The sequence below is a fragment of the Pezoporus occidentalis genome, unplaced genomic scaffold, assembly GCF_034315485.1.
Source record: "Pezoporus occidentalis ecotype Australia unplaced genomic scaffold, CSIRO_AGI_Poc_V1 ctg28, whole genome shotgun sequence".
In the NCBI taxonomy this organism is placed as follows: domain Eukaryota; kingdom Metazoa; phylum Chordata; class Aves; order Psittaciformes; family Psittacidae; genus Pezoporus; species Pezoporus occidentalis.
In genome coordinates this window covers 6,637,930-6,895,030 of record NW_026914718.1, presented here as the reverse complement: position 1 = coordinate 6,895,030, position 257,101 = coordinate 6,637,930, and the positions used below count along the sequence as shown (strand labels likewise).

The 257,101-nt window shown below is 41.9% G+C and overlaps 1 protein-coding gene across 1 annotated transcript; it reads right to left on the bottom strand.

Annotated features, from left to right (window-relative positions):
* Positions 1-30,595: 30,595 nt before the first annotated feature.
* Positions 30,596-246,190, bottom strand: ITGA9 (integrin subunit alpha 9). Its single transcript, XM_062625454.1, has 28 exons — positions 245,935-246,190; positions 238,705-238,832; positions 237,333-237,439; positions 229,970-230,093; positions 222,387-222,454; positions 220,012-220,141; positions 218,219-218,304; positions 215,626-215,694; positions 211,954-212,091; positions 209,710-209,815; positions 208,196-208,290; positions 205,196-205,286; positions 204,102-204,147; positions 201,075-201,229; positions 193,821-193,981; positions 134,727-134,882; positions 121,826-121,902; positions 106,856-107,006; positions 83,990-84,076; positions 82,509-82,588; positions 79,107-79,196; positions 76,304-76,412; positions 73,421-73,528; positions 60,905-61,030; positions 59,979-60,098; positions 58,168-58,269; positions 50,355-50,474; positions 30,596-35,451 (listed from the first exon to the last, which is right to left on the bottom strand). Exons 1-28 carry the CDS (start codon positions 246,102-246,104, stop codon positions 35,353-35,355), a joined length of 3,099 nt encoding a protein of 1,032 aa, XP_062481438.1. The 5' UTR covers positions 246,105-246,190; the 3' UTR covers positions 30,596-35,352.
* Positions 246,191-257,101: the final 10,911 nt, after the last annotated feature.

Sequence of the window (257,101 nt, the reverse complement as noted above, 5' to 3'; positions counted from 1 at the left end):
AAGTTGTCTTTTTTTGGTGGTGTTTCCCTGGCATTAAGTGTTACCCATTTTATGGACTTGGATGGACCATAAATATCCTAGCAATTTAAAACAACGTAATTTTAAATGTTTTATAATTCATTTTTGTTATACTTTGATGGAGGAATTCACCTCCATCAACCAAGTCAGCACAGCTTACATTCTTGAAAGAGGTCTTAACCTTGATAACGTTACTGCTTTTATGTAGATATACTTGATGTATCTAACTCCAACAGAAGAGGTGCAGGGATGTCCTGTTCTCCTACCAGATCACTGTACAACACATTGGTTAGAGCACTTGCTGGTGTAATGATGGGTTTGAATTCTATCAGACTGAGAGGAGAATGATACTGGTTTGTCTCAGGTTGAGGACTGGTTTGCTGCATAAAGCCCAGCAGCAGCAACATTTTAGAATCAAATAGCCACAACAGCATTTCCTGAAAGGTCCAATCCTGCTGATATTCAACGATAACATACCCTGTGGCTGAAGCTACTAAAGTGGAATATGAAAGTTTTTGGATCCTCATTGTACTTAAATAAGCTGGAAATCAGGACTGCCTTGCTTGGAGGTGCAGAGCTGGGTGTGAGCACACTTTTAGGCACATTGAGCATCTCAGGAGTGATGGGGAGGCACACAGAGACTGACAGGTTTACGAGCATTGCATCACAGCTCTGGGTCACTGTCCTTACCTTCCATATCCATCCTGCTTTAGGCTCCCCATTTCTTTTTTTACCAGTAAACCTTTAAATCAGCAGTCAGGGAACATATTTTTTACTGTAGTTGTAGGTTCTGAGGAGAATAGCTGGAATTGTGTTGTTATGCAGTCTGAAATACACATACCACAGCGAGACGGTCGCTGTCATTTGGTACACAACATTCAGACACCACTACTTCCAAGTCAACTCCGTTATAACAGTTTGCATTTGCACCTAATATTAGTTGTAAGCATGGTAGGGACTCTATACTGCACGGCTGAAGTGTCTGATTTAAAGCAAGGCAACAAAAAGGCTGGTAAATGGCCTACTTGCATTTGAAAATGTCCAACCACACCTGAAAAGAAGATCATGTAAAATAATCACCCTTGCCTAAAATCAAGCATTCCATTTGCAAACGATTGCAAAATTAGGGTAAAAAGTGTAAATGGAGCTGAAATGCAACACTATTAACTATGTTCTAGAGGCCTCCCTTCGTTTACTTTCTTTTCTCATCTACGGGGGAAAAAAAAGGTACTGCTGTTGGTACATTATTTCTGCTTAACGCACAAGATCAGTAATTAAATATATTTCTGCTGGTCTTGTGGCCATATGCCTGCAATATGTAAAAATATATTTGCTGCTTTTTTTTTTCTGTTTTTTTTTCTTTTTTTTTTTTTTTTTAATTCCTTTTGTTCCCAGCACTGACTGCCTGTCAGAATGAACCCTCCAGATTCCTGTGTGCTGGTATCCATGGGCTCTTTCTTGCCAAGCTGCCAGTCTGGAGCGTCACACCTTACTGCCTTTAAAGATTGCCCTGCAGAGATAGAGGAAAATGGCAATTTTTACATGATGCAGTCTGGCAGCCCAGGAGATTTGAAGTCAGAACTGGTGCCAAGATTTACCCAGGAGAGCAAGCAGAGGCAAAACAGAGAACCTGGGCCAAAGAAAAAAAAAAAGAAGTGAAAAAAAAATAAAGCAAAGGAAGAGGGGAGTGAAAGGGAGGGAAGCGTTGCAGAGTGGGAGCGGGTTTTCTGCTAAAGGGCGAAACACAGGGCTAAGCAGTGGACACTACATGTTGTTTGCATGTGTTTATTAAGAGGGTCAGGGTCCTAAAGAAAGTCAAAGGGAAGAGGTCGGCTTTTTTTGCATGCCCCAAATTGTAGTAGATTGCAGAATGTAAATGAGACAATTATTACACCAATGCTCATCAAGCTGTGCTGGAAAGACTTCAATAGCCTGATGAATATGCATGCAAATTTGTTAATTAAGTTAATTATTCTGCTGAAAATTCATTTGTCTTCCAAGGACATTTTCCCAATGATTTTAACATGCTTGTGCCATTAGTCATGCTCCATGCTATTTAACATTACTTTTTGTCCACTTTTTCTTTTTTCCTTCCTTCCTTCTTGCTTTTCTGTTCTACTCAGGTCTTTTTTTTTTTATTATTATTATTAAAGCATTAAAACCAGATGATTGGTTCTCTTAATTGACCTCTGCAACGCTGGAAGATACTAGCAGCCTGCTCCATAGGAATCCCCTAAAACCAGATTTCATTCAAATGCTTGCTTCATATATAAAAAGTCTCTAAAATGTCACCTAGGAAAGAGGAGGTGCAGAGAAGGGGGGGAGCAAACCTCTCTGGCATCATTAGAGCTGGAGTCAGAATGAGTCCACGCAGGGATGGGGAGGGATAAATCTGTCCCTGCTGGAGGCTATTTCTTCAGAGCAGCCTTGGGTTGGCACAAGGAGTTACCTTGCTCTGAAAGGTGCGATCTCCTCACACCTCCCTTCCCTCTGCCTGTACAGCTATACACAGAAACATATGCGTTCAAAGAGGAACAAGAACTGAGATACTTTTCTGTCACCATGAGGGCCAAAACCCGTTTCCATGGCAACAAAAGGGAATCGTGAGTTTAAAAATCATGTCTAAATGGCAAAATGAGATACTTTAAAGAAACAGAAGGGTTTTGTTGTTTTGTTTTTTTTTTCCCCTTCTGTGAAAGAGAAGCACGGCATTGTTACAACTTTGCATGATTACACTCAAAAAAACGGGACCTTTCTTTATCCATTCTGAAATCCCCATCATCTGAAAATGTGGCAGAGTGCACAATGACTATTTTACATTTCTAGTATGCATCAGGCTTTTTCTCTAACTCCACGGCATTTAGCTGCTGGTTCCTTTTAAGTTCACTTCTTCTATTATCCACTTATTCTATTCTGCTGCACGTGAAAAAGAAATGATTTGTTTTTTCAGCAAACAGGAGAAGTCCCAGTATGATCACGGGATACTTTCTGCCTTCCTACAGGAAAAGCTGCACAGAAAAGGGATTATAAGGAAGGGAAAATTGCAGATAATGGAGTTTAAGAAAATTAATTGGCAAGATTTCTCTTTTGTGCAGTCCTTATACATTACACAGTCTGAATGGCACTGTAGTGTCACATAGATCGTAAACCAATTAGGATGATATTTTAAACCCTGTAATTTCTGTAATTCCATCTGCTTTAGATGGTTTAATTAGTGAAAGTTACAAAAGCCAAATATATTTGAATATTTTGAAATCAAGCCCAAAGGCAAGAAATAAGAGTTACCGAAAACACTTGATGTGCAAGTGGGCATATTGCATGAGTGTATGAAAAAGGGGAGTGAAGGCTTTTTCTTTAAAAACAAATAAATACTTTTTTAATGGAAGATGGGTCAAACAATGAGTGGCAAAATCCCAATTGTGCAGAAGGCAGCAGCAAAATCGCCATGGACTCCAAAAAGGATAAATGTTCATCCCAAAAGATGACAATCTTTAGTCCTGAGCTGTCCTATAGCAGGGATATCTTAATTACCTAAACCCCAGCCTGCTCCTTCTGAAATCAAACTCCTCACTGGGGACTCTGACCAAGCCCTGCATTTGCAGCATGTAGTTAGGGGACTCTACAATATTTCTGACTTTCAGATGGTGAAGGGAAAGACGAGTCAATGGGTACTGAAGCTGTGTCCTGAAGCAATTGCCCCTACTGTTTTATATCCCTACCCTTTGCCCAGTGAACTGCTGAATACTTTGATTAAAAACTACTTCTCACTTAGCTGGGTGATTATACATGACATACCCCTGCGCTCACCTCCTTAAAGTTTACCATGGACCTGACTGTGAGAAATTAAACCCCATCATTTCCCTTTGTGTTTCCAATTGCCAACAGTAAACATCATAACACGGAAAGTCACCATGCTGGTCTTTTCCCTTCTGCAAACAGCCCCAGAGAAGTCCACAAAAGGACCATTTTCATGGAAGAGGGTTACACAAACAACCCGTGAAATCACATTAACAAACTGGAGGGAAGAATATTCTCTCTTTTTAATAAGGAATTTATCAGAACTTTAAGATTGTCTAAAGCCAATTGGATTATTAGCACCACACCATGTTTGTTTAGTGATGGTATTTCTCCTGCACAGCAGCTGTGCATTATTATGGACCCCAGATAGCTTCAGTCACCAGTGACTGACAGCAGCATACTGTAGACAGGGTGTATGCTATTGCAGTGTCTGTCACCCTTTTGATTGAGACACTGTAGGTGTCCAGGACTGTCCTTGCTCATTCTGAAATCTTCCAAGGTGAAACTATTACTCATAAAAAAGATGACTTGTCTTTCCACTTAACAGGAACACAATAATAGAAGTGAGCTATTAATTCATGGTACCTCCTACAGCTTAAACAAGTCACTTTTGTTCTAGCTGTTGTGAGAAACGTCAAGTCAATGAAAATATCTAACATAACAATTGTCAAACAGTGACGATGAAATGGAAACATAAAGGGGAAGCAGCAATTATATAGCAGAGTTAAAAAAAGGGAGACTTATAAAATACCTGTGTCATTATAAGGCAACACAGTTTTCTGTAACTGTCAGAAAAGGTTTTAATAATAAAATCAGGCACATGCCACCTTCTTGCATATTTGGTTCCGTAGCCATTTGCAATGTGATACTTCTAGTTGAGAGGACTGAAAAAACTTTTCTCTACCCAAAACCTACACCTTTGGCTTCAATCAAACTCATATCAGAAGCAGCTGTAAAGATGAAGGACATCTCCTCCTCCTGGGACTACCCAGCTGTTTGACTCCTGCTCTGTATAATGCAGGCAGCCAGTTTGCCGTCCTTCCCATAGCATGAAAGTTGGACACCCAAATGTCCTTGTGACAGCTTGTCACTGTAGGTGTGCCATGAACATGCACCTTCCTCCCTGTTCACAGCCCACTGATTAAGGGGTAGCCTGAGCTTGCTCTTGAAGTTGCTGAGGACAACCAAGTCTTTTGCTAGTGGCTCCATTACACATAAAGTGTTAAGCTGGCAGACCATGGTCAATAATTTCAACAAAACCCACCAAAGTTCAAAAGCATCAGTTTTTCAGGTAATAATTTTGGGGCAACATATTTGAGGTCATCCTTTCTATTAAATGAACAAATATGAGTGAACCATGGATACATCATTGCTAGTAAATTTCAAAAGAAGACTTGTTGGTTAGCACCAGAGACCCTCCTTTCACTGGGCAGCTCTGGTTCCTCTGCTCTCGCTTCACATTTCTTTTTCCTCTGGACCTTATCAGCACGTTTTTGGATTAATTGCCTGCTCTTTGGTGCTCCATGATTCCACTGCAAGAGCTTCAAGGGTTTAGCCATACTGACAGTTTTAGGCAATCCAGGAGGAAAAGATCAAGATAAACATCCAGGGCAAACCAGAAGCACAATAAAACTGTGTAGATGAGGCCCTTAGTGACACGGTTTAGTGGTGGACTCAGCAGTACTGGAGAATGGTTGGACTTGAGGACTTAAAGGTTTTTTCCAACCTAGTTGATTCTATGATTAAGATTAAAAAATCCAGAACTAGGGAGAAAAAAAAAAGAACTAAAGGTAGACATTTATTCAGAGTTACTACAGCAGAACATTACTGACCCATAAGGATTAAAATTCCCTCCATGAGTATGTTATATAGAAAAAACAACCCATACCTAGCCAGCGAAATTAGAGGCCAACAAGATGCCTGATGCTCAGCACTGCGAATCCAGTCTGTCATCCTCTGCAGAGGGCTGGTGGGCTGCTCTGCGTCAGCAGCCTTCCTGCTGTCCAATGGCCGTGAGTTTTAGCTGACATTCAGCTCCCACTGGCAAAGGGGAAGAGCACAGCTCTCTTTCTCAACCGTGAAAAGGGACAAAAAGACATCTCCATACCCACTGCAAGGAGCAGCTCCTGCCCTTCCCATTGCTGGAAACCAAATCCTACCAGCCAGCTCTCTACAGACTCTCATTCCCCTTCTGACAGCAGCGGCATCCACCTGTGACATGTTAGGGCCCACAGGTTCATCACAGGAAGGCTATCAGCAGCTCCTCTTTACTCTGTAAGCTACTGCCTCTTGCCAGGTCTGCAAGGTCTGGCCCCCCACACAGGGAACATGCATTCAGCGGAGCTGCAGTAGCTGTTTGGGCTCTGGTCCAGCTCCTGAAGGAGTTCTGTGCGTCCCAGGCATGAGCAGCAGAAGCAGTTTCACCATGGGATGGAAATGACACCGAGTCCTGGTGGTTTTTTACAAGCCACCAGAGCACCAAGAATGTTTCTATTTGTTTCTTATACTAACTAAAATCATGAATGGAGAGTGGTTTACTGCCTGGGCTAAATGTACTACTGACCTCAAACAGTAACTTCTGATGGCAGCTGGGCCATTACATCTCATTACTGCTTTGTCCTGCTGCTTTCTCCCTCCAAAAAGCACCACTCAAGTTGCAGTCAACTTCTACTGACTGGAAGCTGCACTGCAGTGTTTCTTGCTCCATTGACCCTCAGAGAAGTGTGTCATGTACCCTGAGGGACTATTTTCCTTTGGGTATATCACCTCAAGGATACAGACAACCCCTCCTCTGCTGCCTTTTCTATTGTTACCTCCACTGCTAATTGTGGCTGTGACAAGGAGGTAGCAACAGTGGTGATAAAACTTTAAGAAGTAAAATGTTGCTAAGTCTGAGCCTTCAATTGCACAAGAAGCTGCTAAGGAGAGTTGACTCAGCACACTACTGCAGCAATTCATTTCCTTCTTTTTTAATCCAACTCAGCCTGTTAAAGAAAAAAAGGCAGGGGGAAGAAATGGCAATGGGCTTATCAGTGAATTAGTCACAGCAGATTTTGGCTCTTCTAAGACTGGCAAAGCTACAGAACTATACCTAATCCTGTCACAGCCTTAAAATTAATATCATAGCCCACTCTCATTCTGTGCTCTAGAGCATTCATTGTGGTTTTCCCTCTGCAGGAAAGACTGTTGAACTCACAAACTGCACAAGTGAAGTTGCAGACATTCGGTGCTATCACTCCTTAGGATCATCACTGGAAATGCCTAGGCAGTCCAAATGACAAGAGGTTCTTGTGACAGACCTCCAAAAGAGGGGCAGAACTTTGCCAGGGGAACACGGGTTGTCAATACTGCGGTCGTGATCAGGCAAGAGCTCAGCATTTCTGGCACCATTTGCCAGTGGCTGCTGCCTTCTCTTCTCATTCACTTCCCCTACAAAGACCAACTCCATCCCATTCTGACAGCACAGCTGTGTTGGTCAGAGGTGCGATGAGATGTGTTCTCTGACAGCGTAAGCTGCCACCACGCTCTGGCACGTTATTTTTCTCCAGTTATCATTAACACTTACAGTGAATAAACCCCTTAATGCAGATTGCTGCAAATTCCCATTTGTCTTCTGTTCTTTTAGGCGGAGAAACACAATATGTGTCTGTGCTGCAGTCACAACAAAGACGGCGAGTTCTGCCCACGGTCCAAGCTAGTTTTAAACCAGCAGCCGTGTGGAGGCAGAGCCACCTTACAGACGGCAAGAGACAGATCTGCTCCTGCTGAGCATCCCCAAATAGCACAAATAAAGCCAGCCCAGGTACACAGCAATCACAGCAGCCACTCTTGGGTAGATACACACTCGAGTGTGTCACAAGTCTCACCATAAGAATCACAAACGTCTTCAGCTGAAGACACTCCTGTGAGTTTCTTGCCAATGATGAGATATTTGGGATTTCTCTCGAAATCCCAGTACTTTCGAATCATGCAATTGTGTCAGCATATTCAGTCTCTTGTTTATAAAGAGGAAAGCAAAAAGTAAATCTTTAGCCAGGAAAAAAGTGAGACCTCCCTTCTCAAAACCCCCAAAAGCAGATGAAAAGACAAGTGTCTCTGGAGATTTTCTGAGGACTGGATGCACAAGGTGTTGCTGCTCATCGTGTTTTGATTTGTTCTGTATTCTTACAAGACTTCATCTGCTGGTCTCTGTGGTGAATGCCAGTGGAAGTTTTGTCATGCTTTGTGCTTGCACTACTGTATACTTATATGTAAGCTTGAAATTTTAGGATATGGATGTCTCTGAGAATCCAAACCCAGATACATCAACTATTTAGCCTGCAGGTTTTTAGGTTTACTTCAGTGACAGAGCATTTTAAGCTAACACGTCCTGAGCAAACACCAGGTTCTTACCCCAAGAAGCCTCATTGTGATATTATTCCTTTACCCAGTCCAAAGGAATAGGCACACTATATATTTGAGCTTATATGATAAAGAAATAACAGACATACTGGGATGGAGGGCTTCCTGACCAGCTCATGGAAGAACCACGTGTACACCCCAAGTGCTGGCAAAAGGCACCAAGTGGAGGTGGAGAAAGAAAAAAAAGGGGAAAAAGTCAAACCAGACAGACAGCCAACAAACCAATGTGTACTTTCATCCATGGATCACTACCAAATCTAACGAGAAGGGGTGCAACAGCATTTGCAAATGAGCATATCACTAGAATAACTTAGGGGCAATAATCAACTGCTTGGGGATTACTGCAAATTGAATTCTGACCTTCATCTGAAGGTACTGATCTGAATCTTCTTGACCAGAACAGACCAAGGTTAACATTCAGTGGATTTTATGACATTGCTTTCAAAGGGGAAAAAGGAAAAAGACAGATACCGAAGATATACTACAATTAAAATGCACAACTAACATAATGCCAGTTAAAAAAACAATTCACAGGCAGGGATTTTTTCTCATTATTATATTTTCTGTTGTGTGATGTGAATTATCCCTTTTAAGCATTTTTGAAATGACTCAGAGAAATCCAGACTTCTTTGCAAAAGTAAATAGGACACCCTGATTTCAGTTTTTCCTTTCCTCATTCCTCTCTTCATTCCCTTTCGCTCCCTCACCACCCCCCATTCCCTGTTTACAATTTCAACTGTATTTACTGATCATCAGCAAATGTGTAAACTATGTAGTGGGGATGGTTAACATTCTGTTTAGCCAAGATCTTCAACCTTGAGCTTTCAAACATTGCTGTGAGCACTGGTGGCTAAAGACAGAGGTTTTCAATTAGAGCCGTGCAAGGGTTTAATGTGTGCATCTGTTCTGCGGGAAGGCTAAACATCTTTAAAATCAGAACACAAGCACACTGACATTGCAAAAGGAAAATCAGATGTCATTGACAAGTGAATGGTTAAAATGGTTGCTGAGGATCTTATTTGCATTTTTTGGATGGCTAATTAGGTCACAAGGGTTAATATGTTAAAGAATGGTCTGTCTATTGTTATGTTGGCTGTCAGAGCCTATCTCAATCAAGCATAACTACAGATTACAGGGCAGCTGTCTTTGATCAAAACCTAAGTCCTTGTTTAGTCTTGGTTCAAAATGAAAAGCCTAATAGTTAATATTTTGAAATACTGGGTAGCTTAAATGCCACTGTGAGTGAAAACTCCCTCTGAGGAAAAGAAAAGCTTTCTTACGAAAAATACAGGAAACTTCTCACACATTTAAATTGTTGGTCTGATGCTTTGTACCAGAATAAGGTATGGTGGTATTGGCACATTTTTTTTCTCCAAGCTAAACAAAGCCTAGTCCAGTGCTACCCTGTTCCAGGAACTTTCTCAATCGAGGCAACATTGGCTGAGGACTTGTGTCCCTTCAATATATTGAACTGGAACAAAACTGCTGTTACAATGGGCATATTCCCCCATTGTAATGAACAATTACTCGGTAGTCTAGGTTATTTTAATGGGCATATCACTTTAAACTAAGCTTTCACATCTGCTCTGCCCTCTAATTACAAATGCCAAAAGAACATAATTCACAATTGCATCATAAAAAAGGAAGCTGTAAGTGATTTAAATGCATGTATATGTTCTTTAGTAAACACAACATGCGATCTGCTATGTTTTTGCCATGTACTGGGAACAAGTCGGATGGAAAACCTGATGTACCAGCCAGAGATTTCTCTTCCCCTCTCCCTTTATTCCCCTAGTAAAGAAAGATTTCAGTCTGTGAATGCATTTGTTGAAGAAGTAAACTGGTAGAAGAATCAAGTTCATTCTCCTGCTTCCTTCTTATACAGTAGAGGATTAAATGAAGCTGAGCGAGAACTTCACAGTTCTTTATTTAACAAATTTTGATGTCTTCTGTCTGCAATCTGTCCCTGAGTGACTTTTTTAGGGTTGTTGTTTTTTTTTTTTTTTGCAGTTCTTCTTAAAGAATTAGGAAAAAAAATGACACACAATTTTCCCCCTCTTTTTGGTCAATACTGAATTGGTTTGAATCATTTTCTCCCTGATTTTGGTATTTTTCTTTGCTGCAGTTACTGCAAATACTGTAGCAGTTTTACTGCTTTTTTTGTTCCCAACTGAACGTGGCTCGTAAGCAATTTTGATATGTCAGTTTGGGCAGATTCTACTAGTTATTACCGAAACACAAGTCACTTGCTTCATGTCTCTTTATCATAGTGATTCTCAAAAGCAGGATGCCAGTAAATGATTGCATTTAAGGGTTTTATTTTTCCTCGTAGTATTTACTTCAAATACACAGTTCCTATAAACATGCCTGATAGGAAACTCTTGTGTGAAATCTGTGTATGAATATGTAAATCATAGAATCATAGAATGGGTTGGGTTGGAAAGGACCTTAAGATCATCTGGTTCCAACTGCCTGCCGTGAGCAGGGACACCATACACTAAACTATGCCACCTAAGGCTCTGTCCAACCTGGCCTTGAACAATGCCAGGGATGGAGCATTTACCACTTCTTTGAGCAACATGTTGCACATAATCAGTAAGACCATTCTGACATCTCCTCATTTCTCCCTATCAACTACACTTCTTGCTTTTCCAGTTGTTACCACGAGGCAAGGCGGATGACACGCTTGCTTCAATTCCCTCATGATTCTACAGCCTCATGTGTGCTTCAGAAGAGTGGGCTGCAGGACTCCTCTCCACAAAGTCAACACTCTAACCTAGCAATGGCCTAACAGCACAGCTACTGTAGGAGCTGGTATTGTGGGCTTTGTGCTTTGTTCCCCAACTATATACACTATCACAGCACAGAAGACATCAGCAGAAATGCTGATGTGTCTGAAAGCTTTTACTACTTTTTTCTTCCCACAGCTATGCCTGATTTAAGCCATCCTCTCACCTACATTCCTCTTCTCTCATTCAGTTTGCTCCGTAAGTTTGGAAGGGATGGTGTAAGAGAGGATTGAGCTATTCAGCTGAATACTTAGATCCCTGATGTGATGAAGTCTCCAAAGGTGTTTGACAGGAAACTATCACAGGCCAGTGATCTGCCATGGTTACAGGGTATTATCACCATACTCCAGAGCTTTAGCTGGTCACCCAGCAGAAAGGAAGAAACTCCATTTTTCTTAATTATACCCCCCCTTCTCCATCTTTGAACATCCCAGAACATGGTTTCTGGGACACTTTTTCACCTTCTTCCATTGAAACAATGGTGATTGGCCACAGCATGGAGCAGACTGGGCCAGTGCCCACTTTTTGCAGTCCTCTGGGTATCTTACCTAGTAATATCTGTTGAAAGGACCAAATCCCCACATCTTTAATTTTCCCTTATTTTCACAGTTGTCAGTCTTCTGGTTCTCACTCTAAGTTTGTAACAGTATCTGAAGAGCATTTTGGTGATGGAAGACAATGCATGGAGCTCCCTATCGATCCTCCATCCAACACCTCATCATCGTGGCTAAACAGCTGAGGAACAAGGGCCCACACACTCCTGCCACTGCTCCACGTTAGGAACAAATCTAGTTAGTGAATCATAGAATCATAGAATGATTTGGGTTGGAAAGGACCTTAAGATCATCCAGTTCCAACCCCCCCTGCCATTGGCAGGGACGCGTCACACGAGACCGTGTGACCCAAAACTCCGTCCAACCTGGCCTTGAACACCCCCAGGGATGGACTTGAAGCTTAATGATGAAAAGCTTTGGGGAAAAGCCTGGATCTGCAGATTTCACTGATGTCTACTAAAGCAGAATTTGCATGACAGCTTGGCAAGCCCTGGCCAAAAAGTGCACTCCACCAAATATGCTGCCCTGGACATCACTCTCTAACAGAGATGCAATCCTACACAACCTGTAGAACTAAACATCTCAAAATTAAATGAGTGGGATTTCTTTGGTAAATCTGAGAGGTCCACTTTGTGAGACAGAGACTGAGGATTGATTCAGTATCATAGGCAAAGCAGCCTATGTGTTACTGAACCCTAATACAGCCAGAGCTATGGGCTAGAAAACGTCTGCCTCATTTTTAGTTATGACAAGCCCCTATCAACCCCCCTGAAGAACAGAAAGTCCACAGCAGTGTAACATTTAGACACAAAATCAGATTTCAGGCAACATCATTCATTGCTTTCTCATTCCTCACACCTCTTTTCAGCTAGTAACAGCTGAAAGGCAGCTAAATAGGGGCATCACACCAGGACGCGGCGGGGCTGGAGGCTGGGCAGTAATGCTGCAGCATCCTGGCCCAGGCGTGCTCTCCCATCCCTTCCCTCCTCCATCGCTGGCTGCAGCTGGCATGGCAAATGGCTGCTTTCTCACCGCAGCAGTTGGTTTCTATTGTTTCTATCAGGCATCAATAGGCCTCTGCTGCTCTGTTTCATCCCCATCGCAGCGAGTGCCCCAGCAAGCTGCTGCACTGTTTGTCTCTGCATGTCCCCAGGGACCATGGTGGAGGCTGCATTTTTCCCTCAAGAAGTGGCAGGTGCCCACTCTTTGACAAGGTGAATTCAAGTCTAGCGCAGCAGACGTACTGGGGAGAAAACAATCCTCACCTGGGTTGTGCCTCCAGCATGAGAAGTGTTTCCATTTGGTAGCTCCCGTCTGTTCTGAGCAGTTTGGTGCCCTCATGTTGGGTGGGAAGGAGAGATACAACATCAGAGGGAAGGAACACCAAGCTCATAAGAGCATGGTTAGGACCAGTCCCCTGGCCCCCAGCTCTTCCTGCTCCCTACTCTTTCTCCCGTTCTTTGGGCTCTCTACCACTGCTTGCCCTCCGTGAGGAGCTGGACTGGGCCAGGCTGCATGCAACACTTTCCTTCATTTGTGTTCTGTTTCCTATTTGCTCTCCACCTTTCCTGATGATTCCTTCTCCTCCTCCTTGCCCCACAGCACTAAAACCCCATTTTAATCAAACCACAACTAATGGTGGTGTACTAGAAGTGGGTCTCCTTGGCAGCCAGATCACTGCCTTGCCCCCTTCAGCAGCTACCAAAAACACATCTATTGCCATTCTGGCCTCTAAGAGCATCCCCTGATCCTGGTTCTTCTGGACCACAACCCGCAGAGCAGCCATCCATCTTCTCCTATGGCTCCTGAGGATTGTCCTAGTGCTTTCTACAGGAGCATCCTTCTTATGCCCTTAATTAGAGCAGACATCCCAAAGGTCCTAAGTGAAACACAAGGAAGCACTGTTTGGGGCAGAGCAGCCAGTGCTGCTGGTCTTTGTGGTGGGAGCTGGTTGAGGACTGTTGAAACCCTCCTATTTGATGGTGGGTTTTTTTCTTCCCTTCAATGTCCTACTTCTTCTGGAGCACTGCAAGCCTGCCAGAAAGTAGGCTGACCTAGACAGAGGAACAGATACATTTTTGGTGATGAGAAGAAAGAAATGGGAGGGTTTCTCACTGGTAAGAAATATCCTTCACAGAACTGCATCAAATTTGGCAGCTCTGAGAAATCTCTCTGGATCTCCTCGCCCCATCATATGTCATGGATAAATGATAAAACACACTGTTCTCTCACTAAACAAGAGTGGCAAAACCCAGAAAGTAGGACATTGCTTTCTCCCAAGGGTTCCACCTCTCAGCCAAAGGCCAGGTGGGCTGTGGGAGGACTTTTGCCACTGATATTAAAAAATGATGTGGTCTCAACAGCTGCAAGTAAAAACAGTTGTAAAGTAATGCAGACAGATGATAAATCAACACTACGGGGAAGAGCAGGGGTCTGTCACGTGGTGGAAACCCATCTCACAAGAAGTAAGGTTTTTCATGATAAAGGAAAGGCTGAGTGGTTGAGGCTGAGCAGCTTTTCAGACGCTTTCCAGAAACATCATATTTCAACAGGATTATAGTGATCTGTTTAGGGCCACAATTGGCAAGCATTTAAGAGGCAACAGCTTAACAGGACCTTTGGTTTTTCTTTTAAATTGAAATCCAAAAAGAAAATGCAAAAAATAAGGACTAAAAGAAAGTCCTGCTTAGAACTTTGATTCTTGGGATACCTACATGTATTAGCAAACATCATGTGTAGGTTCCTATATACTACATGTGAATTCACATATTCTAAACTTCTCCAGTTGCCCTGCTGCTGCAGCCTCACGTGGCAGAGGGGTCTTGTAGTGCTGCTCCAGAAGGACACTGAAGTGCAAGCAGTCCTTACAGCATGAGAACCTTATAATACCCATGCTATAGCTGCCTATAAAGCTATTTTACCAGAGGAGGCCCTATGCTATTTGACTCAAACGACCTCTAAAATTCACATTCTTTCCCATCATTCCCCTTTTTGCAAGAAACAGAAGGTAATCAGAGTTAACATTGCCACCTTTTCCTCCCCCAAACTAAGTTCTTCCACCCCCTTAAGTGTTATGCATACACCCTAGCCACCCCCAATATACACAACTCATTTCAGACACTTAGAAAAGGTCAGTTTCTGTATTTATATCTATTTAGTGAGCTATGGCAGTGGCATTTCTTCAGGTTTTCCATGGAACTGTGTAATACTTCACAATATGTCTTCTTTACACCCTGTGATATTTTATCACAGCTATTTGGTCAGTTAGTGGATATTTCAGTAACCGAATGCCTGTATTCGCTATAATTCCTATACTATCCAAACAGGATTACCCAACTTGTGTTAATAATTGGTGCTTCCCACATAATGCTTACTGGTGAAGCTATGCTGTGCAAATTAGGAAATCCAAATGAACAGAGTTTAAATGGCTTGCTACAGGGCTTACCAGGAGTTGATAGTGAAGCCAGGCACAAAAAATACACCCCATCCTTTCTGGATTTGTGATTTCTCCTCCAAGCGCTAGGCCAGTCCAAAACAAATGAGCACAGGATTATCACCAGAATGTATAGTATTAGATAGCTGATGCTATTTCAAAAGTCATTTCCAATAAGGAAATATGTAACAGACAGGTTTTGCAAATATGGCAGGTTCCCAAGAGAGGGCTGTGGCTGTTGATGCCACAACAGTTCATCAACTGGATAAGCATATACTTCTGTCTCTGCTAACAAGTCATAGAGCAGAATTAAGGCTGACATGTTTAACTACTTTTAATCTCTTTTCTAATAGGATTAAATCCATTATTCATAGAAATTTGCATATATTGCAGTATGATGTAAAGGTGGGATTCTGCTCTGTTCAATTACGATGCATGTCGTATAGAAGGGAGCACAACCTACCCAGCTCACCGATATACTTATTTCTAGCCAAGAGTATTTTTCCATGTTTAAAGTTTTCTATGGAGGAAGTTTCGGCCAACTGTTCTTTCACTTATTCTGGCTACGGATACTTGCTTTACTGTAGAACTTAGGCAAATTTCTGTGGGCAGAATATGATCACAATATTGTGAAAAGTCAGAAAAGATGTTTTTTTCTAGACTTCTTCATATTGTATCTATACAGATCTGTGTTTCTAGAGTTAAGACAAAGAAGCTCACATTCCAAAGGTGTTTCAAAGTTTATAGCAGACCTGGAAAAAATTGATCTAAGTGGGAAACTTTGGTATCTGACCCCCAACCAAATCAGAAAGCTAGCCTGTAGTTCATTAGAATGCTACCAACAGTGCAGCTCCAGCTAATCTTGACTTGTTCTAAAAGGCAAAGTAAAACTGAAGTGTGAAGAAGTCTTCGTACAAAATCCTTGCAAAAGTAGCATGAAGCTTTTGAACCAGTCTGTGTAATACTGAGCCTCAGAGCTACCAGCAATCTGCATTGAAACTGGAGAGGTACCCCCCCAAAATCTCAAATCATATGCTTAAGAAACAGGAGATACTGGTAAACCGTGCCAGAAAGCTAAATCAGATGCAGCCTAAATTGTGCAGCTCAGTAAAATCCACTCCTACAAAGAATTTACACGGAAGAATCCAGAAGTCATTTTCTTCACTTGCTGAAGGTGAATTTTGTCTTGAATTTAAAATAATTAGCAACACATTGGTCGAATTTAACTGACATTTTTCTCAGTGCAAAGGAAGAAGCCAAAAGTAAAAAAAGGAGGAAACAAAAAAAGGAAAAAAAAACCCACACCAAATAAACGGGGGAAAAGACTTCATTTCATCGGAAAAAAAAAATAAATAATTAAGCTGAGTACCTGGTGGTTCCGAGCGATAAGCGTTAAACCTCAGAAAGAGATAAAGAAATGGCAAGAGGGAAAATAAGGGGGATTGGGAGGGGGGACAGGCAAGCCCAGGCCAGCAGGACCCACGTTGCTCTGCACCACGCAGGCACCAACCCGGCGGGTGACAGGGAGGGCTCGATGAAATCCCTGGGTCGCAGTGACCTCTAGGGGTAAGCTGTACATCTGCAGGATCCCCCCGGAGCTGGGAGGAAAGTGTTTTTCCTCTGCGCAAAAGGAGCCTCCCGAGGATTTATTTTGAGGATCAGCTAAAATCTTCCGTGAGGAGCTCGGCGGTGCACACCGGTATGTGAATTTGTGAATAGGTCTTTCCGACTGTGAACCTGACACACAGAGGTTGCTAGTCAGAAAACAGGTTAATGCAAGGGACTGAGAGCATGGTCTCAGAGTGAGAAAAATTACAGTTAACTACTTAAAGTCAGGCTTTCTTTCTGCTGAGTGCTGCTGTAATACTCACACTCACCTTAGTGAGTGAAGGATGGTGACGGGTGACTGCCTTCCGCACATTTATTAGCACCCAAAGGAGCTCCAGCCACAATCCTGACAGAAAAGTAAGGCTCTTAAATATACAGCAGCAGCCCGTGGCACCTAGAAGCAGATCGTTTGTGAGTGTCATCCTGTGAGAGCCCATTCCTGATTAAAACCATCGAGAATCCAATTACCATTTACTTGGAGACTCCTTTTCTCTTGCCAGACCAGCTTAAACAGTCTATGAGGCAGAGCACGACTTACGCTGACAGGTTATGCTTTAGCACACTCCCCACTGCAGGAGGAATTAAAAGCTCAGTCCCTGTTATTTGTAAAACTTGTGTAATTAATTTGTAACGTGCATTAAAAATCTCCAGAGAACTGGAATAGATTAAATTAGTGATTTTACAATTGCTCAACAAAGCTGTACTCCAGTTCTCAGGGAAAAGACTATAGGGGACTATAAACTGTAGTTGTAACTTCTAAGTCTTTCTTCCAGTCTTATGCCAGCTGCCACTGATGTCCAAACTCTGACTTTCTGGCTATTCGCAGGCTTCTCCCTAGCAGCCGTCTGACCTGTACTGGTATTTCAAAGGAGAACATCTGTAGGAAGAGGGGCTACACACAGAGAAACAATTTTTTGGTCTTTCCACCAGAGGTGGGTACTTTCTGAAGCCAGCACAGTTGTAGCGGGCTGCACATCTTCATACCCTTGCAGAACCCAAGGGGTCTCACCACAGGGTTTGTCATGGTGCCCAAAGACACAACTTACAAAGCCTTACGAAGTGTGAATGTTGGCTGTTTGGATCCGATGCACAGAGTGAGGGGAGGCAATGCACAGTGGGCCCAAGGAAAGGCAGAAAGTGGTGCTCTGTCTACACGGCTGCTGAGGAGGGGCTTCTTCTTCCTTCCACCAAGGACGAGCCTTGCACATTCAAAGGTATTTAGGTGACTGATCTAGTTATTTCCCCAGTGTAATTTTACTGCTATTAAAGATTCAAATAACATAACCCCCTCCGAAGGAAAAAAAAGAAAACAACTCACAAACAAAAAGACAGCAAGTTAAAAGAGTAATAGGGTTGGATTTACTGGATACAAGAGCACAGACAGGGGGAATACTGCTTGGTGTATATATATACCTCTTAAAAAAAAAGGCCCAGTGCTTCTTTAAGCAAGGGAGAATCAGAGCAAAACAGCCTTGCAAATCAATCATCCATTACAAACCAGAACATATTGGCATCTCAGTCTGCAGTACTCAGGATGGGGGCGAAGTCTCCTGATGCCAGCATTGCTCCAGGCTTGCTGAGACATCTGGTCATTTCACTGAAAGGTGAAGACTCCGAACAGAAGTGAATATACATGAAAATTAATTTAAAAGAGGGGGGAAATCCTCTCGCTAGTGCTGTTGGGATGATTTCAGTGCAATGCAGCACATTGACTAAACAACAAGCATGGGAAGGGAAGTGTAACTGCACAGAGCAAAACCAGCAGCAGAAGCGATTTGATGATATTTTCATAACCTTAATGGAAACTGGGTAAAATAAACTTAATACGAACAGAAGTTAACCGACATAACACGAGAGGTCGCTCTAGAATAGGATTACCCGCATTGACAGCTCCCGTGCACCGTGTGCGGTGACAAAATCACAGCAAACGCAGCTACCCCGTAGTGCAAGAAGGTTACACCAGATTGCAAACTGGGTTGTTTTGAGGTTTGTTTCTTTTTTTGCCTGCATGTAGCTTTCTCAAACATACATAATGTTTATACATCCATGGATAAAACTGCTACTACGCTTTTTCTCTGCTCCCACCAACACTCAAAAAAGGAAATCAGATGGAACCAGACTTGAGCTAATAGCAGCATGCCAGGGTGGGACTAACTCCTGTGGGAGAAAAAGGAGGTGTCTTCATCAGTTCTGCTTGTTTGCTGGGAGAAATATTATTGCTCAAAATAAGTAGTGAGGCTCTGTTTCACATACAGGGGTTATAAAATACCCCCCCCCCCATCAAATTTTGTTATTTGTCATCAAATAACAACAAAAAAAAAAAAAAAAACAAACAAAAGAAATCAGTGGAAAATAACCAAATCTAGGTACAGCATCTTACAGCAAGGTCCACTGATGTCTCCTGCGTGTCTTTACTCTTCAGTAGCTTTGAATCTGCCTTTGCAAAAAAAGTCTCCTCAGTCATGGTTACTTTTCTTCTATTGGATTCCCATGTACAGGAGGAATTGAGTTGTTGCCTGTTTTCTAATCTGTGGACCGACGCTGCCTTCGCTAAACATTGGCTCTTGGCTGTGTCCTTAGATTTATGGCTGTTCCTGCAGCATATGACTTGCTTTCATTGAAAGAAAGCTTGTCATTTTGTTAATAAAATTAACATTTTCAAAGAAAGAAACTGAAACCTCTCTTCTAATTGCCTACACTCACATAATCTAATGATGCTAGGTTGGTAATGAATACGACAAATTCCTGCGGTAATTTGCACTTCACGCTGGCTCTGTGTGGGCTTGCAATAACATTTGCTACACTAAAAACATGAGGTGAAATCCTGGCCTCATTTGAATCAATGATTTTTACTTTTTTTTCTCTTCCAGCCTCCGCAGGGCTGTGCCGCGATGGTGCCTACTGAATTCAGTGGCATTATCTGTTTGATTGCTGTGAACATGGCCATATGGACATATCCTTTGCCACATGGCACCACAAATGAATATCAGATCTTCTTTCATCCCCCCCCCCCCCCCAACAAGAATTATAAGATGTTATGCTGTGTGATGGTACCATAAAATATTTAGGTTAAGTCCCCGTTCCCACCAAAATCAACAATAAAATGTGATCTCAAAGGGACAGGATTTCACCCTAAAAGATGCAGAAGGGCAGCTCTCTAATGGGCGAGCACAGGGGACATCTGAGTCCTAGAAGCAGTTTTTGTATCATCGTACTGAATTTTCATTCAGCAGCTATGTGAGGATAGTGCATTGCCTTTTCACTGCTCTTTCCCAGCTTTTGATTGATTTTCAACACAAGCATCTTCTGGTTTTTTGCTACACAAATGTAAGATTTTCTTCCCCTTCCCTGCCTTCTCCTGAAGCAATGAACATCCATCAATTTACTGGTAGCTAGATAAAGCTGAGCAGGTTGTGATAGACATGGGATCAGCCAAGATGCTGTCGCCAGCACTTTGTAACCTCTGTTTATGACTTCTAGCAAAACATCTTGAGGAAAGGGGTGAGTGCTCCTCTTACTTTATTCAGGATTTTGTTGTAGAGCAATTATGATAATACTTGAGAAAAAGAGAAGCATATTAACAAATACAGAGAAAATAGGAGGATAGAAAGGAGGAGGGAATGTTTTGGTATGAAAACACAAAATACAGCTGGGGAGTGTCTTGGTTATGTTCCACTCCAATCAGCGCTGGGGCAGTATTCATTTAGCATTAAGAAGCCTGTCTTGGTTGCATCCCCTCTAGGATGTGGGCTGTGTAACTATCAGAGATCTTCACACCTAGCACGTCTTTTAGAATAAACTGCATTGGGGCCAGCATAGCCAACAACCTAAATAATGCTGAGCTTTTCCCTGATTTCTTTCTTCCTCCATCCCTTACACACACCTCACTCACCACCTCCAACCACCCCTGTTGCCTTCAACTCCCCAGCAAATTAAAGCAGGTCTCCTAAGGCTACGCACTCCATAGGAGTGAGCATCTCCTGGGGCCCTGCCTGAGTCTCATAGTCCCAAACCTCCCGACTTATTTACCAGGCATATTTTCGGGAAAAGCACACTGTGAACACAGTGAGGCCAATTCAGATTTCAATGGATAGCCCTGCGCTTTGGAATCCAGCGTTCACTGGGCTACGACCACAGAAGTCATCTTGGGCAGTGTCCCTGGGCAAGCTGCAGGCAGCGGGGGCCCTCTTTAGCTGCTGAGAGCCCTGGTGCAGGTCTGCTACAGGGAAGATGCAAACTATTCTGTGGTAGTATGTGACCGCGGAGGCGTCTGCCATGAATAACAGAAGTTTCTGCTTAAAAGGCTTCAGAAAATGCAGCAAAAGGGCAGTTTTTCAATATCCCTGGGTTTCTCTTAATGCTGTTTTTGAAGTTCACACAAAGACAATAATAAATGCCTGAGATGTCCCAGTAAATGCCTGACAGCCCCAAATCCCGGTGGCTGCCAGTGAAGAAGGCCTGCCCAGGTTTTTGCATGTAACTTCCAGTGCTGAAGTCATGCTGCTTTATATAATGGAGCTTGTTCTGTGTTAACATGATAAAGTGCTCTGTGAAAGAGCTAAGTAAAGGCAGAACTAATCCTGGGCTAGCTGTGGACAGCTAGTTGGAGTTTAGACAGAATAACAGAGCATAGGTATAAAAAAGGGAGTGCAACAAGTTTTTGTTTCAGTGTCATTTCTGCACCAAAACTGAAGATGAGGAAGTCTCTTCATGTGATGCTAAATCTAATAAGGAAATTGGAATACCGCTTACACATCAAGGTATCTTTCAAGTCACTTGTTCTTATAATAGTTGTGCCCAGCTTGCTTGCCTCCTAAAGACTGTAAAAATCATAATTTCTGCCTAGAGGTTATCACAGCTTCTTAATAATAGAGCAATCAAGGCAGCAGAAATTGTTTCTTATTGCTCCAGATCTGCTCACTGACAGCAAGCAGCTCTCTGTACACAAAAACTTGGCGCTTTCTTTGAGTTTATATGGTGTCGTTTTTACCTCCACTGTTTCATTTGGCCTGTAGAGCACGACAGTACTAGCACTGGGCTGTAAAGTAAACAAGTAAAGTTTTGTGGGGAGAAAAATATTCACTCAGAAATTCCGCTGCTGAATATTGCAAAAGCCTAGGAAAAGAATATTTCATAAGATCCTAGAATGGTTAAGGTTGGAAAGGACAAGCCAGTGGGCAATCTTCATTCCTTTCCACTTCCAATATCCTTTCCAACTCCTTTCTTTCGCCAGCTACTTTAACTCCCAACTAAAAAAAAAAAAATTAAAATCAATATGTTAAATTAAAAAATAAAATAATGAAATCTTCAATCCCTAATGTACTTTATCCCAAAATGTCACCAGGGTCTCTTTCAGAGCCTTGGCTAAAGCTGCAAGGCTAATGTTCATGTCCATTAGTGAACATTAGAGTTGGTCTGATCTCTAATTTTACAGTCATCTTGCCTTCAGTAGCCTGTAGGTTTTCTTTGGCAGGTTGCTTGTAATGATAATGAATTGATCACTGCTGGATTGCTTGAGAGCTACATGAGCTTTATAGACAGTGGGCTTAATCCTCCTCAGATTTACATTCACTTGGCTGTTCCAATTACCTCCACTGCGGCTGTGCTGGAAGTGCTTGCCATAAAGAAATGAAAGCACCTAAACAAAACAAGATGGTTTCTAAGAGCCAAACATTTAACTTTTATAATTTATTTTCTTTCTGTCTAGGATTCAAGGTCTATCCAGTTTTCAAGTAGTCTGAGGTTTCCTGTATCCATAATATAGTGTCTGAGGACAAGCAAAATAGCAGATCCCTGCCCCATCACTTCTGTGGTTTCTATAGTCTCGGACACGAGGCTGGTAAACTGAACGGACACAGGAAAGCAGAACAGGATGAAGCAGTAAGACACAGGGCATTACAGTAAGTGGTGCAGCAGGATGCTGTTGTGATATTGTAGACACCATAAGATGCAAGCAATTTTAGGAAATTATCCTGATTATCCAAGGTGGCTTTGAATACACTAGTGATTCAAATTCACAGCAAATGAGGGGAGGATACGCATTAGAGGGTATGACCCATATTTTCTTAACCAAGCCTACAGTTTTAAGACTGTTAGAGCATACTGCTGCTTAAGCAGGGCATGGACTCATCTGGCAAAGATTTATTAGCAATTTAAGTCAGACTAGTAAACATAAATTGCCATGAAAACTGTCTGATATTAAAATTTATGCTACTCTAAAAAGTGCAGCTATCAATTAAAGTGGGTTCAGAAGAAAATGCTACATCATATTAGCACAACTTGCTTTTAAATCATAGGGCCATTGTTACTTTTATAAAACCCAAAATTTTGTCTCCTTCCTTCTTTCAAATTCCTTGTGTTGACCATGGAGTTGTCAATAACTGGCAGATTTTTACATGACTGAGATCAATCAGTGGGATGATGATGAAAATCTTGTAGGATCTTCTTACACTACAGAAGCTTTGGAGCACTTATTTCATACAAGGTCTAGAGGTTGGAACACCAGCGTACAAAGAGCAGCAGCTCAGGAGTCAGGTAGCTAAGTCTGCTGTTATTCAGCTTTTAAAGTATATTTAGAATAACCCACTAGTTAATTTAATGTGACAAGTGTTGGTGGTCTACCTGAAAATAGCTTCTGATGCCTGCCTATTCCCTGCTAAAAAATTGCCAGCACTAAAATGATTATGGCTTTAGTCGTAACTTCTCCTCTTAGACATATCTGCTGTGATGGGCTTAAGGACCAGGACTAGTTATGCTGAACAGCACAGACATGCCCACATTACCATAGACAGTCTCATTGAAATTTTGCTCACAGACAAAACATTAGGGTCCAGCTCCACATTCCAACAGCATCTCTTGTTATTTCAGTATCCAAGTGTGTGTGATGGCAACACTCATTACAATACTGGTGGTGATTTGAGGGCCTGCCTGATCCCCAGGGAGAGGACTTGGTTCTTCAGAGCCTTCATTCTGCACCTCCAAAAGAGCTCCACTGAAAAAATAGAGTGGGGAAACAAAGCATAAACATTTATTAGCACTTCATATTATGCGATTGCTTCAACACAAAGACATGGAAGAAGCAGTCATTACCTGCTATTTGAGACTTAAACTGCAATTTCACATTACAGTTCTTCAGTGCTGTTTAGGTGGACGCCATTAACTTTCAGGCATGTTCCCAACTTGCCTTCAGCAGCACTTTGGCTTTTAGGATGAGCTAAGAATTTGTTTTGTTGTTGTAGTTAATATTGTTGATTGGCATTTGAAGGACAGTTTTCCTCTGGGAACAAACTGAAATGTTTTGCTGTGGTAACATATGTTCGGGGCAGCAGGGGGAAGGTATTTGCTATCGACTATATGATGAGAGAATGCTAGACCGTAAAACAGATTATGAAGAGCTATTCTAGAAGGAATTGAAACTTTAAGTGATGGAAACCAACAGAATATTTAGGTATCACTTTGGTGAGGTTTGACATGACTCACAATCATATTGGGAAATTGGATGTTTGCAGTGTTTTATATTGGATACTTGGGATATTTGGGACCCTCTGGTAGACTTAGTCTGAAACATTAATTTTCTCAGAAGCAGGCTTTTTTTGGAGATTAAAGAGCTACTGAAATAATTCACTCTTCAACTGCAAAAGGAAAGATAAAAAGGACAAGATTAAAAACAACCCCCCTAAACTGGTCTCCTCAGTCTTCCTTATTCTGTTACTATGACCTGTTATTATCTCTAAGACAGATGATAGCTGGCTTACATGGAAATGGGTATGTTTTTTCTACTTATATGGAAATAGGATTTTCTAAATTATTATTATTGCAAACTCTGAAACAAAACAAAAAGAATTCCCTTAAAAAGCCAGAGGAGTTCTCTGGTGCCATAGCCTGTCTGAAGAATTTCCCTTATTGACAGAGGCCAGCTGAAAGCCATGATGATGTGTAAATGCTTGTTCTGCACCAGACCTAAGGTCCATCTCACCCAGCATCCTGTCTCCAATGCTGAAGACATGCAGACAAAAAGAGCAGGTCAAGTGAGGATTGACATTTCCCCAGTACACTCATCTTGCCTCCAGTGCAGAATCACTGGGATTTCCTGAGCCAGAGGTGATCTATTTTCTTTTCATACCCATTAGTGAATTTTTCTTTTACATGTCAGTTGGTTTCACATTGCAAACAAAATCAATGAGATAAAGTCTAGAGTATTTTCCTGTGCATTCTCCATACCCTAGAGCTGTCCCAGTTTACATATGCACCCCCTAACCACTGAGAGCAGACATCTTCTGCCAATATAAAGGCACATCCTACCAGGGGAACAGTAGGTTTCTGTACTTACCAGAGTTCAATACACCTAGAATTCTCCACACCAGGCATTACAGAAATAACTCTAAAAAACTTCTATAATAAGTAATATAGCTATAAATAAATCCATAAATGCAAAGCTGCATGTAAATCATAGTCATATAAGTCTTAGTTTCTTGAAAAGTCATTGAACAAGAAGAGAATAAAATAGTTCAGTTGGAAGGAACCTACAACAATCATCTAGTTCAAGTGAGCTAATAAATAGTACTTAAGCTATTTCCAAAGGACTTAGCCTAAATCTGTGCTACTATCCCAAGGAATAACAACATCACGAGTTAACTAGTGAAAGAAACTAAAACAGAACTAAATAACTTCAGATTCTTTCACGACACTTAGACACACCATTCTTTCCTTAGAAAATACGTGGGCTTTCGGGCCCATTTACACTTTGACCATTTTTTTCCATTTTATTGAGCAAAAGTTTATTCCAAACAGAATAACTAACAGTGTCCTCTTCATAGTATATGTCACCTTCTGTTACCTGTTGCCAAAATAACCCATTATTTTTAAAACTACTGCTAGGAACTTATCATCCTGTTGTAAGACTGCTCTCTATAGGGTGTGCCAGCACTCAGAAGTATGATGGCTATTGTAGTCAGAAAACTAACCACATAAAGTAAAACAACATTTCCAGTGCATACTAAGTTAAATTAGCCTGGTACCCAGACAAAGAGGAGCAAATCATTCAATGGACAATGTGCTCATATGCCAATAAAAAGCCTACTGAACACACACAAAAGGGGCCATCTTAAATTAGTGTCTACTGGAGGTGGCTGTGGCACATCAACTACCAAATACCTTTATGGTTATGAACTTTCAGATGCTCCACATTTGGGGACATATTTATCTTCTTAAATAAAACATGTTTCTGGCCCCTTAATTGCCAGCTGTAACTGACAACTTTACCATCTCAGAGCACTTTTTTTCCCTCTCATACCTCATTGCTGAAAGTAGTTAGACAATAATTAACGGTGTTTCAAGTGTACGATATCTTAGGAAGAACTCTGATCATAAATAAGACCAGTGGGTGCTTTGGTGACCTTGCACGTGGTCAGCACTAGTTGGGAATTTTGTGGTGAAAATACTCACTGAAATCAAACTTTATGCATTTCTATATATGTTTCAGTTAATTTCTGTCAAAATACAGCCAAAGCCTCCCATGGAGAACCTTTATTATTCCCTTCCAGCTCACCCAGCAGGAAGGTATCCTACTGCAACAATCTACAGCTCCAGACACAGCCATGAGATGGTTCCCTTCATCTCATAACAACCTTCTCCATGGGGCAAGTACAGTATTTCGGTTCCAGACTCCACAAAATCGTAGATGAAAACCTCTTGAGAAAGGTTATTTCAGCTGGTGTTTTCAATGTCCCTTATCATTCAAGACATTTCATAGAGAGCTGGCAAACTTCATGGAGCCAGGAGAGTCGATCTTGAGGTACAGGTGATGTACTAGGCATTGGACAAGGAATTTGGTACCTCACCTGGAAAATAGTGTCTTCTTCTGGTCACCTATGTTCAAGAAAGATCAACTCAGGACAAGAAGGAAGGAAGGGAACTATTTAAAATTAGACCTTATTGGCAAGAGAACAAATTGGGATGAAAATTACCATTAACAGCACCATCAAAATGAGGTGCTAGGGTAGTCTTTTAGCAAGAGTAATAAGGAAAAGAAATTAAACTGGTTCTACTGGACTTTGTTCAGTTAGTTTGTGAAAGGAAATATGTGGAGTAGTTGCCAATGAAAATAGAAGACTGGACTTGAGGACCTTCCAATCCCATGTTCCTAATTGCATTTCAGAATTTCCAAACAAAATGTTTACATTATTCTGAAGGGCTGAGGTTTTGGCAGGCTTGGCCTTTTTATATGATTTTTCCACTTCCAAAGTAAGTTTCAGTTATATACTCTATCTATCATCTATCTATCTATCTATCTATCTATCTATCTATCTATCTATCTATCTATCTATCTATCTGTCTATCTACCTATCTACCTATCTCAGATTTCACATTCATTAGTGTTTTGACAAGGTACACTTCAAACTCACTAGTAAGTTAGATCAAAAGGAAGCTGAGGAAAGGACCACAGTGGCCAACACAACCTGCCACTGGCCTCAGAACTACTGATGTAGTTGGGAAAACTGCTAGATTTTCAGGAGAAATCTTTCTTTGGGTCAAGAACAAAAGTGACATATTTCAAACTAAGTGCAAGCTGCAAAAAATCACTTCAGTTTTAATTAGCCCTCTATTTGGACAGAGAGAAAAGGGTAATAACACTTATGAAGCAGAGGAGAAACTTAAGAAGAGGCCAGGTGAAATACTTTGCAGTGTCTGTAGGATGGCAGTGAGAATGGGACAAACAGCTAAACAGGCAGTGGAGTATGAGACAAGGTTCTTCTGGTATGACGTGTACAACCTGGTCAAGGTGAAGCATGGGTCTCTCCTTTGGTGAAGCCATGTCATGAGCAGTCTTGAGCTAAGAAATAGGGCAACACACTACCTTGATGTTGGTGTTTGGCAATCTCACAAAAAACTTGTGTTTTCTTACATTGATCATGCAGTCTCGCATCCTCTACCCTGAAAATTAAATTGGAGAAAATAATTTCTATCTCCTTCTATTCCAATCTTATACATAGACTTTATGAATTTAATACTGAGCAGGTATTCTGACCCTTTACTGGGTAATTCCTTTATTCCCAGCTACCTATTCTGTGTCATTCTTCTGAAATCTACACAGCAAAATACATAAATCGGAACTTTAGCTAGCAGCCTGATAACGGTAAGGGGGCAGATTGTGCCCAGTTCTCAAGTGTTCCATTTCCACTGAGCAACTGATGCAGGACAGGATATATCTTGTCTATGAAGTGGTCTCTTTGCTGGATAAAGTGATCGCTTTTTTACTTTTTCCTTTTCTCTTCCTGAACGTAACATGGAGCAACATCATTAGGATTGAATTACACAGCTCTCAGGTAGCAAACCTGGAGGAATACTGTTTAAATGACAGAAATTGCTGTACATTACCACTTATGCAGATTAGAGCAAAGTTTGTCTCATGATGTGTGTCCTTCAGCTTCAACGGAGCCTGTCTGAGTCCCTTCTCACTTGTGTCAGTATAAATCTAGAATAATTTCATGAAAGTCAATACATCATACCTGAATACATGTCTGCAGCATGGACATCTCTGCTCAGGGCTACTACTTCATTAATTTTGGATTCTTTACAGCTGTTGAACTGCTGGTTAACTAACAAAAACATTGTGCATCTAGAAGTCCAGGCATTAAAACAACACTGACTACACCAAAAGCAATGAAGAAACGAACTGGAAATCCATGAATTAATCCTTTCCGACACTCACAGGAAATTATAGCACAGCTAAGACATGAAAAAATAATTTCCACTGCTCTTTTGTTAAGATGATTCATTTCCCCATTATCATGCTTTACTTCTGTCAAAACCACTTGCAAATAAAATCTCCATTTGCAGTCATTTAAAACATTGAAATCTTGGATGTGCAGGAAGGAGCAGTCATATGATTTTAAATCCATTTGCGCATTTGAATCTTCACAAAATAGATGATTTTCTTGTATTTTAATTCTGGTAGCAAGCCAGCTGAGGCCAGAGGACCAAAGATCCACTTTGCATCTCTAATGACTGTCACAGCACCCTCCTTAGTCATTCTGCGACTCAATTATCTAGTGTGTTATGGGCAACCAAAATTTTATTCAACTTAAGACATCTTGCCTAGGACTGCTCAGGTCAGTATCCACCCCATCAGACCCAAAAGGCATGAGGAAAAGTCACTTACCTCTTTCGCATGGGGTGTTTCATTACTATATGGAAAAGATCTAGCAGAAGAGCTCCCATTACATCCGACCCTGAGATCAGGCCAGTGGCCAGCATAGGAAGCCAAAATGTCAGAGTAGCTCCAGTCCTATGCAGGAGCCAGGCTGACCAGCATGAGCTGGGTTTTCCATGGTAAAAGAACATCTTCCTTGAATTTTGATCTAGTTTTGGTGTAGTTCTTCCCTTCTTGGTGAAACTGGAAGAAACAAATCTGTAAAAGGTTGGATTTGTTTTCTAAATCAAAGCTGCTTTGTCACAGGAGTCCTATGAGGTTCTTAAAAACCACTTAAGGGGAATGAAACACACAAAATCCTGCAATGTAGACACTGCTGGTCTCTGCTCACCAAAAAGGAAAAGGCGAGCATCTCCACAGAGGGCAGTGTCAGCCCATCAATCCTCCTTCCCCAGCAGGAGACAGCCACTGCCTGCTTCCAAAGCTCCTATGTAACAAAAAGGATTAGTACATCTACAAGTTCCTGGTTATTATTTTAGCTGCTGCTGCACTAAAGCTTCCACTAATCTCCAAAAGCAAACTGTGTATTGCATTCCTCTTGGCATCCTCCTCCTGCTTCTGCCCACCAATGTCTGCTTTTCCCTGAAGAAAGATTTCCTGACTGAGAACATTTATTTTTACTTTAAAGGGTGCTACCCTACATGCCAGGACCCACATCTACTTGGAGCCCTCCTAATGCCTTTGGCTTTGTAGCACATAAAGCTGTGCTCTTCCACCAGTACAGACGTGCTCTGAGTTTGGTCCTACCTCTGACCAGCCTGTTCTTAGATATTTAGCTGACAGCCTAACACAGAAGAAACAGACTTCCTTTATGGCTGATGAACACTGAAACATTTACATGAAGGGTCACCACAAAAATCAGAGAAGAGACCATGATGAGAAGAGGGAGAGTCTGAAATTTTCGGGTTCTTTTTTGTTTGTTTGTTTTGTCTTAGAATGAATCATAGAATCACAGCCTGGTTTGTGTAGGAAGGGACCTTAAAGCTCATCCAGTTCCAACTCCCTGCCATGGGCAGGGACACCTTCCACCAGAGCAGCTTGCTCCAAGCCCCATCCAACCTGGCCTTGGAACACTGCCAGGGATGGGGCAGCCACAGCTTCTCTCAGCATCCTTTGCCAGTGCCCCACCACTCTCATAGAGAAAGATTCAGGTTAGTTCATATTTTGCCACAGAAGATTCGCCCATCCTCAAACTGGTGGGAAAACCTTAACGGGACCTCTAACAAGTATTAGAAATACAAAGAGGTCTCCACAGCCATAGAAATCAATGCAGGTTTTTGTTTGCTGCTTCTGTCCAGCTTCTACTCCCTTTGACAAAGTAAGACATGGGGATGTACAGGGAAAATCTTTCAAACATGTTATTTAGCTACTCACGGAATATAAATCCTTGCAGAAAAAAATACGTTAAGGTGAATAATTTGACTTTTGTCCTAAATCCTACAGATTAAAACAGAACTTAAGTTACACAGGTTGACACTCCTATCAAAGGGCAGTATCACCACCACATAGGGTTTTATCTGATATTGATAGAGCGATAGTGTTGAAATACAAATAATTCCCACTGCTATTATTCTATTTCCATGGTTTCACAATATTGTAGTCAGGCAAGTTATACTGGTAGTCTCCAAATAGCTTGACTTTATACAACTCATAGAATCACGAGATGCCCATTATCACACACTGATAAACGCATGCACATACCATTTAATTCAATCATACAGTAGAAAATGTCTCACCTGATTAATGAACAAGGACAATAAGTGACAAAATTATATTATTAGGATAATTTTTGCAGCCACTTTTTATTCCAAAAAGTTGTATTCTTGTAAACCTGACATTTCCAAAACAGTGCAAGTGAATTAGAATACAGGTGAACACGAGCTTCTAAATACAGGTGACATCAATAGGAGTGAGCACATTCTTCCAACCACAAGTTCACAAAAAGAAACATACAATTTTACAATACATAAGGAGTGACATTCTAAGAAAAAGGAGTGACAATGGTGTGGGTACCCTATGTGTATGCAAATCATGCTCCAAAAGCAATTACAGTCTTCATGCCAGTTTAATCAATATACACTACATGAACCAAATCCTACTTTCATTTATGTCCAACAAACCCTAGCAAGTGGATGAACTTGGGCAAAGGTAGAAATTAGTTCCATGACTCCCTTAACCCTTTAGTGAAAGCAATATTATATATTCCCGTGCCACATGGATACTATGCTGGAAATTTGTGCAAGACTCCAAAATCTGCCCATAAACACAAGGCACTCAAGAAAATTGATAGTAAGTATTGCCAAACACAGTCTTTGCACAACCACTGCTTTCAGCAAAGTTACCTGTGCGTCACTGACTTGTATGTAGGGTCCTTCCCATTCATGTATCAAGGTGGAGAGGTTTGTCCTCACTGGTATGCTAGGCATTGCAAAAGCCTTTGCCACTTTGAGATGAAAGTGGATTACAGGCTTGGGGTTCACATCAAGCACAATTTCTCTCTCAGTTAATCCAAATGATTTGTAAGGTGACTTCAATTCAGAGGCTGCTCAAGTGTTTTCTACAGTTTGCCGATTTCCTCATTGTAACAGAGCAAATTAAAAAACTAGGTTTGTTCAGAAAAACAGCTAGTATTTTTGTTAGCTACAATGGCCAAGTAGGGTGAGAGCCTCAGCCATGCTGTTCTGTGGGTGAACTGATAGAAATTCACAAGGGCGGATGCTTGGCTTTCAAATGAAATGGTCACAAAACATGCTGTGCAAAGGGGCAAGTGCTTTCACCTCTTGAGAACTGAAATTCATCCCTGTGCTGTGGGCCACCAGAACTCTGAAATGGCTATGATCTTCTTGATGTCAAGATGAAATTAAATGGGGTTGCCACAGCACGGGCTCTGCAGTAAGTGAATTTTAATTTAATTTCCCCCCTCCCTTTCTTCCTAACCATATTTCTCTGAGATAGATTGTTTTCTTCCTACCCTAAAAGCAACTTCATGGGTACTCTACATAAGAAGACAACCTGCACATTGCTAGCTCCAGGGCTTAAACAAAAGATCTCTTGGATGTCAGGTGAGGCATTTGAAAACATTACTGCCCCCCTTTAAAGCTTCCACCTGCATAGCTTGGAGCCAGTGCAAAGCGAGCCTGCTGCCGAAAAGAATCATATGAGAATTCAGCAAACCTTTCCATGAAGTTGTTCCAAGACAACTCATGACTTTGTCCTGAAATGGATTAACTGGAGAGAACTGGTACAATGACTTTCTCCCAGCTCTGTGGCACAAGTGGTACAGCACAAAGGAACTAACAAGCAGCTGACAAAAGGGAACTTCCAGAGCTCTAGAAGCAATTTCCAAAATAACCATGTCTCTAGATTTTGATACAATACCATTTATTGTGATTTCTTAATTTGAAAATCCCATCAGCTCTATAGCACAGCTATTTTCTACACATTCTTGAACTATATTACATTTCCATAAGATTTTAGGGTTAGAAGATGATTGCAACCAACTGATATTAGAGTTTGGTGGTTTTTTGTTTGTATTGTTCAGTTGCTTTTTAAGGAGTGGAAAGGTGCATCTACAGGATTTTAATACTAAGTACTGCTATGTCTCATGGTCTAATCTGACTATCCTAACTGGAACCAAGCAAGAGCCACAATGGAATTTGACACACACACAAAAATAATTAAGAGTATACATATAAAAACAAAAGCATCTGTGACAGCAGAACTACCGAGCATCTAACAGTGGCAGTACTAAGAGTGTACGGGTTATTTCAAGAATATGTCAGTAATCTGGCCAACAACTAGATTTTCACTGAGTGATGGCTTGTGCTGGATCAATAGCAGACAATTCAAGTCAGAGATCAAAAAAGTCCAGTGCAGGCTCAATCAAATGGGATTTAATTTTTAATCATTTTTAACTTTAACCAAATAAGAATAAATTCTTTGCCTTGAGCCAAAAAAAAAAACCAAAACAACCCACAAAAAAAAAACAAACACCACCACTTAAAAATGCTTCCAACACAATATAAAATGCTAAATGGGTATTTATTTTTTCCAGCTCTTTTCTTCATATACTTTAAAAAGGTGTTTCAAAGGAATAACTAATCTTGAGTTTTAAAATACTGTCATCAAACATTTTTAGCAGATCTGAAAGCAATGTTTCCTAAGGGAACTTCCTCCTTCTTTTTGGATGGAGACTTTCCAATTAAGTTGAATTCACAAATTTCACTTGTTCCCTGAACTATATTTTCAGCAAATTTATTTCTTTATCATTTTGAGGGGGGTCAGTTTTAGAAAGGGCAGGTACTGAAATGTCTTACAGCTGAATAAATGGACTTCTTTTTTCAGCAAATACTTTAAGAAACGTCTTACTCAATTCACGGCTGTGAATCATTCTCATGTTCAACTTCTATTTGTCTTAGGTATTTCTCAGCAACAGAAAAAATAGATACGTTAGGTTGAAATACTAGCAAAACTAACTGGTGCCAAATATCATACTGTGAAGAATTCACTAGCCTCGAATACAACAGTGCAGTCAAAGGCCATCAGCCTTTTGTTTTTGCACTCTGATGAAAAATCTCCAGTCCACTATATGTGGTTACAACAGGATTTCACCTCAGCAGGTTTCTTTTCAGATTCTGGCTTAAGTGATCATTTGTTATATGAAATATGCCAGATCACCAATGATTGTTTTAAGAAAAATAACTGAATAGACTAATAGCTTTTCTTGTCAAATGTTGAATCAATACACTTCATTCACTTAAAAACCATCTTCTGCCTAATGGGTGCAGGTAGTTAAGTTAATAAATATTGATTGATACTATTGTAATAGCAGGCACTTAATGGCAGTGAAGGAAAAAGGCAAACAGCAATATGGATGTAGTTAATTTCTTTAAATTTAAAGCGATAATGAATTTGGCAAGGAAGAGCAACAATAAGACCTGTTCTCAAGCAGATTTGTTGCATGTTCTCTGCATTCAAGTTTCCAAACTTCCAGCAGTTCTTTTACCTTACTCTCATGGAAGGAGAAATCCTGCAACCATCATTCCTGGTTCTCCTTCACCTTCTACCACAGAGCTTAACTTCTTTCCTTTACATGGATTTTATACCAACATTTACTTCTTATTTACACAAGGTGCAAAGTACAAGTAGAATCTAAACCCAAGTCTTACACAATTCCACTATTTCTATTTAGAAATCCACAAGTTTTTTGAAGGAACATGGTTGAATCAATTGCAACTAGATTTGCTCTAATTCAGCAAATGATTTGCTAAGGAATTACCAGCGAATAAAATGGCAATCTATCTGAAATCCAGTAACATCTGCACCTTGACTAAACTTCCTTCTTAATGCTTGAGGAAGGATGACATTCAGTACTTCAAACACTCAAGCAGGGAATCTCAAAATCCAAACATTTTAACCCTTGTATCTACTTATGCCTCTTAAAATTATCACATAAACAAACTCATGACTCGTGTATAAAACCCACAAGGCAGGAATAATGCACATAGCTTGTAGCATTAAATCACTTGCTCTGATAGCAACGGATCATAGCCATTAACAGTAGCTTAAAAACTATCCTTCTTAACATTAATATTAATATGGCTCCATTATTATTCTTATTATTTTTAATTCCAAGGAATTTGTCAATGCCACAGTGGTTGGCCCAGTTACATCCTTCTGGTATCTCAATTGTACAGTCCTAGACCATTATCAAAGTACTAAAGACTGCAAGAGAAAACTTCCCAAAGGAAAACATTCTGTGATGCTTTCTTCAGTGAGCCAAAGCAAGCTACAAGTCTTGCTACACATCAATGAGGAAACATTTTCATCCTCTCCCATTCAGGCCAGTAAAGGACAGACTCAGATACAGAACATCACATCTCTGTAATACATTAGGTTCTTCAGTTAATAAAACACCAAATTCAACTAAAAAAAAAAGAGATAGTGAAAAGACTTTGGCTTATTGCCATTAAATGGTCTACACACAACATTACCAAGCCTTGTGAATTAAGCATATGAGGATTTCAGCTACTTTTATCTGCAAATCTCTCTCTTCTCTCTTGCATTGAAGTTTAAAAGTACAATATGATTTGTATATACATACATGTATTTCCAAGGGTTTAGCCAGATATCAGTGCTTGAGTGAACTATATAGCTATTCAATAGAAACTATAAAACATTGATACAAATATAAAGACATAATCAATATAAAAAGCTTATATTTATAAAAAATATTTTTAGGTAACAGTCTTCCCCTGAGGGTATACCACATAGTTGGATTCATAAATATTGCTCTGCACTGCAGCTTGGTTACCGAAGTTCAAATTTCAGCTCTTAAATGAAGTGTAAATCGCTCCAGTCACCTGACGTGGCTGCAATGGTTGCCTCAGGATTATGTTCCCTAGCTTGTTGGAGTGATAAAGACACAGCATCAACGGGGTCTCCGAAAAATCTGGAGAAGATTCCTTCTTCCACATATGGAAGATACGAGAGCAGGACCTATAGGCTAGCAATGACTGGGCTTTAGTTTTCATGGGCAGTTCACTGATTTTTCTGGACCCAGTCCCAACTATCTTCATTCTCCTTCCTGCTCTTTTCGGCCTCAATAATTTCTTTGTACCTCCGGCGGAAGAAGCCCATCTGCAAATCAAGAAGAGATGACAGTGGTAAGTAACAGCATCGTTACATTGAAACTTACTTTGTCAGAAAACAGTGAGCAGGGAAAAGAACAGCACAGGTGTTAATATCTAATTTCTCCTATTGCCGATCTGGAATCAGAGCTCCTTGTTTACCAGATCAACCCAGGTCCCAGATCTTCCCAAGGACTCTGCTCCTTACAGATGAAATACTCTGAGGGAAGAGCCCACTTACAGGAAGTATGTTTTTAAAACAAATGCACACAAAGTGTTTCTAATAAACACACACCAGAAGAGGCAGATACGGGTTTATTGGTTTCAAATAAAGACTAATGCAAAACTGGGATCTGAACCTAAAGCCAGCCTAGAGCTTGAGTCCTGTGTAAATGCAGTCCCATCGCTACCAGCTGTGTAATCTGCAGCTCAGAAGGCAAAATACAAGCCTGATCCTAGAAAATGCATGCATCAACCATAACTCCTCCACAAGCCTTAAAGATGCTGTGGGGCTGATAATCACTTTTGCATGTCTTTTTGTTTCTTAAACCCTTGTACTTAGTTATAGAAATGCAAGCAGTTTTCATTCCAGTTTGGATAAAATAATTCTCATATTGCTGTTTTCTTAAGTCTTCCAAGTAAACAAAAATGATTTTAATAACAGACTTTGGTAAGCATTCAAGAATAACTCCTCCAACTTAGCAGTGCACTATTGAGACCACTGAATCAATATTTTGTTCATCACAATTAAACATTTATGTAACTCCTACCACTCTAAACCTGTTTTCTTATTCCTGCTGGGTAAAGCATGATGCCTTATTCTTCCTTTATCAACCAGTTATTATTATCCTTTATTCCCAAATTGGCTATATGCAGGAATATTTTGTCACAACTAAGTTGGGCTTTTTAGTTTCAGTTCTTTAACAAGTTCAGTTTTCTTCAAGGATGTTTTAACTCACAGGGGTCTGAAAGGCAGCTTGTTCAACCTGCTGAGGGCACTTTCCTAAATCCCAGGTCCTTGCCAGTGCTCCCAGCTACGTCCTGAATTCACTCCATCATGATACCAGGCACAGACCATCCTCTCACCACCAAAGGATACAGAAGCTGCAACATGGTCTAACAAAACATGTTGGTTTGGATGACTGTGGACCACATCTCTGGGGCATGCTATTAATCTAGAGACAGATGTACCTTCCTGAGTGCACAGATGTACATCACACACACACTCAACCGCTTTATAAATACACAGTACGTAGACATACACATAAATGACAACCATCCCAACTTTATAGAGGTCCCATGACCTTCTGGATGCCCTCAAATAGCTGGAACTAGACCTTAAAAACCATTTGTTCACATTTTTGTGCACAGACTACGGACATTGTCTCTTTCCCATCTATCATAAGCAAAGCTTTATCTGATGCTCAATGCATGGATAATGGTGCTTCTGTTCTAAGAAACTACCTCACAAAAGGGACACTGTTGAATTTTGGAGAGCCACATCTCCCTTGCTTCCTAGCATTTCTGATCAATGTATGCAAGGATTCAGAAGGGAAGAATTAATGAAGAGTATCCCTATTCTTCAAACTTGCTCTAGAATTCAGATCAAGTTCTTTCTTTAGTGGAAAAATATCTTTAGCAGTAATTTCCATACTTATACCTGGAAGCTATAGAAGTGCAAAGGATATATTTAGAGAAGATATCCTCGAGATAGCACTACCGTAAAATCCCAGTGAAATTTCACCATTGATGCCAACATACTTCTGCTCGATGGAGACTTGAAGCCAATAGGTAAAGTTTCCCATTATTTTCACAGCCCAAAATTAAGTTAAATTATTTTATTGATAATAGGCAAAAAAAAGTGTAAAAACCCATTACTTCTCCATTACTACTCCTCTGGTTTTCTACCCCAGTAGAATTAATTGAAGGTACTTATTTCAGTCTTTTAGTCACAGGAGTCTGCAGCTATTCTTACATATGGTTAGGGAGCAGATGTGTTGAAGAAGTGGGTGCCATTTTTATGTTATCAGTTTTTACAACAGACTTACATGTTCTGCATGTTAGAAAAAGAAAATTGCCACAGGACTTTGTTTCCCAAGATTAACAGGAGAAGTTCAATTTGTAGCTTTTAAAAACAGGTTTTAAACCCTTAAGGTCTCCATCCTTCATACAGCCACATCCTTGGTACAATAAAATCCTCTCTTGAAGTTATAATCAAAATTATAGAAAGGCTTTTTAATTTCCTCGAGGGCCAAGCAAATGAAAGCAAACTCCTTCCAACTGTTATTTTAATAAAAATTGTCTGTTTGTGAACATCTGCTTCAGGAATTCTTTTTAAAAGTTGGGTATGATAGTTTTAGTATTTTACTATTTTGTTACTGAATACAGCATGCTTTTGTATAACTTTCTAGTAGGGCAGAAAAGTGAGCTGAAGACTATAATAAATGTTAATGGAACGTGAAATCCTACACCTAGAAGCAATTCCACTACGAAGCTATAAATGTTTACATGCTGTAAGTGATGTGCATAATCTATAACTATGTAGAGGACTTAATTTGAGTGCAAGCAAAAAGATAAACTGGACTTTAAGGATATTTATATTTCGTTTTTTACATTTTTTAAAGTAGTGGTCAGGGATTAGATATATTTCCTACCCCTTAAAGGCAAGAATATGCTTTGTTATGGGGTACCATTCCTTACTGTTCACACCATATATATCTGCTTAACATGGTAGAGTCCCTATCATCACCAGAAAGGGTTTTTTTTTTTTTTTGTAATGGCCATGAAGAAATCACAACATAGTTGTTGTCTCACAAGGGAGAACACAACCCACATAACCACCTCCTTAGAATAAACTGATTTCATTAAAAATGACAGCAATATTAACCCATATGGTAAGGGATGCTAAGTGCCTGTGGCAACCTGGAGAGAACAAGTGAATTTAACATGCAGCAAGGAGATACAGGGGTAATAAGGAGGAAGACACTTGACCAAAGCAGGAGAACTGATGAAACATGGAGCTAAGTATATGCTGTTTCTTTTGTCACTGGGGCAGAAGTGACACCAGAAAATGTCTTTTCTGTGACTAATGCAAAGCCCTTAAGGAACCTCAGAAAGCCCAGTAAGGACAGCACTACAGGGACTCAGTGCTGGATTTCAAGCAGGGAGATGAGATCAGCTTTAACAGGAGTATTGCAGTGATGTCATTTGTGGAATGGGTGTTTACAGTAGGCCAGTGGTCTCCAACCTATGTTTGTGGGCAATGAGTCTCTAATATTACTCAATTGCTTTCCATATACACAGGGATACATGTCTGTACACATACTGTACAGAGGAAAAGCAACAGGAGCACATACAGGAAGCAAGGAGAGAGTACCTTGAGAAGCTGAATAGTTATCATGGAAGAAGGCATCAGCCACCAAAGACAATGGAGGAGATGAGAGAAGCAAACTACAGTCAGCATTTCAGAGTGGTGTGAGAATTATTTGAGAAGGCTGAGGAGACCTTCTTGAGTTATGGGCCTTTTGGATCACTGTGGTTAAAAGAAAGAACACTGCTCAGCATGCACCGTGCTTTACTCTTAACCCTGGCAGACCTTACCAGGGGGGAGCTCCTATGCCAAAGGTGCCATATCCTACTTTGTTTCTTCTGTAGGTACAGAGGAAACAAAGAGGAGAAAGTGGGCCATTAAAGACTTTGAGAATATAGGGACAGTCTCAAAATCCTGGGGCTATCAACGTCACTCACAATGAATTCATGACCTATGCCAGGGAATGGAGAGAGCATCTGAACTGCCTGTGAATCCACACATTGTCATGTTTCACATCTGCCATGATAAACTGCAAAGATTATCTTGCTTTTAAACAAATACTAATAAAAAATTATCAGACAGAAAGAAACACAACGGAAAGAAAAAGTTGGCCTGGTCTTTACCAGAAGTGATAAAAAATAATGTCCTTCCTGGTAAGTATTATTGCTGCTATAAATAGGTAGTTTAGATGCAAAACCTGAAACCATCCGTAGGTTTTACACACATTCTTTAATTTAGTTATTCTAGCCCGTGCACCCTTTTCTAGCATACCCTTACTGCCATCTACAGCATAGGCTGAGCAGAAAGCATGTTCCTGCCAAAACTGAACAAAGCAACAGAAAATCTGTGTTACTCGTAGGCTGGGGAATTACACCTGTTATTGTGAAGTTACTTCTTGCCATGTGACAGCACCGTCATGTCTTCAATCCTGAGTACTTAAAGTATCTTTCACTCTTTAGCTGTCCGGCCAGATTTAAATCCCTTAAAAATCACAGATAAATCATAACTAGACAACAGTCACATAAAACTGCATTCTTCAAGCACTCACACAAATGGAAAGCTTCAGTCAAAGTGATTTCAAAATGTTGAATTAGCATCACAAAACCTATTGTCTTTTCTTTTTCTTGCTGCTGTTTTCTACACATCCGAACACCGATCACTGAACTACTGGACTTGATATTTTCCTAAACTCCCAAAGCATAAACATTTGTCCAGCATTTCCTGCAGTACCACCCCGTCTCTCTCTCTCTGGGGTGCCAATTAGAAGTATGTTTGAAGAGTGATGATACTACAGTCTGCACTTGGGAAAAAAACAAAGCTGACCAGAGGGCAAGCAATATCACTGCCCTTGTTATATTCACTGTTGGGTAAATGTCTAAAGCATTTTTATCATACCCATTGTGGCTTATTTTCCCAATCAAATAAAAAGAGAAACAGTTTGAAATGCAAACTGTAGAAGAATAGTTATATTTTTGTTGGGTGTTTTTTTTCCAAGTCTTTTTCCCATTAACTTCATCTATTAAGAAGCAAGAAAAAATTCTAACAGTTGTACACCATTGTAAAACAATCATTATGTCGATTTACAGTAGTGTTTTGAAACTATAACTGAGCTAGGAATAGAGGTTTGTGAATAACAATGTTCAAACAGAATCCAAAAAATATATCAGAGACTTTTGCCATGTTTTGCACAATATTTTGATAAAGCTGCACTAGGGTATACTGAGGTACTAAGCTGCACACAGAAAGTGTTGATTTTTATCAGTAAGGCTCTGCTGACAAATATCTTCCAATGGAGGTTACTGACCACAGCAGAAACCAACAAATTAAGACAGCAAAGGAAGTACAGATATATGTGTAACTAAGAAATACAATGAAATTTAAGAAACCCTGCAGATTTCTTCCATTGAAGCTAGGCTTTGTCAGGATACTTTGGATTCAGTGCCTTAATCACAAGCTGTCTTTCCTCTATTATACAGTTTTTCATCTACTGTATGCACTATTCAGCCATACTGGATGAACAGTCTGGACTTACATCATTAATCCTTTACTGCCACATCTCTTTAATCTAGGCAGAGGTCCCACGCCATTCACCTCATAGCCCTTCAGAAAGAATTAACTTACTCTTCTCCTCACATTTTGGGGTGCATGCCCCTTGGGCACTCCTCCCTTCCTCTAAACAGTACCACAGCTAGAAAAATATGCAGCTAATCATAGGCCAGGAACCTCACCCCAGGCTAAAGGCCACCAGTTGGTACAGCAGCAACACCCCAATCTCTGTAAAGCAGCACTGCTGAGATTGGAAGCATGGAGCGTTTCCCCATGCAGAGATTGATCACTGGTTATTATGTGCATCTCACTTCACTACTGCCAAGAAGGTGGAAAAAAATACTTGGGTTCACATGGCCTTGGATAATTCTGGCAAGTCCCCAGCTCCAAGAGGATGCCCCGCTTCCTTCCTCCCAATTAAAGGACTGTTGCCACAGTACAGAGGGGTCATGAACAGATCTTGTGTATCAGCTTTTCCATAGAGGACTGGCAAACTGCCACCGCCTGGGCCCCCCTGTGAGGAAAAGGCATGTTTGGAAAGCAGCCATGTGGCCTGCCTATAGTTAATGAGAAACTGTATATTTAGGAGCACAAATGATAGCGTGGCTAAGGTAAGCTCATGAGGATTCAAGTGGCCTGGCTTTGATTAACCAGTCTTTCATTGACTTTCTGAGAGGAAAATCTTTCAACTTTCCTGTAATGTAGGTACTCATTTGCTCAACGAAACATGTCCAAGAAAATAAATACATATGCTTCAAAAATTACCATTCCACAAGTGGCTGGGGTGTGTATATATATATATATACACATACAAGATACACTTTGCATATATACACAGTGCTACATATACTTATGCACTGGGGAAACAGAGGCAAAGAGAAGTTCAGTAGCTTGCTCAAAGATAAGGTCTCCTCTACAGACATTTTGTTTAGCTGCTATGGAAGAATTTGACACCTATCATCTGTATCTGATCCCAATGAACTGTAATAGACAGACATTGCCATGGCAGGAAAAACTATCAATGTAGACAAAATTGCACTTAACTTTTAAGTTACTTTCATATAGCCTGGCTAACTGACATAAGATATTACTAATGGTACGTAGTGTGAAGATGTGTAGTCCTCCACAGATTTTTAGAAGGAAATTTATTTTACATGCTGTAGTAGTAAAACAAGCATAGTTTTTTAAAACACACATTTTATTAGGCGGTTACTTTGTAATAGTGAAGTAATAAGAAAAATGTTAAGGGCTTGAGTTTTTTTTCTGAGGACTGTCAGTCAGTTCATAACTTAGCCCAAGAAGTTATTAAATGAGCTATTAATTTAACCAAATGTCTATCTTTAAGGCCAAACATTCAAGAAACAGAGAAACAGTCGCTGAGGCTAGGTACTTCAAAGTAGATACACAATTCAGACTGGCAGCATGCACGGAAAAGAAGCATTCAGGTGTGCAAAAGAGGTAAATGCACACAGAGATGGACACCTGTACAGCCAATCTAATTTAGTACTTAGGGTTTTTTAATATAACATGCCTTGCTGTTGTCACTGATGCTAGAGCATCATCCCACTCTAAATGTGAAGCCCAGTCATCAATAATTTGTTCCTTTAACCACTTCTTGGGCAACTTTTCGCTCAGCAGTTGTTCAGTTGGCTTCCATAGACCTACTGACTAATGCAGTGAATAAAGCTGGTAGATTGGGTGTCTACCCTTGGAATATCTTTACCTTGGAATACAGAGGTAAGATCTAATTTGCCTCAGACAAGACCCATTCACCTAGCTTTTGATTCATTTATGCATAGGTAATGTATTTTGTTAAGGACTTGGTACCTACAGTACTTTGCAATGACTGGACTGCTAAAGATCTTTCAGAGCTGAGTTCTGGTAACTTGAGTTTACTGAAAGCATGAATTTCTTGCAGGATGGTAACTGTGTACAGTAACTTGCATGACAGATGTTACTAATATAAGTGTAATCAAAAAGCAACTTAGACAACATTAAATCTTATAAACACTTGCAAACAGTTTAGATTTTTTTCCCTATTGCAAAATTTTACTAAGTAGTTTATCTTTCAAAAAAGCCATAGAATGAACACAGTCATCATCCAAAGTTCATCTGTGCTTATCACTTGCAAAAATGAGAAAGAACACAATGTCTATTCAGAGATGTCTGGACAACTTACTACACACTGATTTCTTAAATCTCAGCAGGGAATAGGGCAGTAATTAGATATATCATTCCTGTAGGTGCAATTAATTTAAGACATATCTCAATCTATATTTTTCATTTCCTCTCCAAAGGAAAAAAGAAAAAAACTACTGAAATATTTCTGGCTTTGTTTGAAAACCAGAGACTAAACATTAAAGTCTATTTCTGGAATCAATAAAAAGTAGCTTTACACTCATATTTTGATGTATCTGACCTGCCAAAAATATTTGAATGAAATTTATACTATGTTCATAATTATCAGAATAAGTTACTTTCATGGGTTTAGCTGAACCAGGAGGAAATGTCTATGGCTGGTATAAGTTGTAATAAAGCATGTCCCACTGCGACACTAAGCCTAAAGAGAGAATTTAGGCTATGGAAGTCACATTGTCTGTGTACTGGCATTTGGGTCTGAGGGATGCTAATGACTCCCCATGACTACACATGTTGTGTTCCAGCAGTGGGGAACCTGGGCACCTTAGGTACTTACTGGCAATTTTTCAGTCTACCCGTGTATTCTTGTTCTGGTTTGGAACACAATGGCTATCTTTCTTCTTTTCAGAAACACTTTCTGAAACACAACCTGACCTCTCTATTGTCAGCGCATTCAATTTGCTCACATGGTCCTAGGATGAGATCGACATAGCTGCAATGGCTGTGATCTCAAAGTGCACTGGCATGCATAGCTCCCATTTGCAGAAGAACACTGAGATAGAGAATACTCAGCCACAAGATTATTGTTGTACAATTTACATAGCTCATTTTATCCAGAAAGATAACGAAGGCATTTCACAAGTACAGGACGCACACCACCACTGAAATGTTGCCAACCTTGCCCTTAAGAGTGGTGAACAAATATTACATGGGAGCCAGCAAACCCACTGGTGAAGGCAGTGCTTTGGCTACAAAAGCATTAACCATTTACTTGCATAAGAACAAGTAAAAGATGCCCAAACTCAGTCTTCCTGCAACATTTAGTCAGAGTTCAAAAAGCTCAACAAATCACTCAATCTACTGTAGAAAACCCAACATTTTAGTCACTGTTGCAGGAATACAAACCCCTTTGGTCTTGGGAAACCAAGGGTCTACAAACATTTTGTGATGCCCATTTTCATCCAGGAAAAAAAAATGTAATAAACACAGTTTTGACTGTTCTTTAAGAAATTAATCAGACTTCAAACAATCCACCTAACTTCTGCCTGGTGAAAATGTCATTATTTCTATGGACAACCAACCACTTCCATTGCCTCATTTCCTCCTCAAGGTTGCAAGCTGCTATACATAATAAATAACTATCTGTGTTTGGGAGATAATATGGGTTTGGTTTTGAATCAGAATTATCACCCAACTGCATTTTTATTATTTATAACAGTGTAATATTGAAAGATCCTAATTCTAAGCCTACTGAACCTAGAATCTGTGCCCAAAAAGTAGTACCTCTGAGAAGCCTACATGTCAGATAGCAGGTAATAAATTCCTTGAAGCAACTCAATAAATGGGTAACAAAAGCAACAAAAATTTGTCAGAAAAACTCTGCAGAATGCAATGGCTTGAGGACTACAAAAATGGACAGTTTTAATGGACAGACAGGACAGGTATGGGCCATGTGATTCCTACAGATAGGGATCATATTTTTATAAATGAGACAAGCTGAAAAGTGAGAAGACAAAGCTGGGCAGAAACTTGGAAGAAAGTGCAGAAACTAGCGTTGACAAGGTTTTAAAGTGAGGAGAAATAGTGGAGAAGGGAGAAAAATAACAAAGAAAAAGGAGAAGCATAGACTTGTATAGATTTCTCTTAAGTTCTGAGGCAGCTGGTGCCTCCATCTACACCTCTACAGGGAAGACATTTGTGAGCTCTGAAATCCACCCCTCCCGTCATCAGCCCCTAGAAAGTGCTCTCACAGCAAGTTGAGCCAACTGCCTTGTTTATCTGAACATTAATTATGATTCTTAATTTTAAAGCATCACCATATGGTTGAGTCTTGGAACTGTACGTATGGAAAGGAATAAGCATGTGAACTCTGAATAGGCACAACTTTCGTCAAAGATATGAAATGACACCCAGTTTCAACAGGTTTTTCTGTTCTCACCTCTAAAATCAAAATTTGAAGTTATACAGATGTGATAATGGCAGAGTGGGAGACTTTTTAACTGAAAAGTGTTCTTCCTGGAAAGATTATGTATTGATTAGAGACAGATATAGAGAGAGGAAATCAAGAGAGAGAAAAGTAAGCAGCCAGACTTCTTCACTATGCTGAAATCCGAAGAGGTTTTGTGCTGTAACTGTATGTACCTGTGCACGTCTGGGGAACAGAAAAAAAGACACAAGCAAAAAAATTCCCCAAAACCACAACACAGCTACTAATCCAAAACGTGGCCATCAGGAAAGGGGCTGCTACGAGGACTAGCCAGGAAATGGTAGCTAGCCTCTGCCACCTGAGCATAAATTAAAGGGAAAGAAAATGTTTTTGGGCTTGTAACACAGGATACAGATCAACTGGCAAAGAGTAACTGCAGAGGTTTTTGGTTTGGTTCTGGTGTGGGTTTTTTCTTTCCTCTGCTGGAAAATGGTGAGCTGTATGTTTTGGCCTATTTTAAAAAGCCTTAACGTTGGAGGCCCTAAGTAAGGGAAAGTATCTCTTTCCAGAAGGGGAAAAAGAGTGGTTTCTACTACATAGGTGAATTTCAAGTTAGCTTTAGCCTTGGTTAGCTTAAGATGTCTTCTGAAGGCTGAAACAATATGTGAGGCAATGGCAACTACTGCATGTAGGGGAATATAAGTGCTCTTTCAAAGACATTTGTGCAGTCACAGAAAAAACTCATAAGGCTTCTTCAAGCTAGAAGCCCAAAGGCACCTTTGAAAAACCTGCTTGGGTTTGTCTGGCTTTCTTAAAAAAGAACTTCATGTTTCATAAATAAAGCTTTCTATTTCAAAGCTTGTCCCTTAAAGCAGTGCTACCAAATCACTGCATCCACACATACAGCCTCTGCTTAAAGCAGGATTTTGCAAGTCCAGCACTTGGTAGGATTCATGCTCCTCGCTGGAAAACACCAGTTCGAAGCCTGCACTAACTCAGCTCAGTAAACAGAACTGTCATCACAATATTTCTCCTAAAAAAATAAAAGTTTTCAAACTCTTATTCTAAGACAAAAGGAAACATGTTTCTGCATAGCACCTAAGAACAGGAACCCTTCAGCTACTCATACCCCAATGTATGTGGCTGCTATTCTGTTCGTTTTCTTCTCTGCAATCCCATCAAGAATCCAAAGAGGGTTTGGAGCACGAGAGTGTCTTATTGCATAAGGGACACCCAGAGATTAATTCTTCACCCCAGGAATCCAAAATCTATACAATGATGCTAGAAACCTCATTTTAGATGGGTCAGAGCTTGGATACAACAGGGACAGGCTCAGTTCAGAAAGAAGCTTAATGTCTAGACAAATAAATTTAGATAAAAGTACAGCTTCTGTGTTAAACATGCCACAAAGAAACAAAATAACGTTACTGCAATGAATATAAAATCTTTGATTTGCAAATCACTTCCACAACTGGCTCCACAGATCACTCAGCTGCTCAGATGTCCAGTCTGGTACTCACTGTCACATCCCCTCTTTGATATCCTCTGGGCAAACCCCATTTCTTTAATTTCTGTGCACTTTATCTAAAATGATGTGGATTGAATAATTCACTCCACAGCTCAAGCCAGTTCAAATTTCAATCCACAGCATTGTAAAGCATTTCTATTACAGAATATTTATTGTGTTATATTACGCTTCACTTTTTCATTTGCACTGTGTATGCCAATTCTCCCCGGGTTTACACATGCATAAATCCACTATGCCCAAAGGGGACCTTGTCCCCATGTATGGCTGCAGTCCTAACAGCTGAAGGACAGCACTCCCCAAAATAAGCCAGCCATGACCACCATTCCCTCCTGAACTATTGCCAGTGCTTGTGAAACCATGGGCTCGTCTAGCACATGGGTAGTTGGCCAGAAGCAAAGCAAACTCCTCCCCTGCTTCAATCTCCACAAGCATCTGGAGGCCACTAAAGAGGTGCAGTCCAATCTCTGCAGTAAAAAGCAAGATGTATGGCTGTGGGCAACAGCATGAAAGCCCCTCCTGCTCCTTGTCCACATAGGAGACCACAGGCAAGGCACAAGCAGGGAAAGTGATGTGCAGTGCAGAGGAGCTAGCAACATTGGGAGCACATCCCCACATCCCCATGCATGCCTGTACAAAGACATCTAGAGTGGATGAACAAGATAGGAATAACAACAAGTGTCAAGGTAAAACTGGGTTATCCAACAAAATAGGCAATAGGTAACCCTTATGCATCATGGCCATTATCCCACGAATGCAAGGAAAAGCTGCTCTCCTGCTCTGGATCTGTGCACACTTAAACCAGAGGAAACACGGTGTCTACATGAAATACTAAAATAAACAGAGAAGGAAAGGCAGTCAAAAACTGATCAAGCTCATGCTCAAAAGCTCGTTATGTGTGTTTAAACATGGCTGCGGTCTTGCATGCGAATAAATACACTTTTGTTTGAAGTGAAACAACCAGGCATTTGACATCACTTCCATTTGACATGGACTTCCTAAGCTGTGCAATTTTAGATCTACAAATAATGAAATAATTACCATCCTCATTTTATTGTATGCTCAGTAACCTTACTCTGATTCAATATAGGGCTGGAATGTCCATGAGACCTCAGTCCTGCTAATTCTAGAAGTGTGTAATGTGACATATTTACATGTATTCTAATGTTTTTCTACAACTTGGTATAAGTAGGTAGAACTTCCTCACTGGGCAGTCATGCACACAGTGACAGTGTATCTTCCACACAGAGCTGAGAGCCCTGCCAGCAATCCCTGCACTGATGCCAGTGCTCTTACAATAAGTTTGCTCCAGCTCCTGTTCTGTTTTGTGTAAGGAGCTGCCTTCCAGGACTACTTTTTTAGGTCTAATTAATTTCTTAATAAAAATATAATTTAGTTTATATGCTAGTCCTCAAATCTGGGTCATTTCTAGTTCTCACCAGTCATTCTGAGATGCCCCAAACTCCATTTAATTAAAATCTGTTCTTTCATTCCACAGTTAAAAACTAAACCACTTCTAATATACATTTGCTTGCCTTTTTTACATTTTCACACAGCAAATTTAGGCATGACTGTAGGATGCACTTGGCCACTTTTGTCTAACAAATATTTACAATCAGACAATTAAGATTCCTCTGCAGGACTGCAGCTTTCCCACATCAGTTTTATCTCAGACAACTTTAATATTGCCAGTAATCTTAATAAATATAGCAACTAGTGAGTGCAAAGTATCACTTATGTATATTTATGTTCCAAATGAAGACTTGAATGAAAATACTGGCTGATACAGCTACAGACTTTTAACCACTTTTCTCTAAATCAAACTGTTAAGTTATTGGTTTCTTTAGTAGTCACCCAACCCTGTAGATGAAGCACAGGAGTGCAGCTGACAAAGTCTGCCTTTCTGGGCAAGGAATCTCACCTTCCTTTGCCTCAGCACTTCAACATCTGCATGCAGAAAGTGCTATATAAGCCTGGTGCTAGTTAGAACTATTTGTTGCTGTCAGTCAGAATTTCCCTCAAGGCTTTCAGGCATCAAAATGGCACCATGAGTACTCAAAATGTACATGAATGATCTTGATGTGTACTTGAATGATCCCTATAAAATTTAGAAGAGCTCAAGTTTCAAGATCAAGCCAGGAGGCAAAGAATTTGTATTAATCCTAATAGAGACCAAGACCTGAACTTGTGTTTGATTCCCATGGAGGCTCACAGTGAAAGGTGCTATTCCTCTTACCTTGCACATTTTCAAACAGATCATCTACTGCCTTTTTACCTTCAGGAAATGAACCTTATGAAATCAGTCATATAGGTATTAGCAGCATTAACTCCTTTTTTCAAACCTGTGTGTCATTGGGCATAAACCCTGGGCCTGTTCCAACCTCACATTTTTTCATTCTCATGGTTATTCTGCCATCTGAATTGCACAGACCTTTTTCTTTCCCTTTGTTTTTTTTTTCTTTCTTTCACTTTTTCTGCCATGGAAACCAAAAGCATTGCCCACATGTCAGAAAAACAGAAGTTACAACACATTCAAGACTGTGGTCAAATATTGTTTTCCAAATGGAAAGCACAGTCAATTCTGACCTGGCCAGTATATGGTTTTAAATCTTCAAAACTGCCTATAAAACTACTTCAAATCTACAACACATATAAAATTTATATAACCTAAGAAGTAGATTTACACCCTATAACAAAGCGATCTACACATCTGTATAATCTATAATAAGAACTGCCTGGACAGATTTTGGCCTAGGTTTGTAAATCCATTTTACAGCCTCCTGACCTGCAGCGCTATGTCCTTTCACAGCACATTGGGGCTGGGACCTCCAGTCCCAGCACAGCGGGTGAGCACAGACTGCAGCACACATGCTGCTCAACAGCGCAGATCAGGCTGCTGGACCTCCGCCACAGGAAGCAAAATAAGGTTGGACTTGTTCCTATGTATGCACTTGAGATTTACTTCTCTCAAAGACAGTCCCTGACCTTGACCGTGGCCTTTTAGATTTATGGATTGGTAAAAGGGAACTGAGGAATGAAAACACTTGAAGCTCCTTACCCTTCTATTTACCACACCAGATGGCTGCTGCTAATTGTCAGCATCAGCCCAGTTTTACCATGTAACAGCGCCTGGGTACAAGAGCTGTATCTTATCAGAGACTGTGCGAAGGATGGCTTTTAACAGGTCCATGCACTACTTGCTCTCATAAGGCATTTTCTCGTCCGGAACTCTGAGTGATCTGAAGAATTTATTACTGGATACTCCTCTCCCCCAGGCATTTACCTCTTGAAAACAGTAGCTACTGACAGGTTTGTGCTAGGGATGCGTGCGGTCTTTCAGCTGGTCAAGAAATTTGACCTGATCTTCAGGAAACCCCGAAATCAATGAACCTCAGTTATCCCAAAACCAGAGAGATGTACCAAGTATGTGAGTATGAGATAATAGCAGATTTCTAAGAGGGATCACTGCTTTCTCCTGAAATGGTATCAGAGGTCTCAACTTTTAATCGCCAGGCCCTAAAAAACCCTCAGCCTTCACTTTTTCTCTACAACACGAATCTCTCCCTGTCCCTCACAAAAGCCTGGATATAAAACTGTATTTGCTGGCTAATGACTTCTGTAATGGAGTGGACAATTTTTTAGTTCCTAAAAAAAGTGAATGTTAAATGCAAGGATAACTTTAAGCTTTTCTTTTTTTTTTTTTTCCTGGGACTAGCCTTGGTGTTTATGTTGCATCTGTTACCTTACCTTCCATAAAAGCACGGCCAGCAACAGGAAGATGAGAATTCCCACCAGCAAACTGATGGCAATGATCCATCCGACAACATACCCACGAGGCTCCAGATTGTGCAAAGCCTCAAAGACCACCTACAAAGCAATTAGAAAAAGATCTTTTTATGATTGGAAGTTGTATTGTTTTCTCTTGCACTCATTAAACACACTGCATGGTGGCCTCACTGATCATATTTCATCTGTCAAGCAAATATAGAATGCGCCCTTAATTTTATGCTTTCCATCTATTTTTCAGAAGGGATTTAAAGCTTTCAAGTGGACTCTAAGTAGCCATGCATTGGATCCAAAGGATATCAGCTTCCACTCTGAAATAAGTCTTACCCTGCCAATCCACCATCCCACCCCATACACTGAGCTTGTTCTGGTGCTGGTCCACTAAAGGTGCAAAAAGGCTTGCACGAATAGCTCATCCCTTGGGTTGGCAGGGATTTCCACGACATCTCACATGGTTTGTCTTACTCAACATGTTCCTGGGCCTGCCAAACACCCTGATGCTTTACATGAAACACTCATGTTTGCTGAGCTTGTTAACTTATTTTCCCCCACAAAAAATGGCACAACTCACATACAATCCTATTGAAAACAAATTGTCCCTGCTGTGCTTCACAAGGCACATTGTGTGAAAGAGAGAAGGGTGTGTGCAGTCCTGGGTTCTTCTGGGAACACAGAAAGCAGTCCCCTGCTGTTCTCTTCTCTCTATTTGTATAGCATGTATGGCAAGGAAATACTTTCTACAAAGAGCTTTCCTTAACCATCTGCCTTAAGAAGAAAATGGGAGAAAATTATACCGCTCATATACACTATGTGAATTTCCAGTCTCTTATTTCAATCAAAACCAGTTTCTCAGTGGAAAACTCAAAACCAGTTCTCCTCAGTGAAGGCTATTTCTATGTTAAATGTTGCAATTTAATATCCAGCAAATGCAGAGAGACAGCAGGGATTTTTTTTTTTAAAGGTAATACATTGCTTTGTCTGGCTTTATTTTGGTTTGTTTTGGAAGGCAAAGCAGAGAGTTTTCCTCCCTCCTTCACAAACCCCTTTCATCATCTTTGCTCAAAACGTCAAAACCCTCTCATAGATACAAATTGTTAAATCAATCTTTTAAACAAAACATGAAAAAAGTGGTAGTTAAAATTGGATGAAAGTCTGGGATTTAGTCAAATACAGTCATGAAGTACCTGCATTCATTGGTGACACCATTCAAACAGCATCATTTATGAGACAGCAAAAGGAACATGATGCCATACAACCCATATGGGTGCTGAAGGTGGGCATTCAGGAAAAGGCTGCAACAGGGAGGTGATGGCAGCACTGGAACAGGGGCCAAAGAGGCTCTGGGTTCTCAATCCTTGCAGGTTGCCAAGCCTTACACAAAGCCATGGGGATCCTGAGCCAGTGCAGGTAACAGCCCTGCTTTGAGTGAGAAATAGGACAGGAGAGCATCCCCGGATGCCACTAACAACCATTTATCTGTTTCTGTAAGCATCTGCAGACTCAGCAAACACCCACACAAATTACAGGCACAGGTGAGAGTAAGCAGTTGAGTAGAGCTCTATTTCGCCACGGCATTCCGTAAAGAAGGACTTGAAGATCCTTCATCTCAGTTTCACAAACTAATCCTGATTAAGACCACAACTTTTCTGGGGGAGGAATTTGAACACAGCTGATTTACACACACTGTTTTTTTTTTCTATTAATGAGAAATTATCAGGCACTTGATGACAACATGGAAACATAACAAATGGACAAGAAAGATGCTATACATAGATAGCATTATCCAAACATATTCCCATAACTAGTATCACAATGCTCAAAATAGTTCTTGACCATGGGCCATTTTTTCACCCACACAAAAAGAGTAATTCTGGTGTTTCAGACATTAGCACAAAGCCTTTGTCAGACTTTAGACATCTTGCTGAACAGAAACAGTTTCCTAAGCAGCAGTTTCCCTCATAGCCAAGATGAGTGTGAGGGAAATACCAGACAGAGGGATCAAACACAAATCTTGTCCCTTCCTTGTATTTCTGAGCCAGTTTGGAAAGATGATCTGATGTGGCAGTCCATTTCTCACGGAGGCTATGGATAGCATCCATCTTGCAGACACAAGTTAGATGAGTATTTCTTAGATGACAAGGCACTAATTTATTTTCCCTTCTGACTCTAAAAGAAAAAAGAAACCCTCCTAACATTGTAAGTATTGCCAGCTTTAGTGAAGAGACCTTTCAGGCAGTCCCTGGATGCAAAATGAGGTGGTGTCTTCTTCCCACTACTCAGAGAGTAAATATTAACATAATACAACATCCAGCACAATAGACCTGTATGTCCTTCATGCTGCCAAAAGACAGAGCTAGGAATAACTGCAGAGATCAAATCATACATCATCTGTGAAGCAAGAGCCCCAAATTTCAGGTTTGCAGCACTCTGGCTAGAATAGCTTGGCTGTAGCTTTTGCAGTCACAGCTCGAGCTATAAGGGTAGAAAGGAACAACAGCTTCTTATTTATCCAGTTTATTCTAGCAGTCTGGAATCAACAAACAAGCATAAAATCCCACTGTTCATGGCTTTGTGGTTTGGAGAGAAGCAGGGACGCTGCACATATTAGTGTCCTTATCCCTCTCAAGCTCTCAAAATGTGCCTGCATTAATATGCAACCACTGCAATGAGCTTTGGTGAAACAACCAACCGACAACAAAAAACCCAAGCTGAACCCCAATCAAAGCAGACTGAACAGACAGTGTACATCACATGTCAGGGTGATCAACAAGAAGTCAGTAGAGTAGGTGGTGGGAGGCCAGGGAAGCAAGTCATCCTTGGATGGGGAGAGGTTGGAGGCAGAGGATGGTGTTACCAAACAGAAGAGAGCCATCCACCACTTGACCCATGGCCATCACACAGTCTCTGAAAGCCAGTCACCAGCAAAACCTGAACTCCTCATCCCATCCACCCCAGAAGAGCCCCAACAGGGCAGCCAATGTGTTGGGAAGCACAAGGCAGTCCCCATCCCCGCCCAATGGACTTCCCACAGTCCTAACTGATAGAGAATACAGGAGTGATAAGAGTGACTGATACAGAAGATAAGGGAGCTGGGTTTGGGAAAACATCCCAGATAGGGCAGTGGGGGCAGAAGCCACCTGGTTCAGAGAAAGCAGATACAACAGTCATGAAATATGGAGCGGATTACAGGCTTGTTCTCAGCCTGCGACAAAATGCCAGGGAAAGGCTGTGGAAAAGCAGAGTTGTCTTGACGATGTATGAGGAGTTTTAGTTACGTATTTATCTTCTGCATTTCACACCATACTGGTGGGGTTTGGAAGCAGGGAAGCCCGGGAGGCAGAGTAGCTTGCCATTTAGTGAGACATAGCTCACACGTCAATCAGATTTTACACAATGCAACTGCCCTTCTGTAAAACAAGAGGGCTTCACCCTACCACTGGTTTCTGAAATGCTGAACCTGCATGGGACAAGGGCATCTACCAGTTCATCATCTACCTGTGCCAAACACTTGCTATATTCTGATAATCTTAATGAACAAACTGAAAAGAATCAGAATTTTATATATATATATTTAATGCTTTTAAAACACCCTCCAGTAGAGCGTGTAGGCAAGAAGTTAAGAGGTTAACTGAGTAGGAATTTTGCAAAACCCTAAAGTACATACTGTGCTGAAGCCCTTTGCAGAATACACACACGCTGCTGCACTGGGACTCAAAGACAAGAAACATACTTCAGCAAAATACAGTTAGAAATACATAATTGCAAACTTTTCATTTCTTTTTGCTTATAGAATCACAGAATCATAGACTGGTTAGCAATGGAAGAGACCTTAGAGATCATTTAGTTCCCACCTACGCGCGCTAATTGAATTTTATGTGCTTGTATCATGAACCACAGCATCATGGAAGGCACTGGCTTATGATAAAAATGTTACTTTATTTTTCTATTATCACCCAGAATGATTCTGGTGGTTCAAACCACACTGCTCTGATGGCTGATTTGTCCATCCAGGTGCCATTATACTTGAGGGGACTTGCAAAAAAACACCATTCTCCTATATCTCTGTACATAAACGTACCTAAATCCTGAGAAAAGAAAAATAATCCATGTAGAGCAACCACTTGCCTGTGTCAAATTAAATATGGGGTGACTGGGCTGAAAATGAGGAAACAGTGAACTCTATGCAGGAGGAGAGAAAGGTTAAAAATCTATTCAGCTTTGCATCTATTCAGACTCAGACATATTTGGCTGGTTCTGACATGGTGAAATCCAGCTTATTCTTCCCTCCACACTGGCATTCAGAGAGGGAAGTGTCTCTGAGAGAAGAACACTTTTCCTCCTGCACACAAGCAGAGAGCACAGGATGTGAATCCTTGGATCTGGTATTTGACCACGGCGGTCTCATGGAGCTTATTGTTGGTTTTGCCTCACATGCAGAGAAGAAGGGAGCCAAACCTTCATGGAAACCCATATGCTCAAGAAAAGAAAGCATGCCTCCTGAAAATACCACACCATCGGTTTCAGCCAATACATACTCCTGCTAATACAACTGTCACTACAGAGCCAAATCCAAACTCTGCTCACCTTCTTCATGTGACTTGTCCAATATAAGAGTTCAAACAGCCTATTGTAACTGGAGACAGAAAATATATCATTCCAAGTCACATGAAACCATATCCAAATCCAGAGAAATGATTTCTGAGAACTGAATAAATGCATCTTTTTTTCTTAAAAAATGGGTTCATTACAAAGACAGCTGCTATCCAGCTTGCAAATATTTACATAAGCTTTTGCATCTCCCTTACAAATAGTCTACTGGTGATATTTATAGGGGTGGTCCTGCCACCAACAGTAGTTCTTAACACTAACATCACAAATATGAGTCTTCAATTTCCTTTTCTCTTCATTACAGACTATTTGCACTTGATGTTGTACAATACAGAGTAAAAGTACCCAGTGAAGTAAAGGCACCTTGTTCTAAACAACCATTTAAGTGTGCTAATAAGTCTCCATTTAGCTGTAGAAGGCAAAAAGGCCTTTTCTTTCAAATTTACCATGAGAAAATGTCTAAGAAAATGTTTCTTGTTGTTAGGGGGCACTTTCATAACCAGACTCAAAGGAAGTCCATGCACAACTGTTCAGAAGGAGCTGCTATCCAAATGGATATGGTACAGCAGTCCATAGTCACTGAAAAGAATCCAGGATGAGATTTTAAAAAGGAAGGGAGGAGTATGAACAAAGACGTTTTCTCTCTCCTATCTCTACTTCCAGCTGAATAGCTGTGGCTTGCAACAAGTACTATTTCCTTCTGCATTCCACAAGAGAAGGATGAAAAACGAATACTTTGAGCCAAACCACGTCTTAAATTTTTCCCTGAACATGACCCTATGCAAAACATACCAATGGTGAAGCCAACAGACATATGGAAAGAGCATAAAGGAGGGAGCAAATGGCACTCACATTAGAAAAGACTGGAAATTACAAATTGATGTTACACGGCTACAACATGTCAAGAATGCTCCTTTACGGCTAGGGCTTCCCAGGAACTAGGAGCAAGCTCTTGTTTGAAGATTAACATAGCTTTCCAGCACACACAGTGCACTTTGTCATTGTTGCAACTCAAGGCTTGATGAAAGGCTTTCCGGGAACAGGAAAAGAACAATGTTTTGGGGTTTTGTTTTGTTTTCTTCTTTTTTCTCCAAGCATTGGATAACAATGAAATACATCAGAGCTCGCATTCCTAGATAAGAACATTTCTAAAGTTTGAACATGAAATAATAGCAATCCCACATAGTTTACATAGTGCCTATCATTCTGAGAGATTCTGAAACCATTTACAGATCAAAACATTTGGCAGAGAGATGGTGGCTTCTTACATTTCAACTGGGGCATAGGTATCAGTCACTTGTTCAGCCAGTGAAATTTTGCCACAAAATCACAAGATTTGCTCTATGCAAGCTGCAGAGCTAAAAAGAAATCAAGCAATGTATTAAAAATTAAGGCTGCAGGCACATTCCCAGAGAAGCTTGCTATGCTTTCTATTTCAGCTGCCAAGCCTATTTTTTAATGCTCTTATAATGGTCCAGAAAACTGACAAAGAAAATAAAACAGAAGGGAAAAAATGGTGTCCTGTCAAATAAAATATATACATATATACACATATTTCTGACAGGTCTAATAAAATAGGAAGTTAAGTCTAGGGTTGCAAACATGATGGTGGAGAAGATGGTCACTGTATTGGTGGGTCTACTTTCAGACTGAGGGTATTAAATGGATGCAGGTTCAATTCTTCCTTTGCCTGTAGGGTTTTAAATCCAGCATCTCTGAGAAATGCTTTAATGTGGGATGTCAGGGTCTTCCAAAAGTGTGTTGAACTCAATGCTATCACACTCAAATCTCAATAGAACTCACTGAAATGGAGTCAATGAGAGAATGGTTGCATGGGCTGGTGGCAATGGCAATCACTGGGGATAAAAGGTTAATTGAGAGATGGCATCTAGATCATGTTCCAAAAATACACAACAAGAGGAGAAATTGAAAGTGGTCCAGATTAACTTTGATCCTCATGTGAGACAGAAATAAGAAATTAAACTTCAAAATCTCATCAGGCAAAAAGAAAGCTCATTTCCGTGTGGCCGCCTATTCAATTTCCATGTGTAAGTATTAGGCGGCTTGGTAGTAGGAAATGAAAGCAAAGTAGGAAACCTCCTCCTTCTCTAGTAGATTATAAACATGGCCCTGTGCAGTTCTGCTTACAGCCAAAACTATGTAGTGAATTTGCCTTGAACTTTAATATTTCCCCTTCGAAATTCAATCACACGTAGACCACTACAAAATGCAGTATCAGGTCATACATAAATTCTGCCAGCTCAGCACAATGGAACAGTTAAATGAATTTGACAATTTAGGTCCCCTTGCCCATTTTCACAGCTCCCCAAATATCATTAACACTTCCAAGTATTTCACACTGGCACACCTGAAAAGACTTTTCTGGGGTTTCAAGTCTCTGCTAGATTTTAAAGAAAAATCTGAATTAGATTAAAGCAGATGTTAACCTTAGAACAGGAAGCTAAACCTAATTTTGGCACAAGAACCTCAAGGGTATTACAATTTTGACTAGCACGACACAGATCCTTCTGCTCCAGAGAATGTCATTCACTGCGATGGTATGGTTATCAGAGGGGAGAAAACCACACAAATACAGTTCACATTACTGCTAGTCTAGCCAGACAAAGTCTGGGCACTCTCATGGGCTAAGCCCAGCCACACAATCCAGTTTGTGTAGAGCTTTCAATGATCTCCAGTCCACTGGGATCAGGAAACCTTTCTCTTCAGGTTTATTCAGTGGGTCCAGAGAAGGGCAATGGAACTGGTGCAGGGCCTGGAGCACAGGTGTGATGAGGAACAGCTGAGGGACCTGGGGCGGGGGGGATAGTCTGGAGAAGAGAAGGCTCAGGGGGGACCCTATCACTCTCTACAACTGCCTGACAGGAGGATGGAGCCAGGAGGGGGCTGCTCTCAAGGAGCAAGTGATTGGACAATAGGAAAAGGCCTCAAGGTGCACCAAGGGAGGTTTAGACTGAATATTAAGAAGCATTGGAACAGGCTGCCCAGGGCAGTGGTGGAATCGCTGTCCCTGGAATTGTTCAAAACCCATGTAGACGAGGCCCTCAGTGACATGGGTTAGTGGTGGCCTTGAAAGTGCCGGGGAAACAGTTGGACTTGATGATCTTAAAGGTCTTTTCTAACCTGGCTGATCCTATGATTTACTTACTGGTTTTTCTTCTGGGCTCCCATTGGGTATCTCCACAACTCTGAGGTCAGGGTCCACCCGCACCCTTGCCCTTGTGACGAACTGGATGACTGATGAACTGTCCTGAGAAGTAAAAAGAGGAAGAATTGGATTTGAGGACAAAACAACAACAACAACAAAAAGGCACCACCACTCCCCACCACCCTCCAAAACAAAAACATCAATCATTTTCCAGTGTAATAAAAACATCTAGACAATGCTTAGAGGAGGCTCAGTGACAGTTAAGCACTATTCTGGTTAAAACTCTGGTTTTAAAAAAAATATACCTTATGCTTACAACAGACAAAACAGAGCACATATCTCAGATTAAAACAAAATCAGGTACGCTGGGCTTGAAACACATCATTTCTATGTGGCCTGTTAACGTTTCCCACATTTACTGCGAAAGCAAAAAGCAGACCACTGCCGGTCAACACAGGCAGTATCAATATCCACTGTCGAAGAGAGTTCCTATTTGTTTTTCAAAGGAACAGAAAAAAACAAATATGAAACCTGGGATAAACTCTGAATTATTTGCAGCTGTGCACTGTAAATATCTTAAATATTGAGCATACACCTCCCCTTATTAATACATATTCCCCCTATATTTTACACAGTGCATTTTAACAGGCACATTCCAATAAGCGGCCATTCCATCTCATAGGTTAGTCATTTGTATGCTATTCACTCTGGGGAGGGTAAGTGCTAAGCAAGCAAATGGCATGTATTGCTGATGCTGACCCAAAGACATGTGTAAGCACTGCATGTGTTTTAAAGGAGTGCTGCTAATGGTCATCTTGAAAAGGACCCAATAGGTGGGATGAATCCTGGCTATTCTTAGGACTGAATTTCCCAGAAGCACATTTTGTGTGCACTCAGTTACTTGCTTACATATTTCAGCATTTCCATAAACATGTAAACAAATACCCAAAACTTCCGGCCTTGCCTGTATTCCCTGTTTTCAAATAGGAACAAACATTAGCAGAGTGGTTGGGTTCAGGTGGAAAAGCTCACAGCTATCCATTGCTTTAGGAACGGCTTTCTAATAAGAGCTCTTTACAATGCTTGTAATCTAGCAGCTATCAAAGACAAGTTTATTTTAGTAGGCTCCTGTTCTCAGTTTTCTCCTCTGATTACCTTGTACCCTCATAACCTTACGGCATCTTGCCACAATTACACAGTCAGCATTTCTGTAAGTAAAGGAAAACAGGGCAAAACATAATAAATCACTAGAAATCTAAAAGGTCTGCTGTCTCATTCAGCGGCTTCAGAGAACACAGGAATTAACTTGCAACCATTTGTTTCTTGTCACAAATGTCAAGCTCAGCATTAATATGGTCATGAAGCATCTTCTTTGAATAATAATCATTTGAAGTAAAAAATTACAAAAACCCGCCACGTCTCTGTTTACATGGAAGGAATGATAGATAGTTGGTCACAGTTTACATGCACTTACTCTAATTTCACTTTGCAGAATGAAAACTTTCCGAAATCAATTCAACTTTCAGAAGTCTCTAGCCTTAACACCACGCATACAATCAGGGGCCTCATTTGTTGTTTCTCAATGTATAAATTTCTGAACTTAATTTATTTCTGGCTTAATGGGTAATGGGTAATAACTAGGATTAACACCTCCATACATGCTGTTGATAAATAGATCTGTTTTCTTTGACACCATGATGCTTTTTTTAACACACTAGTAAAGAGAGCAAGGAATGCAAGTTTTGAGTCCATTGGTGCACATAAGCATACTGAAATTGGTATTCAAGACAAACTACAAAGGAAGCACGTACCTTCTTCAGTATCTCTGTATTCAGCAGCGTGTAGATACTTATATCACAGGACTCTGCTTTGGCTAGTGAACTTAAGTTGCAGCGTATAATTAAGCAGGACCTGCCTGGTCTTTCACAGTCCTACAGGAAATATGGAAAAAGCTGTTAGGCAAAGGAGGAAAAAATTCAGTGACAAACTGTGTGACAGCAAACACACCAGCTGACTAAGCTACAGAGTAAGCTCCTAGAATACAGCACTTCTGCACTGAAATAGCAGCAACTTTCAGGACCTGAAGGCAGCTAGATCAGAGATCTGCATGACAGCAAGCCAAGTAAAATCAAGCCCTGTTCAGAGCTGCTGAGCCAGGTGAGCGCCCAAGGCTGGAAGGAGCAGGGCCACTGCTGCACATCAGCCCACTGCATGGGTCAGGCACAAAGCATAGTGCAGGGCCCTGCTGCTCCATATGCCTATGACAACATGAGAGCGAGGGCTCTGGTTACCAAATGAGTGTTGCCATGTCACATAACTCCCTCCCCACTGTGCTTCCTGAAACTTCCTATTTCTCTTTAAAAAGAAGATAATTAAAATCATAGCATCGCAGACTGGTTTGTGTTGGAAAGGGCCTCAAAGCTCATTTTGTTCCAACCCCTTGCCATGGGCAGGGACACCTTCCACTAGAGCAGGTTGCTCCAAACCCCATCCAACCTGGCCTTGAACACTGCCAGTGATGGGGCAGCCACAGCTTCTCTGTCCAACCTGGGCCAGGCCCTCACTAAATAACTAAATCACTAAATATCCCCACAGCACATGATGAGTATTGGTACACAGGCACCAAACAGTTGTTCTGTGATGAACTATCTGCTTGAGTTCTTGTTAAACAATCCAAAATCTTTTGTAAGATATACTATACTGTATGTTCAAGTTTACTGTAAGTGGACTTTCTTACCAATACTTTTCTGCCAGACTTTGTGAAAAAAGCAAATATTGTGTGGAAAATATTCTCATTCTCTTGAGGAACAATGCATGGGCTGGGGTTTCTGCGAAAAGAACAGCTTCCTTTGTCCTGACCAACCTGCAAGCACAAATATGAATCATAATTACTATTCTGAATTAAATTCCATGACACAAGAAGATGGGGTTAGCCTGTCAATAAAAAAACACATCTGATCTGGATGTCTGGACTTCCATTAATAGTCCAAACAAAAGAAATAAACACTTTGAGGGTCAAATAATCCTAAAGAAAATATCTAAAGTAAAACAGACAAACCATGCTCTGGAAACACTTGTCTCTCTTGACTGGATAGGATATGAATGTATCTAAATCTAGTTCACATGTAGCTGTCTGTGTTCTACATGTGTGAAGATAATGACAGAGGAGAAAAATCTCAGGAAAATATATAAATCACTGCATAGCATCTTAAGCCAGTAATTTTACTCCATTACCTTTTCTGTAACTATATTATTTGTTGCTTTGGCCAATTTGGCTGTTTCACAGCTTATATCAGAACTAATGAGATAAATGAAATTTTTGTGTAAATGCACAATCCTTAACACCAAAACTGTTCTTCTACCTTCAGTACAAATAGTACAAAAATAGACTTTTTGTATCATTAGCTTATTCACTTGCCCAGAAAAGCAGATGCTTGAAACAACTGAAACACCCCAAGCTTTGGCAAAATGATTTTCAGTCAAGAAAACCTTGCACTAGAAATCCCTTCTCACTTTTTTGCAGTTTATAGATATTCACTGAAGAATATCTATTGGAATTTAATACAAATTAGCTCTGTCAATGAAGTATGAGCAAATTCGTCCTGCTGCTATCCTTAAAACATGTGAGAGTGAGGGAGAGATTTTTCTGTCAAATCAACAAGTGATAGTCCTACATAGGGACCTCCTCACATCCTTTCCTCTGAGAGGATGAAAACTTATACCTTATTCAAATCATAAATACTTGAAAGAGGGAGAATGAAAGTTGTTATAGATATGAAATTACTGCGTGCTCTGAGTCTGATTCTGCATTAAACAGTTTATAGGTGAGTTAACCAAAGTATTGCCAAAAAAGAAACAAAAAACAAAGGCCCATCTAGATTTTAAATGCTATTTCCAGGTAAAAGATGTCTATGTCTTTTGGTAAGATATAGCTTTTCTGCTTCACTGGTCCGCAGGTTCTTTACAATCTGTTCTTTGAAGTATGTATTCATAATCTATCTTTACAATATCTGTCCTTACATACCCGACAGATACAAGCACAGGTAGCTACCCACAGTTTAGTCTCTTTGGGATCAACTGAAAATGAAGACTATGATATTCTCCATTTGTCCAGGTCACCTGGAATGAGTTTTATTATGTATTCTAGGGAAGAAATTAACAAAGCCCACTGAAATTATTTTCTTTGAACTTTCACATAGGAGTTAGATCCAGATCAACCAGAAGGTTTATGTTAAATCAAGAACAGCAAACAGATCTATTTAATACTTGGTCTTCTTGAAAGGTTGATTTACCAGACACTTGGACAGATGTGGTTAGATTCATGCAAGAGATACAGAAAGGAGAGTATGAGTTCCTGCACTATCCCAGCTTTTGGCATACTCTCTAAATAGTCCTGCTGTACATCCTGTACAAGTATAGTGTAAGAACAAACGAAAGCAGAAACATATCCCAAGACTAAAAGGAATTATCTGGCATGAAGCAACATAAATCTGGTCCTTTCTTCTCTAAATTATTATCTTTTCTTAAACTGAAGCTTGGCTACATCTCATCCTTTTTAAAACACTTAGCAGAAACAGAGAAAGGCACCTTCAGAGGACTAAGTCTTAACTTGGAAATAGCCTTTCCTCTCTGCCAATTATGCAGCAATCCTGAATAGATACTGATCTAGATGAAGATGTCCCTGCTTATTGCAGGGGGGCAGACTAGATGACCTTGAAAGTCCCTTCCAACCCAAACTGCTCTAAGATTTGATGAGGCGGCTCCTAAATTCAATGTCTTGGGCCATCTTAGAAGGGAGATGTGTGAGGACTGAGCACCTTCTGTCTCTGAATAGACCAGCAGGTCACCTAGAGCCTACGTTAGCAGCCAAAGACAGATGCCACTTCCTAGAAGACAGCAGACACTACTATTTGGCCTACAGAATTTGGGGGAATTCCACCAGGCAGGAATTAGATCATATTCATCCATGATCAATCAGCACATGCTTATGGAACTAGGAAAAAAGTAACAAAAAACTTTGAAATGGGTGGATCATGCTGAAGTAGAAGGAAATGCAGCCTTTACAAAGGACTGGCCACAGTTGGCTTTGTTTTCTTATTTATTTTGTTAGGATGATTGTCAGATACTTATATTTCACACCATCTTTTATTTTCCTCAATTTTTACATGTGTAAAGGGAAGGTTCAGTCAATCAGTCAGACAAAACGATGGTAACTTTTCATGAAGTTCACCTTTCAATGAAAAATTCACCTGTAGGAAATCAATCTGCTAAATAAAATCTTAGTACAAAGCTCCTGCTTACATTACGCTGAGACTGAATGAATCTCTGTGACATTTAAAAACCACCAACTTTTAGAGTTTTAGCTGGACATCCCAAATCTAAGGGACTGAAAAATCACTACTCACCCATGAACATTCTCCTATCATATTTAACACATGTGCATATACATGCAACATGCATAAACACAAAGAGACATAAGCTAAAGTATTTTTACTACACAGATTGTAAATAGCGCCTTGCATAACAGGCCACTAAAGGTCACTATAACTCTGCAAAGGGGAATAGCATGACTAATCTATTATCATGCATAAAAGCAGAATATCCCTTACGCTGCCTACTCTACCTATAAACAGCCACATGTTCAGAGACAAGTTAGTATCTTGCTCTGTTAATTTACTGGAAATTGTTGTCCTCTTAAACAGCTCATAAACATGCTTGAGGGATAATGATTAAATAGGACAGCTATACAATGGGTTACTCTGCCAACTACTTGTCGTCAGCACAAACCACTAAGCTTCTCAGAGACAAGATGTAACCACTGGAGAAAGCATGAGTATTACTTCATGCTTTAAAAATGCTGTATCTGCAACAAGGAAGAAATTCACACAAGATGACTTCAGTGGACTCTGAATATTTGAAATGTCTTGCAGGGCAGGGGCAAACCCATAAAGTAGCAGTGATTTTTAATCATATCAGATTGTATCACCCTCAAGAAAAAGTGGAAGGAGGACATTTCAGAGTGAAACAGTTGGATGTAAAACCTATCATGTGCACTCCACACATACTACATCCTAAAAAACCTGCAGGATATTTAATAGGGATGTATGGGAATAGCATGCTGGATTTATTCTGTACCCAGGAAACATCCTCTCTGTAGGGATTTAGGAGAATCCTTGGGCTTGGCACTCCAACAAGGTGGTACCACTGCAAAGGGGACAATCACCACGCATTCCCCTGAGAATAAGAAGATAACCCAGAGCTCCGGATGAAACACTTCTAATCCCAGCCAGCTATGGGTTTAGGGGGGTTGGAGTTTCTAGGAGAAATAATACATTTATTTCATATATCATATATAAATACAATTATATATATACACACAACACATTATATATAAATAAAATTATATGTGTACATATATATACACAATACATTATATATAAATACAGAATCTGCTGCCTCAACACATGCCTTTTCTACTATCAGCTGTCCCAACCTTCAGAACACTTGCAACATTCTTTCGGCTCACCTACACTTAGTCTCAGAAGGTGGCAATTTCAAGCAAGACTTTGCAGCCTTTAATAAACTGTTATGGAACGTTAGCAAACGTTTTAAGGGTTCAGGCTATGCTGCTACCTGCAACATAAACAACACAGGTGGACCAAAAGCCAGTGGTACCTTCTGGACTTACCCTCAACCTGTTTAACATGCATCAAAGGCAAGAACCTTTGTTTTTTCAGAGCTCTATTTACAGTACAAGATGTTAACCTGGGAGAGGGAAATGAAACACAATTTCCAAACAGGGGACTGGGGAGGTCAGCTTAGGACCAAGCACATGGAAGTGGAAATTAGCAGCTGGCATGAGGTAAAATATTTTCACGTGCATGAGGTAAAATATTTGCATGGGATAGGGTGCCTTGGAAGAACGAGGCTGAAAAACAAGAGGAAACTAGCTGTTGCTTCCAACAAAGCACTAAGTACAATCTCCCTGCTGCACTGCTGTATACAGGAAGCCAAAGGCTAATCCCATATTTAATGATTGGCATTTTACAAGATAAACAGGTAAGCAAACGTGTCTCCAGATCATTCCTTATAGGTAACACTAGACACCCACTAATGCAAAACAGTTCATTATGGTATTAAAACTTAAAGTTTCCAGGCTCTTCCAGTAAGCCCGATTCCTGTCCTGAGCTAAATCACCACCAGTTATTAGTGAGGACTTGGGAGCCAGCAGAATTAAGATGACACAGAGCAAGCATGAAGGTGGAATCCAGCTGTGAGTGCCTGTGATGGAACCAAACCCATGCTTGATCATGGAAAAAGTGTGGGGGCAAGCTCAGGGAAGATGTCATGAGACACAAAATGTTTGGGACGGCAATTTTAGCTGCAGGAAACACGCTCGAGGTCTGAACACAGGTCAGTCATTTCACAAAATTGTTAGCATTGTTCAGCTCTGAAATGGATGCCTTTCTCTCAGCCCTGGGGCATGCTGGCTCCAAAGGACACTTCAGTTGTACTCGTCTTCAGATTGCTGCCAGATAGTTTTTACATATTTCCCCTTTCTTTTCTGTTTTATTTATGTACTCATGCCTGATCAGTGGTTCAAGTTTGCAAACTGGATAATAAATAACAGATGCACTTTTGTTTGTCTTTGTTGCTAACCATAGCCCATTCATCCTAATATTGGGGAAAAAATGTGTATGTGTGGCCGGATTCAAAGATACTGATTCACCCGTTAGTGGGTGAATAGACATGAATTGATAGGCATGGTTAATCTAACATGTTATACCAAGGGAAAAAGGGGTAGGTACTGACAAGAAATTCCAGACAAGGTCAGACTTTCAACAATAGACAAATAAGTTATGTAAATATGTTATCCGAGTACTTGTTCCATATGCCAAAAATGTTTAATATTCACAGATAATGAAACATATTTGAATCAGAGCAGTTTTGTTGATTCTGGCAACAAATTTAAGAGCCACTGAAGCAACAGAAAAGAATGTTTGAAATTAACCCCTTTTACACAACCCTTGAAAGATTCTGACTAAAATTAGCAGTGCTGGTAAGGAAAACTGGTAGTCCACAGTCTCAATAGGTAAACTTACATGGCCAGGAGGAGAGGTAAGATTTAAACAGCAGAGTGGAGTTGCTAAAGCCTGAAATCAGCAGGGAGGAGAACCCCACAGTAGCTCTGGCTTCTGCTTCTCCACCCGAAAGAACACCAGATGCATGTTTGGCATAAATCTGTGCTAACCTGATTGCAAGGCCTGCAGATGTTTTTTCTGATGCACTTAACCCTGATGTTTAATTAAATAACCTGTTAACTAGGATTGATCAGCTTAATCCTGAAACATTTGCCTGGTCTCAGCCACGCCACCACTTTGCACACACTTGGCAGCAATCCCCAGGAGTACTACTCTCAAGAACTAGAGCTGCTACCAGATTAGTAAGAAAAGTAAAGATATTCTGATTTCAAGTTTCTGCCTTACAAGACAGCAGCTAGACGGAGGGCACTGCCACATGTACACAGTGAGAAGAAAGACTGACCACCTGTATGATTTAACTGCAAGGTCCACACAAGGCTCAGGCCTACAGATGAATGAACACCACCTCACATGGAAACCAGTTTACCTATGAACATTCATGTGTTCCTTATATATAAGCCCTTAACAGCTGCAATCCAAGAGAGAGTTGCTGACTGGTGCATTTCCTCTCCCTAAAATGAACTGTGAAACACTTAATCAACAAATGAGATCTCAAGGTATGTTTCTATATAAAAAATCCCTGAGATAACTTGGTGTTCAGTGCTCCTTCAGCTAGATCCTACCTGCCTCAAGCACATCCCCTTCTACAGCCTTTTCTATGGTGCATAAAACACAAGCCCGTGTTGGTCAAAATAAGTAGAATACATAAGAAAATTTGTTCTAATCTGGTTTCACCTAAAAGTCCGAACTAAGAAGTCACAGAAAACTTTCTGCCATGTTAAGCAGTTTTGCTGTATCCTCAAGGCAATATCCATCAATGCACGAAAGGATTATTTTGAAACACTGTAGTGCAGTGAACTCTGAGCAAGGGGCAGCTTTTGTATAATCATTCAGATGGCTCCTGTAAAGCAAAAGTGCCATGATTGTTTTCCACTTCAGATTCATTTTAAGGTCCCAGCTCAGGAAAGTCAGTAACATTATGGCCAAGCACTTTTTCCTGTATAACAACGAAAACCTTAATGGCAACTAATTTTCTCTTCACTGAAAAAGCTTCAGTTTGTCATGCTGAGATTAGAAAGATGTTTACAAGAGCTCTTTATGAGCTGCTTTGGGGTCCTGTTTTCCATGTCTAGAGATGACTGTGCCATGCTGGACCATGGCATATGTTCCTGCCTTCCCTCAAAGCCATCCCAGGACTGGGACGCACCAGTGTCACCTGCAAGTGACAGGGCTCCCAGGCAATGCGTGGGGCTCAGTTGCTACCACCGAGATGCCCGAGACACCTCCAGCACCTCCCAACTCCCTAAGCAAAATAACAGTCATTTAAAGAAGCAATTCAAGTGAAAGCGGCAGCAGGTCAGCAAGTTTCTGTACAATACGCTCCCTGGAATGAATGATTTCCTCTAGCAAAGTGGCTATGCCTTTAAATAGGTTGCCAAAGTGTGCATGTGTGTATAACCATCGCTGAAGTGGAGAGAATACGTGGGGGGATGACTAATACAAAGGGCTAAAATGAATCTTGCTCTAAGTCCAAAATGGTCCTATACCATCCTTGTATCAATGGTGGCAACCAGCAGCAGCATAAATTGCTACCAGGAAAAAAATTTGCTACCAGATACTATCAGCAAATATCATCTTCACATGCTGGGACTGTGGATATATATTTTCAGAGCCAAGACCTGAGATTTCAAAAGACAGAAATGAAACAATATTGAACTGGTTGGCAACAAACGGGGTTTTCTATGTAATGATAATGATATATAGGTTTGCCTCTGTACATGGAGGGGGCAATAATGAGCCTGACAATCTCAATATATACTTCAAGGAGTGTTCATGCACTACTAGCACTTTAGAGTGTCCTCCTCTGCTTATGCTTTTAAACATCAGCAGTGCAGTAGCCAAAGCATCTTATTCTTATGTTCAAGCATAACAACCTACAGATAATGAACAGAAATTACATTTAAGATTTTAAAACTGCACAGATTTCTTTTCATTATAGCAGTGAAGAAAAACCTCAAGCAGCCTGAGACCTTGCATGGAACAAGACAGCAAGCTTTAACTCTTCCACTTAACATCTTCCTTACAGACATTACTGTGCAAATGCCGGGGAGAAAAATGACATGAGTGCTACACAAAACTGGCCTTAAAAATGTAACCTGTCATCAGCCGGGAAAGACTTGTGGCTCTGGGACTGACTCCATTCTACTTCTCTCTGTTTCAACATTCACAGGAAGAGAATAATGTTTATTTCAACAGTTTTCATTATTGAACCTGACAGTCTTTTCTACAGTCCCATGCTCAGGCAGCTATTAACTTAAAAGGCAACTTGGAAAAGGAGTTGTCTTCGACTCCTTCATGCTGCTAATTTTGTTCCCAGTTCAGCTTTTCTTTCTTTCTTTCTAATCTTTCTGATACGCAGGTTTCATAAAGGCACAAAATAGGTCTCCCCACACAGACAGAAGAAAAAGAAAGTGTGAATATGCCATGTATAGTAGTACAACTGGAAGACTTCTGTGTGTCCTTCCAGCAGAAGGATTTTTCTTTTACTCCCTAACGAAAAAGTGATGGGAATGCTGGGCCAGCAACTAGGGGCTTCAGCTAACTGGCACACTCAAGGTTAAAGGGAGCAGGATTCACAAGACTGAGATTTAACCCATTTTTCACTCTCTGGAGATAGTTCTCAAAGCCTAAGCTTAGATGCCATGGGAAACTCAGAGAGACTAAGATGGCTTTTGTATTATCAGTGGAGACAATACAATACTGGCTAGAGCCTCTCCAGAGTTGTTTTTATGCCTCTCTCCATTAATTACTAGTGTAAGAGAACACAGTAACTTAAAAATATTCTATTACTAGCAATTACTAAGCTAGCAATTACTACACTTAAATATAAACTCACATGCATGGAGGGAGTTTCTCATCAGAAAATTGAAGACAGTATTTATTTCATTCTCCTTCCTTCCTCCAAATGCCCTTTTATTTCGTTGCCTTGACTGCAGACTCTTTGAAGAGACTGTCTTGCAACATGTGCATCTCTCTTTCTAACAAGATTCTTAGCAACAATGACATACAGTTCTTTATATCCTCAGTACTGATTCACCTAAACACGCTTGCTGGCCCACACAATGCAATAAAAGGAGCGATAGTCCTTTCCATAACACCACAGATGTATACGGGACTTGCTCTGGGTTAACACCATGTAACTTTGATACTGGTGACAATGGTCTGACTGGCATCTAGACAGTTTGGCAGCCAAGCAGAGCTTGGTCCCTCCAGAGGAGGGATGAGGATCATCTGCTTGCACTGAAGTTGGATTTCAGTTCAAACAGATAAACTTGGTTTCCAACTGTTAATCCCTCGTTCCTCATAATTGTGTTTACCTTTGCTGGAAATAAAACAAATAGGAAGGCAACAATCAGATCCAGTTCCATAACGCCAGCATCAGAGCGATCCTGGACACATTGCTAATTTATCAACAGCTTCAGGAAATACCTTGGTTAATTCTGTAGGAACTCCCATTGTGAAAATCTTTTTGGATGCCCTGGAAAGCAGCTCCTTGGCTGGCAAGTCAAATAATGCTTCCCTTGCCCTGCAAATTAGCTGGATACCCAAAGGAAATTACTAATCTTTCAGCTCAAAACTAACACGCACACAAGTATAATGAGCACTGTTTTCCTTTGTGGAAGAAGGCTTGAATGGAAGAATGGCTTGAAGAGCCATTGTTTGGGTGAAGCTCTTCTGTGTCATCGCCTATACCGTTCCTATCACAACACTTTTACAAACCAGCTATTTCATTTATTATGCTTTTAACCTGGTTTGAAACTTCTGCAAGAAAGCAAATACAAAAATACATTAAAAAAAAAGAGTATTAATTTGTCTTATCTGCCTCCACAATAATAATTTAGCACTGCAGAATTTGAGTATCTACTCTGTAACATCAAATGCCCCTTATATATTTGGGGGTTTGTTGGGAGAAGTGTTGCAGAAACTCCCAAGACCCCTTGAAGAGTATTGAACATCTCCAAGGCAGAACTCCACATGTCAAAGCATCTCTGTGACCTGAATTTCTCTGGAAGAAAATCTTAAAGCAGTTTCTGCAATAAAGCCAAAAGCGTAGAGCAACAGGAACAGAGGAAGCATGAGGGCTGTCATTTCCTCTAAGAGCAGCAAGATAATAACTCCTGTTAGCAACTCCCAGAGATACAGACGGTTCCAGTGGGCCATATGTGACTCTCATTACTTTTTGTGCCTGAAAGACCAGATCAGTCAACACAATATGAAGGAATTAGCTCCTGGCACTATCTTGTTTGGTGTGTGTGTAGGAGAGACAAACTCCAGTGCTTTTACTATGCATTTTCATCTCCATAAGTTTCACTGCTGTACTGTACATCAGAGAAGTGGCAAAAGAATTATTAGCTTTAAAAAGCCATAACCATGATGTAATCAAATCCCAAATGCTGGATCAACAGTTTCAGTTACAGATAATGACCATTCCTAATCCTTTGTTTTAATGACAGCTATTCTGAAAGGTCCAGCAATGCTGACACCTCAAATGGCTGGATTATAGGTATAAAAGTGTAATTAATGACAAATACACCCACACTGTCTGAAAGGATACTATCACCTTTATTGCAGTCTAGATTCTGGGAAGTTCAAAATAAGCAAAAGCTTGAATCATTTAATGACTACGCTTACAAAAAAGCTCTTGTAAAACAGCTGTTCTAACCCATTTTCCAAAGTTCATTCCAACCTGCTGCTTTCAGGGTATTTTTTTGTTTGTGTGTTTAAGTATATTTGGTCTGTAAAGGGATTAAAAGCTCCATGATTTTAATTCCCTTTTCAGTCAATAAAAACTCAGTGGGAGAGAGGCAGGAGGAAAGAGAGTAGGATGCCTTTCCTGTTACAATAGAGAGACTTGGGAGACATGGGTTCAGTGCCTGCCTCTGACACGAATTTCCTGTATGACCTCAGGCAAACCATTTGGTGTTTCTGTTATTTATCTGTAAAGCAGGGATAACCACTATCCCAGACAGGGGTTGCTTAGATAACATTTATTAATGTCAGGGGTGCTCAGAAAGTCACATACTAGATTTCTACTGACCACATACCCAAACTCAGGGGTTGAAATGACCCAGGTCATGCCAGTGTATCATCAGACATCTCATAAAACCATACTTGCTTACTACCACTCTTCAGCCTATAATGCAAATAGGTCTCACAACAGCAGTCTGACATTTCCACAAAGACAAACTACAGAGTAGAAGAAAGACATCAAATAATGTGGGAGAAAATGCAACCTGTTGTTGGGGAAAAGGGATACAAACCTTGCAAGTATTTATTAGCACAGTGCGCAGCACCACACCGCACAGCTGAACCTCCTTTACATAAGAAATCAGAGGTACAACAGCAATGAAAAACAAGTTAAGTGGAAGATTTAAGGTTTTTTGCCTTGTTTTTCTAACAGCTATTAAATACCATAGAGTCCATCACATCCTTATCATTGTAACTTAGGGTTCTGTGTAGAAATTATTACAAACTACCCCTTGAGATTTTGTCTTTGCCCAGTTGGTGGGCAGTGTACACCTCAGCTAATTCAAGAGTACAAAACTGGTGTCTTGTCTAAGACAATTTGCCCAGACTTCTGGAATAGTAAACAGAGAGAAATAACGAATGCCCAGAAGTAATTTATCACTCCCTAAGGTAGGCGGCCTGAGTTTTAAGACAAAATCTGTTAAGGAGATTCCTACCTCTATCCTGCTGCTCTGAACACAGACAGCACACAGAGACCACAAAGGGACAAGGAAACAGGTCACGATCCTTTGACAGGCAATGTTTCAAAGGGAGGGTAATATAAAACTGGACTAAATAAAACATTAAAATGAAATGTCATGGGGAATGAGGCATAGGATGAAGAATTAATTCAGTCTAGTTGGACAATTAGTCTATACAATACTTGTGTTTCATATAATATCCCAAACCTGTTTCTCAGTGATTTTGTCTTTTGTGCCTATCTGTAAGCCATATGTGTCTTTATCTCATACCTTTCAACAGCACAAATCTTGGAAACCTGCTTAGAAAGGTCTTATTGGATCTATGTTTACAGAGATTCAGTGACACAGCTACTTGAATATAAAGGATGGTAATATTTTTCAGCCAAAAGGCTAGAAAAGTAGGTAATAAAGAAATAAAGTATAAATATATATATGGTATAAATATTTAAATAAATAAATTATACTTTCTTCTTCAATAAAGCAAGTATAATACTTCTTTTCAAGTAGCCCGAAGAGCTGGTTCCATCTTACAAAGACAGATTACTCTGAATTTCAGCAACAGATTTACCCCAGTAGTGAGGTTTCCCTCTCTTGGCCACCACAGAATAAATGATGGGCTTTTAGCAGTTTAACAAAAGCTTTGAAAGTAATAAATAAATATTAGAAGTGAAATCTAAGAATGTGTCTCCTTTACCACAATTTGTTGTTTCTTTGCAATTGACAGGAAACCATCTTTTGAAATACATTGTGTTGAAAGAATAACTTTCTCTGTTACTTACATTTGTTAAAAGAACACTCAAAAGGAACAGATTATAACACTGACTATAGAAAAAAAAATAGATATTGATACTGTATTCAGGACTAGCTAGTGCTTTTGCAGATAACCACAGAATAAAATGGGGAATGCAAGTCATCTTAGTAATATATCCTGCTGATATTACATACACCGTTTAATCAGAGAGGGCTGATTAAAACTCAGTCCTCTTTGGAGGTGTGACTCAGTGAAGCATTCTCCACATTTACTTCAGGATTAGCCTGATCTAGGTTTACACTGCACTGTAGGAAACCAGGCACACACAACCATCTGCTTGCCCTAGGTGAGGGACAGCAGTCAATAGCGGGGTGGGCTCAGCTTTTTATGATGACCTGGCCAGAGACACAAAGAACCGCTCCTTACCCAAAAAAAGCAACTGATTCATCTAGTTCTGCTGGGTTTCTTTTGTTTCAGACATCAGTCAGCTCTCAGTGTCTCTCTGGACTCACAACACATCATAACATACTCACCATCATATGTTGAACATGAAATATTTCGGCTCCAGTGGCAGAGAGGCGGTTTGGAAATGAAATGTCAAGAAAAGCTCCAGGGAGAGTGCTTGGCCCCGCATTGTAAACCTGTAAGATAAAATAAAGAAATAAAATAAAGTCTAAAAATTACACATATGACTGGATATAAATGGGAAGCTACTGTAGAACCAGAGCTGAGAGTATAAAGTTGAAAAAAATCAAATACTATGCAATTTGTTCAATGTCTTCTTAGTAAGATATTTAAGATCCCTTCCAACTCAAACCATTCTGTGAGTCTGTGTAACACTTCTTTTGTAAGTATTAGGATGAAGGCAAAGGTTTAGCTTATCTTAGAGTCTTTAAGCACAACTCATACATCAGTGAGAAGCAGTTTTGCAGGATAATTACCAGTCAACAATGCAAATAGAATGACACTTCTACCTGATATACAAAGACACTGCTAGAGTGCTTTGTAACACCATCAATAAGACCATGAGAAATGCTGCTGTCTCAGTTAACATTCTCATTTTCATCTGGTAACCACTGCATTAGATTCAGCATATGTTTTCCTTATGAAGCAGAAGCCAAAGTAATGATGATTGTGACTACCGGACTGCGGGTTTGCCGAGTTGCCAGGAAATGCACGTGAACAACTTCCATTCAAGTTCTGGGGTTTCCAGTTAAATGCAACTCTTAGTGGAAAACATTCACTTTCATTCAAAGTCCCACAAATTTTCAACAAAAACTCAAGGAATTTCCAGTTGACCACTGAATCGCATCAAATGAAAATTCCAGAATCTATGGGGTTTTGCTGCAAAGAAATAATTCCTGGAAAACTTTCAATGAAATTAAGTTTTCATGTCTATCTATGTTTGTTGTTGGTTTTTTTAGGAAAATATTTCCTGGTTGCTTTTAACAATACACATATAACTGCATATAGTTAAAAAATATAGGCCCATTAGAATATTTATCAACACTGAGACAGTACTGTCAGAAGATGTAGCAATCAGTTGTGTAACATCCATATATTAAACACAACAGGTTTTCATTCTTCAAACCCTGTTTATATTTGAAGAAATGCCTGACTGATAGAGAGAATCAGCTCACAATGCCAAATCCTTGCAAAAACCCTGAGGCTCCAAGCAGGGGGAGAAATCCCACTACAATGGAGTATGATAAATGCCGTATGAAATACAAACATAATGCCTCATGTTAGACATTTTAAAAAACTTGATTATCTTGCTGAGATCAGATATCAGAGCTAATGCAGAAAAGGCATTTTCATTGCACATCTTGTTACCCCTTCCCCAAAATGATGCATAGATCTGTTTTCTTATTAACATTGGACATGGTAGAGATTTTCCCATTTAAAACCCACTATAAAGCTCCATATTTTTGTAAATCATCTCTTTTTCTTGGTTAAGGAACTATTACTTTTCTCCATCTGGAGAAGTTTAATAAATGGCAGGCAAATCATTAGAAACAATTAAGCAAGCAGTGATGCAAACCATGCTTTGCCCATTATGAAACTCTACCCTTTCTCTTTGACACACACAGTTATGAGGTTTACCGCATTACTGGAGAGCAGATCTGTCACTTGTTACAGTTCAATTTTCTACTTCTATGTGGGGAAAAAAAATTACTCATAGGGCAACTTGTAAGTGTGTTAATAATAACACAAGATAAGAGATGAAGCAGGACAAATGCTGGCCCTGCCGATATATAGATGCTGTCTCCTTTACCTGTTATCACTTTGTTTTATTGAAAATATCCATCTAGTTAAAGCACCAGAACATCTGTTCTTTATCAGGTTTTAACCAATAACTGGCTGGGGGGGGGGGGAGAGGGGGAAGGGAAGACCTATAAACCCACAAGAATGAAATCAGAATCACAAGAATTAATAGCCTGGTTCACAAAAGCTTTAATGTCCTCAAATCCTGCTTTCACTCCTTCTCAGTAAATAGCTAAGGGCACTGCATGACAGTGGGGGCTTAATTGCTCTGGACCACAGTCTGTCCACGGAGGCAGACATGTGTTATTCATTATGAGCTGAGTGGCATTCATGCCTAGGAGAACAGAAAGGGGAAAAAAGGTGAAAGACTGTTTTTCACAATAAATGATTTCCCCCCACCTCAGCATGATTTATCATTCCCTAGTTCCATCTAGCGGTCAAAAAGTGCTTGTAATAGATACAGTCACAGCAGCAAGACAAGTTCCTTTGGCCTGCATGACAAGAGTTTGTTATAACAAGCCATCCATATACTTTGCCATATCAGGAACTCATCTAACTGCCATGTGAAATGTAATCTATAGATAATACTTGAATAACACTGCGATGCCATGAGATGTTTAAAGAAACCTCCTCACACACTTGTCTTTTTAGTGTCCCAGTCTCTTCCCTGTACTGTATTCTTATCAGCAATCCTATAAACATTTTCATACCGGGGGCATATAGCAAGTCTGAATCCTTGCATGTGTATATGTTTGTTCTCATGGATAAAAGCTGCCCACTCCTCAACGACCATGCTACTAAAAACAGTTACTCCTCCCTTTTAAATCTGCAACTACATCCAAAATGTAGCACTTGAGTAACCAAAGCTCTTTACTGAGAGCATGATGAAAGGTAAAAGAAAAACAAATGGAAGTATCTTCATTCCTGTGGAAGTAAGATACACTACTTGCAATTCTTGATATAATTCTTGATATAAGAAAACACACCACCCCTTCACACTGTACATATGGCAGCCAATCAACAATGCATCGGACAGCATACTGTGATTCGGAAACATGCCCCAAGGACCATACGTCACTCAGAATAAAAGAGATACAAAACCAGAAAGAGCTGTCAAGCAGGAAAGCAATCAAAATAAGGATCAGTTTTACCTGCAGTGTGAAGTTGAGAGACTGGAAATGACATTCATGGTTTTCCAACTGAACAAAGTTGGACGCTTCCACAGAATCACCATAGAAAAATGAAGTAGGGAAGACTTCTCTGAAAGGTCAAGACACAAATTTGGTAAGCTGTGTTTGTCACCAAAATTAAATATACTTGTGGCAAGCTGAATTGCACCCCTTGCTTTCAGGTCTTACGAAATTCTATGAGAGCATTTAATATTAATTTATTATTTGTGATTTAATTTTCTCTTGACAACACTGAACTACACAAGTGGCATCTCAACTGACCCGGGTTAACATCCCACCACCAAAGCAGACTTCTTTTGATTACTTTCTCTCTTTTTCTCCTTTCCTATCACAAAACCTCTTCTCCAGGGCCCCTGAAATGGATGATTTCTGAGAGTCCAATAGCTTGTGCAATACAGGAAATCATTGCACTAACAAGTTAATCTGAAGAAACTGTTACTAATAGGAATACTTTCAGTTGAGTATCCACTAAAGTAACATTCCAATTTTATCTAGTATTTACATAGCATTGCAGGAAAAACCCACTTCATTAATTATCTGAGCTTCACTACCTTTATGATTAACAGATGGTTAAAGGGAAGAGTAGAGGGGGATATAACTTTCAACTACAGTGGCACAGGCCAAGTCTCCTCAACTACTCTTATCATCTTATCACAAAGTAAAAAACAGTAGGGTTTTATCAGAAAAGACTTGGAGGCACAAACAGTACCTGGAAACCCTGCAGAAGAAGACTAGGAGTGCTTTAAGCATCCTTTGTACGTCCTTTTAATCTGGGGCTGCTGTACTGATTTGAAAAGGTCCTAGTTTCAGGACAAACCTTGGTGAGGGACTGCCTAAAATTCTGCTTCCTTCCCAGTTTGTCCTTTTGGGTCAGAGTTTTTTGTGACAGGATTTTAAGCCTGTTTAGGTACATTTCCTTTTTTCCTGCCTGCCTCCTATGCCAGAAATTGCTAGGGAAACAAGAAGAGACAGATTTATTCATCCCATTAACAGTGTTGTGCCAGAAGGCTCCTCCCAGACATGGTACAAGCCCTTCCGGGCTATTTATGAGCAGGAATGAAGTTTGCTCTTGTAGACTGAAATGCAGGATAGCTAACAAAAGTAACTTTAAAAATAGACTGTCCCAAAAAGAGTATTACTAATATTACCATGCGTGGGGATATTGTGCCCTCCAATGAACCCAACTTTTTTCTGGTAGTTCTGTGAACTTGAATTAAATAAGCCTTGTCTATGAGAAAGAATAAAGTAATCTACATAATCAGTTGGGTGGGGCTTAGAAATTTAGAGACCTTGTGCTTTACAAATAGTATGTTATGAAGAGAGAGAAAAGAGCCCCATTTTTATCAGTTTTTTTGGCATGCAGTACTCTGTAGGCAAGATCTAAGGACACAGATGAAAGCATCTGTATCTGTAAAGCTGTACAAAAATCCATCTTTATCAAAGCATCAAGAAGCAAGGGACACAGAGTTAAGTTTCTACACAATCTGCAACTATGAAAGCACTCAAAAACTTTCAGAACATGCTGCTGAGGCTTTACTGGCAATATAGAGGAGATTTTTGTCCTTGCTAGTCATCTTGTGAGGTCTAACAGCGCACTTCATTTCTCTGAGCAAGCTTAAGCATGTCTTCTGCCCATTCTGACTATTGTGTCAGTAATTAGGGGATTTTATTTCTATGTAAGAAGGGAGGAAATCAGCTTCACGCAGCTGATTTTACCCAGCTTTTCAGCCAAACCACATGTCAGTGCAGGTATTGTTGTTCCTTCATATGTAGCATGCTAGTCAAAGGAACCTTTGACTTCTACTGATGCTAAACTGCACTGGTCATTTTGACAATATGTATTCCCTGGGGATTGTCATAAATGGTGGTTAAACCAGACACTGACCTCTTGGAGACACTACTGATTATTTTTTGCTTCCCCAGTTTCTTAATGAATGTCAGCTTTCTCAATGTATGTGGACTCTAATTCACCACGAGTGACCAGGTCCCCCATTATAACTCAAGCACAGTCTATGCTAGAGGACAGTCTGTCTGTGGGGACCAACCACAAACCATTTATTCTACACTTAAGATTGTGGGGTGCAGAAGTGGAAGGGAAAACCCCTGAGTACAAAGGCAGTAGGAACTCATACATGAGCAACCATGGGGAGAGGACAGTGGCTACGTATTACACAAGTAATTCAGTCAAAGGGTGATTCCTTAGTTGATGCTCAGATGCCTCACACACTTGGGACCAGAGGAAGTGGTAAAATGAGCAGAAGCAGAAATGAATTCTGATTGTGAAATTAAACAGAAAGACAAACAGCTGGACTCCACCAAGTTCCTTAAAATCCCAGAACATTTGACCCTAACCTTTGTCATGGTGATGGATTCTCAACCATATCCTTAAAGACATGACCTAAGGAACAAGATGTGATTTACTTGCTCTCGTTTTATTTTAAGGTCCATCATACCTACAGAATCACATGAATTAAAGTCTGATAGTTACTACCAACGTCATGGTAACTAATTAGCATTAAATTAATGGAGTTTCTCTAAGGAGTGAGAAAGAGGTACAGTGTTGGAATGAAGGGCATGACAAATAAAATTCCCAGATAATGAATGAGTTTGTCTGTATGACCAGAGTCTGGGAAACAGGGAAAAAGCAACAGTTCTGCTACATGTAAACAAAGGGAAGAATTCAGTTTTTCACTGGAAGAGACTCAGATGTTATTGTTAGGATTATCATTATTTTTGTTGTTTTCATCTGGTGACTGGTACTTACCCATTGATAGATGAGTCCACTTCATGCATCAGGGGCACCGACAGGGTTAGGGTGTTATCATGCAGAGATTCAGTGCGTTCTAGGTTTCCACTGTGAAAAAAAGGAAAAATAAACATGCTATAAATTGACAGCCTTTGCAATATATCACACAGTTTCACAGCTACCATCTCTCTGCCTTCCTACCCTGAGCCTCTATATTTGAGTGATGTCAGCTCCTTAAGAAGCCTCCCAAAGATTAAAAGCTACATTTGTTCACCCACCTTGGAGAGGGCACACACATAAAGGATGTGCATTGTGGTTGCTCCTGTGTAGCTCATCGCGGTGTGACACGACGTGGCTCACACCAAAAAACCTATCTTGGAGCAAAGTGCGCATTCAAATGGCAGTGTGAAACTACAGCAGCCATCATGCACAGTGGGTAGAAGCAAGGACATTTAGACTCCAATGCAAGAGGTGATTCTGTCCCAGCCTGACTGCAAATCAGTTTGGGAGACATACATACAACCCCACAGAGGGTCCTGACTTTCCATATACCTGCATTGTACCACGGCATCAATTTGGTGCCGCTACAAGCAGCTTTTCTGGGTGAGACCCTCATACTAAACTGGACAGAACCTCTCAGCAGTTCCATCCCCTCTTTCTGTACTTAGCTGTCACTTCTACTTTACATTTTCAAAGGTAGCTACCTCAACTGGTCAAAAGCAGAAGGAGGAAAGAGAAAAGTGTGCAATCATCTCTGATTTGAGTCAGTTTATTTCAGTGTGAGCACTTTTGTATGAAGTCTGTGAAAGGTGCCTGTGAAATGCATGTCCAACATGCAAACCTGTAATTATTCCAACTCTGATGGTGAGTCTGCTAGGTGAGTGACAGCTCAGAACAATAATCTTGAGAAGTATGTTACATATCTTTCTAATTTCTCCAGCAGTGACTTTGGAATCACTTTTGCCTTGCAATTCATTGGATTTACTCACAAATCAAGCTGGCAAAGCGAAAGATATGATCCTATTTATTTGAGGACAGTATCACTGAGGCAACAGCAGGCAGTAACATCCCAAGTGATACCGTGCAGATGATGAGTTGCTCAGATTACAGAAACAGAGCCTGCTGGCTACATACATGCATAGATCGAGCTCCGCTTTCTGTAACTGACACATTGGCCATGACTCCTAATAAAACTATGGCCCAGATGGAAAAACCCACAAAATCCCAGTCCCAGGAAAAAAACACTTAATAAAAGGTTTTCCTCTGAACAGGCTTGAAGAAGAGTCCAAATTGGAGACATTTCTCATCCAACACAAATACCGAGATGATACCATGGTGGCAAACAAAATAAGCAAGTAGAATTCTATACAAGGTTCATGGGTACATGCTCATCTGTTTCAAATGGATCAAAGGTACTGTCAGAAAAGGAGAATACAGCGCAGTGAATCTAGCTCTAGAAAAATAGCTCACACCATGAAGCGCAGAAAAGGCTTTGGAGCTTTGTTGCTGGTTTTCTAAGCGAAAAGAGCAAATGTAAGGTAATATTCAGATCTCTGTCCAGTTGATCTCTCCTACTGTTGAACCAGTCACTTGTTACAGGTACTACTGCCAGAATTGCAGCTTCAAGGAACAGGCTTAAGTGGCCTTTTGAAGGGCAAAGCTTACTTTCCCATGACAGCATGTCACAGGTTTTCTGTGTCCAGCCAGTTCAGCCAGACTAGCTTTGGTTTTGTGTGGAAACAATGTCCCCAGTCATTGCAGTCTGGCCACAACACAGACACTTCCTCTCCATTTCTTTGTCACCGACTTTACCCCAAGGCTCCCTGCAATTCTTGTGGTAGAAAGATTTTATTATCCTTATTTCACAGCATGGGAATTGAGCTATTTGCCCAAAGTCACAGAGAAAATTAGGGTAATCAGCACTGGGACATGCACTGTTGTCTTTGGAGGTTCAGCTCAATCCTTCAAAACACAACTGTCCTCCTGCCCATCCTTCTGAAATGAGAAACTTGCTCCTAAACCCCTCTGAGCATTCAGACTATGTGTACAAACTACTATTTATTTCTTTGCTCCATCTAAAGGCACTGACTAACCCTTCTCACTGGTGGGGCACAGAAATGTGAGGAGTGAGATTACAGAGGAAATCCCTGTGCTATCCAAGGCAGGGAAATGAGTGGCACAATCTGGAAAACACTGGATGGGCAAACTTAAAGCACTGCAGACCCATCTTTGCACCAGCTGGCATTCACCTAACAGACACTGATGCATCTCCCTGACCTAGAAGCATCACGAGGCCATCTGAACACACTATGGACTCCTCCTCACGGAGAATAAAACCTCTCTTACGTGCAGGACATGGTCTTGCCTCTCTAATACGAGGTCTCATTTTCAGCGTTTCATACCAGCACCACGTGCCGCAGGATCTTGTTCCCACCTACAGTTGCTGCTGCAAGAGGAGGACTGTGCTCTATGAGAGCAATCACTCAGCACCTGCTACAGATTCTCTCTCCTCTCCAACTACTTGGTGAGGCATCATCAAACTGGGGAGGAGAATTCAGGCTGGAGGCCCTGGTTTTGACACAGGAGAGTATGAATTTGGCATACTCACACAGTAAGGGAATCAGGAAAAGGGAATCAGGAACTAATCTCACACCTAGCACATCATGGCCCAGGTTAACACAGCTGTGCTATCATCAGTTATTCTGTTTCATATACACCCTGACAATGCTTGTGACCGAATCACCCATAGAGTCTGCATCTTTGTGACAAATCATCTTAGGAGGCACAGAGAATGTGTCACACCTCATATTCTGCCCAAGATAAAAATCACTATGCATGCACACTTGGCATCACCCTACTTCAATGCCTGCTCCAAGTGCCCTTGGGGAAATACCCTATTCAGCTGTTTCATGCAGTCTGTCATAGATCACTGAAGATCCATAGGGGGAAAAAATAGACATGCAACTTTGCAAACTGTCAGTGAGATTCCTGACCATCTGATGAAAGCATTTCTCTTTTTTGGTTTGCATCCAAACATGCTTATTTCATTCAAATGCTGGAACAAATGTGCCTGCCTGGTGCTGATCGTCAACCGCAGCTGAGCTGAGCTTGATACAGGGCCCAAAGGGATGGGCACAGAAACACGAAGGCCTTCCATTTGAGAGAACACAAACTGCTCCTTCAGAATTGCAACTGCTTGGAAGAGAAAGCCTAAGTATGATCCTACCTCATTTTTCAGGAAGCTGTGTCACATGGTTCCTCTATATTACCAAAATGCATGCATTTAGCCCCAGAAATTTAACCTCATCTACCGCACATACACATTTACCACTAATATCACAGAACTGTCAAGCATATGCAATGCACACTTCATGTAACAAAGGATATTCAAGTCATCAAGAGGTACAAAGGTTCCCTTACCTTTGTGCAGTGACAAGGAAGGTAAGTGTTTCTTCCTGCCCAGACAAGTGGCTCGTATCAAAGATCACACTGAAGTCATACTGTGCAAAGAAAAAGCAGTATTTAGAGACAAATATAGTTTCAAAATGCATTTATTCTGAAATTTCCCATATATTTTACTGGCCTAGCTGTACAAAAGTAGCGCATTTAGATACACGTAAGAGAGCTTCCTCTACTGTAGTGTAGCTTTTAAATCTTAGCAATTTCATCTCTGATTTTTCCTTTATTGTGAAAGGGCCTTTACTGGAATTGTCATTCAAAGGAAGAGGAGATCTCTTGAGGAGATCATCTGCCAGGGAAAGGGTCTTCCAGTATAAGAGGATCTCTACCCGAAACTACCTCAGCACTAACCTTTATGTTGTTACTTGCTGGTGAAGAGATACTTTGAGGGGAATAAGGATCATGCCTCAGGCGTGCACAGAGACTTGGAGCGACTAGCACAAGCTAAAGCTTTATGGCCACTCACCATAATGGATAAAGTCAGGTGTTCATTTTGAAAAGAGAATCTATGATGACCACCGCAGCACTACTTTAACTTCTCCATGCAGTAACTTTTCTACCTAACTCCAGAACAGATTTTGGCAAAGTGAAAGTTTCCAAATTTGTGATTTCAACAGCTTGCTGAAAAAAAATGAAAATAACCCAACTATGTGATTCTGGAGCAAAAACCTCAGATTATTCTATTCCAGATAATATTTTGCTACTGCACTTATTTTGGCCATTTCATTTAAAATCTTTTTAAATGCTTCAAAAGAGCATACTACAGTCAATAAAACTCGTAAACAAAAAAAAATCATGTCAAGTCAAAGGTCAATTCAAATGGAAAGAATTAGGTTTTGTAGTTGAAAACTTCTGAAAAAAATCAGACTGATTTTGTTCAGGTCATCCTGAAGTTATACCTCATCTTCTCACCCTTCTGGGTTGGTCATTTGTACAGCTTGGTTTAGTGACAGAAAGAACACGGCTGAATTTCTAAACATCATCAGAGGGTTCATCTTAGTCTACCAAACAAAATCTTGCAAAGCTACCAGGAGTCTGTAATATGAAAAAGTCCCTAAGGCATTTTCATTGTAATGTGTACAAATTCAGTTGCACTTTAATGTAAGAGAAGACAAAAATAAAAACAAAATAAAGCAACTTAAATAAGACAGAGTCCTGTTCTGATTTTCTGCAGAAGTATGCACGGTTTTCATAGTTGCAACTATGGATCATTTTTGAAGAGAACTGTATTGTAGTGCACAAGGTTCTGTCATTGGCTCTATCTGGTGGGAAAGAGGACACCTACCCTCCATAACTGTGCAAGGCTTGGATATCTTGTGTTAGAAAGCTAGCAAAAGTATCAGTCACAGACATTTAACAGAGCAGTTGCCTTTCTGGCCACTCCTTGGAGACAAAGAGGTGACTGGACCATCACTCTGCAAATGGAAGCATCACAACATTACCCTAGATTTCGATCTCATGAAAGGAAATCCCACGCTGCACTTGAGGAAATCTGACTCAAGCAACTCACAGGCAATGCCCAGCTCCTCCTGTAAGAAAATAAAAAAGACCATGAGATGATAGATTTGGGGAAAAAGAGGATTACTAAGAAATGCCATTGTGATAAAGTACTGTAGAAAATGAAACATTTCCCACCATAGCACTGTTATTCCCAGAAAACTAATACTCATTGAATAAGGAGAAAAGCAGTGCTGTGCTTCCTTGCTCCACCTTAGCTGGACCAGCACCAAGAAGACAATCATCAGAACATTGCTTTGAGAGACAGACCATAGGGAAATACTGTGTAACTAAACACGTTAGGGTCAGGGGTTCAGCCCAAGTTCCTGGATAACCAGACAGCCAGCTGTTATCCCTGTTTATCAAAAGACAGCTTTTAGAATACAGTTCACCAAGGTAGATTTTCCAGGTACCAACATCATAAAGAGAGAACTGTGTTAGGCAACAGTGACCAAACCATGACAAACACACATGCTGGAGAAAACATTAATCTGGTCCTGGTGTCAATTGCTGTGCTGATCTCTTTCTGTGGTCCATGGGATAAGCCACGTTATCAATAATACAAATGAAAAAGGTTGGAGCAGCTCTATCCTGCTTGACTGGTGACTCCACTACAACAGGAATACTTCTGTTGAATGAAGAGTGTTTCATTGGTCCATAAAGAAAGTATCTGGCTCCAGGCTAGCATGCTCTCATCTCCAGGTTATCAGGGAACAGTTTTTATGCTCTGCCATTGTGGACGAGTTCATCTCACTAAACTTTAGGAGTGGGATTTGGCTCCAGAAACTGATATGCATTTTCAAGTGCCTACACAGCAAGTGATAGCTATGTGATCTAGGCATCATTGCTCCCATCATAGTCAATGGATGTAAAAAACAGTTCAGCAAAACCAAATGCAGATGTTTAGACCGGGCTGTATACCTCTTTAAGCCCTACACTGAAGCTATGGAATTGATGTCATACAGCTACAATATAAATGGCTAGATTCAGACAACTGAATCTAGAAATTAACTCTATTCTAGACATGTAGCCGAGAATGTCTTAGTTAAGGTCATGCAATTTATTTGACCTATTTTTAGTATCTTCAGCAGACTGCAAAGCCCCTGATCTGCCTTATTTTGCACATTTCCCAAATCACTTCAAATATGAGTTCTGATTTAAATATGCATTTAAAAGTTACATGGGTACCATTCTCAGCTGGAACAATCACATGTGGAAGCAGCTTCCTGAACCACAGACTTGGGTTATAGGCATCCCTAGGAAATGCCTCTGGGCCTTTCATGTGCTAACACAAGCACTTAGTGCTCTACAGATGTTACTATTATCCTAATTACAAGTCTGACAGCATTCAGACTCTTGATCTTTTAACTGCTTCCTGTGATATCTGAAAGACAAGGTCTCCTTTATCTTCAAAATCATGATACAAATCAGGGCCTACATTTATAGAGAATTATAAACATAATGCTACCGTTCTTATCTGACTCAGACAGCATTTCACTGGTTTCATATGAAAAGAAAATAACACAAGGAGAAAATTAATGCATGTTTGGAGATTCTGATGGTGTTGATATTACTCCAGTACTACTCCAATACCAGAGCAATGGCCTCCACATTCAGCTTCTTTATGGATTTGTTTCCTTGCAATCCTCAGTAGGCTTCTACTTCCAGAAATACAAAAGATGGCATTGCCCAACAAATCAAGTATCTAACTTCAGTCATACAAAGCTGCTGTCCCCATGCACTGTGTTAGAGTTTTTCCTCCATTTAACATAAAGCAGCAGAGTTTCATGGATGAAGCATCCCCTTCCCTTTTCCTCTCGGCAGTCTGTGAGGATCTCCTGTTCTATGCAAGTGACCAAATGAACACAAACTCTTGGCAGCTGCATAACCAAAAAGAAAACTTCACAGCTGTTTCCTCTGGGAACATTCTTGGTTCTGTGTTGTTCAAATGTCCCTTGTTGTCTAACTGTGGCAACCTATGAACTTCCTTTCACCAACTCCCAGACTCTGTTCATTCAAGTGGCGTTTTTCTATTTACATAGCTGTCTGGTGGTGACAGTGACCAGACAGACCCAAGACACTGCCTCCTCTCCTCAAGGCCATATCCCTTCAAGATGTTAAAAAACAGGATAACAGAAAGAACCCTCATCTTGGTAATGGAAGAAATGCAGTACTTCATCATTTTGCACACTGGTGGCTGCCGGCAGCCCTGACAGCAGGCATACAGATGTTTTATAATGGCCTGTTAAGGAAACAACAGACAATGTTGCATGGTTTTCCTGTTGTTGCTTACAACAGCTTAATGGATGCAGTAAGACTGACTTGAACAACCTTCTGGCTTCATTAGCGTACCATCCAGTTTAATGATTAACATTAATACAACGTTACTGAAGTTGGGCATTAGGAGAACATTCTTCACTGAGAGGGTTGTCAGGCTACTGGAACAAGCTCCCCAGGATCATAGCCCCAAACCTTGTCACCTTGTCAAGAGCTCAAGGACCATCTCCATGCTACTCTTAAGTCATATGATTTAGTTTTAGGTAGTCCTGCAAGGAGCAGGGAGTTGGATTCAGTGATCCTTATGGATCCCTTCCAACATGAGATATTCTACGCTTCCATTAATGCTGCAAAGTCAAATTGTTCAGTGCTAAAAACCAGCAAACATAAGTCTGCCTGCCCCACTCCGCTTCAACCTTCTGCACATCCCTAAATTACAGAGATTACCCAGAAATCTTTTCCCATGGATTCTTTGCCTTTCTCTGTGATTAGATGGTGAAGCGCTGCTGATGAGTAAGCATTTTGTTTCTCCTCCACTGCTCACTGTCTGGCTTCAAGCTTTATTTGCTGTGCACTACTTTGGAGAGAGTGAAAATTGATTCTTCATGGGGTTTCCTACGGTGTTCAGCTCTGTAACATGTGGGCATTTCATAAGCACTAAATAAATGCAGTTTTCACACTATTCCATTAGGCTGAAGGGTTGGTGATGTCTTACCTGATAAACAGGGAATGGAAACAGCGCAACTCAGAAATTCTGGATGCCACTTCTCACCGATGTTGGCTAACGCTTTCAATGTGCAATGCTTCTCTATGATGAGTTGAGAACACAGCTTATTGCATGAGTTTCCATACCAGTTTCTAGTTTACTTTGAAACAAAGCCAATGGGGTTTTAAGTTTCCCTTCCAACGAGACAGCACAAAGTTTATCTGGAAAACTCTGGGGATGTTTTTTCTGAAGCATTTCACAGCATTTCATATTCTTAAGAGAGTCAATCAGATAAATAGCCAGCTAATTAGCCAAATAGCCATGCTATTACTGTATAGCAAATGCAGACCTGGGTATGAGAAACATGAAGCTTAAGCTGGCTCACAGGCTGCTTCTCAAAGTCCTTTATCGCAGAAAGAAAAGTTCCTGGTAACTGTAACATGAGCAATGGAACAGTCAAGTTCTAGCTCCACTATATGGGGCACAATGGGAAAACAGCAACTCAGGCTAAATTCTGCAGCATAATGCTGTCAAACATTATGGACAGAAGTGTTTTGATGTGTAAATATTATGTGTGGTTTCTACTAAGTATTGCAGGAAGCTGGTAATGATCTTCTTAATACAGTGCCTCTAAGCAGTAACCTGGGAATGTTGCTGTTTGCTAAATCTAAGACTTGAGAGAGGAAAAATTTCACCACTGCTCATGTTCTCATCTCTCTGCTGTTTCAGATATTCACCTGGTGTACCATGCAGTCTGTAATGGGGGTCACCAGCTCTTTTCTTCATGACAGGTAAACAAGACAGATCAAGCTGAATATTTAAAAGAGTGCATTCAGCTTGGTACAGAAAGCGTTTCAACAAGAGTAAAGCATTTTAACCACACAGATGGGATGCTGGAAAGACAGCTGCCATTTGTCCCCTCTCCTCCTGTAGCAAACATTTTTAGAAGATTTCTTAACTATTGTTTACTTTGACCTCAAAGGGTCCTTTTCAACTTGGTTAACTGCCAAACCTAAGACTTAAGAAGAAGGGAAGGAGAATGCCTTAAGAAAACAGTAAGAGAGGACTGCTGGTGGAAGAAAGGTTGCCTGGCTCTGCCTAAAAACACAGTCACAGGTCAGAGACTCTGCCTCTGGGAAGAGTCTTCGTGTTGATGTACAAGCACAACATGTTGCTCCTAATGGAGCTCCTTCTCCCGCAATGCAGATAATCAAAACTGGATGCAATACATGAAATGGCACGTCCCAAAAAAGGATACTGAAACTTCCTCAGCCTCACCTTGACTAACCATTTTCAAATCAGATCATATATGGGGATTTCCCCAAGGGAGTCTTGCACAGCTTGTATGTGATGACTTATTGATCAGCCAATGCACTCTGACCCTTCCCTGCCTCACTTACATCCAACCAAAACCCTCCAAGCTGCCTGAGCCTGATCTGGCAGTTCATATATTCTATTTTTGCTTTTTACCACCCTTAGGGAAAGACTGTTCCCTAAAGGCAGAACAACTCTTCCGAACTGATGCTGGCCTCAACCCAGAGTCATCAGCTTGTTTCCTCAGCTTGCTCCCACCCCTATCCCCACCCATAACTGGTTTCAAGCTCCTTGCCTCAAGCATCTCCTTATTTAAGCTCCCCCAGCCCCTTAATTCCCCTTCAACAGTCTCCAGTCCTAGCCTTTTATCTGATAACTCTTCTACCCTTTTAGTGTAGGTCACTTGTGTTATTTTGCACTCACCAGTGCTCTCACACAGAAAGTGTGAATTCAACCATCCTAACACTCATTTATGGCCTGCTAGCTCTCTGCTTTTCTAAGCACACAAGCTCCTAGTAGGTGCTATGTCTGAAATGTCAACAGGGAAATGCAACAGAGTGATCTTAAACTTGTAAAAGGATATGCCAGATACAGCTGTAATTGGTTTAATAAAATCATACCAAGATAGTAAAAAGTGATATTAATTTCTGAACTTAGGGTAAGTACAGTACTGCTCTGAATATTGTTGATTTTCTGTGCCAGAATTGACTTCACCCTTTTAAATACTCTGCTGATTAGCTGTTATTTTTTAATGGATTAAAACCACGAATGATGCACACTGAAAATATCTTCACTGCAGAAGAATCCTATTGTTAGGACAATCTGTATGTTTTGTTTAGAAGGAAAACAAACCAAACCAAACCCCAACTTGTTAGGAAGTCCATTTACCAGCAGTTTGTCTTTCTTTTTCCTTAGATATAATCAAATTAAAATTTTCTGGGTTTGTTTAGATGGAAAAAAGTCTCCCCTGCAAATCCTGGCTACTCACACATATACTCTGGAACAGAGGAGAAAATGTCCTGGAAGCCTTGATAATTTGTTGGCAGAACAAGAACTTATTTAACTTGTTAGAGGTTTTTTTATGCTGCTGAACAGTTTCCAGAGGGTACAAAAGAAGAATGTCAGGAGTGAATATTGAGGGACCCTGCACTTGCTGCCAGAGCAGACACTCTTGTCACTGCTTTTCTTCTTGTTACTGGTTTTCTTGCTCTGTAGTTTTCTTGCTCTGTAACGCCTGTCTGTGAACCATTACACTTGACATCACAGGGGACCAGGAACAGTATCCCCATCTGAGAAGGCTAAACAAAATATGCTAAGAAAATACCACAAAGAAGGGCTACTGGCACTGTGCACTTCATGCTAAGTCTCAAAAGTTAGACACTGTGTATCTACCTACTACATACTCTGCCCACTATTGCCTGGAAATGTGGGTTCTCTGACCTGCACCAAAGGCAGCGGCTCACATCAGGCACTGGGAAAAATACACTTTGGCTAAATTTGCACAGTTTCTTACTCTCACCACGGACCCTGACTTAAAGTACATGCTTATACCTCAGTAATTCCAATTTTTCACTTTTGGTGAAGAATGGCATTTTCCCAAATGAGAGTTTAGATGAACATCTGGATGCTTCGTTCCACCTAATAGGACAATTTTATAGACCTGACCTGCATTTTAAGCCTTTCTTTTGGGAGCTGTCACTGAATATATGTCTGTTCACTGCTGGTAATCTGTTTCCTACACACTTCACTAGCAAAGCCAGCTAGTACAAACACCTCTCATGTCAGGAACCTAAAATAAAGGCCCACATCTTTGATGGTGTTTGAGGTGGCTTCTTCAAATCACTCTTCATAATTTTGGTCTAAGCTCTTCAGTCATACTATCAACTTGTGTGTTTCCCTAGGGTTTTAAGAGCATAATATGTATTTTTGCTCCTACTGTTATTCCTTGCCTCACAATCTTCTTAATGCCTTCACTGAGGCTTCAAGGATATGAAGATTTGTCAATTCATTTAATAGCCAACCCCTGAGCAGACTGATGTGCTTTCCACGGCAACTGAGGCCACCAAAGAGTGTGGGTCACAGTTACCCACATGTTCAGAGCAATTAGGGATGCCTGAGCTCATGAAAGCTTAGGGATTTTTGTTTTTCAAGCTGAGTTTCCCTAAGACTGAGTGCAAGTGCAGCTCAGAGTAATTTAATCTGGGAGGCCCCTCCATGTGCATACATCAGCTCGGTTTTTCTAACACAGAATTCCACAGATACCACACTTTCCTCCAAAATAGGGCTTCACTGGGTATTTTAAAATTGCAAGAACACAGAGAGGATTAGTGGTGTTACTGACTGGGAACTCTTCCTGGCGCTGTACCATAATTCAAGTAAAAAACCCCCTGAAATGTCTGAAATGGTGGGTCTGATCTGCCTCTCAAAAGTTGCTCTGATTACCATCCTTGAAAGCCCTTTGGGCCTCTGTTTTCTTCATATAACTAGCAGCCTGATGTCTGCTTTGCCTCTTTGTCAGCAGTACTCTCTGTTAGCTGAACAGACAGTACTTCCTGTGTTTCTGGGCTGGACCCTGCCAGGCGTGGACATTCCCCAACTCCTTCACCCCACAGCCAACAGTGAAGACAACAGCAAAATCTCAGTATCCCAAATTGAGCCAGCAGTTTTGGGGTTTGTTTCAGGAGTTCAAAGCACACAGCATTCAAACACCCACTGCCATCAACATCCAGCTCTTAACACTGTGCAACCCAGGGGCTGGACAAAGGAAGGCAGAGGGATGTACTGCATCCCTTAGGCGAGCTTCCCAAGTAGCAGCACTGGGCTGCTTGGGAAGGCCATAGGGTCTCTTGTGAGCCGCAAGTGTGCAGCACAAGCTGGGGCAGAAAAAAATCCCAACAATCCTATTACTGATAGTAGCTTTGAAGATGGACTGCAGTGGTCCAGCACTGGTCATAGCTTTAAAAGCAATCAAAGGTCCGGGAAAAATTCTCATGTGCATTTCTGGGAGTTTCTGCTCTCAAAGTGAAAATCTCATCAGTTTTACTCCACTTCTTTTAAACACAGTTTGCTTGGCAACTTCAAGTGAACACCTTGGGTTCAGAAACTCTTCTGCACTTTTCAAGTTGCTAAAGCAAAGTGTGTGACCAAAACACACAAAAGGAGGAAAAAGATGTTAATATCTGAAAGGAATTAAGGTGGTTTTCCCCTTTTAACATCGCTCTGTTGCCTGACCTTCTGCTGTAAACCATTTCCAAACACAGGTGGAAGAAGAAAGTGAGCAACAGGAAGGCCAAGTCATTGCTAAACCAGCAGCAATAGCAACTGTAGTGTGATAATAATTGTTAATCACTAGCTTCTAGGGAGAGTATTACTGAGAAGGAGATATAGACTCAACATGAACTTGCTCAGCTAGACATTGTCATGACATCAGCATTTATCTAACCTCTTGAATGCAATGATCAAAGAATATTGGCTATCCAATCCAACTATACAATGGAATAAAAAGACTTTTTGTGTGCATTGCAAAGACCTGTTTTAAAAGGTGTCACAGGGACTGCAAGTTTTCTTTTACTTTTCAACACAGATAATCCCCTGAGAATCCCAATCAGCAAACGTGAATGTCACACATCATAAATTCTGCAGCTCCACAAGTCGCTGTTTCATCAGTGAAGACCCTTGTCATGCCAGCACTTACATAAGCAAGCGAAAACTACATACCCGAGTATGCTGACAGGCATGCAGCCAAATGTGCCTATAAACATCTGGGGGAGTGGGGTATCTGGACCTGTATCCTGATAATGAATCCATCCTTTGATTCATTATCACACAATAAGCTTGAAAGGGGGTTGGGGAACCTCAACAGTTGTTTCATAAAAAGAACTGGAGGGGGGAGTTTTCTTTGGCATTAGGGAGAGATTTCCTGTGCTATTCCATGATCTCACTAGTAAATGCTGTAGGCACACCCCACCCCCAAGCCCAGCGAGCCTGGCTTCAAACAGCTTGGATTTGCTGCTTATTTTGTGAAAACAACTATTTCTATAGAATTAATGAAAGCCTCCAGCCTCTTCCCTCTCCTCCCTGGATGGAGCCTATTTATAGATCATGAGCTCACCAATCCCAGCCAACACGGAAAATCCTTCAGTAAAAAGGGAGAGAAAGACAAAAAACTTTTCTATTTAGCGTATTATTCCCCAAATTCTTTACCACCACCACCCCCCCTTTCTATCACAAACATTCATCTTAACTGGTGAAAACCTTGTGCAGCAGATTTTTAAAGAACACTGCCTGAGGAGCTGAAGAAGCAGCAGAAATTGTTTGCTCAGCTCATGTAAGTGATTAAGGCCCAAAACGAGTTTCAGAACTGGTCAACAAAACCAATTGTGGTTTTGCTTCTCCAGTCTTCTAAGGGACCTGCAGGGGAGGAGGTGAAGCTATAAGGAGGAAAGGAAATTTGGTGCCACCCTGAGAAGTTTCACCTCCTTTGCTGCCACACTAACTTCCATTTTTAACAGATCAATTAGGCTTACATTGGCTTTCACTGTACTGCACAAGTTAAATGTTTCTCTTCCCCAATTGCTGAGAACTGCTGGACTTAATTCCTTCAGTACATAGGAAATAATCTGGGGAACATCACCAAGATCCACCATCCACATAGCGCTGTTAGGTAGGTCAGCTGTCCCTCATTCATCACGAAGCTGGCCACATTTCAACTACACTATTTGGGCAGGTCTGCCTGTATGAGCATATGACCCTTGTCCGTATGTGTTAATGTACATCTACACATACTCTGCCAGCAGAACAGGGGCAGCTTAAAGGTCAGAATTCCACTTGCCCATGCAACAATGTTCATTGCCCAGAGCACCCTCGGGCATGACCTGGGTGTTATAAATAACATATGGAATGCCCTTTAAATTTGGGCACAGTGGGCCTTAAGACTGAGTCACATCGAGCTTGTTGTTTAGGATAAACTGATAGAGTGTCACCCACATACAGGATGGTAGCCTGTTTTACAGTGCTGCATGATCAGTGTCTCCAGTGGAGTTTTCCTGGTGAGTAAGGGCTGGAAACACCAGATTTTCCCTGCAATATCTTTACTATGTCTCATAGAAGTCTGGAATAGAGATGAGAACCTTGCTTTTCATTTTATATCCTTTCCACAGACAGTGGCACAAGCGCAGTCACAAAGGAAAATAGCCCTTTGCAGAGCAAATGTGTGTTTTTTGGAGTCCAGCTCTTCATGACTAGTTTGCATTTCTGAGGCCTCCCATCCCCCTTGTAGCAGCAATTAGCATCTGAGAAATGACATCACTGCTGACACCATCAGCCCAGGAACTCATGCTGGGGCTCTGGCCCTGTAGCCACCTCCATGCCCCAGGGAAGATGTGTTAGCTCAGTCTTGGCACTCACACCTCTTTTCTCAGCACAGGGTGCTGCTGGTCCAGGCAGGATAACCTCAGGCTTCTGAAGGCCTCTCCAACTCCTGAATACAACCCAAACCAAATGTTTTCCCAGGGCCAGAAGGCTCAAGCTGCCTTTTCCCTACCATTCCCACATGACTCTAATGCTACGTAGATCCCACTGGGGAGGAACCACCTGAGCTGAAAGGCTGCAGGAAGGAGGACAGCAGCCACCTTGATTGCAGGCACTGGAAACATCCCAAGGAAGCCTCTGGTCACACCATTTTCTGGGTGTTTTGCTATCTGAGGCTTTGTAGAAACACACAAGGACTTGAGAGCTTCCCCCAGCCACTTTCTGCCAATGCTTCTCCTTGCTTTTAACACATGTCTTGGGCTGGGAACAGCTTTAGGATGAGATTTGCCTGCTTCCATGGAAGAATGATCAGGGAAATTTGGAGGAAGATCAGTACCAGCCCTAAAAGCAGTTCATTCATTTTCTACCAAAAAAGGAAGAGGGTTCTTTCTTCAAGAAAGGGGTTGGAAAGAAACCTCTGTCCCTGCAGTATTTAAGCAAAACCTGTCTAAAGCAGGTCATGGCAGGGAGCCCTGCTTGCATTTGGATCCCTTTCTGGTTTCTCCCTCTTGCAGACTGACCCTCTCTTTTGCCTTTCCTTCCTTTCAAGGATGCTAAGCAATGACAAGGTACTTCATTTAAGACAATTTCACTTAAGACTGCATTATGATCAGCTGTCTCTTGAAAGTGGCCTTTCTTGTTCACTATGTCACTTCCCCTCTTAAGAGAACCAAGAAAAGCAAGGACCAAAGGGCTGCCTGCTTCCAGGATGCTGCAGTTACTGCCACTCCACAATTAAAATGCTACTGCAAATGCAAAGTAGTGAAGCTTCAAGCTTGGTATACAAGACAGTTTTGCAAGTTCAATTTAACCTTCCAAACAGTTCAGTGTGATTCACGCCATCATTACCAAGAAATCACTACCTTCCTAAGCCTGTATGAATTCATGTTTAATAAAACTAAACAAAAGCTATTCCAGTGATTCAGTTTTCACCTATCCTTTGTAATCTTCACTAAAAAAAATCAGGCTTATAACTTCTACTAAGACACAAATGCCTTTTACTTAAGTACTTGCTATAGTGGAAAAAATGTAATTATTGCTTGGAGTAGAAAAAGAAAGAATTCCTTGCTTGGAATTCTTGGCTAAAACAATAAACAGGCCCCTTTGCTCTTGCTTTTCTTTGCATGTAGCATTTCAAAACTATGCACAGTCACTAGGGAAAACAGAAAGAAAGAAAAAAGCTAACATCAAGCTTCACTTGAGGTCTATTGCTCACACTATTTTTCAGCTGAGGCAGACAGATGAAAGTACACTGGTTTCAAACTGGGATTAGCCACTTGGCTTCACCCATAACCACAACCTAATCATTTTTATTTTCTCCTCCATAGGCAGTTTAGATGAGAAATGGGAGTAAAGATGTCATGATTGTATCACAGCTGATAAGATATCACACTGTGTCAGGTACTTTCACAAATACCTGCCTTAGTTCGAGAAGGATTAGGGGCATACAGGATCCTCGAGTTGACTCAGTGCTGTCAAAAGTATTTATATTTTTTGTCTATTCCTATTGTACCTTTATTTTTTGAACAAATTCAGCTGCTTTCTTCCATACACACACTCACACATACATTGGCCCACTCATTAGCAAGGCACAAGGCAAAAGGCAAAATCAAAAGGTAACTGTGTACTAGAAGCCAAGCAAAAGGAAGTTTCTTAGGGCCCAAATCAGTAACACACATCACACTGCAAGACACCCAAACACAGACACTATACAGCAGGTAGTTTGTACTCCACAGATTATTACCATCAGTAGATACTGTTGAGAAGCCAAGCATGTGTGGGTTATGTTTAGGTTTCCAGGGTCTTTTCAGTAGGTTTTCTATACACACCATTTACTTTTGCATGAGTTTTCCAGCTCGATATTGGAAAGGATGGCAACCATCACCACTAATGTGAAATACAGTCACACAGATCACTTCATATTCTTCTGTTTCAGGACCAGTGTCATAGGTTGCCAAGACCAGATGTGATGTGAAGCACCACTTTCTTTTGTTTGCTTCCTACCATGGGGAGGAGGATAGCAGAAAAAGTTCATTACCCCACCTAAGTCCATTCAGCTGATTTAGACACCTTCCCCAGCTACTGTCTCAAAGAGCCACCCTGAAAAACCACCTCTTTTGTTGCTATCACTTGAAATACTGTTTCATATACCCCAAGAGATGCAGAGTTCTCCCTTTTAAAGGCACACAGCATCATTTCCTAGCATGATGTGGGCAACAGCCTTCTGCATCCAACAACAGGTCAAAGAAACAGGAACAAAATAACTGGGGAACAAGCTGGCCAGCTGACATCCCACCATCCACAAGGCAAATGGAAAACGGACACAGCACCCTCCTCTCTATTTAAACCACTGGTCTGGATGCTCCTCTCCAGAGGGATCCCAGCGCTAGCTGCAAGTGCCACAGCATCAAGAACAGTCTCTGAGATATTAACCCAGCCAAACCTTGGAGTAAACCTAATCTGAAGTCCATCTTCCCTGTGTACTTGCACCTTATTTTAGTATTTATACTTTTACTGGTCTGGTCCAACAATTCTGCCAATCAGCCAGAGGCCCATGTGTAGATGACCACTGGACTATGAGCTCCCTGAAAATAAAGACTAAGGGAAACTCACATTTCTCACTCCACAGTGATATATTTAAAAAGCAACCATAAAAACAGTTACGCAAAATATGTCTGATGCATATTCAGATAAATTCAGCAGTCATTTAGATTGTGCTACTCCCCCAAAAAAGCTTTTCTCTATAAAACTGCAGAAACTTTGTTGGATTAAATGGCTGTCCAAACACAATGCAATTATCCTCAAAAGAAAATTCAGTCTTGAGAGTCAAATATAGGCATGTCCAGAATTACATGCTGGCATGTTCCTAAATTCTTCATACCATTACATGTATATACAAACTATATGTGCTGTTGTAATCTGTCAGCAGTGCATGGCATCTGATTAAAACTTTATTACAGAAAAATTGTGGATGAACATATATCTTTTTATCTTTTATTATTCCCCCATGATCTGTGCATAGAAATATTTCAATGAGCTTAATAACAGCGGTGCTTTCTTGTGCTTATGAGTCCAATAACTCAGGGAAAAGATCAGAGACAGAGAAGCCATTGGGAGGAGGAAGAGGTCTGGGGTAAGCTTTCTTTCATCTCACTTCACATTTCGATGTACATATATATGTGCTCACACACACATGTATCAAAGTACTAAATTATGGTTTCATGGCAACATTAACAGGGGCGGCTAGAACCAACATTCATTTTCTAGTGGTATTTCTGAAAGCATGGATAATATGTGCACACACATACTGTAAGACAACCTTGTGTGTGACAGGTATCAAATATACTAATATTGGTGTATTCAACTGCAACACAACTATTTGCTCTTAGTGTTAGAAGGAAATGCTTAAATTAATAACAAGTTCAGGAAATAGATAAATTCAAATGTCATCAACTACATACAGCTCAATGAAAAAGCAAATGGAAATATCACCAATAATGATAATAATAATGATAAAAATAGATTAACCTAACTTAATAGGAAACACAATGAATAAAATTAAGCCTCACCCCACCCTCCCCCTTCTTCCCTGCTGGTAATTTTCAAGTTTAAATAATAATATTAAGGTATTAACAATAATAATGAGTTTGGCACTGGGCATTTTCCTGGAATTACTAAATCTAACCTCAACCTACAATCCCCAACAAGCAAAGCCAAATCTGAAACTGCAGGAAATATCTTTTGTAAACACACACAATTTGGGGGCTTTGGTCTTTTTTCGTCTTTTTGGTCAAACAGAAGGTGGATCAGGACCTCTTCACAGGAAACCCTGATGACATGATAAATACTACATAACCTAGGGACACTGCTGAAACGCTAAGGTACAATCCATTACCTACTGCACCAGGATATTGAAACAGGGGGGTTTAGTACATATATCTTCTTTTTTTAAAGCAAAAGGTTAGCAGTTCACTTGTAAGGCTTTACTTTAAGAGGTGCCACTCTACTTTATAGAGCAGCTTTTCAGCCTGCTCCTCCCTTTTCCCCTTGTTAAGTAGAAATCACTGCGTTACTCTGCTGCAGATGGTTACAGCCAAAAGTCAAGCACAGGTTTACTGGCCTCCTCCAAAAGGCAGGCTGCAAAAGCGCTGCCAGCTGGGAACATGCCTGGCTTGGCATCTCCTGTAGCCTGCCTGGGCTGGGGGTCTGCTGAGACAGCCCCAAGAGGAGGTCCTCTGCTCAGCCCTGGAGCCTGCAACAGACCCAGCTGAAGTGCTTCTCACTCTTCCTCCCTGCCTTGCCCAATGACTCTGGTTTTGATGAAGGGCCGCAGGAAGCTCCCTCTCTGAAAAAAAAAAATAGATTTGGGTCTCCTTCAGGGGGAAGGATGGTGGTGAATGTGCCTCTTTCTGCTGACAGGAGCGCAGGCTGATGCCTGCTGAACCCAGGGTTACATTGCTGACTCTGCTGAGGGAGGAGGGAGCCTGCCTCGCTTAGTTCCATGGAAGAAATAAAGATTCTCCTGAGAGCTTTTCCACCTTGATTTGGAGGAAGAGAAAAGCAACAAATGAGCAAGAAAGAGGGAGAGGTAGCAGAAAGGAAAAAGAAAAGGCTGGGACTTGCTTTTCATACCAGAAGAAACCAGGGAGTTGGTGAGAGTGTCAGAAAACCCCAGGGAAAGGAGAGCTTGTGATTCATTAAGCAGCGCTGGCCCCTCCTTGGATTTTCAGCTAAAAACTCTTCCCACCCTTACTGACCTGACTGTGCAGCTGGGTTTTTCTTAGTCTTTCTACAGACAAAACCACTGCTCACTTCAGAGAGGCTACGCCTCAAGTATGACTGCAGGATCATGCCTTGTGCTTAGTAAGATTAATTAAAGAGGGGTTTGTTTATATTTATAGATCTTAGCAGCATTACAGGAGAAAGCTGAACAACTAGATGAAAGAGAGCAATCACCACCCCTTCAGCCACAGAGCACCATGACCACAACATCTCACAGGACTAAGCAATGCAAATAAATGCATGTATGTATACATGTATATCATACATATAATGTAAATATAGATATATTTGTTTATATATGGTGTAAATGTATATATATTTGTTTATAATCCTATTGGATTTTCCACTTGGGGTATCATTTATCTTCTGAGCCGCCTGCCTTAAAAGTGACCAAAAGGAAACTCCTGCAAGAACAGGATTGACCTTTCATACCAGAAACTCAATAACCTTTAAGCTTCAAATTACAACAAAAACAACCCCCCATTTCTTGCTGTAATGAAAGCCACTGAAAGCTGTGAAAATCAATTCTTATTTAAGTCTTTTGCAGAGGATGTAGAAGTTCAGATAATTTTAAGCCTCATCCTAAGAACATAGGAGACAAACTCTGTCCCACAGATTTTTCATCTCAAACTTCGGCAAGTCTCTCTCACTGAGTTTAAAGGCAAAATGTGATAATGAAGAGAGACTCTGAGACACAGGAAAGTCACTGGTGAACTTTCTATATGGACAGCATAGCCTTTCACTAAGCACATCCAAGACCAAGTGTATTGAGCCCACTGTACGTTGGGTTCTGCCCTCTGCAAAGGGTTTTTCCCTCTCAGCAACGCAGTTTATCAAGTCACAGTCTAGACTGGGGTGGCTGGATCTCAGCAACCAAATCCCTTTTCCAAAGCTGTCTCACATGGCTAGCACTGATGGGCCTGTGGCAGGGGCTTTCAGCTCTGCTCAGCTCGCAGAGATGGCAGGGGGAAGCAGCTTGGCTGGTGAACTATGGGCCACACAGGGATGGAAATGGGATGGGCAGATACCACCTATGGCCCAGGGAACCCTTCCTTACCCCCTTGAGGAAGTCATATGATTTTAGTGCTCCAGATTTCTTTTTCCCTCCCTCACCTGGATGGAACCCAGGACCCCCACTGGTGCCCAGACATGGTGATACCCCACATTGAGTGCTACACCAGCAGGTAGGTCAGGATTCACTGTGAATAACTTTGCTGTAGCACACAGGCTGACTTCCAGCACCTACATCTCACATGACTGCATTCATCCACACAATTTTTCTTCCTTTAGAAAGCCATTCCCCTCACAGCCTCAAGGGAAGAGCAGGGCTAGGCAGTCAAACAAAACCCCCCCTTCATAATCTGAGCCACCCAAAGCATCCCAGGCTATTCCTCAAAACTGCTATGTATATATACATGAACAGTCAAATTAAAAGTCATGACCAGCTACCTCCAGGACAAACACTTTCCACATGATGTAACCCAGAGCACAGCCCCACCTGATCAGCATAAAACTTCTCTGTGGATCTGGTCACTTAAGAACAGAGCTGTTTGGTAATAGTTTATTAATCGCAAGCTGTTCAAAAACAACCAAGCAAATTCCCCCTTCCCAAATCCTCACAAAAATTAATAGCACATTTTGTACTGCAAAATGAATTTTTACTCTGCCTAACCTCAACCAAAAGAGACAGGCATGTTATCAAAATCCTGTCTTCTTGAATCTGAAGTTTCTGATGTTTTCTGGGGAAACGCTTGAGGAGATCCCCTACTGCAACTCATTGGTTCCCTGCATGTAACTTAATATTGCAAAAACGTGCAGTTTGAAAACTAGCTGGAGTTAGCTGCAAAGGTTTTTGGAGGGACAGAGTCATTTAGGCTTTTGGAACCATATACACAACCAATCTTCAATGAAATTTCTAAGTGCTGAGCTGCTCCTGAAAACTGGATTTAACATTCAAACTCTCATAGGCTCTTCCAACACTGGGCAGAACAAGATCCAGTCCTACAAAATCACAGCTTCTGAATCATTTATTCCAATCAGGGAATTTAGGGTTGTTTTTTTTATTTTATTCATTAAGTCAAATTGTTGAGAAAAAAATAACAAAGACTTCTTTCAGTTATACATGCTAAATCAGAGTATAGGAAAAAAGATTACAGGACTCCAATCAGCACTAATTACACAACTAAACCCAGTCTCCAATGCCCATTCTCTGAATGTGGGAGTGATACAGGAATCCCAAGTGGAAAGTTTGGATCCAAAATCTAGCCTTCAATTTCTACCTGCTACAAGCAGGGGAATATTAGATGGTTCTAGCAGCCCCTGGCCTGAAAGAGGTGCTGCTCATTACTTATCCCTAGGGAAGCATAAAAGTTGGGGTTTTTATTGAGCATTCACTGAAAAAGAAAATTAAAACAAACAATGAAGTCAGATAGCTTGAACTGCACCTATTTTTTTCTTCCCAATTAAGAAACTGGACAATTTTACTCCAGGGATATAAAATGTTTTGGTGCTCTCTGGAGCAAAAGTTACTCACTATATCTGCAAAGGCAGCATGTGGTGTGGTTACTGCCACCTACTCGTATTCCCAAGCCCTGGCTATAACAGCTCTCCTGGCAAAAGGGTTCAAATCTCCTCATGTAAGTGGTACATGGCTTGGGCAATCTTCCAGATGCACTTGTATCAGCACAAAAGGTCACAACTTCCACGCTACTTGGCATCACTCCCCTCTGACCCTCTGGCAGAGTGGTTTACAGGAGCAAGTCCAACTCACTCCATGCAAAATCAGCTGGATTAAATCAAACCATTAATTTAAAAGGTTTCTGCTAACCAGCTGGATGTGAATTGAGACTGATCACATTAACTTCTCTGCCAAGGGATCCAGAGGGGCAGGAACTGCTGGAAAAAGAGACGTAATGAATACCAAGGACCTACATTTTCTCCCAGTGGCACGGCTGGATCCAAAAGAAGGCACACTTCTTTGGCTTTTGTGCCCTACCAGTATCCTGCCCTGGCCAGCCTTAAGACTCTTAGAAAGTATGAGCAGTATGGGAAGCTGGTGTAAGAGAATTTCCAGTTTGGAAAAAATTAAACTGTGCCTGCATCTGTGGCTCTTCTGGGCAGTCTTAGTCCAGAGACACCAGCCAGCACTCTGGGAGTGAGGAAGAAAAAGTTCATATCCAAAGTACAAGACCTTCTTTCTAATCCAGAAAGAGAGAGCGCTGCATTAGACTGCAGAAGAAAAACCCCTGAGCTAGTAAAAGCATCGCTTTGGTTATGGGCAATATTCACACCCAACACCAAAGGTGGGAAAATACTGTGCCTGAGGAAACCATAACCTCACTGTTCATCCTGCCCCGGCCTGGCCCCACTAACTTCACTCAGCTGTTGCTTGCAAAAGCTGCTGTGAGAGCAGGAATGTTACACACAGCTGGCTTTGGATGCTGGGAGCCTGTCTGAAATTTAGGAACAATCTGTGGCTGGAAATGATGGTTAGCAGTGGGATTTCCTGACCGACTCTCTCCATAACTAGTGCTGAAATGGGGTTAGCTGATAGATTTCTGCCAGTGCTTGAAGAGGAGTGAGAGATTAATGCTATATATATTGGGTTATTGCTGTATGCTTTACTATATTATATATTCTATTTTTAGACTATTACTGTAAAATCTCATGCCATAGCTGAGCTGATTTAACAACAATATAGCTCTGCCCTATATCACATTAAGTGCCACTGCCAGCAAGCTTACAGTGCTTTTTCTGCAACTGTATTGAAAATACCCCTCTGCACTGAGCAGCTTTTAATAAACAGTTAGCTAAGTGCCAGGGGCTGACAAGCATTTTCAGCAAAACATCACAAGCCAAGAGGCAGTTCCAAGAGGTGTGAAATGGTGTAGAAATTAGTAGCAGTAGTGTTGTATTCTTTTTCCAGACTTATCACACAGCAACACTCTGCATTCTTTGTATAGGAAAGTGGTAGCACCTCTGTTAAGCGTATTTTTCAGGCACTGAAATAGGATGCTTTCCTGAAGCTATATTAATATTATGGGATAATAGACTTTAAGATTAGGAAAAAGAAATCATTTAAAAACCTACTCTACAGCAAAGAAGGGACCAAAATTTCTTTGTCAACAAAATAAAAAAAAAATCCAACTGGACAGTTGAGGTCTTTCCCCCTCCCTCTTTATTTCTTTTTTAAAGAGAACATAGAATCTTGGAATGGTTTGGGATGGAAAGGACCTTAAAGACCATCTAGTTCCAACCCCCTGCCATGATTTAATCTTCCTATATTTCAAAAGGAGCATTTTTCTGAGTGGGCACATTTGGAAATTCACTGCAGTACTTCCATGCATCTGTAAAATAATACTTCCAGAGTGAGAGCTTGAAACCTGCACAGGAGTTGTATCAATATCTGATCTTCACCACTGTCTTAAAACCACACGCAGACTCAGCCCAGCTCTGAAAGGACTTTGTCCTTTTTGATGATTTTTTTTTACTTTAATAGGTAATAGGAGTTAAGATTGGCTTCTTAAAATCCCAAACAGTTTAACCCCACCAAATTTAGGAGTTGAAAAATAAGTATTATCATGCCCAATAAGAGGTACAATAACTGGCATAATTGTAAGGCACTAAATGTAAACATACAGGAAAAGAATATGTACACTCAGCTCCTGGAGATGACAGCCGCAGCTGTAACCCACATCTTCAGGAGTTTCACCAGTTAACAAATTCAGTATTTTATAGTTACATGCCCATTTTCCCAGAACAGTCTCCTCTCTTTAGAAAGGGTGAAGGGATGCTTTGAAGTGTAGGAGGACAGTGACACCTCAGTGAAGGCAGCCCCTTCAAAGGGCAGTAGTGATGAGAGAGTTGAAAAGTGCTGCAGGGAGTACAGGCAGGAATGAAAAGTCATCCTGTGCCCCATACTGTGCCTCTCAAGAGAAGGACTGTCTGTCAGGAGCTATGGAAAGAAAACGCTGGGCTTCCTCCATGGAGACCGGCAGGACTGGCTGCAGCACAATAGGAAAATCAGACAGTGGAATAGGTGGAGTCTCCAAAAGATCAGTTGGCAAATGCTTTTTCACCTCATAACGATGAAGCAAAGCCTTGCCAGGTATCACAGAATCATAGATACCTGGCAGTTTCAAAGGGACCTCCCCACTTCCCTGGTTGATTGTTCTAATGTTTGATTGTTCTCTAGCTAGTGTCCCATGAAACCTCAGTCTACAGGAAGGAAAGTGGAGCTAGCTCCACACAGACCCTCCAAGAGAATGATGACCCTTCATCATCATCCCTGAACTAGACCACTCCATTTCTTTTCAAACAGAAGATGGGGCATTTTGGCTCAATCACTCCTTTGAAAAAACCCAGCATTAAACCTCTGCACTGCCAGGTCTCACTGCAAACAAGCTGCAGAAAGAAATAAACCCACACTGAATCCACTAGATATGTCCCCAGTGGGGGCACAGCAAAAACACATGGGGGACTCACAGCATCCTGAAAGAACTCCAGAGACAGGTCACGGAAGCCCACCTTGTGATGATGGTTCTCAGAGTTACCTTGCAGAGACAGGATCAAGCAACCACATGGAAGTGACCGTTACCTTCCACTTTAGTGTTATTTGTTAAAAAGCAGTTGCTGCAGAAAGTTTCCCACAAGAAGCTCTTTTGATTCCAGAATTGCTCCACTAAGAGAAATCTTAAGAGTCATCATTTTTATTCTGGCTTTACGTTATGGATTTTTGCCTGGGCAGTGTTCAATCAGGAACAAAATCTATTTAAAGTACATACACAGTATGTATATAAATGTATATAAAGTACATACAGTTTATATACATTTATATATGTATATAAAGTATATATAAAGTGTATATATGTATATAAAGTACATACACTTTATAATATGTATATATTATAAGGATGCTGGGGAGGGACTCTAGTGATAGGACAAGAGGTAACGGGTTAAAACTTACTTAAACAGGGGAAGTTTAGATTGGCTATAAGAAGAAAGCTCTTTACTGTGAGGGTGGTGAGGCACTGGAATGGGCTGCCCAGGGAAGTTATGAATGCTCCATCCCTGGCAGTGTTCAAGGCCAGGTTGGACAGACCCTTGGGTGACATGGTTTAGTGTGAAGTGTCCCTGCTCATGGCAGGGGGGTTGGAACTTGATGATCTTAAGGTCCTTTCCAACCCTAACTATTCTATGATTCCATGATTCTATTATGCACAGATGTCAGGGGAAGGGAAGAGGTTGTGATATTGTACAAAAATATAAATAAAAATGATTTTTCAGAGAACCTAAGGAAAACATAACACTGTAATTGAGGCTATGAGGTCCTAATCCAGTTTCCCAGCTGGTCAAATGGTGAGGCCAAGAATATATTAGTTTGTCCTGAAGCAAAAGCAGACTGAGAGGAAGCAAAATTACCCAACACAACCTTGTGACTTGGGTTTTCAAAACTGCTTCTAAAATAATTATCATCCCCCCCTCCAAACCCTATCAAATCAATCACAAGAACAGTGGGACAACAGGATTAATAGCAGATTATATCCTATATATACTATATGCCCTGATCCTGTTTGCAAGACCTGAGAAAGAAGAAAGCCTACCTGCTTCCTTGCTGTGTGCTGTGTTTTTCTTTAAAGTAATGCTAGTTTCTATTAGCAGAAGACAGACTGAGTAGTGAGATAACCCTGCAACAATGTCATTTGCTTCCAGAAACTACTCCTTCTAGGCAGCATTCAGCACAGATGTTTCAAGTGTGCATTAGATCCAGGCTCAAGGTAAAATACCAAGGGAAACATCACATCATCTTCAGCCTGTTCCCTCGCAGTGTTGGCCAAGAAGAACAATGAAGGCAATTGGTGTACCAGTTAATCCATGTGTGCAAAATATTCAACATGTAAGCATAGAAGGAAAAAAGAAAAGGCCACAACAACCTTTTAAAAGAACATGCATCAAGCTTTGTTTCTTTCCCAGTGCAAAGGAATGGAAACCTTCTCACTGACTTCAATGGGAGCTGGGCCAGACCCTGGAAGTCTTCACATAAAACTTCCATTAAAGAGAAGTTGTGTATTGGCATAAGACATTTATGTTTTATCCCCTGCTTTTTTCCTCCTGGTAAACGGCATGCAGCACATAATGTCTGAAAATTAAGTTTGTATTACAAAGACAGCTTTCTGAAGCTTACAAATGCATTAAACATAATAGCCAAAACTGAACACTGAAAGAGCATGTATAAGAAATTACCATATTTTGTTTTTTTTATGTATTGAGTTCATTGAAGAGGTCTATAACAACCAAAATCTACCATATAACATATGTCTACCATATAACATGACAAATAATAGCAAAGTGTCATTGGTGCAATGGACCAAGTTATTCCCATACTTTGCAACTGTTGTACTACTGTTTTTAATATTGCTCTTACAGCTTGCAAAGCAAAGCTCCAGCAGAAAGAGAAATGATTGTGAAAAGCAGGAGCAAACAGAATGTTGTTATGCTTGTACAGCTCCCATTTTGCACAAACCTTTTCACATTACTCAAGTTCAGACAGCTTCTGAGGCCATCAGTTTGCAAAACCCTCAATTCAGTGTTCACATTTCAACAACTTTATCTCTAAATGAACCCATACCTATGAAAATATCTGTGTATTCCAATTTAAATGCAAAGAGACTGACTCAAAATATTCACCTGACTCCACACAGATGAAATTAAAAGCACTTCTGAGCTCCTGGATCTAGCGGTGTGCCCTGGCTACAACCCCAACTTGCACCAGGATGTGAGAAAAGAACAGCCTTGTTCTTAATTTCAATGAAGAGAAAACCTAAGAGCTGAGATCAGATCACTAGGATTGCTGAGTGCAGAGTGGCACTACTCAAACTAGAGACATTGTGTATATCAGCACCACTTGGTACCCTACCAGTTTCCAAACCGGTCTCTTAATACCTTAATACCTCAACCAAACAGTCTTTCTTTTTCATTAACGTACCCCAAATAACAGTGCTGTGACTTCTACACAAACGCAGAGCATGTAATTACATAGATCAAACCCACAAAATTAAAACTCAGTAGAGCTTGGAAGAAACTCAAGCCCAGCATAACCAAAATAACTTACACATCTCAACAGTGTGGACCAGGCTGCCCCGTGTCCCTACATCTTGCAACTAAATTGTTAAGAGACCTACTCAGCAACATTGGCCTTTCTTACCTTTTGCCACATTTTGATGAAGAAGAGCTCTCCAGAAAAATTGAAGAAAACATTGGTGTCGTAGGCATCATCCCCAACATTAGAGATGGAAATGTTAAGTGAGATGTTCCTCACCGCTCCCAGGGCCAGGTAGGCAGTTCTGTCATCAACACTGTAGGCAGAAACAGTTACAGTGATTTAACTCTAGGCAATTTCCACACTCTGGTCCATCTTTCTTCCTGCTATGGAATTGTCACAACTCAACCGCTTAAAAGCTTGGTAGTCAGTAATTCAGGAATGTGCTCTCTGGCCAATGCATAGTGCAGGTGTGGGTGTGTGTACTAGGAATGAGCAGCTCCCGAGTCATGGATCTGACACTGTCTTTTGTGACTGTAAGGAAACCCCATGATCCTCATGTGGAACTGTTTCACATGACTTATTGTTAATATGGTTTTAGTGAGAATAAAATAGCTGAAGACTGTAAAGTAATTGAACAGGGGAAATGTAACAAGTTCAAGATAATATGCCCACATTCGAACACACAAGCTGTTTCAGTTTGTCCCTCAATAATTCAAACTTATTCTAACATTCTAGTAACTTCTTAGAGTTATGCTATGGATAGAAAAAAAGGTAAAGAGAGCAAAATAAAATACAGAAACAGGTGTAAGTGAAAAAAAATGTACAGAAATTGCAACAAATGTCCACTAATCTCTCTTCAGGTGTTTAAGCTGGACCTAACCCAATGGAATCATCTGTGAGTGGAATAGCTATGCAATAGCTGAATTAAAATAACAGATATATATCATGAATCAACACACTATTGTAATATGGCATCACAGATTACAAGCAGAGACAGATAGGCACACAGAGGCAAATATAAATATGCATCTATGCATATACGTATTATTCAATATTTAATCATACTAGGCTGTCCAGAAGATGAGCTAACAAGTAGGAATAAATAATAAATTACAGTATCAATGCACACATCTGCAGACCTAGGAACTACAAGTATAGTAAAAGATAATATGGAATATACCAGTAGAAATGTAAATATAAGAAAAAATAGCCAAAATATCAAATTGGCTACTGGAGTCTCAGACCATCCTACATCACAGAGAAAGAGATAGTGTCACAGAGAATACAGCAAGTAGCTGGTCAGAAAAGAGCGGAGACCTTCAGCCACACAGCAGAGAGGTGGCTCTCAATTATTTCCTATAGGACACAGCCAGCCCAAAAGTACAAAGGAACCATCTCTAAGGAAAGGTACCCTCTCACATGGCCCTGCCAGTGCCGTTACACAATACACATGCATGCAGCAGCACACAGTGACACACAGCAATCAGCAGCTGGCCAAACCACTTTCCATTCACCCAATTTCCATGAAAGAATGGCTGTGCCAAGGATGTATATGCTGCCACACACTGCTCTTCTGCATATCAGCAACTCTAAAAATGTTTTCCCAACATTATAGTTTATTCTCAGAGTCAACTATCAGTGAGAATAAATATTTACAAAAGCATATGCAGCGCAGGATCAACTGCAAAACTAGTTTGAGAGGTGCAAACGGTTTGAGTTACTGCTTCTTATATACCAAATTAATGGCACAACCATAGGAGAACACTTGGAAGCTTTTAAACTTCAACATTTACAGCAGAAAAAGCAGACAAATTATGAAGATGCTGAACAATCTGCTGAGATTTCCTAATTATCAAAAGTGCATATTTGAAAGCAATGAGATAAACCAGTAATTTATTACTGCAAATTATTTCTCATGTACTTTATAATCTCACTTCTTGCAATCACTTCAGAACTTACTCAGCACCTATCAAACTCATTAGCAAAATCTGGAACCACCACTTCAGTAAGCAAAGGAGCACTACAAGGTATTTGTCTTATGCTTTATCTCATTTATCTTTTATTTGACACTAAATGCAATGTATGCTACAGGATCCTCCCTGAATTGGTAATAGCAGCACTTAGAGATCTAACCTCAAGTCAAGACAATCAAGAATACTCTTCTTACTGAATAATAAAAAATACTTAAAATTAAATCCTATTTACAACTAAACCCACCAAAAAAAAAAGGCAAAATAAGCCCCACTGCGTTGTTACCCTTTTCTAAAGCTACCACTCCTCTGTTAAAAGTACATCATACCAAAATGATGGTTCTAACAACATTTTCCTTAGCAGAGAAAGAAAACCTGCTTTCTAAGACCACACTGCAGTTGCTCCTATGCAAAATTCATACACTAAGAAACTGAAAAACCTCACTGATTTTAGGCTGGTTCAGTTCTTCCTCTAAAAGGCTGTATGAGATTGTGCTGCAAGTCTCATTTTAAGAGAGCCAGCTTTCTGAATCATTAAATCTGTGTACATCTGGAATGAGTCAGGTTCACTTGCAGTAAGAAGAGGATTAGTAATCTCCCCGTTCACAGGGGAGTTCCCAGGCCCTGTTTGCTGTTTGAGAGAAGCCAACGTCATGGGGTGCAAACAGGCTGCTGGGGTGCTGGAGCAGCTCTACTGCCAAGCCAGTGCCATCCTCCTCCAGTGCCTGCTGTACATTAAGTGGCCTAGCTGCAACGTCAAAATACGTCAACTAAAGAACTGTTGTCACCTGCCAGAAACAAGAAAACAAACTAAAGCCATCCCTTCACCTCGATATGTCAAACAACTTAAGAAACATAATTAAGTAATAGCTTTCAGTTTATGTTTTGTTGGCTGAGAACTATAAAGCTGCTAACATTCTCACTCTGGCCCTTGTAACCTCACTTACATCAAGGAGCTAAATATAAAAAGACACAAGGCTAAAAATAAAAAGACACAAAAAAAAAGGAAAAAAGAAAAAGGGGGGGAAAAATACCAAGATGTAATCACTCAGTTGGATAGAACACCACTATCTCATTACATCAGGTACTACGCACAAGCATATGCTGAGTAAAAGTTCTGGGTAGACTGTAGATGCATATATACATCGTATATAGGCAAACACATTTGTACACACACATGTACATGAAGGCACAAGAAGGATGTAAAGCTATCAATGGTTACTTGAAAAGTCTGACATTTGGAAGTACTAAACACCTGCAGCTTTCATTTGCACGACCCAGACTTACAGGTAGCAAGCAATTCTGCTGCGTTTTTGATTTCACTGGCCATGGTACTACACATCAAATATAAATAGATATAGTTAATGTTTTCCTCGTAAGTGATTAAGAAAAGGGAACTAAATTCTGGGATAAAGCAAGTGTCATCTTTTTGCATGCTCAAACGTTCTTTTTTAATACCTGCACCACATCCTTGCACTATGGTCAGCAAGGGAAGAAAGACCAGCTGGGAAAGGCACACTGAAAAGATCTGCAATTTTCATTTCCCCACCCCCCAAAATGCTGGTGTTTTTATTAACGTGGGCCAAGGGAGACATAATCCACATTCCAAAAGGTACTCGGGGACATAGTGCTCTATTTCCTGCACTAGAGAGAATTTTTGGTAAAAAATGAAAAAGCGTTCAGCACTTCCTCTGAGCCTGCACAGACCATGCATAGTGCAAGGAATGGGATGGGGTCGCACTTACCCTGTTAGTCTGGGTCACCAACTTTCTCTGTTATATTAGGAGCCTTTCTTTACAGCGAATCAGCACCTATATTGATAAATCACCGCTACTGCTCAATGGACAGTGGAAGTTACAGCTGAGGCTTGAGACTGCAAGTGCACAAAAATGCTTTGAACAACTAAAGTCCAATCTGTCCTCCAGCTCCATCAGATGCAATTAAACCATCGCACCTTTCGCTTGTGAATTAGTAAGGGGTGTGAGTCCACAACATTGGTCCTGTGACAGATCCAAACAGATTTCTACCTTCACCAACCAGGATTGCAGTTGTTTTTCACAGTTCCTGTAGTACTTGAATATGATTTTGTCCCCACAGATTCTTTACATCAACCCTGAAAACCTTTCTCCTGGGTTTTTAGCACAGGCTACGGGGCAGTTGAACTCTGGGAAGTTTTGCAAATACTTAAACCTCAAAGGCCAATGAAAAGCTGAAACCCTGAGCTGATCTGGGAATTCTTTTGGTGTCTCACTGGAAAACTGAGAGGTAGCAGCCCCACAAACAAACCCAAACCAACTAAAATTTTAAACAACCCCACAGGGAGCAAAGCTATTGACAGGCTAAGAGAGCTGGGTTTGTTCAGCCTGGAGAAGAGAAGGCTCTGGGGAGACCTTATAATAGTCTTCCAGTACTTAAAGAGGCCAGCAAGAAATCTGGAGAAGGACTTTTTACAAGGGCCTATAGTGACAGGACAAGGGGGAATGGCTTTAAAGCTACCAGAGGGGAGAATGAGACTAGACATTAGGAAGAAATTCTTCCCTGTGAGGGTGCTGAGGCGCTGGCACAGGGTGCCCAGGGAAGCTGTGGCTGCCCCATCCCTGGCAGTGTTCAGCTCCAGGTTGGATGGGGCTTGGAGCAACCTGCTCTAGTGGAAGGTGTCCCTGCCCATGTCAGGGGGTTGGAACTGGATGAGCTTTAAGGTCTTTTCCCACCCAAACCATTCTATGATTCCATTCTATGGTTCCATTGGATTTTACACTGCTTGGTTACGTTGTCTTGACATTGCATATGCATGCAAGTTCAATTCTCTCTGCAAAGTTCACAGCCAACCTAGACTTAGGACTCAGCCAGACACTCAAGATTTCATGGCTTATTCTGCATTAGCTGAGCTGCTGCCTTTCCCCTCTCACACCGAAGCCTACACTAAGCAAAGGTACTAAGAGACCTCATGTGGTTGATGACTACAGCCTGAGATGCACTAAGCCAGCTATTGTAAACTAGCTCGGAGACCATCATATTGTTTCATTAATGATCTTTTCTACGTCTCAAGTGGAAACCTTGCAGTGTGCTCTTAGTAGCAGACAACATAAGGTGATGAACAACAGAGAATTCAAGGTATGGTCAACCAAGGTTCTATGTCAGCAGAGCACAGTTTGGGAGCAATATCATACCAGTGTTTCTCCCTATGAAGACTGACTAACAATGTGCCAGTGTTTCCTCATTGGAAGGGACCGAATGTCCCGCATGAAAGAAGCACCTACTGCAGTGTGCCCAGGGCCAGGACGTGGAACTGCTCCTGCTGGCAGTCTTCTGGAGCAGAGCTGCTGTCTCTAGCCCTTCACTTCCCATATATATTGCAGTTCAGGAATATGGCACAGAGTGTTATCTTTTCCACCCTACAATTAAATTTTCAAAAAGAAAGCATTTGAGTGGCAAAGTATAGGGGGAGGGATAGGCAACACTCTAGAAAGTCCTTTTTCCTTTTTATGATGGTATTGAAACAATAGAGTACTTTCTACTTACAGCTACTTACCATATATTCAAAGCTTTTCTGGAAATAGATGTCTTTTCCCCAAATGTAGTTTCTCCACACAACTCCCCCATAACGATACAACAGATATAATCCCCAATGACCTATATCTTCAAATTTTTAAGTAAAAAGGACAGAGCCGGGCACAACACCCACATAAAACACCCCTTATCACCCTACAGAAATCTGGTGCCTTTTAATATTATCAGTAATTTCAATTGTACACAGATGTTCACAACCCTGTATAAACAGAACTGAAGAAGCAATGGGGAAAAAGCTGCCTCTGTTTTCACAATGTTTACCCCAGGGAGCAGCTTTTGGTTTGAATGAAGCTACCCTGGTTTATGAAACTGTCACATGAAAGCAAGATGAGGCACAACATCTACAACAGCTCTAATCTAATCTTTCACCCTTGCAGACACACATACAAACCAACATCTTTTATAATCACAAGCAGTGTCCTTGGAATAAATGGTATTGTGCCCCCCTGCACGTGTGTGTAACAGCATCCTAAGGTTGGAATACAAACAAAATCTAGTTACTAGTGGCAGAAAGAAATGCAAAAGACAAATGCTACCAGGCACGTAGCTGAAAGTTGCACACATCAGCCTGACATGAAAGAAACAAAACCCCCTATGTTTCCTATTTCTTAAAATACTCAGAGCTCTATTAACATAGGTGATTGTTGACCATAGATGTGGCATGAATCAGTGTCACCTTCTAGCATACTGTTTCTAGGAATTAGATCATTACAGAATCATCACACAAACCACGTATTTACCATAGAAATTATGCCTTCAGAAATAGATCTCCTATTATTAGACAGTTTCAATTGCTTGTCCCATTCCTGGGATGCTGGGGCATCCATATATTAAAGAAAACATACTCACTGAGGAGAGAGAAAAAGACCAGTGCTTCAAACAGCACACACTTTTAGAAGTCAATAAAAGCAGCTAATCAGAGGTAAAACATTAGAAACAGTACAGGTTTACTACTTTAGGAAATCTGTTCTGCTGTGTTATATATCAGGAGTAAGTCACATCTAAATGTCAAACATGATAAGCCATAGCACATTTCCTCTAAAGCTCATGTAAAACCAGCAAGACGATTTACCTGGTGACCTGTGAAGAACCTCAGCCTTTCCAGGTTTTGTAATTGCAGGACACTACATAAAAAGTTCACATAGCTGCATCACTGAAGGGTATGTGTACAGATACATACACATGCATGGATGCATCAGCCAAGACGCATTCTACAAATGCAAAACAATGGTGCACCTTCTTCAAGTTGAGGTCTGGAAAGCATCAAGAGCTTCCACCTCTGGAGGTAGCTCATGTATGATAGTGTTGCCTGAGGTTAAGCTTTTGTTTTGTTAGCCTTGTACTTTGGTTGCTAGAGCAAGGAACAATATGGTAACTTGAAGTATCTTAGGTCTGTAAAACACTCATGTTGAGATGCTCACAAGGAGGGCCAGGTTATACATTAGCTCAGCAATGATTTCAGGTTATATAGAAAAACATCTCTTTAGGGTCTAGTTTAAAAAACGAACAGCAAAATCCTACTCCAGTAGATACAGTCAAGTGACTCCTACAAAACAAAACCAGTATTTAAGAAGTGACAAAACTGGCTTGTACGGTATGCCTGACTGATCATCAGTGGACTGTTACTAGAAAACAGAGATTGGAAATCTACATTCTTGTATAAGATGTGGACTACTGAGGTTTGTTACCACTCATCACTTGATGGCTCTATTACCATCCATATGGGTTCAATCACCACATGTTCAAAAGGAGCAGGACTGCCCACTGCTATCAAACTGGACTTATTTATTTATTTTGGGAGAGATTTATGAAGCTCTGAGTGCAACTAACCAGATGGAAACCAAGACACCTTTTCTTCTTCCCCCTTCACCCTCAACAAGGGAAAACATTCACTTGTTCCTGAAACGATGCTCCCACTGCAAGTTGTTCTACATCCTGATTAATTGTGGGCACTGCTGAGCAGCCCTTTCCAGAAACTGAAAATCCCATCCTGGATGAGCTACAATAAAGTTTTCCATGCACCTCACAAATGCCGCATTCAATACATTAACAACTATCTGAAGTTAAAAGATAATTAGAAGTAAAGGTGAATTAGAAATCAGAATTCTGCTTCCTGGATTCACTGAAAAGAATAAATTCCAAACAGGATTACAAATCTACTAACATATATGAAATGGTATAAGCATTTTTCTACTCCATCCTTTACAGTGCACTAAATTACTTTGAAATAACATTAAACAACACTACAATTTATGAAATCACTTAGAACATAGTGTGAAACTTGGTATGACTTTTTGAGAAAACAGAAAGCAATCTTCTCATATCCATTTTTCTCAGTGTTTTATTGCTCTTTTCTCCCTTGAAATAACTCTTTTGGTAGTTTAAAAGATCACGAGTGAGGACAGCACTGGAGTGTGACCAAGTAACCAGTGGGCAGCACATGACTGCAGTAGGATCAGTCATGGCTCCATGTTTGTGTTCTGTAAGTTGGAGATAACCATATTGGTACACACAGCTTTCTACACAGAAAGTCTTGACTGAAAGCTCCAGACCACTTTCCTAGCACTAGAAATGCAAAACCATAGCATTTGCTCGTTTTCCTTTGCTTTTTTGGAGGGAGGGGGGGTTCTTCTGTAAAGCAGAAAATTAACTCCATCTGAGCAGCTTCTCTATTTAGGGTAGCCTGCCCAGGGTAAACACAACGTCCAAAACATTTTTGAAAGAAGTGTTTGTTCAATGAAAGATAAAATAAATGAAAACAAATTCTTCATCTGCTATGAATGAAGAGGAAGGGAAAAAACAGATATTATCAGAGCGCGTAATTAAGCTCCAAATGAAAGGATATTGTTTTCCTCATCAGGATTGTTTTGTTAAGATGCACTTCAGGGGCATAAAACCACAATGGGCATTCCATGAAACGTGAGGCCTCTCTGGAAACAAATCCCCGTTGTGTGATCAAAGGAAGATAAGTGCTGAGGCGTGAGCTTGGTCAAATTTATGAAACAGCTTTGCTTCCCACATTAAACCACAAGCTTCCAGCTTCTCTCCATGGGTTTGCAAAAATCTATGATCAGTGAAAACTTTTATTAATGTTTTTCATGTAATTTTACTATATTTATGTGATAGACTCAAAAAGTACTGAACTTTCTGATCAAAGTTTTACGTTATTGCTCCTTCCCTCAGAAGATGCTGTCTTTCTGCACTGTTGCTGCACTAACCTCTGTTCTGTGCCATCATGTCTTGCGCTGGTGAAAAGCAAATTGGACAAAGCTGCCATAACATGTTTTTATCTGCTTTCTGGATTCCTTCAGCTCAGGTTCTCTGATAATTTGACAAGTCAATACAAAACTTCTGAGGTTCCTTTTTCAAATCCAGATGTCTGATGATGTGCCTGGTGAAATAAAGGGTGTTCTTCCACTGATTTTAATAGGCCCATGAACGTACTCATCCTTTCACCTATACAGAGCATTTGCACAATAGCCAGTTTTGTAGTTGTATAGCTAGCCACCTATGTGAAATTATTTATTCTTCACTAATAAATAATAATATGCTTATAAACCTCAGTTGTAAGCTGGAGATGGGAGTGGGGAGAACAGGGTGGCGGAGCACACTCACCCTTGTCTTTTCAGTGAGGGTTAGGCATTTAGAGATTACCCTAAAACATCCCAACAAATCTTTTACCTGGAAAATATTCTTCTTCAAAAATTACCATTTTGTCCAAATGAAAATATTTCAAACTCAATGAAATTTTTGACTGAATGGGGTTTTATCTATTCTCTGGCTAATTCCAGAGGGACCAGCAGAAGCAGAACTGCACCAAGTCACAAACTTGACCTTTCAATTGGAAAAGGACACTTCATAAAATTCCTTTCTTTACAAGAGAACTTTTGAAAACATTGATGCCAATCCTCCCCCCCCCCCCACCCCCCCCCCCCCGGAAAAAAAACAAACCAACCCCAAAATCCACAGTTTGAAAAACCTTTGAAAATCTCTGCAAAATACACCTGTCACCTCTTCGGCTTTCTATGACTTTTGCTTCCCATTTTACATTTCCAACATCATCTGCTTGCAGCAGTATATATGGGAACCTCAGCTGGTCTGTAGGGGAGGAACATAAATACAAGTCTAACAAACAGCGGCCAATAAGGATGCTCTAAACTAACACATAATAGCAAGCTGCTTATCCCAAACAGCCAAACACACATCCAGAAGCACTCCAAAGGGTGAATAATTCTGGTTCTAATGATGGATGAAGGGTAACCTCATGTCACATAAATATATGGAAGACAGACTTCCTCCTGGAACTTTCCCAGGATCAGCAATATATATTAAAGCATTTTCTGTTGTTGTAATATTTATTATAGCAGTATTTATTATAGCATTTTCTATCCAAGGGGGCTTGTGGTCCTGTGCTTACAACCTGATTTACATACCATGCGCACAGCTTGTGCTGGAATGCAGCAGCTACATGATATGCTGCAACATCATTTTTCTTCTTGCACTGTTTGTTTTCAGTAAAGCTGCTCTATTCATTGCGACACACGGGCTGTCAGTATATTTACACAGCCATACGGGATTTCCTTCCTAGCTGCATCTCTCAGAGAAGCCACCACCCATTCTGCTCTGGTCTTTTTAGCTGGTTTGTTTATTATAACTGGAAGAAAGTCTGTATGTTCAAACACCCTCACTGTTACTCAGACGTCTTCTTTATGGTTTGCACTTGGTTCCTGTTACAGCCTAAACTGGACTGACAACTACCACTGTCTCTGCAGAGGGCCGATCACATAGACAGGCATCAGCTAAGGACCTGAAACCGCATCAGTATATCAGGCAAGATGTGTATTTCTAGCACCCCTGCTCCCTCAGCACTTTCAGGTTCCTAAAATACCAGAGCCTTTTCTCCCACATAAAGTATCAGAGGACTGGATTAGCAGATTTTAAAGGCTAGGGAGGCATAATCTTCTACAGAACACCTACTTCAGAGTTTCCCCCAGCACATCTTGAGGAAACAGATGTAGTTCACCCTCGAAAAAAATAGCTACGGAGAGGCTCAATGAAAATGTACTATTTGCTACAGAAACCTGATGGAAAAGACATTTGCTGTGCTGAGAAAACAGAGTGAGACACTGAAGTCAAGCATGATACGTAATAAATATATTTTTAATATCAAACATTATGTGAAAATAATAGCTACCAGAACACCCTTTAATTGTGTTTTGCTTTTCAGGACTGGATTGATGGAAAGGAAAACTCATTTCCTATTGTTGTCCCAAAGCTATGGCCATAAAAATAAAGTTTACTGCAAAATATTCTATTCCTATTTCTCTTATGGGTTCAGGTTGTGTCATTAAACTTACCTGTATGCAATACATAAATACATTCTTTACAGTAAGATACTTTCAGTTCTCTTTCTTAAGACATCTTCCCACTCTCCACCTAACATCACTGCATAGATAGGGCCAGATTTGGCTATCTCCTGGGACAGCTGCAAGATTTAACACTGGAGACTCTTCAAAGAGGAGGTGATGAGTAGTCTCTGTGCTGCCAAAACCTCCAATGTTTGTTCTTTAAGAAAAATGGATTTGAAAGCAGTCATGACTTGAAAGATGAAACACCTCCCTTCTGCTCCTTCACTTTCACTTCTACTTATCTAGCCAAGTCCTGAATCCCAGGATGGCAGAGCACACCATCTCAGCACACCTCATACCTGGGCAGCATGAACTGCCTGTGTGAAAAGGTTCTTCCAAATCTCTGGTCTGAACCTGCCAAGCCACACTCCATGATTCTCACCCCTCTTGTCATCTACCCCAAGCAGGAAGAGCTTGGCTCCATCCCACAATACCTTCAGGAAGTTGGGATGGGTTTACACACTAACTGATACTAATGAAGGTGGATGAACCTTAAAGGGATTCATCTATTAACTGAAAACAAACCTTATTCTTTACAGGATAAATGCATTCTAACTCTTTTTGGTGTTGCGGTTTGTTTTTTTTTTTCTCCAGTACAGCATGTTGAAGATGTCCCTGCTCTAAGGACACCTTTCACTATTACAGAAGTATTCAAAGAACCACCACATACCACCCCCCACCCATCCAAACCTTTGCAAAAGCTTCCAGATAGAGCTACAACTTTAAGGATTTCTATCATCATCCACTTTCAAGCAGTCCTACTCTACCCTCTTCTCCAGCTTGACAAAGGAGGATTTCAGCTTGCCCAGCAGCACTGTTTCCACATGAAGTGGAAAACTCACATGCAGCAGCACCTCGACAACAGGAAATAATGAGGTAAACCAAATCATATCTGGTCAGAACAGCAGTGAAGTTTCTAACTTACACGTGCAGATTTGCATGGCTTGAGCACTTTGGACAAATAGCCATGTGTTAGGTTGTTACCTAGACCGTGTGTTAACATCCTGGGCTGTCTATTTGTTATTTATCAAAGTGCAGTGCTCAGAATTTGAGGGCTCAAAATTTGAGGGCACATGCGTAAGTTTTCAGAAGAGAAGGAGATCCCAAGAAAAGCAAAATCAGAGCAGACCTGGTTAGCTTTTGCCAGCACTGGTTGGTTTTCCTGAGAGTCATTTGGTATGTGGGTTTGGCATCCTCAAAGCTGGGTGCAATCATTTAACTGGGTAATTCTAGTGATTCAAATGCATTCCAGGTGAACTCTATATCAGAGTAGCTTGTGCAGTTCTTTAGCTCATAAGAGTGATCTCAGCACATAATTCTCTTGATGATAATATAAACTAACTTCCTACACACATATATGCCCTAACCAGCACATGTTTGAAAGCGTCTTATATATAGCAATGAACAAAACTATACCTTACATTATATAGCTCTTTGCACAGCTTTTGGCTCTAATATGCTACAAATTCATGAGAAGTGTGGAAGAACAGCCAGACCAAGTCGGTCCATCTAGCATAGAGTCCTGTATCCAGCTATGTCTAAAAGCAAGAGGCCTATGGAAGAACAAGGCAAGCACAAAGTGTTATTTTGCTGACATATTTCTCCATTCATATTTGCCATTTCTCTAACTCTCAGCATTTCCAACATTCCCAACAGTAAAATCAACAGATTAATCACACACTTCATGAAAGCATACCTCCATGCTCTTTTCATTGCTCTGAATAGTTCAGTATGATTAGCAAACTTTATCATCTTGCTATTAATCTCTTGCAGATTATTTCCCTGATCAACTATGAATATGTTGAAAACCACTGGCCTCAGCAGAAGCACTTGCGGAGTTTTCTCCACCAGGAGGATAAAAGTATTTACACCTTCTCCCTGTTGACTACCTTTTAATTAGATAGTAATGCTCAGGCACCATTCAGGCCCCTCAGACCTGGGCAACTTACTTTCTTTGTGAACCTTTGGTGAGAAATCTTAGTAAAAAGTCTTTTGCAAGTCCAGGTAGATGATGTGAACTGGATTACCCTACCCGCATGTCCAGTGACATCTTCAAAGAGCTCCAGCAGCTCTGAGACAGCACTTATTGCTGCCTTCCCATAAACATCCTGTTTATTTTAATCCAATCTGCCTGTGTGCCATTAATTGCATTTTTTCCAGTAAGTCCACCAAATTTAGTCAGATGTAATTATTTATTTAGACAAAGGCATTGCCACAACCTTGCTAACAATGAAGTCAATTGTTTAGTGCAGATAGTAATCAATGAGTCACCTTTTTTTGCTCTTTCTAAAAAAAAAAAAAAAAGTTGCTTTGTACACAGAGGTAGCATAAACAGGAGTAATGTGGAAAAATGCTGACAGGATTCTGGAGCATGAAACACATGGGGCTGGAAAAATGACTGTATTCTTCAAGACAGACACTTCCCTAGGATCAGAATCCATGGCATGCTTTTGTAGTAATAACAATAACTATAATAATAACAAAAATACTTATTTTCCTTAGATACCTATTCTGCTTTGGTTCAAAACTGAAGCCTACACAGCTCTTTAGCTAAAGAAAACCTGTTCTGTGCAGACTTGATGGATTTGACAACATCCTGTTTATCTCAAACAGGACTTCAGAGTGTCACTGGATAAAGAAGATTTAAGAGCACTTCTTCAACATCTTGCTATCCAATGGTAGAAACTGTATTTGAATATCCTAAGCTTCTTTGACAGTTGTGGCTTTTAAATAGCCAAGATCACATAAATAACTGCTATAAAAATAAACAGTCTAATGCTCTGATCATGAACACAGCTCTTAGTGCTATGATTACTATACACTGCCTGACAAGTTGTTAGGACTTGCCTCTTGCTTGTTATTGATTATTTCTCAACTGCAAGACAAAATCCCTCACTGGCTTCCCTAGTCTGCACAGACAGGTCTCCAGCTCTCAGCAGACTTTGCTCACCACAAAGCTCAAGTGAAAGGTCACGAATCCTGACTAATTGCAGTCAAAGCTTGGACTCGGCAACCTGAGACCTAACCCTGTTCCCTGCCAATCCCCCGAAACATTCCTGTGGACTTCAGTCGTGTCTGGAGAAGTCCATAACTTCTCAGACTTGACTCTGGTTCAGTTTTGTTTCCAAGTACGGTTACGGCATTGCTGTAGGCTTATATAAAATGTGTGTCTCTCTCCTGACTATTACTTCTTCCTCAATCTTTTTTTTTTTCCCTAAAGCAGGGGAGTCTCTTCCCCTCTCTTTCCTGACCTGCAAGCAAAGCATTTCACTGAAAGCATCTCCATCAAACAGCAAAACCCCTGGCACAAGATTAAATAACTTGCGTCAGCACTTCCATCTCTAAAAATGTGCTAAAAATGCTGAGAAAAAAAGGAAACAGAAGTGATGTGTAAAGTTCACCTTTAGCCTCATTTATCCCGAAATTGAATAACTACATCCAGGCAAAACAATAGGCATTTTCTTAGGATCACCAGTCACAAGGGACAGAACACAGACTTCACCTCTGGTCTAGTTGATGAGGTTTTGATGAGAAGAAAGTGAAATGAGACACACACACACAAGTTGCTAACAAGAAGTATCTGACAAAGGAGAGCAGTATTTCAGGACAGTCAGCAAAACTACACGTTGAGAAACAGAAAAAGATAGTTTGCTATGTTCTGAGGATTGGCTGTTTTTAATCTTCCATGTGATAACTTTGCAGGCAGTTTTACTCCTACCATGTCATAAACTAGTATTTTATCATCTGAAAAATTCCATGGTCCATGTTGGTACTCAATTTGAGCATGCATTACATGGTGTGTGAATACTTCCAGGCACGGTGACTCCACCACTGCCCTGGGCAGCCTGTTCCAATGCCTGACCACCCTTTCAGAGAAGACACTGTTCATAATCTCCAGTCTAAACCTCTCCTGGTGCAGCTTGAGACCATTTCCTCTTGGTCTGTCATTTGTTACTTGAGAGCAGATACCAGCACCCTCCTGGCTCCATCCTCCTTTCAGGTACTTGTAGAGAGTGATAAAGTCCCTCCCCAAGACCTTTCTGCACTAAAGGTGGTATCACTGGTGTCATCCTTCTAGTCAAGATACAAAATGTTTGTATTTTGATTTTTCACTGCCATCTTACATAAAATAAATGGCATACTACCACAGTAAAGGAAAAGAAAAAAGAAGTTCACCTACTCACCTAGAGAGCAATAATTTACCCTGAAGTTTCAAATCAGCAGCACAGTCATCAGATTGACAGTTCCTCTCGAAAACAGTCTGTAAAAAGAGAAAAGAACTATTATAGCTTGAAAAGAATATGATCAGAATTCAGAGAAGGAACATGTCTGGATGAAATAAAAGAAACACACCAAAACCTGTGATACAGGAATATATGATGTGAGTGTTCAGGAAATTCAAGGGCAGACAAATCTCATCTTTATCAGAAGCGGTTTTATTCTCTTTTAACTGAACAAGACGTCTCACCAGAACCAGACTTTCCCAGAGGTTTTCCTCAATCCATTCCCACTTCTCATCTGACAAGAATTACTGCTTACACAGTATTTCTGGCACTCTCATTTCTCTTCTCAATGCATGTGTATGAAAATGAAACAACAAATAAGATATTTATGAAACTATTTTTAGTCCTAAGAATTGAAAGTAAGGAAATCATGTACCAAACTTATTCACTAGCCTGTATTAAAGATAGAGAATTAAACTTTGTTTCTTTTTATATAAAATCCCAGACTGGTTTGTGTTGGAAGGGACCTTAAAGCTCACCCAGTTCCAACCCCCTGCCATGGGCAGGGACACCTTCCACTAGAGCAGGTTGCTCCAAGCCACTGTGTCCAACCTGGCCTTGAAAACTGCCAGGGATGGGGCAGCCATAGCTTCTCTGGGCACCCTGTACCAGTGCCTCAGCACCCTCACAAGGAAGAACTTCTGTGTGGTAGGAAACATTTTTGCCATTTTGTAAGCAACAGAAAATTGCAAAGATATTATGTACCAGTGAAACCGTCAAACAATAGAATCACTGTCAATCTTGTGAACTCTGGTAAAGACTATCATTGAGGGAGTTCAACAGATTGACAAAGCTGGGAACTGTAAAAGGATGACATGACCCCTGGACATGGGCATGCTAATTAAGCAGCAAAAAGAAGGAATACGTGAGAAGTCTATCATCCCACGAAAACCTCTGCAGTAGTTTGTCATAGCTGAAAGAGGCAGCCACCAGTGAGTGAAGGAAGAGGACAGGAACATGTTCCTGAAATCCAAGAAACCCAGATGCTGTCAAGATCATGGTTTCTTTCTCCTGCTCATAATAACAGAGATCAATACCTTCTGAACACATGACTAGAATTTTCAGACTCATTCTGAGTTGTAATCTCCAGTTTACCAAACATTCGAAGAACAAATACCCAAAACGGGGGTTGCCAACACTGTTCAGCTAGGAAACCTGACTATACACTGATCTCTTCCTTCACTATGAATATTCCTTTCTTTGAGCTTGGTTTCATCACTCTTACTACCAAAGTAAATATATTTCTAACATAAATGCAAGTACAGAGCAAATGTGTGCAGGACACGCATCATGGTCAGTAGGGTTGGACAGACCTGGGGGGGGGGGAAGAATAAAAAAAGATACAGAGTTAATACATTTCTTAAGAGCTCTGCCCAGCCATATCAGAACTAGAGAAAGACTTTAAATCTTAAGCCCAGGCATAGAGATTCCTAGTCCTTGCCTCTTCAGAAAGATTCTGGGCTAAGGAGGCAGATTACTCACCTTTTTCTGTATTGTCAGAGCTCTCCAGAAAGGAGCAGACCCTTACGGGGTTAACTGGTATTGGCTTAGCAGGTATGCTGTAGGTTGTACTGACTTGCAACAAGAAAGATGGGAGGTTGCCATTTGGGGTTAATTTGTTTTGCCCTTTCATGTTCCCACCTTTTGCTGTCTCAGAATTTGAGAAGTGGAAATTGTTGAGGATTTAAACACAAGGGCCGAACTTACACTTCCTCCCTAATAAAGGCTACCACACCAAAGGACAAGAATAGCCTTGACACAGGAACCAGCATGAGGTATTTCTCTCAAAACATGGCATGTTTCAGATGTATTAGTCTTGAAAGCCCTCAGAATTAATTCTCAGCCACCATAGTATCTATATCTAGGAAATACTGTTTGACCTTCAGAAGAGAAAGAAAAATAAACTGTAAAAATATTCTTGCCTGCCAGTTTCCCTATTTGCATTGCCAAAATCTTGGCAAAGTGAACAGAACGATCAAAGAGATGACCTGCACGTTTCAAAGAATAAAGTACTGTAAGTACGTTTAAGTAACTACCTAAGAATGCTGGAATTTCGTTACTAAATCTACAGTTGCAGTTCTTCAGAAAGAATTAATAAATATCTCATTTTCTAAAACTACTGAGGATGTATCACTTCCAACACATCATGCGCTAGGCAGAAGCTACTTTGAAATACTTCGGGAGTATTTCATTATGTCATAGAAACCCAAGTTTCTACACAGCACTGGGATGGGAGAAAGAAATAAGGATTAGGAGTCCCCCAGATCCATAACTGCGTAGGAAAGAACCCTTTGCTTTTCTGGAGAATCTTGAACCTGAACTCATTCAAGTCTGGAAGGAAAAAAGGACTCCCAGCCCAGCCAGCTGAAGGAGCCACCAATGCAGCCACAGTTGGTTCAGCAGCCCACTTCAGTCATAGACTAATGATATCTATGCATGATTTTGCTATTTTCCACTGTTTCTACAGTCCAGATAGATGTTATCATGACTCTGCTCCACCTCCCTTTGCCTGCCACAGCCTCAACCCTGTAGCTTCTCACAGTCAGTGTCCCTCCAATTTATTCTCTGCTCTCTCATGCCTCCCCTTCCCCAGCCTGTTGTTTCTTCTGCCTTTCCAGTTGAATAATTCCTGCCTGTTCAAATCCTTCCTAAAGAATTAAGGAGTAAACAGACTTGAAGTCATCATAACATTTCCTAACTCTGCTTATATATTCTGTTACTGTGCCCTTACTTGGTCTACTTGAGGGCTGTGATTTCTTCGGCTAGAAAATCTACCTAACCCAACACTGCATGTCATTAATGCAGGAGTCCATTCCTGGGATATTCACAGGCCCACAGGCACAGGCTGTAGTATAATCACTAATTTTAAGTCTAAGCAATCTTTAAAGTGGTTTCAGTTTTACAACACCAGTTTTAGGGATTTAGAGAGCTCTTTACATATTAGAAGTGTTGAATGAGGTAATCAATGGGCTGCATGTATTATCCAGAACTAGTAAAAGGGAAGTAGGGCAAAATAAATTCGTTGCACCGTGGAAAAACATCAAGTCAAAAAGCCTACATTAAGATATACTCACTATAATGAGTGAATATACACGTCTGCTCACAACTGAATATACAGTAAGGACAGATGTAGAGCCAGCTGATAAGGAAGGGGATATGTCTAGATCTGGGCCTCAAAGCAAGTGCTTTTGTGTCCACTCTGCCTCTTGAAGAGAGGGAGTGGATTAAATTCCACGTTCTGTGGTAAAGGCCAGGGGGAAATGTAGAGTCCCCTGCCTCAGAAAGTAGTAGTAGGAGGAACGCTTAGTTCCTGTATCCTAAGGCATTCTAAGCACAAAGCTGCTGAGTACTGGGTGTGAAGACATTCTCCTTTTCCTTCTTGCTCATGGAGGACTGCTAAGGAATGCTGCTAGGAGGTAAAACAAGCAAGAAGGAGCCTGGCTTCTGCCTAATGGTCAAAGCTCTCTGCCCAGAGGAAGGTCATATGGGATTTCAAACCTAGCTCGCTAAATTGCTTCACCTTTTTTCAATGGCTATATGCGATTAAATACATCTATGTTTCTGGGAGTAGGAAAGAGAACAGGAAAGAGAGAAAACACAGAAAATAGTGGAAATCATCCAACAAACAAAAAAAGAAAGAAAAAATGTCCCTTCCCAGCTCAACTATTCTGCGATTCACTCTGCATCAGGCCTTTAACTACTTCCTCACACACCAGTCTATAAAAGTTCCTCTAACTTTACAAACTGTCATGTACTTCAACACGAAAAAATCAGGTTATGGAAAATAATCTGGGTTAAGAATATAATATTCCAATCTCTACACTGATTTCCTGTAAATTGTCACCATACCCTGTGGTATGTACAGGGATGGCTTGGTAATTACATCGTGCTAGTAACACAGAAGCTATTCTAGTTAAAGAATGCAGGATAAGGGGACTTGTTAGCCTAATAATTCTTTATTTTTTAGAACTTGATGCTAAATGGCTATTACCATGTTACCTGGTGAAGTTGAGTTCCTGGGTCCTTACTTAGGAACCAAGATATGTGATCCAATTTTGAAAAGTGCTGATCTGTAAGCAAATCTCACTGCCTTTTTTAGGAACTATTTCCTGGTTCATAGCTTTACAAATCGCTTAGCCTAAATATAGATACAGGAGCCTGATTTTAGAGCTTTATTTATTTTGTCCTTAGATTTTAAAGTTGCCTGCAAAATGAAGCTATTACCTACCAATCTATTCACCACAGAAAAAGAAGTCATGATTGACTCTGCCCAGAAATCCTATGCTCCACTATACTACTCATAGAAACGGTCCATTCATATATCCTGCTGAGCTAAATGCCAAATGGTTGATTAAAATTCCCACTAGAAAAGCAAATTATGGAAAACTTTACAAGATTTCATCAGATGTGCTGGCTATGAGGAGGACACATGATTTACACAATACCTCTACTGAGTGGTGGAGCAAACAGAGAGAAAGGCAGGAATATCAGGGGAGTGAGAAACATTTAACAGAATCTTACTTTGAAACCAAAGAACTGTGCTGGTACTGCCTGGTGCAGGGGACCAAGTTTAGCTAGCAAGCTCCTTCAGCTCCATGTAGACTCCATCAGAGAATGTCTTCATGGAAAGAAAAGAGATGCTTGTTTATAGTGCACTAGTGTAAGAAAACAGAAACTGCCCAGTAATAATTATTTTAGTACACTGGTAAGGTTGCAACCATTTAAGTCAAACTTTTCCAGCTGGGGAATGCTACAGGGGAATTAATCCCCTTTATTGAGTGGAAGACTTGCAACCTATGGCTCACGACTAGCACCTTGCCATTTGTCAAGCCACCTAAGGCCAAATGCAATAATTCCTCCCCTATTCCATCTGCATCCTGCTTTCAATAAGTTAAAAACTGGGCCAGAGCACCAAGCTAAAAAGAAGACACTCAAATATAAGAGGAACAGGAACTCCCAAATGAAATCAGCTGTTTAGAAAAGATCAGGCACGAAACCTGTTAGCTATTGAAAGCAAGCATGAATTAATAAACATATGTATTAGTTATTCCTCACAGCAGTGAGTGGATTTAACAACGTAATCTTTTGTCCTGGGGTGAAGAATTACAATTGGTGGCAATAGAAATACGCCCCCAGCCTTTCAGAGCTCTATTCGATTTCTAGTCTGACTCACTCATTTTTCAGGCTGAGGCAACTTTTTCTCTTTTAAATCATTAACAGTTCAGATTGTCCAAATAGTGTTCTCATTGCACAAGACTTCAGGCCTTATAAATTCAAAGAACAATAGATGAGAAAAACCTATTGGGTTAATTGTCCCATCTCCCCATACCATTATAGGATGGATTTCTGCAGCACATCTCTCAATATATTTTCCTGTTGTGTCTTAAATGCCCTTCCATTTATTTGGGATGACTACAGAAGAATTCAATTATATCATCTCAGGAGGGTTCTTTAATGACATTTGAGAACCTTTTCTACCCTAAACCTCCTTATTTCTACTACTAAAAGTAGAACCATGTAAGATGAATCTTTCTCACTCAGGATGCTTTCTTACTTAAACGTTTTAAAAAGAGTCACAACCTTTGTAACTCAGCACACAATTGTATAATTAAAAATACAAAGGCGTAATAACAATGACAAATGAAAAACAGATGTGGCAGCTGTTTCATCATCTGGAAATGCAAAAAGAAGTCTTCAAATCATCAGATATGTAATTTATGTCTACTTTTAGCTCATTTAGACCCCCAAGGAGACGTGAAAGATCTCTCCTATAATCCACCTGCACCTCTGTGTTTTTGTACTTATGAACGCTACTCTCAACTGCCAGGGGTTTTGTAGCACTGAGGTACTCTGAGCTGAATGAACTAATACTATCATATTATCTTCTCTCAAGATGTCAGGTATTCCAATTAAGCTCTACTGATCCTTCATATAACTGCTGAAAAGATATGAACAGAGCTAATGGACCCTGGCTTCCTGAAGTCTGTCTCTTGCCTCTGTAGCTTTTTAAGACTATTAGCATTTTCTTCTATAGCTCCACACATAAGCAGGAACTCCTCCTTACTTACAATTACAATTCTCCATCCACAGAGTAGTCTGGAAATTAAATGCATGCGGTTACACTGAACTGCAGAAATTACCCAGTAGGATTTTAAGTTAGGGTGAATCAATTCCTTGCTTTGTTTTGCTGGCACGTGCAGCTTTTGCTTTGCCTTTAAACTGTCTTTATCTCAACTCATGGATTTTCTCACTTTTACCCTTCTGGTTCCTTCCCCCATCCCAATGTCGTGGGAGTGAGCAGCTGTATGTGGCTTAGTTGCCAGCTGGGGCACAACCCTATGACCCTAAGACAGGATCACCTTATAGGCTGGCTCTCCCCTAGCACATATGTCAAGAAATGAAGGTCTATATACCTGTATTGGCTATTGTTCTTTAGGAAGCCCATGAGATTAAACCTGGGGATTAAATCATGTCTTGCGCATACTCAGTTAATCTGGTTTTCCTCTACTGTTAAACAGGAATGTGAACAAGTTGAACAATTACTGGTGAAGCCTGTCATTGCATAAGAACAAGCCTACAGAAATATGCACACCATCAGAGGCACTGATTTCCATTCAATTGTACAAGCAGTGTGCATGCTCTGGGTGGGTCCTTCCCAGATTTCCTGGCACAAACTGCTCTCAGGCCCTGCCAGTACAGTACCGGCTCTGACCAAACTTGTCTGGAGCAAAAGACAGACACCACCAAAGGGATGGAAGAGGGAGGAGTGCAAATCATCACTTTCAGCAATCCAACTCCCACCAAACGGAAAACAATGGAAATTAAGCAGGAAGGGTGGCACCCAGTGGATCTCTGCAAGACTAGATGCAGAAGACAATTTGGGAGCTTGCTCTGCCCAAGTAGGAAATAATTTAGTAGCAAGATGTTTCATGTGGAAAACAGCCATTAGGCTGACTTCTGCAGTCTTCCAAAGACTTCCTGTGTGCCTGGGTTCAAATTTTACACCTATCCAGCTATGAAAAATATACTCAGTTACTGAGGCTTCAGTGTACCAGGAAGTTAAACTGCCCTGCCCTCCAAGACAGGAGCATCCTAACTCCTGACTCATGCCTGGGAATAGTTTGCAGTAGTTGGCACAGGCCAGAACAGTGCCAAGAGCCATTGCAGCAGCTTACCAGGATAAACATGTCACTCCAATGCCTAGAAATGCCCTGGGCACAGCTCAATTTGCTGGCAGAGACGTGACCTGACTCAAGCATGCACACAGGGATCTCTATTCTAGAGAAGGTATCGACAAAATGTAGACCATGCTGTGTGTATGGATACTACATTTCAGCTTGCCCAGATCTTGTAATTGCTTTACCCTCAGTATGAGACTCTCTCTGTGTGTGTGCTTGTTTTGAGATAAAGAATGTAATTATTTTTGCAGCAAACTGAAAATCACTAAAGATGTTCATAAGTCAGCTCCATAAAAATCCTCCTATACTTTCTCATACCTGCTAACTACGCTAACCTATGTGCAAATGCTTAACCAGGTTTTCAGATGAGTTATTTCCAAGAAATAGCTCTCTGCTTAAAAAAGGTGAAGCTTATTCCAGGGATGTGTAGTGTCAGCCACTCAGAGGTGCAGCACTGTACCCAAGTCAGTGGCACAGCTGGGAACAGAGTGTCCTGAACATGTTCTGTCTCTTCTTAAAACTCACTGGCAGGTTTATGGCAGACCATTCATGAAGTTCTGAAGACACGACGCAATTAAATCTACTGAGACTATTTTCTTATAGCAAAATCGTGTCTCCTTCCACATAACAGCAGGTGATTTTATTACAGTATTTAGAATAGGCAGAATTCTGGCATACCATATTTCAAGCTCCGTGATACATTACTTGATACTACTAGGAACAAATCCCCACTGTATTTGGCAGGAGATCCCTCTCCTTCTTGGTTGATATGTATTTATACAGTGTGTATACAAAAATAAATGTCATAGTACAAACCACTCACAATGAACCATGCCAAACCAAGTTCTAAATATACATTGATGTCCCTGAAGTAAGAAAACTTACTAGTTTTTTCCAGTGGATGGGGATAGCAACTGGATTTGGGAGGCAACAAAGAACCTAATGGAAAGTCATCCTCTGAGTGGGAAGCTTTAGAGTTTGTAATACACACTCAAAAAGTAGAATCCTTTCCCCCCACCCACCCAATCTCGACCCACCAGAGATTTTCTGTTTGAGCAAAACTGAGCTGGCTAACCACTCACAACTTGGAAAGCTGTAATCTTCCCCACACAACTAGTCCCCACCCAACAATCGTGTAAGTTTCTGAGGCATCCATCAGTAGACACATACACATAACCTTTAAGTATTTGCTTGTGCTACCACAAAAAATTAGACCAAGCTATAGCAACCATAACTTCTTGTAAGCACATTCAAGAACCAAAAAAATAATTAAGTCCATGAGAAGCTATATGTTACTGTATCCTGTTTTAAATAGTCCCTCAGGCCAGTTTAATTACATTATTACTTCATTCTGAAGTACTAGAGCCTCTTTGCTTACTAAAAGAGGCCAACAGATGAAGTCCCGAAATTGCATGCTTTTTCATTAGGAGACTTCAGTAAAGATCCTTTTCTTCAAAGCAGTCAGATGTTCAAATTATTTCTCACATTCTGATTGTTTCAAGCAAAGTTCATTTAGGAACAGAAGCATGCGCCTTCACTGAAGAGTCAAGGTTTGGTTTTGGTCTGGTTTAGTCTTAAATACAAGTATTTTTGCACTGCCTTACAGTAAACGCTGCCTTCTTTTAAAATAAAGGTGACCAATAAATAAAAGCAGTTTGAATGATATCCCACATCCCCACACTCCTTTTACTACTGTAGTCCAAGTGATTAGTCCCTGATCGGACTGTTCTCTCACATACAATGTAATGCTGATTTACAGGATGAATATCCAACAAAATCCTTTCCTGTGATTATGTCATTGGGGACCTGTCACTTTTGGTGGTGGATGTCCACGAACTCTATTTAGAAGCTGTCTCCTTAATGCATTATGGTAAAGCATTATGAAGAACTTCATATGCTCAACGTAATCTTCAATTCTCCCTTCAAGAGGCCTATTGATGGCTTTCCCACCTACTTGTGTATAAGCCAGCGGGCAGCACACTTCTGTTGGAAAGTCACACACGCATGCAGGGAACATCTGGTTCATGAAAAACAAACTGAAATCACAGGGAAAGTGACCACTTCAGCTTTAACATCACCTTAGCTTAAATAAAATCATTTCTACAAAAGCACACGTTTGTAAGATGTGTGGCTTTTCAAGAGGGTCTAGCAGACCTGCAGTAGGATCTTGAAAGACGGAACTTCTCCCCTTTCCTGCCCAGTCAGACTTCCCTCCCATTTCTTCAGCTATTCTCTACTTCCAGCTTATTCTCCTGCAGTCCTTCACAAAAACCAGACACCTGAACTTTTTAGAAGCCTTTTAACAGTATCTTAATGCTGCCTCAAAGCAACAGATGCAACACTTCTGATTTCAAAACACCACTTTCTGACTGGATCATAGGATCTAGGGCTTTGGAAAAATCACACAAAATTAGCAATATTTAAAGACTTGAGTGCTAGCACTAACACTAAGATTTTATTCTACTTAATAGTATCCTCATCCATGCTGTGTCTTCTGAAAAAAAGAGCCCACTAAAACTGTCTTGGACTTCCAAAATGCAAGGTCTCTATGTAATCATTAGATTCTTTGAAAATGTATATCATTTACTATATAAACTTTGCTTCCTACTTTCCCTCTTGGCCTTTTAAAACAATTTCAGCTCATGAGATAACAAGAATCCTGAAAGATTCATAGAACAGTTGGGGTTTGAAAGGACCTTAAGATCATCCAGTTCCAACCCCCTGCCATGGTCACACTAGACCATGTCACCCAAGGCTCTGTCCAGCCTGGCCTTGAACACTGCCAGGGACAGAGCATTTACTACTTCTCTGGGCATCCCATTCCAGTGCCTCACCACCCTCACAGGGAAGAACTTCTTCCTTCTATCTAACCTGAACTTCCCCTGTTTAAGTTTGAACCCATTACCCCTTGTCCTATCACTACAGTCCTGGATGAATAGTACATCCCCAGTATCCCTGTAGCCCCCCTTCAGATACTAGAAGGCTGCTATGAGGTCTCCACGCAGCCTTCTCTTCTCCAGGCTGAACAGCCCCTACTTCCTCAGCCTCTCTTCATACAGGAGGTGCTCCAGTCCCCTGATCATCCTTGTGGCCCTTCTCTGGACTTGTTCCAACAGTTCCATGTCCTTTTTATGTTGAGGACACCAGAACTGCACACAATACTCCAGGTGAGGTCTCGCGAGAGCAGAGTAGAGGGGCAGGATCACCTCCTTTGACCTGCTGGTCACGCTCCTTTTGACGCAGCCCTGGACACGGTTGGTTTCTGGGCTACAAATGCATACTGCCAGTTCTTGTTCAGTTTCTTGTTGACCAAAACTACTATGGCCTGATTTTCCCATGAAAATGGTCTTTGAGGACCCTGCCACCATGCCCTCAGGCTACTTCATCAGGGCTTTGTCACCATGACTGCTACACTAGCTCTAAAGCTCTTCCCACTTCCTTAGGTGAAAGCACACTTGCAGGCGTACCCCATGTCAAAATCCTTTTCTGACTAAAATAAGTGAACAACATCTGGAAAGCAAATGGAAAGGGATTGTTAAACTCTCCCCCTCTCATCCAAATTACACAAGAAACCAAGTCAGGGAAAATCCCACTGTATCTTTGTTTCTACTGTATAATGTCAGCATTCAAGTATTTAAATATTGATCTGAGACTATGTCTGCAGGGCAAGATGATACCTTTCAGTTTAAACACAGTGGCAAAGCATCCAAGCAGTTTTGCTCATGTAACACTTCCGTTTTCAGCACACTGCCTAAATTCCAAAGTTCTCCCCAATTTCCCATCATATCATTTCAACAACACAACATTCAGACATGTTAACAGCCACACAATCCCTCTTTGTAAAATTAAGTATTTCTTAGATGTATCTTCCATTCATACATTTATAAAAAATAAACCATACTTGAATAAATACTCATTTCTCTAAGTACAAGGATTATAACCAAACACAGTTCAAAACACTTGTGTAATATGACAAAGGAAATCTCTTTTAAGCATTTTTGTTATTTTTTTTTCTTTTAATAGTATTCAGGGGCCTGCAATTTCAACACAGAGAGCAGGATCAGAAAGTAATGTTACAGATGAACATGCGACAATTACTTAACAGACATGAACTTCCCAGGGTTAAAAACCAGATCTAACAATTCAGTGCTAAAAGCCTCAGACTCCAGACAGTCTTTTCACAAGGTTTTTTAAGTTTTCTATTCACAAGCAATGCCAGCTCATAACTGTAAGCATGCTTTGGAACATAAACTTGACTGAATGCAACCCTGAGCAACACAATCTAACTTGTAAATTGGCTCCACTTTGAGCAAGGAACTGGATCTCTGAAGTTCCCTTCCAGCCCCAAATTACCCTCCAATTCTGACACACAAGAAGTTTGCAAGCCACAGAAATCTGATTTCCCCATGGAACCTCAAGCTTCACAGTTGGATGCTCCAGTGCCGTCACTGTGGGAGGCTGAATTGTCCTGCAGCTGCAAGGACTGTGCTGGAAGTGGAGTCTTTAGAAAGGTCACTAACAGGGTCTCTCTCCTCACCTGCTTCATGAACCCTGAAGGTGTTTAATACCTTCAGAAGCACTGTCTTGATCACTCCTGTCAAAACCTGACAAAATTGGCCAGCATTTCCCAAAGATACTAGTGAGGCCAAGACAGACAAACAAGACAGGCAGGATAACCACATTCACTTCAATTCCTTCGGGAACAGTTTGGAAGAAAGAAGAAGACAAACAAAACAAATCTTTATTCTCTAAATGAGAAGTGTTTCAACATTAAGGGAGCTCTCCTGCTCTTACCAAAACTACAGACAAAAGTGCTTTCTGCTGTGCAGTGGAACAAAATGGGATCCTAATAAGTACATGGCTGCACTTACACTTTACTTTTTCCAAAACATACCATCCTATTTTAGCAGGGCATGTCCTGCATTAACTGCAGGAGTGGGTTTCCCCTTGCCACAAGACTGCAAGCGAGGAACCCTCAAGAAAAGAGGGCAGTTGGGCAGGCAAGTTTTCCTTTACTCTGTCCACTGTTCCTCTTCACACAGATGGGCAAATTCCCACGTCCCCTTCTGGAGCCAGCCCTGTCTCTCCAGCACTACTGATGGCCCAATCTGGACAGAAGGCCAGGGACAAGCCTTTCACAAGAACCTCCTACAGGAAGAGAAGAACCAGAAGGAACAGGACCATTGTCACTCTTTCCCTTATTCATAGAATGGACTGGGTTGGAAGGGACCTTAAAGCTCATCCAGTTCCAACCCCCTGCCATGGGCAGGGACACCTTCCACTAGAGCAGGTTGCTCCAAGCCCTGTCCAACCCAGCCTTGAACACTGCCAGGGATGGGCATTCGCAGATTCTCTGGGCAACCTGTGCCAGCGCTTCAGCACCCTCCATCTTCTCAGCACAAACACCCCAAAACAAGAAAGTGACCTCACCTTGTACTGTCCAACTTTGTCAGCACAAGTCTTTACTGTATCATGGAGAAACACTGGTGTCACCCAGAGTAAGAATTGTACAAGAAGACTACTGTGTGCAAACAACCCAGAGCTTGGCAGTCCCGTTTCATGTCCACTTCTGATGTCAGTTCAGCTACAGACATTCCAGGGAAATTACACAATCCAAATCTAACCTGGTTCCTTTGTGCTATCTTTTGTCCTTTCTTCCAGCGGAGTATGGGCTTGAGAGCAGGCAGATCCTTGTCCTCTTTTCCTCTTTCTATTACATGTTCCCCAAGGCTGTATGCAGCTTCAAATACAATTGGAGATATAACGTCTTTGACTCTTTTCTGTAAGAGAAAACAAACAGCTATTTCACCTATGCATGTAGGCAAGCAGATTTTTATACACAACTATTAAACGTATAATTACAGCAATTTTTTCTGTTCAACACTGCAGACAGGAAGCAGGCATCTCTACTCCTTTATTTTTGTATGAGCCAAACAGCAATAAGCACATTATTCCAAAACAAGTCAGAAGAAGACCTGCTCTTGGTTCCACAGAAGCAGTGGCATGTTTGGCACACCTATAAATTCAGTTTTAATAAACCCAAGACATTTCCTTAAAAAATAAAGTAAGGTCATAATTGTTTCCATTAGTCCTCCACAATATGGAAGCAAAGAGCAAATCATCTTCATCTCTGGGGCTTCTAAAACCTAGATTTTGATTGAGGTCGCCTCCAGTGGGCTCCACTTCTTAAAAGAAGACTGCTTCTTGCCTTGTTGGTTTCTAATATCAATGAAATGAATGGATGGGTAAAGGTACAAATGTGGCTATAACACATGTTTACAGACATGCAGGGGCAAGAAAAGCCATCTTCCAGCACACTTCTAAAGCAAAACTCACAGCTCCTGCACCCTCAGCACATTTACACTTTCAGTACATAAAGGAAGAAAGTTTTGCAGTTTCTCTATTTGCCATATTCTAGGATTCATACCAGATGTATTAAATGGTGCTACATTATGCATCTGATGGGATGAAAGGATTGCCTTCTCTTGTTGGTGAAGCCCAAGCCACAAAACCCATACCATTTGCCACACATGTGACACCTAAATCCAGTTTGCTGTGTGAGGATAAAATGCTTATTGTGGTCTGTTCAGTCCTGACTTCCCAAGTCCAATTTATGAGCACATGCTCTACCATTACATAGGCAAGCGTTCCTCTCAAATTTTAGCTACTTTAAAGCTTAGCGTGAATTCAGCGCAGATGACATTGAGGGAATAAATAAATACCATACATAAGCACAACAAATCTTCAAATGGGCAAACTCTCAACTTCGCCTTGCATCAGTTAGCAAGCTTCTCTGAACACAGTCTGCCAACCACGACATGTAATTGATATCCAATGCAATTTAAATTGCATCTTCCAGATGTGGGAAAGCTGGGCACTCACTTGCTTTTTGACCACCCTATTTCATCTCTTTGAAGGCAAATATTTGCTCTCTCTAATATGTTGATTGGCTACAGATCTCTGAAGTCAGACAAAGATTAGTGGCTAATCACCGGTTAGCTGGGTGAACAACAGCAGAGACCAGGTTAAATAACATTTACCCTCCCGCACCTTGAAGCCCCCAGCCAGTCCCTGAATTCAGTTCCATTACCAATGTTTGCCCATGTCCTGTGCCCAGCAGCAGCCCAGAATTATCTGAAGTTTAGACCATGCATTGCTTGGAGTGGTTTGTGTGTTCTTGGTAACGGACACCAATCAACACCAGACATATCAGCAGTGGTGGCAGCAGCTCTGTGACCTCTTTCCCACCCCATGCAAAGGACCACACATATACTGGGGCACTGCTAATCCCCTTGGCAGAAACCTCACCAATGACTTCAGCCCTTTCCACAGTCCCTACCCTTAGGGTAGGAGTTGCACCTTACAGAGATTACTAAATAACAGAGATTCAGCCAAACAACAAGCCTCAGCCAGCAGGTCAAAGGAGATGATTCTTCCCCTCTACTCTGCTCTGGTGAGACACCCGTGCAGTCATGCATCCAGCTCTGGAGCAACAACACAAGAGGAACATGGAGCTGTTGGAGCTAGTCCAAAGGAGGCCACAGCAATGATCAGAGGTCTGGAGCACCTCTGCTATGGAGACAGGCGGAGAGAGCTGGACTTGTTCAGCCTGGAGAAGAGAAGGCTCTGGGGAGACCTTATAACAGTCTTCCAATACCTAAAGAGGCCAGCAAGAAATTGGAGGAGGACTTTTTACAAGGGCATGCAGTGACAGGTCAAGGGGAATGGCTTTAAACTGACAGAGGGGAGACTGAGACTAGACATTAGGCAGAAGTTCTTCCCTGTGAGGGTGCTGAGGCGCTGGCACAGGGTGCTCAGAGAAGCTGTGGCTGCCCCATCCCTGGCAGTGCTCAAGGCCAGGTTGGACGGGGCTTGGAGCATCCTGCTCTAGTGGAAGGTGTCCCTGCCCGTGGCAGGGGGTTGGAGCTGACTGAACTTTAAGGTCCCTTCCAACCAAAACCTTCCTAGGATTCTGATTCTACTACAACTCACAGAAGCTGCTAGCTTTGCTCTCACAGAAAATCACATGTATTAACTCAAGAAAGGATTGTATCAATATACAAGATGAATATATATACAGAAAAACAAAGCTATAAAAGAGCACCCTATGCAGCAACAGTCAAACACAAGTCATCAGGAAAATCACCACCTAATCCAAACGTATGCAACCAACTGCAGAAACATGGAACAATTAAAAACGTATGGAGTGGGTTAAATTAAAATCCACCTTTTTTTTATACTTGTATTACTACAGTATGGTGTGAATAAGTGTTTAATGACTTTTAAGTGTTTTAATATGATCTTGCAGGGTTCAGTCCAATGCTCTTTGAAGTCAAAAGACAAGTTTCCCATTGACTTCAATGAATGCTGGAGTGTGCCCATATTGTTTGCTGGTGTCTCTTTCTGCTTGATTTTAGTGGTGAAATTGTGACTTCCAGCAGCTAGATTAATTACATGTGTGGATATTCTCTCACCACAGCCCTGGGGAAATGTATTTCACATACCCACTTGTCTTTAATTAAGGATTAAAGTATGAATGCTACCCAGTTATTAATTTTGCCACATGTTCAGTCCCTTCTGCTCACAACCCTACAAACACAAAGGCGACAGTCTGTGGGATTTGTCCTCAGTAAGAAACAAGACAGTTCTGCCTCACAGGTACACCACAGACTGACTTGGATGTGAGCGCGTAAAAAGAATAATGAATATTTGACCAAATGCAATCTGGAGAAGTACCATTTTAGGTTGGAAATACACTCAGTTTCTTAGAGTCCACCCAAACATACCGCTTCCAGTGGCTGAATCATATACTGGCAACACAGCCCATGGATTGCTTTTAAATATTCCTGATTTCTAAAAGGAAGTCAAAAGATACAATGACAATCAGGTTTAAGCTAGACTGAAAATTCCTTCAAGTCAAGGAAACTATTGCTTTTTGTATCAGTCACATGGCCCTAACAAAGTGGCTTTGTCAAGGAAAATAATTTCCACAAGCAGCTTTTACACGATGCTGCAATGCTAAGGAAGTATTGAAGGCTAAAGACACCACTTTGTCACAAAAAAGCATCCCTGGCAAATCACAGGACATGGACAGCACAGCTTCATTAATGAAAAGAACTTTCAGAGGACATTAAACAAGTGTAATATGCAAAGAGTTCACATCAGCAACAGAAACAACCATGTAACAAGGGTTCAGTGAGTAACAGCAGTGAATATCCAGTCTATACAGACTGGATGTTACTAAATTACTGCAAGTTTTCACAGTGCCTGAATTAGAACTGGGGATCTGAAGCTGGGTTTCCCACAAGCCTTTAGCTGTCTTACGTAGTCTGCTTGTTCTTACAAGCAGTTTCTCTAGGGTGGTTATTTTCTTTCCCTTCCCTTCTTTAAGACCAGATTTCATTCTAGACATAAGAAACTTTTGCAATCAGGCTTTTACAGAAATCAATACTCTTCAGTCCCTGTAAATTACCCTTCTGCCAGTATCCCTTCCTGCAATGGAAACAGCCCTAGCCAGCTGTATCCTTTCATCAGGATCTTTTATCTTTTCCTGTGGGGCACATTGCATGACATCACTCTGAACTGAAGAAAAAGGTGTTTTGGTATGAACAAGCTGGGTTTTTATCAAGGGTATTACAGGATGATTCCTCACTAGGATCTAGCATAGACAACCCAGAGTCCAAAAAGAGCACACCCTTAAGAGCATCGAAGAAAGCAATAAGGCACTTAGAGATGTTTCAAAAGACACCATGGTCCTGAAAGCTCACCCTAACAAAAAACAGACTTGCCATCTCCTCTTCCATGACAGCCACCTCATATACACATACATTTTCTAAATGCTGTGGCAGAATCTGTGCATGGCCACATATTTCTTCCTGTTTGTTTTCTGGCTTAGCAGGGAAGAAACAAGCAAGCAAGCAAAGCCTCTGCCAGATTTATGAGTGCATTTCTGTTTGGCTTTAGTACCAAAAAGTCCTAAGAATCTGAAAAGTAATCACAGAGCAATCATCAAACTTTAGAGCTGTGATTCTGAACATCATTTCCACTTCCCTCTCAAAGATGGAGAGCGATGACTGTAAGAAATCATGTTCTGTGCTTTTCATAGGCACAGCCGAAGGCATGTCATGACAACAAAAACACAGGCACGGATCCCAACATCCTAAAGGCACACTACCTTGGCATGCAGCCACTGCCTTCTCCAACCTTAAGTTTGTGCTACCAAGAGCTCCCACACATCAGGAACTTGGGCAAATGTGGATGGAACAAGACTGGGCTTTAGTCAAGGGATAGGATTTATTCTGCTCATGAGTAGTTGCCAAAGAGGACTGGGTATCATTTCAGCTTGCTTTCGGCTCAGTGCCACAGTACAGTCAGGGGACTGTACATGAGCCCAATAAATCATCACATTTAATCCCCTGTCTTCTACAAGGTGAAAGTCTCCAGCAGGGACTCTGAGGAGTGCCAAATTCCATTTTTAATTATGGCCAATGGGCTGAGAAATAAATTGAGATGTAAATAATTCCCCACAATCTACAGCATGAGTCCTGCAGGAATAAAGGACAAAATGTGGTCCTTTAAAGCAATGAATATGAAGTCATTTCCAGCAGCATTGAGAGGAAATACACGTAACCATCAGGGTGACTTCTGTGCTTGCCCCTTTTTTGACCTTGTTCATGTTTTTCTGGAGCTTCTCTCCTCTTTCCCTGTAGAAAAAGGTCTCGGATTTGTCAGGTCTTTTTTCTACTTGCTCTGATTTGATCCTGAGAACATCAACCCATGCATACATTCCAGAGCTTTGACTGAATTCAGCACAGGATTTTAGTACTTCTGAGAATCAAGCTCTGTTTAGTTTGATGTCTAAGAATGAATTCAAGAACCTGGCTTTAAAACCCTCCACTTGAAACTTTTAGTCTAAACATATTTATTTCAAGTTTTAAACAAGCACTAATAATAGACTATAGGAATTTTTGCAGCCTTAAAACACACAAAATCAATGTGACAATCTAATTAATAGGTAACATACTAATGCTGTAATGTATAATAGCCATCATGCTAATGCTAATCCAGCATAACATTTTCATCAGCCCACGGGTCACTACCATATAACTCCTCAACTCAGTGCCAAGAGATATATAGTCCCCTGTTTAGTGACATAAAAGATTACTCAAATGTCCACTAGCCTTCAGAGCCAAAAGCCACTACTTCCATAATGTATCAAATGGAATATCAGCTTGGTCTTAATAAACATATATTATTGCTTATGAATCAAAATAATGACAGTGCTTGACTTCAAAATCAATTACCTTCTTCTGTTATCTCAGCTTTGCTCCTTAACTCTGAATCAGTCAGGATGCAAGACTTAAGTTCCATGCAATTCAATGAAAGTATCAATTAGACAAATTGGCTTTAAACCGGAAAACATATTTCCATTCAGTTCAGACAAATGAATGTGCATGTCATTCTTGTACCTGAAAATGAGTAAGAGGTGACTTATACAACCTCTGTCCTGTGTTTACTTTGATATTCTAGGACTTATAATTATTTAGTTCAGATTTTAGCATTGGCATCTCGCCATTGTAAAGGCAAACAAAAATTGGTCATGCTAAAGTTGTCTAGAAAAGATCGAGTTTCCATTCCACACACAAGTTAGGTTTTTTAATTTTTATTTTAAGATGTTACTGTAACTAATGGCAGCAGAGGAAAGGCAACTGCAAACAATTTTCCCGAGAAGAGGCAGAAATAGACATTTACTTGGTCGGTAAAAGCTCATTTACAACATTATTAGTGATTTTTTTGTCAAATTAGTAGCATCTGAAGGCAATCAGACCCCGATGTTTCAATAATACATGCTTCTATTTTCTTTTAAAGTCTTGTGACAGCTACAGTTCAATAAAGTAGGCAAATAGTCTTTGTTGCTAAACTTCAAACATTACCAGGCTTCTGAAGCATCCAAAAACTTAAAACAGGGGAAAAAAAAAGCAAAGGGTTTGCAGGGTGTCACACCCATAAGTGTTATTTAGGGTTAGCATTTTCCATTGAATAGGAGTGCTTCCTCTGCCCTCTTCCTAAGTTACTCCAGCACACTAACGTTGCCATTAGGTCAGCAACCCCTCTGCACAAACTCTGATAACTGGAAAGACATCGTGGGAGAGAAAGAAGCAAATCCTAGGGAATCTGGTGTTAAATAAATACCAGGCGCCCAGGAGCCTGTATGCATGGAAAGGACACCCTGAGACAGCAAGAGACGAGCTGCAATTCCAAACCCCAGCTGGCTACAATCACATTCTGAGTTTAAATAAGTGCTCGTCATCCCTGCCATCTGGCTTCCCACTATCAGCTGGGGAGTGATAAAGGTATTACTGATGTCGGCATGGGAGAGATTGTGATCAATTGCGTAAATATTCCATGTCAAAGGTTGCAAAGACTTAGCAAGAATCTATTACTGATAATCCTTTCACGGTGATCTGTTAGAAAAATCACTATGCATCACCTAGATACAATATTATGTATTAGTGAGCTCAGACTAGATTTTCTAGCTCAGTACTAACATGCATCATGACAATATAGTTTCACATCCTATCTATACATTTGAATGTTAGGTCTTTTATTTGACCTAACTTTTCAGTTATGCTTTTATTACCGATTCCCCTTCTCTCTTTTGTAGTTCACTTTCAGTCTTTTACTGGGTTTTTTTTAGATGAAAAATAAGGAAAATACTCAATTATCTAAAACCATGTTACTCCCTTCTGAAGAAAACACCCCTGCTGGGCTCAGTTGCCCAGCTTTCTCCTGGTTCCTCCATAATATATGACTGGATACATGCAATACCAACAGGACAGAAATATTAGAAAGTCTGGGAGACGAGGGGTATTTGTAAAATGAAGATCTCAACTTAGGTGAGTAAAGAGAACCCAAGAAGGAAGAACAGGGGTAACAATACAAATGTTTATTTATTTTACTCTCTTTCTGAAAACATGATCTTTTTCAGCTGGGAATTATATGCCGAATAGAGACAATAATTAAATCCAGACTCTTCCTGCACATATGTAACCCTATCATGTACTTGTCTTTTCCAATGGGGTTACTGTGTTTTGTATTCTGCTGATACAAGATTTTATCAAAACCAAACTTTAAAGAGATTTCCTTTATAGTGTTTTGAAACATGCTGAATCCAGAATATGAGTTAATTCAACTACCTGCTTCCTTTATACAGCATTTCCCTTCAACCCTCATGCAGAAGCTAAACACAGGGATCTTTGTGTATGAAGCTGTTAGAGGTGAAGGAGTTTAAGACCCTTGTTTCCTGGGTCATCATATATGATAACAGGTCTGCTTAAAGTCTGACACGTCCATGGATATGGGGGAGTGGGGTTGGGTCAGAACATCCCAGCTGACTTTAGCACTCATATACTGTATTTGCTTGCTCACTCTCTTGCTTTTGTCCTGTGTACATCTACGAAGGGATAAAAACTCTCTATGAAAGACCAGTCATCCTTCCCTCATTCCGTTGCTCTCCAGATGGATTTTTTTCCTTCTTTTGAAAGACAACCCAAACAAAACAGCAGAATCAACCTTTCTGAGTGCAGCGCAAGAGGCAACAACAAAAGTAATCAAAAGCCTTCTCCCAGAATCTCTGTAGAGAACATGGGAAACACAGGGAGGGCTAAGATGCAGGACACACTCCTCTCCTCAGTGCTTCCCATTCACCATCCCACAAAGTGGCTAACTAAATGCCTGCTCCTGTCTGGAGATGCCTGTCATTTCTCAAGGGGAATAAGCATCCAACACATGTTTATGGGAATTAAGAAATGATCCACACCTCTTCTTGGATCTGGGTCCTGGGACACATTTTATCTCACACTGCCATAAGGTGCGTCTATCTCATATCTACCAGGTCACTTTATTATCAGTAGGTCAACCATCTATGGGCTGACTGAGACTGTCCTGCTGCATTGCCCAGATTTGCAGTAGGTTTGAGAAAAACACTGGTTTGTGCCAACTGGCAGATGTCCAGATGTCCCCTCAGTTCTAACCCTGGTATTTCAAATGGTCAAAGTGGCTGAATATCTCCTAGAAGACTCAGAACAGAAGACAGAAAGCCTGGATAGCTAGGAAATAGCACTGGAAAATCTATTTTGGTGAATATTTCATTTTAAGGTGACTAGACTTGAAGGCCTGGCAATACGCTGTTACAATCCTTTCAACACCATTGTGACAAAGAGCATTTCATCAATACAGCTTTATAAGAAGCACATGCATGCAACAAAGAAATGCTCTACTTCAGCTAAAGGAGCTAAAAAAAAAAAAATAAATAGCAGCATTTTATCAGGATTGAAAGTAAGCAGAATTGTCCTCAGTAGAAGGGGATAGGTAGAGATGAAAGAAGGTTATTGCTGACATTTTTACTGATAGTATTTTAATTCAGTTGAGTAGATCTCATAGAAATGGCCCTCAGAAGTCTTGTAAAGAAAACAACACACTACTCAGCCTGCCTGCATGCAACTGAGAAAGTCTGAGGGCATATATTCATATGTTCATGGCAGGGGGTTGGAACAAGACAATCTTAAGGTCCTTTCCAACCCTAACTATTCTATATCTATGTTCATATATTTTCATTGACATACTATTGAGATGAGAACAGTTTGCATAAGAAATCTGGAGGTATTTAGACAGAAAACATAAATCCTTCTTCCAGTCATAGGACAATGGATAGCTCCACAATGGGGCCTGGGAAGAGTGTTGCAATAATGTGATCTAAGAATATTCTTCCACTATTAAATGGAGGAGGTAGTATTTATTAGTCTAATTCTTTTGAGAGCAGGATTTAAAATCAATATGAGTAAAAGGAAAGAGTTTTATAACTGTCTGCTTTGCCATGTGAATTTAAAAATGTGAACAGAGCTAAAAATGTAATGTCTACGTGTTTAATATCACTTCATGTTTCACATGCTTGGTACCTTCTAGAAGCTTTCTGAAACCACAGTTTGAGGTCTTTACTCCCCTGTGCTATAGGTTCTGTACACACATGAGATGTGATACCTGAAGAGAGTGGGCTGAGGGAGCCATATTGTTCTGGAATCAGTGAAATCTCTGAGGATGAGAAATTCCCATTTACTATTCTGTAACGACCCAATTAATAGGAATTAATAAATATTATCAAAGAAATGTTGCAGAGAAGAGTTGAAGGAAACATCCATTACATAAAAAAAAGCATTGCAGATGGCTCCAAGGACATCTCATTAGCCTCTAAATCTCCCATCCTGCACATATCTACATATCAGCACACTGACCAGCTCACCTCAGTAACAGCCTACTTCCATGTCACCTCCCTCCCCACCACTTTCCTCCTTCCATTCTCCTCTGATCATCCAGACACTACTTTGCTAACACCATTCTCTTTTCAGGCTCCCAGCTTCTGCTCACAGCCAACACAAAACCAAAAGGAAGTAGAAAAGGAGTGAATGGGGACATCTTTCAGGAACCTCACCATTCATTTCAGCAAGGATAAGGCTTTTACCTTTGTTTCACTGATTATTCCTGAAAAGGCAGAGCTTCCCACTGTGCAGCCACCATCAGCAGATACCACTGCCCTGCTGTCAGGGATGGCTGGGCTGGAGGATGTTGTATGACGACAAAGGGCAACTGTTAAAACCCATACATGGGAGCGGGACGAACGAGTGTTTCTCAGGGGAACCAAGGAAAAATAAAACTTTCCCTTCAAGTTCTGCTGGCTTTAAAAACAAACAAGGCAAATGTTTCCATAAATAAGTGCAAACCATAGAGTTCCCCAGATCAAAGCTAAGAGCTCTACTCTGAAGCTGGAACCACATTCATGGGGAATGGGGAAATGGCCCTTTACAATGGCAGTGCTACATTTACTGTAATGAATCTTTAGCCAAATGTGCTTAAGTGCAGGTATTCACACTTCACACATCTGCAGCCTGCATTTGATTACTTTTGTTTTATACGTTATCCACTGGGACAAGAGTGCTCATCCATCATTTCCCCAAAGCTCCATCTCTCACTCATGTAACAAAATGGTGGTAACAAAAATTTATGAGCTACACTGATGATCATAGAATCATAGAATAGTTAGGGTTGGAAAGGACCTTAAGATCATCTAGTTCCAACCCCCCTGCCGTGGGCAGGGACACCTTACGCTAAATCGTATCACCCAAGGCCTCGTCCAACCTGGTCTTGAACACCGCCAGGGATGGAGCATTCCCAACCTCCCTGGGCAACCCATTCCAGTGCCTCACCACCCCAACAGGAAAGAATTTCCTTCTTATATCCAACCTAAACTTCCCCTGTTTAAGTTTGAACCCATTACCCCTTGTCCTATCACTACAGTCCCTAATGGAGAGTCCATCCCCAGCATCCCTATAGGCCCCCTTCAGATACTGGAAGGCTGCTATGAGGTCTCCATGCAGCCTTCTCTTCTCCAGGCTGAACAGCCCCAACTTTCTCAGCCTGTCTTCATACAGGAGGTGCTCCAGTCCCCTGATCATCCTCATGGCCCTTCTCTGGACTTGTTCCAACAGTTCCATGTCCTTTTTATGTTGAGGACACCAGAACTGCACACAATACTCCAGGTGAGGTCTCACAAGAGCAGAGTAGAGGGGCAGGATCACCTCCTTTGACCTGCTGGTCACGCTCCTTTTGACGCAACCTAGGATATGGTTGGCTTTTTGGGCTGCAAGCGCACACTGCAGCTGGCTCATGTTCATTTTCTCATCAACCAAGACCCCCAAGTCCTTCTCTGCAGGGCACGATCATCTACTGTAGATGATATGTAGTGACTCTAAAAAGATAACTGGATGTGCTGTGGTTTGGTGCAAGGGAAGAGGTGCCATCAATGCTGGGAAAGGGCAGAGTTAGCCCCTACCCGATTGTAGGCCCTGCCAGTTCTCATACACACAAATACCTGGGGAGAGATCTGAAAGAGATTATAACCAGTGAGAGTAATAAGGGAGAAAGTATCAGAAGAAGAGGGGGTTTGAGGATTGGCACTTTTCTTTATTCTGTTTTTAGGGAGACAAAAAAAATCCTGAAAAGATAAGTTAGATATTATCTTGTATTGTAGAGCCTTGAAAGAATCTTGATCTGGCCAGATTATTCTTCTGAATGGAAGCATCCTCCCCTTACCTGATGGAGGCAAAGCCAAGCAGACTCAACCCAAGGGCCACTTTGGGTTTTGTTTTCTTTTTGACTCTTGTTTCCAGCTGTAAAAGGAGCCAAAGCTCTTCACCACCCTCCAGGATAGGAGTATGCAGCACAACATCGCTATCCATGGGTAATTCAGCTTTCAAAAGCTGCGTGCTCAGCGGCACCAGGCTTGGAAGCAGCTCTGTTACAGTACACAGCACCTACAGCCACAAATATTCTCACCCGAGCTATGAAATTAGGCCAAAGGTGAGGTTGTTTCACTTTAAGAGGTAAAGCCTTTCTTTAATTTTCTTGCTGCATGAACTTTTGCTGTGTATTTTTCCAGGGTCTGCTCATTTCCAAATTGGCTGGGGTGCAGCACTGAAGTAAGAGCAGATCAGAGAACAGTAAGCACGTTGGAGGAAAAACATTAGACAGTGCAAGGAGCAACTGTGGAGGCCAGGGAGTACTTGGAGAGAGTTGCAAGTGCATCAGAGACATGGCACTCAGCTTGGGAAAGACGAAGCGAAGGGGAGATGGAGAAGAAAAGGCAACCAAAGCTACAGGCCAAGATGGCAAAGCTCTGACCCTACAAGCAGCACATACCAAATCCTGAAAGTCACCACCAGCCACCTCTAAAAGCTTAGTAGTAGCTAAAGAAAATAAGAAAAATCCCTGTATAGGAAGCTACATTCAGATTCAAGACACAGGTTGGATTCAAGACACAGAATCCTTCACAAAACAGTCACAGGTCAGAATCGTGCATCAGACTCCCAGTACAGGCTGCTCAAGCAACAATTTAGGTTGCATGGCTTTGCCTAGACCAGCAGCATGTTACATGCATATGTGAACAATTATGCTGTGAACTTGTTAAATGCACACCATCATTGGCAAGTTGTAAATTTTTACCTTTATCTTAATTTCTGTATTACTTATTCAGAAATTGGATCTTCAATCCCAGACACAAACCACATCCTGCTCTTTTTATATCCCACTGGCTGTGGGATTTTGTCCTATCTCTCTGCTTTGGTACCCCTTCAAGAATCCAACACGGAGAAAATGATATTGCTTTGTTATAATTTGTCCCTACTTTATCAACAGGAAACTCTTAAAAACAAACACTGGGATACTAATGATGGTCCTTGAAATTCTCCTTTTTGTAAAAATAAATGATCCTAAGAGTCAGTAATAGATTGTATCATTTGGTCTGCCTACTTGTATATCCCAGACATTACATTCCATTTGTTAGCCTTCCACTATATGAAATCATTTGTTTAGTTACAGCATATTTTCCAGAAATGCATATAGTTAGGTCCTGTAGTAATCCCTCTTGATCTCAAAAAGTCCTGGGTCTGGCTTCCTTAAATGCCTGTGGCATCACCTTTCAGTCACAGGTTTTCTCTGCTAGACTACAAATACCTTCTTAGGTGCCTCTTGGCCTTCATTAAAATAAATATTGTGACTTGTTCAGATTTCTCAGTGAGTACTTCCCTTGGACACTTCAACAGGTTTTATAGTTGTTTACAGCACCATCTAAGCAGAAAGCATCTCAGTAGTGACCACACAGCTGTAGCTATGGCTACAGAAGAAGACTCATTCCAAGGTACCATTCTCTCTGTATACCCAAAAACCTCATTACTCCTTTTTGCCAACCATCACACTGGGAAGGCATGTTAAACTGTTGGGCCACTATGACCCTGAAATCCTTCTCAAGGCCCCTGCTTTCCGTGAGACAAGCCACATGTCCCTTTGTAGGTGGGACCCACATTCTTCATTCCTGGATGTATGACCTCACACTTAGCTCATTTAAAATAAACTCTGCTTGAGTGGCTAAGCTTAGTAGCTGATCCAAAACACTTTAAGCAAAATACCCTATCCTTGCCTTTTTAACCAAGTATTTTTGTGTTATCTGCAAAATGTAGAAGTAATTTTGTATTATTTGCAGATCTTTAATAACTATACTAATTTAAGCTTTACTGATCCCTGAAAAATGTCACTAGAAGTAACTCCACATAATAACCCTACACCAATATCTCCTTTTTAGATCCATCTGCTGTCTATGTAGTAATTTTTATATATACGATCCTTTTTTTAAAGTCACATGATATATTTGCATTTCCATTATATTACTTGTAAGATATGACAATCTACAGCCCTTCAGATCAGCTTTGCTACCTGTTTGGTAGCAAAGTTTGGTACCCTGTTTGGGTATACTGACACTTTAAAACCCTTAATGCTTGCTGGAATTTCCCTCGCATTGCAAACCACAGCAAAAGTTAATATGGAGCCAGAGAGCTCTTCATCCTGTCTTTAGGACTCTTAAGTTTCCAGAGCATTTTAATGTATTTATTTCTGGTAAACAGTATTTGGCATCTCCCATATTTATAAATACATTAAAAGCACAGAATAAGCTTCATGAAGTATGAGTGCATTCTCCTCCTCCGTTACAATATGCATTTATTAATAAGTAATTGGTGAAGCACTTTTGCCTTTGTATATGAACAGCTTTATTACCATCATCAAATGATGGGACAATATTATTGCTAGGATTTATCTCATTAATGCATCACAACCTTATTCTGAAGAGGCTGTAATCACAGAGAAAAAGACTCCCACATAAATTCTTAGGGAACAAAGTACAGCTGCTGTACCACAAGTAGTGATGGCTCCATTGCAGATGCCAAGGATTAAAACCCCAGAATGGTTAGGTTACTTGCAAGGGACCTTAAGGATCATGTAGTTCCACCCCCACCCCCCCGGCAATAGCCCAGCAATAGGTCAGAAATGCTTTAGCATCTTAGAAAACAACGTAGGAAACAACATGAGAAACCTGTCTAAAAACCACACTGCACCTCTTCTTTTTCTCTGCAAAGACGAATGCATGTGTCCAAATAACTACCCTGAGCTTCCTCACCATGCAAATGTGACAGGTTGAAATCTCTGTAAGAAATCATGAAAACACCTGTAAATAAGAGCACGAAGACAAATTTATATCCTAGACTTACTGGCATTGTAAGGCTCAAAAGACACACAGTTTTCTAATAAGAATGGAAAAATATCCTATACAAAGCTCCATGTAACAGAGTAGATGTTTAAACCTAGATGGCAGAAATGATTTACAGCCACCCCCAGGTGATTTGATTCCTTTTAAAAAGACCTCAGTCAAGCAACGAAGAATAAAATGAGACATCACAAAAGATGATGTAAAATACTGCATGATTTTTAGGTTTTCTTTTTATTTAAAGTGGGTGGAATTCTCTTTCCATGGAAACCTGTTTTTACCACTGCTCATCAGTAAAGAAGAGGCTTCTCTCAGCATATGACATTTAAAAAGGAAACAAAAAGGGGAAAATAAAGCTCATGTTACAGTAGTAGGTATCCACCTCCAGCAACTTTTTCCAAGGCCTCCGAGAGGAAAACCCTTTCCGTTATGTAGAAATAGCTTCTGTTGCCTTTTCCACTCCTTTAACTGCTGGTCTGAAGCACATATAAACTCAAAGGTCTACCTTTAGAGCTGACCAAATCAACAACCACGTCTTTTCTTTGGAAAGGGCATTTAAAAAAATAAACAAAAAAACCAAAACAGCATTAAAATGCATAACAAATCATCCTGAGAATCCTAAACTAACAAGTGTTCACTGCCAGTGATTACCCAGCTTGTTGCAGATGGATGAAACATGTTACTAAAACTTCAAATCTTTGGGCGAGACAGATGCACATAGTGCTGTTAAACCTAAATGCTTTAGGAAATTATGATTGAGATATTTGTGGTATTCTCTGTATACTGTGTAAACCACAGCAATGTTGTATAATTCCAACGCTGAGTCAAGACCTCATAGAAGCCTTCCAGTATCTGAAGGGGGCCTACAGGGATGCTGGGAAGGGACTCTTCATTAGGGACTGTAGTGGTAGGACAAGGGGTAATGGCTTAAAACTTAAACAGGGGAAGTTTAGATTGGATGTAAGGAAGAAGATTTTTACTGTAAGGGTGGTGAGGCACTGGAATGGGTTGCCCAAGGAAGTTGTGAATGCTCCATCTCTTGCAATGTTCAAGGCCAGGCTGGATAGAGCCTTGGGTGATATGGTTTGGTGTGAGGTGTCCCTGCCGACAGCAGGGGGGTTGGAATGGGATGATCTTAAGGTCTTTTCCAACCCTAACTATTCTATGATTCTGTGATCTTTGCAAAGCAGATAAATACTGAAAGATTGCCAGTTTACTTTCTTGGCTACTGTAAATGGGATTTAGAATCAAAACTGGTTACCTAGGAGAGGCCACAAGGATTCACAATAACAGTTATGAAGGCTTGTTAATCTCCCTCCTTGGAAACCCAAAATGGGGAAAATTGTCCTTTACAAACAAAATCTGACTTACTCAATGCAAGAAGTGCAGAAATCATTTCTACTAGGAAAAAAAGGCAAAAAAAGTAGTGAAGACCTATGCACTTAATTGATGAAACCATTGCTTAGAGATGAAGTACAGGTGAACACTACTGTCCCACTGCAGCTGTGCAGTCCTAAACATGCTTGCTGACATCCCACAATCAAAAACTCACACACTCCAAAAGTTGTATTTTGCACATCCTTCACTCCCTTTTACCTTTAATACTTATTTTTAAAGCACTTGGCCAGAGAAAACATTTTTATACTTTCAAAGTGGATGGGTAGACATTTGCAAAACCTCCTCACATAATGGTTTCTGCAACCAAGAGTTCTCATACTGATGTCTCAGATGACAGCCTTCAAAGTAGTACTGTCACACTCAAACACTGAGCCTAACCACTGGTCAAAATCAGATTTCTCTGAAACTCCCTGCTTAAATGGCACCTGCCAATCTGCATCTCTTCGGTACATAAGTAGATGGAAATCAAAGGATTACCCTTCCAGCTCACTGTGCATATTGCTATTATTTTGCCCTTATGTGAATGCAGATGCAGTTTGCATCCCTAGTTTTTAAAATCTGCCCTTGGTCTGATCATCTGTCCACACTGAAAAATTCTGGTTAGTATCCTGAGCTCCAACCCAGCCAGGAGCCAGCAGAATAAACTATAAAAGCGTAGCAGTTCAAAACAGGCATCTGTTTTTCTTCCCATTTAGTAGAACTGTAACAAATCCTGCTTCTCTTCACTGTGCTTTACACCGTACTGTAACGTACTAACCATTCATTACAAAAACATGACACCTGAAAGTTTCTGGAAGACCTCTACTCAACTATCAGTCATGCTCAAACTTCAAACTTAGCCTCATTAGGCTTGATTTAAAACCGCTTCTTAAACACACAGACACACAAATCCCATGTACAATTAAAATTGGCTACCAAGTCAGATGTAACGTAACCTAACGTACCATTAACATACAGTTTGAATGTAAAGTATTACTTAGGAATTGATTTGGGCAATCTTCACAGAGAGCAAACTGGACATGAATAGACAGTCCCGCAAACACATGACAACCTAGAAATACACTGAGAAGGATGGGATGGGAAGGGAGAATACCTGGGTTAGTGACAGTGAAGACTGGACATATTTCTAACTAATATTCCTAACCCTAAACTATCCATTCCACATCTGTTAGGAGCTGAGATTAAAGATATGGTCAGGAACTCCTGTTTTCACATGAAGAGTATACATAAAGTCCCACTTCCCTGAATATGGCAGTAATATACATCTAGAAACCATTTCCCATCTCTTCTCCTTAGCACTGCTTGTCCCCAAGCTCTTTCAGTCCATTCTTAAAGTTCTGTCCTTCCAGTGGTTTGTAGCGCTTCCCTGCCACTGCTGCTGCTGCCACCACTGTTAATGTGAGCCCATTACAGACCCTTGGGACTGCACTGCTCAGGTTCATGTATAACCTAGACCTGTAATGGGGACTCCTCTTTGTGTCCATCACTGCCATGGAATAAAATGCAGCCACAGTGTCCAATTATTTTAAGAAGACAAAATATCCTCATATACTTTTAGGGGGTTAAAATCCTAGAATGGCTTGGTTGGAAAGGACTTTAAAGCTTATCCATTTCCAATCCCCTGCCATGGGCCGGGACACCTTCCAGTAGACCAGCTTGTTCCAAGCCCCGTTCAGCCTGGCCTTGAGCACTGCCAAGGATGGAGCTGCCACAGCTTCTCTGGGCAACTTATGCCAGTATCTCACCACCCTCATAGTGAAGAATTTCCTCCTAAGATCTCATCTCAGTCTCCCCTCTGTCAGTTTAAAGCCATTCCCCCTTGTCCTCTCACCACAAGTGCCTCTCCAGATTTCTTGTAGGCCGGCTTTAGGTATTGGCAGACTGCTAAAAGGTCTCCTCAGAGCCGCTTCTTCCTCAGGCTGAACAAGCCTAACTCTCTCAGCCTGAAAATACGTACACTTCAAAGAGCAGAGGAAGGGCTAAACCAGTCCATCCCGCAGTTACTCAACCCACCAACACCAACTTGGGAAAAAAAAGCTCAGATTAACATTTTTGGTAGGCTTTCCAAGCTGTAAAGAATTGGAAGGATTATGTTCACCAAGTAGTGCTTGTAGGAAACCATCATCCTCACATTCGGTCTGTGTGCTGTGAGGAGCACAGCATGCACTGGGAGTCATGACATTGTTAGCCACTCTGGAGTAGAACAGGTTGTATTTCCAGATTCAAGTTTAGTCCTCTGGGCACCCTGTGCCAGCACCTCAACACCCTCACAGGGAAGAGCTTCTGCCTAAGAGCTCATCTCAATCTCCCCTCTGTCAGGTTAAAGCCATTCCCCTTGGCCTGTCCCTACAGGCCCTTGCCCAAAGCCCCTCTCCAGGTTTCTTGTAGCCCCTTTAGGCACTGGAGCTGCTCTAAGCTCTCCCCTTAAGGAGCCTTCTCTTCTCCAGGCTGAACCAGCCCAGCTCTCTCAGAGCCTGGCTCCAGAGCAGAGCTGCTGCAGAACTCTTAAGCATCTTCATGGCCTCCTCTGGATTCACTCAAGCAGGCCCACAAATCAAGATGTCAGCTCTTGCTGTTTTCTCAGATAATTTTCCATTCAAAACACATATTTTATGATCTACAGTGTTGACCACCTCCTACCTCCCTCCGCCTGACAGAGCAGGTGCTTATTGCTGCTGCTAGTCAAAGACTGAAGTATTTTATCCCACTGTGGTACCTTCATCTCTTTCATAGATATTCCCCAAATCCCACCAGCTCATTGCTGCTTTTAGAGAAAGATACATGCTTGTCTCTTCCCACCATGCTGTCCCTGGGGTGTCCTCATTGCATGGTGTCATCCCGTAACTACCTTCGGTCACAAAAAGGACATTTTTCAGGCTATAATTTTAAAGCCCTTCCCTTGCACTTGAGAGCACTTAAGAACCTTTTAGACTTTTATTTTTATTACTATGAGCTTACTAGTTAGCTATATTAAAATATACTCCTTGAGGAAGACTATATTTGTCTTCAGCGGTTGCATCCACACATCATGTTGAGTGCAAGCTGCCCATGTAGATGTTGAAAAGATGAAAAAATAAAACAGCTCAAGTGTGTATTTTTCCAACCTGGCCTAAGCCCATGGACAAGTAGAGAAAGTCCCATTTCTTCTGCTTTCTACCACATGGAAAAATTCATTCCCCAAAAAGCAACCTACTGAAAAGGCACGATAGTGTGAAAAAAGGGCGCTATAATTGAAATCCTTTTGCAGCTGCAATTATAGCAGTTGCTACGAAGCCAAGGTTGTAATTTTTTGCAAGCCAAACTAAAGCAAAAGGAACAAAAGAACTGCAATTGTTTTGGAAAGCTAAAAGGGAGGTTTTCTTTCCTTTCCTGCTGTTTAATCAAAGTAGTGAAGGGCGGGTCATGAAGACACATGAAAGCTGTATTAATGTTCTCCGCTGGGATCCAGGCTTCTCTGTATTTTTGCAACATAATGAAATTATAGGGTATTTGTAAATAATCTGGAACATTACCCAAACTGAATCCTCCTTCTTCCTAGTTTAATAATCAAAGATCTCAAAAAGTAAAATAAAAGGCAAGTCATCCTGCAATAAGCTCTATAATCACTTGTATGCCTATGGCCATGGTGCAGCTGTGTTGCAAGCTAATGGAATAGAGAAGAAGCAGGCACAAGAACGCTATGAAAGTCAGCCAGGCCAACCAGAGTTTCAAGGGGATGTCCTCACTGAAAAAGGCAGAATGAAAGATGTACACAACCAACCTGACCTCGTAGACCCACACCATGGTCCACAGAAACGCAGATATAAATCAAGTCTTTGGAGAGCAAAAGTTTTTCCTTTGTTTAGCTACTGAATTTGTTTTTTTTTCTTTAAGATTTCGCTGTTGGTTTCCAGAACAACAAATAGACCCCAAAGAAAATTCCTGAGAATACCTTGACACAGTTCCAGCCCTTCTTAGAGTAAGAAAATACATTAGCAATCCAAAAATCTGCACTTTAAACATTTTATCCACTTCTGTACTTCCCATTTTCAAAAAATGGCATGTTTCAGCTCCCAGAGAGTTCTGAGGGTATGGGACATGCTCAGCTCAAGCAGAAGCAGACAATTCAGGGAAGGGCTTGGTCTCATGTTTGCAGTTAAAGTGAGTAGGATTGACTATCTGCCCAGAATTCAGCAGCACTGCAAGATCAGGTAGTACTTTAAATCTGAATAACACTGACTCAGGTTAGGAGCTCTGAGGATTCCCATTTGTCAAAATGGCAATCATATGGAAATATTAAATGTAATCATACTTGCTCAACCACATTTTTTACATGTACCACCTTAGCTGTTCTTCATGTATAATCTGCAGCTGGTCAGGGTTTGTGCTTTGGGGTGGTTTTTCAAATAATAGAAATTCTATAAAAGAGAATGTGATTTATTTTTTTCCTGAGATACATTGCTGCTTTAGCCAACAAATAAAACTTTCTAAAAACATCCCTATATCACTTCATACCATGCCCAAGCATCCATTTTGAAAAAGCAGCAAAGTACAAGTTATCATTTTGTTCGTGTTTACAAGAGTAAACAGCTATTTTTGATCTCTTTAAAATATTACTGCAAAAAAGTGGTTGACCTCCTCTAAACCAGTCAATTATCAACCAGCTACTTAAACACAAAGTCTATTTTCCTTGCTTCCTTAGCCTCTCATTTGCCTTTTTAAGCCAATTTTCTTTGGGATAAAAGGTTACTGCAGATTACGGCTGCAATCACAGATAAGAAGGACTCTGGAGACTCCTTCTCTTTCTCTTGCAATAGAAAGATAGAAGTTGTTATATCCAAGGGTCAGAAAATCTTCTGCTAGAAAAATTGTCAAAACTCCTTGTGACCCTTTAAGGAAAAAAAATCCAACTTCATTCAGAACTAATTAATTCTGAATTTAAGGGGTGGGGAGGGAAAGTGGAAATAAAGATGAAGGGATGATTCCCAACCATTTCCCATGGAAATCACTATCCCAAACAGAAAAATGCTTTGAGCATAAGGTGATGAAAAAAAAGCCCCACCACTAACCACAGCTGGGAGGCAAAAAACCCAACCCTTTTGTTCTAGACTCTCTCTTCCCGTAGAAGGATATAGACAGAAAAAAATGCTTTCTAACGTTGTAGCATGAAATGTCCAAAGCTTGAAAAAATGAATTTTTCTGGTTTTTAAACTTCTGGGTATTTATGTATCTTTCTCAAAAGCCCATCTTTTCCACTTCTACACAGTGTCTTTTCCCAAGGCCACGTCAATGCCTGCATACAACTTGTTCTTTCCTGGAAACCCCAGTCACTCTTTATTCCCTGTATGTTTTCGGCACAACATCTCAACTTTCCTATGTTACAATTTTCCTCTCACTTGCAAACACCGTTCACCACACAGAGGATGACTTGACTCAGGTTCCATTTCTCATAAATATAGAAAATATTCTAACCCAAAAATAAATGTTATGATGTAAAAACATTTCTAAAGCATATGTCAGGAGCTGTAGGAATTCACAGCAGAATTTTATATGGAAAAGCATCAGTGCTTATTGGCAGTGCAACTGACTGCTTACTTGCAATAGTTCAGAGTTTACATAGCTTTACTACACTGTGAAACTCCTCTTTTCAGGGGTTTGAAAGATGAGAAAATGCCTATTCCAATTACAGCAACTTGCTGTTATATCAACCCAAGCCCATTTTTTACCCAAACTATGTCGCTACAAAAAAAAAGCTGTTTACAAGAGTAGTGTTAGAGTTTCTTTACATCTCTTCCTCATGCTAATCCATTTACACAGAATTATCCTCCTATTGCCAGAAAGTTTCTGCTATTCTAAGTTATATGAATGTCTGCCTCACACATCTGACTATTCTTGCCCTAAAAGCAACATCTGCATCTTACACAGCAGAGTAAAAAAAAAACATATCTTCTTTTTTGTTTGTGCCAAACTGACCACAATGGGACACTAATTTCATTTATTTTGAGCCACCATGCTTGCTACCAAAGCTTGTGTTTAAAGCACGATGTTATCCCACTGGAAAGCCACCCAACTACCCAATGCTGATCTATCTAAATGGCATAAGGACTGCTCCCAACGTCATAACATGGACAGGACACACAAAGGGCTTAGTTAGTTGATAGGTTTTGGATTTCTCTAGGGCTGGCACAGAAAGATTGTTTTAGTTTTGGTACTGAAGGTTTAATGGGTCAGGGTCAGTTGTTGCTCATATACATATATACGTTTGTGTTATAGAAAATGCCCTGTGACAAAGTGCAAACTACAACCTGAGAAGTTCTCTTCAACCTGCTAATACGAAAACCTCAAAAAACACAATAATGAAGACACATTTCCCTCCTTGGCACAATATTCACAAGGATTGCTCCCTTCTTAACACTTTAAAGACAACTCAGTCTTTTAAACTACCCCAAGTAATGCCTTTCAGAAGAATCACATTTCATGAGGGAAGACGACAGGAGACGGAAATGATACAAAAAGAGATTCAAAGCTCCACGGACCGTGCAGCAGAGGGGCTTCATGTGCTGCACCAGCATGCAGAGGGTACCACATTATCTGATGCCCCTGGGGCTCTGTTTGGGACAATATGGTGCGTCTTTTCTATGTGCAGCTTCATGCCAGGACAAGGGCCAGGTGGAACTGCTTGTGGAAAAATGGGTTCACTAAAATGGATAAAAGGCTTTCACATGTGATCTGGAGTAGCTCCAGAGAGCCTCCCCTGAATGGAAAAACCACACCTTGGGAAAATGCTGATGCTTTAATGAACAGCCTCACCTACAGTGGTAAGAATAAGGACCCCAACTGCAGCTGGACACAGAAAACAAGTTTTCCTGAGAGGGACAGAGGGTTTCCCTGCACTGGAGAAAGATGTGACAAAGGGAGAATCAGCATGGGATGGATGCCATGGACTTTTAGGTTCCCACGCAGATCCAGGTGGAAGCCCTCACAAAGCACCCCAGCAGCATCAGGGTTTGGCTGCAAGGGAATCAGTCCCTCACAGCTAGTGTAGCTGTCTAAGCTGCTGTTGGGAAATCATTGCATGGTTTGGGGGAGTTTGACAAAGAAAAGGAGATGGCAGAGCATCTGCTAATGCTGTTCCCAGTGTGAAATGCCCCACAGGCTGACATGAAGGCTTCTGCAGAGCTCAGTCACCAGCAGAGATAGGATAATTACTTGGTTTTAACTCGGTGCACTCTGAATTTGCTATTTTTAAGAAAAATCAATAACAGAAGAAGAGCTTTTAATCCCTTTAAAAATCCTTAATAGGCCAAATTCATTCTCACTTTAACTCTGGAGGCTGAGCAGCCCCCTGGGAGGAGATAAGACCACAAGCAAACACATCTGGCAACCCTTTTCCATCCCAGCCTCATGCATGCAACCCACCAGGAGCCATGCAACTCCCAAAGTCTGCCTGGGAATCATTGGAGAAGGCTAGCTTGGTCCAAAACCATGCCAGGAGCTATGCTACCACTTGTAGTCACCATCCCTCTGCAGCAACATTTGCCATTTTCATTCCAAACTGGAACAAAGCTAAGTTTCAAAATACAAAAGGTGTCATGCATCATGTAAAAATATCTTTCTCTACCAAAACCTAGTGATTGAAGCAGCCTACATCAAGGAGAAACAAAGCCACAGGAAGCTTGAAAGCCTGGGTGAAATATTTCACTGCATTCTCTTCTTGCCTAGTTTTGCTTTCAAACCTACACTTTGATTTCTTCTAGCAGTCTAATAAAGAACAAGAGAAATGAGAAACAAGGTCAAAAATTACTTCTCTCAAGGGATCTGTACAGTTCTGGAGGTTATGTAGCCTCTTGGCCACATCTAAAGAGCTCAGAAAATGCTAAATAGAAAGTTCCTGAAACAATGAAATTCCACCACATCCAACTAATAAACATTTCAAGTAAAAAAAAAAAAGTAACTGGTAACTGGTTCCAACACAAATTACCTCCAATAAACCCACCCCTGGGAACCTCTGTGCTCGGGTGCAGCTTGTACAAGGTATGCTGTAGCCAAGATCCCTCTGTTGGCTGACTCACCTACTCCTATTGCTCCTGATGGACCTTAACATGAAATGGAGCCAAAGCTATGAAGTTTTAATTCTAGGATTTCTACACTTATTTCCTGGGTGTCTTTGAGCAAATTGTTGTGTCTTACTATTTGACTGTCGCATCTGTAAAACAAGAGATAGTGATATTCACTTATCTTTAAGGAACTTTCTTGAGACTGAATAATTAATGTCTGCAAGGCACCCTGAAGAAAAACACTTTACAAATGCAAAGCAAAGCATTTCTCAACCTAAATTTCTATGGTCACCCTGTTTATTAATAAAGGGAAACCATCTCAGCTAAAAACAAGGCACAAAATTATTGTTTCCCATGAGACTCACAGAAATACTACATTGTCTGCAGGGTAATCGCACATCATTAACTCACATCACCAAAACCACCCCCAGCCCTATGCTCAGAGCAAAGTGCGTTAATAGAAACATGGCATCTGGACTTGTTACAGCTGCTGGAGTTCAAGGTGCAAAGCTTAAATGTAGTTACTGTAGTAGCTGTGGATGGGGTGTGCAATAATGCAACAGAGCAGCTGAAGGACACCTTGCACATTCCCAGACCAAGAGTTTTGAGGACTGCTGTTCCCATTAAAAAGAAACCAAAAAGCCTGATGATGCTACTTTCAGATTCAGCTGCATAATGGATGACGCAACGTTGGCAAGAGATTTGAGTGCTGCTACAGAGCACAGGAGAATCACTGAGTTAAAAAGCAGCAAGAAAACTAGAATGGTTACTAAATAAGGCAAACAGTTTCAAAGTTAAAGTTGCAATGGGACATTAGATCAGAAACAAATACAGGACTTCCACCAGATGATCTGAACTGTTGCTAATATGAGTGGAAAGAGGGATAGGATGGGTTGTGAGTTTGGGTTTGGTTTTCTTTGGGGGGTGGGTTTGTTTGTTTATAATTCAAAAATAACAAATAGAAAATATTTCAGATTAAAAAGACACAGTTAGGAAAGATTGCAGGTTTCATGAGAAACTCATCTGATATTTTTGCCTTTGAGACTAACTACTGTCACCAGGATCTAGTCAACAGCAAGGTTTAAGAAATACGATAGCTATGAGCATCCTTTTTTATTGTTGTCCAAAAAACCTGAAATAATTATTTTTATTATATAAAATATTTCCATTCAACAAGTCATCCGTCTCCCACTGACTTCTCCAATTTATCTCTTCTCAACAGGAAAGAAGAGAACGGTTAAAACCACAGTAGCAGTAGTTAAATTTGTCTCAGCGAAACCTAAAGTCACATGAAAATCAAGGAGATCCAGATTGTTCTGTGAACTTCCTCTAGTCAAACACAGAAATGACTGCATCTAGCAGACTCTGCTTGATGTGACTGGAGACTATGGATTGCTCAGTTTTGTAATGCTTGACTCTTGCTGCAGGGCTTGAATTTGCTAATTCAAAGTGTCTCATGAGTTACAAAACCTGTGCTTGAACCTCAGGTGCAAAAAGGGCTTCATGTTGCATCTGCAACCTGCAGAGTTGGCATCTGACCCTAGTCTCAGAAAAAGAAGTGTACAAGCATGCAAGTTCAGTGCTCGAATGTGGTGATAGGACTGTATAATCATTGTAGTGCTGTGAAAATCAGAAATACAAATAAAAAAAAAAAAAGAAAAGGAATTAAGTGTGTCCAGTCCAGAATTAGCAGAGGAAAAAACACTTGTTTCATTTTAGAATGCATCCAAAAGCCTCTTCCATCACACCCTCATCTTGAGACTCAGCCTTATGACCAAAAATCTGATATTTTTGAATTCCTGGCATGAAGACAACACCCCATTATCCCCATCTTCAAGTAAATCAAAGTATTATTAGCTAGATGTTATTTGCTTTGGACTGAAAACAGCAAGTTCTATCCCAAATGTCAGAGGAAGCGTAGGGGTAACAATATAGAAGCAACTGCTCTTTATGCTCAGTAGCCTTGCAACTTCCCAGCTTCACCTTGTTTGATAGCTGGCCAAACCAGCACTGAGCACAAAGCTAATGGACCTTCATCTAAAAAAACCCAACATGTTGATACTTCATTTATCAAAGCAAATGGATAAAAATGCATAATGTAACACAGCAGGTGGAATCCCGGGATGGTAACAGGACTGGCTACCTATAATGTCAGTTTAAATGGCAGTTCAATAGAGCACATTTACAGCATCTTTCTCTCCCAGTGGACTTCCTGAATTTCATCAAAAGCAGTGGATGCTAACCAGCAGTAGCCCAAAATCAACCCACTGCATCCTACATCAGATTGGAGCTTTTTTAGTATCAAAGTCATTAGAGGGAGTATATCTTCATCCTTCTTTTCTTTGTTTCCACTGAAAAGAATCAAAGCATCACAATCACCATAGGACTTCACTAACGAATCAAAATATATGGCTGTGAAACCCTGGGGGCACGGTCCATTTCAATTGTAAAGTATTCCCACATGACAATTTTTGGAAGGCTTTAACCAACCGTGTTCTTCTGTGTAAAAGAGGGGCTGAGTCATCCTGTGTAGGAGTAACTATAAATACCTAATGCCAAGACTTCTGCGCAGCAGGCGCAGCACTCGACATACAGTACTTTGGAGACAACGGAACACTGGAGAAAGAGTACAACATGTCCTTTTTAGGAAGGAACATCTGTTGCATTTACTGAAGAGCAGCTGGTGTGACCTCTCATCCCCTAAATATTGTCAACTCACTGGTGTTACTTTTTACAAGCAGCGTCGCAGTATTTCCTCGCAGTTTGAGCAAGGAAGGAAAAATAGCACTTGGAATGGAAAAAGAAGCTGCTGCCAGAGGATTTGTTCAGCCACTAAAACTTTGTTCCTTTTCAGTCAAACATAGTCATTACGTTATCTCATAATGATGTAAATATCTGGTTCTCTTTATCCTGATATTTTAATTCTGCAGTTCGTTGTGGTACAGAAATGAAACACACAAAGTTGATTTGCAACCCAGCTGTCACTGTGCTGCATTCCCACTCTCCCCTAGCATTTTCTTGAATGCAATGCCTCTAGAGATTAGCAAATACGAGAGCAGCTATTTCGATACATAGCAGTGAAAACCCACATATGAGAGTTTAATTCAATGTTATTTTTCCCTGCCGTGAGCACATGTAGGAGTGCAACCTCACAAGACAGGCCTGAATCAAGGCATGACACCAAAACAGTAACCAACCCTGAAGGTTTCATTTGCTTTGCAATGGATACTCCAGATAAGTAATGAAGTCATCACACTCCAACCTTTTTCTTTCTTCTGTAGACAGCTCTGCCAGCTCCCAAATACGTTTGTATCAATGAGTTACACTGTCTGGCTCTGCAGGTTTCTGTAGAGTTTCAACACTGGTTTCATAAAGTTAATATTTATAACTACTTCAAGCAAGGGCCTGAGCACTTCCTACCCCCTGCAGATAAAAGCAAAGCATCTACTCTGAAATCCTTTGCCAAATACTATAAACAACCATATTTTATGCCTGCAGTGTCAACAGACTGTTAGAATAGGACTTGTCTCTTCACTCACGTACCCACTTTTCCCTTTCACATGCACACGGTTTGAGTTGGTTTTAACATGGCTTTATGCTACTTTATTTTACTATCTAACTGTTTCATTTTAAATCCATAATTACGATCTTTAAGAACAGCTTACCAGACTTTTTCCACCTACCTCTTCTTTAAAAACAACATAAACAAACCTGAGTTCCTTATCATGTTCTGCCAGGCCTGTGACAAGCATCTCGAGAGAAGACTAAATGAACAAACCAGTATGAAAATCTCCGAAAAGCAATGGAGTCTTAGATACAAAGTAGGAACTCTTTCCTGTGACCAAGAGTGGTAGCCAGTTACCCACCAACACACTGAAATTAGAGGGCACACTCATGAGTATTTGCGTTGTTCCTCCTCATCAGGTTAATAAAGCAACCAGCACCGCAGTGCTCTGTGGCCACCTGGGAATCAGCTGTTCCCAAAGCTTGATTTCTCAAGCCTTTCCTGTGATAGTGCTCTTACTGCATGAAATACATGGGGCCTTCCTAACTTCCTTCACAGGGGTCTGACCGGCCCTTGGCCTCAAGCTGGGATATGCCAAGGAGAGCACAAACCCTGCTGTAAAAAAAGAGCGAAAAAGGCTCACACCATCTTGCTATGAATCCAACAGGAATACTTTTTGTCAGTCAAAACAACTAAGTGAAATCTCACACTGTTTCCCCATCCTCCTCTCCCACTAAGTGCTCCTGTTTCTGACACAGGACCAAAGCGACTTGAGCAAGTCAAGTTTACACATACTCTAAGCCTTACTCAGGGCACACCAAGTTCATGATTTAACTATCAGGTTTGGGTTAAAAGCTTACCTTTATTTTTGCCTAAAGATTACAACACTTGATGGGAAGTAGACTAGCATTACCAGACTGCAAAGCCCAGACCAGAACAGCACAGCACCAGCCTTGTAGTGAGGGTCCTCCCATGAGAAATGCAGCTTCATCTAGGAGCCCAGACTAACTGCACAGGATCAAGTGAACCATTAGCTATGGTGAATACATGAACCAATAAAGGATGCTGAGGAGGATACTACAAGAGCTGAGAGGAGACCACTATTCCTGCTATATACACTCAAGAAAAGCTGTGGCTGCCCCATCCCTGGCAGTGTTCAAGGCCAGGTTGGATGGGAATTTGAGCAACCTGCTCCAGTGGAAGGTGTTCCTGCCCATGGCAGGGGGTTGGAACTGGCTGAGCTTTAATGTTCCTTCCAACACAAACCAGTCTGGGATACCATGATTCTAAGTTCAGACACATTATTTTTTACCTAAAATTTTTGTCATTAACCCTTCACCACCTTTCTTTCCTGAATTTGCCCAATCACCTTCTGAAGTCATTTCGCTCATCTAGCTAACCTTATTTATTATTCCTTATCCTTATTATATATATCCTTAGGGACTGTAGTGATAGGACAAGGGGTAACAGGTTAAAACTTAAACAGGGGAAGCTCATATTGGATATAAGGAGGAAGTTCTTTACTGTAAGGCTGGTGAGGCACTGGAATGGGTTGCCCAGGGAAGTTGTGAATGCTCCATCCCTGGCAGTGTTCAAGGCCAGGTTGGACAGAGCCTTGGGTGACATGGTTTGGTGTGAAGTGTCCCTGCTCATGGCAGGGAGGTTGGAACTAGATTATCTTAAGCTCCTTTCCAAACCTAACTATTCTATCATTCTATGGTTCTATGATTTCTCTATACCTCTTCTAGTTTGCCAAACCCTCTCCAAAAGCACAGAAAAATGACAAAGCCCAGGATATGCACACACGAGAGATATCCTGAACATAAATGCATCTTTAGTTTGGCTCTCTACTTCTCTCCTAATAAATTCTAATCCAGAATTGACTTTTTGGCTGCTGCTTGAGCTGATGTTTCCAAAAAGCTAGCCATTATGATTTCAATTTTTCTATATTGAATTATAATAACCAGTTTAAACCCTATTATAGTGTGTGTATATTTACAGCTGGCTTATGCCATGCATGTTACTGGGAATTTAATCTGCCATTTTAATGCCCAGTCACTCTGAAACCTTTCTGCAAACCTGGAATAACATCTTCTGGTTTACTCTACCCTGAATACAATCATACCATTGGCAACTTTTTCCTACCCTTTATGCTACTGTATCATTGGCAAACTTTGTCATCTCACCATTTATCCTTTTTCTGAACCAATTCTGAAGCACAGATCCAGCAAAGTTCTCTGTGACACCCCAATAATCTTCTTCAACTACAAACCCAGACTACTTCTACTATTCAATCAGATCCTAATTCACAACAGTACCTTTCCTCTTGAGGGCTTAATTTCTACAAGGCTACCTAAGGAAGGAGCCTGTAAAACCTTTCTAGGTATTCATTTACCCAATATCCAGATTAGTATCTTCACTGACTCTTTCTAGTGAACACAGATTTGGGATAAATGGATATTCCCCAAGAAAATCACATTGATTTTTCCTCATTCTATCATAAGATTTATGGACATAATCTATTTTAATATATATCTACTTTCTATCAGTTTCCCTGGTATGTAAGGAAGACAAACGGTATTTAGACTCCACGAAGTCTGTTGAATTTGTATCACATCTGCCATTGTTCTGATGCCAAAAAACCAAATTAAGTGGCAGCTTCTGAACTGGAGTTGATAGCTTGCTATTTCCTATTTGAGTTCCCTCAGAATTTCTGGGTGAGAACCAGCTGGTCCCAGAAATGCAAACACAATTATTCATTGCATCAGTCGCACAACATCCTCCACTGCCACTTGACTGGAGACAACTCACCTCATTTGTCTCCCACAATGAAATGATCATGTAGGAAGCCTTCTAAGAATTTCAAGAAGGAACTTAAAAGGAAAGAATTAACTGGGATTATTCTGCCATGGCTTTGATATCCGTAAATGCTCATTTCAGGACCTGACCTTCTTTCTACAGATCTTTCAGTTTCTTACCTAGGCTTCTTCCTCTCCTCAGGCAGAGAGAAGCAAATATTCCTCTCATATCCAGGATAAATATCCTACTGTCTTGCTTACCAGATGTTACCATCAGCCCACCACCTACCCCTATTTTCACTGGTTTTGTAAATGCTTTTGAAACATAATTCTTTGTTTCTACTGCTTTCCTTCTGTAAAACCCCTAAAACAGAAAAGAAACAACCATTCCCTTCACCAGAATGGAATATTTAACTTGAACATGTCTGAGTTGGTGGTTGATTTTTTTTCCCCAAGGACAGTTTTGTCAAGAACACTTCTATTCAATCCAACCTTTGTTCTCCCTTTTAGCTTCTTTCTCCTTTACCTCCCACTTTTTCCAGTGTAGGACTGAGCCAAAACTCATTTAGCATTCACAGAGCCTTAAATTTACCAATACTCATGAGATACAGAAATGACATACTGCTGTAAGTATTATTTTGCAAAGGAATCAGAAAACCAAAGTCTTCATTAAAGCCATAGGATACATTCTCTCTCCTCCTGGATTGGTCCAAATGGGTTGTTCAAATCCCAGCTAATCTCCATCTCTGCCTATTCATGTTGCTCTGGCATCCTTTCTGCTCCCAGCCATCATTCTTCAAGCTTGCTAAATGTTAGCTGCCTCTTTCCAGACCAGTTCCTTGTTTCAGCCCCTACACTTCATATATGGATACAAAGAACCACTTCATTGTTCCTTGGGAAATCCTTTACCGTTCCTTGTAAATCCTACACGGCATTTAGAAATGGCAAACACCAACAATGAGTTGGACACCTCTATTTTGGAAGGTGCTACTTCTGGGACATGGAAGGATGCAACAGTTATGACTCCAGGGTACAAAACTGCTAAGATCTCACTAACTCCCCTCTGGCACTGTACTTCTTGAAATAATCTCCTCTGCTCATTCACATGCCCCTCTTCAAACTGACCACAAAGAATCAGACAGGTGCTCATCTGCTGTCAGGCACACCTGCCCCCAAGTTGAGGGGAAATGTCCCCCCTGCCTTATGCCACATACAGAATTCCAGTTGAATGGATTGCAAGCTACACGGGCCAAAGAGCCTGCACAGAAGCTCTCAGGGCTCCACAGACTAGAACAATCAAAGCAGTCTGAATCCCTAAGATACTGACATCAGTGTGTCCATGTAGACCAGGAAAGGAGAATATTAATAATGTTAGTGTAATCCAAGAGAGGATCAAACACCCTCAGATGTTTAAGCATTGCCAACTGTCATTCAATTTCTTCCCTCCTGAGAATTAGATGAACATAGCTATCAGCTGTAGCTGCTTTTTGCTATTCCATATAAAATCAGATTTCTGGGAGCACTTCTCAGCCACCTGACCCATCTCACAACACATCTGCCAGGGCTTAATGATATCATCTGAAATCACACAATCTTCTCCAGCCCAGCCTGACCCTGGAGTTCGGTTTTCCCCTTATTTTTAAAATGCTCAATACCAAACCACAAAAGGCTTCCAAAGTTGCTTCAGCCTCTCTTTGGGACCCTTTCTTTCTGCTTTTATTAAATCGCAGGACTGCTTTTAGATCCAGCAGTAGGAAAAAATTTGTTTGGCTTGTCAAGGAACCTGTTGACCAGACACAAACACAGCCACTATCTTTAGAACTAAAAACAAAGTCATAGAACAACTTACATAATTTTTCATTCTTTCAACAATTGCCAAGATATTCATTCTGGGCCTCTGCAATGGTATACTGGAGAAGAGAATGTTCAACAAGAGGCGGCGTGGTAAGAAGGGTTTTCTGTCCCGCTTCACTTTCATGTCACTTCCAGCCTAAAGCAATACTTGCTTCCTACTTGGTTAACAAGACCACTTCCAGCTGACCATGAAAACAGGATATAGTGCAAAAAGCTGTTTTCTTAAAAGCAAACAGTGATAAAAAATAGGATTGTTTAATAACAATATGGGCCATTTAGAACCTTTCCCTTCTCCCTGTTGCTGGAAACGCACCTGCAAAGAAACACTATGGAACTGATTGCCACCATCATCTTTTTATTAAATGAGACATTTATAGAAAACTATAAAGAGGGAGAACTACAGTAAGAGGAAATGTCTTTTCAAATAGCCCTCTGGCTTTAACTAATTCATCTTAAGAGCCTCACATTCCCTTCTCCAGGCTTCTTCCTCAGGTTGAGCACAGACTCGGTCTTTGTCTCTCCTCCCAGCTCAGCCCCTGCCCCTTCTGACGCCAGAGCCTACCTGGCTGCAGGTTATCCTGCCTGCAGCGTGTCTACAGACACAGCTTTTCTGTACCTTTCTACCTGTCACTGTAAAATGCAGCCTTGGATGAAGATACTACTCACCCGACAAGTTACTAGAAAATGGCTGCCAGCCATCTGTACCAGCAAACTCCTATAACCCCCATATTTGAACTATAATTAACTTTAAAAATTCAGGAGGGTGAAAATATAGGGTAAGAGTACTGGGTAGGACCATAGATCTGTCTCAGTCTGTGCCCATTCCCAACCACAGCCAATGGCAAATCCTATCAGAGAAGAATAAGCAAATGCCAAGCATACAGGGGTACCCCTCAAGGCTCTTTGAGTCCAGGGCTGTATCTTTGCATTTATCTTTAAAGTATTATGCCACGGATTCATGTGATCACTTTTTGAATCCAGGTAAGTTTTTGTCATCCACAAGGAGCTCAGTACCAACCAGCTGCCTCTGTCATACTCAGGAGCTCTGATTTTCCACAAAACACATTCCCCAGGTTACTGAAAGTCATTCAGAGAAAAAGCTGTGAACTACATGCCTCCCAGACTCATCTTCTAACCAAAACCTCTTCTCTGTCTCCCTTGGTTGTTCTCTGGGGCTAAGTTGGTGCTAGCTGCTGGAGGCAAGGAGGAGCAAACGAAATACTGTCTCCATCAACATCTGTGAGCTGCTATCTCCTGAAAATAGACTTGAGATATCCCAGAGTCAACACATTCAGGTGAGACTCAAACTGGATGCTTAGGTGTCTTCCCACTGGCAGAGTTCAAGGCCAGGCTGGACGGGGCTTGCAGCAGCCTGGTCTAGTAGAAGGTGTCCCTGCCCATGGCAGAGGGTTAGAACTGGATGAGCTTTAAGGTCCCTTCCAACCCAAACCACTCTGTGATTCTATGATTCTCTTTCTTTCACACTCACTCTCATCACCAAGACCCAAAGTCACCTGCCTCCTAGAGGTATCAGCCTCCCTCATTTACCAGCACAGCCAGACTTCAGCAATGAGCCCTCACTTTACAACAGTTAACTGCCTTAAGTCAGAAGGGGTAATCTAAGCCTAAGTCTTTTTAGTCCATTTGAAATAAAAGCACTTACAAGATCAGATTGTTATCATGCTGGGCAACTGGTTCATCGCTTAGTCAGAAGAAGGAAGGCCAAACCCACTTTGCTACAGCTTTTCAGTCTTCAAGTTTTCCCACACAGTTTCCCAGCTTACCAGGCCTTGTTTTCCTTAGGGGATCTAAGAAAGTCACAGCTTCAGGTGTTAAAACTCGAGGCCTTCAGTTTAATTTGCTGTTATCAACAGGCCAAATAACAGCTTATTCTGCTTTTATTGGAAAACATCGTCAGATATTTATAACACAGGGTACAAGGTTTAAGCTGTGGCTCTTATGAAGGACTAAAATAGATTTGAAGTGGAACAGCCTAACAGAAGGTTCCAAATAGAGAACATGATTGAAAGTATTGTGAAAAATATATTTACAGAACGAGAATGATGTAGCCCAGCTGGCAGATATATGCACACACACAATATGTGTGGAAGATGACAAGAACTTTAAAGCAAACAATCAATGCCTCCAACTTGAAAGCATCTCTGTGATCTATTGCCTTGGCCGCTGACCCTGGAGCTCTCTGTCTTTTACAACCCCTTTGGCAGTCATGAGTAACCAATCTGCACACCGTCACCCAAGCTCTCTGCACCACAGTGAGATTTGGCAATTTCCTTTGCCTAAGCACCCAAACGGAGAAGAAAATACAGAATGCAAAGAAAAAAAAACCCAACAAAAACAAAACACAGATTAAAATGTCTGGCAGAACCGCCCTGAATTCTGGGCTGGATTCAGACAGTGTTCCAGTAATACACAAACTCATAAAACACATGATCACCATAGGAACTGAAAGCAAGTTACAGACTGTCCTTAGAGTGCAAAAAGCCTGTGGAGCAAACAGGCGTGACGACTCACAGGCAAGAGAGGAGGGAGACACAAAGGTCAGAAAGCAAAGTAAAATTGGAAGTGCCTTCTCAGCTTCACACCAGATCACTGCTTTACAGCTCAGAGCTCAACTCGGATTTCTGAGCTCCCAGCCCAGGACTTCAAACATACAACGACGACAGCTCCAAACAAAGCTCTCTAGGACATGCCAAGTTTGGCGGTGGTGGTGGTGCAAGGGCTTGGGGTTTTTTAAACTCTCTGGATTATTTAAACAACAAACTGGGTGGTCAGGAATGCTTCTCATACACTGGCTAGTTGCTGGCTGGTTCACAAAGGAGATGGTGACTGCTAATGGTAGCAGCTAATAAAGCGATCCCTTCAGTTCAAACGGTAGGGATGCACTCCTTGGAGATCAAACACCAGGATTTCTTGGCTGGAGATGGTAACTACCCAGACAAGTTTAGTATTGGATCTGTCAAACAGAAGATGCTTAGAACATTGCTGTGTGTCCCATGGGGGGTCTGTGAAGGGACCACTGAAAACTCTGGGGTCTATTTTTAGGAGGAATACCTAGCAAAGAACCAGACCAGACCTGAATGCGCCCAAAGCACAGAGACAAGCTGACACTTCCTATCTTTAGGTGTTCAACAGTGACATTTCAGCACTTCCAAAGTAATTTATAAAGCATGGAATATACTTGACAGGAGAAAAATGTAATTATTATTTCCTTATAAGAATTTCCTTATAAAAATTATTATTTCCTTATAAGAAAGTAATTTATTTGCAAACAAACAAAAACATCTTAAAATACAAGCTTTTACCTGCATCTCTTACCTTTTTATTGGCTTACTTTGGGATTTTGTGGGGCACTTTCTTTTGGGGGGAGGGGAAGGAGGAGAAGATTAATGAGGGCAAACTCCTAGCAATGTGGTACTGTTACTAAAAGCTTTAATTTCCATGAACCTCAGGTCTATGCTCCAGGCTTTGTCTTTCACAAGAACATTTTCCTTCCCTGGATGATTCATGTCAGAATTTTTATCACATTAAACCATTAATAGAAGAGACATAGCAAGAGGTTAAGAGTGCAGTCTGGCATTCAAACAGTGAGGACCTCTGTTTAATGCAATTTTAAATGATTGGGGAAAATAAGCAAGTAAGTGACGCCAAGTGATTAAGTTTAGCCAAAACAAGAAAAGAGCATGATGAAATCCAGAAATATATAAAAAATGGAAAAGAAAGCTGGGGCACATGAAACCTAATTTTGATAAAGGTAGGGTGATCACCACTTGAGAGAAATAATTTCATTTATACTGTTGGGTACCATTCAAGAGAAAGGTGGGTAGCGCTATGGACAGTTGAGACAGACCCACCTCCTCCAGTGTGCAAGACAGTAACCTGAAAAAAGACACCCAATTTAAATGTTGAGATTCTGCTAGCTAAGAAAAGCACAGATGCTTTTATCTAACATGAACCAGTTTGCTCTGTGGTGTGTAATGAATCTCTCATTGAGTCCACATTTATATTCTAAAAGCTGGCTAATACATCTTCTAACTGAAGAGCTGGCTAAGGTTTCACCTTAGTGAAAGACTGCATTATAGGTCTGGCTCTGGAACAGAGAGAAAGTAGTCCTGCCTCAAATGTTCATGCTAGAGGAAGTTTTGGTTCAGACTTAATTTCATGTAATTCTTGCAAGGTTTTCTGCACTACTTGGTTAAGTAGTTTTATATATGAGAGAGCTTATGACCTTCCCAATAATCCTTAGCTTCATGATCTTTGCCACAGAAGGATTAATTTTTAGGGATGTGGATTCCCTCAGGCAAAGAAAGCACCAAAAATCATAGTAAAAATAAATCTATACAACAACATGGCTACTACATGGATATGAACATACTGACTCAGGACTTGCAGAACTACAAACATTCCCATGAGATTTAGGAAAAGCAAAAGCAGCTTCTTTGGGTTAGATGAAGCAATGAATTCAGGTTTGGCTATCTCATCCAGGTGGTCCTTTTTCCCCACCACACTTTGAGACACAAGCAGTTTATTATGTTCTGAAAAGCTTTTCTTTTCAGTATATTTCTTTTTTTGGTAAAAAAACAACCCGGAGTTCCACATGTCCTGTAGCTTGCATTCCCAAAAAGACAAAATTCATTTCCTTGATGAATAAGCATTTTCAGTGAAAGAACAGAGCACCATTTGTAGAAATTACTTCAGACATCATCTCTGCTGTTTCTGACCCGAACTATGCTAACACTGAGCAAACACTATTGTCCTATTTCTTTGGCCACAATCCACCTCTGAAGCCTTTAAAAAAGTCCATGCCTCGAAAAAGAAGGCAATGGATGGACAAGCTCCTCAGAGAGCCCATTCAACAGCCCAGGAAAAATAAAGGGCTTTTTTGGAGCACAAAAAGAAAATTAAAGACCAAGAATGGTTTCTAGGAAAGGGAGCACTCTGGAGTTTTCAACAGATTACCTGCCCATGTATATAACCAAGACTTCTACAGAAAGATAAAAACTGTTTCATTTACAGACAAGCACTGAGTGATGTGAAAACTACTGAAAGTATTCATCTACAAGTGTAGGTGGACTCACTTGAGTTTTACCTGATCACACTGAAAACCACCCACAGAAACAAACCCTAGAATAAGTCCCTAGCAGAAACACAACCTTGTCTATCGATTTTCATGCAGAATTCCCCATATATTGTCATTTTGACTCTTCCATTGTAGCTAAGTCTGTAAGGAGACACAGCAGGCTGGTTACTTTCCTGTAGTTTTCTTGGAACTTGACTTTCTGCTTAAAGGAAATTTCAGGTCCCCACAAAAATCCCCAGGGGGATCTGGAAGTGGGTCTGCTCTGCTGAAAAGATCCAAGTTGATCCACCCTGAGCAACCCATGCCGCCTGCACTCACATCATCTCCTGTGAGCAGTTCTTTCTTAAGTAGAACAATTAATGTGGTTTCTTTAGAGTGGATTTTTTATCCATCATCTGTTTCTAAATGGCGAGAAGCTAAAGCTATAGCTGTGTCATCATTGTGCAGTTAGAGCACCTTTGTGTGTCCCCTTATCTTCTGATGCAGAAAACTCCCTTCTCAGTATGTCCAGAATGCATCCCCAAAATGACATCTGTAAGTCTAAAGCCAATATTAAGCATAATAATAACCTGTGTCTGCAGCCCAAAACTAAAAGGAGACATCTGCCTCATGAAAGGCACTTACTTCAAAAAGAAAGAGGGTTTCTGTTGTTGTTGAAAAGTTATGTTAGCAAAACACAGGCTGAGGAGGTGCCTGGCCAGGGCTCACAATTATTTCATGCCCTGAGTCATACTGCTTACACTGTGTCAGAATACAATGGCGTATAACTCCATGTGCAACATGCCCATAGGATACCCAGGAAAACACACTGTGCAATTAAATCCCCAGAATACTTTTGACCCTGACAAAGTGAACTCTGATGAAACTGAAGAATTGAGAATGCAACTGCATTTTCTGACACTGGTGGCTCGGGAGATGCACAGACAGATGCATGGGCAGAACTAGGTCATAAGCAAAAGTTTACCTCTGCCTATCCAAACGTGATGGATAGCTTTTTTTATTAAACTGCTATTTTTCTTGCTCATGTATTAACACAAATAGGGATTTCTGAGAAAATTTTCACCTCTGTCTGGAAAACTGACTAAAAATTATCTCTGCTAGCATTATATGGTATTATTGCACACTCTGTAATTTCTTTAAATTACATTCGATGGATGAGAGGAGCAGTGGAACAAAAAGAGATGGATCTACTTTCTGATCTTATATTTCTCATTATTTCTTTATAATTCCATACCTTAGGCTCTTAGAAATTCTCCTAGGAAAAAAAAAAAGAGATTTTTTTTTTTTTAAAGTAAATATTTCACTGTTTCTCAATATGTCAGAAAATATAGTTTTTAGTAATTCTTTTTCTGGCCGATGCAGAAACTGGGCATCACCATAGGATACAGAATCTCATTTATAGTAGATGACAAGGATGCTATCCTAACACAAGCAGAACAGAAAGCCCCTGTGCCAAAAGCATAAATGAAACTGAATGAAATAGGTAAGCATATGAAGGCAGCACTTGGAAATAGCCAAACATGTTTTGTGCTCATCTTTTTAAGAAAGGCACTAAAGTAATTTGCAAAGTCTCCTGAATTGACATGCTAGCTAAATCTATGAGAGTGGAAGATGACTTCACATAGCTTTATATATATTATTGCATGACAGGGGTGCATGATTCCAAGAAAGCCACGTAAAGCAAAGCTTAGACATAAGGAAGAGTGCTTCCAATTACACTGATGTCTTTGGTAGACAGCACTATCAGCACTGTGCTCCTAGATAACACAAAACTACTGTTCTACAATACCACACATGGTGGCATAAAATCGTTAAAGAATGTCAGAGAAATCATAAGACAGCGTGAGTTTGTTCAGTCATTAAAAGCGGCAGGTTCTAAGCTGCTGCCTAGGAGGACTGGTGACAGCCCAGACGCAGCAGCCACACACAGTGGGAAAGCAGCAATGCCATAAAAACATCAAAGACCAGACCTGCTCTGCTCTTGTGGAGAAAAAGGGGAACAAAAGGAAGGCCTGCGAGAAAGCAGCACAGGCAGACAGATCTGCAATAGAAAGCAGAGGAAGGGGAAGCCAGGGGCAAGGAGAGCAGCATCTAACACATGTAGGGATTCCCAACCTGAAAGCGTCTCTCCTACCTCCTAAGAGTAAAAATGCAATCTTACACAGAATATTTGAGCATCTTAGGACTTGGGGGTGTTGGTTGATGAGAAAATGAACATGAGCCAGCTTCAGTATGCGCTCACAACCCAGAAAGCCAACCGTATCCTGGGCTGCATCAAAAGCAGCATGACCAGCAGGTCAAAGGAGGTGATCCTGCCCCTCTACTCTGCTCTTGTGAGACCTCACCTGGAGTATTGTGTGAAGTTCTGGTGTCCTCAGCATAAAAAGGACATGGAACTGTTGGAACAAGTCCAGAGAAGGGCCACAAGGATGATCAGGGGACTGGAGCACCTCCCGTATGAAGACAGGCTGAAGAAGTTGGGGCTGTTCAGCCTGGAGAAGAGAAGGCTGCGTGGAGACCTCATAGCAGCCTTGCAGTATCTGAAGGGGGCCTATAGGGATGCTGGGGAGGGACTCTTCATTAAGGACTGTAGTGATAGGACAAGGGGTAACGGGTTAAAACTTAAACAGGGGAAGTTTAGATTGCATATCAGGAGGAAATTCTTTCCTGTTAGGGTGGTGAGGCACTGGAATGGGTTGCCCAGGGAAGTTGTGAATGCTCCATCCCTGGCAGTGTTCAAGACCAGGTTGGACGAGGCCTTGGGTGAGATGGTTTAGTGTGAGGTGTCCCTGACCATGGCAGGGGGGTTGGAACTTGGTGATCTTAAGGTCCTTTCCAGCCCTAACTGTTCTATGATTCTATGACTCCCTACAACCTCCCTTTCATACCCCAGGTGATACTGGTAGATAGAGTTAATGGGATACAGGCAGTGCAACCCACCACATTGCTTTATGAACAAATAAGAAGGTGGTCTGTTTTCTTCCCTTCAGAAGCCAGGGAAATGGCAGTTCTGCTGCTCAGAAACCTTCAGGGACAATTTTGCCTTTGACAAGCTGCCTTATGCCACGTGTACTGCGAACACGAAGCTGTGCGAGTACTATGGTTGCAGGCATCCGAGTTTATCTCTCAGCTTCCTGCCCTGTCAAGATTTCCTTCACACACTGATTGATGCAGCTCTGATACCTAAAATATCGTGCTAATCTGGAGGAATGTTATTACACATCTATAAATCTTCACACAAACATGAACTCCTTGGTCAGAAGCCATGGGAGGAGGTTTCCCTGCCTTCCTCGCGTCTGTGTTCAGCACGTTTACGTGCAGAAGTAGCAAAGAGCAAAGCTCACGTCATTTTAGTAAACCATATTGTAGCAATAGCACTCCAGTGCCTGAAGTCAATTTCACAGAGCCATAGAATCAACCAGGTTGGAAAACACCTTGAAGATCCTCAAGTCCAACTGTTCCCCCAGCACTGCAAAGGCCACCACTAACCCATGTCACTGAGGGCCTCGTCTACACTGTGTGTGAGCACTTCCAAGGATGATGACCACCACTGCCCTGGGCAGCCTGTTCCAAGGTTTCACTACCCTTTCAGGGAAGGCGTTGTTCCTACTATCCAGCCTAACCTCCCCTGGTGCAGATTGAGGCTGTTTCCTCTTGTCCTACTTGTAACTTGGGAGAAGAGACCAGCTACCTTTTTGCTCCATCCTCCTTTTAGGTAGTAGCTGCATGAGCCATTTGGGAGCTCCTGGGACATACTGTGGAAGCTGCACCGTGCAGTGATGTGCAGGCCAGATGCATTTGAGTGAGCAGAAGCATAGGTACTGAAGAACAGTTGATGAGCCAGCAACCACACAGCATCTCACTGCAGTGAACAAGGGTGGCTAGATCACCCTATGGTGACCAGGGGTGAACAGTCATGAGGGCCACCCTGTGCCAGCCAACCGAGGAAAAAGGGATCATCCTTGCAACAGATCTTGAAGAAGAATGTAGGCATGTGAAGTGTCTTCAGAAATGTCTCTTCTCCCTTATGAGTCCTACTCAACAGCCCAAGGCAGCTTTCTGCAGCAATATTATTTGCTATGCCTGGTTTATATATCAGATGAGGGCTGCAAAATTTTACCAGCAGGGAAACATCATCCACTTGTTTATCCTATGAAGCTTTATATAGTTTGCGTTTGGTTTTGTGTGGGTTTTGGTGGGGATTTTTTTGTTTGTATGTTGTTTGTTGGTTGTTTTTTTTTTTTTAAAAGTTCCAACTATTTTCTTTTTATGTCCTAAGAAAACTGTCAAAAGTCACCATTCATTCGCATGGCAACATGCCATGGCCCATGACCTATTTTATTCCATCTTATTCCAAGATGTGCTGGTAAGTCTAACAAAAGGGAGGAAAAACCAGTCTCCAAGGTGTGAGTTGAAACCCCAGAATAAGATGAAAGCCCAGAGGCAGGAGGGGAGCCTGTTGTCAGGATTAGGACCCAATTCCTGCAGGAGCATCCCTAACACACTGCAACACTTCCCCCCACTTCTCCAAATGAAGGTCTGGCATTTCCTGGCCTCTATGAATACACTTAGAAGAAGTCTTAAGTTCCTCTCTGCTAGCACATCCTTGCCTTATTTGATGCTACATGGCAAGCAGGCAGAGCAAAAAGACCTCACAAGCAGACAGAGGCCAAAAGTCTTTGTTGATGGGTGCAGGAGATCCATAGGATCCATAGGATAGGAGTCATCCTGGATGATGCAAAAATCAGTTTTTCTAAGGTGAAGTTTAAGTTCAGTAACTAGATGTAATTCAGAAAGGTTTGAGTTTAATAATATTGAAGTGCTGATCTGAGGCTCATGCCACTAGTAACTACAAGTATTTTTTTCCAGGTTTAGAGAAAGTAATTCCCACAACCTGAACTACCTCTCCCTTGTGAAGGGCATTACAGGAACTGCATCCCAAGAAACAGCAGTGAAGGTCCCTTAAGAAATAAATCTCCTCTTTGCAACGCAGCCAGGGATTAGGGCCTACATCTTAATCATGCTGGTGAGCTAAAATGAAACAGGGAGATCTCTAAAAGGAAAAGCTCAACAGATTGTTTCAGTGCTAACAAATAAGAAGGAATTGCTCTTACATTAAAAGCAGCAGTGTTTACTACAGAAAGGAAACAGACTAAGAATAGACTCCAAAAGTTTGTGTGCCACACACAGTTTAGACTTTTTAATCCATCACATTGTGAGACCAACTGCCTTTTCTTCATGTTGCTTTTTTGTAGACTAAAACAAACCACCTTACTGAGATTAGCTTTTCCACTCATGAGGTGGCAAATTAGATCTGTCGCATGTGTGGTGGTGACCATATAAATATCAAGTATGCTTTGCTTAAACACAAAGGAGGAACGTGCTACTGGGAAGAACGTCACGTTCTTTTACCAGCTCAGCTTCATCCTCAGTCACTGCTACCTAATCCATGCAGTTTAAAATGCCCTTTCACTAGCAGGAAAACTGCTTGACTTTTCTTGACTGCTGACATGTTTCTTGCATGTCCACTTGTTTTCTTTGATGTTTTCCTTGCTGTTGAGTTAAGGCAGGAAACACTAATTCAGCAAAAGCCAAAAGATATGGAGGAGGTTTTAAAGTCCACTGTAGAAGCCAAAGAGTTACAGAAATAAAAATAGAGAGTGCCATCATTTTCCACTGAAAGCAGTGCTTGACCAGCAGAAAAGTGTTTATTTTTATCATGGCAGCTTGGCATCAAAAGAAGTTGGCACAGAAAGAGAGAAACTCCTGTCTCTGCCTCTCTGTGCTTCTAAAGCTTTTAAGGTGAACACTGTTGGGAAGGAAAGAAACAGAGAGAATGTTTTAATGACTTCCTTACTGTGCGTTGAGGAAGTTAAGCAAACAGGACAGAATGAAGTCAGCCAAAGTCAAGAGAACCTTTCCAGGAGTCATTCTTACATCTGCTACCCAGTGATGGAAATGTCGGGTCCACAATGCATGGGCACTGCACGACCCTTCTGCCAGGTGTCCCATGGAAAGGGAATGCTCTCTCCTGGGAAGGGGAGAGGAGCTGGAGAGTGCACAAGCTGTGCAGTGCTGCAAATGCGTGGGTCCTCAGAGATGGTGCTTGTCATTGGCAGAACAGAAACCACTAAGGTAGCAGATCAGTCCCTCCTTGTGTTGCTGAAGGAGAAGTCGTGTTTGCTACAGAAAGGCAGTGATTTCTCATTATTGTCCATAGCACCTTCCTCCCCCCCAAGAATCACCACTTTGCCACGGTACCCAGCAAAACCCATTTCAGATTAGTACAACTCTTTCCATCAATGTCAGCACACCTTGGATCAGCCTCAACACAGCAGCTCTTAAAAGACAAGCCCCACATGGTTTTTTGCCTTCACATGCGTTACTGTATTACTTCAGTCTGACGTAGATGGTTCTATAGTTACTCATTTCAGCTCAAAGGAGCTGACAATGTTTCAACAACAGGATAAATGAAAGCTTTCTAGGGAAAAACTGGATTTTTTTTTTTTTTCAAAAACTGTTTACTTTCCACAGAAAATTGAAGATTTCTATGAAGAAAAACAACAAACTGGCTGACTGCTAAATTTTCTAAAAGGAGCTCAGATATTTCTCCAAACTCCTAAGTGATGACAAAAATCATAAGAGAGTCATACTATTGAATTCATGTACACCTCATTTCCAACAAAGCAGATTTTACCCTTATGTCCACTGAAGTTTCAAAAGATGAGGTGTAAAATATGGCTGTCTTCAACACAAGGTAACTTTACAGGCGTTTCCAACAAGAAAAAGAAGTAGACCATAATAATGCTACCACTAAGCTCTTCAGTGAGAGTAATATAAACCATCTAAAAACATTTAACTAACATCTTTCACAGCTGCTGGGTTGTTTGCCAGGGCTCTGATCCAACCACTACTACTAAAACTACCAATAGAAAGGCTATGATGAGCTCCCACGCATATTGGTTGCCACTTTAGAAGCAAGGTGGGATACCCAGCTGTAACACAGTAACATAAATTTGCTGATTATGGATAGCCATCACATCACATTTCAGTGAAGCTGAACAAAACGAGTAGGATTTGGATGTATAAAAGACTTCTATCTCTTTACCCCATGACCAGCAGAGTGAAGAGACAGGAACACAGGACAGCAGTTGTGCTCTGCTCGCTTTCATTTCTTCTCATTCAAGTAGATCTTGTATGTCTAGTAGAGTTCAGATTTATAGCTGAAAAACCTGTGTTCTTGTTATTTGACTGTGGGGGATGGGGTGTAACACTTCTTTATTCCAGTCCTTTGGCTAAAATTCAATCTGATTCAATTAATAAGTACACTATTGGAAACAGATCAGTGCATTGTTACCAACTGAGCGTTTGTGCTTCTCAACTTGCAAATAATGTCAGACAACACTGGACTGGATTTGGTTGGATTCATCTGACTGAATGTAGACATCTGGAATACAGATGTCTACCTCCAACAAATTGCCCTTGGTGTTCTTGTGAGCCAGTGGCGACCTACTCAATGGAGTCTGACTTGTCTTGCCCTGAAACACACATGTGGAACCGACCAAGTGAATTGTGCCCTAAAAATGCTGATTTCTTACCATTAATTGTAAGGGCAACCAAAGGTAAACAGCTTCAGACATGGAAAATAAGATGAACATCACCCAGTCATGCATGCTAGTCTCATTTACACCAGGACTTCTGACATTTTTCTCTCAGATGACCACTGTTGGCATCTTGTTCCAGACAACTCCTCAAACACACTACCTTCTCCTGCATTAGAGTAACTTATTTCTTCCAGGGGGGCTAAAGATGAAGTAACAAGTTCTAATGACTGAGCTGGAATGATGCTCAAGCAAAGAGAGTAAGGGTGGTCCTGACAGACTATCACATCCGAAGGGTAAAGCACTGTTCCTAAGCGTGCTTTTGTTTATGACTAGCACAGTTGAAGTTCATGTCTTGTAAGGAATTTTTAGACACTACTATAATACACCCTTACTGTTTTTCTTTTCCTTAGATAGTTAATATATATATATATATATCTTAGTTATATATATCTTAGTTATTAGTTACTACATATATCTTACAAGCTTAGATATCTTATCAGCTTCCTTCTAAATGGGCTTTCTTTTTCAAAGGAATTTTGATTGGGGTGGTTTCTGCAAATATAGTTAACAAAAACCAGCCTCATTTTCTCTTCATATGAGCAAGAGAAAAGGGCAACAGCAGAAGATTTAGTTATGCAAATGACTAGAGTTGATTCGAGCTCATTACTCAGAAATGTATGGTCTGTATAAAATGTAGGATAAGATGAAAAAGTATGCTAAAAAGCTGTAAGTATTAGTCAAAATATTAGTAAATTAGTGGCAGGAATAGCAAAGTAAAGATCTGTTTGTACAGACTCTTTATAACCCAAAGGCCTTTCCTAAGGGAATGAAATAAACTTGCATATTTTTAGTTAGTTTCATCCATCTGTCTAGTGAAGCAATCTTGTGGGTCAAGACTTCCATCATCTGTGTTTACTGTATACATAAGATAATAATTTGCAGCCCACAGCTTGATGTAGTCCTGCCTTTCATACCCAGATTCAGTAGTATGCATCCACAAAAATAACTTCTCGCAACACTGCAAAAGGAAAATCTCTTCTGAGTGAAGCACAGATCAAATGGTGAGGACAAAGCTGAATAAGGATATTCCATCTGTCCACAATTGCAAGTGATACACAAATGAGCTAAACCTGGTCATACTTCTCCTTAACTATGTTATTACCAACTAAATAACCATTAAGGAAATTAGCACATTCACACAAAACACTGCAACCTGTAGTTACAGGCACACGGTTTTGACAGCTGTCAGCTGACAAAAAGGTTGTAAAAGAGAAGTGGTTTACAACAGAGGTACATTAAATTCCCCTGCCAAAGCCTAGATTCAGCTTTAGGTCTAGCATACACCAATGAGTGCCTAGGTGGAATGTAAGTTTGGCAGCACACTTCTTGGCAATCTAAGCTAACCTATGTACCATGCTCTCCAGGGATCATAAATCAAGCTCTTTTTGATAATGCTGAGCTGTTGGCAAAGGCAAACTGCTACACAGCACTTCTCTCATGGCCTATACTTATCATCCAGTCTGGCAGTGGAGGAATGTGTTCAATAGCAGAGATTTGGTAGTAGGAAAACAAACATGTTAAAGAACATCTGTTTTGTTGTGTAGAAGATTCCCAGGTATCGATCTGTTATATTTTGTAATGAGTCTGTTGCAAAATACATCACAAAGCACAGGCATCTATCTGGCTGACTAGATTTCCCTCTACCTCACATGTAACACAGACCTCTGAGAAGTTCTCCAAACCTACACACACAGAATTCAGAAAGGAAAAAATTCAAGCTGAGGAGGAAGATGAGAGAAGCATGACAATTAGAAAAGTATGATCACAGCCTAAATTTATTTAAATACTCCTTGCATGTTGACATTAGGAATATACGTTATATATATATATAGAAATATATACAGCACAAATGTTCTTCGTTTCTTCTTCATACACATTCATTTCACTTCCTGCTTCTCAGCCACCAGCAGAATACTGGCACTGTTCAGGTGGCAAAGACTGCAGTTATATACAAAATAAAACACATATACAAAGCCTTGCATGAGCCTTTTCAAGCTTTGGATTTCTTTTTCTTTTCCTTAGTAAGATACTAATTATTTCTGACCTTTCTTTTCCTTCTGGTTCTGGCTGGAACTAGAGGATGAGAGCACACACATTCCCAGAAACACCCCTACAAGAAATCTACAAACAAGCCAGAACTGTCAAGTGTATGTGAAGAAAACCTTCTCTCATGGGAACTCCAGCCTAAACTTTGCTCTCTCACAAGATTTAAACAGCTTATATACTCTTTTGGATCATTTGGGGGATGGCTATTTTAAGAAAACAACCCCTCAACACATATCCAAACCTTACAAGCTCCTCATCCATCACAGTGACTATCTCCCCAGCCGTTTATAGCCATGAACACTGCTGCTGTTTATATAAGGGTCTGTACCAAAGGAGGTCCCTGATCCCAACTGATGGAACCAGTCACTAATGAGACGAATAGGTCTTTGGAGGTATCATCATGAAAGACAGATGTCTTGCTGTAGTTTAATAATCCTACTGACTTCATGGGATGAAGTCCGTGAGAAATCATAGTGGTTTCTGTGCCTCTGGCATAGGTGGGAGCAGTGGCTCCCAAACAGTGCTGGCAATCAGAAAAGCAATAGGCAGAGATCTACAGAATTTTATTAAGCTGCATTTTACCTTTATTGCTTTTGCAACCTTTTCAAGGCTGACAATGTAAGAACCGCTGGATTAAAGAATTAAGGACAGACATGAGATAAATGCCTACAACAGAATAATCATAGTAATACCTAAACATTAAGTGTTAAGCTGGCTGCCCACCACACAGCTCTCCAGAGCTGCACCCAGGAATATTCCTTTCAAGACAAGCAATACAGTGTTAACACAAAAATTAAATACATACAGATTATGCAGTCAGAAACATTAGATTTTTAGATAACTTTTGGTGGGTAGGAGGGGGATACAGCAGAAGCCCTGTAAATACATTCTGCTCATTCCCTGAAGCAAGCAAACTTGTGTTGAACTCACCAGCCTTCAGTCAACACAGGACATTAGATCATTTTGTTACCGAAGGGGAGGGAGAGAGAACCAATGTCAAAAAGAGTCCAAACAGAAACAATGTAAGGCAAAACTAAGACTGTTCCAAAAATAGTAAGGAAAGAAAACTGAGCTATCACAAATATTTAAGTCACTTATATAAAGTTTAAAAATAAATTCGGGCATTTGTCTGAGTTCTTGGAAGGGACATATAGAAAAAAAAAAAAAAAAATCAGTGCTTTGGATGGTATTTACTGCTTGCAATGGCTGCAGTGTCACAAAGGTTCACAGCACCTGCATTTCAGGGAGGCACTTTGCCACAGTTAACTACATACGTATTGGTCAAGCAGAGATACAGGCAGGACAACCTGCCCCAGTCCATTTAGCAAGAATGGAAATACCAGAGCTGAAAGTACCATCCCAACCAGCTTAAACACTTATGCATTTTCCCATATCAGAACTATTTAGCAGGTTCAAGAAAAGGCTTTGAAAATGCTTTCTCATGTGAGTAGGGTCTGCTCTGGCCCTCAGGCGAGATCCTCATCCCTTGCTGAAGCCCAGGATAGATTTTGCCATTGATTTCTATTGCCAGGGTTGCAGTGCTCGTCTTGTCTTGGCACGAACCATGGGCTGGGCTCTTCAACCTGGCCATGCTCCAGGGCTCAGCTTCTCAAAGCCAGCTCATGATGTGTACTGCTGCAATTCCAGAGAGGACAGGGCCAGCTTTCACGGAAATAATCACATGGAGCACAAGAAAATGGAAACAACCTCTCCCAGCTCCCTTCCTGCACCAAGAGGTGGATGGGTTGAACGCTCACTAGTGTCAAGGCCCCCACTGACATATCTAAGTCACAAGGAGCTCCTGGGCTGCCAATTACAGTTGGAGGGCTCAAGCCTCCTCTTCACCATGAACTGCAGGGCTCACTGAATTGGGGGCAAGCTGCTCCTGGGTTGGGGGTACATGCACCACAAATGGGAACTGGACTCACTTTTACAGGGGTAGTGTTTTTCATATGAAATTGAATTTGTTACCATTGGAGTTTGGTCAGGCTTTTGTACTTCACCAGGGCATGAGGCAATGGTTTCCTCCAGTGCCACACAACCAAAACAGTGATTCAGAACCACTCAGTGGCCTGCTAAATGATTTAAAAGGAGTAGTTTATAGCTATAACAGTTGCATGAAACCACTTGTTTTCTCTGAATAAAGAATAGAGAAAAATAATAAAGAAAATACTTATCACAAGGGATTTACAATTTTTCACTCTGGTTTCAAAGACTTTGCACCTGAAAGACAGAGCAGCATTTGAAAAGCCAAAATCTATATAGATTCTGCTGCTCCAATGCTGTTGCTGCTCCTGCACATGTAGGAACACTTGCCATATTTATTATTCATTATTTAAGGACTGAAATCCTCAACACTTCCTAAAAACCTTTAGGGTATCTTAAAGATAATCTCAGCTACCCAGTCAGTTCTCAAAGCACGATCCACTGCCTGTCCTCTGTGAAAGATGCACAAAGGCAAAAGCTTTACATATATTCCAACTCCTTAGAGCAAGATGAAGTTTATGGCTTTTCAATTTTTTGCATCCTTTCTAGCTCCCAGAGCAAGAGAACACAGGCCAAATTCGCATACACAGTGATAGAGCTTAGACTCTTAAAAGGAAAGAATTTTAAAAGCCTTTCCATCAGAGTGTTGTCCCTGTACACTCGGACTTTACAAAGAACACTTTTTCATGGTATGTACATGTTACTTGGTGCTTTCTATACCCTATCAGGTAAAAAATACGTGAAAGAAGGTATAAATTTATACAAGACATACCCTGTTTTAACTTACATTCTGTTAGTTGTTTCTGGTTTTACACTCTTCTTACTAAAGTTACATTAATGTCAGTTCCCTTATAACCAGTCTTGCCAAATGAGAAGCTGTGTGTTTGCTAATAGGATAAAAATTATTAAGTCATTACAAGTTTAAGCAGTTGGATTTTTAACTTATTTTGTCATCTTAGGAAGTCTTAAGTGATGCAGTGTGTGTGCCAAAAGAAGGAAGTAGTAAATTAACTTCACTCTCACATTAGATTCCCTTAGATTTACAGCTAACTCTTCACATTTCAGTCTAGAATGTAACACCAGACCTGGGTCTCCTCCCAGGACCAAAAAACCACAAAGAAAAGCACCAAAAAACTGGAACATTCCAGGATTCTGTAATTTTCATTATTATTCATTATTAAAGTCAGGCTGTCACCTAGTCATAGCCTTATGGTGTTAGGCACATTCACATAGCCCAGAGTAAAACATATTCAGTGCCTTAAGCCCCCTGCATAAATGGAGATTAAAAATAGCTAGAACAACAGGCTGGCAATAAAATAAACCAACTTGCTTAAAAAGCATCCAGAAGCCATCCATCACTAAGCAATTTTCAGTTTTTCACAAATAATTTCAAGGACGACTTTATTTACAAGAAACCACTCATGTTATATATAAGAAATCATTTAGGGAGAAAAAAGTGGTCAATTTTCACCTAAGAGTCAGTCAGCTAATTATGTTCTATGAAACCTTTACAATAGCCCCTTCTGAAAATTGTTCTTTTAAAGCTGTGTAATTCACATGCAGCAACAAGAATTTTAACACCAGATGAAAGCAACTGGCACAATACACTGATGCCAACAGAAAAAACAAGCCTGACATTAGATTATACATATTCCTAAAATTTGACTGCTTCACTGCTTTGAGGATGCTTGTTTTCAAAGATCATAGAATCACAGACCAATTTGTGTTGGAAGGGACCTCTGAAGATGATCCTTTTTTCAAAGCAAAAATGACCACTGGAAGCAAGCACAGGGATGGGAAAAGACATCAAACATTTGATGGGAGAAAAAGCCCTGCAAAATCATGACTCACGAAGCGAAGAAACTCAGGCTGATTTGCCTAATGCCTCCAATGCATTAGAACATCTTGTATAGCATGGCAGGAAACGAGCTTAAACATATGCCACCAGGTCAAAGACATTGTGGGCAAGTGGGAAACAATCTGAACTCCCAGATAACTGCTTACTTCAGATCTTTGGAGGAGCACAGCTAGCATAGAACCACATGCAGGTTCCACATACAGAATACTAAGCATTCCAGAAAATAACAACTGGTACTGCAGGACAGGTCACTGTGCTCTACAAGGGGAACTGAAAATTACACAACAAACTGGAAACCTATGACCAGGGATGCAATTTTCAATCACCAGCACAACCATACCATTTGTAAATACTTTGTTGCATATGGAAATGCTGGTGGGCACGTGGGGTGAGGGTAATGGCACAAGATGCCCTCAAGTGTTTCTGGACCTCAGGAGTTCAAGATTAATTCAGCTCCACAACTGAAGTTACGTAGTGGGGGAGAAAGGGAGAAAAGGGCATTTTCTGCCCAAAACATCCTACGCCTGTAACCTATTACTCCCACATTTCTTCAAACACATTGTCAGGCACTTTTGGTACGAATCAGGGGACTGGATTAGCATTGCCACCCAAACCAAACATGGCATCTGCAAGAGTCTCCCAAGAGACTCGAGTGTGTTCTGACTGTGAGAAGATTATAGGTTGGGAACACATCCAGAAGCCACAACCAGCAAAATTAATCGCTTTCTTTTTAGCCTAGAGAGGAGTTTTCTGTTGGAAGTTGCCTCCATGTTTCCTGATGAAGTGCTCTGCTCATTCCTTCCTAAGGGTAGCAAAATGAAAGGGTAATAATTTTAGGCACTCCCCAGTTTGGACAGGATAAACTGACCACGTACATGTGTGTGCCTGAGATTACCGCACAGACTGATATTCCTCCATGTGTTATAAACAGGAAAACCACTAAGACAAACAAGCTGTTCCCTATTGTAATTTTCTGCTGCAATACTCTAACATTAAGTGTATTCCGCCTAGGTGTAAATTTGTCCCCGAGAAGTACTAATAAACTTTTACAGCACAATTTGCCATCATGTGTTTATATCACTCCACACCAAAAACAAGCTTACAAAGTTTCTAAAACAGTAGCGCTGCCTTCTTTGCTGTTTCTTTCCACCTGAGAAAACAAGCTCTTTGGTTAACCAGAGTGCCAGAGAAAGCAAAAATATTCCTATCCATCATTACCTGCCTTTTGAAATGACTTTTCCTAGCACAAAGTGCAGCACCTCTTTTATCTCTGTTTGACCATTCACTTCCTAGAAGTGCCATCACTGGGAAATGCAATGACACTCCTCAGGCAAAAGCCCCATGGACAGTCTTTCCAAACCATGGGCTCCCATAAAAGAGCCATGCTCCAATCAGGCCTAAATCTACCCTTCCTCAGTCTCCAAAAGGTTAAATCTGCAAATGAAGTTTCTTTGTGAGGAGCCACAGTATCAGACAGAAGCACATCAGTGGACAGACAGTAAAGCCAGGCATATGCCTGCTATTGAATGTCTAAGAGCAGCAGTGAAGTGTCATACTTCATTAAAACTTCACATGCAATAAAAGTAATTATCGACTCCATTAAAATTTAGTGCATATTTTTGAGGGACTCTACTTGAATAATGAATATTTTTTTTTTCCATTACAGAATATATCAAAAGGACAAGTTTATCCAAGGGCTCAAGATTAAAGACTTGGATCCCTTTAGGGTACAGCAGGGAACACTACAGTTTTAAAAAGGCAGGTAAAAGAAATACAAGGCAGGCAAAGCACAATTTCTGCAGCTGCTGTGCTGCAAGTCTACTGACTGAGCCTCATTCAAGATACTTTTTTCATTCGGGGACCATAAAATCTCTCCACCTGGATTCATGAAAGTGATTAAGCAGGCATTTTGTTTGACAGCAACTCCACCAGATCAACCTAGCTTCTGCCTGGGCCATAAACATAATTGGCCTTTTCCATGAGTGCTGGCAAAAGCCAAAAATCGACAGTTAACCTTGCTTCAACTTGAAATGGGGTTGGGGTTTTCTTGTTTTGTTGGTTTTATAACGGACAAGCTTCACACAGAGCAGAAAACACTCAAAGACACTCTCAAATCAGAAAGGAGGAGATGTTTTCCACCCAGTTATGATGTCTAACAGTGAGGAGAAAAAAAAATTAAACCTAAAATAAAAGTGATTTCTTTAAAAACCTGGTAAGACCAGCAGAGGGGGAGAGGAGGGCATCAGGAGAAGAACTGTATTCAGCTCACAGCCAAAACCTCCCACTGACCTCAGGACAAAAGACCCTTTGGGCTACCAAACAGCCCTACTAGCTGTACGGCACAGTAAAAGGCCCCCGCACAGTTAGTAGCACAATATCTGTTGCAATTTGCTCTCCCATGTACCTGTACTACCAGCCCTAATACCTTACAGCACTTACCTACCTGCAGTATGGGTCCTCTCTGAAAGGATGCTAGTGCCAGGCATATTTGGCAGCTTCATTTTAGCCCCACTGTGCAAGACAGTTTTTAATTTAATACAGGCTCACCCTGAAAGACAATTTTATTTGCTCTTGGTGAACCTTGGAAAAACCTTTGGAAAAGCCAAAAACAACTGCATGGTCATTAACGGTATTGAAACCTTCATACAGTTAATGCTCAGCTCTAAGATGGCAGACTTCTCACCAGCTCCTAATACTCTTTCTGGTATGTCTAAGTCCCTGTATTTAAGAGGCAATGAAAAGGAACCTGGAGTTACGCAGCTAACAACTGCTCTTCCCTTGCCCATATGAGCTACTCGGGGAAAAAAAACACAGCTTCTCTTCTCCCTGGCTTATTTTTTAAGGTGAGACATCAGCTCGAAACAGTGATGGCCAGAATGTGTCCAAAAGGAGAGGGTTGATAGCCTTACAGAAAACATTACATCCATTTTGCTCTGCTGGAGGGGAGGATGGCTGTGGTAACAGATTACAAGCACACTTTGCACGGTTTTGTAAAACAGAATTGTTCTGGAAAGCTTGCTTCTGTACATAAACCTTTGTGCTCCATGATCACGCCACCTACCCCGCAGCCATGAACATATGCTATGACTGCATCTGGCTCAGCCTGACAGTTTCTCCAGTTGGCTCAGCAAAAGGGAAAAAAAAAAAAAAAAGAGTCATATAAAACAACAAAAAGGAACAAACCCAAAGATATCAACTCTGCTCTTGGTCTTAGCGCTGAATCTCACTGCAGTCATCATTCCTGGCAGAACTACACAGCAGCTTTTGTCTTGCAGCGACGATAAACTTCCTGCTGCAGGCTGGAACAGGTCAGTGCTCCCTTTGTCTGCTCAGTGGGCCAAACACTGTGAAATCCTAGATAATCATGACTAAGTTTTCATAGCTGTCGCTGCTGTGAAAGCAGCCTCTGCTTCAAGTGGTATCCCCTTACTTGCTCCGAGTTCCCTCCCAGGGAGAGGACCAACTGGGGCACTGCAGGGGGAAGCTGCACTTGCCAAGGGACTGGTTTTCCCTTCTTCCTCTGCAAAGTGGTGATTATTGTCCACATGTAATGCACAACCTATTGCTCACAGCATCAGTGTCCCAGGAAAGGCCTTGCTAAGAGTGTGCAACCAAGCTCTGCTGAAAACCACCCCCTCTAAAAGGCTTCATGTCAAGAGTTACGGGAGAAACCAATCCAATTAAAAACAAAAGAATGAAAACCAACCTTAAAAATAAGCTCTTGAATGTCTCTGGCTGCATTCCTCTATCCTGGAACACCACCAACCAAACATTAACATACAGATGTTAATTCACAGGTAGTCAGCTTTCAGAAGAAAGTACATCTTGCAAATGATCAAGGTGACACCAACCCTACATCACACATGACTGTGAGACTGAAAGCTCTGCTACCAAGACTCTAGAAAAAAAACCCAATAGATTACTATGAATTAAGAATTAAAGACTTCAGTACGTTCATCCCCCACAGGTGGGATCAAACAGTTATTATGGGAGAAATAATCACAACCACAGGCAGTGAGACTAAAACTGGTGAACACTAGAGATGAAGTTGTGCGAGATCATCAGCCCAGAGTGTCTTTAGAGACCTGAGGTAACAGTGATGCACAGCAGACAATGGCTAGAAACATACTTATGAAAAGGCAAATCTTAGCTACATAATTCAGTGGTGAATAAAACATTGTCGTGCAATTTCTGTTGAAAAAGCAGCATTTTATTCCAAGCCTGCCTGTAAAAGCACAGCCTAAGCTCCTCACCTACACACCATTGTGAAAAAGCTTTGGAATCACCACTCCACTGCTGCTTCTCAGCCCTATCCTCCCCAAGAGCTACAGCCAGATCCATTGAGAGTTACTACGATAAGCAACATGAGACTGCTTAAAACAACCAGACAGTCACCAAGACAAAGATCTCTGGAAAAAATAAATGCTGTGCCTAGTTTAATCCTGTGCCAGGACTGCTGATAGTGTTTGAAGCTATTACAACGTTCATTCTGCACAGTGTCTAGCAGTGACTGGTAGCAACAGCCAGCCCAGCTGGATGGCCCACAGTAAAGTAAGAAACCAGACAGTTCTTCTTTAGCAAATGCAGGAATCATACAATAGGCTTTAATCATAATCACCATTACACCTTTGTGATAAATCCAGGAAGATGAGATTTAACCCCACATAAATCTGTGCACACAATATGCTTTGCTGTCTGCATCAAACTCCCTTGTCCTGTGCACAAATAAAGGTATCCTACACAAATAAATGTATCCTACACAAATAAATGTATCCTAAATATTAGGGGAGCCCACATAAGCAGGAAACAACCAGGGCAGCTACTCCAAAGGGGAAATGCTTCCTCAGAGTCCATGCCCTGATCACAGCAGGTCTTAAACACATGGCTCAAGTCTTCCGAATACCATCAGAAGAGTACAGTTCCCAAGAGAAAACTCCACATTTCAGCTGCAGGCAGAGATATCAAGATTAAGGAGATGCTTGTAAAGCCTCCAAACCCATTTATTTTCTTCATCTTTTCAGTTTCTACTTCTGCAACCTCTGCTTCTTCTTAGTACCACATTCCATTTTCTCACACTTGTTTGCTGCTCCTTCTACAAAAAAAACTAATCCCTTTAAAGAAAAAAGCTAATGAAATTTCAGCTTTTGCTTCATTTTTCTCCAGCAACACTGACAGACAGTTAGCATTTACTTGAGTTTATTTGCTCTTAGTAGCTTTATCACCCTTGAAGATAAAGTCTATAGGGAGAGCATCACCACCACTAGGCTGCCAGAGGAGGAACTGTCCAGCAGCAAAGCACCTCCTGAGAGAGAGCAGGGATCGGCTATGTGCTGACAGGAGAGCACCAGCGATGCTCCTCGACTTCTCAGTTAATAGCCACTTGCACCAGCTGTTCATTTTCTACTGAATGTATCAGACAAACCTCCACAAGTTGTTTAACACAGAACAAATGCAGCTTTTGGAGATGACACCTGAGGTGCTGCGAGTATTGGAATTACAGCCCACGTACACTAAAGAATTAAAGTTGCTTAAACAGAAATCATCAAACAGATTCCAATGAAGGAAAAGGGGGAAAGAAAGTTCAGAAAATGCCTCTCTCCTCTACTTCCCCATGCCCACTACAAAGCCAAATTCAAAGCACTTCTAAGTCCCAAAGCACTGCCATTTCACTCTGTGTTCTGAACCAGAAAAGCATGTCTTCTTATGAACTACCATAATTCTAGCAACTTGAGCTGTAATTCGGTAGTCTGCCTTCTATAAAATCAAGTTCTGAGCTACACATATCCCACAAGCTTTGATATCCACTTATCTCAGACACACTGTGATGAGGAAAGACAGATTTCAATACTCAAATTCAGCAGCAGCAATAAGAACTGCTCCTGTCCTGAGAGGGAACCACATACAGGAAAGTAGCAGTGCTCGAAACATTGACATTTATCAATTGCAAAACAATTCAATGCTTTACTTGCAGTTTATTTGCAGACTTTTAACTGTTTAGTGCACTGTTTTACTGCGGTCTTTCGAGATCAAATCTGCCAAAAGAAATATAGAATCAAACTGGTTTGAGTTGGAAGAGACATTAAAACTCATCCAGTTCCAACCCCCTGCCATGGGCAGGGACACCTTCCACTAGACCAGGTTCCCCAAAGCCCCATCCAGCCTGGCCTAGTGGAAGGTGTCCCTGCTCATAGCATGGGCATTGGAACTAAATGATCTTTAGGTCTAGTTTTTTTCACAGCTTTACTCAGTTCTTCTGCCTCATGGCTCCAGCATGCTACAACTACATGTTGGTAGGACCATCATCCAGCAAGGCCTGGCACAGGCTTTCATTTAACTTAACTCAACCTATAGAGCTCTGCTGAGTGCCATTTGGACTGGACAGCTTGTTTGCCTAGTCGGATTTGTCAAGCTAGCACATGAAGTCACAAAGTTCAAACAGTTTCTCTAGCCTTGATCACCAGTAGTCCAGAACCGACATCCTTATGTTACCATATAAATCTATTTGTCACCAGGGATTCAAATGAACAATAATAGAGTGAGCAGATTAAGGATGAAACTGCAAACACCTCCATCTGTCATGGAGAAGAATTCATCAGGCATAAACTAAATAAAAGGAAGGAGGAAAGTCCTAGTGAAATACTCCATATATTTTTAAGCCCACATATTTTATCACCCATTCTGTCACAAACCTATGCAATCAAGGAGATTTCTGCTTGGAGTTTGGGGGGGGTGGTTTTGGTTTTCAGGGGTTTTGTTTTACTAGCTGTTACTTAAGGATAGCAGTGAAAGATCATGACCCCGTTTCCACTCCTCCAGAGTCCGCAAGGCTCTCTTTGATGTTTCTAATGTCATGTAGCCTCATGGATCATATCACCTTTCCCATGAAAGCACAGGGATTATCTTTCTCCACTACTTTGCATTCTCCATTACATGAACAAACAACACTTCCTGCTATTCTTCCAACTGTGAAGAATAGCTGCTTATATCATATAGAATGCCAGTAGCCTTGTTTGTTAAGAATGAAGAGGCATATGGCTCCTTTTGGTCCAGAATCAATACATTAAAGCCTAACCAGATGTGCTCATTTGAGAAAGACCAGAATTAATAAACTCACAGCCATATTTTCTAAGTAATGGTCATCTCATAAACCTACATTTTCTTTAACAAGCTTTTCCACAACAGAAAGCAAAGGTTGTTCCAGAAACAAGAAAACCCATGGAAGATACCTAGTCTCTTCCCAGAGATCCACACAGCTTAACAGAACAGGATTTCCTCCTTGGTGGTCCCTTTATTTATTTTATTTTCTCTCAACAGCCATGGACAAAATGTTGATAAAGTCAAAGGATGAATTTTATCTCCCATTCTCACAGTTTTTAGGTACAAAGAAGCTTCCTGGAAAAGTTTATACATTTAGGGATGTCTGGACCCACTGGATTCTCAAAACAAGAGAGTGCCAAGTAATATCCATTGAATTTAGGTCACTCTCATCTATGGGAATATGAAAGGAGGATATGCAACTCACCCCATATCCAAACTTCAAGCTACACTGGTGATACAGATTAGTGCTTGTAATACAGATGTTGTTGAAAAGATAAAACTCCTTCCTATATAATTTTAAAATCCATTCTATAAGTTTCCTAGCTGAGAAGAAAACTATTGTGCTTACTTTGCAAACAGATTGGCACCTGGGGGACATTTCTTCAACAACAGTTTCTAAATCAAGGTAACTACTGTCCTAGGAGACCCCAGATGAAGAAGACCCCAGACCCTTTCTATGTCCCAGCTTGTCTGGAAAGTGCTCCTGCATCCCCAGGACCATAAAACATGTTAAATTGAGTTATTCCACTGCTATTTTAAGCTTAGATAAAATCCAGGGTACTCTTCAAATCCAAGAGCCCAGCTGCTTCAAGGCAGACCCCGTGTTACCCTGCCACTCCCACACAGATTGCGCATCAGCTCCTTGTGCAGTCAGGCCTTGCACAAAACTAAACAGCAAACCCACTGCTCCTGCCAAGACAAAACTTCATCTCCTTATTCTAACAAGTGTAGCAACAAACCAAGACAAAAGAAAGAAATCCCCACAATTGCATCTGATCAAAAGTAAATAAAATACATATTCTGACACCAGGTCTTGAAGGCCCAGTGGTGCTCAGGGCTAACAAATCATGCCAAGTACAAAGTTCTGAGCTTCCACACAAAAAACTTAATCCACCTGTCACGAAAACAAAGAACATCCAAAGCCAAACAGCACTACTTTATTTGGTTGAATACTTAGAAAAGAGTGGAATTGCAGCGAGGACATCGTAAGTAAGGACAGGAATGAACTGACCTTGACATATGCCAGGTAATGCTCGCACTTTTCCTGCATGTATGTCAGCTCTAACTTCTCTGTGATCTGCCCCATCGTCTCTCCAGAAGTCACAAAATAAACTCTGGGTTGCTGGCTCTTTTCCTTCTTTGCCACATCAGCAGTCAAGTTATAATTCAAACCTGGTTTAAAAAGGAAGAAGAAAACAGAGGATGTCAGTGAACAATAGTTATTTTCTAACCACCTATGAATGGATCCTGTTGCCCCCAGGGCATGTGTGCTTCAAGAAAGGTCAACCCTTGAAGGCCCTCAATCACTAAGTTTCCTGTGACTGCACAAAACCAAATCCAATTACTAATGTACTTCCAAGTTTTGTGTTGCTGTGTTCCCCAGCCCATCCTTTCCCATCGGAAATTATGTGTAAAAATAAATCTAGGCATCCATACTTAATAAAAGTAAAGAAACAAAAGATACTTAAACTATGTTGTTAACAGAAAAAACAAAAAAACACAATACAAACAACAACAGCAGCAGCCTCAAGCTTTTTTTCCTTCTAAAACAGCACAAACCAAGCAAACGTCAACCAGGATGTGGCACTTTCTGACAATTACTTTTGTTGATTTGCAGTCATCTTAACATTCACACTTTAAGTAGAGGTTGCTGCCTCGCAATCAGCATCCCCCTCCTAGATGTTACACATCCCAAGCAGTTTAAAGAAGACATACTCAGCGACTAATGAGCTGTATCTCTGTAAATCTTGTTTCCTGCTGTTCTGTAGGATAAGTAGCTTAACACAAGTGATTGGTTTGCAACTAGATGTATGTGTCCAAAAGGAAACCTACTTGTTACCTGAAGTAATTACACAGCAACTGATTAATCCAAGCTGAGTATACCTTTCTTTTTGGCAAATGCAACAACAGAAGGAGCGATGAAACTGAACAGAAGCCTGAATGTTCTGCTGCTTTCTACTGACAAGGGAGACACAAGCGAGGTCCTTTCACTCATCACAAACCACAGCTTATACTGATTTCAGCTGTTATCAAGGCAATAATGGGAATACCATGAGATTGGCTCACTCTAAATGGCTTAATTAGATGCTAATCCTCCTAAAGGACAGCCAGCACCAGCTCCTGTGCTGATTTGCTAACTATGTAGGATGTTTGCCAACTTATGGCTTTGGCTCTTGTTTACATTTTAAGTCCTAAATGATTGATACCATATCATATGCTGCCCATAAATGTAAACTTCTTTTTTTTAAGACAGAATGTTATAAACAGCCAATGCAAATGTTAAACATTCCTGGACTGAGGTGTCCTATAACAGATTTCAGCAAGGAGCCTGCGCTGGGTTTTGGTGTGGTTTTACTTGGTTTGGTGGTGGTGGGTTTGGGGTTGGTTTTTCTTAACCAATTTAAATCCTAATCTCTCTAACTTGACACTGCTGTCAATGCTGTTGCCTCCAATCATTTCTGCACCAAACTTTCAGTACTTTGAAGAACTTATTTAATGATGTTGTAAACCTTGGTGTAGAAGTCTCTGTAACCATTCATAATTCACATAATCCAAAATGACCTCACTTCCACTTGCAGCACGCTGCATCCTGATGAAAAACTCACTTCAGTTCACATACAACCACCACAGACATACCCTTGGTAGCAAGAAAAGACACAGCTGAAGAATCAGCCTAACTACCACCACAGGGCTCTACCTGAACTTTTTTTGCTTGCTGTTGGCAGAATAACTTGCTTAGAAGGATAATACTTTGAAAATGCTTCAAACTCTACCAAGCTCAGCACCAAAACTCCCACTGAAGTGGTGTTTCCTCAGGCCCACTAAAGAGCACCACCTATACAGAAACACAGGGGTTAGCCTATTTAAAACCACATCAGTCTTTTTTCTGTTCCTTTTATAATGTGTGCACATCCCACACTCATCCCCAATTGTCTCCCATCCGCTTTCAAGACCTCACATGCACGCACACATGCTGAGATCTGCACCAGCACCCCGAGAATAAGACAAGAAAACCCATTAGCAAACCCAGGCCCTGCACAGGCAGAGGCAAAAGCCCCATGGGAAGACACAGCCCTTTTCTCAGGACGATGTATTACTGACACTGAACAATTCCTTGTGGTAGGGAGGGAGATGCATCCCAGTGTGAGGCCCGTGGCAGTCGTCTGAGCAAAGCCACCCCAGCTACCACCTCTCCAAAACAGCAGTGATGTTTTCAATCAAGCAGTGCAGTTCCCATCCTCTCCCCCGCCTCCTGTTTATTTTGACAACTTGTTTCTATGTTATATCCAGGGATGTCACATCGCTGGAAAAACTGAAATACCATGAGTAAGGATTTTTTCTTTTAACCTTCTTTCCAAAAGGCAACCAGGGGGGAGATCATTCACCAAACTTTGCACTGCTGGTTAAGTTCCTCCTGCTTGATCCAGCAAAAGACTGGGAGGCAAGTAAATTAACCCTTCCAGCTAATGCCTTCAAATATTTGTCCAGCAGCTTTAAACCAGTCTGGTTAGAAATGTTTCTGGGCATCTGCCTGCCTAAACTTCACACAATCAATGTAAAACTCTGGCATGAGCTCAGAGGAAGGTCTTGATTCTTCTGATAACAACCACAACTGAATAAAATGCCTATAAGCTTTGATAGCAGCTCCCTAGGAGAAAGTTTTGGTCTTATCTACAAGAGGACCACAAGCCAGCAGACCAGGAGAGTTACTGCAACCAGTAACAGATGCACCAAGTAACTGGCAGCAGACATTTCATAATGGATTTTCACCCCAAGTAGCACATACTTACTCACAATGCAAGACTCCTCCCATCACAGGCTGAAGGGAGAAGTCTGGAGAAGAGAAGGCTCCAGAGAGACCTTATAACAGTCTTCCAATACCTAAAGGGGCTACAAGAAATCTGGAGAGGACTTTTTACAAGGCCTGTAGTGACAGGACAAGGGGGAATGGCTTTAAACTGACAGAGGGGAGATTGAGATTAGACTTTAGGAAGAAATTCTTCCCTGTGAGAGTCTTGTGGAAGGTGTCCCTGCCCATGGCAGGGGGTTGGAACTAGATGAGCTTTAAGGTCCCTTCCGACCTAACCATTCTATGAAGGCAGCCTTGAAGCAGAAAGGAGTGAGGAGTGATTAAAAATGGGCATCAGTATCCCATGAGCTAAAATGGGAATCACAGCTGGCTATGTTAATGGAAGGGTTACACACCCTGAGCCAGACGGCACATCTCTTCATCGCCCACTCAGATGATGCTACAGCACAGAAAAAGCAGGCAACGAAATGCTCAGCAGGAATAAGCCCATCCAGAAGTGCTTCTTAAACTACTAGCTACAGTTCTGATTCATGGGGGAGGAGGGAAGTGGAGGCGCCACATGGAGAGAATGAAGAACTTACTAAATAATAACTAAACACTATTGGAAAAGGAATGTCTTTCTTTCTTTACTGTCTCTACCAGTAATTATGAGGAGGAAATAATTCATGAACTTTGCTTGCAGAGAAAATTCTTAAGTAATGAAAGTATTATCAAAAATTGCCCTAGCAAATGACAACATATCGAAGACATTCCCCACATCCTCTTCCAAGCAGCTTTCCTTTTCCCCTTACTTGTTTCAAACCTTGTTTCAAATCCTCTCTCAAAGTGTTGTCCCTAGCTTCTAAGTAGGGAGCCATCCTTGGTGCTCCATACACCGAAAAACACATCTCTACAGCATCCATGCTTCTGAGGTATTCAGAGGGTAGCTCTGACACAGGCCTGCATCCAAGCAGACTGGGAATATGAGACACAGACAGAAATACTCCTCATGCACCAAACTACAGCAGGATCCAGGTAAGAAGAGTGTCCACTTTCATCAGGTTTTAGATCAAGCATGTTTCTTCAATCCTAGAAACATATTCAGAGCGCAAATATCAACCAACCTATTATCCCACACTAACTCTCACACCAGTTTTTCAGACAACAGTATCTGGGACATGAGAACTACCCCAGAAATGGATCAACACACAAGCAATGCATGTCTTTGAATGTGAACAGTAGAGTATAGGAAGTGAAGAGTATAGGAGAAACTTTGAAGCCGTTTTAATGCATCTGCCTAGCTCTAGCCAAATGCCCAAACCCCTTCATTTTCATAGCTACTAAAATTCACCTAATTCTCACACTGGCACTATTATCATTGTTGTCATTATTGTAAAAGAAATGATCCAGACTGTGGCCACAAGTTTACTTCCATTCTCCTGCAAGGATTAACACAGAATCAGCGCGTGATGTACAGAGATGTCAACAGCCTCTGTCTGCTTCACCCAGAAGTGCACAGCCTGAACAGGCTGAAGCTGCTCACTCAGGCTAGGAAATGCCTTTCTCTCATCTCCTGCCTTTCTTGCATATACAGAGACCCCAGGGGAGACAAGGCAAAGACCATTCAAGTGAGGGAAAAGAGCCTGAGCTAGATTCCAGGGTGAAAGAGTGAAAACTTAAAATGTTTCTCACACATCCAGATGTACCAGAGGCTGTCATGTTGGTGGGAGTACAACGAGAGGCTCAGCTCTCCCAGCAAGAGGCAAGGCACAGTGACGGGTCAGACAATGCCTGGCATGCAGCACAGCGCACATGCTTCACTTGGGCATGTCTCTTTGTTCAAACAAAAACATTCCAGCATAAATCCATACCTCTGAAGACCATAGTCTGCAAACAGTATGCAGAAAATGGATGGGAATTATACTGCCATTGGCACTATCAAGCAGTATCAATAAATACAGACCCTCAGATACCTACTCCATGCACTGAACAACGCAGTATTGCAACTACATTGCATGGGAAAGGTTTCTATGCAAGTGTGAGGCAGTGCTAAATGAACACTTTCTTTCACGTGCCCATTAACAAAACAACTACATGTTCAAATGAGCACTGAAGACACATATTTGCACAGAAGAATTCTGCCTGCTTGTTCAGCTTGGCTTTCTAAACATTATGTAGTAGGTGACCAACTTCAGCTGCCCAGAAGCAAGAGCAACGCCCAGACAGCAAGCAGCTGCCCTGAGCATCTACACTGACAAGCCTTAAGGAAGCAGCATTCCTGATGGCAACTGTGTTCTCACCCTCTAACTTATCAGGCTGACCCCAGTCATCCAAAGATGAGACAATCGCAACACTTTGACATAGTATTTTAACAGCTCCATATGTCTTTCACAGTCCAAACTGGACAGTGATTTATTCATAAGGATACTCTATTTTTTCCCCACATTTAACCCACAGGAGAGGAACCATTGCAATATTTCCATGAATTGTTCCACCCTTTGTTAACTGATACTCTTCAACTGCACCATAATCAAAATAGCCTGACTGTTGGATTGCAAACTGAAAGCTTACTTGAGGTATTTTATCCAAATCATATCCCCACATGGTTTTATACAGTCAGATAATTCTGGCTGCAAAGTTTTCAAGACAAATCACTTTGCTAGAAGCATTGTACTAAAGGACAATGGTTGGAAGTTTTATAATAATTTACTTCATAGTAAAAAAATTCCTTATAATGAGATGGATGTTACTTGCTGAAGAAGATGCACATGTGTATTTCACCACAACAAATCAGCAGGGGTACACTTTGTATGACAACACAGGGGAATTCAACTGGCTCTTGCAAGTCATGAAGAAGAGGAAGAGAGGCCTTACACAAACACGGGGAGCAGATATTTAGACTGGAAAAAAAGGCAGCTCACTTCTTAGCCGCAGGTCCAGAGAAACAAAATTAAAGCAAAGGAAATATTTTGAACAGTATCCCCAGGATCATAAGAAAACCTAGATATCCAGAAAATCAATTCAGTGATTTCCAGACAGGAATTAGCACCCAAGGAGCACTCAGAGATAACTGGCAGAGTAACAGGCAGTACAAAAAACACTTTATCAAAGCATGTATTTTCTGCTGAGAGTCACCATTTACAGGGAGGGAAAACATGCAAAAATAGAAACTGAAGTCTCAAATGCACCGCTATGTTAGAATCCAGAAGAATCTTAAATTTAGTAACTCCACTTCCTTAAGCTGTTCAGGTGAAAAAGTGACAAGCTGCAGAGAGCAACTTCAGAAGCAGCTTGTAGTTCTCACTCTATGTGAATGGCAAGAAGTAACAAGAAGCCTTTTTCTTCTCCAACTCATTTAAAATCCAAACACTGCAGCAGGATCTGCATACTGGGATTCATATATGAAACTCTCACCTTTCTTGACCAGCAGTTCAGAAAGGCTGGGGATCCAACGGCTTTTAGGGTTAAGTCAGGCTCATCAATTTCGTCTGTTATGCATAGGATTTGCAGGGATGGCAGGGTAAGCAGAATGAGGACAATGGCTGGAAGGACTGTTCAGATTAGCTAAACTTCCTGTGCATCGACCGTATTTGAGGAGAGTTTTTCTATTAATGAGTGTTAGTAGATAGAAGACTAAACTGCCAATTGCCAGTGCAACTATAAAAGCAAGGTCTATAAGAGAATATAAGAGGATGCCATTCCTAAGGCATGGCAAAGATAAAACATTGTGGCTGAACTAAATAAACCCAGACCTTACAATATTTACAAACACTCTATCCCATGCCACTTCACACATTATCTAAGAATTGTAAACACTGGCGTGTAAAAGACATAAGTAATATTTTAATGCAGCCACACCTTACACAGTTTCGTTCACCTAAGAAACCCTATGTGTTTTAAAGAGACTAACCAACCTGGCAGATAGTCTTGCCGTCAGTAAAATACTGGGCTATTCATAATAATTTTACAGACAGGTAAACCAATACATGTAAAAGCTCATGTCTGGTAGGAATTCAGATTTATAGTGCTCTGCTTCAAGAGCTTGTTGTAGACTTTTAAAAGCTACTAATCCAGAGCAAATCACACCTGCTTTCTGATAATGTTGGTAGAGGATATGAATACAGAAATGTGTTATCGAGAGGTAAACAGGTAAACAGGGAATATGAACTTAAAAAGCATTGTTTGCTTCTGCTTCTGTTTTTCCGTCCTTGCAGGAAGCCCAAGGACACATTTCCTTCCTCTCACTGAGGAAGAAACTGCCCCATTATTATGTCAGCCTCATCGTGCTGAACATGATGAACATTCTTACATCATGTAAGAACATGCCCAAAACAGGGACCCTCCAACTTTCTGGAATTGTATAGTCCAGCTCACCCCGAAACGACTTATTTCCCATCAAAGCTCTGTTCCTGACTACGAAGGGAGTCAGGTCAACCTGCTAGCATGCCCCTCCCAGAGCTGGCACAGGAACCTTACCTATTTCTCCAGGAACACGCTTGCCACTGAAGCGGAAGCATGTCGTGACATTGAGGCAGTTCACTGGCTGCAAGCCATCATGGCACTGAGGAGCTGTGATATTGATGGACACGGGCAGGAAAATGGAGATATCCATGGTAATGACAGGCCTGGATCTGGTGATCAAAGAGAAGTGGGATTGAGCCATCATTCAGATGGAAGTTTTCAGCCAAAAGAAATTCACATAAATTTGATAAACTGCACAATTTGAGGCAGACACGAAGAACAGAGTGTGTTTGAACTGTAACATAAATTAGTACTTGTCCTAGCTGGCAAAGACTACTAGTGTCTGAGTGAAAACTGTAATGTCAGCTTGAGGTTCAGGACTCAGATGCAGACTGCAGGCAGGCAGCTGGGGAAATTGATAATGTATAATAGTAATCATTACAAATAACAAAATTAGCAGCACAACAGCAGTCAAGGACAAGCTCATGCAAGTGAGACTGCTTGCTAAGCAGCCTGGATGGTCAGGAACAGGTAAATGGAGACCTCAGTTTTCCAGAGAATGGCTTACAATCAAATTTGTTACCTGAAAGTCAAAGAGCAAGCACAGGGATAGGAGATACATAATTCATACATAATTTTTCTGAATGTAAGAGGGACAAGAGACACCATATTCATGTTTTCTGGAGGAGGGAACGTTCAGCTTATTCCCTTCAAGTGAGTGGTAAGGACTGAATCCTCTCTTGAAGCCTCTGACCTGTGTTTCAGGAGTTACCCAGTGCACTGTGAATGAAACCTTTCTGCCCTTGCAACTCTGGCACCAGGCTATTGCTATGACTACTCCCAGCTGAAGGTGACCTTGCAGAGCAAGCCGAGTGCCATCAGAGCCTAAGTGGGTCTCCTCTCTCACTCAACACAGAAGCCCTGCCAGATTGGTTGGGAAAAGCAGGACAGAATCCCAGGCTTGCCCGAGCATCCCCAGAGCAGGGCTTCATCCCAAAAATTCACTGAGTGTTTTTCTTCATGGTTTTAATTCTGTACATGTTCAACGTGAACATGTTCTTCCAAAACTAACTGCAGTAGTGAAAAAAAAATGTGCAGCAACCAGCAGATTCACTTCTAAAGTAGTCCCAGCAGCCATGCAAGGCCAGACCGCACGAGTAAACCACTTCAGGACTCTCACTCCATAAGCCACTTACTTTAGAGGCAGGGGAGAGGGGGGAGAAGAGAGCAGGGATTGAGGTTACACCTAATTCATACTGACTGGAATAAGATTTACATCCATCGCTGAGGCGGCTGCTCAGACTCTTTTACCACAGCCTGCAATAACAGTGTAAGTTCATATTCTGAGATGGAGGACGAAGATAAATGCTAACCCTAGAAATATATACAGTAACGGGGAGGAGGGAAGAGTGAGCTTCCTAGGATCATTTCACACCTTTGGAAAAAAAATAAACCACTTTCCAAATGCTTGGGGAGACAAAGAGTAAATGCTATGAACTGAGCTAGAAAAACATTTCTCCTAGGGAAAAAATACTCCTCCAGCCATGATGCACTGTGTGATTTTTCCTTAATGTTAGCTCACTTGGTTATTCACTGGGGAAGAAAGCAGTGCTTCTGTCAAATGGCCATAGAAACACGCGAGCACTACGACGACGATCTGCCCCAAGTCACCACGGCTTCCACCAAAGCCTTTAATGTCACTTGGCAAAACGTCTGTTTGTTTTGGCAAAAGGACTTCATGAAGGCTTCTAGAAGGATGAGGAGGGAAAAAGAGAAAAAGCCGATTTCTTTATCCTACTCTTCTTTATCTGAACAGAAAGAGGGACACACTGCAAATTAGCAGTAGCAGTGATTAATCAGGCTACCCACAGTCCATCCGTAATGTACCAATTCCCTCTGAAATGCACAAATATGAACACACAGGCAGAGGTCACCATGCTGCTGCAATCCATGTGGTTTTAAACATCACAGCAAGCGTTTCAGGTAGCCTTCCCCTCCTGCAAATAACAAGGCAGGAGAAGAACAGTTTTCTTGCTAGTGGTTTCAGGGATGGGGTCTGCAAGATCCCATCTGAGGAAGGCACACGTGCATGATAAAGTAGCAGAAACCTCTTCAGAAGACTTGACCATCAAGATCATTTCTCCCCCTCTCTCCTATTTTCTTTTCTTTTGTTTAACTAATTCCAATGGAAACAGAGTCAAGTTTTTCCTGTCTTGAAGGAAGCAGACTGGCACAGCCATTCCGCAGCTCCAGCATTTGTCTTGGCAGTCTCATCACATCCCTGTACCTTCCATTAAGATGCAGGAGACCCTAGTGACTTTGACTTCTAATGACATCTAGGTATTGACAGGATTTTGCTATTAAATATTAACAAGTGTAACAATGGAGCTACTGGCAAAATTCAAACTTCTCATTCCCTTCCCCAGGTCTGTGCATCTGAAGCCCACTCCTACTTTAACTCTCCCCCTGCATAATTTGGTGAACCGAGCTGCCACACCTCTCTCCATCAGATGGAGCAAGCAATTGCACTTAACTCATACACTTGAAACAGCAGCCAAACTCCTGTGTGCATTGAAAATGACTTTGTATTTCATTTCCCTGAGGACTCCTATTTCATTCTGACTCCTATTATAACTTGCAAAATTACATCCTGGCATCTGACACAGCTGGCTTGTTGCTTAACTGTGCTCCCTTAAATCATAATTTATTTACTTTATGTAAATGTAAGAACAATAAAAAAGCCTTCTCTCACATTCAAAGCAACCTTTCTAAGGAGGCACTAAGATGCAACACATCTTCTTCCAGCTCTAACCCTTTGTTTTCTTCATAGCCCTGGTTGTCCTACGTATTATCTCTCACTAAGCTGTATAAATTCTCTGACGTTATCCATGTCTGAGGTTCTGCTTAAAAACTAATCCAGCTTCCTTCTTCTGAACACAGTAAACCAGGCAGAAAATTGGAGTGGTGGAGGACTTTGACTGTGCATGATATAAGCAGAAAACAGACGAACACAACAGCAGATGAAAAAGACGTTCATCTCACCTCAGAAGTACCACATTGTCTGACAAGAAGGCTCCAACAGTCATATCTGAAATTTTTGTAACATTGAAAACAGTTACAAAGGAGGCATAGGATTCAGTTCTCTCAAATCAGTTGCTAAATTACAGAGCTTACACATCTAAACAAAAGCATTTTCCTGACTCAAATCAGCCAGTTGGTCCCCTCGAACATCATTATGTCACAAGCATTATAACTGGAGGATTAGGCCTGTGACATTACTTCTCTTCTACTTCATTGCTTGATTTTTATTATTATGACTATTCTCCATTTCTTTCTGTTTGTTTTAGTTTTAAGATTGTCATCATGACTGAGCAGCTTGCAAGAAACTTACAGCCTTAGAGAGATACTGAAATCATAGAATTATAGAATACCTCAAGTTGGAAGGGACCCATTAAGGGTCATTGAGTCCAGCTCCCTGATCCTCACAGGTCTACCTAAAACTAAACTTAGTTTTGATTAAAAGCACCTCATGACAGGCTTAGTGCTGTGACCATTTTCCTGGGCTGTCTGTTCTAGTGACTAACCACCCTCTTAGCAAAAAGCCTTTTCTTAATGTCCAGATTTCATAGAGTCGTAGAATAGTTAGGGTTGGAAAGGACCTTAAGACCATCTAGTTCCATCCCCCCTGCCATGGGCAGGGACACCTCACACTAACCATAACACCCAAGGCTCTGTCCAACCTGGCCTTGAACACTGCCAGCGATGGAGCATTCACAACTCCCTTGGGCAACCCATTCCAGTGCCTCACCACCCTTACAGTAAAGGACTTCCTCCTTACATCCAATCTAAACTTCAACACGTCATAGAAGCTACAAATTGGGAGCGCTGTTCTTGCAAGGCAATCACCAGTGAGCTCAGATTAACAAGAATCTTCTGCTTTAGTATCATGACTGCCCAAACACATAAATTAAGTGATCGCCTCAAATTCTCAACAGGAGCTTCAAATAACAGAGGGGAAAGGGAGGAAAAAGCTCAGCTTCATCAGCCTCCTGCTACAGCAGGAGCCAGCAACCTGGAAATGACCAGCTCCACTGTTTGCTCATCCTGTTGCTGCATTTCCCCAGTAGCAGACATACCTGGATAACCATTGCTATCCATATCCACTCCTCCTGATATGGACTGGCCGAACATCCTCAGCATGGGGTTTATTGTTTGCCCGGACAGCTTCTGCAGCAGAAAACACACGAGTGGCATTCATCAGTAACGCAAAGAATCCTCTAAAAATAAATAAATACATCCAAACCCTAAAAAAACCCCTCAAGCCTGATTTTCATGGTCACTGGAAGTCTTTCCTGTGTGCTGGAAGTGCTGCACATCTGCACACTTCACCCACGCAGCCCTAAGCAGGAAGGCTGTCAACTGCAGGAAGCCCTTCTGCTCTGGGCTAGGAGGAGGCCAGTGTTTACTTGGATTAAAAAACACACCTGCATTGCAACCCAAGCAAAATAAAAAGCACATCAAATTTGTTTGGGGGGAGGAGATGGAATTCACGTGTTTTGCTTTTTTTCCTCATATCCTTAATTTCTGTAAGTGCAAATTTTAAGTGGCATCTTAACAAAATTAATGATTAATTGAAGCAGAAAATCCTGCACAACCATTCCTTTTCACAAAGTTTGCCAGAGTACTCGAAGTCAAAATGATTAATTTTCATCTCACTTGGAAACTCTGGTTTCCATCAGCTATTATGCAATATTTTGTGTCAGTTTGGAAGCTGTATCTCATTTCTGCCTCCCCGACGCAAAGCTTAATTAACTTTGAACATAGCTTCCTTTTTATTTTAATTACTAACACAAAAACTTTCTCTAAATGTTTTGAATTCTCAATGTCTTTGTCTGAAGCAAATGAACATATCAAAATCTCGTTTGCCAAGAAGGCAATCAGATGCCTTCCAGCTCCCATTCATTATGCCGGGTCACCAGTGCAAGACCTGAACTTGAATCAACATCTGACTACAGAAGTTACAGGCAGAGGAAACCTAGCCCATGAAGTAATTCTGAGGCTGCTGGTGGTGCTTCACAGCTTGCGACATGCCACCAGCTTTTCCTGGCCCTCCCATAAAGGGCATAATGCTGGACAAAAGGTCAGACAGGAAATTCATGGAAAAAAGACAAGTTGAGGGAAAGAAGCTATCCCGCAGTCCTGACAGACAGTTTAAAGGGAAATCAGTGCCCCACCATTTAAGATCTCCTTTTCCTACTCATGGGCAGACAAGATTAAGACCACTGGAAGTAACTTCCTCCCTTGCACTATACTTGCAACACATCTTGCAGGGGGGCTCCCAGTTAGGGTGGTAAATCATGCCTGCAAGCATCCCAGTGGACATCTGCTGGCTATTATGACCTAGAAGGAAGAGGTATAATGCTGCTCTGCTTTAAGTGCCATGAATGAAAAACAGCAGGCCACAAAGCCAATTAAGCTGCTTCTGCTCATAGCCACCACTAAAGCTGCTAAAGGGAAGTGAGGGAACTACACTGAATGAGCAACTTAATGAAGAAAAGTAAGGGTGAAACGCTAACAAATTGAAAATGGTGAAAAGATAGACCCAGCAGGCTCTTGTCTATCTTTCTCAGCTTATTTAAAAAGGGAAATCCAGGGCGTTAAGATGGCTCAGGGGCATAGTATTAAGATACAAAAAGTCTTTCTTTGGGTTCAAATCCAGGGCAGGCAGGTAAAGAGCTGAAGCTGTTACACAGCTCTTTTGGTTGCATGTGGGAGATGAACCGGTGGTGTGGTGTGCGTAGTGCCCTGCAGCAGAGCCTGCCCATAAAGTGGTGCTCTCTCAGCTGCCTTATGGCATGGGACAGTGATAGGAATGCTGTCAAGGGTCAATGACCACCCTCTTGAGCTGGGCTTTATCCCACTGACCAAGTGGAGAGGCACACAGAGCCATGCCTGCTGGCCTTGCTCCAGTGGGGAAGGAGAGATCACAAGCAGGATGTTTTGCTTCCCACCCTGCTGATCTGTCCTCATTAAAATATGTAACATTTTCCCATGAATGAGCAAAAGAAAAAAAAATAAAATCAGAAAATCTGATCCTTTTCAGGAAAGCTGGAAAGCTCCAGATTTTTCAGCATCAGAGAAGAACCTCCCAACCAGGGGGTCTCTGCAAGAAACGGGTAGAATCCACCATATGCCACACATTAGTGTGTTTTAGAAGTATCCATAAAGAGTCATTTAACTTCCCTTCTTTTTTAGAGAAAGCAGCACATGGCATATACGTGGTAAAAGGAAGAAGGACTAAACCTCTATGGTCTATTAGAAGAGTCTCCAATACAACCACTAAACTTCTAAATTCTGCTTGAACTGATTTATTGTGAAGGATCCCACCCAGCAACAAAACAAAACAACCAGAACTTCAAACACACAGAAGGAGGGAAGATTCAGGCCCTCCGAAAATAAAGAAATGTGCTAGACAGAGCCTAGGGGACACACGTTGTGCAGCATGAGCATAAATTTATGTTCTGTACTGCTTGGCTGCAGTAGCTAAATTGTACTGTGTCATCTCTGCACAAGATGCTATACAATGTATTCTAGCTGAGATTTTACTGAATAATGGTCAGTGAAATGGCACCCACGAACAGCCTTGTGATGTATTGTCACATCACTAAGAGAGGGACAAGATGGGTAAAGAAGTTTCTGCAGGGCACAAAGAAAACTTAGTACCTCTTACTTCTCACCACGTCTGCTTCTGCAGGAAGGAAGTGCACCCTCCCAACTCCCCACTGGTCTCTCCATAGTTTGTGCACTCAGCCTCTCCATGGTTTCCATTTCTCTTATGTGCTAGTACTATCTCTATAAACTGACATCAAACCCCAAGTTTTCGTTTGCTTAAAGAAGGAAGCTACAGCTGATAAACATAACAAAAGACAGTGAAAAATATCTTCTGACTAACATAATTTTACCCTACAGCATAGATATGGACAAACTTTGGGAGAAGCCATCTTCAAACTAGGACTGAGTAAAAGATGTAGAGCTATGATGAGGCTACTTATAAAGGGACCCCTAAATATGGTTTATTTCTGCAAGCCTTGGGAAAGTGATTTCAGATAGATATCACAAATAATAGTGTCACATACCATAGAGTACTGAGGTACAATACCATTGGCATCCCCATGGTAAATGTACACTGCTCCTCTGTAGTTATCCTCCTTAGGCGCTCCAATGGCAACATCTGCAAAACAGTACAGATTATAAACATTTCATGATCCATTCCATTAATCAAACCTTTTCCCAATTTTAGAAGCCAGCTATCCATAGGAAAATAGCTCCCCATGACGAAGATGATCAGCAGCTCATGTGGACCTGGCTAGAAGGAACTTGTTTGATTTAATGAAGAGCTCATGTTAAGATAAACTTTAAAAACCACACAACTGGATATGAATTTTTACACACGTGGCTATGTTATGCCTAATTAGAAACACGTGCATGTTATGTGTGTGAAAATGTGTGTTTATTAACCAGAAACCATGCTTAAAAAGTTAATTTAGAATCCCTTCATATCAAAATCTCCAAGGCAGGGGAACCTCAGCTTTGTGAGCCAACATAGCACTGGCAAAACATTTATTGCAGCACTACACTACACTAAGTTTGCTGGAAAATCCAAATCCAAAATGGATAAGCAGAAAGAAAAAAAGAAAGGCTGCTGAGGATGCGCGTTCAAGTTGTATTTGATCCAATTTAACTGCAAACTCCTTCAGGAAGAGTGATCCCACCTCCCATTCTCCTCACCTAGGTGGATTTTGTGACTATACAGCTGCTAAAATTAAAATCTTCCCAATGGCTTCCTACCAGCAGACTGACTCAGCTCACTCCACAGTCTCTCCATCATCACAACTGATCCACAAGCAGCAGCAAGAACATACAAACGCATGTCCAAGTGCAGAGGAAGAGCATGCCCATCATTTGTGAGGGCAACATGCAATGAGGCTGGGTTAGGCTTAATGGGATACCACACCCTGAGTGGCCTGGAAGAAATAAATCCAGGCACACACTGAGCAAGTCAGCCTTTGTTTGAAAGTCCTTAATCTGTGTTGCCAGAATTCCAGGCAGAAAAGGTGCCAACATCAACACTTTGCTCTCACCTATTGCTGTCACTGCATGGGGCCTCACACTGAGCAGCCTGCGAAAGGAGCAGGCTTAGAATAAAGTGAAGGAAAGAAATAATAGAGCACGTTATCAGAGTGAGAAGCTACTGCTTAATTACATTTCATGATAAGAAACATGATTATGTCATCAAAACTGGAGAGGTGTGAAGACATAAAAAGTGGGAAAGAGAAAGAATTCAGCTGTGCCTTGGTTTTGCTCGGGGCATGGGTATTTAAAGCCTTTTATAAACAACACAGAATAAGAAAATGCAACAGCAAGGAAAGCAAAGCAACGTTAATGTGATTGGGGTGCGAGCTGCATGGACATGGACTAATCCCAAATCAAGGACAATCAGCTACAAAAGGCTTTATCAAATCCTATGCAAGCACATTTATCCTCATCACGAGCTCTGAAGGAGCAATGGATGCCACACAGCACTCAGCCATGAAAAGAGGCCAGCGGTGCCACCAGTCCTGCTGGCATTTCAGGAAGAAAGCACACCAACCTGGGAATCCATCATCATCAATGTCACTGAGCGCAGCCATGCTCTCCCCAAAGTGCGCGTTGTAGGCGCTGTCACCATCCAGGACCAGCTGCTCTTCCAGCACCCCCTAGCAAGCAGGAAATAAAACAGGGTCAGGGAAATGGTGCGAGCCCTGGATGAGGCAAGCCTTCCCATGGGAGCCATCCATGTGGTGGGAAGCACCTGGGAACAGCTGCAGCCTGACTCTTGCCCTCGTTGCACACAGATCACCCAGGTGCTGGGAATCTAATTTATTTGGGTTTTTAACCTTCTGTCTTTCAGTTAGGAGGGAGAGAGGGAATGAAAAGGAGTGTGTAAGTGATATAACTAAAATGCTAGATTAACTGAACTCAGTGATGTAACGAAATGCAGTCATAGGGCTTGGTGAGCTCATGAAGGTTTCCAGATGCCTAAAACCTAACAGCCCAGGGCTCGCTCTACTGGCAGATTACATCCAAGGAGCAAAATCCTCAGTCCAGACTTAGTCAAACTAAACTGCAGTGAGTGAAGGAAAATTTTCCCCTAAGCAAAGAACATTGGGGCAAATGGATTTGAAAACTTTTTAAGTATTGGACTGAAGGATTAAAGCAAAGTCCCCAAAAAGCCTTCTGAAATGAAGAATAAGGGAAGAGATTTAATGAAATAAAGGGGCAGAGGAAAGTTCAAAAGCAAGCTTTGTACTCCTGTGCCATGAGAAGCTTTATATGGCTCTGGTATTTCTTGCCCACCCACTTTCTGGTCAGATACATTGGCTTTAGTTTCTTGCTGTCTTACCTCAAGGGGAAGGGAACATTGCCACAAGAAAACAAAATTCAGTTATGCAATGTAACTCTGTACCCACCTCCAGGGTTGGTTTGGTTTGGTTTTGCTTTCTTTGTGAATGAGAGTAAACTGCCCTCTGGAACATGTAATAAAATCTTTTACTCGGCTGTGGGGACTTGCTGACTTTAAGAAAACCCCACATAAAGAAACTGAAATGCAACAGAGAGGAGACAGGCCTGTACGTGCGACTCATTTCTCTGCAGACCTCACAGGAAAGGGCAAATATAGGTGTATTAAATCTAGCGCCACTATGCATGCTTGTATGATGAAGCAGTTTCTCTGATCTGATGCAGCAACCTCTTAAGCAATGGTGCTTACAGAATGGAACAGAGTTTGAAATGTCCAAACCCCAAAATAAACCCCACCATCCTGCAAGCTATTGCTCCTGCACGTAATTTGTGCCATAGGAGTACAAGAAACTCCTACTAGCTTCTTGACTGCTTTTTAAAAGATAGAAAATGAACTCCTGCACATTCTCACTGCAAGCAGGAAATGATGGCTATTATCTGCTTGGCATTCTACACCCTATCCTGGAGATCGAGCAGCCACACTGCTGGGACAGCCTGCGGATCGAACTGAAAAAGTAAAGCTCATTTAAAAGAGGAGTAATAACAGAAAACGAAATTACACCAGAAGTGATACTGAAGTCTCCCAAATGCTGCCTATAGGACTTGGGATGAATGGTAACCCTAGCATAAACAAACTTAAAGTTCACATAATACTGGTGAGGCAAACCAATTTCATTTTAGTCCATAACAACTCCTGGTTTGATACAGCAGTACTGCGACCTGAATATTAAGTATTTAATAATGCATAAACAACCACTGTTTTCCTATAGATACAACGTAAGAATGATCTTGTTTTGATGATGCAAGAAAGTTCAGGTTTTTCCAAGACTGTTGTTCAGTTATGTGAAATTCAATAGTACCAGCTGATAAGAACTTCCCCTGAAGTCTCTATATTAGGCATAACGTAAAGATAACATGAATTCAACCTCTGGTTTCTCTTCACAAAGTCTCCTAGGTCCCCAGACATTTGTGTTCTAATTTGTAGGTCTTACTGACCACCCAAAACACAAAGGGAACTCAGTCAAAGCTGCTGACTCCTACTTGGTTTTGGCATCAGCTTCATGTAAAGCCACAAATACCACCAAGTTTCAACATAAAACCAGAAACTTCCCCAGACCTCCTCGAAAGATTCACAGCTCTGTGATGAATGCAGGCTGTGTCTGGGAAACCAGGATACCAGATGAGTTTTCTGTGACTTCATGCTCTGCTAGAGGCATCCAGAGCCCCACTGTTTAAGAGATCAAGTTTCTCCATGGAGTACTGGAAGGACGCTAGTGTTACCTTGCCCGCACCCACACCCTCATCCCTTACCAAGCCCTCTCCTGCCCATACTCACGTTTCCTCTGTTGATATAGACTGTGACTTGACCTTCATCTCTGATCTCAGAAAACATAGGTGCTCCGACCAGCAGGTCTGACAACCCGTCAGAGTTCAGATCAACTGCACATAAGGAGGAGCCAAAGTAAGAGCCCATCTGTAACCAAGCCGAGTCACAACAAAGCGTTCAGTATCTGCCCACACACAGGAGGAAATCATTTAGGCGTGTTTTCTTGTTTTAATTTCAAATGATGACTTGTTGCTTTATCACTCGCAAGCACTCCTAAAGAGAAAGCTATGGGGATAATTCTGGCAGGAACTAAACACTTTACCGTAACAGTGCATCAGCTTGGATGTTTTAACAAAGGAATTAGATTTATACCTTTATACCCTGAGACACGCTTAAGTGAGACACTTAAAGAGCTTTCTTATATGAGCTTTCACTTGTCAAATGCTTAAAACCAGGAAGGGGTGAAATAAGTTTCCCAAACCAAGGTCTGGCAAGTGATTATTCATGCCCAGTACCAGATTTCCTAAAGAGGCTTGAAATTGGGTACCACAGATCTTCTGGGGGTGTGTTAAAGAAATAAAGAAAAGAAAAATAGGCTAGGGGTAGGATATCCATGAAAAGGGGCATCTAAAATTACTTCTTGATTGTGGTCTGACTTCCCCTGTACCTGTTTGTATCAGTCACCTTCAAATAGCAGTACTGGTTGTGGGGTTTGATCATAGCCTTTCTTCTCATGTACAGGCAGGTGAGTTAACACAGAAAGACCTTCAATAAAGGCTTTTTAGCGGATACACAAAGAACCTAAGCGCCACTTTCAGTCTACAGATATTACTGCTTGATAAAACTTAACTGCTTAACTTTAAGAAATCCATTAATTTCATTACTTAAATTTTGATACATGTTAACATTAAATGCTAACAATCTCCCAACCAGCACCCACATTACAGGGTGAGACCTTATAACTCAGGGACCTTAGTAGCTCAGGGGGACCTTATAACAGTCTCCCAATACCTAAAAAGGGTGTACAAGAAACCTGGAGAGGGGCTTTGGTAAGGGCATGCAGCGAGGGAATGGCTTTAACCTGACAGAGGAGAGACTGAGATGAGCTCTTAGGCAGAAGTTCTTCCCTGTGAGGGTGCTGAGGCGCTGGCACAGGGTGCCCAGAGAAGCTGTGGCTGCCCCATCCCTGGCAGTGTTCAAGGCCAGGTTGGACGGGGCTTGGAGCAAGCTGCTCTAGTGGAAGGTGTCCCTGCCCATGGCAGGGGTTGGAGCTGGATGAGCTTTAAGGTCCCTTCCAACCCAAATCAGTCTGGGATTCTATGATTATGAATTTCAAAACACATTTAAACACAAGAAGGAGACCAAAAGCAAGAATGATATTCCACCCTTACTTCATCCACTTCTCCTAAGGTACCACAAGGCATACTCTTTGAGACCAACTACAAACCATAGTCTCAAAATTAAAAGCAACTTCCACAAGAAAATTGGAAAGATACCACTTCTGACTTGAAATTGAGAGCTGTTTACATAGCAGGAAAGATTGAGGTTACAGAAATCATTATTTAGGTTAAAAAGAATGAATCACTATCTTGTACGCTTTTACATTCCTCATTGTAGGTCCCAGGCCTTCTACGCCTGATAAATTTAGATGCACCAGCAAGAGCTACCAGGCATGCAGGAGATGGGCAGCAGCGACTCTGTTCTATGAAGTCCATAAGGTTTAAAAGCTGCTAAATATATATAGTGGGGTGAGTTAAGGATAGAGTTTCAGTCTGTACTTCAGATTTCTGTGTTTGTGTGGGTTTAAGGTCAGACCTCAAACATCATTTGATGCCAGTTATTTTGTAGCTTAAGCTCCCTTGTGGGTTTTTTATTTGTTTATTTTTTTTAATCCACTTAGGTTTTACAACAGATTTCTCATGGGTAAGGAGAAGAAGATATGAGAAGCATTTCATTATGTATTTAGGCAGTTTTCAGGGAAAGGCTATTATTTACTTGACTGCAACATGGTATGCCTGCAGTGTGGGTGAGTTCACAGTGCTGTGAGAACCTGATGTTTGTTCACTTAACATATGTAACAAGGCACTGCGTTTTCCTTTTTCTTCTCCTTATTTGATTTCCTAGCTCAGCCTCCAGCAATAAAAAAGAGATGGAAGAAACTGGCCTGCTTTAAACTTCTGTTGAACAAGAATGCCAGAACAATGAATTTTCGTACCACCGAGAAGGATGCAGCACTTTGTGAGAGCTTATTTCCAGGCAGGGCTCAGTGCTGAGCATGTCTGGTTATATTTCAATTACGAAACAAAAGAAGGGTGATTCAGGACGGCCTTCTTTTTCAAATAAAGTTCTCATTTGCATTGTAGAGAATTTGTAGAAGACAGATGCTGCAGGGAAGGAGGAGATGGCAGCCTACAAGTATTTGAAGGATGCAAATAACTGATTGTTCAAGTTACATATTACACAATTGAATGAAAAAGGAAAGATTTTGGCTGAGAGCTGCAAACTTCCTGATAGCTCTGTTTGTTAGGCTGAGGAATAGTTCTCTAGAAGCATATCCTTAGGGACATTTAAAAGTCAACAGAGAAAGAAATGAACAGGAAGCAATCAAACACAGGAGATGCCCTGGATGAACTGGGAGGTCTTTTCCTTTCAAGATGTCTTCAATTCTGCTAATGCAGAGAAAGATAAATTTTGGAGAGGCCCTAAAATACAAGTGACACCATCCCCCTGCACAGCCTTGCAGTTTTCTTCCATTCCAGGCATGTTTTTTGAGAGTGTGTTTTGTTGGGAAAAAAATAACAAAACATGCTAACAGTCCCAATTTGATGATACAGTCAAACACTTCATATCTGTCTGAGAGTGGCAGGTCTTCCCACAGCCAGAAGCCACCAGTAACCTTTTCCTTCTGTATTTCCAGGAGAACACAGGCAGCTCCAGGTAAGGGATATCATCTCCTCACTGTGTTATTCCCAAATAAGATCTTTTTATTGTTACCTATAGGTAGACATACCGTCCATTTCCCCTGCAACACATCTCCAGCAAGCCCCCAGTGAAGAGCACAAGTTGTTGCCCCCTCTGATATAACACTGCATGTGGAGGGGGGGCTGGATCTCACTAGCTTTCACTAAAATTAATGGTGAGTGCAGTTCATCAAGAGCAAAAGGCAGAACTGATTCATGGTGAGAAGGGGTAAGTTGCAACCTCTTGAGGTAATGAAGCTGCTCCTCCATAAGACAGCATAACCCCCCCTGTCACATAGGAAAACACACTGGGGCTCTTGTATCACACTAAGTCCCAGGCTACCCACATCTCCCAGTAACATTTAAAAGGAAATCTCTGTGTGTAGGCTCACTGGGCACCCCACATCCCACATCTCAGAAGGTGCTGCTACAGCTGCATGAGGCTAAACAGAACCACTAGGACAATTTTCAGCAAGACATTCCCTGTCAGCCATGTGGGCATTGAGCAGACACTGCAGTTATGACTGCTACAGGAGAAAGGGCATACAACTGATCTGCACAGTAGGTTTAACTCTTCTGGGATGATAAGAAGAAACAGCATTTGCTTGACAACTCTTGAAGCAGTGGAATAAAAACAACGCTGAGATGACCCTGCCATTATTTGCCATTATTTGCCCCTTCTCTACCTCTTAAAAGAAAACACACATACATAAAAGCTCACCTTTTTCCCTGAAGCCTGAAAAATCTTTACCAGAGAGCCTGACAGTCTGTCTGTTCTGAAGATATAAACCTGAAAAGAGGAAGAAAAAAGTTAACCAATACTAACTATGACTCACATAATGGTGCAGCATTGTTGCTTCCTAAATAATATCTAAATCATGATCATGGCCATTGCTATTGCCAAGATCCAATGTCATGACCACTTTAATGCTCAGTCTTCTTTCAAAAGACAAAACATAGAGGTCCCCATTTTCATTATGAACCACAGGCCTCTTATTGTAAAAAATGCTTGAATATCTTGTCACCTGCATTTTTTGGTGCACATTTATGTATTTAAAAGCAAGTAGTAAAGTCACTCCCAACAAGTGGCATCTGGAGGCTGCCTGGAAATGGTAAAAGGCTGAGAAGGCAAAACCTGCTTCTCTTCCCTTGTCCAGCCTTCCTTTTTCAAGGACACATGCCTGCACGTACTGCACTGCAGACTTCACGATGCCTTAGCAAAGGTCAGAGTAGAAATCCCCATTGGACCACCCAAGGCATTTGCACTGTTTCTCTCTGAAACAATCCGTAAATCAGAAAACTATTCAAAACATAGTTCACTCATTACTTGTTTCCACAGCAGAAACTGTTTAATCAGGAACTCCCAGGGATAAAAATATTGATATGAGCTCTATAACAGATCTTGTACCAAGATTTATGGCCTAAAAAGTATGGCTTGCAGAAAGGGGCTCCCTTTGACAGCAAGGCTGGCTCTGTTAGCCTTTGAGACTCCTCCAGTATTTGACAGCCTCCCTCCTAGCAGGTGCTCACAGTCTGCAGGACAGAGGATCCTCACTTCCAAGGCCACGTGGCAGAGCCAAGCCCTTGACACAGTTGATTATGTGGCAAGTTATTAATAGGTGGCAAGACCGAATTCAAAGCTGTTCTCGGCCAAGAACACAACACAGATTTACTGCAGACGATTGCTCTAGATATAAAGGACTCCCTGGGTTTTTGCAGTGCAGCAAGAGCATGTTGCCAGGTGTCACAACTCCAAACCCAGCCTTAACTGATGACACTCTTTCTTGCTTACTTTGGAGAAATGACTCATTCATTAAGAACCTGGCTTTACCTTCAGTGAAAAGGGTGTGACAATGCTAATCACTTTCCATCAGGGAAGTGGAAAGGATTAGCTTATTAGAGAGTGAGGAAAGCACAACAGGACTCCTCAGCATAATGTCCTGTACTCAACACCTCCTATAGTCTCTTTGCCATGCATTCCTGCTACCCACATCCCATGCCAAGGGAGGATAACAGGAGCTTTTACAACTAGAGCAGCAGTCTTTTAAACTATAGCAGCAGGTGCTTTCTCATGGATCTCACATTAGCAGCTGGTTCTTTCTCCCTCCTTGTACAGAAATAACATCTGTTCCACCAGGAAACAGGTTGGAAGGAAGGTGCATTGGAGCAGTCATAACAGAGCACCTGATAATGACACCATGTCTTTCGTGTGTGCATGTCCACTCAGTAGCAACTGCGCTGCTACTATATCCCATATATCCTAGTCATGCCAGATCAGGTAATGTACCAAGTTCATCCTCTACTTTTACTCTGTTTTCTCCACTTGTGCTACTACCTTCTGGGACACGGTTACTACTAGAAATAACCTGCCTAAACCAAGGGATAGTGTTCATGGTAGTGGAGACCTCTCCTCATGGTAGTGGAGACACTCCACACCAATTCATGTTCCTCTAGAAAAGAGCCAGAAGGACAAAGATGGAAGGCGGCTGCAGGACATCTCTGCTCAAGCACATGGTGACAGCAGGTCCCCAGAGGTTTGGATTTTGAAGAAAGGAACAAAAGCAGATACTTTATGTCGCTTTTCTCCCTCTTCTCACCTTTGTTTCAGAGGTGTATGAGGGTCACAGTGCTCACTCTCAACTGGCTGCCCCGATAGCAGCTGACTACTCATCACAGGAACACCAAGCGCACCTAGCTCACCAGCCATTTCCATCTAGCCATTCACTTGCTTACATCTTTGGGACATCAAACATAGATCTGCCTACAGGAAAACCATAGGGTTTTTTTTTCCCTTCCCAAGAGAATATCAATCACAAAGATTTAGAACCACAGCTGGCAGAAACCCAGATTCTAATCCACTAAACTTCAACATATTATGAAGTTTTAAGAGGGAGAACAAATCACCTAGAAAATGGCTTTTCATGCTACTTAGAGATGCTACCCTGAAGTAAGTACTGAAATAGTCAAATGTATGAAGAAAACAAGCAGAAGACAAACTCTTTTTTCCAAGGTTTTTTCATTTCCAGGCAAGGTTTAAGTGATACCTATACATTAAAAATCCTAAACGACAGCAGTGTGAAAGAAATGTTTCCTATGTCTTGTTATAAGTAACTATGGTAAGGATTGGGTGGGAGAAAAAGGGAAGAGGGGGTTGATGACTTCACCAAAACACCTCACCTCTTCTCTGCTCAGTGCTCCAAAACTGCCCTGTACGCAAAAATCTCCTGACTTCTGAGATATGTGGGAACTGTACCAAAACTGCTGGTTTTGCCCCATTGCATCTGACCACATTAATGTTTGAGAAAAAGGCGCACCTTTCCGATGCCTCCATCCTGGGGAGCTCCTCCTACAACGTCCGTGCTAGTCGGCTGGGAGAAATGACCTGCTGTCACTGCATATCCTGAGAGAGGAGATGGGGTGGGAAAGGAGGGACAAGATAAATAAGTAAATAACCATGAAAGGGAAGAGCCTGACAAGCAGGTCAGCCATCTGGATCACTGCTCCTCCTGGGCTGCACACTGTTAGCATCCAACAACATTCTGCTCAGGATGTGCCAATATTCTGCTCAAAAGCTCACAGCACTGGGAATCATAGAATCAAGTAGGTTGGAAAACACCTTTAAGATCATCAAGTCCAACCATTCCCCAGTCCTGCCAAGGCCACCACTAACCCATGGCACTGAGGGCCTCGTCTACACAGTGTGTGAACACTTGCAGGGACAGTGACCCCACTACTGCTCTGGGCAGCCTGTTCCAATGCCTTTCAGAGAAGGCATTGTTCCCAATATCCGGTCTAAACCTCCCCTGCTGCAGCTTGAGGCCGTTTCCTCTTGTCCTACCACTTGTTCCTTGGGAGCAGAGACCAGCCCCCTCCTGGCTCCATCTTCCTGTCAGGCAGTTGCAGAGAGTTCTATGAAGTGACAGTACGTCCCCCAGTACCCTTCTGAAAGCTTAGAGAAGAAAGGGGTGTTTGGAGCTGGGTGAGGGACACACGATGCAGGTACAGGGAACAGTTTGGTAACTGTGAGTCCAGAAAGGGAAGCAATAAGACAGGAATAGGCACAAACACAGCAAAGAAACCACATCACTGCAGAGAAAGTATCACATCAAAGAGCAACAGTCCCACATCCACCAGACTGAAGTGTCCTCCTTTGGCTAAAATCACTGCCCAGGAAGGCTTGGAAAATTACATGCCTTTTTGGTTGGGGGAGGCGAGCGGAGGACAGTGGACAAAGAGGTCAGAGATGTTAATGGCTTAAAGAGATTTTTGTTTAGGTAAGAAGAAAAATGGGAGGATAGATCAAAGAAAGAAACTGTGTTTGAAAAAAGCAGATCAAAGATTCAGTCTTATTTGATATATTAAAATGATATATAATAACTAAAGATGGGTAAAGCACTTTCCTTCTAAGGCTGTCTTGTATTTGCCTTGCTCATCTCTGGTAAATTATGAGGCTCTTGTCTATATGGTAACACTATAATTCAGGCTTATCAGTGCCAAAACCTATTTATGTCCTCAAATACGTATATATACACTCCCATTTAGCTATCACCAAACAGTATCTTCCAAGTGGTATTTTTTTAAAGACTAAAGGTTAATGGGAGAATGAGAGGTCAGAGTGAGTCTTTAGTCAAACAATATCAAACTACTGACTGTTGGAAAAGCTTTCTAGGTCTCAACAGTCTTAGGCACTGGGGATTAAGTGGAAGGCTTTAAGTTAAGTGTTTTAGGACATCAGATGATTTTAGAGCAAGAAAAACCAAGCAAGTTAAAGATGTACTCGAACCTATAGCCAATCTTTTCACAATCTTCTGTTGCTAATGACTCACTTCTGTGGTGCTATTTTTGTTGAAATTAATTTGTGTCTGCAACATACATTCTGTAACTGTGTGTTGTACCCATTTTAAAGTCTGGTGTAAGCAGACACAGCCTAACCACTGACAAATAGTTTGTCCATCACAGGGCAAAGGCAGGAATGTAGGAGGCCTACTACCATCCAACTTGCTTTTCAGTTGGAATGCACGTTCAGTATCAACTTTACAGCACCAAAGCCCTGAAATCTGTTGTTCAACTGAGCCATTCTCACACTGAGCACCAGAGTGCTGCTTACCAAGGTATGTGTACCGCCTGCCTATCATGGCATCATCGTTTAGCTTGTAATATGTGTTGTCAGTGAGATTCAGTACTTTGACAGTTCCTGTCCAATAATAAGATCCCGGTGCACCCATGATGACCAGCTCCTACAACAGGAAAAACAGAAAGGTGTGAGGGAAAGGATAGGGAAATACATAATTAATGGTCAAAACTGGACAAAAATTCATGTTTTACACGGTAACGGAGAAGGGATGGGATATTAACTTAAAACACCAATTGCAGGATCATCTATAACAGTCTCCATTCTGTGTGTATCCTTTCCAAAGACGGAGGTCACGGCACACACCCTAGAGACACATGGTCTCCCCTTTTATGGTCCTTTTATGCTCAGCTGTCCTGCTGCTTCAATAGGCCTTCTTCAGCCTTACCAACCATCAAACTCATCCCTGATAACACAGTCCTCCCAAAAATCTCTCTCCACCTGCTGCCTTTCCCAGCCATTCTCCAGAAGACCTGAAGACCCTCCCCAAGAGACAGAAGTGCCCTAGCCCACCCAGAGCCACCATTCAGCTATAGATCATGCCCTGATGCTGGCTGACAAGCTACACTAACCAGTCATGAAGGATGCAGCACAAAGGATTTTGATTTTACAACTATGAAGCTAAAGACCTGCCATGCACTCAATGAACAGGGTTGTGTTACATGATGGCTGGTACATTTTGCCTTGCTCTGTCATTAGGTATGCTTTACTCTTCAAGCGACAACCTGGCTATAGTTCATTAGGATCACCCAGCCTGATTGAGGATTTCAAAAGACTAGAAATCTGGCAAAGCTTGACCCAGTATCCAAAGAAAAATGCTCATGAATAATGCTTTTGAAGCAAAACTCAAGGTATATTTACCTGCAAGAGAGACTGAGAAAACGTTGCCCCAAAGCATCCAGCATCCTTGCAGGAAAACCGTACTCCTAAATGTGGTTTTAATTACCCTCAGCAAGGGACCAAATTAAGCCTGGGGAGCGTTAAGTCTAGGTAAGTTCTTCACCCCTGGAGGAGAAGTGAAGACAGCTGCTTTGCCTCACATCTCCATTCAATGCGAGGCCATGAGTGGACTCCATCCTTGTGGGAAAATGCTCCCACAGCTGGGAGCCCTTCGGGCAACCAGTTCCAGTCAGGAGGAGATGTTAAATGAGGGATTTTCCTAATAAGACTATTATTAGGAATAATAAGGACAGGACTGAAAACCCAACCCAAGAGCAGAACGTGCTTGGCAACAGCTTTCTAACTTGGGAGGGGCCATGCCCTCGAGGTCAAGGGATCATTTGCCAGCAGGAACAACTACCATCAGCAGTGCTGAATATACGGTAGGGGCTTGCCTGTTTGACCCAAAAAGCCATTTATCTGCATTTCCTGCTCAGTGAGCTGCCATCAGGTTGAAGCAATGAAAGTTCAAAGATATCTTTTGAACCAGGGTAGCAAAGGAGGATTTAAAGCATGGGAACAGAAACAGGCTGGAAAGAGCAGACAAGGCAGGAAACAGCTGCTGCTGTCTCAGTATCCAGTTATCAGAGTGCCACTGTGGCAACATCGCCTGCCATCCCACTTTACTCGGAAATCACTTTCTGCCATTTCACAGAGCACACTTGTATCCCGCTTGTATCAGCCCAGACAATGAATTCTGCAGACCTGTGCATATATAAGAAGGGGTAGGTATATACTTGACAAGACAGTAACAAAACACAAAAAAACACCCCAACACTAAAACATTATAAAAGGACATCAATACATACATAAGGGAACAAATGCATCCTTGACATAACTAAAACATTGCTGATATTCTTTCCTGGACAGTAGTTTATGGTCCACTATCTAGAACAGCTCTGGAGCATATATTTTACCATTTTAATTCTTCTCCACCTTTTTGCAATAAAGAACTGAAGCAGAAGTGGGGAAAAAAAAAGCTTATCTTACGGATGTATATATAAACATATATATATAGATACATATACCCACATACATCAACAAAGCCATTTAAGGAGAACTGGTTTACATCATTATTTAAAGAGTTAATATTAGGTACAGAAATATCTCTATGCAAGCTTTGGGATGTACCCAATAAAAATATTCCCCGAGGACACTTCTCAGAGTCAATTCATTCACTTTTGTCTGCAGATCTTGAATCACCAACAGACCTATGTCTGAGCCACTGGGCAAACGTGGTGCAAGATGCAGGTATCTAGGAGGCTGGATGATGCAGGAGAGTGCTGGCTGGAAGGGACAATGCTCAGCTCTCAGCCCTCTGTCCAAGCCATGCCTGGTGCTGCCCTCCTGGGTCATGCAGGAGGAGAGCTGCTCACCAACCCCATCCCTTCCATGCATTCGCCCCTGCTCACCTCTGTGAAGAAGCCCGCAATCCCTGCCTGGCATGAGCCGTGCTCCTCCCCATACTTCTTCTTGTACTCTGGATGAAGAAGGGAAGAAATAAACCATGGTCATCCCCAGCACAGCACACATTCTCCACCCAAGCGGTCTGAATCGCTAAATGCACAGCCTGGGGAGACACCAGCACTCAGGGCTCCTGGGTTTTACCAATGGATGTGCCACCAGTGTGCACCATGGCAGCATTCTCACCCACAGAAAAGGGCAAAGCAAGTGGCCTGAAAGTGGGGGCACAGACAGGGAGACACTAAACAAGCAGTATCAGAGCAGTATGATAGCTGCAGCCTCACCCCAGTAAAGGTGCCTCTGTTAGCCAGATGAGCACAGCTGGGAAGGGAGGAATAAAAGGTGACGCACATGCCTGTGTGCTACTGACTCAGACAACAGCCTTATCTGGGGGATGCTGGGGTCTGCTGCTTTTCATGGTCATCCGCTCAGAGCTCCCAGTCCACGGGGGATCGAATCAGCATAGTTTCTGTTTCTGTATTTTATGTAGCAAATGTTTCAAACCTGAGGAATTTTCTTTTTGCAGAAGAGGAAAAAAATATTTTTTATAGAAATACATGGTGGGGGAATCACTTTCCGCCTGCCTTTAATCCAAACATTTTCCATTTAGGAACATTTGAAACTTCCAGCAAGATCAGAACCTTCACAGTTGTTTTTTTCCCCAGAGCATTATTTCCACATATTTACCATATTAATGAGTGCCAAGCTTCAGCATATTGCTACTTCCTGCATATTCCATACATCCCAAAACCATCCACCATAGAGCCTGGTAATTGTGAATTTTATTTATTTTCTGTTAAGTAAGCACCATTAACTCATTGTTAAATGCTAAAAAAAAAAAAAAAATAAAATCTAATGAAATCAATGAGCAAATTACCTCTTTGGAACCAAGCAAGTTCTTTTTCAGCTGCACTTTACTGAAGATCAAAAGGAATCAATCATAAACTGCTGCCTTAGCACAGATATGTTACACATAAACACAGACACCCCATTCCCCCTTTATATATTATATATAGGCTCTTCCTACCATTATAAAGATGCTCAGATTTTAAGGAATTTGCTGAGGTCATACTAGTTGGACAGGGAGAGGTTTAACTGGAGAGACCACGCACAACAGTGACTTGATCCACAAATTACAGCCCAAATGCCTGACGCCCTTAGCTGAGGCAGGGTCCTGCCAAAGCAGATGTGTGTCCCAGCAGACCAGGAGGGCCAGAAGCACACTTCAGATCCCTCGTGGGAATGCACGACAACAATTCCACTGAAAAATGAAGCCTATATTTGCTCACAGCTACTCAGAAAGTGCTGGGGCTCTGAATTGCCAGTTCTCCATGTACAGCCTCTCACAGAGCTGGGCACTCCTCGCCTGGGAAAAAAGTATTTGCTTATTGATACAAACGTTTTTTATGCAGTGAGATGAGGAGATGAGGCTTCTCCCTCTGGCATTTCCTGCAAAATAATGTTGTGCACATCCTGAAGGCACTGCCTTCGCTACAGCTGGATTCCCACCCTTGCATAGGATGAAATGCACCAACTTCCACACCCATCCCATTCACATGCTTTCACTCCAATCCAAGGATTTTCCTTTACACAATGTTCTGAAGCGTGGACAGACCTTGCCTCTTCACAGTCGTGCTCTTGACCTTAGTGTAATTCAAAGCAAAATGCCACTAGTCCCATGGGGGTCTTGAAGTATCCTTCTGCCTTACCTGCTAAAATAGGCAGGAGGCCTTTGTAATGACAGAGCTCAAAGCTTTAGAGACTTCCTTCTTAAATCCCACTTCACAGGATATACTAAAGGGGCTCAGGTTGACGATCAGGGAGCCTGAAAAGCCACCCAAGGGACATGAGGAGAGAAGACTTCTTACACACCCACTTCTTTGGAGAGCAAGCCTCGATGCCTCATTGTGTCAGGCCCATAACCACCCACTGCAAGTGTGCCTTGTTGACAATTTGATGGTTTTAAAATGTTGTATTTCCCTATAAAATTGTATTACATTTAGGTCATGGTTTCTTTAATTATCCCCTTCAAAAAAAATAGATGGCTCAATTTGCTTTATAATGAAAGAGGAAAATTGCCGTAGGATATTTAACTTGCACAACAAAAGATCTGGATCTTTCAGCAACACGTAAAAACGTCAAACATGATATCAGCTTTTCAACTAAGAGAGGAGAGATTCAGGCTGGATGAGAGGAAAAAACTGTACAATGAGGGTGGTAAAACCGTGGCACAGGTTGCACAGAGAGGTGATGGATGTGCCATCCCTGGAGACATTCAGTGCCAGGCTGGATATGGTTCTGGGCAACTTGATCTAGTTGAAGATGTCGCTGTACAGGGGGCCTGGACTAGATGAGTTCTGAAGGTCCTGTCCAACCCAAACCATTCTATGGTTCTATGATTTCCCAGCTTGAATGTCTCCAAACCATCTCCCCACACAACTTCAGCCACTGAGAGGCCCCATCCTCATGGGCCTGCAGGTGCAACTGATTCAGATCACTCAAGCTCACCTCTGAATCTGGCTGCAAAAAAAAAGCAAACATATGCAAAGCCATAGGACAGCAGAAGGAATAGCAGCTGCTTCAGCAATGGAACAAGGCAGTCATAGAACAGTGATAGATGGATCTGTAGCTTCATGTGCGTGTGCTCAAACATACAAAATTGCTTCGTTTCTTAGGATAAACAGAGGATTTTATTCTGATAAAACAACGCATGCACAAATATGAAACCATTTCTCCAGACAAGTTATTGAATTCACTGCATGTTTTATTATAGTATAAATTTTGCCTCCTGTAGAAACCAAAAAAACAGGGAGACCAATTTGGATTGACGGGTAACCTAAACCGAAAGTCCCAACATCAGAGAACACAACACAGCTGATATTCATCAGCAATATATGTATTAGAAAAGAAACATACACATTTTTGTTTTCATTGTCAGGCCAATGAAAAAAAAACAATTACTCTTTATATGAACCAAATTATTAACTGCAATGCATAAGAAATGGGAAAGATTTGGTGGTTTAAATGCTCATTGTAACATAAACTGAGTTGGCATGTCCCCTGCAGCTCATACTTTGACAGTGTTCACAGCTTTATATGATGTTTGGTGGGTTCTGAGTCGTTTACATTGCCACTACTATCTGCTCAAACTAATGGCCTTACATTTCACTTAAATAACCAGTTATGCTTTGGTTGTAGCAGTGGATAGATGGGATTGCAGCATTTCAAGTAAATGCAAAGTCTGGATATAATCAGTGCTTCCCTGAAATGAAGAAAAGGCATCAAAACTTTTTGACTTGAATAAATATGTGACAATATTTCTCATGAAAAATAAACAGAGCTTGCAGAAGAAGAAGAAATGGATTCTCTACAGTGGCTCAGCACGACACACAGCAGCAATGCAAAGCAATGACCATCCTTCTTCCCCACAAGTATCAAGACCCATCGCATCATGATGGGGTCTGAGAACACCACGCAAACTGATTAATCGCTTTTCCTAACACCTCTGAGAGAAAAAACAGCTTTAGTGGCATTTTGCAAGACAAAACAGAAGCACGGAGTCCCAAACAGCCCGGACACTGAGACTATTTGAGCATTTAAAGCTCCATGGGCACAGAGCAGGTATCAGCACCACATTTTGGTGGGGGGAGCCAAACAGACACATTCCTCCCCATGGTGGCAGCAGCCCAGTCCAGACAGACACAGGGCTCCTGGATTCCAGCATAATCCTTTAAGCACTAAAGCACCCCTCCTTGTCAGCCCATCTAATTCCTACCTACAGCAATGTACGCCCTGCTCCTCACCCAAGCATGGCTCCTTTCCACCCATGCATCCATGATCACAGCCCAGGGCAGCCCCATTGTGGATGGTCACATCCCAGCATCAGACTTCTGCCTCCTCCCTAGAGCTGGTCTGCCTCTCCCAAGCAGCAGATGAGCTCAAAAGGCATGCAAACCAAGATTGCTTCTACTTCCCCTCTACTTTGGTGCACAGCAGTGACACCCATCACTTAAACAACTGCCATCCACACATCAACGATCAACCAACAGGACGTTGTGCAATTACTGCACCAGCTCACAGCTTTTGCACACCTGACTAGCAACATTTGCATGAGGTTTAGATACCGGGCGCAGTGGATTCTGTAGTTTCTGCATAGCCCCAGGCAATAACCGCTGTCATGAACAGAGCCTTTGTTTTTACACTCCTTTATTGTTCTTCCTTGTCTGCTGCAGACTGCTGCGCACCCCCAATTACACAGACCGCAAGCCACTAAACTAACTGCTGTGGCGACAGCCAACAGCAAAGCAGTAAGATGAGGCTGAGTCTGGAAGAGGTGGTTGCCTCCTTGACTTTGAAGATGTGCCATGAATAAACACGGAAAGCAAGAAAGAGAGGAAATATACGCTAGCGGTTTGCAGCCATGATGATCTCGGGTTACAAGAGAAGGGAGGCTGAGGAAGAAGTAATTGGATAAAACAATATACAAAACAAAAAGGATAAGCCGTGATATGTGATGATTCTTGAGGCAAATGCTCCTCAACAACTTCTCTGAGCAAACCTCTTAAAGTCTCTAAGCAAACTTCAATGCCGTAACATAGCATAAGCTCCAGAGTGCAATAAAATCCTGCATCTACCATCTTCACAGATGGAAGCAAAATTGGACAGTTACAGTAAACTATCATTTGCACTGGAAGCCTCTTCCTTCCTATCTCACAGTGTTTCACTACTCTAGGAAGAAACAGTAGTAATCTTTCTGACCTAGCATTGTGGTATTGGGTTTGCACCACAAAGCAGGGATGTTTTGATGGCTCCCAGAAAACCAAATGTGGTCTGGATGCTGTGGGAAACCTCGCTTGTCCCTTTGGAAGCAAAGCATGTGAGCATGTGCTGTCCCCCTTATTTACTAACCAATGGGTCCATCAGTCTTCCCCACCTTCACCACCAACTTCTACCACAGAGGAGCAGGAAACCATCCCAGCTCTCCTCATCAGCTGGGCTCTCATAGTAGATGCAGCCACCCTTTTTTGCAAACTGAATACACCAAGGGAATGAAGAGGCAGATCCCTTTTATTTTGGAAGGCCATTGAAACTACAGGAAAAATAACCAAGTGAAAGCACTGCCTGGAAGACTCTGGCTCCATAAGCCAGCTATACCACAAAGGTCATCCAGATCGTATAAACCAGATTAGTTCCTACTCAGAGAGACTGTGTTAAAGTATTAGGCCTGCTGCTGCTTTCATTAGCTCTCAGCTGCTTCCAGACTTCTGTCAACCCTTTCAGAGAAGCCGGACAAGAATAAGATGATTGAGACTACGTTGGTGCACCACTACCATCCAGTCAGGAAATTTCCATTTCCTCCTTTGCCTTTTAATTATTAAGCCCGCTTTACATGTAGAGAAAACATACTGTGTGTATTAAGTACGTCCGCCCCAAAGTCAGGCTCCTCTCCCTTGCTGGCAGAACACTGCTGTTATACAAACGAATAACCCATCCCAAGGTGCACACACATATACAGAGATGGATGAAGACTGATGCCCACTCAACTGGCTTGCACCCTTCACCAGTATGGAGAGCCAGCTCTGGCTGTGGACCATGTGGACCAGCAGTCACACCAGCCTCTCACAGGGCTTATCACCTTAGCTGTGAAGGAAAACAGTTTCAAGGATGACTGCAATCTTATTCCACAGCAAGACTCAAACAAAGAATCCTTCTGCATGACACAGCACGGCTTTCTCTCTTTGAGCTTGTGTTACTGAAACCTAAAAGAAACAGGAGTAAACAAACGCAGCCATCCCTCGTGATACTTCATGATTTCATGTGTGATGGGGGGGGCAGAAAATCAGTCCCAAGCCTCCCACTTTCACTCTAGCATGGAGTGAAATTAAGCCAACATTGCACTGCACCAGCCCTGCCAACTTTCCACTGGCTGCTCTGCGTGTTCTGGGCCCACACATTTCTATTTTCTAGCAATTCCTGGCAAATATCCTGTCAGATTAGCAGCACTTTTACTCTGAAGACATGACGCACTCTAAAACACAAGCAGTTCACCTCTTCCAGAAACCACCTCCGGCCACAGCCTCAGGCAAGACGCTTTTAAGGTGGTGCAAGAGCAGCGGCACAGGCTCAGAGAGAGCCCCAAGCAGCATCCCCATGCATGTGTGTTGACCATAAAGTATTCTGCTGCAGATGAGATACAAAATCCCTTACGTTACAAATAATGACTGATTTCAGGGCTGGGAAACGCACAGCCCTGAAGCTGTGTGCCGTCTCCAGGAGCTGCGTGGGTTTGTTGTAGCAAGTCCCAGGGTAAAGCCTGGAGGAGCCAGCTCAGGAGAAAAAGGGGGTATGGAGCAGACCCAGTTCTGCACTGGTACATGACCGCTCGCCAGCAGCAGAGAAACTTGTTGGGACATCCTTATCCCTCTCCCACTTACTAATGTCAGCAGCAAGCCTGCTCTTGGCTGCTGCCAATTTTGGATGGGGATGGGGTAGGGGGAATTAATAAAAGTGAATAAATAAATAAATACAATCAGAGGTTTCACCCACAACAAACCCTGCTGTGTCTTGGCCTCCAAATGACCACACTTCCTCAGGCTCCTACAGGCAAGAGGGGAAAGACAATGCCCAGGACACAGGAGAAACCAAGGCCGTGCTTTCCCCCAGATGCTTCTCTGAAGGCCAAGGAATCTTAGGAGATACCCTGTCTTCTTCCTGACAACACACTCATACCCCTGCTTTAGTTAATTGCTCTTGGCAGAGGAGATGCTGTCTTCTGCAGTCTTTAGGAAAGGAAACATGACAAAAGAGTCTCACATGCACCGGAGAGCTGGAAAATTAAAATGCTGACACTTGGGATTTGGAGTAGAACCAGCAGGCACAGTCACACCTGCTCAGAGCTGGAGCCTTCCCTTTCCATGCTCCCCAAGACCAGACATTCGGAGGATCCAAACAAGGACCAAAACACCTTATGGCACCTGAAACACAATAGCAGTTTAATATAAACTGCTGCAGAAGTTCCCCAAAGGGAGCAAGGTGTTAAGCAACCCTTATTTCCCCCTCTAGTCCTCTGATAAATGGCAACACAAAACTGAAAGTGTTTTCATAAGATGGGCAAATTGGTTGCTGACTGCAACGCAATGCAGGATTTTTACCGTGTGCCATGGCCAACTCAGATCAGTATCTCCTGGTCATTCACGTAAGGGAAGAGAGAGCTGCTGTGTCAAAACCAGCTCAGAAACATATTATTCCTCTAGTAAAGTGTGTGACTTTACAGTCACACCGTAAGTCACAGGACCCAACTTCATTCAAAAGCCCACCATTACCCCAGCTGTGCCACAAGGCAGCCATATGTTACCAAAACATTAGTATTATCGGTAGTGAGGGTGGTTTGTGGATGATTTTGGGTGATTTATTTGTGGATGGTTTATTGTGGATGGTTTTGGAAATAAAGGGAAAGCACAGCAGCTGTAAAATGAGACCGCTGCAAGGGAGGTAAGAGGTAAGCCCCATTCCTGATTCCCACACTCCTTACCTTCATAGCAGGGAAACAGCCTCCTCCCATTGGGCTGCAGGTTGGGGGGAATGATGTTGCAGAAGCCATGAGGCAGGATGTACTCTGTCTCATAGTAGATGTTCTTCCAGCGGTGAGCACATGCCTGCAGAGATCACATCACTTTGGTTACTGACCCAGAGTCACCGGAGAGCCCTCAGACCTAGGCAGAGCATGCGTGAACAGGACCTCTCAGCCTTGACATTGCTGTCCTCTCCATACATCCCACTCTTCCAAGATAAAGCATCTCCTCGCTGTGAACTTCTGCAGCTTATGACACTGCTGACCTGACAGCTCAGCCTTCACGTGTGTGTGACTGGAAAACCACAGATCTCAGAGCAAGACAGAGCCCATGCCATGCATTTCAAGATCTCTGACTGTGTGAATCCTCACAGCTAGTGAAGTTTTTCTAACCCACGATGCAGTAACAGAACCCAGCCAAGCCAGAAAACAGGGAAAAACAGGAATAAAGACATTGAGAATACACACAGGAGGATCAGAACAGGTGTTAAGATAAGACTCAGGTTACTAAGACTATTTTAGAAGGTTATCCCACCAGAGGATGAGTGAGTCAAAGGCTTGTCTTGCTGGGAAAAGCAGCTCTGTTTCTGGTGACAGAAGAGCTGGGCCTCGCTTACCGGTAATGAACTTCAGTGAAAATACCAGAGATTTTGTAGCAACAAGAGCACGACATGAGTCAATGAGCTGCAAGGATGGGGGTGCCTTTCCCTTCACAGTGAAGAGTAAGATCACCCTGCAAAGCCATACCTACACCGGTCTCACCAGGACACTTGCTCAGTACAGCTGCCACACACAGGCATACGGACAAGCAATGCGGAGCCCGGTTCACACCTTCCCAGAACCCATTTGCTGCAAACAATTAACACTGCCTTGCTGCCAGAAAAGCTGTAAGTTGTCTGATACTCACGGATTTGTTGGAATGAAAGGAAATGAAATGAGAAACGGCAAAGGCTTTGAACTTAAGCACATGCCGGGCCATATCTCCAGCTGGTCTAGAGTTACTGAAGTCAGTGCAGATGTGTTAATTTATATCATTTAAGGCTTCGTCCCATGCAGACAGAGCAGCCTCTATATTACAAAACATCTCCTCCACGTAATTCCAACTTTTCCTGGTAACTTTGCATCAGCCCCCTTCATGATCCCCACATTTGACCCTATCCTCCCCACATAAGATACCCTCTGTCTTCCTTCCTTTTGTGCTACTCCACTTTTCTGCCTCAGCACCTCAGAGTTGCCCATGGGAGCATCCCAACATCATTAAAAAATATATCCATAAGACATGCACAGTTGTGTCACCTGTTCATTACAGAATCACAGATTGGTTTTGGTTAGAAGGGACCTTAAAGCTCATCCAGCTCCAACCCCTGCCACGGGCAGAGACACCTTCCACTAGACCAGGTTGCTCCAAGCCCCTGTGTCCAACCTGGCCTTGAACACTGCCAGGGATGGGGCAGCCACAGCTTCTCTGGGCACCCTGTGCCAGCGCCTCAGCACCCTCACAGGGAAGAACTTCTGCCTGAGAGCTCATCTCAATCTCCCCTCTATCAGGTTAAAGCCATTCCCCTTGTCCTGTGTCCTGTCCCTGCAGGCCCTTGTCCAAAGCCCCTCTCTAGGTTTCTTGCAGCCCCCTTTGGGCACTGGAGCTGCTCTAAGGTCTCCCCAGAGCCTTTTATTCTCCAGGCTGGAGAAACACAACTTTCATCTTGTCTGCATAGGAGAGATGCTCCAGTAAAGGACCTGGGAAGGATAACATCTGCCAGGATGTTCAAAATTCAATCCAGCAGCCAACACAGGTCCCTTCCCATATACTTAACCCCAGGAAGACACAAAACGGTAATACTTTCCTTTAACTGAAACAGCAAAACCAATTGTGCAAAAGCCTGCACTGTTGTTAGCAGCGCTGCACTTGGAGTTTGGCATTTATGGCTTTACTAACTCCCAGTTCTCAGGGAGAAGTGCATGTCTCCTGAAGACAGCTGTCATGGAGGGACTCTGGGAGCCATGGAAAGCTCTGCACCACACTGTGGAGGATGCTTCTGAAGGCACTCTGCTCAATAGCCAAATGCATGTGAGGAGTCCTGCAAAGAGCAGCTTTGGGGACTCCTTTATGTGCTTTAAGGAAGCTCAGTTATGATTTTAATCCCATGCACCACCCATGCAAGATTCAACAGCAACAAAAAACAGCACATGAAATGCTAGTTTTCAGAGCAACCAGGAAATAGTTTCTCTCCTGACAGATGTGTGCTGTGAGCACAAATACATGCACAGCCCTCTTAAAGGCAGCCCCATAAAGACACATACCATTAAAGTGACAGTCAAGTCAACCCCAACTCCAGATACAAAATCAAACGGAAACAGAGCAAGAGTATTTTTTAAAATTATGGAAGGATAAATAAAGGATTGTGCCATAAAATGTCCAGGAATTTACCATATCTCGGAAACTGCAAGGGACTCACATAAATTAACCTACTAATCTCTCCCAGAGGAGCAGAAACAGCAGAGCTGGGGAGAGCAGCAGCAGCAATTCATCACAAGCAGGAGGCTTTGCGCAGGAGTGAGGTGCAGAGGCCAAGGCAGATAGAACATAAGGAGAGAAAAAGAAGCTGCTGCATAGGAAGTACATTCACAATCAGCTGGGGGCTGCGGGCTCAATACAGCAATTCTGGGCACACCTAATCTGCTGGGGTTTGGTTTTGGGGTTGTTTGGGGTTTGTTAATGATCACTTTCCTGAGCCTTCAGCATTCTGCATATTCAGGCATGCTGCATTTCACCACTGACAGCCTGAGCCTGTGGACAGCTCATAACCATAGCTCCGAGAGATGAGCTCCACCTCTGTTACCTCAGGAGGGGCTTCCCCAGACTCTCCCAAGCCACAGCTGCAGGATTTGACATTTTCCCAATAGAGAGGATTTACAGCAGCTCCTCTTCCCCACACAGAACTCCTTTCTCTGCAGCCAGCACATCTGTCTCCCTGCCATGGCTCCTCCACAGCTGCTTTCGGTTCTTCTGCCTTCCCAATAACATTTAGCTGGATTACAGTACACAGCCCCTGAATTATTCAATGTTGCTGAGGCAAGGTGATGTGCTACCAAAGGTGGACACAGCCTTCCTTCTTGGATGGCACATGCCCAGAGAGCTCTTGGGAACAGAGATGAGTCACCTGAATTTGATGCTGTGGAGAGGGTTATTCTGTGGGGTTTTTTCCGCTCCCTAAGGTGATTACAAACAATTAACAGTTTATAAACCCTTTTTTTTAATGCAGGGGAGCCCCTGTGCAATGACAAAGCCATCAGAACACTTTGGTGCTCAGCAGCTGCTTCCAGGGCACAGGCTATGGCTCTACCATGGCATAGGAGAGAAAGGATGCAAACCCTTGAAGAGGATGTGCCAGCAGTGTGTGCTTGCAGCCCAGAAACCAACCATGTACTGGCTGCATCCTCAGAGCGCGAGCAGCAGGTTGAGGGAGGGGATTCTCCCCCTCTGCTCTGGTGAGACCCATGCTACAGCTCTGCATCCAGCTCTGCGGCAGCAGTGTAAGAGGGAAGTGGAGTTGTTGGAGCGAGTACAGAGATGCTGCAAGGGCTGGAACAGCTCTGCTCTGGAGCCAGGCTCAGAGAGCTGGGCCGGTTCAGCCTGGAGAAGAGAAGGCTCCTTAAGGGGAGACCTTAGAGCAGCTCCCAGTGCCTAAAGGGGCTACAGGAAAGCTGCAGAGGGGCTTTGGACAAGGGCCTGCAGGGACAGGACACAGGACAAGGGGAATGGCTTTAACCTGACAGAGGGGAGACTGAGATGAGCTCTTAGGCAGAAGTTCTTCCCTGTGAGGGTGCTGAGGCGCTGGCACAGGGTGCCCAGAGAAGCTGTGGTGTGGCTGCCCCATCCCTGGCAGTGCTCAAGGCCAGGTTGGACATGGGGGATTGGAGCAACCTGCTCTAGTGGAAGGTGTCCCAGTGGAGCTGCATGAGCTTTAAGGCCTCTTCCAACCCAAACCAGTCTGAGTTTCTATGGTTCTATGAAATAAACCGCTTCTGGGCAAAGCGCATGGAGGTCTCTATCGATGGCAGACATTGCATTACCACAACATAACGAACAGGCAATTTCAGAACTGCAGATGCTTTGCTCTTTTAACACCCAACACAGGCTTTGCACCATAGGAAAATCAACATGAGAGACCCAGTCCTGACTCCAGAGGCCGAGTGCCCCACCTGAATGCAAGGTCCTTATAGAGCCCTCTGCTGACTCCTGTCCAAACAAGGTACTTTTGAATGTGCCACAGTCAGACCACTTCTGGTTTGCTCTTCCCTAAGAGGCATTTGGCTTTGCTGCAGTGATGGGTTTTTCTACAGACACACACACAGAGTCCCTAAATGCGCAGTTAAGTCAATCAACTGCTTAAAATGAAAAATAACAACACCTGATATAAAACCAGTTTTTAGGAAGACCAAGACTGAAGGATGTGGCTGATCTCCAAACCACAATGCACTGTTCCCAGCTCCTCTCCCAAGAAATCAAAATGAGGACTTTTGCCATTGCAGTTTGGAAACAGCTGGCAATCTCAACTCTGCTATTACAGCACTTAGATTAATGCAAATATTGACTGACAGCATACCCGGGGGCAGGAAGCCACAGAGCTTCTTTTAGCTGATCTCACTTCTTCGTTTGTTTAAATCCTCATTGCTTTTCTGTTCAGCCCCTCACACAAACATAAAACCCCAGTTCAGTAACATCCTGGCCCAACATGGGCTCAAACACAATCCATTTATAACTGAACACCAGCTAAAGCCTCCTCTGCACCTCCTCACCTCCCCTACCACCCGTTCCACTGAAGCTGGGTCTCTTACAAGGCAACAGGGAAGGCTGATAAGACAGAAATTTCAGCCACTAAGGGTTTTCAAAGCAAAAGCAACAACTTCTTTGTACAATCCACAGTTAAACTGTGGAACTAACACAGGATGTGAGTATTTCACATGGGTTTAAAGGCAACTGACTGTAACCCATCCAGGGTTACTGATCACAAAAATACCACCCTGACTTAATGGAATCCCTGAAAGAGGTGCAGAAAATAGAGCTGTGATGCCTGACACTATACATATATAGGTATATATGTACTCTCTCCTAACTACAGGGAATCACTCATGGGAGTTTGCTGGTAACTTCAGTAAAAACCTAAATTTCAGCAGATATGGCTGCAAACCCACATTCAGACATGTCCCATCTGAACAGCAGTTTCTCACAGGGGCTTCAAAGAAGAGCTGCATTTAAAAGTAATCCTGATCCTTCAAATTAGAAGAGCACGTGTACAAAAACAATATGCTTATGGGAAAGTCATGAATCTTTTTCATTTAGAAATTATCTCAAAACAGACAGTAACAACACCCTGAAACAAACAGGTATTTTCCATCCATGATGGAATCCTTATGCCTTCATTCCAAGCTCTGTCAACACACAGGTGTGCACAGATGTGTAATTAGTAGTTTAAGAGCGCTTTGGCAACAAATTGCAGTAAGAATTAGATATTTAAACATCCTCAAGCATGCAGACATGATCTACTTGGTGAGAGCAGTATAATCTTGTCAGAGGGCTGGTTTAGAATCCCAGGCTGGTTTGGAAGGGATCTTAAAGCTCATCCAGTTCCAACCCCTGCCACGGGCAGGGACACTTTCCACTAGAGCAGGTTGCTCCAAGCCCCTGTGTCCAACCTGGCCTTGAACACTGCCAGGGATGGGGCAGCCACAGCTTCTCTGGGCACCCTGTGCCAGGGCCTCAGCACCCTCACAGGGAAGAACTTCTGCCTAAGAGCTCATCTCAATCTCCCCTCTGTCAGGTTAAAGCCATTCCCCTTGTCCTGTGTCCTGTCCCTACAGGCCCTTGTCCAAAGCCCCTCTCCAGGTTGCTTGTAGGCCTTTTAGGCACTGGGAGCTGCTCTATGGTCTCCCCTCAAGAAGCCTTCTGTTCCCCAGGCTGAACAAGCCTAAGTTTACTCTGAGTAAACATATAGATCGGGATATCCCTTGAAAATATGAATCACACTAGCATGAATGCCTTAATTTTCTGCTCTGCTGTACCTGTTTGTAGTACATTTTATTTATGCCCCTCTTTCCCCTCCTCCGTTGGTACTGCACCCATTTAAAACATCCACGTAAAGCAGAGCATCAGCTGGCCCCTATAGCACTGGCAAGCTGTACACAAAACGAGATGATCAGATATAATACCACAGTACTTACTATTGCAGGGAAGTATCAAAACCACCTGCTCCCCATGGGGAAGTTGGTGTGCAAGGACCTGGGACGTGTTTGGACTCTTGAGTGCATAGTAGAATGCCTTTGAATGAAGCAGCTTTACCTACTTGCCTTTACATAGGTCGTTGACACAGTAATCATTGCACGAGATCTTTCTCGCTACCAGCTTTGTGACAGTTTGATGTTGCGTACCAGGGCGATCCCTTACCCCATTGGAAAGATGGGGTCAAAGTGGAAGTTTCCAACTCTCAAACAGCAGTGTTTAGAGTTAGATTGTTGTCAGAGCAGGATACTAGCCTGAAATTTGCCTGCCACACGTACTGTGCACAGTATTTCACTGCAATATGCTTAGATTTCAGTTAACATTCCTGCAGACAGGTTCACTCAGGAGACAGTCAGAATCCAATTGTGGTTGTAAATGCAGACAACTATTGATCACAAAATAGCCATGTATTTCGGAAAGGTTTTTGCTCAGCTCTCCTTATGATTATCTTTTTCCAGCACAGGAAATGTTTTGCAAAGATAAATTCCACATCGTAAGGATCACATCTGCTCTCCTTGACCTGTCTATGCGCATGGCAACCGTACCAAAGACAACAAGGCCACCCACACACAATCAAGTCATCTCTACTCACAGCTCTAATGCATCGTTAATGGAAAATTGATATATATAAAGGAAAAATATCACCACAAAGACTCATCTTACATTTTTCAGTGTGAGTTCTGACACGCAATGCCTGCACTCGGGGAAAGAGGATGCATACATGCTCCAGACATAAACTCAGAGAAACAGGTACCTCCCAGACAAAGTTCTTTTTATTCGGTTCAAAGATTTAATCCCTCAGATTTAGGAGGAAGCCCTGGGTGACACAAGTCAGGTGTGACAGCTTTGAAGTCCTCCCTCTATAAATAAAGCTTCCTGGCTAGGGCTCACTTTTCCTTCCGCTTTAAGGAAGAGTACAGAACTTGCTGCCTGTAAAGCTGGACTCTTTCAGTCACTGCCGAGCACATTAATCCTGATGTGTTTAGCATAAGAGTCAGACAGCAGCAGCAGTTTTAATGAGATCAAAGGAAAGAATGGACTTACCAGCACGCTTCCACCAGCCTTCGGCTGTCTAGCCAGGCTCACACCCATCCATTCATCATCTCTGTCTTCTTTGCAGGTCTTGCCACAGAGCATGCCCCGAGAGTTGCCTACAGAAAGAGGGGAAAGGCAGCAAGGCAGAGACATGAGTTTTAAATACCCACCAAAGAATCCCTACAAGAAAAGGGACTGCCCATGAAACACCCACCTCACAGTGCATTTCTTTTCCCTTTCAGCCTGATTATTAGCTCCTGTACACATTAATCGTGACAATACTCTTACCAGGCACCGTACAAGTACACAGTGGAGGACAAACCCTGTCCTGAACAGTAAGTAGCTATCACAGCATGTCCACACTCTACTTGAATAAACCTTTCAACTGAATTCAATGGGAGAGACGTGGAATTGCCTGCAGAATGCAATCAAAGCAAATTTCTCTTGAAAAAAAGAGATCTGGGCACTTTAAAAGAAGACAACTGAAACCTAAATCTGAAATCCCATCATGCAGTATTCATGAGTCCATGGCAGACAGTTTACATTACAGTAGCTGGGCAAATCAAACTTAGCCAAAGCACTCCTTTAACACACCTACGCTCCATAAAAATAAACCCTACTTGACTCAGTCATGGAAAGATGAACAATACTAACATGCCTTTTCTATAGGCAGAGAAAGCAACACCACACCTCACCATGAGAAACAAAATATTAAAGGGCTTCAATTTCCTCCATCAGAATCAAGCATAAGGTTTTAGATCAGAGTTTTACTTCAGGACTCCACCTTCCCCCAACTCAAGACAGTACATGAGGGAAACCAAAGTCAGTCCTAATCCTGCACAACAGTCTACAAGCATGGCTCTGGCTGAGAAACTTATTTCCTGTAGCACAAAAAAAAAGCAAACCCAAGGAATTACGTGCTGCATGACGAGGGAACCCACTGATCTCCACATTGCCTCTTACAGCACACGTTACAAGACCACCATAACACCTTGTGGAGCCATCCACACACCCTTATTTCAGCACTGCCTGGAGCAGGCAGCAGCTCTTCCAAGCCCTCACCCACCAACACGCTGCAAAGTCACACTGAAGCAGGTAGAGAATAGACAGCAGCTCAGGGTAAGAAGGGAAAACCTCACCTTTGCCTGGTTACTCACTGGAGAGAGCAAACAGGGCCACTGAGAGGACACCAGCACCCTGTGGGATGCTATTGCATAATGCTGAAGGGAGTATGACACCTTTACTACCAGTGCTTAAAATCCATCAGGAGAGGCTGGCAAAACCCTCTCAATGTCTTGGAGCCTCTTCAGTTGCGAGCCATTTGTATTGGTGGTTTTTTGGTTCTCCCTTTCTCCCTTCCCCAAGCATCATAATTACCCACCTCGCCCCATATCCAGCTCGGTGCATCTTCTGTCAGGGTTGGTATGGACTCGACATTTAAACACTGCTCCTGGGGACTGAACAGAGGTGCTGTATTTAGATTCTGCCTTGGGAGCACCAACCAAGACCCTGGAAACCAAAAGCAAAGTAACAAGTAATTAATTTCAGGAGAAAAGACAGAAAGGAGCAAACAACCAACAGCAAGGTTCACACTGCCAGAGCTTGCCCAGCAAATGGACTTTTCTCAGCAGCCTTGTGAAACGGTGACATTGATTCAAACTGAAAACACCACGCACAATAAAGGCATTTTCCCCCCGTGAAGCCACAACTACTTTAACAAGCTAAATTTCCATTAGGATTATAACACATTTAAAGTAACCCCACACACACACCCTGCCCCCTGAAAGCATTTAGGAAGGTATTAGAATGGACAACAGCAGCTGCGCCTATTTTTCCTAAGTTTTAGTTACACCCCTATCAGCCCAAGAGCTAACACAATACACACACCCACGAGAGGATGGAATCTGAACCTGCATGCTTGCCACCCAGCCAAAGATTTATAAGCTTGTTTAGGAAGTTGAGGCACCCCATGCTCAGAACATTTCATGTAATCACAGCTTTAAAGAACAACAGCAAAAACCCCCACAGGAGCAAACCTCTTCCATGATGCACTGCTATCAACCAACGTTTACCATTAAGACTATGAAGGCTGTTTATCCCACATGAGAGCTAGTGTCTCTGTGAAGAACCAACACATGGCTCTGACCATAGGGCTCCTTAAGGTACCCTTTAAAGAGGACGAACACTTCTTAATCACTTGCATTATGATCCAGTTAACTGTTTAGCAAGTTGGCCGCTGCTTGTGCCCTAAGGGATGGCTTTTGAGGAGGATTACAGGGGAAGCACAAGTATTAAGGGAGCCCTTATTATGCCTCCTCATTAAAGGGACAATCTTTCCCACCTGGTTGTGAGCCAGGATCTGGGCACACAAGGGTGAGGACAGAGGTGAAGTAGAAGGAATGCACTCCAGGGAGGATGGTGCAGAGCACCAGGTTGTTTAGTGTCAGTTCTGCTGATGCTCTCACACTGTGAGGGCAGGGCAGAGTTTCTGCAGGTAACAACATCCTTGCTGAAGTTAAGCCCAGGGCTGCAAGTAAAGGCAACCATCTCTAAAGGGCTAAGCCTCTGGCACTCACATGTGTGGATCCAGGCTGCTCCTTGGGAGGCAGCAGCAGCTCCAGGAGATGCTGCTCTTGGTTTAGCCACTAAAGGGGTAAAGAGCTACTGGTGCAGTCAGCCCTCATGCACAGCCCACCCACGGCACAGATGGACAGCCCAGCACCAGCACCAGAGTGGAAGCTTTCCCTGTTTTCAACAATTTTCCCTTCATCCTCCAATTTAAAGTTCCATCCCCAACCACCACCCATCATCACCATCCCAGCACACACAGGGAGAGCCACGGCACAAGGCATGCACCTATACAGGGTCAACCTCAGCTACCTGGAAGAGCTGCTCCTGCCTGCAGCAGAGTCTGGTCTACACCAAACAGCAGCACATCCTGGAAACTGTCCCGTGGCACTTGGAAATGTATTCACAAAAAGAAGAGGAAAGCCCTACATTAAATGATCATTTTCTCCAACATTTCACGTGCTAACCTGTATCATTTCAAAAAGTTAGATGGGGCTGCACTCTACAACACACGTGTTTGCACAACTGCGAAGAATTAATGTCTGAAATACTTAAATTGCTAAAAACTACAAAGCCTGCACACATTTGGGAGCGAGTGCAAAGGAGCCTGAAATAATAGCTCCAAATGGAAATCCCACCAGGCAGGCGGCAGGCAGAAAATCAAATGCCAATCATTTCATTTACACAGGCGATGAATGCATGTCATTCATTTATTGACATTCATGAGGTCTAACAAAAATAAATAAGGGGGGATATTACTAGCTTAAAGAGTTGCAGGTTTAAATTGCAAATGGCAAGAAACTGTTTCTATGACCTGTTAGAACAATAAGATAATGTAGGCTGCACTGACCTCCAGTTTAAAAGAAGCTTTGCCCTAACCTAAGAAAAGTAAATATGATTCAGCAATTAGTGCACATGATACCTTGGGTTGCAGAATGCAAGATGGAGATGAAGGAGCCTACATTACAAAGACTCTTCAGGTCTCTTTAATCAGCTGAATGGGAAAAATTGATTATGAATGACTTGAGTAGGCTCCTGGCAAAGGCAATACTGCTGCCTTGAGCAAATACGCCTTTTGGAAAGATAACGTCTGCATGTGGATTGAGCAGAAGGAATCAGCCAGTAAAGGCAACTGGTGATGTGTGCCAAAAGCAGACTTATTCTGAATTGTCCTGAATGTCCATACATTCAACTTTGGTATTTCACCTACATCACACACTTTGTCACCTTAGGATCTTGTCTCATGCTTTCATTCTTGCACCTAGATCCCAGCAAGTGAAACATTTGGAGATCTTCTGTTCTGTCTGGCATGACGAAGTACTAAGGTCTAAACCAACATGAGAAGCAGTAGGCAGAGGCCATTTAACCTTCTCTTCTTGCATTTAAACTCATGCACTAAAGGACAAAAGCCCTCATCTGTACAGAGACAACTACACAGCTCTGCAGCTAGAAACCATCACATTTCAGCAGCAGCCAACATTAAAGGCTGAGAAGAAGCTTTCCTAGCCACAGGGGAATCCACACCTCCTGAAAATTATTTCCTGCAGAGCAGTGGCTATCACTTTGCTGGTGATTGACCCTTGGGACATACAGATTTGGAAATTAAGTGCTGCATTTAGCAGAAGGAACAGTGAAGGGAAGTGTCGAGCTGACCGATGGCATGGAGAGATGCCAAGCACATTAAGCATCAGCCTCCAGCATGCCAGCAGCGATTAGGCAATCAGAGCTCAAGGACTGGGGAGTGTAGGTACCTCACCTCACCGTAATGTTAAGTAGCAGAGAAGTAAGCCTTTAAATATCCTCACATACCGCAGCTGATTTCAGAAGCAGCACCAGCGGAGGGTGCACCACCAGCATGGCCCAGCTGAGTTTATTCCCTTCAGAGAGGTCTCTGTCACTGGCTAAGCCCTTGAAACAAAAAACCCAGTGATTCATCCATTACGTGCAGAGCAAAAGCAGGAGGGATGTTATCTGGATGGCAGATGGATGACCTGTGACCAACAAGATCAAGCCCCAACTCACCAAAACACCACAGCGGCATCTAAAGCATCACTACATCATTCGTGCAACACAGCATCGTTAATGCAACACCCACCCTCCACAGTGTCAGCCTGTTCCTGCACCTTCCTTCTGATTGCATACAGAGTACAATCACGCTAAAGGGGGGTACAAGAAATCGGGAGAGGGACTTCTGAAAAGGGCCTGTAGGGACAGGACAAGGGGAATGGCTTTAACCTGACAGAGAGGAGACTGAGATGAGCTCTCAGGCAGAAGTTCTTCCCTGTGAGGGTGCTGAGGCGCTGGCACAGGGTGCCCAGAGAAGCTGTGGCTGCCCCATCCCTGGCAGTGTTCAAGGCCAGGTTGGACACAGGGGCTTGGAGCAACCTGCTTTAGTGGAAGGTGTCCCTGCCCGTGGCAGGGGGTTGGAGCTGGATGAGCTTTAAGGTCCCTTTCAACACAAACTGTTCTGTGATTCTATGCACTAACAACACATATTGGTCAGCCTGAGATGCAGAACAGCCTTCGTTATTTCAGCAGCAGTGCAATCCAGTGAAGAGCAGGGCAGAAGGAATGAAGCAACAGCACAGAAACCAGACTCATTCCTTATTGTAAAACTCACAGCAGGACACCGTGAAACTAAACTGACTCCACTGCTTTGTCGTGCCAGATCATGTTGCCAGAAAGGATAAAATTGTTACCCTGGACTTGCTGAGGGATTTGGGGGTGTCAGCTAGAAGGAGGCATACAGAGAAGAAAGGAGAGAGATAAAAGTAGCCTTTCAAAAGAGAACGGTAAGAAATGTCACATTATTAACGTTTTTTAATGGGGCAAAAATTGACATTTGTTTCTTTTTAAGCTGTCTGGGGTGGTTTCTTGCTTGTTACTTGAGTCTTTACTCCAGGCTTCAAAATTACATCCAGAAAACAGAAGCACTTCAACTTGTCTCTGCTCCAAATGCGAGCAGCCACCTGGTTCCTTACTCAGCTGAAAAAGGCAATGACGGGGAACTGGGTAAACCTTTCAGGATTTACAGCCATAAAACCCGCTTAAGGAAGGAAAAGGAGACATTGTCAGAAGTACAATAACCTCAGCACATCTGTGGTGACAAACTTTCCTTGAAACGAGAAGTGTGCAAAAACAACTCCTAAATGGGAGCATTGCCACAATTAACTATTTCAGACAATTCAACGGCACTGATTTACTCCAGCATAGTGGAGGTTGAACACCCATGCTCCAATATAATTTCTGTGTCAATGGCTGTGTGGCAGCCCAACTATTCACATTTATCTGGGGTAATATTTCAAGCCAAATATTTCTCCTTCCCCCTTTCTTTCCTCCTGCAACAACACTTGGCTTATATAAATCCTCAGGAATCACCAAGCCCTGAATCGGTTACTGGAAGCCTGCAGGCCGATGTAGGTAATATAGACAGGTGCCTTTGTGGTGTTGGAAAACAGCTGAAACACTGAAGAACCTGGTCATACAGATACCATTTTAATATAAATCAGTGTCTATATATACAGACACACTGATATGTAGACACACACCAGCACATGGACAAGCTACTGGGAATAACACACTCTCATGATCAGAAGTCCATTAGGTGTCTATCAGGCCCTCAGGGAATAAAGAGCAAGAAGCCCTTGAACTATCATGACAACACCCTGAAATGCTTGAGAACATATTAACACATTAAATAATGTTAGATAGGCAGGAGCCCTATCAGCCTCAGATACGATCAACCACATTTTTGCAGGCTCACATAGCGCACAGCTCACCACGCAAGCTATGAGTGCCCAAAATATCACTGTCTGAAGTTAACTTAGCTGAACTACTGCCCATTGTGGGATATCGGCCAAATAGACTTGAGAAAACTGAAATCATAACTCTTCTTTGGGTATATAAAAGCTACAAAGGGAAGAAGAAAACAGGCACACAAACCCAGGCAATAACTCTACGACTACTAACAGGAGGTGTATGCTACAATGAGTTGAATAGAAAACATTTTTACTACATACATAACAGACTTCAGCCTTTCCCCGGAATACCACATTTACAAGAGAACGGGAGGACACGGAATACAAATTACCCACTACAAGCTAGTTAAGGAAATAGCTCTATAGCTACATCTTTGCACACAAAAGCTTCAACACACAAAAACCTGTCAAATCTGAAAAATGGCATGAATTTTACTAAGCATTTCCCACTGAACTCATCCAATAAACTGGGATTGTATCTTGTATTTCAATACCCTGAAAGTGGTAACCAGTTTAAACTTGAAATCAGAGATTTGATGCTCCAAAGGGATGTATAAGATTCTGTACAGTATAAACATGGTTTAAAACAGTACTATATCATCCTTGACCTCTAGTCTAAGAGGCATGTGCACATTAAGAGCACAGCTGTGGAAAGGAAACTGGAATCAAGGACAGTATAAAAAACATCACCCAGACTTCTTATCCCAGCCTCTGCTGGGCACAGGATTTTAAAGCACCCATGAAAACAAACTCCATAGCCCCACAGTGAGAAGAGGAGCTTCTCCATCAGCAGTGACAACCAAGCCCTCATGATTTTGGACAATGACGATGCTGACCATCTTAAGACCTGTTAACGCTTTCAGGCGACAGGGCTAGCAACTCTTTTATTCAAAACCACTTCATGATCTTAGATACTTGTTTATTCCTGGGTGCCGAGAGCCAGGGCTCCATTCTTCCATGCAGAAGCTCCATTTTCACAAAACTGAAGTTTGCAGAACTGGCATTTTTACTTCCAAACACCAGATGCCTGCCTTACAGATGGATGCCCAACACTGCTATTCCAGTGTCACTGCCAAACAAAGTGGGGTACCTGGGAGACTCCCCTCCCTAGTTCACCTCCCCTTCCAAAAATTAAAATCCCAGGTGCTATCTGCAGATAATTCCTGTTATCAATCAGCATGACAGACACCTTCACAAGGAGCAACAAATCATTCCAGTTCCACCCTAGCACTAGACCAGCATCTCATTTGCACAGCTGTGCATCCCCAGCAGTCTGTGTGGAACACAAGTCACTTTCAGCCTCTGCATCCTTCGTTGGTTCCTGCCCCAAGTTAAGCATTGCTTTAACTGAGAGCTTTTCTTCTCCCAAAGCGCCTTTCCTCTATGAAGTCTTCTGATAAGTCCTTAAAAATGAATGCTCCATGAAAGCCACCATGGAGCTAGGCAGAGCATACAACTGCTCGAACTAAAGGGTGTGAAAGAAATTCATTTTTAAAGAACTGGACGCCAGCATGAATACATTTATTTATATCACAGTGCTCCACAGTTCCAACATCAATAGCTGAGTGACGGGGCCGTATCTCAGCGTTAAAGATAAAGCCAAGCTTTGTGGACGTTTATTGGCAGCAGCGGCTCCTGCTCACATTCAAAGTGCACCAGATGACATCGACTAGGTCCAATTAAGAGAAATCAGTTTTAATGCTAACAAAGAGCCTCTGACCTAGACAAGAGAGAGACGGACTGCGTTCCAAGGCTCTTTTCACTGAACGGGAAAAACAAGCAGCTTGCCAGTTTGCATAATTTTTTGAGATGTAGACAAACTTTCTACCATCGTTCATTCTTGGCCCTTTGTAAGTTACACAGACGTTTCCTCTGCGGCCCCCCCCACCCCACGCCAACAGCGGGCACTCGGCGGAGGCAAACGCCGTCTGACTCGGGAACGTCCTCCCAGCCATCGGGGTTTCCTCCCTGGAGGTCACCGCTGCTAAAATTCCTCCCGTTTAACACGGCAAGACCCACCCTCCTTCACACCCCACGCGTTTTCTGTCACGGGGATCAGCTACTACATGCTTCCCGCAAGGACCACCACCGCCCGGGACAGCGAGCTCACGGTGCCCGGGAAGGGGCACCCACCGGGGGGGGGGGGGGGAACCGAGAGGGATCCGGGTGACACCGGGGCGAGTACCCCCCGCACACGACGGGCGCGGAGCCACGGGAGCAGCCGTGCCCGGTCCCGCTTCCCTCGCTGAAGGAGATGCGCTGCCGCGGGGGACCGCGGTACTCACCACCGCGTGCTGTCGTGGTAGTGCTGCAGCACCGAGTACCCGAAGAAGGAGCCATTGGGGCCCTGGAAAACCACGGGGCGACCCAGGTCCACGTTGTAGCAGCGCGCTAGGGACACCCACAGCAGCGCCCATAGCACCCGCGCCCCGCGCCGCCGCGCAGCCGCCGGCATCCTGCGAGCCCCAGGGGCGGCAGCCGCCCGTCCCGGCGCCGCTGAGCGCTGAGCCCCGGCCAGCAGAGCGCCGACTCCCAGGCGGGGCTGCCGGGCGCGGCGCTTTTGTGCCCGCCCCGCGGCTCCGCTCGGCTCCGCTCGGCCCGGCCCCGCTCCGCTCCGCTGCGCCCCGAGCCGCGACGCGCGGGGACTACGCGCCCCGTCCGCCCCGCTCCGCCGGCGCCCCCTGCCGGCTGCGGGTGGCACACGCCGCTGGACCCGGCACAGCCGCCCGCCGGCCCCGCCGGGGAACGCGATGCTCTCTATCCGGCCCCTGAACTCGCGGACCTCCTGTCCTCCGCCCGTCCTCCCTTAGCGGACATCCCCCTCTCCCATACAACAGCCCTGCGACTGCCGCTAGGACCCGGTCTCCCACCCTGGTTCCATTCTCACCAGCAACGCCGACCCTTGAGGCCCAGCGTCTGGAGGGAGAAGGAGGGATGTCGCAAAGCTGGGGTGCAGAAGGAGACGTTGGAGGAGACCGATCTGCTTCCCACCGCTTGGCTGGTGCCACCAGCCCTTCCCTGGGACCACCAGCCCTGCCCTGGGGTCGCCAGCCCTGCCTTGGAGTTAGGGTAGTGCAAATCCTCTCTTCTTCATGAGAGTACACCCAGGGTTATGAAGAAGTAAACGTCTTCCATTCCTAACTGTAAGCGGTGCAGTGATCAGATCAAATAAAAAGTCATTTATCAATAACTTCAGCCTTTAGTGTATGAGCAAACTGAAAGGACTGAAGAAGTTGTGAATGCCCCATCCCTCGCAGCGTTCAAGGCCAGGTTGGACAGGGCTTGGAGCAACCTGCTCTAGTGGAAGGTGTCCCTGCCTGTGGCAGGGGGTTGGAACTGCATGAGCTTTAAGGTCCCTTCCAACCCGAACCAGTCTGGGATTCCGTGATCAATATGCTCATTAGAGCCCGGAGTGAGAACAACAGAGCATTTACTCCCTATTAGCAGGGAGACATAACTATTAATGAAAAGATTTTAATAGGGGGTTATAATTGTGCAATCAATATGGATAAAATTAATCTGATTTAGGCAGAAAGTCAATATGCTGTGATAAAGAAAAGGGTACAAATGCCACATGATCCCATTAGCACTCCTGAGACAAATTCTGCCACAAATGCCACATGATCCCATTAGCACTGCTGAGACAAATTCTCTGCCTTTTGAAGCAAGAAAGTGATGAGCCTTTTCAATTAATTACCCGAGCACTGGATGATGTATTTGACAGCATTAAAGGGAACATGGGCTGAAGCACAGGGAAAATGAGGGATTCATCCTCCTCCAGAAGGAGGAGGGAAGCGAAGCAGCTGGATGACATGAACGAAACTCCACCTAACAGGACTCTGCAATGCAACTCACTCATAGGGTTGTAGAATCAATGAGGTTGGAAACGATCACCAAGTCCAGCCGTTCCCCCAGCACTGCCAAGGCCACCACTAACCCATGGCACTGAGAGCCTCATCTACGCAGTGTGTGAACACTTCCAGGGACAGTGACTCCATCACTACCCTGGGCAGCCTGTTCCAATGCCTGAGCACCCTTTGGGGAATGAATTGTTCCTCATCTCCATCTAAACCTCCCCTGGTGCAGCTTGAGGCCATTTCCTCTTGTCCCATTCCTCGTTCCTTGGGAGCAGAGCCCAGCCCCCTCCAGTTGTAGAGAGCAATAAGGTCCCCCATGAGCCTTCTCTTCTCCAGACTAAACCCCCCAGGTCCCTCAGCCCTTCCCCATCACACCTGTGCTCCAGGCCCTGCACCAGCTCCATTGCTCTTCCCTGGCCCCACTCCAGCACCTCAAAGTCTCTCTTGTAGTGAGAGGCACAGAACTGAACACAGGACTCGAGGTGCAGCCTCACCAGTGCCCAGCACAGGAGCACAATCACTTACTTCAGCTGCAGGTACAGAACTGTCAGCCCATAAAAAAATTCAGCTCCCCATTCTTGGCAAGGAAGACTATCCAGAAAAAGGCTAGCAGTGCCATGCTTCCATCCACTCCTGTCTTTTAGTGTGCATCCAAATGCTGAAGTCATGTCACAATGCTTAGTCCAAGAGGAATTCTGTCAGTCCGAGCAGAAACAGAAACTGCCTGCCTCAATGGTGTAGGTCCAGCTGACAAAATCCTGGCATGCCATTTACAAACGCAATGGGAAGCATCCAATGCCAGTGACAACGTAATAATAATGTACTGTTACATGAATATGATGATAGAAGTAAGGGCCAAGAAGAAGGAATAACACATTGAATCTTGTGCCAGCCCTTTGCGAGGGAACCATTCAAACTAGGAATAGCTGGATCTGCATTTCTGTATCCCCGTTCTCACTGCTTGAGCTTCCCTGTTTGCATGATCTGGGGAGCTCCATAGGACCATCACTAAAGCACGCCCTTGACAATACCTGATTTGTAGAGCTAAGGAAAAACAGAATGAAACAACACATCAAATGCAAGAGGAATTACTTTTGCTAGGTAACATGTTCAGGTTATGTTCCCACTGGAAAACTGTCTTTTACCTTTCTTGCAGAGCTCTGGTAGAGCTTTCCAAACAGGTTGAGAATCCACAAAGTTTTGTCTGGGTGGAACATAGAGCCAATGCACATCTTAGGTGATACAGAAGCTGATGATTTAATCAAAAATCATGGTCTCGTAATAATAGCTAGAAGAATAGAGTGGAAATCCAGAATTTTGAAAGCCTAATATGCAGAAATCAGTTGTCCCTTCTCAGGTATTTAAGGGATTTCTGTTCTTAAAGTGCTCTGTTTCAGCAGGAATCCAGGTATTTAGTGATCCAGCCTCACCATATGTCTATCCCCTTGAAAACTATGCACTAACATTGCACTTAAACACTTGCCCTGGCTTTCAATACTGGGCTGTATTTCAGCCTGATTTACGGTCAGTTTGTGCCCAGATGAAAACATATCATATAATGTAAAACATATTTATAAAGCATTTATCATATGCTGCATACCAGTCTCTGAAGGAGCCAAGATCTGAGCCAAGTCAAAGGAAAAAAATCCATTTTTCCCCATTTGATGAAGTGGTGGGGTTTTTCCTTTCTTTCTTTAGTGCATGCAGAACTCTGCATTTTCTCACTCGCGTAACAGAGCTCAACTCAACAGTGTCTTCAGCTGTGCCCACTGCTTCATTGCTTAAACGCTTAAGCTTAAATTAATGCTTAAATATGAGTGCACACGTGGGCTCTATTGACCTAAGGGGAACTGAACAGCAGACCCAAAGCCAAGCACGTGCTTAGGAAGAACCAGGACTCAGGCTCCCTTTCGGATACACTGCTAACAGCAAGTAGTTGTCATGTTTTGCACCTCTCATCTTCCCTGACAGTTGTCATGTGTTTGCTTACACGTGATTAGAATCACAGCCTTGCTCTGTGTATTCATACATTATATATTTAACAATGACGTCCATACACCAAACACACAGAGGCTTCTTTAGAATTGCTTTTGGTCTTGCTAGTGGACATGACAATCAACGGATCAAAAAGCTTTTATCACAATACAAGAGGAGATGCACTTTTATATGGCAATATTCTGTAAGCTAATCCTCTGTGTCCAGTTCTGGGCTTCCCAGTATGAGAGACACATGGAGCTCCTGGAACAAGTCCAGCAAAAGGGTCCTAGAATGGTGAAGGGTATGGAGCATCTCTCCTGTGACGAAAGGCTGGAGGAGCCTGGTCATCCTGGAGAAGAGAAGGCTATAGGGGGAATCTGATCAATGTATGAGAGTATCTGATCAGAGTGTGTCAAGAGGATGGGGCAAGACTCTTCTCAGTGGTGCCATGTGATAGGATGAGAGGCAACAGGCGTGAACTAAAACACAGGGAGTTCCACCTGAACATGAGAAAGAACTTGACTGTGAGGGTGACTGAGCACTGGAATAGGTTGTCCAGAGAGGCTCCTCCCCTGGAGATATTCAAGAGCCCTCTGAGAGCAATCCTGAGCAATGTGCTGTTATAGGTGACCCTTCTTGAGCAGGGAGGTTGGGCTAGATGACCCCAGTGGTCCCTTCCCACCTCAGCCATTCTGTGTATCTATGTTATAAGGAAGACAAGTGGATAAAAATCCAAATTCAAGCTGTACAGCAACGTATTCCAGAAGCAGATGCAATGTGACTCAGGTGGTTACACCTCAAATGTATGTGCCAGCCCCATCTTAAGTAGAATGATGAAGAAATCTTGTTTCCTTCATTTAGTGACATCCAGACAGATGCCCATCAGGACTACTGTGAGGAAGATCTCAGGTTATCAAGATACAAGAGCTATGGTTAAGGAGAAGCAAAGCTCCACCAGTTCAGAGCACCTGGGGCTGGGCTTTCAAAAATGGTCAAGAGATAAAACCCTTCTCCCATCAGTGACTACAGGGGAACTCCAGAAATACAACCTCCACTACACCAAAGCTGGCCTTTGTCAGTACCACCTAAGCAACCACTGAAACACAACTGAAGCCCTAAAGCATAATTCATGGGTATCCCCATGCTTAAGAAGGATGATAAGATCTTAACTGAACTCTCTTGCTAGCATTGTCTCTTGTCTAACTTCATGGTCCTTGGCTAACTAGTGAGTTCTCACCCATGGCTCAATTTTAAACTCAGACTAGATGAGGCTGTTGAATGCATCATACGAGCTGGAATAAAATGTGACACTAGCTTTCAGAAGGCATTGCCCCAGCCTGTATTTTTCTCCATAATCTTCTTAGTAACCTCAAGGGGAATATAAAGCAAAGGAGGTGAATGCTGAAATTACAGGTTTTCTTCTTACCAGAAGACCTCCTCTTTACTGCAAGCCCTGGGACTTCAGGGAGAAGTGCAAGGCTACCTGGAGAAATACATCAAAGAGAAATGATAAATCAAATCCCCTTACTGATTACCACGCTTTGTCCAGCACCAGGAGGGGATTAGACCTGCCACAGGAACTGTGGTTTCTACATCAGGCTGACAAGAATCCAGGTATCTGAGACACGGAGACACAATGGATCCTTATCACAGTTTTCTGATGTAGCTTAGCCCCAGTCATTATCTGAGTCGCCACATTCCAACAGCTCTCCCCGTCTCCTAGAGGATCCCCTGCACAACGATACACTCTCAGAAAGAACCAACTCGCTGCAATGTTGCAATGAAAAGGGTAAGTTTTAAATGAAATTCTGCAAGCATTGCCTCCCATGTGAAAATCCCCCTGATTTCAACCTGCCTGTTTGCAGTATGAAGCACAGCCCAAGTTTACTCTTCCCCAAGGTAGCAAAAGCCACCTTGCAGTCTGTTTTACAACAACACCATCACAGCAGTTTATGGAGCCACTACTTTACAGAACACTAACCCTTCCTACTAGCTGTGCTGTGGCCATATTCAGAGGAGTAAGTGGTGATGAGATCCATTAAACAGACAGAGTATTATAAACCAGGACCTCAACTATTTTCCTGGTGCAGTGTTTTACTTCATTGGTGTCCCTGCCTGTGTCAGTGGGCTGGAACTAGATGAGTTTTCAGATCTCTTCCAAACCATCCCATTCTATGGTTCAGTTTTCAGAAATAGAGTTTTAAATCTAAGTGCAATTGACTAGACTTAAAGATTTTATCCACTTAGATGCCATTAAACTTATGTGTCTTCTATGAAATTACAGCTTAAGACAAGGCATATAAACAGACAGTTGATCGTGGATTCTATCTCATTTATCTCATCACTACATCAAAACAAAAATCATAGGTGGGAAACATGCATTAGATATGAGAAAGTCACACAATACAGGCCACATGGTGGATCCTCTCATTTGCTATTTTTCTACAGGATACTAAGTCTCACTGATTTATACCTTGAAGTCATGTCTCTACTTTCCTTTTCAGCCTCCATTTCTAAAGCTGTTAGCCTGAGACAGACCTTGGTGGTCACAGGGGCTTTGGCCACTTGTTGAAAGGCCCAGTTTACACTGCAGCCTTCAAAGGTTTTCCTTGGCATTCTTGGCACATCTGCTTTTCATTAGCTGGCCACTCAGTATTTATTATTGCACATGTTAACTATCACATGCTCCTTGTGTGAAAAGTTCAGGTGAACAATAACCTATTTATTGTCTCTTAGAGATACAAACCTGTTCTCCCCACACAGAAAAGACTTTTTGCAGTTGGGTGTGTGGGCACTCAAAGCTTGAGCCCTTCACCAAATGATTTGGGATACAAGGACCTTTCTAGTACACAGTTATTCCTAAGTTGTCTATAATGCTATGGCTTAATTCATTGTGTGCTGCACATAGAGGCAAAAAATACCGAGACTTTGGGGAATAAGTTTATGAAATTAAGGGGTCACTCCTGCAAGATGCTGAGTGAATCACAAAAGGAATTAAAAGTGGCAGAATCTGTCCCACAGGCTGGAAATAATTCCATCATTTGTAGTAGGAAGGGTAACTGCCTTTTGGGTTATGGGTTATCTGAGACACATTTACGCTATTGCTTTCCCTTATTGTGCACTGCATTAGTAGTAATTGGTTATGATACCAACTGCCATACAACAATTGGTCATTTTACCCAGTGTCTGGATGTAGCAGGGGGAGGGCAGAAAATAGAATACTCTTATCCTGAAGAGTCTATGCTTTTAATAAATGAGAGTAGAAGCAGCATAGTTATTCAGCTCAATAATGTGAAATTTGAGCATCTGGATAGCAAGAAGGATGCTGTGTTGATGCCAGTAATTTAAAGAAAACAAGAACCCAAAACAAAAAATGAAAACTAAAACCCCCACTCTCTAGGACAATTATTTTTTGCAGATAGATTTCAATGTCAATCAGTGGAATTAAGAATGGAATTTGTAATCCCCAGAGCAATGTTCACAAGAAATAATGCAAAGAGAGAAGCACAGCAGTTATAACACAGCAGGCTCTTGTGTTTATGAGCAACATTATTCACACACCTCAGTAACTGGCCTTGGTATAAGAGAGATTTTGGGAGGAATTTGGCAGTAAAAACCCTGTCATCCCATAGACCAGCCAGAAAATAAGACAAATGTGGAGGTCAATGTGACAGTTTCATCGTCCACCTGCTGATTTCTACTGAGTTGCTTCTAGCATCACTGTTAAAACAAAGTTGCTCACTCCCAGCCCCCTCGCTCAGCTGATGAGGATGACCAGGCAGCTCTAGCAACACTGGAAAAGCCTTGGGATGTCTTCCAAAATGGAGACAGCCACTACCATGCCCAAGCTGTAAGACTGGTGTTTTGGTGAAGGCACCTCCGTAAGAAATAAATCATAGAATGATGGAATGGTTGAAAGGGACCTTAAAGCTCATCCAGTTCCAACCCGTGCCACGGGCAGGGACACCTTCCACTAGAGAAGGTTGTTCTTGTAATAAGTCCCTCTCCAGGTTTTTGTACTCCTTATGGGTATTTACAGACCTGTATGTCCCAGGTGGAAGCAAGCCAGGCTTCTGTGCTCAGCAACAGCACCCACAAACCTGGGACCAGGCTGGTTTAGCTGCTCACGATGTGCATGGAATCAGGTGAGATGTTTAATTACTTCCCTGACACACAGTAAATTAGTCCAGGCATCCCAGTGCGATACATTAAACAAACTATGCCCACAGTTATTTGACAGGAGCAGTGACATGAGAAGCAAGCAAAGTTTAATTGTCACCTTGTCAAAAGGGCATGAACTGAAGTTATTTTTACCTCCTCTTGTCCACCGAGTTTATTTGGTTCCCTAACTACAGCATGCCATTACTGGAGCCACAAAGGGCTTTCTGAAAACCACCAAGATCCTGCTGAAGGATGCCTATAACAATATATAAATTGGCTTCTATTTTCAGTCAATATTAGAGCTTATCTAAAGTAAATGCTAATTCCTGGTTCCCTATAGTCAGCATCCCTCCCAGAAATACACACTCTTATTGTCAACCTAAAAATAAGCTGATGACCTCATGCATCTGCCTCTCATGCTCAGTCTCCCCACACTACATAAAACAAGCAGCAGACCCACACTGTCTGAAAGTCACCCTCACCTTCTGCCTGCTTAAAACCTTTTTTCCAAGGATAAACTGATGCACAAGCCCTGGATAGGGTCAGTGCCAAAAGGTGTGAGGTCAAGTCCAGCTCTCCAAGCAGAAAGGCTGTCTCTGATCACTAATCCTCCCCTCCTCCTCTATTATGGTCCCAGGCAAGTCACATAAAATTCCCATCCATTAAAAAACCCCTCCAGATGTAGGTCAGACAGGCCCATAGATAAAGGCACACCATGATTCCCAGGCACTGGGATGGTGGGTTTGTATTTATTGACTGGTTGAATAAGGAGAGCACTGTAAAATAAGCACAACTTCCATTAATACTTTTAGGTAATATGGGGATAACCTTGTCTTAAGGGAAAGTATGGGCAAGCTGTATGTCTTCTGCTCACCTACATTTATAGCAACGTTTTGATTGTTCAAGCCCAGAAATAAGGTCCCACCATGGCAGAACCTGCATAAAACACACAGAAACTGGCTTCACCTCAAAGAGTTTAATACCCTGAAAATCACCACGTCCTGAATATACCATGGGAGGAAAAATCTGCACTTGGCTAAGCTAGACACCTGCTGTACTGATTCTGTGGCTGGATCAGGTTTTAATGCAGTGAGTAACAGCACTGGAACGTCAGGGCTGAAGCGTGCAGTGCTTTAAATAATGCACAGATAACACTCATTTAGCTGCAGGGCTTCAAGGTGAGGACAGTTTCTTTCCATGTGGAAACACTCTTCAGGGAAGTCAAAGCTAGAATTCAGTGTGGGAAAGCAAACCATTCCCTCTCTCCAGATATCATCCTACTTTTATTTCATTACCTTAAAGGAAGACCGTGATCTTCCACCTCATCCCTTTTCGCCTCATTTTTGCCACTCACTGATTCACTGTTCTAAAAGGGCAAGTGGAGGGGAAACAACCCCCATTACTTTTAAGACATACTAACTCTGCATATTATAAGTTCTAGATAGCCAGCACAACAACATACCCCCATAAGAACTGCTGGATTGTGTGTGTTTTCTTTTTGTATAGTGTGCAATTTAGTTGCCTCAAGCTTAAAAACCACCTCGGGAGGGCTTTTCCACTGCCAGGCATAGGGAAGTACTGCCCATTTTATTAAGAAATAAAAGAAAGTATTATTTTCAATCCCACAGTTCATTTCCAGAATAATTTGTTGCATCAAAGATGAATTGCATGTATCCATATTATTGGCAGCATCCATAAAGACATACAAATGTGTAAGTGAACCAGAATATCCAGCTACATTTACACAGGATATTCCATTCCGGCAATTCTCATGTGCTGGGGCATGAAATCCCATGGGCAGTGGGGAGGTCTCTGTCTAGACAGCTTGTGCCTGCTCATGATTGATTACTTCTACCCCCTCCACAATGGCTCATCAGCTCCAGGAACAACCGGAGGGTTGATCAGAGACATGGCAAATGTGGTAAACTCAAAACGCCTCCACAAAACCTGTAACGTGGTTAATACTTCTCATCTGATCTGCCATGAGGAATCCTACATCTCAAATAACTTTACTCTGTACTTATTTCTCCATCCAGATGCTTAGTTTTCCATTTCAAGCTGCTTCTCCAGAGCTTGTGGCTTGAGTGAGAAAGGCTGGCAGGACTCGGCGGTTAAGGAACCACAGAGCATATGTCATGTTGGCTGCACAGGGAGATGCCTGTTCTAAATTTGTCATACTGTTTGTTTGATCATTTTGATTCATTTGTGAAATGATACACTACTGCCTATCCAAGTTAGTAAACTTTTCAGTGCTTCCCTTACTCGAAATAAAACTGGATGATGCATAATGCTGCTCAATGCAATGGCTATTTTTCTTGCAGACATCAGCACTGTAGCAAGTAGGAGTCATGGATCTAAATAAGATGGCCAAATACTTTCTTGGACCACTGAAGTTTCCAAAATATAAACAGTGGCAAAGATTACAACATACGCTCTGCTTTCCATCTCTTTTCCTTTCAGTGGAGTTAAATGCAGAAATGCTGGAGATCCTAGCCACCCAGCCACAAGAAGAGGCTGGCACAGCTCAGTAGGCAAAGGCATCTCTGCTGACCCGCTTCAGCATCAGCCCCCTGGGTGTCCTCCAGTCCCTGGACCTGGTTAACCCCCAGGCAGCCCTTGGCCTCCATTTGGATGCCAAATCCAAGTGGCTTGGTTGTGGCAACATACCTAATTAGAACATAATCACCTCATTCCTCAGCCCAACGGCCACCAAGCGCCGACATGACCTGGGCTGCTCTAGAATATGCAACCAAGAGGGATAAGTGATTTGTCACAGCAGATGTCTGCACCACAAGGGAATCCATCATCATCCACTGCTGCACCACGATGTGCTAGCACTGCCCTGAGATAGCATGAAATTACCATGGGCTTACTTCCTGGTCCTCTGAAATGTCACAGGGTATTGTCAACTGTAGGCAATTATAGTTGTCACTGGTCTATAATGAAAGAAATCTCTTGAGATGTGCTTAATTTGAGCCAATATGCCTTTAAAGTTACGCTAATACATACAGGAAACTAACTCATCATTAACAGAGGAAAACTACAATCAGTGTAAAGGAGAGCCTGCCTGAGAAAATTAAAGGTGGCAACTCCTACATCAGAGAGACAACATAAAGTAACACACAACTTACTGCTTTCTTCTGCTCTGGCATCTCTAATGTGCAACGTTGTGTATATACAAGACTAGAGTTTAAGAATCCTGTGCTAGCAATGCTTTTGAGGATCAGTGTCTAGAACAGCCACAAGGACTCCTATATAGCTGCAGCTGGATATCCCGCAAGCTGCCAGTTCTGCTCCTCTTGATTTCCATGATGAATCAGTAATGGCATTGTAAAAGAAAACCATGTTTTCTTAAAAAGCAAATGAAAAAGAAGTTGTTCCATTTAACGAACTTCATAGAGGGGAAACAATATGTTCTGTAGCACACACAGATGGACAGTAAGATTGTGTGGAAGAA

Bases quoted from the DNA above. Each gene is read 5' to 3' on its own strand.
- ITGA9 (XM_062625454.1), bottom strand. From the start codon at position 246,104: ATGCCGGCGGCTGCGCGGCGGCGCGGGGCGCGGGTGCTATGGGCGCTG. The intron at 218,305-220,011 runs GTAAGCAGCACT...CTCCTCTCTCAG, and splicing joins CAGGCGGTACACATACCTTG to GATATGCAGTGACAGCAGGT. The intron at 121,903-134,726 runs GTTAGATTTGGA...CTCTTTTTACAG, and splicing joins AGATAGCACAAAGGAACCAG to ACTGTTTTCGAGAGGAACTG.